This window comes from Drosophila subpulchrella, unplaced genomic scaffold (genome assembly GCF_014743375.2).
Source record: "Drosophila subpulchrella strain 33 F10 #4 breed RU33 unplaced genomic scaffold, RU_Dsub_v1.1 Primary Assembly Seq354, whole genome shotgun sequence".
Classification (NCBI taxonomy): domain Eukaryota; kingdom Metazoa; phylum Arthropoda; class Insecta; order Diptera; family Drosophilidae; genus Drosophila; species Drosophila subpulchrella.
Window position 1 is genome coordinate 10,192,250 of NW_023665577.1, and position 253,996 is coordinate 10,446,245.

Sequence of the window (253,996 nt, forward strand, 5' to 3'; positions counted from 1 at the left end):
ATGAGGACGCCAGCGGTGACATGATAGCCTGTGAGCGGCTGCCGACCATCCTGGTACACTGAGGAAAATTACAATTTCTTAAGAACCTTGAAAGTAAATTTACTACTAAATTCATTTAGGCGTAAATATGTACCTATTTCAATATGTTTATCCCAAGTAGGTGTATCCCTGGAATTTATGAACTTTTGTTAAGGACTTATTCTTTTTATTGGAAAATAGTCATATGACACTTAGCTAAATCTCGACAAATTTGCTGTATTTATTTAAAAAAGTCATGGTAACCTGGACCAAATATGCTACATTGTTTCTAAATATTATATTAAAAATAAATCCAGCCAGTCAATTAAAAATAAAGAAGATGACAGCTAAAGCTAGTGTCAAATGGCCTTGGTTTTACGAGTATTTAGATGAAATCTTTTTATTTATTATTTTATTTTAACAAATTAAAGCTAGTATATAATACTAAAATTAATATTTAAAAAAGAAGGGGCGCTGGAAGCTAAAGTCCTTCGGCCCGGCTGTTTAAGCTAAATTACGATGTCTAAACTCGGAGATGGACTCTAGTAATGAATTCTTTTAATTTTTTAATGTTTGGTATGGAAATCTTTTATAAATATATGTTGGGTGGGGGATGTAATTTGTTTTAACCCATTTTGAGAAGTTCTGCATATTTATATGGCAGAACTAAAATTCGACTATTGTGTTATCATGTATCCCTATATTTTAGAAATGGTTTGAAGAGGTTTGTTATTATTTTAGTTATTGATAATGATTTTTTTGAGTGCTGCCCAGCGTTGGTCTCTGCTGGCTGCTCTGCTGCTGCTGCTGCACGCGTTGCATTGCTGCTGCTGCTTCTGCCGCTTGTTCTCTGCTATATTTAAATACGCTGCGGGTTGCAACGTCGGCTGGCGTGGCACTTCATTTGCTTCCACAACTCATTCATGCTTTGGAGCCCAGACGGCCTGTCAGAGCCGTCTAAGCCGGGGTAAACACTCGCCGAGCCCCTCATCTCCCCCTCCTGCCACACTCATGTGCCTCACCTACTTTCCGCTCTTGGTCTGAAGCCTCCGCTTCGGGGTGGCTGCAGCGAGAATAAAAAGAGAATGCATGGCTTGCAAAAAAAAAAAAATGTAAAAAAAATAATAAAAAAGTAAAATAAAAATGCTGGGAAAAAACCTCCCTCCTGGGTATCGCTTACAACGGGGCACTTGCAACCAGCCAGCGACCCCCGGCTGCCCCCCCATCCTCCCGTTATCCTCCCGTTAGCGTTAACGCCAGCGTTAATGTTCACGGCGCGGCCTTCCTCGAGGAGTTGAGTTCAGTTCTCAGCACCGCTCCGCTCCGCTCTGCTCTGCCCGATTCTCAATTCTCAATTCTCGATTCTCCGGCAGCAGCAGAGGCCGTGCGGCAGTGGCAGTGGCAAAAAACCCAGGCCCAGGAGGCCCTGTGTCTGCCGATGGTGCCACAGTACGCTCGCGTGCTTTGCATACTTTGGTTGCGTTTTTTACTCCGCTCCCGGTTGCACAATTGCTCGGTTGCAGTTCGCCCTTTTTGCTTGTTTCGGACGTCTCGCAGAACGCCTTCCGCCATCGGAATCAGAATCAGAATCAGAATCAGCCGGGCAGCAAACTGCCGCTTCTCGCGTAATTTGCCCGCCATTTTGCACCATCGCGCGTTTCCGGTTGGCGACCCCACTTCCGGTGACCGTTTTCGCGCCCGTTTTTTACCCAGCCATTGTCCTGCAGGCGAGCCGAAAAAACAAACGCAGGCTACGGCCGGGTTTTAAGGATCCGATGCCGTAATTCAAACGACCGGCAATTGTGCGTGAGTGATCGGGCAGGCTCTACACCGAGAGAAAATTAAATAAACAAGCTTCGATCTGTAGGTTTTGATATTCATAGCAATTACTGAATATTTTTGGTCCTTAGCTAAATGCCAAGGATATATTCCCTTAATTTACTAAAGACGGCTTTTTAAAAAAATTGCAAATCCACAAATATCATTTTCTCAATATTGTAATATTACTTTCATCGTTTAAAATAATATGTATAATACAATTAATTGATAATGTTCAAAGGAGATATGTTCAAAGGAGATATTTATAAAATAATCTTTGACTTTTAGTGTTTTTTGTGATTTCACTGATAATATTAGAAAAAATATTGATAGATTGATGGTACCTAAAATAAAAAAAAAAAAAATGCTTAGCACTGGAAAAAGGAATGTGTTTTAGGATTAAAGAAAAGGTATATGGGGGTCTTTTATTTATTGGACATCATTGATATTTAAAGAATCCATCAATGTTGTAGTTATGAAACTGAAATAGTTACGACTAGTTTTTGCTCCCTGTAGAGCTTGTCCTGCGGTCGAGTCCCCAACAAGTGGGCGGCATTGGGATTATGTCTTTGCGGGCACGGGGCAGTCGGCCAATCCCCGGCAAATGAAGTGCCGCAGCATTTGATTATAGAGCGACTCCTGAACCGCCCAAGTCGCGTGTGAGTGTGCGCGAGTGTTTGCATGTCTTGAGAGTTCCGAGCAGGAAGACCGGGCTCACCTATTGATTACGGCTCACAATGTAAGTAAATTGCGGAATTACGGGGTCGATTCGTTGATTACTCAATCAGCAGTCAATGGGTTTAACTGCCGGATTTCCGCCAGGTCGAGAAGGGAATTAAGTCTGGTGGAATTGCTAATCCTGGATGGGGGTTAATGCCCGGATTGATGTCAAATTCACGGGTGCGATTCGCTTGATTGCTTAAATAGGTTGTTAGTACGACACTAACAAGGAGTTTGGAGAAGTTCAGAGTATTTAACTGAATAAAATTCTTAACAAATTTTTAATTATACATTTTGCAGTTTACTTTTTAATTCAAATATTCCTTAAAATAAGTATATAGTATATCGGGCTTTGCATACGATTATATTTTTCATAAAATCATTATTGGCTTAAGCTTAAATATAATTGTGAATTTTTATTGTTTGCTGAAAAACTAAATTTTCTGCAAATACCAGGGTCTATTTATAAGTATCCAGACTGCAATTTGTAACAACTTTTCAAAATATTTTTTTTCATGCGACGGCTTTTAGCGGCCAAAGAGCTACTATCTAGACTAATTTCCCATCACTACATTAAAATTTTCTTTAATTTGAAACATTTTGCTACTTACGATGTTCTAAGTAGCACAGTTTAAGTGATGCATTTTGCAAACTTTGAGAGCTTCTTGGTTTATCCCCAGCCGACTTCACTATTTGAATGGGCTTTAGTTTTGTGCCCATTTGTTTAGCATAGAAATACTTGGAGCTGAATGGAGCTTCGGCTAGCTGCAGGCTGTCTTCATCCTTTCAGCCTGGCTAAAACCACTCCTTTTTGGGCCATCTCCGACCACAATGAAACCGCAGCGAAGCCGAAAAAAAAGATGGAAAATATGAAAGATGAGAATGCAGCTCCAGTCGGGCATTCATGCATCTGCCATTCTATTCACACTCATTCATCTCGGGATGAGCTGGTCTTAAATTTGCATAACAAGCGACAAAAGTCCCCCGAATCGTAATTATGTGCAAACAAACGGGGCAAATGAAATTTCAATTAAAAAACGAGTGCGAGCTGAGGACCAAAGAAAAAAAAGTGAAATCGAAGCCGGCCATGGGTGGGGGTCTGCCCCCTTTTTTTTTTGTAAGGCTTCCCGGCCACCGCAATACGCACTGTTGGCCTGGGAAAGGGAGCCATTCGAGTCGAGTTGAGTTGCGTTGAGTTCAGTTGCGAGTCGAAGTGAATGCCGAGTGGCAAGTGCAGTGCCAGGTGCACTGACATTGGCACACGAACGAGGCTGCCCCCTGACCCCCTCCCCAGCAGCCCCTTTTCACCCATGGTGAACCCCTTTCGAGTGACTGCCAGTGCAATTTTGTTGCCAACCTTGAGGACGTCGCTCTGCCGACTGCTGAACGCCTGCTATTCTGGAGTCAATGCTGCAAGGGGCGTCCGTGCAGAGGGGATCGCGGGACCACCTCGCTGTTTCCCGCCGAACTCGGCCGTGGGTTGACTTCCCCTTCACACTGGGTGCCCCTGATACTTTGGGGTATTCTGGTATCCGTAAGATACGAGGCTGTTAATTTGTTCCTCTGGTACCGAGAAATTTGCAGAGTCAAGGATTTCCTTCTATTTACCAGTTTAAAGGACAAACCAATATTTTTATAAAAAATGAACATCAAATAAAATAATACATAACAATTAGTTCTTATGTTTTTTTGGTTTTCTTTGTTTCTTAGAGATATAACTGGTGATTCTGCTATAAAGAAATTTGTAAAGTCAAGGCTTTAATTTTTTTTACAAGTTAAAAAGATAAAGAAATATTTAAAATTGGAAACAATTGCTTGTATCATAATTAAACGATTATTAATTAAAAACAATTTGAAGATATGACTAACAAAATACTTTATTCGAAAAAGAAAACATATCTTTTAAACTTCTTTGAACTAGTTATATTCCCTATTTTTTATCACTGGAATCCAAACGTTGAAAACATATACTAGAGTTTTAAAAATAAACTTGTTTTTCAAAAAATAAATGATGAAAACCCTTTTTGTTTCTAATGTACTTATTAAATACAACTTACCAAGTTCAAAATAACTAGTTGTACATTTTAAAGTGGGTTTCCTAGTCGAACTGCAGTGAAAGCATACTTTCTTGCTTCGAATTTTCGTTGTTTTTATTTTTCACCCTTTTATTTTTTTGAGCCAACAATGTCAACATGGCAGTCAGCCAGAAAAGCTCCGGCTCTGCTTTTTCCACTTCCTGCCCCTCAACGTGGAAATAATCAGTGTGCGCCTTTTTGTGTGCATTGTTGCTGGCAGGGGGGTGTTAATGGGGTGGCATGGGTTAAGGGGGCCGGTTGCAGCTCTCAGTTGCCATTGCAGTTAATTGAAAATACTAAATTTCCACTGTCTAGACGGCAAATTATATGACAATTGTTAGAGCGCGCATGTTTGGCTTTCATATTAAAATTAATTACTCCGGCTGAAATTTTGCATTTTGCATAAAAATTTGTGTGAAAGCCATAAACAATGGGGCCATTGTCGTGCAGGTTTATGTGGTGTATTTATCTGGGCATGTGAGTGTTGTTTCTGTTTAATTTCAGCACAGTTGGCTCTAAAATGGGCAAAGGAGTTGCATTTAATCCCCTTGGAAAGTCTAGAGTTTCATAATTGTAGAGCTAAGGCGATAATCGATGGTGATAATTAGAGAAAGCGCGTTGCATTTGCGAATTTTCACACGGTTCAGGGGCCACAAGCTGCTCATAATTATACCAAAGGATGTCTCAGTTCAGGAAATTGCAAATTACAAACGGAAAACGTGGGCTGGCCGAACACCTTTGATCACAAATTTCACCTCGCTGCACACAAACAATTATTTGGCACTTAATAAACAATGAAATTGAAAATTTAAGACGCTTATCGTAGTCAGTTTGCGGCATATGCAAATTTCTGTCCAGCTTTCATGTAATTACACTCGACCCGTAGCATCTTATATATGACATTTTCTCTATATATATAGTGGAGAATATGCCTTATGTACGGACTGCCACTGACATTCATTAACCGAGGATTGCAACCTTTTTGGGCCGGAACGGGGTTTGTTCGGCTAGCTCGTAAATAAACTTTGGCAAGCTGTTTGCAACGGCTGCGTATGCAAAACATCTTCAAAATTGACTTTACTGATTTTGCCTTTTGCATTTTATTATGTGTTTATTATGCTAACAATGTGCCGAAAGTTTTCCGGGGTGCTGAGACGGGAGAAGGGGCATGTGGTTAAATATTTGCAGCTGCAGCAGCTCAGAGGCGTCGGCAAGGGGGCTGGATCAACTCTGCTAGGGCTCTTCATAACTGAATTACAGATTTGCAATTTAATCCTTAAGATTGCTGTCTCATACTCAAGTAAAATGAAACATTTAGTGAGCGAAGGCTATAGGCAACCAAAAAAGTCCACATTTTGTAAAGCTTCACTGAAACCAGAACTTAATCTTGTTTATTTTTGAATATATTTTGAATAATAGTTAAAAAATTTGTTCTCCTCGTATGTGCTCAAAGGGGAAATTAAACTATTGCTTAAATTCATAATTTTGGCAAATCATTTTTATATGATAATAGAATTTAAACATATTTTCAAGAAACAACACTCAAGGGTAAGTTCAAATGCCTTGACTGCCGAGGTTTGGTTTTCTTTGAACCCTCGCCCCTTTTCCTTCCCTTATCAATTCATATCTTAAATCATTTCAATATTCAAATAGCTCTGAATTGCCCAGGCTATCGGATTTCTCCTGCTCAAGTTCCAGCCTGACCCTTCCAGCAATCTGGGCCTTTCATCTGCTAAAAGCCTCATCACTTTCATCCCCTTCGGCCGGAGGTCACTCATACGCCCCATTGTCCGGCATTCTGGCATCTTGTCTAGCATGTGTTTATCAATATGAAAGGTATGCGAAGCTAAGTCAAGCTCAGTCAATTAGTTGCCTCTCACTTTGGACCCGAAGTTCTTGTACACAAATCCACGGGCTAGATGTGATTTGGGAAATGGTTGGATGGCAATGGGAGACCAAGACCGAGCCACTTCAATCTAGCACACTCAATGACAGCTGCAGCTGCCTGTGTGAGCAAACTGTAGCCACATTATTTTCATTATGCCATTGTCTGCCTCCTTGGACCACACTTTTCGGGCCAGATGTAGATGTAGATGGTTTGGCCACCTGACGGAGGAAACGGCTGGACAATATTTCTGCTGCCAGCAGACATTTGCATTTCATTTTTCGACAAGCAAAAATATTTTTACAACCAAATACACACACACACACTTACTCACCCAGAGACAACAAACAAGGATCGGGGTCGCTTTTGGGGGAAAGGGCGTTGCACAAATAGTTAGACGACTTCCCTTTGTCCTTTGTCTGTGACCCGGGGGCGCAGCCATCCGGCCACGCCCCTTCTACCCCATGGAGATGCCCCCTATCCGTCTGCACTGGTCCATCTGTCATTTTAAGTGGCTTATTCATATGCAAGTGGCTTCCGGGGCTAAGCATATTCAAGTGTTTTAGTGGCTCGTGTACATGACCGAGCATTATCATTAAGTGCTTATAGGCAGGACTCGGCCGAGGCCTCTTGGCCGATCCCACTCCCTGGTTGCGAGTGAACAATGACTGCTATTAACGCAAATTGATATGCCATGCCCCTGCCCATTCACTTTCCAGATTCAGGCACTTCCCCCCCGCTGACCTACACCTGTCAGGCGGGCTTAATGGCCACCGGAAGTTGCCGAAACCGTATTACGCATACGCACTGTCGCACTTGGCAAATGAAACCATAACTTTCGTTGCCCTCACAGTGGCATAATCAATTAAATTTAATGTTTCTAGTTATATATAAATCGAATTCAGTGTTTTCAGCTTGCCATTACAGAAAGACTGCCATAAACATCGTAGTTTAAATTCAGTTTTAAATTTAATACCTTCGCTTGTATGTTTTAAATTATAATTAATACGAAATCAATCAATAATAAATATCGCAATTTAAATTCAATTTTAAAGTGTGTTTTACTTTTTTGTTATTCAAACTATTTTGGTAAAGATGTATTACTTTTGTGTAGCACAAACCATATTGCTCATATGCAATATTGCATGGAAACATTAATTCCATGATATTATGCAGCATATTTAAATTGAATGATTTCACTGATATATGTTATTAACACTCAAAATATAAAGAAAAATTGAAATGAAAGCAGTCTCTTTCGCTGCTTAAAATTAACCATTTATGGAAATATCAACTTTCAAGTAATAATATAATTTTCAACATTTATTATAAGTCTTTCTTGAAATTACAAGGTATTTAATTTGATAAACTTGCACCTTCCACAGAGTACTCCGCTCCGTTGCCGCTGCTATGAAGGCAACCTCCAGCAGCAGCTGCAGCAGTGCCGCCAGCAGCTGCAACCAACCGGAGCCGCTGGCGACTGGGATTGCGTCCAGTGGTCAGTCAGTCAGTGGAGGCAGTGGAGCCAGTGCAGCCAGTGGGGCCAGCACATCGACGAAGCCGCACCGCCTCAACAAGGTGTCCTTCGCACCGCTGGACCTTCCGTTTCCCAGCGTAGCCACGTGATACGCGAATGCTAATGCGAGTGCCGGCACCACCATGCCGCACCACAACATCGTCTGCGAGTGGCTGCGCACCATCGGACTGGCCCACTACGGCGAGAGCTTCCTGGAGAACGGCTACGATGAGCTGGAGATCTGCAAGCAGATCGGGGAGATCGACCTGGACGCCATCGGGGTGGACAATCCCTCGCACCGGGGCAAGCTGCTGAAGAGTGTGCGCATGCTGCGGGAGAAGGGCGCCGCCATTGTCTATGTCCTGATCAACGATCCCAAGGCCCTGAGCAGCAGCAACGAGATCCTGGCCTCCGACTGTGATACGCCGGTGACCATGAAGGAGCTGGAGGCGGTCATGAAGCGCCACCTCGAGGCGGACGGCATCCGGCTCACCGCCCATCCGTACTCCACGCCGGTGAGTCTTTATCACATAGTTCCTTTCTAGAACTGCTGGAAATCTTGAAGAATTCGATGGAGGTGGTACACAAGTCATTAGGGTCTCAAAATCACTTTTGAAAAATGATATTAGGTGTCTAAAAGTATGCAGTACTTACAGTTTTTTTAATCTGAAATATTTTGTAGACTGAACTCACTGTTTATCTGAGTCAAAAATATATTGTGGCATACTTTTAGACACCCAAAAAGGATATTTCAAAGTGATTTCTGTGGCACAACATATATAATATTTTATTTTATTTTTAATCTATACATTTCTACCTTTCTACCAGTGGTTGCCAGCAGAATCAGTGCGGTCAGCCCGTGAGGTAGAAATTTTCTCTGCCGGAGCTCTGCCGACACACACAACTGGCGACCCATGCTTTAAACAAACCAGTTTTATCTTTATATTTACTATTATTTGGTTGTTCTTTCATGATTTTGTTAAGGTATTCCAACCAAGTGTGGCGAGCAACCAGCCAGCGATTGCTCTTATCTATGGTCATTTTGTTTAGGGCTATGGCAATTTGCATCCTTTCCTCTCAGGGGCGTGGCAAAGGGGGTTTCAGTGGGTGGGCCCAGGATGCATATGCAACGTGTGACAGTCGTTCGGGGAACCAGTGCTGTGTGCGCTCTAATGTGAAATTAACACGATTTTAATTTAGTTAAACCGAGTGGCCAACCAGCGAAGTCCCGCTGGGTCACCTCAACATTCACCATGTCCACTTCGGGCCATCCTGCTCCTGCTGTTCAGCTCGGCTCTGTTCTGTTCTGTTTTGTTTATTTTATTATATGCATGTTGGTCCCCGGCCGGAAAATGATTTTGCATTGCGTTAATTTTGTTTATTTTGGCGCGTATTTTTTGGTCGCTGCTGCTGGCTTAGAGATAAAGCCCTGCATTGTGGTCACGCCGCGGGAAAATGGAATGGGGAAGGGGAAAAGGGGCGAAATTAAATGATCGGCCGAAATTGCTGGGTCAGCAAATTGCAGGTTCCAGCAGGACCAACGCTGTTGTATCTATAAATTTTGCATCACGCGGGTGGCGTGAAAAACCGGCGAAATTATGTTATTTAAAAATATTCAGTTCTTATGTAAACTAAAAAATAATATACTTTTCTTAAACTATTTTTAAAAGGTGTGTAGGTTGGCTAACCTTTTGCTTTTCCCATTATGGTTTGCCAAAAAATTCTGAAACTAAAAGTGTTATATATCACATACCATATATATATGATATATACCATATGTATATGATATATACCATATATATATGATATATACCATATGTATATGATATATACCATCTTTGAAACTGAATCAATAAATATGTTGTGTTAATTTTAGAGGTGCCAAAAAAAGTTTGAAAGTTTGGCCACAAAAGCACACAATGCAATCCTAAAACATGATTTTGAAAAATGAAAGTTTGCCCTGTTTTCACTCCAGTTCTTAACTAGTTTTCTAGATTGCAGGACCACTGTAACCGTGTGAAAGAAGTGCATATTGAAAGGCATTTGGCAGCCTCGTTGACTGTGATGACTTCTGGTGGCTTTGTCCACGCTTTGTTGGCTGGCTGTTCATATCTGAAAACGTGTCACTGGTTCAGGGCCGCCTGCGTTCCGCCAAAGAAATGCAATCCAATGCAATGCAAATAGATGCAAAGCCATCTCCATTTGAAGTTATTTCCAGCGGTGAGCAGTGGAGGTGAATGTGCATATGTACTTCAGCCTCGGGGGGCGGGAAAATGGCAGTGGGCGTGGCAGGCTGGCCTATTGAGCACGCATGGAGTGCTGACAGTTTGCGAGACACTCTTCAGATGCCAATGCAGCTGCTTAATATGCAGGCCACGCAGGCCACGATCCGCAGGCTTTCGCTCCAGCTCCAGATTCTGATGCTGAATTTGTTAGTCAACTGAAAAAAATGGAACCAAACAAACATTCGGGTCCATATTGTTACTATATATTTAGTTAAGTTTGTTTATTGTTTCTACTAATATGCTTGTTAAATATGGTATATGGTTCTTATAAAGAAATTTAATGTTACCATGACGTACCTGACTTACATAAAATTTTAAAATATATAGTAGCAGATAATAACCATAAAAGTGTAATATTATTGATATGTATATGAATATATGAATACTTCTGAAAGAAATATTGAAGACAATGGTTTACATTTTAGAATTTCTTTTAAGTGACCGTTTTCGAACATAGATGTTGTGAAGAACTGGGCTTTTCAACTTTGTAGTTCCATTTGAAAGACTTGGAAATTATGATAAAAACGTATAAGTAGTTTGTCCAATACTAAAATCTTAAAATTATAAACAAATTTTCAATGATACCCAAAATTAGATACGTGATGGGATTCTTTTATTAAGTAGTTAAGCATAGTTTTTTAAAAGATGGTATATTTTTTCCCTGTGCATTACTACTTCAATTTCTGTTCCTGTCGAAAAGTGTTGAGACTACACCATGGCTATGTGCGAAAACTTTGTCATAGGCTACCATCGGGTTTCGCTGCTTTGCATTTTAATTAGCGCAAGCTGGCAGTTTTTTTTGCATAGTTTATGGCTCAGTACTTGGCATAGTTTGAGCGCTAAAATGTGGTTAAATATTTACGATTGTTGTCTTTGTGGCGGAGCAAATTGAAATGCAACTTAAAGCCCGAAATGGAATTATAGCGAATGGCAGCGAAGAAAGGTGTCTGCAGGATGGAGAGGGCGAGGGTAGCTAGAGGAGTTGGACAGGACTTGTTGGCTTCTGGCCCCCTCGACTCCCTTTCGTCTGGGCCATGTTGACGCGCGGGCTCCAACTTCAACTAATTGCACTTTGTGCTGATGAGACAGACAGCCCTCTGGGTGTGTGGGTGATGGGAGGTGCTTGGGAGGCTATATATACTACTGTATAGTATCTGTGTGTCTAACTGACTGACAGCTGCAGACAAGTTGCATTTCAGCACAAATGTTTGCATGTGCATTACATGAATGCGACGCTAAATGAATTTGCCAGGCTCGAGGGGTGGTGGATTCGGTTCAGGTTTAGTTCTCTCGAGTTGAGGATGCAGGTGCAGACATGGCTATATAGACATGGACACACAGAAGATGCAGATACGGATGCGGATGCAGAGGCGGCTGCAGATGGAGCTGCATAAAGGAGCAGGGCACGATGCTGCCGCTTCAGTGACCGCTTTGAATGTCAAACAGGGCACATTTAAGTGGCAACCTCACGCTAATTACCGGAAGATATTAACACTTGTGCGCCTGCCCTGCTTGCTCCTTTTGACCCTGGCCTTAGGGGATTGCGGCTAAGACTTCCCGGGATCTTGGCCCCCTTCCCAAACTCCTAACTTTACAGTGCACAGAGGAAAACCTTAATCCTGTAGTTGAGTTTAAAATATTAATTTAATTTATTATAATTTAAGTAGAACACCATTAAATCAGAACGTAAGTTCGATTGGTTTTTATACCATCCAAAAGATATGGTTTTTGAAAGATTAACATAATCAATCTTTAAAAAATCATATCTTTCCGATCTTCAGTACACATTTATTAGATTTATTTTCTTATTATAAGTATATCTTTATTAATTATTTTTAAGGAATATTTTCTTTACAATTGATGTATCTTTTTCCGTTATTGTTTTATGGTAACTGAACTATTTTCTCCCCCTGCAGGAGGGCAAACGGGGCTACCTGGAGGGCCTGGCCGCCCACTACAGCAAGCAGATCAACATGCCCTACGACGACGTGCTGGACGCCATCGAGCAGGTGCGCCTGTCCAAGTGGAAGGAGCGCCACGTGCGCATCTCCACGGGGCACACCCTGACCCGCCGGATGGCCGGGCCCAGCTGCAGCGGAACGGGCCTGGTCAGCTCCTCGGTGATGCCCACCAGCCACAGCCAGCCGCTCTATGTGCCCGGCAAGTACTTGGTAAGCAGATGCTCCTGGTTCGACCCCTGACTTTTACGGCCCGAGAGGCTTTTACGACCTCCAGCTAATCAGACTCTAATTCATTTCCGTTCCGTTTCGTTTATTATGCACGCTCATGTGTGCCCTTTTATGTGTACTTGCACTGAGAGAAATTTATTGGTTCAGTGGTTATGGGACCTTTAAGTCAGAGATATAATTTATAGTGTGAGTTAGGTCTTCGCCTTAACTAGGGGTTTGAGTTAGGAACGTTTTGTATTATAATGCAGATTTTGTTATAATACAGTCATGTGTTTTATTATTCTAATATTCCTAAAGAAAAAATCCTGAAGGCATATTAGTTTCTTATGATATAAAAAAAAGTTTAAAACTTTTATTAAAAAATGTGTTGAAAAATGTAGTATTTATTATAAGAAACTAGGTCAATTTCGTTGTGCATTTTTAGATTACTATACAATGCTGTTATCTTAGCCGCTTGATCCTTCCATTTAAAGTAGGTCTTGTTTTATAGTTACACTTACAAAGATGGTTTTCAAAGTACCATAGATAAAATAGGTTTGTCCGGACGAACCCCTAAACTTTTTATTTTTTTTATCCATTATACATTAATCTCTAATCCTTTTGTAAACCATACTTAAATGGAATTTACCGTGCATGTGCAGCCCTCCAGCTGCCTGTCGAATCGCGAGGAGAACGAGATCTACAGCTATACGCAGAATGACTTGGCCAATCGCATGGCCCGGAATGCCATCGACTCCAAGTCGGCCCTGAATCTGAACGGGATGCAGCACAGCTATCCCGGAGCACGGACCAATTTCTTTTACGACTTTTCGGCAACAGGTGAGGAGCGGCTAAATCTGCGAAGAGGGGTTTTCGGTTTGCGGTTAGAGACAGTTTGGCGGCTGTTTGGTTTTTATGGCTTTTAATTCAATTAAATTGGTTTGCGCTTAAACTTTGACTGTCTGGTTAATCAAATGAATGTCTGTTTGATTCTCGGTTTGATTGTTCGCCTCACTGCCTCGCATTTGGATCTGGATGGGAATTGGATGGGTTAGAGGGTCGCAACAAGCACAAGCAGAGGAGAACGGTCTTCGCCCGCTTTTTGCAGGGCCTTCGGCAGAGTGGAGACGAGCTGAACGCCACGGAGGGAATGCAGTTGAAGGTGAGTTTGGAGGTCACAAATGGGGTGCCACTTACAAAGAAGGTAAACCTTTTATTTGGAGACGATGCCGTGTGTGATTTTGTCATTTCCGGTTTGTAAGCCATTTTTATTGCCTGCTTTTAGGCTTGCCTTCGGATGTAAGAAAAGTTTTAGAAAATGGAAGAGCAAAGAGAAACAGAAAAATCAAACAAATATATTAAGGAAAAAATCCCAAAAGTTAAAACAAAGAATAGTTGATGGAAAACATTAAGAGGTCTCCATCTCGTTGTAATTAAAATTGTTTTACAAATTTTATGAAGTGGAATATAAAATATATATACATAAATTTAATATTTATTTGTGTGGCAGACAAACGATGGTTCTTTTTATGACAAAACTAAAAAGGTGCTTCAATAAAATATTTAAACTTTAGTTTTCATCCGACACTTCTGTTCGGTGCCATATAGACAGTGACATTTTCATTAGTTGAGCACTTCACACCCCCTAAGCTGCTCCAGAATTATTAAAATGGAAGGAGTTTTCGCATTTCGGTCGCAGTTTAATTCCCGGCTCCTTAATTCAGGACCGGGCAGCATCCCCACCTCCGCTTCCTATCTCTCTGGAAAGCCATGAAAAGTTCCATAATTTGGAGCCAACTTCAAAGCATTTCCTTGCCGCATTCAAAACAAAAACTTTTCCACCACCACCCCTCCCCGACCATCCGCTGCTACTCTGTTTAATGTCGAATTTTTGCCATGGACAAGTTCGCCGGTTTTGAGGGGGGGGCGGAGCACTGGGACTACTTATAAAATTAAATTAAAATATAAAAACCGCGTAAACCTACAAATAACAACGATGGCCGCAGCAACAACAACAATAGCAGCAATAACTAGGAAAGTTCGCGTTCTGGGAAAATGGAGGGGGCGGGGTGCGGTGGGCGGAAAAGCCCGGGGGCGGTGGAAAACTTTATCAAGGCTAAGCCGATAAAAGGCAATTACCGTTAATTGCGTTGACTTGCGCCGGGCGAGTGGTCGAGACCAGACAATGACAACACGGCCGGAGCGAAAAGAGCAGAGCGGAATGGGAGTGGGAGTGGGTTTGGTGATCTCGGGGTCAGGGGACATGGGGACAAGGGGCAGGGCAGCGCGGCAAGGACATGTGCCGGATGCAAATGGCAGACTCAGAGATATGAACTGCCAATTGGGGCGGGGGTCCTGCAAGTGCAAGTGCCAGATACAGATGGACATCCAGAGCAGGATGCGGAATGTACTCGGAAAAAAGAAGGGAATATATCTATTAGAGTGACTTCTAACAAAGATTATAGATAAAAATCTTAGCATTGTTGTATTTATGGTTCGGTAAATTATAAATTACTTTTAATGAATGTAATAAGATCCAAATCTGGGCTTTGTTGAATTTATGGTTCGGTAAATTATAATTACAAGACTTTTTTTTCTGAAAAATCGGATTTAATATGACTTAGGTATTACTATGTTCCGGCTGAAAGTCCCATCAACTCTGGCCGGTCTCCCCTGTAACTTTCAAACTTTCTGCTATAGTGTACCATAAATAAAAAAATGTACTTATTAAAAATTAAAAGTGCAGAGGAGGTATAGCTAATTTTATAAAATGCCTATAATTTTAATCAACTCAATTTACGAATAGCAGGGAGGATTTATTTTTAACACTAAAGAACTAGAGGTGATTTTTCGGTGTATTAAGATATGATCTTTTTAGTAACACCTTTATCTTTGGTATCGTTTTTCCAAGTGCATTGGTGTACTAAGATAGTGTATTTTCAGTAATAGCTTTCTATTCCGGTTGGTTTTTCCAAGTGCATCGACTACGGGCATCGCAAAGGACAAAAGCGGGAACGAGGGCGCCAATCGCATTGTCGGGGGCGTTGTCAAGGACCTGAGGAGCACGTTCCTGGAACTCCACGTTACCTGGTCATTTGCACCTTGGCGGGTTTCGGCTTTGCTGCGGTTGTTATGCCGGATGCGAAATGAAAGGCGTGGGTGGGGATCAGGTAGAGCCCCCTACACACGATTGTCCTTTTTCCATTCGCATTTGTTTTTATTATTTCAGGCGTGCCAAAGTGTTTTGTTTTGTGTGTCCTCGCCGTGCACTTTTCCATTTCCACCCAATTCCCTTTTTTTTTTTTTGGTTACTTCTGTGTCTTTTTATTTTGGTTTTTCCGTATTTTTCGGGGTCCTCCGGTCCGGAGAGAGTTTATAACTTTTCGTGTTTTACGGTTGTTGTCCGGTTTTTCTTTTGTGTGTGTGCCCGCTCCTTCGCCGGCTGTTCATTTAATATTTAAGCACAATTTGCCGCTGCCGAGGACGAGGACAAGGACCACGGCTGCAGATTGTCCACTCCGGTTCTCCACCGACTTTTGCGGTCAATTTTGAAAATGACTTGGGCTAAGCACTGGCGACAATTGTGCTCCGTGCTCCGTGCTCCGTGTTCGGGACAACTTCTTTTGTCCTCTGGCACTCATTACCTTTCTTTGGCCACAGCTCGTGATTCTCCCCGGCTGCGTTTTCTGCCCCGGTCAAAGGTCACCCGGCGAGCGTGTGTCCTAGCAGCCTCGCCGAACGACAGCAGTGGCACTCATTATGCGGTCTGTTGCGGAAATGCTGCTTCGGGGACAGAAACATCCCGCGCTGGCCTTTCATTACACTTTCTCGGGACTCGGCTGCCCGCCGCTTTTCATTTGACATTCCCATTTGAAGTTTTGGCTGCGGTTGTTTTGAGGTGTCGATTTGTTGGGTCTGGCTCGAGTTAATGAAGTAATCATGGGTGGGCCCCCAACTAGGAGGAATAACAGACGGGAGTTGTATAATTTATTGTACCTTGTAGATAAAATACAAACAGCTAAGGTAACAGGTGCAAATTAATTTATACAAATGAAGAACTTTTTTTAAATATAAAATACTTTGACAATAATAGATTCTTATATATTCTATAAAAAGAATATTAATAAAGAACATTTTTTAACATTAATCATATCCTGACTTTATATCCCTCGCAGACCAACGAACGTCTGAGAAACTGCAGCACGATGAAGCGACCCGAGCCTCATCAGGACTTTGAAAAGACGATACAGAGAGTAATTATTAGATTCCTAAATTCTAGAAATATACCCTAATAAGCCCTAATCAATTCTTCCAGCTAAAGACACAGAAGGCGGCCCAGAAGAAGCCGGCCAGCGCCCCCCTGGAAATGGCCATTCACGAGCGGAACAAGGAGGTGGCCCACACCCATGTGAACGAGATACCGCTCAATAATTATACGAAGCATCCCTAGGATTCGGCCCTCAGCAGCGCAGCTGCTTAAGGCTTACATCCAGGATAACCGGCAATCACAAACACAAACAAAAACACACACTCACTTATATAAATTGTTGAATCAATCATTGTTCTCAATCAGGTGATACACAATCTTAAGAAAGACAGGATCATAATCTAAAGGATGAGGCTAAATAGAATGAAAATATAGCAGGCCAACGAAGCAATATCAGTGCACTCATAACTTACAAATAGGAAGAGAAATAGCCATAGGAAATATATCTGCAAGTGTTGAGTTAAACTTACCCATAGGACTAATTGACGGACCCAACCTGATCACTACCCGCACTACCCACTGTATAGTCACCTGACCATTAATGAACAGTAAGCCTAGTCTAAGCAGCACTTCACCACCCCTTTCAGCCATCACTACTGTATACTGCACAGAGAAAAAAATCTAGATCAGACAAAGGAAAAACTATTAATTCATATTGATGTCCCCTTTTCAAGTTTTAAATTGTAAATTAATTACGACGAATTTCTTTAAGATAATCGAAGAGGAGAAAGAAATTTAGAGGGTTTTTGAATCCAGTTAGAGGTGTCTAAAAGTATGCAACAATTTATCATAATTTGATGGATCTCTTTTATAAGGCGACAGTCTTTTTTTACTGCATACCTATAGACACGTATTGTTTAGATTGAATGCTTAAATGCACTGAAGCAGAGATTCAAAAGCAATAACCCTTAAACCATCCTTAGATTTAAATGACAATCGAAACCTAACAGAACTACTCCAACTTTTGAGATTATTTTTCTCTGTGTGCGTACTCCCACCCAACCAGAATCAATCTCGAAATGCTCTTGCCCCGAAGTCTATCGGCAATTATTTGAACACCCCGAGAAAGCCGCCGCAGCAGCAGTCTGCGAATGCATCGACAACTGGCCGGGGGAATGTTGACAAAACGCAAAAATCCAACAAGCTTAACGCTAAATCAACACGCACACTCGCACACTCGCACACCGGCACACACACACACACACACGCACAGATGCCGACTGGCAAACTTGTCCTAACCGCAGACGTTGCACAGACACACGGACACACACACAGAGGGACGGACGGATACGGATGCGGATGCGGATTCGGCTCTGGCATTTCCGTTTCAACTTGGCACTGCATCGATTTTGGTCTTTGGTTTTTCGAGCTGCAGCTGCAGGCTCATTGGAAGGGGTCGAAACGGGCAGAAACGAAGCGAAACCAACCTGAAGCCGAAATGGTCGAAATGGCCGCTCTGCCATTTGCCTTTTTTGCATTTTAATTGCATGTTGCGCCCGAAAGTATGCAACTTGTCCAGCTCGAGTCTGTACGTGTGCGATTGTCTCTCTTTCTTGCCATGTGTGTGTGTGTTGGTAGAGCACTATAGTGATGGGAGGTCCTTATAGCACATAGCACTTATTATCTATCCTCTTTTGCTTAACAGAGTACCAGAAATCTAGTAATAAATAATTTAAAGTAACATTTCTTTTATTGTCCTAATATACCCAAAGAAAAAATACAGGAAATACTTTAAATTAAAGAAATAGTAATCTATAATATGAGCCTATCATATTTATTCGTTTCAAGAAAAATTACCTTGAATGTTCTTTAAGTGGAGAAAGGAAATACATGAACTTAACTCCATTTGTAGAACATTTTTTCCTGAAGTACCTATATATGGTGAGCTCATCTTATAGGTCCTGATTCCCAGTATTTTTCTTTACTAATAAAAAAGTTTTAAGTCTATTCTTTTTGATGTAGTCTACCTTTAAGTTGAATTATACTGAATTTAAAATCTACCTTTCTCATTTTATAATTTAAATTCAAGCTTTTTTAATAGCTAAGTTAACTAGCTTAAGTACCTTGACATATTGTTTTTTAACATAACACTTACCTTTTTGAGGTACACCAGGATAGTCCTTTTCCCATCACTATTATGTGACAGAGAATGCGATTTGCATTTTTGAGCCAGGCAAAGGCATTTGAAATTCGTTTTTAATTTTGTTTGCTCTCTGGCCGAAAGGCATCAAAATGGTCGATGGCCATTTGCTCGCGGTTGTCTTTGTTATACCAACCCACCACCCCCACCTGCATTCCAATTCCAATTGCCATCCCAAAACCCACTTGCCACACCCCCAAAAAGCCAGGGAGACATCCGGGAAAGTTCTGGCCATTTCGGTGCTGCAGCTGCGTTTATTATTAAATGTCTGCGGCGCCGCGTTGAGCTGCCAGAAAATTGAAACATTTAGCGGCTACGTGAGTGCGTTTGCCAAGGGATCTGCGGCCATTCGGAGGCCCGTTTCCGGTTCCGCCTGTCGCCGAAAGTGCAATTAGCTTAAGCACTTGCCCCAGCCAGCAGACAAAGTACCCAAAGTTTTCCGGCATTCCAGCCATGGCGGCCATTTAATATTTCATTTTTATTCGATTTCCTTCTCGCGTGCAATTAACCCTGTTAGGCCTCGATGATCATTTTATTTAAATTAAATTAAATGCAGCAAGTACAGCCAACCAGCAACCAGCAACCAGCAATAGTGAAAATAGTATAGACAAACAAACAAACAAAATGCAAACAGTGAAAAAAGGTGAAATTAAATATAGGCAAAGTGAAAACAAAGCAACAAACTCTGAGCGGGCAGTCGAGTGTAAAATTGTGCGCCAGTTTAATATACATATAATTGTTTAACTACAAATACATAGGCATACATATACATACAATACATATAGAGTACCCATACAGCAGCACAGTCAGTTAAATGGCCAAAAACAATGAGAGCAATCGGCTGAAATTTATCAGCGACAGCAATTAAAGCGTAAACTGTAAAATACAAAGTCAAATTCAGCCTGGCATGCTAGCTTTAATTTGGATAAAAACAAATAATAAATAATAAAAATTGATTGAGCAATGCACTCACCATAATGATAATAGCCATAGCATTTACTGCCAATCAAGCGAGAGGCATTTCGATATTGATCCCAGCCTGAGCTCTGGGTGTCCAGGACAATTAATTTATGCGTAAGCCCAATCATAATTTAAATGAGGACCTCTGAAGTGGGCCATAAATCAATGGGCGGACTTAGTGACCCAATTTCGGGGGAGGGTAAAGGGATTTCGCTGCCAAATCAACCAGCTGACAGCTTTTACTTGGCCAACAAATCACAATAAACAAAAGAAGAGAGCAGAGGTATTCCGATCTCCGGACTTCAGGCTCTCGGCAATTAGGCTTACAGATATTTATATTTATTAATTTATTATGGATATTGATGACCAACGGTCCACATACAAATATACATCAGCAAGTATACATATATAGCTACATTTAGCCACATACGAATATTTACACTGGTCGGCATATGTATTTTGACAAAACAAAAGTTAAGTATACTCATAACTTGAATTTACTTCTTGTAAACTATAGGCATCAATGGAAAGGTAATTTCAATGCCGTTTGAATGATACAATGCATTTCTTTACCCATTCAGTATTTATTGAAAAGGACGAATTTGTGTAAATCAACTTTTAAATTTTTTTTAAAAACTTTTTTCCTCGACTTGAAAACTTAAATTTTTTGATGCAAAAAGTTTCTTCAAACAAAAATAATAGTAACTGCAAAAAGAATTTTTCAAAAATCATTTTTCTTATATTTTTTATGATTTTTTGAAGGTGACAATGTCGGAAAAAATTTGTATGAAAAAGAGAAAAATATGGCTCAAATGCCTGTTTTTAAGCATTTTCAAAAATTCATAAAAAATATAAGAAAAATGATTTTTGAAAAATTCTTTTTGCAGTTACTATTATTTTTGTTTGAAGAAACTTTTTGCATCAAAAAATTTAAGTTTTCAAGTCGAGGAAAAAAGTTTTTAAAAAAAATTTAAAAGTTGATTTACACAAATTCGTCCTTTTCAATAAATACTGAATGGGTAAAGAAATGCATTGTATCATTCAAACGGCATTGAAATTACCTTTCCATTGATGCCTATAGTTTACACGAAGTAAGTTCAAATTATGAGTATATTTAACTTTTGTTTTGTCAAAATACTTATGCCGACCACTGTACAATAAAAGTTGATGGTCAGCCATCGACAAATTTCAATTTACATACGTAAGTGTTTAAGCAAAATGCCAAAGCATTTCAAATGCAAATGGAACAGAAACAGAATCAGAAACGACAAAAAATACGCAAATTGATTGCCCAAATAAATAAATAAATAATATTTATGAAAATAGAGCACGCGTGAAAGCGTGTCAGAATTACCCATATAAACATAGTGAATATATTTACACACATTTGTATAGTTATATGTATACACCCTTAGAATATAAAATGTTTAAAACAAATATTTAGCAAGCGTATGCCCCAAATGTTTTGCTATTGTAATCAAAACAACAAAAAATTGGCACAGCAGACGCAAAAAAGAGTGTAGCAAAATTTGCATACGTTATATGGAAAAATAAAATATTTTTAAAGTTCAGTTCGCATAGAAATAAAGAGTTTTCCCGAAATGTACAGCAAATTGCAGTTTTACTGGATGGGTGGCAGTGCTGCCAGCAGAAAATCTAAAAAGCATAACATATTTAAAAAAGGAAAAAAATAGGAAAACTTTGAATGTTTAACAAAATTGTGTTTCTACATATATATTATGTTTTCAATTACTTTTAAGAATAACTCTAATCAACGTTTAAATTTGCTATGTGTCGCTCAAAATATATTTATAGGGCTGATTCATAAAATCCTTTCCGGCTTGAATGCCAATTTTTAAGGATTTTATTACAAGATTAACAAGGCGGAAAAAATCTATTTTGCTTTTAGACAAAAGTGCGATTATAAATTTTAACAAAAAGCTGGTCAGTTTTTCAATGACAGAGGACTAATACTTACTGTTTTAGTAAAAAGTTTATAAAGATCTTAAAAAATCAAGCATTCAATTATTTTTAAGAGGCTGTTTAAAAAGTTCAAAATTATAGTACTGTTGGGCGGGGAAATCTAGGTGTTGGTTTCCATCAATGTCGCTGTCTTTTCACGTGCTCCTCCGTATCTTCAAGTTGCCACTGGCGGATGATTGATGATTGCCCTAACGCTTCCTGCGAGCTGAGATTGCCCTAAACCCCACCATGCTCCTTTTGGGAAAATCACAGGAGCGAAATAAGTTGTAGGGGTTACAAATAGTGGCTGAATATATTAGCGAGCTGAGAGGACTGGAGCTTTAAACAGTTCTCATTGGTGTCTGGAAACAGAGATAAATTAGGTGAAACACGAGATGTCATATCAGTTAATGATAGTAAGTACCCACGAAGCTTCATAAAGATGTTTTACTCCGGAAGATAATGAAAAGCAGCACTTGAACTCATTTCTTTAACTGCCTAGATTAAAATATTATTGTTTTACTGCCAGCGAACGTCAAAGTAGAAGATACAATTATATTCCAAGCAGTTTTTATGATATAATCTTTTGATTCATTTAAAGATACATTAAAGATATTGATATTCAAATAAATCGTAGACCTTTTATAATAAAAATTAAATACTATTTATTCTTAAACACACCAATTATTTCGATGTATAAATATATTTGTGTGCAAATTCCCACAGCACAAATCAGACTGCATAGTTTGCAGATCCATCCATATCCTATTAAAACAAATGAAAGCAATTTGTGTGTAAGCTAAGGGTAAAGAGTTGGGTACAAAAAAAAGAAAATGCAATGGCAGGTTTCTACTCGAATATTCCCAAACAAATATGCAGGGCCTCCCCCAGTCCCAGTCCCAATTCCAATCCCAATCCCAATCCCGATCCCGATCACAACCCATCATCCCCACATTATTCGAACCTCGAACGTGTCATTGTAAGTTCAAGTGTAGCCAAGAGTGGTGAAGTCGGGAGCAGGAGCAGCCAGGAGTCCTCCAGCTGACTCCGCTCGATGATGATGATTGTTGGCGTCGCCAGGAGGATGGAAGTCAGAGTTGGAGTCGGGGATTCCCCGGGCCTTTGACTTTTCGGGCCTCGTCCGATGATTGCGATGGGCACAAAAGCCAGCGGCTCATGAAAAATGCATGTGACTCGGCTGCCTCATATGTTTTATGGCTTGTTGAATCCCTCCGCCCCTCTGTTGTAGTTCAAGTTGTAGTCAAAGTCGCATCGCATCACTGCCATCGCCTGTTAAATTAATAAAGGACACCAGCAGGACCCTGACAAAAATGTTGTGTGCGGCCAAAGTTGAGGTTTGTTTTTCAACAGCTGTGCAGGAAAAACTGTGCAGGAGTCTGGGATAATATGTTTAATTTTCCCCAAACATATTTCCCCAGCTCCACTGGCCTTTTTCATTTGTTATTTCAGTCTTTTGGCCAGTGTTTCCTTTGATTTCCGTGAGTCTGGGGCCGCCCCGCCAAAGCGCATTTGTCTAACCGAGTGGAAGTTCTCAATCCCTCAAACTCCTACTCTCTTGTCCCGCTTTTTTTTTATAAATTTTAATTTCCGTTTGCATTTTGCACGTTTTTCATAATTCATGCTCTCGAAGTAACTAGATTGATGAGAACCGTTTCCAGGCGGGCATTTGCGGGCTGTCCACTGGGCTTATCCCCACCCAACCACCCAACTACCCGGCCAAAACCAGCTCTCCAGCGAGCACCACACCGCCACTCACATGCATAATCGTGCGGAAATGCCAGACACACTAAGCTGACCCAGGCCAGAGACTTACTTATATATAGAGTACGTTCCACGTACATAAAGATATATCTGCAGATACACACACTCGAGTGTGTGCCAGTAAATCGCTGTATCTGAGCCGAGGCATCACCAATCAGCCTGCACCACCCACTCCGCGCCGAACCACACCACCCCACCACCCGGCCGGATCTCAACCCTTTCTCGGAACAGCTGCCTTGGTTGAAAGTCCTGCTTGATTCCGCCGAAGCTCCTGTTGGATGCACAGGGAACTACAAATATTAGTTCCAAAAATCATATTAAATGGGGCAGTTCCTCTATCTGAGAAAGTTTTTGAAAAAAAAGAATTGCGAACTTAGAGAAAAAAGGGACTACAACATTTTATGAATTAATATTTAAGTCCAAACATTAATGTTTGTTTAGCTATTCTTTTTTTTTATAAATTCTGTCAGTTGGTCTAGTTTATATAAGTGTCATAGGCCAATAACCATTTCGAATCATTGATAATTCATTATTTTCTTAATTATGTTAGGTCTTTTAAACAGGGACTGAATTGATTTATTTTTTTCAGAGTTATAATCTTCAGTTGTGAATTTTAGTTTTTATTTATTTCATCTTCCAAATTAGGTTTTTTTGAATAATTGTGGATTCTTTTATTTAGCCTAAAGTAGGCATAACAGTAGTCTTAAAAAAAATAATAAGTCTTTAATAACGATTATTTGTGTTCCCTAATTCTTGTTATTATACTTTTATTTTTTTCCCAAACTATTCAACCAACGTTAAAATGTATTTTTTCCCACGTGTAGTGCGGCTAGTGGTGCTGCTACTGCTGGTGGTTCTGCCCTTGGTGGTGATGGTGCATCCCCATAGGGCCATTGACTAATAGGATTTGAAGAGCGTAAAATTGGTTCGTTGTGAACATGAAATATGCAGTAAATCCTTTTGCGCCCCGCTGCCGTCCGTGTTTTCCTTTAATATTTGCTGCAACGTTGTTGCAGCTTAAATATTCTTACCCCGGCAGCAAGGTCCTGACTTCTGCTCTGTTCCCCCTTTCCCCGGAGCCACCGGTTCGTCCTGACCCTTTTCCCTGTTCCCTTTTCCTTGGAGGCCAATGCACGCGCAGTTTGTTGCAATTTCGCGGTTCGATTTACCCCCAAACTTTCACCCACCCATCCCGTTACCGCTTTGCCAACGTTGTCGTCGTCGTCTCGGCGCGATGGTGTGTTTTATTATCACAAATAAAGCGCAATCACTGTTGTGGCACCCGCTTCTTGCGCCCAATCCCACCCAATTTTCCGCCTTTCCACCGCATTTCCACCCACTGAAGGAAGCCCAAGCAAGCATTACATTTTTCATGTCTGGATTTCGTTCGTGTGGCAGCCTGAAATATTGCAAATAGTTTGGCTCCTTCTCAATTGCGTGAAATATGAAAAACCCCGGGAAAATTTGTAGTAAATGCCTCGCTGCTGCAGCGGCAATGCACTCCAGATTTACTTTTCATTTTCGTTTCGCTGCGATTGCAGTCTCCTAATGTTTGCCTCTTTAATTGTCCCTGTTGCTGCAAATGGCCGGGCATTTGTTTTCATTACTGCCAGGACGAGGCAGCCCAGGAAGGCGAAGGACGAACTGGACCCAACCGGAGAAGGAGCAGTTCTCAAGTCGAGCTGAAGCTGCAGCTGCGGGGGTAATTTGAATACACTGGGGAGAAAAGGGCAGAGCTAAGACGGTGAAGCTTATTCTGGACTTAAAGTGGGTTTTAAATACCTACTTACTAACATTTAAAAAAAAAACGTAAGCTTAAAGATAGAAATGTAATGACATGCCAATCTAAACAAACAACACCTTTGCATTTATATTTATAATAGATCAGGTCTCAGCGACTTATAATTACAATCAAAGTATTATAATAAATATAATAATGGTCTTGTATTATGTAATATAAGTACTCCAACTAAAACCTGAACTTATTAACTTAATAAAGTTGATTTACTGGTTTTACAGATACTCAAAAAAAAAAAACTGTTCAAATTTCCACGAACTATTTTCTACTTTTACAATATATTTCCCAATATTATATATATTATATTTTACAATATTACCCAGAAATAAATAATTATTCCATATTAAGGACACCAGCGTTTTATAATTGTTTAGCCATTTTTCTGCAGTGTGGCAGCCTTCCCTGGCGACAGCGATAATTGTGAGCCGTATTTATGCAGTCCTTAAGAAGGCCGCTCCTCGATGCGAATGGCCGGGAATCCCTTCTAATGCCGCTCAGCCGGCTGCCAAGGACTTTTGCCGGCCGTCTTACGGCTAAGCCGCCTCAAGACCATGGAACCCGCCGCCTCCATCGTTCATTCAACTGCAACTCGGATGACTTCCGGCGTTGCCTTTTATGATAAATTGAAACAAATAGCCACCAACACCGGCACAGGACCTGGCTTATCAGAAAATTGCGCTCAGCTGTTTATGAAAGCATAACAATGTTAGCTGCCCTGGCCATTTCAGAGCTCCAGCTCCAGTTCGAGGTCCAACCTAGGGCCAACATCAACATGATCATCAAACTGAATGGCTGTAGTCCTGCCCCCCATCCTCATCCTCATTTTGCTCCTTGGCCTGGCTGGCTGGCTGGTCGTCGCAGCACATAACTCACAAGTAGGATAAACAATTTACTTATCGCCACTGCAGCCACGCCAGCTGGAGTTGGAGTGGGAGTGGGAGTGGTAGTGGCTTCTTACCCGGACCAAGACCAGGACCAAGATTCAGTCTCCGCCTGAGACGTTGCCACATCAGCGCGCCACATTGGCAAATAAATCATAATAAATAACTTGAAAAACGAAACACCTTTGCGCACAAAAGTTGCACGTCCTGTTTCTGGCAAGGCGTACGAGTAAAAGTTTTTACCGGGCCAGCATGGTTAGTTCAAGCAGGGTCATATCAGTCTGTTGGAGAAAGTTTAGCTTGCCAATGGCAGCGATAAGGTGTTAATACGTATAGAGATTTAGATGGCTGCTCTACTTTAATAATAAATATATAATATTTAACATGGGTATTAAAGGAGAACTTTTGTAGTAAAATAATCAGATTTTGTTTAAGAAAGTATTTCCTAAACAAGAAAATTTAAGAAATGTTCTCTATAGAGACTTTTGTTATATGTTCGAAATCATTAAAGTTAAGTTTACTCTTAAAATATGTTTATTAAATGTGCTTTTAAGCTGCATTATTTCATCCCAATTTTTATGTTATATATTATATTTTTTTACCATTAACATCATTTTTTAAGTGCATCCCAACTTCGGCATACAATTTTTGCTAAACCCAATACATTATATTTCTCGTTGCCGCCGACAGTTGGTTTTGGTATTAGTGGCTGCTTACAGTTTAGCACTTGGCCAACTTCCAGCGAAAAGAGCCAGAGACAGAGAGGAGGGCTCAATTCCTGCAACTGGTGATAAAAATTGATACATAACTTGCATAAATCAGACGCCTGCCACGCATTACGCATACGCCATGTGTGCGGTCCTGGCGTAGGCGTCATTTATTAAATTAGCCACAGCATTAGCCACCCCAGGTAATTTGTAAATTTCTGACAGATGCGCTGATAAACTCATTGCCGGGATTTCTTTGTGCGCCGATGGTCGGGGGAGTTCGGATGATTTGTGATTTATGCGGGTCTTATTACGGCTGCCTACATAACAATACTTTATTCGCAATACTTGGGGCCAAACTTAATGTAACATCACAAGGGTAACGTGAGTGGTGAACGGGAAAGGGTAAGGGTACGGGTACGGGTGCGGATACGGATACGGATACGGGAATCGATTGCCAGCGAGCACTTCGACTTCGAAGGAGTTGTCTCGAGGATTCAGGGATTCGGGTATTCGGGAGTTCAGGGCGCCGTCTCCGAGCGTCTGAGCCTGGCCAACTCCGGATGGGATGACAGCCTGTCGTCCTTCTCCGCCGCCGGCGGCGGTTTCGGCAGACTGAAGAATTTCTGTAAATTAAATTTGTGAAAAATGAAATTAGGCTACGGCTGCTTTGCATAATTTAGATTATAAATTAGATGTGCCAGCACAACTCCAACGTGGCTCATTGCTCATGGAGCGGAAGAAGGTTGAAGAACCGTTGCCACTTTGGTGAAAGTAATTACAGTGAAATTGCCTTGGCTGCTTTTATACTTGGTTGCAAGTTTGTAAAATCTTTGCTTATTTATATACTTGATTGTGGCTGCATTTTAGATTAGTTAAATATTAAACTGATCATTGATATTAAGGGGTTTTTTGTTAATTGTTTTCAAAATGTGTGTATAATTAAAGTTACTCTCTTCAAGATCGGAAAGATTTTGGATATAGTTAGAGGTTTTTTAGCTTAAATTCAGAATTCAGGCAATCAAAATAAACAATAAATGTTGAAAATGCCAACCTATTACAATAAGTTTTATATTAAATATTTAATAGGCAATAATATTTAAGAATCTAAAATGCTTACTTATTTGGGGTTTGTTTGAGAATTGAACTGAATAGAACAACGAAAAAAACCCTAAAAAGGTCAAGCATTCGATTTTTAACCTTGTGGTTACCTCTTTTTTTTATCAAACACGAAACCCAGAAAACAACCCAACACTCACATCGTGTTGTCCAAAATGCCTGGCCTCCTCCATGGTGTCCGGCAGCTTCTTGTGCAGGGTCTCCGGCAGGAAGAGGGCTCCGATGCCGCCCAGCAGGAAGAGGACGCCCAAGATGTAGTACGGCGCCCGGATGTCCACGGTGGTGCCCAGGTAGACCAGGTACGGGGCCAGCACTCCGATGGCGTTGGCCAGGATGGTGCCCAGGGCCACGCCCGTCTGCCGCATGCACGTGGGATAGATCTCCAGGCACTGCAGGTTCGCCGTGAAGAAGGTGAGGGCGTTGAGGAACTTGATGAACGTGGCCAGGTAGATCATCATTCTCTCGTACCGCTCGTCCGTCGAATACACAATGATGGGCAGACAGGTGACGAACGCGATGAGGAACGAAACCGAGTTGGTGAAGCGCCTCCCGTACGTATCGCCTGGAATATAGCAGAGATGGCCGGTGATGGACTGCTCCAATCAGCGTGGCGTCACGCCCCGCAGCACTCACCCATGTAGCGGCCCACCACGTAGGCGGGGATCTCCACAATGCTCTGGTACAAAAAGTTGAGGAAGGGATTGCCTGCCATGCGGGAGCTGAAGAGCACCAGCGTGAAATAGGAGACGGCCACCACGCACCTGCAAACGGAGTAAATCGGCAGTTAGACATGCAAATTGCTTTCGGTGTGAAATCCTCAATGCAGTGTGGAAAATTAATTGAACATTTTGAGTCTTTACTTAAAAAATAATACATAGTCTAGAATTTTCTTTTTGAAGTAATAATTGCTTTCACGTATTTCTAGTTTCTTTCATATACTTAAAATTATTAAATTTTTTCATACACGTGCAAATAAATCCGATATAGGCAATCACCTTTACTATATCAGGAATATTAAAAAAAAATTTGGATGCTGTAACATTAAAAATTGAGCATTAATTCTTAAAATTGTAATAAAAGATTTATATATATAGATCAGTTAGTTGGAGGCCCTATCAGCTCTAATAAAACCAAAGGTTTCTGAAGAAATAAGGTATTTAAGGGCAAAAAAAGTATGTTTCAAGATCGACATAGGACCTAAATTATAAATTGAAGTGGCATCTTTTTCCCCCAGTTCATCCCCATTTCTCACCAACTGAAGCCCATGATGATTGTGTTGCGGGCCAGCCGCCAGCCAGCAAAGAGCGATGCCATGCCGTAGGTGACGTCCTGCTTGTCTCGACTGTAGATCTCGGCCAATTCCTTCTCGGTCATGTCGAAGCGATGGCCGTTAATTTTGGCTATCTTCTGCAGTTGGACAATGGCCTCGCGGAAACGCTGTTTGCTAATCAACCATCGTGGCGATTCGATTACGTATCTGTGAGAAATATACGATTATTCAGACTGAACCAGGATGTATTGGATGAACATGGGATTTCTCTTCAAAACGATGGTGGTTTCGTTTGAAAATGGGACTTTCTCCTGAGAAGAAGTGGAGAAACTGAAGAAGTAATCAATATCACAACAGAAATGAAAAAATCTGTAAGAAATTTACGATTACTCAGAGTAAGGGACTTTTCTTTAAAACAACTATAGCATTTCTTTTCGGTAAAGTCATGCATGGCTCTATATTTTCTGACAAAGTTTGTGATTACTTCTCATGAGATGGAATGAAGAAACTTAAGAAATAATTAATGTCACAGCAGAGAGGTGGTGATTAGATTTGGAATGGGCAATGACTGCGTGACTTACTTGGACAGAAGCAGAGCCATCGCTGTGGGTATCGAGGTGAGCCACATGAAGGAGTCCCAGTGGCGCAGCCACCAGTAGAGCAGGGGCATCAGGGTGGTGCCGACGGACCAGCCGCAGCTCTGGAAGAAGGCAATTCGACTGCGGTCCTCCCTGGACAAAAAAAAAAAAAACGGAGGAGTGTGGGTCAGCAATAAAAGTTGGACGGAAAGTTTTGAAGAAACTTACTCCCGGGAGATCTCCATGCCGATAATTTGGGGCGATTGGAAGAGGCTGTTGACGGTGAGGCCCACGATGCCGGTCATGATGAGGAACCACGTGTACGAGCTGGTGCACATGATGGACCCAAAGCGGCCCAGGGAGCAGAAGACCACACTGATGTAGTACACGAACCGGCGACCATAGCTGCGGCCAAGTGGACAAATTCAATTACCGGCGCTGCCATAACTTAGTTAGGTTGGAAGGTGGAAGTCGCGCTACTTACGAATCGCCCATTTGTCCCAATATAAATGAACCGGCCACCTCTGTCACACGACCCACCACGAACACATTTGTCACGAACAAATCCTTGGCGCACACCCAGTTGTGGTCCGTGGGGATGGTGCTGTCGTACCAGGTCCTGTCGTAACTCCAGCCGTTCTGGCAGGCTGAAAGGACGGGTGGGCGGTCGTAAAATGCATTCGAGTGCAAAGTTGCAAATATTTATAAGAAAACAGAGCAGGAGAACCAAGTAATTTCACCACTAATCCGGCAAATGTATGTATTTACTTTATATTTGTTTGATGGAAAACGGGGAGCTCGATAAATATTTGGCAATAAGCCTAGCACTTGATTAGGTTTATCGGAAAGTTAACACAAATAAATAAATGGTGTGGCTTTCTAAAAATTGGATATATCCGTAATAGATATTTTTAATATTTTTAAATTGGGAATCTTTTTGGTTTTTTTTACTGCCATTTGGTTATTAACTTGTAAAACACAAGATGTTATAAGGAATGAATATTATAAGATCTTATTAACTAAGTAAACTTAAGTACAAAAAACTTTTATGGCATAAACCTGGCTTACAACTCTTTGGTTTTCACAGAACTAATTAAATACATTTGTAAATTTCCAGTTATAAATATATAGTACCAATAGACACATCCCTTATAATTGTATTTTACTTAAAAGCAATGTTTTTTCTACTCACCCTCTGTTGTTTTCGTCCGCTGGCTGGTATTCCAAGCGGACCAGTCCGTGATCTCTGAAAAGTTCATCTGGTACATCTCACAGTTACTAAACGTCGCCCTGCCACGATTGTCGGCCTGTCTATTCCAAAGCTAGATTCAGTTTATTGTATTTGGATGGATGCACACCCCACTTACTTGGGCAGGGTGATGTCTCGCCATTCCTCCAGCGTAAAGTTGGTGTTTTCCCTGCCCGGCACAGTGCACCAATGATCGGGTATGTTGAGGGCCAGGATGATGTTCATGTAGATCATGGCACCGCTGCAGGCCAAACCCCCGATAAACATGAAGTTGTATAGGGTTTGGTAGCGACCATGGTTGCCGGCCTTCTCCATCACGGTCTGGAAGGGATCGTTGAACTCCGAGTCGTCAACGTCCATTTGGGAGAAGTGTCCCGAGACCTGGGAGGCCTTCCGGCTGTACGCCTGTTCCTTTTTGTCTCTCATTTTGCACTACCAGTATTCCAAGTGGAGGTGCCTTAGTACCCAGTCAGTCGTAGGGCCTGATAAACAGACTAATCTTTATGGCATCTGGGGCGCAGAACGAAGATCGGATGAGAAGATTGCGCGGCAACTAGCTCCGGAAGATTGTCGTGCTTCTAATTAGACACTTCTGGCCACGCCAGTTTGCGCCTGTCCTTTATTAGTATCTTTAAACTATAATCATAAAAACTCATTAAGTCATATATGATTGGAGCCATAAAGCCATTCATAGTTATAAGCTGCCTTAGAATTGTAGCCATAATTTTCTAATTGAGATGTGAGATGTCAAAGAACTTTGGGACTGAATTATTCTGTTATTTAATAATCCAAAGGAATGTTATCTTTATAACATACTTTTTTTTAAGTAAACATTGGCTGCACGCTTTAGCAGTCTTTCGTCTTGTTATTATTATGGCTTACAGCTAACAACTGTCTTGCTATTAAGACAAAGTGCTCAGATTTGTCAATGCTTATGTTTTTATTCATCAAAAATTGATTTTTCAAATAATTTTAACTGTTAGCACTCAACCCAAAAATCTTTTACAAAATGGAAGCAAACTTTCAACTTTCACTTACCACTAGTTTTGATTGAGTGCACGAAAACTTGAATATTCGTTTCCTGAAATCTTGTGTTCTTCACACTTTTGATTTGGTATTTTGAATTTTAGAATTATGTTCAAGCTTCATCCCAATCTAAGGGAAATTTGGAAATATAAACGTATTCTGCCAGCTTTATTGCACTTTTCACATCCCGTCGCGAAACGGTGAAACTTTTGACTCCGACGCCTGCGAGAGCTCATCAACTGTGGCCAACACTCGGCGGTGTTGTTCTGACTGCCCCAAGGGCTGTGGGGCGACTTATCAGGCCAAGACGGGCATTATAAAACAAATTACTGATAACAGAACGTCTATCTGATTTACACAAATGTGTATAACCATTACGAGCACCAGGCACTATGAACCTGTCCAAATTTTTTCTGAAAGAGATGGCTGCACCGTTGAGCAGGTTATGTTTTTCCACTGGGCCCTCGAATCTAATCACCTTTCTCCACTATCACTGATAAGGGCTTGGTAAGTCATCATGCTAATCGGTGGTACAGCAAAACAAATAGTTAATTAGGTTTTAATAAAGTCGGGGAATCTCACATTATTATAAAAAATATGTAGGTGGTCGTAAAATTGTTTACGTTTCAATTTCTTTCACTTATAAAAAATGAACTATTTTGATTGATATGGGGCCTCCAAGCGATTGCAGATGCAATTTCATCTTTATAGAGGCCATAAGCCAGTAGCCCACCGAGTTCGTAAGCCTCTCAGCTCAGATAAGATAGACAAAACACGAGACGATTGCATTCGGGATTGAGGAATATTATTTCGGGGACTAGACAAAGCAAAGACAGGCTAAACGTGAATTACAACTCCAAACTAAGCCCGATTAGGATCCGTTGAAATATAGCTATTTTGACAATCCATTGCACTTGCACTTTAACGTTAGGATTTTATCTGGAATTCTCTTTCGTATTTTATACTTTTTATTGTTGTTTCTATTTGCATATTAGATTAAAAAAACGTTTATCTTGGGGCTCTGTTTGAGCTGCTGCCGCTTTTGACTGTCGACTGGGACTGGGACTGAAACCAAGCCGAGAACACGTAGCTGGCAATGAGATAGAGTCCACTTGGCTCGGCTTGTGCAAATGCAATAATATCAATTTTCATATTTTCATATACTGGCCGAGCGAAAGACAAAAGCAATTTAACAATTTACTAAAGCACTTAAGCGCAAATTCAGTTCCCGGCCGCCCGACTAGACGCTGTAAAAAACTAAGCCAGCGACGACAGTCGACTCTATGAATAAACATCATCATCAGCATCATTATCAGCACCGACACACCAGATAGTATAGATCTGGGATAAGGAGTGGATCTGTAAATTTAATCAGAGCAGTTTACGTCGGCGCTGTGCTAATCTATTGACTGACACCGACACCAAGTCGCTGCGTCCATCAGAGCGCGTCGGAGATTCAGGGGTTCCTGGTTCGGAGATCGTTTACATTTCACGAATCTTGAGTTGGGCTTAGGTGAATCACTTGAGCTGCCGAGGTCATTCGCTGAATTCCAATTGCCTGGTCCAAATTGATTCTTAGAACCATTGAGGCGGTCTCCTTTGCCCGATAAACAGCTGGATGGCACTTAAGTAGAACTTTACCCATCAGAGCCAAGGGTATGGGAAAGTCAATGCCAATAAGAGTCAATGAAAGGTGATGACCCGGCACCTACTTAAATAGCTGGATATAAAAATAGTTGCTCTTTAAATGGTATATAGAAACGAACCGCAATATTTCCACCGAATCCCAATAATAACACTTTCCATTATCCTTTACTTTTTAGATATGTTCACTTTTATTTAAAGAATTTTACTTTGATTTATGCACAAACATGAATCATCGCCTTCCACTTTGTTTTGGTTTTGTTGAAAATTTCTTCTAAAATTTACTGAACTCTGATTACTTTAGTTTGCCCTCTCGTTTTACTTTGTGTATTGGAATTTTACTGTTTTTTTTTTTTGTTTTGCAATTGTAATGTGTTGACTTAATGATCAATTTTGTGGCTCCTTGTTAGGTTAAACTTTAATATTGCTTATATATTCTGTCTTTAAATTACATCATTTTACAGTGATAATTAGAAAATGCTAGCAGCACATGCTGTGTGGTGTGTTCGTTTTGTGTTCGCTTCTCATTTCGTCGTTTTAAATATATAAATATTCTTTTGTTGACTTTGATACAATTTACAGTTGAAACACTTAAATGTAATTTGGGATAGTTAAATTTAAAAAAATGCCTATAATTCAGTATTCCACATACTCGTGTAATATACTCTGTCTTTAACCTTCTCTTCGTCTGGCTGTAACACGTGCGATTTGTTTGTTATTTAAATTTGATTTAATTTATTTGCGATTAGTGTTAATTGAATTACAATACGAATATCGATATATCTTATGTTCACAAAATATGTTCAGGTTTAATTACGTTCTGAGTAGAAGTCAAAGCGTTCTTTAAATAAACTCATTTACATTTATTCAATTGCTATATTAGAATCATATGCTCTACGCTAGGTTATGCTATTCTTTAATAAGTATTTTAATCAGTTTAAACTTTAATATGTTATTCGTAGTTGTTGTGCCGTGATAAATACTCGTTCATTTATTTAACTAATTGCTGGAAACTGATTAAAAACATTTGCGCTGCCTGACTAATTTCATTGTCTGCTTTTGATTATCGCTAAATCGCTCATAGTGGATACGTTTTGATATCTTCTATAAGTGGCATAATAAATCTTAACTGGATCGCAATCCTATTTATGTACACGTGATCCGGACCCGACTCGCTACGATTGGAAAATATTGCTTAGCGTACATTACTTTTTTGCGCGATTTGGCAATTTTCGGCATTCATTTTTACAAGTTTCTGACGGATTTGCACAATGCATTCGTTCCCTTTACACTGTCCTTATATGTACGAGTTTAACAAATTAAAATTAGTTTCGAATGGCAGTTGGTGTTCTGTTCTTCCTATGTTTGTATCCTCTTGTGTGTAAATATTTTGTTTTCCTTGGTTGTTAAAATTGAATTGGTCTATTGCTTGCACTCAGATTAGTGCCTTAAAATAGGAATCAACTTCTATGTGTGTGTGTGAGTGTAATATTAAAACGTTGGAAATGAATCTATATATAAAATGCAATTCAAGTTGGACGTTTCACAATATCACGTTGAGAAATATGCATACACAAAGCAATTAAACAGTAAACAAATGGCAAATCATACAAGTCTCATTCAATACATATGTAGCTTGAGGCTAACTAAAAATAGTCAAAACATTTCAAACACCTTTGTTACGTCACTAAGTATATAAAAATTTCTCATTTTGCTGCAGATGTGTATGTATATATAAGTCTGTAAAGTCTGTATTTATATATATATTATATATAAGTGTTAAATATTTGTGTAAATGCCAACATTATCGGAGGAAGGATTGACTGACTCTGACTATCTTTGCTTACTATCTCCCTCTACACACATCTGCCACTTTATAGCGCCCTCTCTCTTTCCCTAACTGTCTGTCTATCTCTCTCTATACATACTATACATTTGAACTGAAAGACGCGTGTTGGCCTTTTGTTTTCACTATCGAATCACAGCAATTGAAATACACTTAACTCAACGGGAGACTAAACTAAGAACTTGATGTAGTAAATGGGTTATTGATCCTCCAGTCGGTCGTCCTGATCCTGCAGCAGCTGCACTCCCACACCGGATGAGCATCCTGGGCCGCCGTTTCCCGTAATGCCACCCGTATTCTTTCGCAGATGATTGCGCAGCATCACCAGGTTCCGGTTCAGCGGCAGATTGCTGGCCATGGATGAGGATGACAGGCCGCCGCCACTTGAGGAGCTCGGTGCATGCGGCAGCGTGTTGCAGATGTTTCCCAGCGGCGCCGAGTGGGCGGTGGGCGAGGTGGCGGTGACGGCCACTCCGTGCGGCGTCAGGGTTCCTGTAGTGCCATGGCCCATTTGGCCAAGGCCCAGACCCATACCCAAACCCATGCCCGAGCCCACGCCCAGGAGCAGCTCGTGGGCCAGTATGGTGGGCAAATGTTAAGTGCTGCTCTTCAGCGGACCCGACGATAGCGAACTGCTGCTGACCCCCGAATCGCTCGACTTCTCGCTAAGCCCTCCACGCGTGAGCGTATCGTCCGCCATAAGGCCGTTGCCGCCGAGAAAGGACTTCTTGCCCAGTCGTCCTCCGCCCGGCAGCGTGGCCTTGAAGGGATTGTCCTTGCAGCGGCGTGCGCTTTCCACGCGCTTCATAATCTCGCTGGAGCACTTGGTCACCACGTCGTCCAGGCTGTTCGACTCATCCGTCGAGTTCACCGCCTGCGTGGGTGTCTGTGAGCTGGGCAGCGGGGATCCCTCGTAGCATCCCGAGTCGCGGGGGAAGTGCCGCCGGCCAAAGGGCGAAGCACCATGCTTGATGTTGATGTTATTCAGGCGGGCCTCGTCATTTTCCGAGCTGGAACCGGCTATATCCACATCGGAGCCTGTGCGGGCGAAATTTGTAGCTGTGAGTATAAGTGGATGTGTGGGTGGTGGGTGTGGGTTTGGTGTTTGATACAAGTTGACAGTGGGTTAGGTTAGGCTCTATCAATATTAAATCCATTTCAGCAATGACTCACGGAAAAGGGCGAACGCAAGACAAAGTACTTTAAAGCTATTTACAAAACCGAGTTAATAGCTTCATAAAACTTATCAGAAAACGTATTGCCTTTAGCAGCCGATAAAGACCACATTGTAGTTCTGATATGCCCAATAATTTTATGATTTAATTTATCAATTTCGCAATTTTTTAATAAATTACAAAAAATATTAACTTTTTTTAAGAGCTAAATTCTGGTTTAATTACATTACATGTATAATATCAACTTTCTCACGTTCGCAATTATTTCCATGATATCAAATGCATAAAACATGTCAGTAATCAGGGGTTTCATAGGAAGTTTTTGGTGGTTTCTGGACTTACATTCAATGTCATGCAGCAGCTGCACAGCCGTCAGCAGCTTGGCACGATGCTCCTGGTTGAGGATGCCCAGGTAGTCCAGGTCGGCGGGTTCCAGTTCCTTGAAGAGCTCCAGGTCCTCGTAGCTGCAAATGGAACGATAGGTGAAACAATCCAACAAAAATATTGTTGGTAAATTTGTTTCATCTACACCACTTACCCGTTGAGCACAAAGACGGAGGTATACTCCTTGAGACCGATGCGGATGAGCAGGTCCTCCACGGAGCAGGGTCCCCCGTTGTGACTGCCATTGCCGGGATTGGCCAGACGGGAGCCGGGTGCGAGAGTCTTGCTGCTAGAGTTCTTCATCCGCTGCTCCGGCAGCACCTCCACGTTGATGAACTTGAAGTGGCCCACACGGCCGTGGCAGCGTCCCTTCCAAATGCCCGAGGCGTTCATCGACAGCACATCAATAAGCTCGCCCTTCTGCAGATGGGATAATAATGTTATTAGATAAGCATGCTTCGAGAAATCCTTTGGAGAAGTAATGAGAGTTTTGTATAAGGGAAAAACTGAGTTTAGACAGGGAAATTAAGTCTTACGGGGAAGTCACACACATCACTAAGGATTTTATATCACGTTTAAATGACATTTTTGGTGTCTAAAAGTATGCAACATTTAATTTCATTCTCAGCAGTACAATAAATTCATTTAGGAAGACGACTATACGTTGTTCACTGCCTACTTTTAGACACCTAAAATTAAATTTAAAAGTAATTTTGAAATTATAAGTGCTTAGGAAAACTTTTTCAAACAAGTTAATAGTTTTCCAAGTAGAAATCCCTGTAATCCATTAAGTAATCCATATAACACAAACTCACCTTGAATTTAAGCGCCTCCTTGTCGTAGGGATTGGGCATACTGTCCACGAGAGCCTTGGCCTTGCAGATGCAGCTGGCCATCGAGGTGCGATCCTCGGCCGAAATCGAGCTGTGCGGACTGCCAGGACGAACCAGGGCCTGGGTGCCTGCGGGGGCAAAAGGATTCAATGAGGGGCGGATTGATAAATATTTGCCCTCCGTTTTTGGGCCAAAGTTTGTCCTGGCAAATTTCCAATTAATGCGCCCACAGCCAATTAGCCGCAGGACCCTAGGAATTTACTATGGACAAACAGCCAGCCATGCACATGCACACTCGAACTCACACCCATTCGTTTGGTTAATTAAAAACTTTTCAAATATTTTCAAACACACCCACCCACACACACACATAGTACTGTACACTTGGCCCCGAAAATATTCAAATATGCACTTGAAGTTTCCCATTATTTCTCTGTGCTGTGTTGTTTTCTTTGCTTGCGTTGCTTTTGTTTGGTTTGCTGGCCAAAGCTTTTGGCTAATCCTTGCTTTGTGCCCTGGCCACATGAAAAATAAAGTATTTTTCCTTGCACTTTTCAAAGTTGTATCACCCACCCACCCATCTATCCTTTCCCCTCCCTGATGTTGCCTTTTATTTGGCCAAAAGTTTTGTTCATTAAAAAGGAAGCGGTTGCCCTTCATTTAACCACGCCCCAGACATTGCAATCTGCACCGCCCATCGCCCATCGCCCATTGGCACTTGGCCCCCATTTTTTGAGCCCCCAAGAGGCCAGCCTGCAGAGCAGCAAGTGCATTAAAAATTCATTAAGTTTGCAAAATTTGAAGGAGCAACAAAAAACCGCAACAAGAACTACAACTGTTAATAGACCAATATGCAAGCCAGCCAGCAAGGCAGTCTGGGAATTTTTCCATGGCCATCTCCCGGTGGAAAGGAGCATCCAGCACAGACAGCTTGGTGCAGCAAAAGCAGCAGACGGAAATCAAACCCAAAAACTCTAAATTGCCAGCTCAGACAAAGATACACAGCCCGGGAGATACACAACCCTGTAGCCTGAACTCTGCATCCCGTATCCATATTCCTTATCCCTTATGCCTTATCCCTCTATTATATATACTTACTCGAACCGGAAGCACTGGGCAAACTTTCCACAGAGCTGGCCGAACAGGCGAACGCCTGATCGCTCATGCTGCCACGGTCGGTATTATCTTGGGAATTGCTAAAATCCCTCGACGTATCCTTTGTGGCAACAAAGTTCCGTCCATTCTCATTAAATGCGCCAATTTCCTTTGCCGAGCTACGCATCTCGCCCGACTAACAATCCAATTCCAGTTCCAATCCCCAAGCCAAGTCATGCCAAGCCCAGCCGGAGTGAAAGTTATCCGTGTTTTTTCCGTGTGTTTGGTTGCATCGTCGTCGTAATCGTCGTCGTCGTCGTCATCGTTGTGCAATAAATTGCATGTTGAAGGGGAGCACCAGAAACAGAACAAGAACAGCAGGAAAGTTTTGTTAGTTAAATCATTAAAAGTTTAAAACGAACATACCAATACGTCAAGGCAGGGCAGAGAGCAGGAGACTTGGCTTTGTATACACAGAAAATAAATAGTAACTTATGGTTTGTTGGGATCCAACTATTCATTTGTAAAATAAATTACTAATACATAACCAAGCTGAATTTATAGGTATCTTAAAAGTATTATTAAAACACTTTGTTTTAAAATTTCTCTAAAATTAATACATTAATGCATTGATACATTAAGTATAAGGCATTCTATTTTGTTATCTTTCTGACATAGGTAACATTATAATAATCATGAATTTCGATTACAACATTAACATACTTATTTACAAAATAATTAGGGTATTCATTCCTCATATTCCTGACATTTAAATGTACCCTTTCTAAGAAAAATCCTAAATATATATATATATATATTTCAGCCGTAGTATACAAAGTTCCTTTAAATATTTTTCTGTGTCTCGCTATTTGGTTTTAAGCACTGACTGGCATTAGTTGCTCTTGGCCTTAAGCTGAGGCCTGGACACCGAAAAACTTTGCTCATATTTTTTTGGCAGGCCTCGACTCGCATCGAAAGTTTGCCGAGATGAACTTTCACTTTTAGGAGACCACCAAACAGTGCAAGCGGCCATAAAAACTCATTAAACTGGCATTTGCATTTAGAGTGCATGTCGCGCCAAAGAGTTGTGGTCCGAGCCATGAGGACCATTATGAGGATTTAGCTTTAGCTTTGGCTTTGGCCAAGGCCCAGTTGAGGCCAATTGCATATGCAGGCCCCCAAGTGGCTAATTACATTTTGCAGGCCACAAAATGTGTCAACAAAATCCCTGCATCTGCATCTACCGATGCACTTGTACTCCTCATCCTCATCCTAATCCTCCTGCAATTTGCTTTCCTTTCCTGGCATTAGCGTTTAATTAACTTACATGATGCACCGTGGCCTTTTGGCAAATGGTGTTCGCCTTGCCGTGGGGCAGTCCGTTCTTTTTGGCCTTCGCGGCCAGCAGGCTGGGCGGCAGGCATCCGTGACCCCGGGTCACTCCGATGTCCTCGTAATCCGACGATGGACTGGGCGACAGCGATGGTGATTCCCCGATTCCGCCGCTTAGGGTTCTATAGCGGGCCGTGCAGTTGTTGGTGCCAATCTGTATGGGGAAAAAATAGATGGGTGGGTGGAGAAAAGCGGATTGAGTGCGTTTCCATATTAGCCAAGTTAGGGCAAGTCAACTTTGCAAATGAAATGGTCGCTGCCCCATCAACCTCGTCCTCATACCAAATCCAAATCCAAACCAATAGCATTTGCCGTTCGTATTCCGGCAACGTTTAGCTGGCTTAAGTGCCAACTCCGACTCCGGGAAAACAAGGAAAAAATACTAAAACCAGCTAGGGGAGAGTTGGGGGAAAAACTTGGCTAAAAAGCTTTTCAAGTTTGTGTGCGTTTGCTCGGTCGCCCGCTCGTTTTTATTTCCCTCTATCTACGTGCATTTCAGCTATCGTCCATTTTCGACCAGACGACATTGGCCAAATGCGAAGTTTGTTTGTCACAAAGAGCACTTAATCAATTTAGACGCATTCAGATGCAGTCGCAGTTGGCAATGGAGTTTGGGTTCGAGGTGTAGTTGGAGTTGGAATTGGAGTAGCGACCAATGCTGCAAGTTAAATGAGCCCCATCCGATGGGAACTCTGTTTCTAGACTTACCGACACCGCACTGAGCCTGGAGGTAACGCTTTGTAGGTCTGAGATGGAGCCCGCATAGTCGCCGCTTTCGCGATCATGAGATCTGCAAGATATAATAGAATCATTAGCAACAGAATAATCTATATATATATAAAGCTATCCACTTGAAACTGAGATTCAATTCACAGGAAAACTACCCATAATCATATATACCTCAAGGTAAAGTTCTATACAATACCACACCCTTAACTTCTTAAGCCCCAAACAAAGCTTCTGTAGTATTATCATTTTCACTTTAAACCCAAATTAAATCTGCTTCAAGTAGTATCCATTTCACATTTCATTTTTTTGTATCAAAAAATCTCCTTCTTTCTCACAAGGCTGTTCCGAAAATTGCCCCCTATAATGGCCAAAAATAACTTTAAAATCGAAAACGGCAAACATTTTGATGGCAAACAATAAGCCAAGGAAAAGAAGGTGTCGACCCGTGGGGCTGTGGGAAGATATACAAGACCCGAGGTCGAGTGGCAAACAAAGGTCATATAAATAAATACTTGATATCTTTTTCTTATATTTTTTTTTCTCCTTGGCAGATTCCATTCCCTTTGCCATTTGGCTTCAACACTGGTTGAGATTTTCACTTTTGGTTGCCTTTGCTGTTTGTTTTCCACCTTCCATTTGGCCCATTCTCTCTGGCTTTCCCCATCGCATTTCGTGAGAAGAAAAAGTTTTCTTTTCGTTTGACTCGTTTTGTGGCCCCAGCGGCGCACGAGGCGTATAAGTTATTTCAGCAAGTCCTTTTGTATGCGTACGTGTGGAAAACGCAGGGCTCGTCGTTTTCCATTTCGCACCCATCTCTGCCCCCCCTGGAATTTTCCTTTTGCTGCCTGTCTACCTAGCTGGCTGGCTGATTGAGAAGCTGGCGCTCTGACTTGTGGATGGATTGGCGTTGAAGTAGCAATAATGCCATTTCATTCAAGTGTCCCGGTCTGTCTTGCTGCCCCTGTGCTTATTGCTTTCGGATACAGGATACTGGATACAGGACTCAGAATCCAGAATCCAGAATCCATATGTATATGTATATACATGCGAGTGTGGCATGCGTAACAATATGAAATTGATGACTTTCGCTCCGATGCGTTTCGATATGTGTGCCGTCTGCCAGTCAAGCTGGTTCGTCACTCACTCACTCACTCAATCACTAATTCCCTCATTCAAGCCCCCATTCATTCATTCATTGGTTCATTCAATCGCCTGGCTGCAGACCGTTGATAACCGCACTAATGAAGTGAAGTCTACCCTTTTTCACCGACTTTTTCCTGTCTGTCTGAAGGGGTCACCTTTTGCCGATTGACAAATAAATACGAGATGCCAGACTTGAGCTGTTTGATTGCTTTCGCCTTGGTCAGCTATTCAGCTATTAGTGTTTGCTGGTCGAAAAGCTTGGCCTTTTCACGCCACAGTGGGCTCGTTTGTGGCACAGTTTTATGGTTCAATGATCCCTGCCTTTGAAGTGCGGAAAAGGGTTCGAGTTTCGAGTTTCGGGTATGGGTTTGGGTTCAGGTTCGGCAATTGTATTTGCCATATCATAACTGCCCACTCTAAGGGCATCGTTTTATTTATTAATGCGCCACCTTCACGTCGGTGTCGGCCCTTTGGCCATAAACTCAACTGCAAATAATAATGGCAATCAACAACCGGCCACTGCCCCCCCTCGTGGAACCCAAATTTCCTGCCCCCCGGAGGGGGGAAACTCACCTGGCGTGCGTTAAGGGTATTATTGTCGGTGGATTTGGCGGCTGCTGCGGCACGATAAGACCTCTACGCGGCGGTCCACGTTGCGGCAATGAAATATCTCCGGCGGATCTTAATGAAATTACGCCCGTGCTCTCGCGGTTGTTCGAGAAGCGCACCCGGCCACCCTGGAAAAAAAGCGGAGAAGAGAGCGGTGAGTGAGGGGCATACATACACTGGGGGAAAAACGCCATCTAAAATCGAGAAAATAAAACAGTGGATTAAGAAATTAGCATCTAGGATTGTGAGTGGTGAAATATGATATGGAAATACATAAAACTATATTAAGTTAAATGAAAAAAGGCAATACTATTACTATAACTAATATTTAAACTAAACTTACAAGGCAAGGTCCATAAATAATTATCTATAATGAATATAATCATTATTTTGGGAATTTTTTTGTACTTATACATGTCTTGTCCACAAGGGGTGTAAAAATTAAACTAATTGTAAAGAAAAGATAATTCACAGTGTGCTAAAAAACTGAATAAAATATAAATATATAAATATATTAAGGGACCTTAAAAAATAAAAATCTTAAATAATGTTTATTATCGTTCCTTTCTATAATGAATATATAAAAAAAATCCTTTTGAAAACACTGATTCATCTGTATTTTTCTACCTTTCAAGTTTCATATTTTCCCTCGCTAACAGTATTTTTTTCAGTGCATGTATTTGTAAAGGAAGAGAGGGAGATAGAGTGCGCACAACATGGGGATTAGCATTCAAGTAGAATTTGTTGGCCGCTGTAGAGCAACAAAATTATGAAAAATTAACAAAGTTATAAAACTTTATGAGGCCGTGAGAGAGGAGCGAGTTTATTTGCCGTTGCGGCTGCCCTGGCTTCACTGTACTTTTACTTGCTGTTGTTCTTGTTTTTTTTTCACTGATTTGATGTGGCTGCTGGTTTTGGCTTGGAATTTGAAATTTAGTGAACACAAATTTGGTTTTCTTTTCTCGCTCCTCTTTTTTTGGCGTATGTTTGTTTGGCAACGGAAATTGCAAAGTTTTCTCGTTTTTAATTTAGGCAATGCAGCAAAGTTTTTGGATGAGCAGGGGAGTGTAGAAAAACCTCCAATCTCTAAATCAGATTTTTTTTTTGAATCAAGCGTAAAGGACCTCCTCTTTCGGGTTCGTTTATTCTGCAATATTTTGGGAACGCAGAGAATTGGTTTGACATAGAGCCATATCATGTTTCCCTGATCAAAGAGGCTGGACCCAGACCAACAATTTCAATGCATTATCTCCGGCTACTTCGGTCCGTTAGGCAGCCACAAACGCGAGAGCTTAACCTTTTCGGGAACCGCAAAAGTTTCATTTCAATTTTAAACAAATTTCGTGGCCACATCAAAGGGGCCCAAAAGCGAAGGAGGCCCGCACAAATGGCCCCCGAGAGTTGGGCCGTTTCGAACGCTTCAGCGCTGAGTGATTTCAATTGACTAAGAAAACAAATTCCCCCGATAACTTGCCTAATGCGTTCCGACAAAAGCGCAACTCCCGGAGACGCAGGAAAAAAAAATAAAATTGAAATCAAGGGGCAAAGAAAATTATGCAAAAGGAAAAGTCTCAAGACGGCGACGTCTTTCGCAGAGTTTTCCACCACTCTCTGAACTCAACAACTCCTCCCCTCAGGATCAATCCACAATCAGACCAAAAGAGAGAGTCAAAGTCGAGCAAGTCAACAAGAATTATGCACTTTTTGACTGTCAATAAAAATAAAGTGAGTTCGAGTCGCAGTTTGTCCTGGAGTTATGCACACAGGCAAAGAAACGACGACGAAATGCCAAAGGACATGGACATACAAATCGAAGTGGGTAGAAATCAATGCGCCAGCACAAAAATATATTCAGCGTATAATTTAATAAAGCAAATAGAAGAAAGCCACAAAGCGAAAATCGCTGAAGAAAACCAAACTCGATGGGTTGAAAAAAAATGTCTAGAAGCGGAAACTCCCTCACAACTTTTGTGGCTGGCAAATTCCACAGAGAAATCAAAGCGGCTTGCAGTTGAAATTGGTATTGGATCGGGTTTGGCCCTCGGCCCGAAGGAATCCGCCCAGCAACTAGGATTCAGGATTATCGGCGTCACAGGATGCGGCGCATAAATTTCAAATGTGATTGCAACTGCGACAATGTTGCCGCTGCCAATTTTTTTTTGGTTCAAGGGAATAACTCAGGCCGCATTGAACAAGGCACCAAAAATGTCTAGGGTCGGTGTAGAAATATTAAAAGAATATTCGCCTCTAGCTATTCTATAAACAATACTAATTTATTCGCAAAAAATGTTACAAGCCAATAATCATAAAAAAATGAGGAAAATACTAGATAGTCGTGATAGACATTATAAAAATATAAACATACAAAAACATTATTAATATATATAAGAAAATTAAAATACATAACTATAAATATAAACAAATAAAAAGAAGGCGAATAATGTCTTATTTTATTATACATTCTAAATCAATTCCTTGACTTTTTTACAAATAATTAAAAAAAAAGGATCAGATGTCGTTTAATATTTAAAAGTCTCGTCAGGTTTTGTACAAGCAATGTTGAATGAGCCATTCATATTTAAATCTATTTTAATTTCTTTAAAATATTTGTAGAACTTCCAAAAAAATTTTTAAATTAATTTTAGAAACCAACTTAGGAACTAAAAATTTAGGTCAGTCTTATTCAGCTATGCTTCACTTATACTAAATTCCTTGCAATGGTTTATCTACAATAGTTTGAGGATGAATCTCACCTGAATTGTGGCAGCTGGTCCGCAGTTGAGCCCGGCCATGAGAAAGTCATCGGGATCGCTCTCGTAGGGCGGCTCGTCGTACCAATGACCTTGATGATGCAGGGCACTCACCGCATAATGGGCCGCTCCCCCGCCCCCACCGTTTCCGGCCAATCCGAGGGGCATGCCCAGTCCGGCGATCCCCATGCCGCCGCCCGTTCTTAACGCCTCGTCGTACATGTACGTATCGTCTGCAAGGAGGATAAACCCAGTTTAGCAGCCGCAAGTAAGGCTTACGATTAGTTCCAAGAGAAAGGCACAAAAAAAATAACCAGGGAGGAGGAGGAACTTTTTAAAACTTTTTGCGAGCGACCGAAAAATGTGCAGTGCCAGCAGAATGGCTGCAACACAATATTATTATACGCCACGTTGCACACAAAACTTGCAATGCCATTTGCCACATGCGAGCAGCAGAGCAAGTTGCTCCGGAGTCTGAAGTCCGGGGCTTATGTGCGGATTCTGGTCCGGATACGGACATAAGATTTTATGCTCGCTTATGCATGTGACGCTCGCCAGACGGGCGGATTGGTCACGCCCCCTTTTTGCTAGTGTTGCAGCGGAGGCAGTTGCAACTTGCAACAGAAGCACTTCAAGTGTAAAATTCCTGGCTGCATACTTTTCGGGGCACTCGCCTAGATTTTCCTCTTGTTCACTAGTTTTCCTTTGTCCTTCTTTTGTATTCTTTTTTTTTTACTCACCCATGCGTCCTTCGCCGCGACTCATTTGCAACAGTCCCTGTCGAATGTCACGCAGGATCTATAAGGGATAAAACAAAGTTGCATTAATTTGTAAGAGAAATTGTTAAGAGATATAAGGTGTCTAAAAGTATGCAATGAAATATATAATTGCTTTTAAAAAATCAACCAATCGAACTTTTGAGTTTTAAATATTTTATTGCATACTTTTGGATACCTTTTGTAAAGATTTCGGGAATTTTGTTGGGAAATTGAAAGGATTTCAATCAAGACTAATCAGCGGTGAGACAAGTTCATCTATGGCCTGAAAAAGTGGTAACTTTTTGGCACCCTCTGCCAGACTATATAAAACTTGTCCATATTAAAGTCAACGCCTTCGCCCGGGGTTTTCGTATTCGTATTCGCATTTGGATTCGCATTCGTATGCATGTTTGCTCGTATTTGGGCAGCACTTTGTCTGCATGCCAAACGTGACTGCTGTGCGAAATGAAAGGACGAAATGTTGTCAACTTTCGGGATGCCTCCTACAGCTTCTACTTCTACAGCCGGCATCTTATTAGCCCAGTCGGAGTCTCAGTCTCGGGCAAAGGCGTTAAAATTACAAAATTCCATTTGAAAACTAAAACAATTTTCCGAGCTACTACTACTACTTCTACTAGTAGAATGTGCTACTTGTTCCCATTTTTCTGGTTTTGGGAACGGCATGTCCTGAGTGTCCTGCAGCATAATGGCATTCTATGTGTGCTGCATACTAATTCCGAGAGCATATATGAAAATGTTTCTGCTGCCGAAAAGCGAAAAGCATGCCAGGGCCATGCCAGAAAACAGCAAAACAGAAATAGAGACACAGCGGGCAATAAAAGCGGGGCGCTGAAAAATTAGCTAAAAGCTTTTTTGGCCAGTCGCATTAAAAATGCATTCAAATGGCAGTGGGTTGCGATGTTATATGGTCCACTCCCACACAATTGGTTGGATTTTTCCCTTACCAAATTGAAAGTTACATGGCCAAGAAGCAACTGGCACTTTTCTTACAATTCTAATCACATCTGAGGTCTGGGGGCCGCCTGCTTAATTGCCTGGCCAAATGCAAAGACCCCAAAAAACAAAAAAAGAAGTTAGAAAGAATTTCTAGCCCATTCCCATCATAAATATTTCATGTTGCTCACAGACACACACATAGCTTTTTCAGCTTTTCCTGGCCAAATGGAAAACAGCCTCCTTTCCATGTGGGGGCTGCTGCAAAAACAGCAATTACAATTAGACAAACAGAATGTTGTTTGCACAAGTTAAGCAGCAGGAGTAGCATCAGCACTAACAACAATAACAATGTGGCACCCTAGGCCCCAAAGCCCCGTCCTCAGAACTAGTAGACTCCTATATATCGTAACCTCCCCCAACTCTTGTGTGCTTTTCATTTATGCACAAAAATTATTGCCCTTGCTTAGGAGCACACATTTTCCTGGACTGCCGGCAAACAGTCGACAAATTGTCGTGCAGCAACGCAATTTGTGCGAGTGCACTGAGAAAAATTGACAATCAACTTATAAAAAAATATTGAAAGTATTCTATAAATGAATGTATAATAATATCTGAATTTTAAGTTATTAATCATTGCCTTAGTTTAAAAAGTTTAAATTGAAGTAAAGAGAATAAATCACTTCTGTTTTTAAATCACTATTCAATTTTAGGTGTCTAAAAGTATGCAATGATATTTTTCTTTTCAACTATACTTTATGCACTGCATTCTTTTAGACACCTTGAACTACCTTTTATAGTCTTATGAATCCTTTTTGAAGCAGCCCTTATAAAAACGTTCTTTAATTGATGAAAAATCTTTTAAGTGACTTTAAGATTGTGAATTTCTTTGGCTTCTTAGTTCAAATGGTTATTTTTTTTTCAGTGCAACTCTATAAGTTCGCATCAGTATGCTGCGCATCCATCATTGAGCCTGATAACTGGCATAATTAACTATGCCGGCTGCTGCTGCCAAGTTGATTGAGGATGTCGAGTGTCGTGGGAGTAATGATTTCCTTAATCGATTTCGGTTTTAAGCTCAGGCAAAAAATCTCAGCTCTCCACGTGGCTTATGCTGAATTGGGGGCTTATATTATCAATCAGCCCGCCCGGGGTATCAAGCAATCAACATGAAATATATTTTGCTCGGCTTTCACATTTAATTCTCTTGGCATACATATAAATATAAATAAGTTAGTCTCTTTCACCGACACGCCCATCCGTTTTTATCATGTCCTTCGTTTGGACAACGTTTTCAAGTGAGGAAAGTACGTTTCCTTTTTTTTTTATGACAGACCAAAGTTTATCATTCGCCACGTTGCACTTCATTGTTTTTGTTGCCTTGTTTTCGGGGTGTATTGGTGAGTATCTGTGTGCTCAACATTTTGTCTGCCTCTGTTTTGCATGTTTGCTCGCCACTCACACTCGCACACACACATTTATTTGGCAGCTCGAGCTTTTGGCCTGGTCTTCGGGCTTTTATGCCTTGGAATAATTGCTGTTTTTATATCAAATATTTTTAATAGCTTTTTTAATTGGCTTGTGCATGTAGAAGTCGTAGCATTTATATATTGCAAAAACAAGTCCGAATGCAAACAGTGCGTGACGCAACTGTAAGTTGCTTGCATTTATGTTTTGCAATTAGACGAAATTTTATGAGTGGATTTCCGCCTAAGTTCAAAAAGAATCCAGAAGTTTATGGGGCCTTTGCGCTGACTATAAACTTTATTATCTTTCCTGGGTAGTTTTTTTTTAAATAAACAATCTAAATTACTGTAATTTTTTTTTGGGCTAAGCCCACTAAAACCGATCATAAAATATTTTTTCTGTCATATTAATTTACCGATCCTAAAAGCTGGCTTACAGCACCGAAACGCACTGTAAGCTGGAGGGCAAGTAAAAGCAAGCAAAACCTTTTGGCCTGTGCAATTGCAACTGTTTCTTCCGTTTGTGTATTTAATGCATGCAAATAAAAGGCTACGGAATCTGTGAAATTAATAGTGCAACCAACTAGCCCACTGCAATTTCAGTCAACTTTCAACCCTCCGGGCTGTGAGTGTTTTATGTTTATTTAATTTGTGAAAAGTGCCCAGAACAAATATGCTTGATTTATCCCTGGAAACTGCAAATGTTTGCCATACGCATTTATTAATTTTGGAATAGACATCTTGAAGGCATAAATCTTTGGCTTGTGTATCACAGGATGTTGGATAGTTGGGTTATTTTTGGGATTTCGGGATATGTTCAAGTCACACTTACCTCCTCGTGTTCACGTTGAAATTTTTCCTTTTTCCGCATGGCCTCTTGTACTTTCAACTGCAATTGGAAAATGGTTTGTTAGCTCTTGTCGTTTGCTGAGTGACTTTGTTTATTTATGAATGCGGCAACAAATTTCTTGGCTAACGAAAATTTAAAGTCTACTTTTCGGGTAGAAAATGGCTAAGGGGTGCGTTTGAATTGGAGGATATTTGGCTATGCATTATGCATTTTCTAACTATTGTTACAGCTGCTGCTGCTGCTGATGTTGCTGTTGCAGGTGTTACTGCTAGTGCTGCTGCTGCTGCTGCTGTCTGTCTGTCTGTTGCTGCTGTCGCCGTTGATTGCATTTTGCTGCTTGTTTTTAGTTTGGCGCCGTGCGCGCTGTCATTAATAATGAATGTTGACGGCAATGAACTTTTAAATGTTGCATGCATCCACACGCTGCCACTTCCTCTTCCTTTCCACCACCCCCTTGGGCTGCGAACTCCCGTTGCAATTGTTGTTGCTGGTGGCATGCCATTACAGGTAAACGTGCTCAAAAGCAACAGCCGCAGCTTTCGTGTTGAAATTGCATTGCAAATGCAGTCCAAAAAGGAGGGGTGGCGTTTGTGCGAAACTTTACCCCTGTTGTTGCCGCTTCTCATGCAGTTTGTGCAAGTTTTTTTGTTGCAACACAATTTTTGTTAGCTGTCGCAGCTGTTGCAACACAGAACCAAAGCAGCAGCAGCAGCAGCAGCGGCAGCATAGCAGAAACATCAGCTTGTTAAATTTGCTGCATAAATATTTATGCGACTATTCCATTCAAACCAACCAAACATCCCACTAGCACACGCATTTTTAAACATGCTTTGAAAACAGAGGGAGTATATGATGGTATAAAATACTGCTAAAATTTGTATAACATTGTGCTTGTTTCTGTTTGACTTAATCTTATATCTTATTTGTCAGAATTTTTTAAATGTTATATTAAAATAGTAAATAAAAAGTATTCTATTCCATCACTTCAATACTATATTAGGATGTGCAGCAAATGCATTACAGATTTTAAAAGTTATATATGAAGATTTAGCTACAATCTTAAAAGTTTTTCAAAAATTAGTCATACGACACATATGCCAGTTAGAATTAAGTACAAATAAAACGTTCTCCTATTTAAAACCCTGTGTATTTATATATTTCGTTTAAAAAATTCTTAAAATGAAGGGGATAAATAGTATATTGATGCAGAACCATTTCAGTCATCAGTGCTTTTAGTTTCTTTGCTATTTAAATAAATACTTTCAGTCATGTTTAAAATTCTTCTCTAGCCTGAATCTCCTTCTAAAATGCTTTATTAATGTACCCCCATTTTGTTTATCGGTGCATCCAGATTTTTATGGCACTCACCCTGTGGATTGTCTCCTCGAAACTGTGCTGCTGTCCGCCGGCGCCGCCGTTTATCATTTGAAAGTGCCTCAGACGATCGTTGGCCGCCTGGAAGGAAAATGCAGAAAGAATCAATTTAGAGCAAAGTTTTAAATTCATTTTCGGGCTGCGAATAAGGTGGCGTGTGCCTTCAATCGCCTGGCTTATTAACTTTCTCAAGTATGCACAAAGGTTATGGGAGGATGTTATTGCGGGGTAAAAAGGCTGCTCGTAAATCAAGGACTCCTTGAAAGCATCGTGCTTTATCGCCATTAGGACGCCATTTTGTATTTCACACCTTTCAGCGGGGCTTTAATTTTTAATTAACAACGAGTCAAGGGTCAGGTTAGGGTCACCCTTCGACCCTTATTCTCGGCTCTGCGCGGCTGGGTTCGCTGTTTAATGCGTTTGTTTTCTTATCATAAATAGCAAATCAGGTGAGAGAACCAACGAACGCATGGCCCAGGTGAGTGCTGTTTAATTATATTTTGAAAGGCCACGGCTGTTGAGTAGGATGCCGCTACTTAGGCACATATCCTTAGTCATTTCCTGCGCTTATCTGTGTAGCAGGTCCTGGTTTTCTGCCTTTTTTTTCTGTCATTTTTCCTCCCTCTGGCAGTTTATTATTTATATTTTTTTGCTCGCTTCTCTCCTACCTTATTTATTCTTTTCTGTGCTGCTTGTGAAAAATTTATGCATGTCCTTGCTTATTTATGAGCAGCGTCGCCGAGTCGCCGCGTCCTGTGGCACGTTATCTCTTCTGCTCCTGGCCGCAGTTTCATTGCCAGGCTCGGCTCAAGAATAGTGCCTCTGCTGGTTCCCAAGCAGCTGGAACAACCAGTACCCAGCTCCTCGATTCTGATGCTTTTCCCCAAAGGTTGCTCTAATCAAAGGCGCTGAATGAATCCTTTGTGAGCGGCGCAGATAAAGCGAGTGTACAACAACTTGCGGGGGGTTGAAGGAAGGATGCTTGCCACTGTTGCAGCCAGGATGAGAAGTGGCAATGTAGACATGGCCGTGGGCTAAAACATTTTTAACCTTTTCAGCTGGCAAAAGGAGAAGCTGCTGCGCGCATAAAAATTTACATGTCCCCAGGGCCAAGATTAAGTATACTACACACAGAACACTGCGGAATATTCAAGTCAAGACGCAGAAAGTCATAAAATGGCAGCCTAGGCAAGAAGTGGTAGTTGGGAATGGTAAGGAAACCAAACGAAATGCGAGCAAATAAATTTAAAGAATTACCGCAGCAGTTGATTCAAATGAAAGGCTGGGGACACAAAAGTTGCGGGACAGGACAAACAATTTGCTTGCGGTCATAAAACGAAGCGCGAAAATGAGTTTCAGTTGGCAGAAGGGCAAGGGATATACGGGAAACGAGGAAAATTCCGAGAAAATTTTTATTGAGGGAGTACTTTACTTACCCTGGCCTGGGCGCCATTTTGTTGATTGTTCCGATCCCGTCGATTGACAGTCTTCAAGCCTTTCAGCAATCGGGCCAGTGTGGTGCGTTTCTTTGTCTCGCGACCCTCTAGAAGTCGCGGGGGAAAAGTCGTTGGAAAAAAAGAGAGAAATTGAATTAGTGAAGGGAATTCAAGTCGGCGGCTGATTTACATTTTCCCTTTTTTTTTTAGAAGTTTCACAACCTTGCAGTGGGGGCTATCATTTCATTTCAAATTATAGAGTTCAAATTACTTTTTAAACTTAGTTAACAAGCAAGTAAATATAATGGTCTTTAAAACCTTGCACATTGTGGTCTAGGCATTAAAAATATATTTCACTTATTAAAAAACAACTACTTTCTGTTTAAATTGTAATTGTCAGTACAAGATTTTCTTTTTCTCGGAAAATTGAACTTGAAATTAATAAGCATAGTTTACATCTTCATTTTCTTTAAATTGACTGAATTTCTCAATTGGTTAAATAATCTTTTTAAGGATGAACATTTTTCTGGGATAATTTAACTTTGTATTTATTAACCTACTTTGTATACAACTGTGTATTTTATTTTAACATTTCTGCTATGTTTAAATTATAAATATGTCTTTTGACTTTCGTGTCATCGCCTTTTCATAAAGGCTTTAAAAACCCCTAGCAAGGTTCAGAGTTTTATTTCGCTGACTTTTATTCATTCAACTTACCTGCTGTCGGTGGAAATTCATAAAAATAAGCAGAGCGCGGACTCAGGCAGCTGTATAAAATGGAATTTGTATAAGCATCAATATTCAATGGAGAGTATTCGAAATTATTTAAGTCCTCTACTCACTTTTGCTGCACAAAGTTCAAATGGGCGACATTCGGGGGCAGAGTCTGGTGCTGATGCGGTCCATTTCCCGCCTGTTGCTGTTGGCCCGGCACAATTGGTAACTGTTGCTGCTGCTGATGCTGCTGCTGCATCTGCTGCTGCTGCTGTATGCTCTGCTGCGTCTGCAGCGTCTGCTGTTGCAACAGCTGCTGCTGTTGCGTTAACCCTCCCCTTGCCACTCGGGGTGCAAAGACGCCATAGCCAAATCCATAGATCTCATCCTCCTCCTTGTCCGACAAACAACTCGAGGGCTGCAAAAATTGTTTATACAAATTAGTGATTTTATTATTTACTCTTCTGGGGGGGCTAAATACACACAACTACAACATGCAAGTGAAAGTGGAGAACGCAAGCAAGCAAAAAATATTTACACAATTCTTAACACACAATTAAATAGATTTATTCAGATAGATGCTTAATGGTTTCTTTCGCTTGTTATTTTTTTAAGCAACGCCAACATCAATTTGTTTTTTCTTTTTTGGAAAATTCCTTTTTCTCTTGATTTTGTAAATATTTTCCTTAGGGGACCGCTAATGGAGTCTTTCTATTTTTGTTGGATTTTTTTTTTGTGGGCGATTAAGGAGGCGGGAAGATTGGGTGGTTGGATGGTTGGATGGGTGGGTGGTTAGATGGTTCCGGGTCATCATCATCATACATACCGAATACTTTCCGGGCACATAAATGGGCTGGCTATGACTATTGGGCAGACCGGCGCCGTGCATCGAATGGCCGCGATGGCCGTGCTGCTGGCGGTGGTGCAGGACGCCGCTGCTACCGCCGCTGCCACCGCTGGCCGCACCGCCGCTGCCGCTGCCCGTGCTGCCGCCAGCCCCACCGCCTCCGCCTACGCCTACTCCTCCCCCGCCGCCGCCGCCCACTAACTGGGCGGTACTGTGCAGTGGACTCCGCTCCGCCCAGGCCGCCTGGCGCGCCTGCTCGAGAGCCGCCAAAATGTCCCCGAAGGGAGCCATTAGCAATTCGCAATAGACGGATGCCAGGCCCTCTAAATGGCCGCGTTGTCCATCCTGCAAAAGATCGAGAAACGAGCAGCAGAGAACGGTAAAACACTTGGCCAAGTTTTCGTTTTCTACTTTTTTTTTTTTTTCTTGGTTGGCAAAGTATGGAGTGTGTGTGTTTTTATGGTGGGAAGAGGATGTCATGAATGCTATATAGGGTGCGGAGGTTACAGTGGGGCTAATTAGATGAATATCGGGTGGAGACAGAGTGGAGAATGATGGAGAATGCACAGAGTCGGAGCGGTTAATGATGCTACATTGATGTTGGCGTTGGATGGGGGTTAGCGGTTTGGCTAGTCACCGGGTTAATAACTTAAGGGGTTAATTTGCTTAGGCGGTTAATCAACAGAAGCTAGATCTTAACTACGGGTTGCACTGTGACACAGGGGTTAAGAGTTTCTAAAAAAGGAAGATGACAAAGGACCGTCTACATCACAATTATATGTTTTGGGGGTATAAATTAAGGTGTCTTAAGATAGCCATTTCAATTTTACAATTTTTTTATAATTTTTTAAGGAGTATGTGATTAATTTTAATTTTTAAATGAGAAATAAAATTAAAGAATTTTGGAATATCTTTTTGTTCTATTTTCAAAGAGGGTAAGAATGCTTTCTTTCAACATATAGATATTTTCCATCCACATACTTAATACCAAGTCAGAAATATAATTAAGCCCTGTTCAGATTTGTGTTATTCTGAATCCCTTGCTTTCTTTTAACATATAGATATTTGCCTTCCACATACTTAATACCAAGTCAGAAATATAAGTAAGCCCTGTTCAGATTTGTGTTATTCTGTATCCCTTTGCCATAATTAAATACAATCCCACACATTCAAGCCCATATGTTTGCTTGTTTACCTACAATACGCCGCTCAAGTCAAATTAGTTGCGCCAACTGCCGCTGCCAATTGCCACAAATAATTGAGTCTGCCTTGGGGGCGGATAAATGGGGAGGGGGGCAACTAAAAGCCCGGGGTACCAAACATAATGCACTTAGTCTGGGCATAAATTATGCCACCCACACTCACACTCTCCTCTGTATTTACAGCTCTCGAAGCGATTTTCCCCTTATTCGGTAGGCGAAACATCTCGGGCCTGATAAAATTGTTAACAAACTGCCATGTTAAATTACACAAAACAGAGGCACTCACACACACTCCTACCCACTCTCACACACACACTCACACTCAATCAAAGGAACAATAGGTTTCCCTTACGCACTTTTTCATTGCATACCTGCAGGGGCAATTTTGCAGGGCGAAAAAAAGAGCGGAAATGACAGGGTTTAAAAAGGTGGTTGGGGTTGGGGTTGGGTACACCCCACTGCCTTGACATTTTGAGTGGCGCTCGGGGCAATGTTAAACGCTTGACATTGTTCCACGGCTCCGCGTCGCGCTGCGCTGGCATCAATCAAATATGACACGCATTAAAATATCGCCCGATTCCTCCTGTCCTGCCCCCCAATTTCTGTCCCATATCCTGCCCCATTTTACCCACCTCATGTGCGGGCCATGTGGAAATTGACAGGCTTCAGCTTGCCACCTGGCCCCGGATTTTACCTGGGCATCTGCAGTGCGCCAGTTATGGGTGCGTCGTACTTTGACGGATGAAAAATACCTGCCACTGTGCTCGATGGTCCTTATTATACTCTCTTTTTTGCCGGTTAAAGTAGACTTTTATCAGCAATTTGTCAGCGTAATAAAATGATACTAGCATGCGTTACATAATGGAGTTATGAATTTTTACCAAACAGAATCAAAATTGGTATCTTAATTGGATTGCTCTTAAAGATTGTATTAATTATTTTTTAAATATTTATTGTTCCAACTGCCGATTTCTCAATGTCATGTTAAATTTTAACATTGAGTTAAAGTTGTCGTCAGTAAAATAAACACTCAATTGAGAAAAGGAATTTCTCTTTCCTAACATTTTAACCTTATGTTAACTTTATCTGACAGTTAACAAACTCGATCCTTAACCAGACATTGAGAAATCGGCCCCAAATTAACTCCATTTTCTCTTCATTTTTCTTTGGTATCACAGGGTATTTAAAGACCCACCTTAATATATTTCCATATTTTCCTCTCCACAGTTAAATTGAGTAGACGAAGGACCTACCGCCCCAGACATGCGTAGGGCATACGAACTCGCTTTGTGTATATATTGTGCAATTTGCGAGGAAATTGCCACGTTTAGCGTAATTTTTGCTACTTATTGCCTCTTTGACTAGGATGCCAGCAGTGGGAAAAGGGAGTGTTTCATAGCCCTTGGTCATACTACTACCAGCCAGAGTTCCATTTTCTTATTTTTTCCTGTCGTTTGCGCCCTCTTTGCGCTTTGGGTAATTTCACAATGAGCCCTCGAGCTGCTGCTGGCTTGTTTGGCCTTTTCATTAAAGGTTAACTTGCAAAGTGTCAACTTTTGATGAAGGGGAACGAAAGTGTTTTGGCCCTTTATGACTGACAAAGTGTGCTTAATGCTCGATTGAAATGGGTCTGGTCTAAAGGGACTTTGATATGGCCGCAAAATGATCGGATCACCGAGCTGTCTTCGTATCAATCAACATGTTATGCCTTATAAAACCCACTCGGTTTTGTAGCAATTGTCTGTTGGTTTTCCCTTACCCATAAACAAGAAAACCATCTTTCAACAATTCATTATGCTCGTGCACAAATTTATTATGCAATTCCAAGTTTATGCCTCATGCGGAATCAATTTCATCTCGGTATAGGGTTGATTATTATTACTACATACTATACGATACCATGCCATTTTTCCCCCATCTACAAAAGGTCATCGGAGCTTGTCCATGTCGTAACAGCAAATTCATAAAGTCATTTGCAATTTGGCTGCCAAAGACTTGAGTGCCAAATGAACGAAAATGCCAACTGACAGAAAGTTAGCTCCTGCCAGATGGATTTCGATATAGATATAGGATACATATATCGTACTTATGCTGGCGAGCTGAACAAATTCATAAAAACCCATGCGAGTGAGAGAGGGCAAAAGCAAGCAAAATAACTGTCGCAATAAAATAATTTATTGAAGTTTTGCAATGCCAGCGACAAATGCAATAAACTGCGAACTCTGTCTCGGCTCACATGACGTATGCGTTATAAATTTATTTTCAATAGCTTCTCCGCAGGAGCGATCATCGGGTTGAGAATTGGAAAGCTGCTACTTCTGCTGCTGCTGTTGCCGCTTTATTGGCAACTCTTGACACACATCGCGGTGCGAGAAAAACGCGCCAGACCAAGACAAACAGCAGGCGAGTCGAGGCAGTTAGTTAGGGAGCCTGCCAACGTCCCAGGACATTGGATGCAGGATAAGGGAACTGGAGCCCAGAGCCGGGATAAAGTGATGTATGAGTTTAACGCCCTCACGTCCGCGCAGACAGTAACAGCCACTGAAATAGCGACAGGAGCCAGGGAAAAATAAAAATAAAAAAAAAATGGGGAGAAAATATTAAGCGAGGAAATATGTTGCCACGATATTGACAGCATGAATCGAGAGGGGCGGAAACGGCGGTGGCTTGGATCGAGCAACTTTGGCCCAGGATTTTGGCAATGACAGCAGAGCTACAGCCACTAAAACATCCCAACTTTTTGGCATCGAATTTTGTTATTCCTGCTGGCCAAGCCAAATGACTTTGTTTATTTGTTTCATGTACATTTCGGTAATCAGCCCGTCGCAAATTACACGCCGGGCTAATAACTTTTGACATGTGATTTCGCAAGTGGCGTTAAGTCCACGCCGTCCGTTTTGGTTTGCTCATTAGGCCTGCTCGCAACACTCGCTCCCCAGTTGTCAATTTTTTCCGCAAACTTGGCTATAACCACTCGACTTGCGGTCTGCTAATTGATGACGTCTGTCCAGGGGCGAATAATAATTCAGGTCGGTAAGGGTATAGGGTAGAATGGGGACAGCTGATATACACTATTGCATTACCGTTTATAAAAATACATGAAAATTCCAGGGACTTTATCAAAAATTATTATAGAATAAACTTTCTAGAACTGTTAAGATTAAGGCCTTGGCACTAGCTTGATTTTTTACTAATTTACTAGATTTACTAGAATAAATTCAGCTAGTCAGTTAAAAATCAAATAAGTGTCATAAGACCTTCACTACTGCACCTAATTTTTAAAGGTACAATCATAAAAATACGAACCTAAAATATTTTTAGATATTTATAATCGTATTCTGTATAACATCTGTACTTCCTTGTTTTACACACATATTTTCTCCTTCTTTTTAAATAACAAAGAGCATTCAGAATCGAACACCGCCAATGTGATGTTATCCCAATCTGCGCCTGGCTAAATCCGTTTAATGAGCAAACACAACGCACGCAAAATTACAAAAGAAGCTCAGGAGGTATGGAGTGGTGTGTGGTTATTCCTTTCCGCCGATGGTCAGCCAGAATCTCGTGTTTACACAAGACTTCGAGAGCCAGATGCAAACACCAATTAGAGTGACCACAGGGCAAACAAAGGGCATCAATTAAGGGGAACTCAGCCTCTTTAAGTTGGCCCACTCCTTTAGATGGTTTAGTCACTCAGTCAACCATTTAGACTACCATCAATGGCAAATTGTAAATCGCAAATCGCAAAATCTATTTGCAAGTCACAATTGTTGTTTGATGGATGGCTGGATTGGTTTCGATTGGAGCAGAAAAGGCAGATCCGTTTCCGTTACAGCCGCAATCAGCTGAAAGAAATCAACTGGAGCGTTGATCCACGGCTGCTGTCTGATGCCGGCAAGCACTTAAGGGTTAATTCCATAAATTGTACATCAAAGCAGTCAGTTGGTGGGTTAAGGGGGGTGCTGCTCAGGCATTTGCCCTGCAGTTGACAATTTTTGAAAGTCAGTGATTTGTAAATAATCCTTTTATAAGCACAATGGCTGCTCGTTAACGGCAAATGAGTTTTGACATGGCCAGTGGACATTGGGCCTCCCTTAACCCCCGACTGCCGACAATCTAGATACACTCACTCACCCACACACACACACACACGCCCTCGCCTATCGCTGTGTGACAATCTGGGAATGAGGCTCTGAATAATGCCTGGCCATTAACACAGCCATCATCGTTATCATCATCATCGCCACACAGTCCCCGTCATAATGATCACCACCATCATCATCATCATCATCATCATTGTCGTCCTTGTCCTTATCCTTGCCCTTTGAACCCCCCGCTGACGACCTCTTCTTGGCCGGCACTTTCAGCCAACACCATTCCTGCTTGTAGTTCGCTGTTTTGGCTGTTGGTTTTTCCGTGTTAATATCCCGCATACATGCAAAGTTCAGAGCCTAGGCGAAGGAGGTTTTCCATTAAGGAAAATGCTATTTTGTACTTACATCCTTACATGAGCAGGCAACAAACTCGAGACTCGAGACCAAAACTATGTTAAGTTGTTAAAAAGCACAAAACTTGGGGCGAACTCTTCCTGGAGGAATTCATTAGCCAGGCACATGTATCGACACAAGGAAACGAGAGGGATACACGGAGAGATAAAGTATATTAAGTAATAATCGAAATATATTGAAATTAAAATATAATAAATTCAAAAATATCACATGTGGGGTTTTTGCAATGTCTTATTGATGGTCTTATTAATCGTTGGATAATAAACTTTAGTAGATCATTTTTATGTATAAGTAGATATAATATCATATCAAAGGCATATAAAAACGATTTTACATATGCGAGATTACAATTGCAATTTTATGAAGGTATTGTACCATATTATATTATTGAAAATACCAAATACTTCTATGTTTTAGGTGTATACTGGTTGCCAAAAGAGACGGCGATATGGAGGTAGCTGCCTAAAAGTATTTTCTAATTAAATACTCATGTTTTACAATATGACGCTGACATTCTGCGGAAATGCCTTTTAATTTTCACATTTGAGATGCTCTCACAGATACCCACTCACACACACACACGACCGACTCACCCCCTACAACACATTTTCCACCAGCCCTTTCCTTTTCCGGATTCAACTCATTTCGCTTGGCATCTTCCATTCCATCCGAAACGTGGCACATTTAAGTTTAATTTGCCAGAAATGAGTTTTAGTTTTCCACGCGACACACGGCGCACAAATTTCATCTTCAGATGGCTGCCCTTCTGGCTCTTTTGCTGTATCATTTCCGCTCAAAGGGTGGGGCTTTTCCACACATTTTCGCCCTTCTGCTTTTCCTTCTGCTCGCACATACATTAGCAGCAAATAATTTAATTTCTCATTTGTAAGTGATGGAAAAATCATTTCAAACATATACGTATACATATGTATACAAAAAGCAAGCTGGAGTGCGTGGAAATTGTCAAAGGGTTACGCGGCGTTCTCGTATGTGAAAAAAGGCAAAAATTACGCATACGCCGCGTTTCACATGAAAGTGTAAAAGTCAGACAGCAGCTGCAGGGCAAAAGTACTGCGCTGAGTAGAAAGAGGAGTCAAACGACTGGCATTACATTTCAATTTCCATTTGCCATTTCCATTTTGCCAGCCATTTAATTTTAATTCATTTGCATTGTCTCTGCAGCGCGGCGGGTTCGTGTTCTTTTGTGCTTCAAATGGAATGAAATCAGCCATAATTAGCATAATATTTCATACTTAATATAATTTAAGTTGGCAAAATGCATGGCACTCGCCATGTCTATGTCTCTTATTTTCCCCTTTATCAGTTTGGAGTGACAGCCATGCAATGCCCAGGACAGCGAGTCCTTGCCCTTTGTGGGTGGTTTGCATAAGGATGGCACTGAAAGAAGGGGTTCTGCAGCCGTTCCATTTGACATATGCACACGCAAAGTGCAGCGTTTGATTGCTGCACCCCGCCACCCCCATTTTACTCTTCATTTTTCTATGGATTCCCCCCTTTCAGATCCTGCAATTTTGACCCCCCTGCGGATACGCACGTGCCCCCAGGCCGCTTGTCTTTGGCAATTTATGCGCTCGCCTGACGCAATTATGCGAAATTTTCGCACACAGCAGGAGCTGCTGATGCCGCCCCCCAAAGGGAGTGGGCGTGGCTAAACGCTTGTTGCATGGGCGGGGCATTTTAAGTTTTCCTGGGGTTTTCTGGCTTGGCTTCGGTTTTGGCCTGGTCTGGTTTGGTTTGGTTTCTGGGGTTTGGTTATGGGTTTGGTTTGCAGCGTAATTTAATTACTTTTTTGCGGCATTTATACACAATGATGGGGGCGGTTCCAGGATGGACAATCATTTATTGTTGTTCTTGTGTTTCTCTGGCAATTTAAATTTTCGGACAGAGAGACAGACAGCTAAATGCTTGAGGTCATATTAGAGGAAAATTAATGTTGTTTTAATTGTAAATGAGTTTGCAAATGGACAATAGATTTTTAGGGGTTTGCCATTCAGGGGGAGATTAGAGCATGAATATTTCTCATTATGTCTAGACTGGGAATGATTCATAAATTTTAGGTTAAGAAGACAAGGAAAAAGGGCTATTAAAGTGCAATTAAATCACCTAGGAACTTTTAAATGGCAAAGAAAATAAGTTAACTAAATTTGTATATTTCTTGAGATAACATCGATTTGTTTAGGGGAAAGAAAACGCAGCTAATCAGTTCCTGAGCCCCACTTCAATCGTCTGCCCATGATTGATTTCATTTCGTCTGAAGACAAACATTAGTCATAGGATTGTCAGTTCTTCACCAACAACACAGTAAATTGGCATTAAATGCACAATCGAACAGGGAGAAAAAGTCAAAAAAGAAAGAAATGTGGCAGCCACACCAAAAGTACATAGACTAATCTGCCACAGGAGCGAAAAAAAGTGCTGGGAAATGGGGGGAAAATGGGGAAAAACAATCCGCTCACATGTGCGATGGTATGAAAATGGGTAGGCGTTGCTGTGCGAATGAGTAAGAGGCAAAGCGACTGACGACATGAGAAAGTGCCAAAATGACTAACGCACGTAAGAGGGGGGTCTGTATATAGGAAGGGATCCTTGTAGGCCTTGAAAGTGGGTGGTGAGGTGGCAACATGAATGGCAGGGCAGACAGACAGAAACAGAGACGGAGCGACTGACAGATTGAGTTTCATTTGGGTGGAACACACGAAACCAAAGTCAAGCGAGGATAGCACCCAAATATTTTGCCAAATTACATTTCAACAGCCTTTTGCCGTTACAGTTTCTCTCGGCTTACGAGTGGGTTCCCTTTTTTTTGATACACTTTTTAAAGGGTATTCTTAAAATAGACAAATAGACAAAGAATATATTTTTTAAGGAAGAATACTTCTTGAAAATACTAATACATTTTGGTATTTAATTAGTATTTTTTAATAATACTTTTTATTCATACTAAATGTAACATGAAAAGTGTATTTAAGCCTCGTCTTTTGGACCCACAACTTTTCATTACTATTATTTCCCTTACATTTTCTTGTTGCTTTTCCAGCTTGGTCAGTGAAGGAAAATTTCCACATTTGGCACATCAATGTCAAATTGAGGCATTGGTCAGACAGCAGACACGGTTGGTTGGGGCGGTAAAATGGCCAAAAGAAGGCCAGGAAATTGCCAAAAATGCGTGTGTGCGAGGGCCATGGTCGTAGTGGACATAAAATGAAATGAACAAAAAAGATTTCTATCTCGAGCGTGGCCACTCGAATGGTCAAAGTTGCTTAATATGACAGCTGCTCTGGCGGTCGAGAAACAAATGAGCGTGTGTAATAAATGTGGCCGCCTAGGACGAGGGTTCAAAGTTCGGGCCAAGAAACTGCAATTTGGGTTGGGGTTGGTTGTTAAGGCGTTGCCAAAGCTCTTTGTCATTTCACCCACCGATGCTAATCCATGGTCTCAGCTCGGAATGCTTAAAACAATTTACTTTGATGCGGTGCCCGGCCAGTCGCATCGCAATCCAATTGACTTCATTTGTCCGAGTAAAAAGCAGAAGACAAAATGGATTAAGTTCCGCCTTCGGTCATTGTCCATTGTTGGGGAGAATCCGTTTAGACCGTTGTATAAGTACAAGTATAACGATTGTGCGGCACCCACCGGAGTCATATTTGCTGTTGTTAACCGCCCACAACAATGGGCTCCGGCGTTTTGATGAATTTATTTGCCCATCCCCCCCCCCCACGATCCTATCCTATATATGTACCATCCTCATCGGTGGTTTCTGGCCAGGCATATGAATTGATTTGCTGTCAGATGCGGCGACTGCATGCACGACTTGCCTTCGCTGGGATTCCTCATTATGCCGCACATATGGCCATGTTGCCACAACCCATCCCCCAGCACCTCCTCCTGTTTCTGTTCCACAAATTCACCCACTTGGTATGCGCAGGCATGTGGCAAGACTTTGGCTGCGGCTCAGGGCGGATCAGGCCCATTCCATCCCCGGGCGAACCTGATTCCTTGCCGTTTGACTGACAGTAATATTTGCCCAAAATTTACGCGTTTCCTTTTCTCCCGCAATCAATTTGCATTGTTTGATGTGCACCCCAAAAAATATATACAATTACTATAGAAGTAAATGTACCACGTTTGCTTAGAGACTTTTTAGGAAAAAGTTTTCTTATTTTAGAGTTACCAAAAGTATTTTCTAAAAATAAGTAATGGAATAGTTGGGGTCTTTAATTTAAAATATTTAGAAGTGCAAAGGTTTAGACTTTTATGGTTTCAGAATATACTGGGCTTTCCAATAGAAAATTAAATATTTTTCATAATGAGAATAATGTATGGAAACGTTTTATAAATATTTTAAAAACATTTTAACAAATTTCAGCTCTTTCTTTAAGTTTTCTTTCCACCTACCAATTTTAAGACCTCCCTTTAGTTTGTTTTTACCTACCAATTTCGAAGTTCCGGCTAGATTCCTAATCTCAGCATAATTTCATTATCATTAGCCAAAGAAAGCGAAAAACTTTTGCCGCCAAACAAGCTGTCAACATTTTAATAAGAACCAAAAAAAAAAAGAAAATAAAAAGGGGGGCAGAGGACAGCGGAGCAGAAAAACGCTTTGGCAAAATATTTGTTTAAAATTAAAAAGGCAAATGGACTTGTGCAGACTGCCGGCCCCCCGAGCAATAAAACTTTCTTCATCAAGTCGGTGGAAGTGGAAGTAGAAGCCAAAGTGGCTGTGGCAGGAGCAGAATCAGCACTTGCTGGCCTAAAACTATGCTTAATTTTTTATCAGCTGCAAGTCACGGCGACCCAAAGACCAACTTTGCCCTGGCATTGGGCCAAAAGTGGGCGTGACATCGCAGATTGTGTGCGGCGTTGAAAGCCGCGGAAAATGAGAAAAGAAAATGGCAACGTTTGGCCTACAACAAATTCCTTTTTTTTTTTTATTGCAGTTTTTTGTGAAACAAAAGCGCGTACATTGAACTTTTGAGTGGGTAACAAAGGAGGAGAAGAGGAATGTTTTGTAGGTGATGTGTAGGTTCAAGTCGGGTGTGCCCAAGTGGGCGTTCCGTGTCCCAGTATGCGTCAACGTAAATAGTTTGTGCCCTCGGAGGCAGGAGGAGCCGAGCAGAGCAGCAAATGGCAAACAGAAAGACAGCAGGCAGTTGGCTGTTGGCTGTGGGCTGTTGCCACTTTGGCAGTGGAAAAGTGGAAGCGGCAGAGGCAGAAACAGAAACAGTCCGTAGAAACAGTCGGCAGTCAACAGAAAACAGCCAACAGACAGACAACAGACAAGTGCACCCTTCTTCCTAATGAAGCCAGCCAAAAACACGGGCCCAGACACAATGTCTGCCCATGTTTTTGTGCCGAAAAGTGCATACATGCTGCTCTTCGTCGGCCTTCTCACACGGCAAGAAAAAGGGGGCAATTCTTTATGATTTAGTCATAAAATATTAATTGTACAAAATGATGAAAAGTATTTCTTATTGCTAGGAATAAGTGTAGGAATTTAATTCAGATCTACGTATGAGATACATTTTTGCCAAAAAGTGAACTATCTAAAAATACAAAAATTTATAATGGATTTGATACATTTTTTCATTCGTTGAAATGATATTTGCCAATCTGTGAGGATTGAAAGATTTATAGTATTTTAAGGAAAAATAATTTGTTTAAATTTTTTTTCTTTATTCTAATGATGTAAAATAAATATTTATTTTATTAACTTGTTTTTATTAAGTTCTAATAATATTATTATAAGGTCCTATAAGGTAGTTTGGAATATTGATCTACGGAGACGTGGGTTCAACTCTGGGTTGTACATTTTTTATTTAAAAATAGTTTTTCAATTATTGAACAAAGTGAAGAGTCAATGTTTTTTTATTTTTCAAGACATTTTTCTGTCACTTATAAACTCAAAAATCAGCCAAGTTTTTCCCCGAAAATTTACATATCACCCACCATTTTTTTGCAGTGCACTGTCTGCACCCAGGAATCGCAATCTGCCAGCCATCTGTGAGGCGTACACACTTGTCAGCCCGGCCCAGGGCAACCCGTTAGACACTGTTGACAGCCGGCGCACAAGGTGCAAGAGCGGGGTGGTGCATGGAAGGGGGGGGGGGGGGGGGGAGGGGGTTGGGGAAAAGGGGTGACGATGGGCTGGACACGCCCCTTTGGCATACCTTGCCGAAACGTCGACGGCCGCTTGACAACTATCTGTCCGTTTGCTTGCCGGCTGTTTGGCTTTTAGTGCACTTGCCAATTGGCTGACCTAGAAAGTGGCATACACAAGCCCCCTTTCCCCCACCTACACCCCTCCGCAATTCGCCGCCCATGAGTCATTGTCTGCTTTTAGTGCACTTTTGCACGCTTTTTTGCATTGCTGTATTTATGGCTTTGGCTTTTTGCGAGCTGTAAATCTGTTAAGCCCTTGAGTGCCTCGTTTTTGTGTGAGCTCTGCATTGGCGGGCAAATTAATAAAATTTTATGGAGCCACGACTTGCATTTATTATGCTAATTTCCCGTCTCACTGGCTGTCTCTCCTCGGTTGGGTATCGAAATGATTATGGCTTATCAAAGCTATTGGCGCTCTGGCAATTGCAATTTCATTTTATGTGTCCGTGTGTCCGGGGCCAGGGCATTAAAAATGCAAAAGTGATTATCTCTAATGGCAACGTATGCGACGACGATGGACGGCTGTGTCACAGCATTCTGATTGAATTGATGGCTTCCCCCCGTCCGGCAAATGGGTGCTGTTTCGGTGGAGTGGTTGGGTGATAAATGCTGCTTAGAAAAGAATTTGATCGCCAAACAATAAGCCGACAATAAACATTCCATTCGAATGAGCCGCCAAAATGGCATCAATGGCACATATCAATCTAAAACTCACACTCGAGCTGAATTCATTTAGCCGCAGACAGTGGGATTGAAATAAGAGCATCAATTGCAAATCCGCACAATGCAAATTAATATAGCATACTTAACAGTGCACCTATTTTGTGGCTAGCTGAATACTTTTTGAATACCCTGTAAATTGTGTTATATGGGGTAGATAAATACTAGGCAAGGAGAGAAATAATTGTACATTTTCAAATCAGCAGTCCTAATAAAATAAATTAAATTCAATCAGGCAGGCTAACTTTTCCAGTTTTATAACTGGTCCCTAAGAGATAATTTATTCATTTATAACAATATTATAATTATATTATTAAAATTAATTAATTAAAACATTACTGAGACTAGCAATCTCTTTGTAATATTTAAATAAGACAGGTTGTCCTAGTGCTTCAGAACTATCTTTTAAGCTTGTACTTGATGCTAAATTATCAAAATTTATTTAACATATCAGGGTTACCCTTTCACTCATAATGTTCAAATATTCATAACATTAAGATAGTAATTTCTTTTCAATACTAAAAATTGGACGGGTTGTCTAAGCAGTCTAGAACTATCTAGTTACAGTTTTAAATGATCCTAAATTGCCCAAATTTCTTCATACTCTACAGGGTAACCCTTTGGATCATATTACCCCCTACTTCCTGCCACTTGTCACTTGTCATTTGTCATTTGGCTGCTCTTCATCGGCAGATTGACACTTTCCATCAAAGCGACAGCTGAGGCGGCAACCCTGGCCGCAACAGTTGCACATTTGATTCGGTTTTGTTTGTTCGCTGGGGATCTGCCATTTCCCCTGGATTTTCCACCAACTGGGCGGGCAGTGAAAATTTACCACAAAGCAGACAAACTCACATGCACACACAATCCAGTCGCGTCGCATTTCTGGCCTTTGTTGTTGTTTATCAACGTTGACAAATCTTTATGTCGCCTGCAATCTTTTTTATTTTATTTTTTTTTTTTGGTTCCTGTTGTTTGGCTTTGTCGCCGTCGGTTTGTGTTTGTTTATGCCCGGCACTCTCGCTATTTTTCATTAGAGCTCTCGCATGCGGTTAGAATCCAAAATGCAGAGGCGGGGGGTTGAAAGCGGATTTGGATTTAATTTATTTAAATGCTTATCACGAAAAGGCTTAAATGTTGTTTTGCCTGTTGCGGCGGCGACGCTCGAAAGCGGCTTATGAAAAAAATGAATTTCGCAGAGGAGTAGTGGTAATCAACCCCAAAATGGTGAAAATGGTGAAAAACCCCCCATTCGCTGGTTTATATGGCTTAATTAACAGAAGGGAAAAGGAGCCACAAGACAAGACAGGAGACAACGGGCACCAATTTTCGCCAGATGGACGGCAAACCAACCGCAGCAACAGGGGGGAAAATCGCAACCCTCCTAAGAAAACCGTTACGTTCAATTAATTATTCAAGTGAAAATTCTCATATCCTGCACACTACATGCTCGAAATAAGTTCGACAATCGACAGCTGTTGTTGACCCTGCCCCCAAAATGGTCCGCAATTTATGGTTGCAAATTGTTTTGCACCCGAAAAAGGTTACGAACCACAGGGACAGCGGGACAGCGGGACAACGGGGCGGATGAGCAACATATTCGGTTGGTGAAAAGTCAAAGGCAACCGAAAGGCATCCAAAGGTCCAACTGTTACGGCCACTGCTTTGCATGCCAAACAACAGCGAGGTGGCAAGGATCTTCCATGGGGCACAAAGGTCCCTTCCTCAGATGTTGTTGATGATGATGATTGTAATCCGGTTTGTAAGTTATGTGCTGCTTAATTGAGTTCACATGCACATGACCTGAATTCTTGATTGCCCAAGGAGCCAGGATTCGCCTCGAAAAACCAGGAATCCCTTTCCCTTTCCCTTACCCTTACCCATTTCTCATTTCCCCTTTCCCCACACTCAATTCCAATGTGTGTGTGTATGGTGTTCGGGGGTCGCGTCAGGTGTTCTGACTGCTGATGAGGCCACAGCACGTGTTGCCCTCCTTCCACAGAGATCCTGGCATCCTTTCCACACAGATAGGAGACGTAGACGTTTAACCTGCAAGTTGATTTCACTTATCCCTTTTCGCTGCGCTCCCTTTATTACGTAATTTCGTAGTTTACTCAGCCGGCTTTGCCCAAGCTTTAAGTGGCAGGAAAAACAATCTCTTAATTTTCGTAAATCTGCACATCATAATTTATTTTAATTGCCCCTAAGACCCCCTGGTAAAGTTTCCCATTATTATTACCAACCCAAAAAACCCCCCCTCTTCCGTCTGGCAAGCCGTAAAAAATGACCCAGACTTTGTTTGGATTTGAGAAAATGTGAGGAAATGGCCAAAGAAAAGCAATTTATGATAGCCACATGGATTGTTTATGATGTCTGGGTCGGCTGTGGAAATTTACGTGAGCTTGGCTCAACAAAAGCAACAAAAAAATACGACACGAAATCTTCCAATCTAGAAAACTTTTGTACGGAGCCCCGGTAGATAAATGAAACTAATTTAGTGAGCAGCTCGTCTGGGGAGCCAGAAACAATCTAAGCCAAAGCAAAAGGCTTAAAATCATTTGGCCGCAAATATCCAAAGGGCCCAGACCAAAAAATTGTATACCCAAAAATATGTAAATATGTGTGCACCTGGCGCTACACTCTTCTCTACCTTCCCAACAAATATACTTAAGCTTTTTTGGGGGATGGAGGCATTGGGGTTTGTGGTAAGTTTTTCGGCTGCTGGAGAACTTTCACCCCCTCTCTCTTTAGATGGAAAAACTGTTGCTATTTTGGCAGGCAACTTTTCCATGGGGCGCTGAAGCCTCGCAACAGCATTTGACAAATGCTGGCAAGACAGAAAGGACACCAAGGACACCCAGGACACACCATTCAGGATATGTGTGTGTGCCGCCTTTCTAATGCCAAAGGTGGTTGTTGTGGCTGCGATGCGATGCCCTGGAGGCTTTTGCACGAGGCTTTTAATAGTTTGATGTATGAGTGGCTCACCTCCTTCTTCACCTCCCATCGCTCAAGGGGCAGCCACACATATGCAAATTTTTCGGAAAGGGTTCGCAACCCCTTTGCCCCTTCCCTTCTGAGAATGTGTGTGTGTGTGGAAATTAACACAAATGTATTTAGTTTGTGCCCAAATATTTCATGTCTGGGTTTGGGGCCTTAAAGCTGCTCTAATGGTTGTTCGTGAGTAATGGCTTTCCGCGGTTGGGAGGTGAAACTTTCTAAGCTAATTTTAATTTCAAGCAGAGGCAAATTCAAACCTAAAGTGGTCTTTCCATTTATATTATCAAAATGATTTAACTAATTTAAAAATCATTTTTATACACTCTTCGTATTAATAAATCACATTAACCCCTCATTTTAAAGTGTTAAACCAAATGAGTTGAATCCGTTGGAAAATATTTAATCGGCAAACATCTGGCTGTTGTCGTTGACAAATAATGAAGACAAGTTCAAAGCAAACATAAATAAAATTGTTAACATTCTCTCGCCCTGCCCCGCCTCTTTTTGCCCCGTCATCACGCACACGCCCCAACAATTGAATTTGTTTCATGGCAGTTCGGGAACACGAAATTTCTATACATAAGTATATTTATAAAAACGAAATAAATACGTATAGAATAAAAAACAGAGAGACAACGGGGGGGAAGACAAAAACTTTTTCCTTTTCGCTGGCTGGCAAATGAAATTCGCTCGTTTGATGTGAGCACGAGTTGTTCTGGATCCCCCCCAAAAAGCCCCCAGATCCATCTATGTTCCTTTTCAGTTGGGTTCAGTTTTTGTGTTGCCTGTTTCGTTTTTATTTTGCTTTGGCTTTAGCTGCTTTCACTTTGGGCGTCGCCTTGTGCAATTGTTTGAATACTTTTGCAGCGCATTAAATTAGTTTCGTTTGAGTTAACGTGCCGAGACGAGATCCAGACTGAGACTTTGGCTCGGGATGGCAACAGACTCAGACAAACTTATAATCATGTCAGTCAAAGGCAAGGCAAGGAATTTGCTGTATGTGCCCCACCTTTTGTGCTCACCCCCCCCAAAAAAAAAACTCAGCATATCCAACTCCCTTCGCCTTTGCTGTCAAAAAGTTTATGCAGACGGATCAAAAAAGGCCAGGACCCCTTGCAAATGCCGCAAGAAATTAACCAGCTAAATAAATAAATAAAATAACAATAATGGGGAGCAGCAATGGTTGGCAAACAGGGGTTAAAACGGATACTTTTTAAAGCATATGAATATTTAAAATGGTATTTAAAAGGCTTGTTTACATTTTAAATAATATTTAATGTATGCAGAAAATGTAAGTCTATAGTATAGTTTCTAAATATATGAAACTCTCGTTGCATCAATACAGAATTCAATCCAGTTAAGATATAGCCTCGACATTTTTACCAAATATTCTTTCTGTAGTGTTGATTTGTGCTAATAAAGCAGCCTAATGATTTTGTATCTATAAGTTCTTCCTAGTTTATTTTTAGTCCCATTGCAGAAAATCTTATTTGTATTCCCTACCAAATACTTCCCAAAAATTATTGCATGCATTTTACGTATGCATTAAAGTTTGCTAGGCAACATTAAAATCAGCTATCGAATTTAATGTAAACGCTGCAGCACTTGGGCAATAAAAGTGTCGAACAAAGTCAAAAATACGTTCATAATTCCTGGCACTGGCACTCCTGCTCCTCTAGTGCTTCTTTATCCCCTTCCAAACCCCCTCCAAACCCCTTCCAAACCCCTTCCAACCTACTGCCAACCTCCTGCTAATGCCTTAATGCGCAGCAACAATAAATGTCCAATGCTCAATGAAGCTGAAAGTTGAAAAGCTGAAGCTGAAAAGCTGTAAGCTGCGGGAGGAAAAGCGTCGAGGCAGCCAGACGTTGTTGGCTCCTTGGAAAAGTGCAACTATTTGGCTGCCACAGCATCCTGGCATTGTTGCAAGGATTTTACCCAGAAGCCATTGAGCTGGTAATTGAAAAGCGAACGGCAGCAATAGCAGCCAATGAAAGGCCGAATTAAAGCTGTTGACATACAAGCCGGGGCCAAGATCTTGTCTTCCATACCCCCAGCGAGATTATAAACTTGTCGGATTGGAAAAGTCTCAAAAGGAGCTGATGCTGCGGCTGCTGCTGCTTGAGTGCAAACTTTGAACCCGCCACAAAATGTTGTTTATATTTGTTTTTATTTGCTTCTCTAATTGAAGTGCCATTGGCGGGGTTTTTTAGTATAGGGTGTAATATGGTTGCGGCACAACCCTTATGGCAAAATTATGCAATTTTCATAATGCTCGCTCCCCCTTTAAATTGAGATCATTTGCTGAAGATATCGCCAGGACCCTTTTTTGTTGGCACGCGGCAACAATGCTGCGGTTTGAGGGCTGCTGAGCAATTTTCATAACTTCATTTGCATTTAATAGAACGAGGGCACCCATCTTTGTCTACCATCTCTCCGACCGACAAAGCAAATAGAAATAACAAAAATTAACCAAAAATGTTTCCTTTTCCTATTTCCAGTTTTTTAGAGGGGCAACAACAGCGACGCATGTCACCATCAAATAAATCACTAAACGCTGTGACAGTGTCAAATGTCAGGAGACAAGGGACGGTACTGGGGATAAGGGTTTGAAGGGTGGTGCACTGGAAATACTAAAAATTTAAAATATATAGGTATCTAAATAAAAATTCCTTAAATCTTTAAATTTAATTTAGAATACCACTTCATTTTAAAATATTTTTATAAACTCAAGTCTTAAATATTACCAAAATGATCTATAATACGAGTATAGTAGACTCCAAAGAAATCTTTAAAAAAGAGCTTAAGTAACCAAAGAACATTGATTACATTTCCTGATCTCTAAAATTAAATACCAGATACTTCATTAGAAACACACGACTGGAAAATTACTAAATTGATCTCTTGTATAATCGTTATCAAAACAATCTTAATAACATTTTATTTTATATATTAATTTAAAATATAACCTTTTCCTCAAAAGCAACCATAAAATCCTAACTTTTTAGATCTCAACCTGATTAAAATCCATAATTTGTTTTGTTTTCCTCAGTGCTTCGCAAATCCGAACCGTTGCGGATGTTGTCTCAGTTGGTAGGCGCGCAAGGGGACAATGACCGCTCATCCACCCAACTAGTGAGCCACCCACCTTAACCCCTAACCCTTGGTTAGCCTTAACCCCCCTGTTGCCGTGCTGCGTCACTTCATTGTTGACATTTAACGTGTTCGTGTTTGGCGTGACAAGTGACATGCTGTGCCTGTGCCTCTGCCTCTGACTCTGAGTTTGAGTCTGCGAGAACCTGCCGGTGTTTTCCAGCGACTGTTTTCCCGGGCCGGCGACCAACTGTTGAGGTTGGGTTCGCGTTTCGGGTACCGAAAAAGGGTTGATGTACGTACAAAAACGTTGGCGGGCACAAAAGGTAGCGTATAATTGCATAAATATGCAAATTAGTGAGTCAAAAGGGGGGTGAGTGGGCGGTGGAAAGGAAGGCTGCCTTGACGCATTGTCGCCCCCAATGTCAACGAGTGTCGCCAGACAGACAGACAGACAGGCAGGAGGCAGGAGGCAGCTGCACCTCAACCCACACCACCCCTCACCCACAACACGCACTCTCAGCCGCCCAACCACCCACTCGTTACAACCGCCCATCCACAATCACACACCCGTTAACGTTGCCATTACCTCAGGATATGCGAGGCGCTCGAGCAAAAATCTATAGCATACTTTGCAGCTGCATTCGAGTGCATAAGACTGCACATTACAGCTGAGGTCAAAGTAATAGCAGTTTGAAAATGTAAACTATATATGCGTCATTTAATTATGTGCCAACTTGTGGATCTAATTACTATTTGAACATTTTACATATGATTCATCACTCTGCGTAATTTATTTGCATCACTTTTATTACCCTTAAAAAGTTGCTAAAGAATTCGCTGTATGAAGGAAACATTTTTTTGTGGGAGGATAGGAAATGTGTGAATATTTTTTTATTTAAGGAAAAAATTCAAAAGTATTATATGTTTTAATATTTGTATAGCTAGCTAGTTTACTATTAATGAAGAATTTTTCAATTATTTTTTGTCGTTGTTTTTTTTTTTCGTTTTTAAAGCTCTATACCCGAAATTTTTTGCAGAACCCATAGTTCTATTCTTCCGACCTTCTCTGTACTTCCAAGCATATCAATGCTCTACAAAAGGGGCGGCTAAAAAAAGGAAAAGGATGAGGGGTTGCCAGCAGCCGTTGGCATTTTCCATTGAACGGAAATGTGTCTAATTTCAATACAAAGTGACTCGCTGAGGGAAGACTGGGGCAGATGCAATGCCTCGTTTGTTTCTCTTCAATTGCAATTGCACTAACAAGCGACACATGAACACACACAGTCTCATACGCACTCAGAAAAGGATATATAAAATAAAAAAAAAAACCCTGGCATTACCTTCATTTGGCAACAGTTTTCATTTCCATTTCAATGCACAAAGTGCTCTCGCCCTCCAGTTACAAAGTTTTCTTTTAACCCTTGTGAGAGAAATATTTTTGCAGGCAAAAATAAACAAAATGTTATTTATTGAAAATTGTTATAGACTTGCCCAGACAAGAATCTTAATTTTGTTGCCAAGTTTCAAGTTCCGAGGCAGCTTAAAGGCAGGGGATTTTCTTGTTTTTCTTGTTTTTTATTTTTTTGAGTTAGTCAAGTGAAACCCCTTGAAAGCACTTGTGCTCCCAACGGTGGGACAGGGCAACATTATGACAAAATGTGCATTTAAGTGCAACATTTATGTAAAATGTGCGTCTGGCAAGTTTCGCCTTTAAAATATGCACAAATATACGTACATGGGGGACTTGGAACTCCGAAAGACGTTGAAAAAGCGCAGCTCAAGTTGGTGACGAGCATTTTGTAAGCACCGAATTGGGGTGGGGGGTGCTGGGTTTGTGAAAATTGGGGATTGCCTGCCATTTGCCTCGGCAAAAGTTCAGAAATTAAGTTTGCTGACAAACGTTTGTTCGCCAAAATTCGGAAGGAGTATGGAGGCGGCAACTTTTGCCAAGGCATTTCTAAACTTAAATAAGCGCAACTTGCTACCCGGGCACATGTGCAGCTCTCTCTCTTTCTTCCTTTACTTTGGGGTAACTTTTCTAATGCAATTAATTTCTGCACTCAACGAGGGGGCGGGAGACAGGAAAGTGGGCGTGGCAAGGACCTTCGTTCGTTCGACTGGGCAAAAGTTTTTGGCAGCGTCGCTCTCTGTGTTTTTCGCACCCAAGTTGGCACAACGCACAAATTAGTGTGGCAGCAGCATGTGGCATATTGCCCCGTCCTTCCGGAATTTGTCACCCCCCACCCTCTGGGCCCACTATCCTAACCATAATGCATGTCATAATGGCTGCACAACTTCGCCTCGGCCTTCGTTCCCCGGCAAAATTTGTCACACGCACAAATTGTTCAGCCCCGCCTGCCTTCATCGTATTTGATGTAATTTAAATTTTTAATTAGGCACACAAATTGTTTTTGGCGGTTTGGCAAATCTCTGACAGATTTCCCGCGCTTGTCTGCGAAATGATAATGAAAATGTTTAAATATTTACCACAATTTGTAACGACAATCACACACAGAGAGACTTACAATAAACATGGCGAAATACACACATATCAAATTTTACGTTTCCGGTTGGGATTGTTAGTAGAGGAATGGAAATAATACTAAGCTACATTAAAAATGATGGAAATCATGAAAATATGCAGGTTTGAATGCGGGTAATGAAATAATGTTTGATTGTTGAAATGGCAAACTTTGATTGGATGATGTGCAGATAGACAGAGATAGCGAGGAAAACATTGATGGAACATCGATTGCAATTTTAGGAGGTGCTTCAGGCTTCCGTCACTTACCTAGAAAGAGAAAATAATAAAAGGAAATTAATACATTTACTAACGATTAAAATATTGTGAAAAAGTCAGTCAATGATTTATATATTCTATTTAATATTATTATTTAAAGCTCGGAAAAATCTCTAACGTACAAATTGAAATATTTATTCATTTTTCAATCATATCTGCATTTTCCAATCACATGCCGCATAAATCTGGCTGCTTTAATTGGCCTTATCTCTCGCCGATAAATAATAAATATCACTTTTATAATTAACTCTTGTGTGTTTCTTGTCAATTTCCCATGCCACCGGATTCCGTATTTGCTTAAAATTATGAAACAAAATCGTTTGCATGCCACAAAATATTTGCGTGTTAAATGAAAAACAAGCAAATCAGAATCGCCGCCTGGAAAATGTACAATTCCAATCCCAATCCCAATAGAAAATCCAATTCATGCTAGACAAAAATACAAAAATATTTGCCTTGCATTGCAGCGGGTTAAATCTCGTTTATTTTTTTTAAGCTGTACGTTTTGTTTCAGAGTTTTGGAACATTTTTATTCGACGTGTGTGCTTTGTGTGTCGGGTATTTGTTGTTTGGTTTGCGGTTTCTGCGGGCGGCATTTATATCATACTTTTTTTCACTCTTTTTTATTTTTTCGGTTAGGGTTCTCAGATTTTTTATAATATTTTTTATTTGGCCTCCGATGTGTGTGTGAAGTTGGCAGGAAATGCGCTGACGGCGATACAGCGTTTCAATTCGTGTATGTTAATATTTATGTTTTGATTTCAAACAACGCCACCTCTGAAATATTAATGAAATACAAACAGAATGTTAGCGTGTTACACACACCCCCAGCTCCGCATAGTTGATATGCAAATAGCGAGACGACTGCGAGACATTGACAGGATAAACACACACCTGGCCCTTGGAAAAAAGAAAGAAGCCACAGAAAATTCAGGACTCGAGTGAAGTTCTTTGTCAATTTGCCAGAGCTTAGAAGTAAAAGATATCCCGAAACATTCGGGCGTCTGAGTGTGTTTGAAAACTTTTGTGCAGTTGAAAATTTATGCAAAGTCTATGGAAAGTCGCTTTTGCTTTTGCCTTTGCCCTTGCCGCCAAAGATAATCAGCAACTCACACACACCCGAAATAAAAAAGGGAGCCAAAAAACGAAAATAGAAATAGAAGGAAAAAAGCCCAAGGAACAGTTCACGACTTGGTGAGCTCCTAAGTATGCTACGAATTTTTGGTGGTTGAATTTGCACCCGCCTTTAGTCCTGTGAAGCCTTCCCTTCCGATGCCGTGCATAACAAATATTTTATTTCGAGATTAACGCTTGTCAAGGCCCATTCCCAAAGTCTGGATCTTCCGATTCCACGAATTCCCATTTTTTTTGGTACTTTTTAAAAAGTAATATGAATAGAAAGGTTTTTTTTTTGGAAAAAAAATACTCTTTATATGGACCAATAAAATATCTATTGATGGTTTATATTTTCGAGAAGTATGTTTATTCTAATGTTTATTTCCTTTCACAACCTGTTGATTTAAGTTAAATACAGTTCAGTAAATTTAGTAACTTCTGAAGAATTTTCATTTTAAGATGATCTTAAATGCATTTCATAGCAATAATATCAATATCTAGAGTATTCCGAAAAACCTATTGATGTTAGTTACTAATATCTTTCTAAATTGGATAATTTTTCAAGTAATTTCATTGTTTTCCCTTCATTTTAGCTAAAATACAATGCATTTCATAGCAATAATACCCATATCTAGAGTATTCCAAGCGTGAGTGGCGTCGCAAATTTTCATGTTCAATTCGGTTTGTTGCACTTTGTAGCCTGCACGGAAAGAGCGAGGACGAGAGCTGAAACAGCTGCCAGGAGCCACACCTAAGTCCTGGCAAGTGAGTGTGTGTTGGTGAGCAGCACAAAGGGGAGGCCAGGATGAAAATAAGGCAGTCAGTCTGGTTTGGGGAAGTTCGGGGGATTGCAGGATTGAAGGTTGGATGGTTGGAGGACCACATAGACAGGCAAATTTAGCTGCAGGCCAAACAAATGACAAAGCAGGAAGAATGGCGGCTGCAGGACGACATCGGAAGCTGCTTGTCCTGCCAGCAGTCGCCGACTCCTCGTCGCAAAAGTAAAAGTGGCAAAAAGCAAAACCGCCGCATCCTCGCACGTTTTATTGATTTTCTTTGCCTGCCACATGCACATGCGTCGACGACCCTGGCCCTGTAAAAACCTCTGTCCCCTTGAAAACCCCCTTTCCATCCATCCACATCCCACCCAGGGATCCCCATTCAAGTTGGGCTCTTTCTTTTTTTTTTTTGCGTACTTCCGGCGATTAAGCCGAACACGACGACGTCGCGCCATTTGTTTGTAAATTATTTAATGTTACGCTTAAATTTTCCGGCTCAGGCGCAGCGGCAGAAGTGGCAACAAAATCAGCTAACTGAGTGAGGCTGCAGCAGCCGGAGGAGCTGGTGGAGCCGCCTCGGAAATGTCTCCCCGGCTCGGCGAGTCTTTGAACTTTTGTTTCGCTTTATGTGTCTGACTGGCCAGGACAGGCCCAACCAGCGGGTGGATGGGTGCTCCAGGATCTGGCGACCTTACACTGGCCAAGAAAGTGGGCAAACTTGTGCAGTTTTCTACCAAGATCATGTAAAAACCTGACAAACCAATTTATCTATTTAATATATTAACAAAACAATAGTGTACTAAAGTTCATGAAATTATTTTTAAATTTCAGAATTTTTAATTGGAAAGTTTTAAGCTTTTTCGAACAAGAGTTTATTTTAGATAAGATTTTCAGATCATTTCATCAATTCTATAAACTGACTTTTTTAGGTTAGGTTAAGTATATACTAGTTAAATTTAAATACACTTTATAGTTTGTATACTATACTTTGTAATGAAAATAAATATCATTTAAATGTACTATTATACTACTCTTAGCAATGAATTTTAATACCATTTAAATATATAAGCATTCTATACTTAGAGTACTATACTTAGTTTACTTAGATGGTATTTAATAACATTTAAATAAATACTATACTAAGTATACTCAACTTACTATATTTAAATGTTATTTAATTTCATTTATGAGCTTCAGACAGAATATAATTAAATTTCTAGTAGTCAATTTAGTTCAGTGCACTCGCAGCTTTCGGTTTCGTTTTTCGCATTCTGCATGTGTCCTTTGCTGGTGTCCTTTTAACTGCTCGTCCAGTCGCAGTTCCACTACCACCTCCACTAGCAGTACCAGTTCCAGTTCAAGACCCGTTCCCATACTGTCTGGCCCAAATACCAATTGCAGACTCGAAACGACGGGCCAGTTGAGTTCTGTTCGGGCCAAGAGCAGCCGCTATAGCGCTTATGTCTTTTGTTGCCCCATGGATTTGCTGCTTCCTTTGCTATACGTTCGCCTCTCGAGTGGTATTTAACATTATCTGCTTGAGTACATGTTGCGGTATTTGCAGCAGACAACAGGCGGGTAAAGCGACCAGGACCCAGGACCCAGGGCGTGGACAAGGACAAGGACACGCCGACATTTGCACTCCCATTTCACCCGGCGTTTCTTGTTCCTTTTGGCCAGATCCTGTTTTTTTTTTTCTTTATATATATATATTTTCTTCTTTTTTTTTGTTGTACTCTGCCCGTCTGCGTTTCCGTCTGTCGCCATCTTTTTTGCCTGAACTGAAGCCGCTTATCTCTGGTTATGTTTTCTTACATTTTTGCCCATTGTTTGCTTTTGATTTGATTGTTGGCAGTGCTCTGTGCTAACTTTTAACGAAATGTCTACAAAGGATGCCGCATATATGTCTGTCTGTATCTCGGTCCCTCTGTCAGATTCACGAGCACAACCACTGGCTGCCTTGGCATTTCCCGACATCATTTTCCGTCTGACTAAATGCACTCTCTCCCATCCTGAACTCTGCATTCTGCGGAACAAACTGCCAGCGGCATTCCTTGGCTACGGATTTATCTCTTGTCTCGGCAGCAGCATTAAAAGCTAATTAATTATGTCTTCAGCTAGCCAGTTAGTCAGGACGAGCGACGACATCATCGCCGTGATTTATAAACCTTCTAGGAGAAGATGGCATATAGCAACAGTTTGCTGACTGAAACTGCCCGTCAAAAGTCTTGGATTTCAATAAAAAATATTATTTACAAATTGTTATATACGCCACTTGACACCTAGGCAACAAAATTTGTTTCCCTTCTATTACTTTTCTTTTTTTTTTGAGACACCATAAATCTTCTTCGGTTTCAGTGAGTTGGCAAACAGATTGCTGGGATTTGAGATATATCAAAGAGGAGTGGCAATAGAATTTTTTTGGTCGGCGATATCGCATGACAGCTAGAAGGGAGAAATGTCGAAAAAATCTGGAAAATCAGGAAGAAAAGAAGAGACAGATAGATGGATAGTCTAAAGACTTAAGGGCTTTACTGGGAAAGAGGCAGCCAAAAGGGTGACTAAGAATTCAAGTCCCAAAGTCAAGTTATATATCGCATAGCTAAGTCCCAATTAGTTGAGGGTTGCACTTACCCAAGGACCCCCATAACCCCATAAATGTTTATCATACTTTTAAGGCCAAAGAAAATGCCAACTATTTCCTTTTACTTTTACCCAGAATACCTGATAAAAAACTTTCTGCGGAAAATGACTCAGGGCTAAGGTTTTGAACTGAAAAATGTCATTGTTGTGTTGTGTCATTTGGATGATTCAGAAAAAAAAAACATTTTTTTGCATGTTCTATGCTTTCATTACTGGGGCTGTGATTTTACTTCAACTTTTATTACTTTATTTGCAGTCGCATAACAAAGGCATAAAAGAAGCAACAGCGCTCGGTGAAGAAAATGGCAATTTCATGTCAATTGTCAATAAGCTGCAAATGAAATGAAAATATTGTATATGTAGAAAACATTTTTGTGTTGAATTCTTTGGCGGATGTTGGGTTTTTACGATTCGACGCCAAAACAAAGACAAGAGTGGAAAGAAACGAAACGTGAAATATGCTGAAATTTATGCATATTTTATGTTTTGCCAAGTAAGGCACGCAACACGCATACGACATGTGGCCCCCCTCTTTTCAGAGAATAAAGGTGTTTTATTTTCGCCCCGGCAAAGTCATGTCAAGTGCTTGAGCAAATATCAGCAATAAATTGCTCAAGATCCCAAATAAAACTGATAAAATGTTGAGATTGAGATTGGTTTATGACCATTATGGTTGTTTGCTTAGTTTTAAATAAAAATCACAACCTGCCACACTTGAAGCTCAAGACAAACACTCTTCATTTAAAGCGAGAAAGAGAAAGGGTTTCGGCAAAAAGCAGAGACAACACTTGAAGTAAAGCCAAGTGCCCAGACAGTCGCAGAGCGAGACGGCATCACTCCGGGGGGAAAGAGAGAGAAAGATAGGTGGATAGTGCCTGTGTTCTTTGCCAGTGTTTCATGCGCCATTTGGCAGACAACAAGAATGAAAATGGGCATGGGAGTGGGTATAATGGGGGTCTATACTACCATCAGAAGCAGCAGCATCAGCTGCACTTGAAACAACGTCGCACATGTTTCAGTCTCGCTATATCCTCCCGGTATATCCTCCCTCTATATCCCTTTTCCCCCCAGTTACCCCCAGTTCCCTTCGCTACGTGCCGCTCTGTTCTCCTGACTGCTGTTGCACTAATGAAGTCTCAAAGGCGCGATTAAAAATGTAACTTGTGCGCAAGATAAAAAAAGCACTACATAGAAGTGCTGCCTTAAAGGTTGAAGTTTTTAATACTCTACCGAGTAATAGCTCCCTAAGCATCAGGATATCTATAAAGTTCAGTTGTATAAAGTTTTGGACGAGTTCTATTAAAGGTATGAATCTGAACATAGATCTTTATAGTTATTGGAATTCAAAAAAGAAAAATAATCATTTATTCATATTTATTTAATGTATAGAGTTCCAAAAACTGAAGATATTGATTTTAAAATGAAAATTTATCGGCTAAAAATATTCTCATTTCATTCAATTTCCCTATAATATATGATATTTTGATAGACTCCTCTTTAAGGGCATCACTAAAACTACGTTTAAGATTCCGAGACTCAAAGTCACATGCAAAACGTAGATAAAAAACAAACATGCCGTTGGCCCTAAAAGGGGAGGTGGATGGGTGTGGAAAAGGGGCGGTGGTGCTGGTAAAAGTGGGCGGGGCTCGTTGGCGTTGATGCGCTGCCAAAGTGCTGCTTCAACACTTTCAGCAGAACTTGGACGGGATGGAAATGGAGATGGAAAAACCGATTCCAGCTGGCCAAGCCAAACCAAGCCAACTTCAAATGAAGTAAAGACAAAAAGCTGTAGCACATTTATCACAAAGTCGCAGCCAAAATAGAGAGGGGGTGACTGACTTGGGTCTGATTGGAAGTTTGTTTTGCTGTTTGGGTGCTTAGTGGTCTAAAGACGAAGGATGAAGGACGAAGGGCTTAGCTGCGATACCCATACCCACACCCACCCTCACCTATTTCCCCCCACATCATCGAGGACATTCGCCTGTTCTTGTTTTCTATAGATACGCAGCATGACATTGAAATATTTATTGCACGCTTGTGAGTTGGCCAGCTGAAAATTGGAGAGCTGCAAAAGAAGGTGGTTGGGTGGAAAAACTAGGGGTTGTGTCAATGTCAATGCCGAAACGCCCAGGGGGTGGCCACTGTACTCCGGACTCACACCCTGTCTTCTTTTGCCACTTAACACCTCGACGAGGGGGTGGCAAAAGCTGAAATGCAATTAAAAACGTATTTTTTTCGCTATTCATTTTGAGCTGCGCCAGCGGATCTTGACATTTGCGTGATAAATGAAACAACAATCAGCAGATGAGATAAGGTATCTTATCTAGTTCAGGGCTGTCCTGGTACACTGTTACAAAAAATAAAAACAATCAAAATAACTATAATAAATAAGAAAATAAATTAATTTCCAATCGTTTCTATCCTAAGTCCAGCTTATTTTTATAAAATTTGGTAAAAGACTATATTATTTCCTGTGTATTTATGTTATCCTTGGGCTATTCCCCGCTTTTGGCTGCCCGAGCTCAGCTGTAAAATTACACTGGTTGTTAACATTCTCCCCCGCCGCTTTTCATTTGCGAAACGTAAATGCATTGACTGTGAAATTCGCAATCCTTTCACACACAAACACTCACATTAAAATATATACACATACACTTGCAAGTATATTTCACGCGCCAACGCAAATTTGAAAGCGAAATTCCGCTCGCACGGCCTTTCTCTTTTATGCCACCCCCTTTCACCCCCATCCAATTTTCCTGGGCTTTCACCCTCTCTCCTTTTATACTACCCTTTCCATTTCTTTTTTGTCTATTTTTCGGCATTTAAATGTTTTACGGTGTCGTTTCTCTCGCTTTCTGTTCGTTCATTTCATTTGTTGGCTCCTGGTCCCCCAGTTTTCCCATTTTCCGTCTCCAGTTTTTCCACCCACCTCTTATATTACACCCCCACCCCCTAGGAAATCCCCATCCCTGCGGCTGTCTGTTGTTTGCGCCTCTTCAGCGGGTTTTAATTGCGTTTGTATTACAACACACAGACGAAACAACAGCAATGGCATTGCCAAATGGCGATGGCAATGGAAATTTAAAGCATTTCCCAACGACCCCCTCTCAACTGACGCCCCTGACTTCTCCCAAAAAGTTTATTATATTTCAGTTGAGCCTGATTTTTCTGCTGTTGCGCTTTTCGACCGCCTCTTGCCACCACCGCCTTTTGCTAAATTAACTTAATTGTTTTTGCATGGAATTAATTTCGTTGCATAAATTTTCACCTTCCCGGCATCACCTCCTTCAGCTGTCAGCTTAAAGTGTGAAATGCGGCACCATTCGCATAATTTACCAGCCAAGTGAAAAATTTCCAGTCAGCCACTTGAAGGCCAAACAATTAATTATACACCCGGCTGCTGTGTAAATATTTAAATGTCTCAAATTAATGAAAAATACATTTCTCAAATAGCAAAAATATTATCTTGGGACCCATTCCGCCGCTGCCGCGTTTAATGAGTTCATTTATATGCCGCATTTACACTTAAGCTTCTCTAGAGAAAAGCTGAAAGAAAGATTGGCAGTTGCATTTCATGGTCATCCGGGTTCCAACTATTTTTTTAATGCCTTATAAGTAGGAGTGTTTTTTTTTTGTCTTTCCTCTCTCATTTTGTTAAGCATTTTTGTCTTAAGCTTGGCTAATTTGCATAGATTTGGCGTGCAATCAAAATGAAAACCGAGTATAAATGAATGAATAATGGCTGGGGAAAAAAAAGATAATACTAAAGCTGCTCAACGAGTTGCAAGTGAGGGTTAAGCTTTCGTTTTTCCTATTCTCTTTCAGGAACATTTTCCTTTACATTTTAAATTGTCTGTTTTCATCTTCTCCCATGGGCGGCTGCCTTTCTCCTTTCCCCCGAAAAATATCCCCCAGAGACTTTGCACACATAATTTTCACTTAGCAGCTAAAAACCGATTTCCATACTCATTTGTTTCGATTTGCCAGAGTCTCCAGGCATCAACGAAAGCTCAACCAACAATCAGCATTATTTCAGTTTATTTATAAGGAGCGAAAAAAAAGAAAGTGAAGAAAAACCTTTTCTCAAACGCTTTTCAATTTATTTTTTACTTCCAACCAAATACCGCTGCTGATGACACAAAGCCAGGCCCACGAGCAATATAAATGTCCTTTATATACATAAAATACATATGAGAGGGAGTCTCAAAAAGGAACCTGAGCATTTAGAGAAGTTAACAAGGATTTAAAAGGTTTTTGCTGTCAAACACACACAATAAGGACACAAGTACAACGATGTGTGTGTTGCAATGCAGCTGACAATAAAAAAAAATTGTCCATAAATAAGACGCGCAAATTGTCAGCATCCCAAGCACAGGCGATTAAGATCCTTCAGAGATATATGCGTATATTTCATAAACATGAGAATATGTGTTAAGGGTACTTTTTTATGCCTTTTACTAAATTTTCATTTTGTAAATGAATTTTTTTCTTGCTAGCGTCATCAACTTTGTCTTCTAGTGTAGCTTCATTTTTTAGAATACTTTTTTTCGCTCTCGTTTAATTTTGTTTATGTCAACACATGTCCTTGGCAGCTGGCAAACGACTGAAACGCGTGCATGGCAAGCAGTTTAATTTCATTTCAATCACGCTAAAAGCTAAACATAATAATTTCTCAAGCTGTCTAAAATAATAAGGGGGAAGATGGTGCTCAGGATGCTTTGAAAAAGTAAAAAATAATACAGCCACTTGTGTTCTCCCTCGGATTTTCGCAGATTCGATTCATAAATCACTGGATTTTGTTGTCAAAAATCTAGGAAACTTGCTTATGTTTGTTACCTTTTTTGATACAATAGTTGAAATGACGAAAAAAAGTTACATTGCTTTGGTATATGTCGACAATAATCAATCAACGATTTTAAAAATATATTTAAAAACATATTTAAGGGGAAAAATAAAACTTACAAACAAAATGTTCCAACAGTTAATATTAAATCCATCTAATGTAAATTTAAGAGTATTTGCTTTTCGTTTATTTTTCTTCTAATAAATTCCCCATTTTTTGGACCCTGTTTTTTTGGGGTTCGACCTAGCCAACCATAATAGATGGTCTATCCATCCCGTAAAGATATGCAACATTTTGGCTATTGATGGAAAAAGGTTTGTTTTGTGGCCCCTTGCTGCTCACGTCTCCTGTTGAATTATTAATGAAGCGTCCAAAATTGTGTTGGCCAACATATGGCTTTGTTTGGCTAAAACAACATAAAAATTTGAATTGGGATTTTTAAAGCCTTGGTTGTACGCTGTACATAAATGAATATGTTAGTCTACGACCTTGAGGAATTTCCGGGAAAGCCCAATTCCGGCCTCGCCTTTAAATATGTGTATTTAATTTGTTGCGTTGTTGCAGGGCAAACAAGGCCTTAATTAAATTAACACAACAGACCACATACTCCTGCAATGCACACGCACACATGCTCAACCACTCCTGTACGCACACATATGCATACATATATATATACGACCAATAATGTGGGCGTGTTTGTGGGCAGCAAAGTAAGCAATTTCAGCGAGTGTTGTTTTTTCCCCGATTTCCATCCATCTCTCTGCTGGCTGATTTTTATATATAATTGCATATCGCTGTGTGTGCAACATATTTTTGGCTGATGTTGCTGGTCTTAAAAATATCAGCTATTTCGTTTGAAATTCCCTTTGCTATTGGCTGCGGTTCTTAAAATTTTCGTGGCCTTTGTGGCCGTTAACTCCGATGTTGTTAATATGGCTGAAAATATTGGTGTTTTTACTGTTGCAAATAAAGATACGATTTAAAAAATTTTCCTTTTAAAATATCCAAATCTATCAAGGTGTCAAAAAGTATGCAACAATATATTTTCAACATTTCGTTCTATTCTTTTTGTCATGTGTATTCTATTGCAGTTCAGTTTAAGATTTCAAAATTTTCCTGTTCATAATATCAAAAACTAAAAGGGTGTCAAAAAGTATGCAACAAAATGTCTAAACTTTTTTCAATGCATACTTTTAGTTACCTTTTTTAAGTGATTTGCAAACCCTAGTGATATCTGTTATATTGTTCAAAAATTCAACGTTGTTGCATATATTCCAGAAAAAAAAAATGCTTTTCCTCTGAATGGCGTTACTTTCAGTGCCTCTTTCCTTGGAAAATTCTTTCATTTAAGCTGCTGCTGTTTCTTTAATTGTTAATGCTGCGTTTGGTCTTAATAGTGTTTCCCCTACTTTTGTTACTTTAGCTGTTGCTTCTGTTTCAGTTGCAGTTGCTGGTCGTAGATTACGTTGTTGCTGTGCTGTGGAACCGACTGCTCCTGTTGATCCTGTTGTTGCTCCTGCTGTGCATTAAAAAGCCACTTTGTGGCTTCCTGTGGTCGCCGCCCACTTTTGGCATGCTCTTGACGCTCTTTCTGCTCGACCTCGTGCAAATTTGTGGGCGTCGAACCTTAAATCGCCTCTAGGCAAAGTTCGGTTTTTTTTAAAGGCGCTATATTGGTTTTTTATTTGCATTTCTGTTTGTTGTTTTTTAATACCAACCTACCAGCAAACCGACCGACCAACCGACCTTCCACATAACGACGACGACAAGTGCATGGGCATAAAAAGGTAAGAACGGGCCATCGGGTTTATGCCTCTTATCTAATCCTTTGCAGCACAACTTGGCGGCGCTGCTACCTTTTTAGGAGGAGGAGGAGGAGGAGTGAGTCCTTTTGGCCAGTTCGGCTTTTGGCTTTTATGAGGCATCGTAAAAACTTTTGTGGCTGTGCGCGCGCTCGTTTTGGGCTCTAAACAACAAACATGCCAACACAACGAGAACTAAAACCAACGTGCGCCTAGAAATATGCTATACAAATTTAATGCCCCAAGGAGGTAGTGCCCACGAGAGCCAGAAGTAAAGTTTATATTGTCGACGTTTTTATTGATATCGTAAAATTTGCAAAGTCCAACACGGAACTTGGTCCCTTTTCCAAAACTCCCCGCTTTTGCCCCTTGATTTTCATGGCCCTGCCTCACAATTTGCATAGTAAATTTATGAGACAATTACTGAGCATTTTTGATTTAATGACAATTATTGTCATAATTTTCATCAAAATTGCCTTCTGTTCCTCCTGTTTCCTCCTATTTTGGCCTATACTTTTATTTTCGGTTCTTTTATTTTGTGCCACTTTCGTGTCTCATATAATAGGGAAAAAAGTACGAGAAGAGTAGGGAAAAACTTTATATTTATGCGTTTTTGTGGCTCATGAATTTTGGAGCACGCTCGTGGAGGAGAGTCAGTCAAGTCAACTTGGAGCTTTCTTTTCTGGCCATAAACTGTCTGGCATGTCTGCCAGCTCGGCCTTTTTCTCCCAAGTGGAGGACCTCGATTTTTGCATACTATTACGTCGGCCTCGGCACTCACGAACTGCGACTCATTTCAATTAGACAGTCACGCAATTTCCTGATGGAATTGTCTGCTTCGCAGCCATAAATCAACGATTTCCATGATTTCGGGTCAATTTTGTGGATTTATGACTGGGAGTTGGGCACAAGGTAATACAGGTTAATCGGAAGTTAGAGACGGGCGTTAAATTCTTTCGCCAATCGATTGGCTTTATGGTGCCTGGTACTCCCACGCCGGTAAAACACTAATTTTATGGCCAATATTGGCCTAGGAATTGATCCATTTTCAAATTGATAACCATTCCATTTACTGAGAAAGAAACCATTTTAACAGGAGATACCTTTTCATTTAAAGGCTTTTATTTTCAAACCCTTTGAAAAGTGTTTCGAATTCCACATTTTCTTTTATGTATTTAAAAATGCTTTTAAATGGCAACCACCCAGAACGTGAAAATTAAACCTTAACCCCAGTTCAAGTTGTCTGTCCTGCATTTTGCCCTTTTCCTAGATATTTTTCACCCTTTACAGTTTTGCGGTTTTTCCCGTCTGGCATCAATAAACCAAACGCATCTCGATTTTCCTCCCGCCCCCAACCAAATGAATCTTTTAAAAATGCAAACAAATTTCAGGGACAGGTGTTCCATGGGGCTGCGTTGGGCAACCAACCACTCAATTTGTCACATTTGAAATACGATGACAAACAAAAGCAAACAGCAGCAGAGCAAAATCCAATTGCATTTTTATTTGCAGAAATGCACTTGCCACTTCAGCATTGCATTTGCAGGGAGTGAAATAAAAAATAAACAGATTTTTAAAAGCCTATGTCCCACGGCCCTTATATTTTTTTCGTTCGAGAAAAACAAGAAAATCAACTTAGGAATTATGACTCCTTGGTGATGCTGGGCGAAAAGGGAAAATTAAACTCGGCACACACACTCACATGTATTTATAGCGAATGAGAGAAACAAAAGCACAAAATCATAAAAAACATAAAATAAATGTAATAAAAAAGCAAAGCAGGGAGGGGTCGAAAATAAAGCCAACAATGCAATTTTCGGGGGCGTATGTGTAACAGGCCACAAAGGTCATAAAACCATATCAACGCCATTAAATGTACAACGCGTGGCAAGAACAGCAGGGGGTGAATAAGTCCTCCATAATATGTCTATATGTATTTGTGGGTACACAAAAGAAAAGCGGAACATACTGTTTTCGATTCACAAACACGAGATCTTTAAATTTGTTAAATGTTTTAAAATAAATATTACCCAACTAAAGGGGAATGTTCAAGATTGGTTAGGCCTAAGTTCATATCCCGCCTGTATGTATACATTTTTATTAACCATTTCTTTGTCTTTTTTTCTTTCAGTGCACAAACACCTACACATGCGAGGCTTTTGTGGGGTGGTAAGCTGAAACTGAAAATCATAAAAAAGTGCGCAACGGCGAAAAAACAAGAGCCAACAAACTTTTCCGGCAAGATGAGAAGCTGCCGAGAGCGCGATGAAAAGGGGGATTCAGTTGGGAATAGAGATGGGGAAAATACATATATTCAGGGTGTGAGATCTGCAGAACGATATACACCTTTATGCCAAAGACCCGTACACTTGTTGGCCACTCCGGCTGTTTAGACAATGTAAACGACGGAACACTAAAAAAAACCAAGCAGCACACACAATCCCAGGAATAAATACCGAGCAAAAAAAAAAACAACAAAAAACTAAACAAACTGAAAGTGAGGTGAACGGGACGAAATTCCGGCTGTGGCTGGCACTCAAGTGTGAGGACAAACAAATTTTTTACGTGTGTGTGTGTGAGCCTGGGTATCTCCATGTGGGTGTGTGGGTGAGTGGGTGTGGATATGGTGGGTGTGTGCGGGTGTCTGCGGCCATGTCAGCAAAATGTGGGCGCGTCAATGAAATTAAGGTCGAAAACAGAAAACAAAACACACAACACGACCGTTTGAGAAGGATACAGAACAATCAGCTAAAGAGTCACGGACGGGGTGTGGGAATTGTTGGCCAGGACTCGAGGGCAAAGTGTAATTGGTATAAATAAATTATGACGCCAAATTCATCCCGATTGAATTAAAAATTGAAACGGGCCAAAGAAAGAATGCAATTTTAAAATAGGAATTGAGTTTTACTATTTAAATTGAGAATATAAATTGAATTTAAGCTTGGACGGTTTTCAAATCCCTAGTAACGTGTCAAAAAGTATGCAGCGAAATTTAATACATCAGACCTCCATGTTGATAATATATTGTAGCATACTTTTTGACACCTTTATATAGGATTTCCAAGAAATAGAGTTTTTTTTCCACCAAAAAGCACTAGTGCCCCAAATTCCTTTAATGTGTCGAGGGCAAAGTGTAATTGGTATAAATAAATTATGAAGCCAAATTCACCCCGATTGGATTGAAAGTGAAACGGGGGAAAAAAAGCATGCACTTGCAATAGGAATTGAGTTTTTCTACTTAAATTGAGAGTATAAATTGAATTTAAGCTTGAACAGCAATATTAAAATCTAGTTCCAGGAAATTCCATATTAAACTGTCTCAAAGTATGCAGTGAATCTAATGCATCAGTCTACCATGTTGTTAATATATTGTGGCATACTTTTCGACACCTTTATAGGGGATTTCCATGAACAACAGTTTCAAAATTCAACTGAAAACCACTAGTACCCCTAATACGTTTAAATTTTAAAGCCATTACCCCATTTCCTCACATTTAAGCGAGCAATTTGCAGTCTTTAAATGTGTGGGCGTGGCCAAGCGAATCGTAATGAGTCCTACGTTACCGTTACGTAACGGTAATGCGCCACCGTAACGATAACGATAGCAGCAATTAGTTTTTAATGTACTTACGCGAGGCATTTGCAACTTAATTAACTTTCGCCCGACTGCCAAAAAAGAAAAACTTAAAAAAAATGCCAACAACGAATGCACCGAGAAGAAAGCAACTACATTTAATGACCCAACAAAATGGTTGACCAACGCACACAACACATAGAACTATGGTTCCATAGTTGTCTAGCTTTATATGAAGAATTAGCAGGGGTATTGCTGGCCACTTTATCATTTTAATAAGCGCATTAAAAATGCAATTTCAATGCGCTTGTTTCACATAAACAAAACGATGGAAAAAAGGAGGGAAAAATTGCTGGGGAAAATGCTCGCCATATGCTCGAAACACACACACATGGGCGTATATGAGCTTGTTTAACATTTACGAGGAAGGGGGGCAAGAAAAAGAAGAAGCGGGGCATAAGTCCCCGGCAAACGCCATAATTTATGCTTTATGTCGGCACAAATTTTAAATGGCCACCAAAGTTCCAGCGGGCTTAAAGCGCATTAAGCCCCAACAAAAACAAAAGACAGAGGCGGCGGTGAACGAGGAGGGGTGGGGGGTTTTGTGGGGGCCAAAAGTGAGGCAATTTCATTTTGCACTTAATAAAAATTTAATGGAGCCCACATCCCACACACAGAAACTCATAGCAGACTATATGACCTGTAAATCAGGCGAAATTGTTGCCTTAAGTGAGCTTTAAACAATGGAAAACAAGATATGGCAGCTAAAAGTCTTAAAGATCCCTCAAAGTATCCAACTCCAACTTAACACTTAATCAAAGAGCATCAATAAACAGGGGTGGAACGTTTTTACGACAAAGTTTTCCTAGCGGAAACATAAAAATCAAACCAGAAATGCGAAAATATGTCAGCATTAAGTTAAACAGGGTGAAAAATAATAATAACAAAATATTCCATAGGCGTTGAGAAATATATATATTTAAAACATGCTATAAAAACCCCATTTAAATTTTCTTTTATCCATAGATTTATGGCTTTTAAAAATCTTTGAGAATACTTTTTTTTATTATCATAAACAGAAGCAAAAAGCGTGAAATACGTCAAACGTATAACTTTTCCTGTGTTTAGTAAATTAATGAGTCAGCTAGAAAAAAATCTGGGTCAATCAAAGGTTGGTTGCGTTTTCCAAATACCTTTGCCTGAGTTATTAAACGTTTATTAAAGCATCTGATCACAGATTACAGGTTGCCTCATGTTCCGACCTCCAAAAAAGAAGACTCCTCCTCCGCAGTTAAAGTCTGAAAGGGGGCAAAACAGCAGGAAAAGTCAACAAATTGACACATTAAAACAAATGAGGCCACTGGCAGCCAGACGACGACTAGCAGCTGTCGAAACGACATGGCCAACTAATGGAGCTTGTTATAGTTCCAGGTCCCAAAAACAAAAGAACCAAAAAAAGAACCCAGACCTCCGCACAAAAAGTGGTATAGCATACTTTTTCGGGCAGCCTCAAGTTAGTGCCAAGAAATTAACGCCTTGACGCAACGCGACAAATGTATTTTCTCCCATTTTTTCCATTTCTCCGCATTTCTATTTTATTTTTTGTGTACCATTTTTTATCCAAACTTTTCTTGGCCACCACCTGGCAGTCGAGTCGTTTCGGGGCGTTGCCTTTTGAAACTTTGTCGCCGCACGCATAAATCAAGTTAATCATTTTGGTGGGGAAAACTTGCAGGCAGCACAAATTGGACATTTATATTTTCAAGCCTCCCAAAAATAACAGCTATTCCCGTGTCCCTGATTTATGATCTTTAACCTTGCACTTGACACAGCGGGCTTAGCCCGATGATGAGTGTATTTATCAGAAAAGAATAAGTATTATAAAAACCTGCTGTCGAAGAAGCCCAAACAATTCACATTGATCAATCAGCTTACCTGCAAGGAAAAAAAAGACAAAGAAATACGTTTGATTAGAATTTTAGCTTTCACAATTGGTTCAGTTTCATAAATTCAAATTTGCAATTCAAATCCATTGGCAATCAGGAGCAGCAGCAATAACAATAACCAAATTAAGTTTCTGCTAAACAAAAATGGCAAATGGATAATTTCTCTGGAGATTGAATAAGTTTCGAGTGGAAAAACTTGTCTTGGCCATATAACAATTTCTGGCCAGCAGCTAAAGGCATCGATGAGCTGCAAGTTCCACCTACATAACAAGAAGTTGAACAGTGCGGTTCAATCCTGTATGGTTTTTATGTATTGTATATTTTGTATTATTTCAAATATTTTTTTATCTACTTGAAAGCAATTTATTTGAATCTCGACTGCTGATGGCAGTCCCAAAGTTATTCCAATAAATGTATGGCCTTCTTAACTTTTTGACACGCACTGTCAGACCAGGGAAATCAATAAGACCGGACCGAGAGCAATCAGAGCATACTGAGAACTGAAAGCCGAGTGGAGGAAGTTGGCCATGTATATTCAATGGAAACTATTGAAAACAAGTTGAGCAAACTTTTACCCAGAGTCAAGTATGGATGGGTTCCCATCGAGGAGCCAGGTGAGACAGTTATAAAATCCAAATTGAAATGTGAAAGAGTTGCTTGACTTTGCCTATGCACTTTTCCCCAATGCAACTGGATTCTAGAGGGTGAGTGGGGAGGTCCCTGATTGGATGTGTGAATACGGGGAGATTTACGGGCGGAGATGTAGGAGGGGCTCCACAAGTGCGTGACACGCGACTCAATCCCGGACAGAAATGGTAGCCAACTGTGCGACAGACGGGCAGGCAGACAGACAGACACGGGAACAGGCCAAAGCTCAGGTAATCCTTTGGGGACAACATCCAGACCCAGACGCAGAACCAAAACCAAAACCTAACCCAAAGCGAAACCCACATTCAAACGGGCAGAGGATACTGCAAAATTTAACAAAAATTTCATTGTGAGCCAGTCAGTTGATCAAATCTAATGGAAAGGGCTAGCAAAACGAGCAATCAGTTTTGGTCAAGTGGGTATGCGAACACTGGGAAATAAAATGAGCAAGATTTTTGTACCTAATTTATTAGCAATTAGTGAAAGTCCTTTTAAAATATTAACATTTTAGTTGTATTAAATTTTTAGTTTTATATAATATACACCCTATTAGAACCTATATCATTATAACGCTATTCACATTATTTTAAATTCCAATAATTTGTAATTTCTTGAAAATATATTTAAATATTAAGGATATTAAAATACATAAAATAAGAATTATCCTTCAGAATTACAATTTAAATAGGGTCAGTTTCATAGGGTTTACGTCCATTATAGTATAACATTATTTTAAAATATATTATATATTATAATAATATTACTATTAATTTTTCCCTCTGCATATTTTGGTTTCGAAAAATTGTAAACTTGCGTGCCAGTGCGTTTGCTTTGGCCTCCAGCCAAGGGGAGATGGACTCAAAGGATCACCGAAGGATGGGCACTTTGGGGCTGAGGTTACTGCAGACAGATGTCCTGGCTGGTCAGGATCCTGTGGTCAGCTAGGTGTGTCCGTTTCTGTTTTCGTTGGTTGCCAACGTGTGAGTGTGTGCTCTTTGGATCCCCACTTGGTTAGTTTGGGGATTTTGTTTGTCTCGCCTGTTTGCAATTTGCATTTTACCCTGAATCGAGAAACCCATTCCCATTGCCCCAGGGCCATGCTTCATTATTTTTGCAAACTTTTTACTTAAATTCCGAGAATATGTACATATTTTCGGGCTTGTGTGTGTTTACCAAACACTTGACCATTTATGGTTAGCCAAAGCAATTTTCCATGCCTTGTTCGCTCGTTTATTGATAAATTAGTTTTGGACATTTGCTGACAGTTTTCTTGTGCTCCACTTCTATATGAAAATGCAATTATTGTTAATAAATGCCCTTTGTGTGTTGAAAAAGAGGGAGACAATTCAATTAAAATTGAGACAGCCAAAAGCGAACGACAATAACCTGTCAATTGCCAAAGAATGAGCCAGTCTTCAGGTGGGCTGGGGTATTGGGAAAACGGGGGAATCCCCGAGGTGGCATCAGCCTAATGGCTGAGATTGTATGACAAACTGTCACGACCAGGCAACAGCAGCAGCAGCCATAAGCAAATCCGCTTAGCTCGGCTTTTCTTCAAGTTTTCCCCCCGCCTCGAACTAATTTTCCTGGAAAATATCTTGGGAAGCAGTAACTACTTAGGTTGCCTGCGTGTTGCAGCACTTTTCCGAGCGATAGAAAAGCAATTCACTTTGAAATTTGCACCTGTAAACATTGTCAAACAATCGGCGGCGGGGGCGGTGCGGGGCCAAAAGGGGGCGTGGCAGGGTTGGTAGGGACAATGGCATAACACAGCACTTGAGTCCATGGGGCCAAAGCCAGCCACCTGAGGTCGTTGTTGTTTCTGTTGCCGTGTCTTTGCAAATCGGCTTAGCTGGTAATTGTGTATATGAACACGGCAAAAGAAAAAGACCTCAAAAGCAGCTATCGAACGAAGGGCATAAGCAGAAAAGACAGGACAGGATACACTGGAATATTGGAGTGAAGGGTCCAGTTCTCATTGTTACCTTAGCTTTTGCTCAAAGATAAGGTTAAATTAGACAGAAAACTTTTAACTAGTGGCAATATTCTGGTTAAATTTATCGAACTATTTGTATAGATGATGTATAGTTCATAAAAGATTATCTCATTGAGAAAACGAATTTTTGGTTTCCGAATATCATGTTAACTTTCTCCGACAGATATCAAACTAGAACCTCAACGTGACACTGAGAAATCGGTTATTTTTTGTAAGATATACAATTTTTATAAACCATGTTATTTTTCGAAGTGCAATCGAAGATAGAATGAAACAGGACAGCGAACCAGCAGTTCTTAGAGCTCGTTAGGCAACGCCTTCCATTTTTGCACAATGTGCTGACTTTGCTGCGTCCAGAGGGCTACATCCTCCCATCCTCCCATCGGTTGGCCAACTTTTTATGCCCCATCGTGAGACGTGAGATTGACCAGCTGCAGTGCCTGGCTGGGCCAAGCAAATGCAATCATAAAATGTGTCATTATATTAAACTCAACTCTCAAGGCTCGCCCACTCCGCTGCAGTTGCTTATTTTATGCTTATTGAAAAGCCTGCAAGTATGCAAGCTTTTCCTTTTCCCATTTTCCCATTTCCCCACTGCGGTGGCCACATGAGTCCCGCTTTCTTAAAGGGCAAGAAGAACTTGCTTTCGGCCAAGAAAGTTCTGCGGATAGCCGTTTAAAGTAACATGATGTGTTAAATTGTAAGCCAAAAGTTGTTAAGTTTTATCTTCACCCTTTTTATGCAATATGAAATCGCCAAACTTTTGTAGTTTGGCTCATGTGGGAAACTAAAACTTTGTGGAAAGTATATAACTTTAAGGAAACAATATTGAAATACTATTTAAAATGCATTGTCTAATTATCGTTAAAAGTTCGTTATGGTGCTTAAAAAAGTTTAAAAGATAAGTTTTCATTTTTGGCACTCTTGAAGCTCTCGAATTTTTTTCAATTTTCCTCTAATGGCTGGCAATTTTCTGCGGAAATCGTTGGGCCAAAGGCATTGGCAGTATTATCATCATCGAACCTTCAACCAATTGAGCGGCAACAATCAGCTCTCAGGATCCAGAACCTCATCATCATCATCATGGGCAGCTTTTAGCATATTCACTTTCAATTTTCCCCTCTTCAGGCCCTCTTTACACAATGTTTTCGCTTTTGTTCTCGTTTCGATTGCGATTTCGCTTTGTTTCGCTTTTGTAATTGATTTTCAACATTCATTAGATATTTTTTTTTTACGTTTAGCTTCGCTGACCTTCTCGCTTTTGAAAGAAGGAATATTTTTGTATTTTTGTTTCTACCTCAGCAGCTTGTTGCCTTTTGTTTCGCCTTTCAAATGGCTTTTTCCCGGGTTAAATGTTGCAGAATTTCACTTTAAATGTTTGTATTTGGCTTGGGGCGCCTCCATCTGCTCCTTTTCCACTCGCAATTGTTTGAATTTTTACTTTCGCATGTGCGACTTGATTTCCGTTGCAAATGGCAGCTTCAAGAGTGGGCGGCGTGGGCGTGGCATTATAAGTGATACTGAAAGCGTTGCTGCGCTGCTTTTTATGTGTGCCATTGTATTGCGGATTGGCAATGGCGCAGCTTTCGCCATTGTTAAATGGTGCGTATGATTTGTATTTTATTTTGTATTTCAGTTTTTTTTTGATCGTTTTTGTTGTATATTTTTTATGTTTTTCGGCTACCCTTTCAAGACAATCTCAAGTGCGAGAGAGAAAAAATGTAAATGAGTCACAATTAAATGCACATTTTGGCACACTCGATGAAAAAAAAAACCAAAAAAGCGAAAAGAAATCCTTTAGACGATGGCAAAAATTGTCCACATAAATTATGTCAAAATCGGTCGAGATAATGCACATGAAAAATGTGGGAAATGCTTTGAGAAAAGAAAACAAAGCCGAAAACCTTTGCATGTTTGGGCCAAATAAACAGAATGAATTTCGACCAAATCTCGCCCAGAAGAACCCAACAAAACAAAGTAATAAACCCGAAAGGAATTCCATAAAAACAACAAAACGAAAAGCGACGAACAAATTGTTTTGCAGGCATTTGGCATGCCAAAAAGGACGAACCGGGATAACAGGCCAGAAATGTCTAGCATTGCAGAACTAATAAAAAAAAAAAGAAGCAGGACGGGAAAAAAAATTGAAAAAGAAAGCAAAACTCAAATACATTTGAAGCAATTTCACTTGCGAGCGAACGCAATAAAAATCAAGAATATTTGCAATGAATTTCCACCCGTTAAGAAAAACCCCTGCAACGTGGTTGGAAAAACCGAACGGCGAACGGAAAAGTAAATCGGCGGCAGCGATGGCGTCTGCAGATAAGACGGGAAGCCATTGAAACACACACGATAGGATGGCACAAAGTCGAAAAGGGGTTCTTAGGGGTATGGATAGGGATAGGGATAGGGAAAGGTCGATAGAGCGGGAAAAACGATTAAGCTACAGGGTGCTTCGGGCTGTAAAAACTGTGGTAACTCAACCTCTTAAGACATAGCCAAGCCTCTTAAATTTAATTTATGTTCCGCTGAGAGTACAAAGAATATGTAAGGACCAAGTTTTACTTGTCTCTTCGAAGTTTTATTTACCATAAATCAGTCAAAGCAGGCACAAAGTAATAAAATCTTGGTTAGAATCCAAAATAATATGATTAATATTAAAATAAACTCAATGCCATGATAATACAAGTCTATAAATCATAATTAAAAAACATTAAAGAAATATTTTCCTAGCCTTTTAGACTTCCAATAGGAAAATATAATCTCTAACCAAAAACAATTGTGACATTTTTAAAAACACCCAAAGAAGTTTCCAGAAATTTCGCTTTACATTTTAAGACTCAACTGAAATTGCACTATCCTTATAGTGTCGAATCGCACTGTAGTGGCTTATATTTGCCGCTTCCTTTGCTCCGCAGATATATGCAAAAATGAAGTCGTGTGGCAGGCTGAATGAATATCTTTATATCGAGAGGCGGAGAAAAAGAGAGTGTTGGGTTGGCAAAAAAAAAAAGGGAAAAGGGAAAAAGAAAAGCCTCAGTTGGCTACATGAACTGGATGTGTGGCAAATGGGAAATTGAATTTCACGCAAAGCGAAAACAAACCCAGCCAAGCAGCGGATGAAAAGGACAGGGCGGCTGCTGCTGCCTGGGAAATATGTAATAAAATAATGCTTAAAGAAAATTTACGCCATCGAACTGGAAAGTTTCGAGAAGAGAGAGGGAATTCTTCCCGTTTCGTTTTCCCGGGAAAATCTTGTCGTGTCGCCGCACGTGCGAGCAGTCAAAATGAAAATCGAAAGCAATAAAAAGTCCCCGCGACACACAGCATGGCGTATACGTAATGTCAGGTAAGAAGCTCAGCATTTCAGCCAGCAATCAGAGGCAGTTGACAATGGCAAAAACCCTACTGCATACTTATTGGGTTTTGGGGGCGCCACCACATCGCACCACATAGCACCACTTTGCTCTAGTATGAACCACCTCAACCGCATGCAGCTGACACAGGCAGTTAAGCTATTTTGTTGGGGAAAATGTTGAAAATATGAAAAACCGACAGATTGACAAAGCGATGACTGAGGCAAAGATGCCGGCAAAGGTATTTTTTTTCAATTTACTTTCATGTGCACGCCAGAGCGCATTTTCATGCGTAAGCGAATGACAATCACATGAATAAACCCACCCGCAAAACAATTTCAATTGAAGCGCATACTAAGCGTAGGCGTGAGATGACAACTAAAATCAATGAATAGAAATAATGAAATGTTTTCACGCCGGGGTGGTCGAACCAACGGCTACTCTTAAATTTATCAAGAACAATATTTAAGACCCTTGACACTTGCTTGAATTTCACCCAATTTATTGGACTTGTTTATAAGCCATGGCTATAAAAAAAAAATGTTTAAGCGTTATAAAATTTTTTAAATTTATTATATCAAATCATTTGTAGGTTGCCATGACTTGTTAAAGTAAATAAGATCAGTTTGGCAAAAATCTAGCAAGCAAGGCCTTAAAGATTATTAACAAATATTTTATATGCCAAGCTATTAGCTTTAAATAAATTTTTTTTAATATTTAGATCTGTTTTTCCACTAGTTTTATTGTAAAAATCTAACATGTAAATCAAAACCAATAAAAGTATTACCTATTTTAAATTTAAATAAGTTCCAAGAAAACCTATCCCAAAAAGATTTTCCACTAGATAAGCGTACAATTATCATTTCAATTCACGTTCCACTGGGAAAATCAAGTTCAAAAAGAAAAGGCATTTTCCTGGCTAATATTTTCCCCCAAAAACCCCAGTCAAAATGTGATATTTCCACTTGAGTTGCGCAAGTCAATTCAAGCATCATCAAATAATGTCTAGCCTGGGATCTGGATCCAGCCCACGACGGCTGTCAGGCCGACTTGATTAGTTCTTGGACATAAATATACCCTCAGTTCCATTTTCCATTTTCCACTTTGCCCCTCCCCACCCTTGGCCAAGAATTGTGTACATTTTCCGGGGGTGTCCTTCAACTTTGGTCGCTGGGAATTTGCATTTTTAATTCGCCTTTTGCCATTTTTGCATAATTCGATGTCAACGTGTGTCAGTGGCAAGTTTTGTTGTAGCCGCTGTTGCCGTATTTATTTGCCGTTGTTGCCAAGGCTGTCAGCTGCTAGGGATCCTAGCCATCTAGCCATCTAACCATCTAACCAACCCCGTCGTTGTCCTAAAACCTAACCGACAAAACTTTTGCGCTCAAAAGCAAACCCCAGCGAAATTGTCTTGTCAGTTAGCATTTGTCGCTGTCTAGCGGGAATTTTTCGCAGGGAGTCGTGAGTCGGGGGAATTAATATACAATTGCATAGCTGAAGGCGCATTTAAATAAAATAAACAACGGAGCGAAACTAAACAGGTCTCGCAAAACTTTTGTCACACTCATAAATATTCATAAATTCCATTTGCCCAGGGAAAGGGCAAAGGCAAGGCAAATAACAAAGTAACAGTAGCATATTTTCCATTTGATTGCCCTCAAGAATTTTTATTCTGTCTCCATTTTTTCTTTCGGTGTGTTCACAGCTCGCGGCCTTTGAAAATAGCAGTCAATTCTGGAGAGTCAGGAGCGCCCAACTCTCAGATAAAACTCATTAAAGTGGAACTTCTGCAATGATAAGAGATAATAATAAACAAGACAACAAAGCAGAATAAATGACAACCAGGATGGTTTACAAGTCACTTCCGTTGCGAAGCGGTTCCGCTGCTCCGTTTTTCCCCATTGTTAATGAAGGCCGTCGTGTGATCTCTATCAAAGTTTTCCTCTCGTCTTTGATGATGTGCTCAAGAAACCAGAATACAGAATCCAGTATCTAGAATCCCAACCAACCATCCCAGCAGCTGCGCCCCTTTTGGAAAAGTGTGGGCGTGTCGCAGCTGTGCGAGAAGCAACAACTAAATTAAAATTTACAGCACTTCAAATGGAAACGTGCCTGTTTTATTAAATCAATTTTTACGACGAGCTGTGCGCGCTGGCCAAAGAAAATGGAAAATCCTGTTTGTAAAAACTGAGTTTTCCCGTTCGTACTTGTTGTTGTTGTCGAAATAAATTAGACATTTAATGATGACCGCAGGCTGTTTGTTGATTGCTCTCCCTCTTGGTAAAGTTGCACATTTTTACAGAGATTTATTTAATTTAATTGAAGTTTTATTGCCTTAGTCAGCGTTGCGGAAGAGATAGCAACTTAACTTAATTTCAGAGCAAGTAAGGCTTTAAGGAACTTAAAGTTGCATCGCTGCCTTGGGTATTTTCCTTAAAGAAAAAGCCTTTTTTGGGTTTTATTTTATTTCTTCTTCACTTTTATATCTCCTCTCTTGGCCTAATTGAATTAGACAAACATAAAATGCAGAAGATTACTTTCACTTGAGCGCCTTTAAAGCTTTCGACACTCCATGGAGTCCGGAGAAAGAGAAAGAAATGTGCAGGAAATGGCAGCTTGGTCAACCGAGCGGAGTGCTGCGTTTTGCTAATGAAAATTACAAAAAGAAAACCAGGCTTTCCCTAATGCACTCGACAAATGCAAAACAATGACTGCGAAAGGACAGGCGCACCTCAAAAGCGGAAAAACACACACTTTTCGCATATGAATTTCAATTTGCAAGCTCCTTAGGTACATGCACATGCCCAAGAGTCACATCCCAAGGACAACAGCCCCAACTTGCACACATATACCTTAAAAACATTTTATATATGTGCAAGGTATCCACACACGTTCAGGCCCATATCCTTACACCCACTTTAGAAGTCGTCTGTCTGTGTCAACAAATTGCAGCCAGTCAACAACCTTTTCGCCAAGTTTAAGGTAATAAGTTGTGCACAAAAAAAAGTCAAGTTAAGGCAAAGTTAAAAAAGGAGCACATTGTCTACACTCGAAAAGAAAGCGGAAGAAAATTAAGAAAAGAAAACTGGTCTTGACAAACAGAACATTGAAAACCCCTGGAAGTCTTCAAGAATATGGCAAAAACGCAGACAAAAGATTTATAAAGCGGGGGAAGTGGGTGAAGAAAAATAGAGAAACATCATCTTTAATAAAACAAACGTTATCTTAAATCTTGCGTTTTATGATGCTAAAACATATTTTAGAAAATGTAATTCATGTACTTCATTATTATTTTTAGAAACCTGGAATGGGAATATTTTTTTAAGCCCTTTGGTTTGCTTTTATATAATCACTAAATATATTTTTTCAGTGCAAAAGGGCACGAGAAAAACTATTCACACACGCCCACTTATCCTGTGAATTCCTGGAGGCCAAGATGCATATGCATAAGTTATGACTAAGTAAAGTTCAGGAACCCTCGCAAGATGAAGAGGACGAAATACGAATTTAAGGGACTGGCTGTTCCGACTTTCCAGCTTTAATTATTTTTAACTGTCTGACTGCAAATCATATTAAAACTTTTCTCTTTTTCGTGTTTGCCATTTGCCAGAGACAAAAGGCAAAGGAAAAAATTAAGAAACTTTGTGCGCCGCAAAATGAACTGTGGAAAGTGTGACCCTCATATCTCTCCCTCTAAACCTAGCAGTCCGTCTCTTTCCATTTGGATATATCCCTCTTTGTCTGGACGGGCTAAAGTCAGAAGACAGAAGGAGTCTCGCATTAACAGGACGAGTCTGGCAACAGGACTCTCCACCTAATTATTATGCTATATGCGTGCGGGGTGCAAAACAAACGCACAGACGGCTCGAGAAAGAGGCAGTCATACAGAGTGAGAAAGAGGAGGCAATACTACCCAAGAGAGAGACAGAGAGGTATAGCACATAATAATAAGTAGAAACCCAACTGGGAAAATGAACATGGACCATGGACTAGGACTTAAACTTGGACTGCTGCTGTCCTAACCATTGTTGTGGCCACTCTTCTCTGGCCATTTTCCCAGTTTCGGATTTCTGGTATTCCCCAGCTACGCATTTTCGATTTCAATACAAATAAAGAAATTGCCCCGAAGAAAGCTAGAAATTGGCAATGGCAGCCAGAGAAAACTGGGAAAAACTTTTCCTTTCGGCCAGCACTTAAGACCCACAAGGAGCTGATGAAGAAACCACAATAATAACAACAATAACTACACCAACTCGAAATGCAATTAAGTCTCGTAGCCGGTAGTCGGGAAAAATCTCAGTTGGAAAGTCTGTGTGTGCCAGAGCCTCGAGTTTTTCCACAAAAATTTCATGCGTTCAGTCAGCTCAATAAAAATTGCGAAAAGGACTTGAGTTAATGCCCCCAGCTCAGATAGAGTCGAAAAGAGATGGGTAGAGAATATTCGCTCACCCACTCTAACTGCATTCTGCACTGGCAAAAGGTTTTAAAAAAAAAGAAGAAAAAAAGAGCCATCCAGGGTATAAAGAATGAGTGAGAAAAATTATTATTTCACATTTAGCACGTAACGCACATAAATCCTTTTAAATAAACGTTTGGCACGTTTTTTGTAATATTCCTCGCAGCGCGGACTGCAACGTTGTCCAGGTCCGGCAAAAGGACGCAGGATGCAGGACGAAGGACGCAGTACACCAGGTAGGAGTCTGAGTCCAGGCAGACACTTAAGCCTTATCCTGGCAAGCGAGACTCGTACTTTTTTTTTAATTTCTTTCTTTTACCAACGGGATGAAGGGAAAAATGTTTAAGCGTCTCAAAGAGCCGAAGGGTTAAATACTCTTTAAGTTCTTAAAATAAAGGTTAGCAATAGGGTCTATATTTTATAGTACAAGTATTATAAGATTCCTAACGAATAAATTATGGTAAGCAAAAAATCCTAAGATCCTCATTAAAACCCTTGTTTTGACCACCAACTGTTAAGTGTTTCCCCAGCTCCTTAACATATTCACAATACCCTCTAGTTAAGGCCACAAATTACTTAAAACAGCAGCGGGGAATGAGTGTAAAGATGTGCTGAGGGGACAGGATAGGACAGCAGCCAGCAAGGATTATGGCATCATTCACCATGGCGCATGCAAATGGGCACTGAAATTAATCACGACGAGGAGCTCCGAGGAGCTGACAGTCGGAAGGCAGCGCCATGACCACCGGCATCCGTAAGTTGCTTTTTAATTGATCGGATTCGCGAGGACAACTCCTTGGAGTTGCACAAACTCCTTTCCTGCCACTAATTGCAGACACTTTTGGCTGGGCTCCCTGGGCACATTCATCATTTTGGCATAACTATAACACAAAAATTCATAATCGAGCCAAGACGTTTGTGGTGTGGTGTGGTGTAGTGCCAAATGCAAATGATATGCCAGGCAGACGGGCCAAAGTTATCTTCTGCATTGCAGATAGAGCGAACATCCGCTCGAGTCCTGTGACTTTACTTCACTTTTGCGAGATCCTAACGACTGACACGTGAGAAGTTTTTAACACGTACACGAAGAGGCCAGAGAAATTTACGAGTTGCTGCTGCTGCTGCTTCTCCTACTTCATGATTTATTTTCCCCAAGTATGAATTTCCCTGAAGCCGCCTTGTTTTTCTTATTATTTTCTTTTTTTGTTACATTTTGCTTTAATTTTTATCACTCTCTCCCAGTCTGTGGCTGTCTGAAGGTGCCACGCAGGTAGCACGCGATAAGACTGGCCGCCGCCACACTCGAAAGCGGAAAACCGCAGGAGGAAAATCCTTTGGAGTGGAGAAGTGGAAAATAAAACTGAAAGCCGGGCACAAGAAGGAAATGCAAAAAATGACACGAAATCGTTAAGCGACAACCAGCAACTTCGACTTGAACTCCGCCGCAGAGCTGACACTTGCAACTCCACCAGGCCACCCCCTCATTTCCACCATTTCCTCAGTTCATTTCCAACCCACTCCTCCACTGGCTCCTCGACTAACAAGCGTGCCCAGGCAACGGAAATACTTGCCCCCGTTCGCGGCAAGTGTTGTGGCGATAAGCAGTGCCACGCCTACTCAACCTCAGAGCCCCCGCCCCCCGAAAAGTGCGACCCCTTTTTACTTGGCTCGCACTTGAAACGATATGCAAATGTGCATGTGGCAACCCTCAGGGGCCAGGTAAACAAGCGACCCTCGCCAAAACTCTTTTCGTAACTCTTCAACATACCCAAAAACGAAAAAAAGAAACAATTTATGTAACGAGCTACAGTGTCAGTCAAAGTAATAGCACAACTATTGGGAAACTACTATAAAATTATTTTAGAAAACTAAAGAAATGTTTGATTTAGATCATTTGTGTTTATAGATTTCAGGAATATTTAAAATATGATTTTTACTGATACTTTTTAAAAACTTCTTGACTTCTTTAAACTTCTTGACAAAGCGTTAAGGTAATTTTAGAGTTCAATGCTTCTACTCTTTTTTAAGACCAACTATATGAATACTGAAAAATTTTCAAGCTTTTTTAATACATTTATAAATCCTTTACAATAATTGTTATGAATATGCTTTACCAAAAACGAAACCTCTAAGTCCACGATCCCAGTTACATTTTCTCACCCGCAACTGTGCAAAAAGAAATCCTTATCGATAGATTGTTAGGGGGAAATCGATGACAGCGATACGACAGGGATATGGATTGCAGCTAGATATATTCGGGCAGATATGGATATGGACACGGATGATGAAGGGCTGTGCTCTGCATGAATTTCAATTTTCATATAAACAAAAAATGCGGGTAATTTGTGTGTGCGTGGATTTTTGCGATCGATTTTGTTTCCATCGGTTGTCACTCTTGTCACACAAAGGCAACTCTGGCATGCGTGTGCCCCGTCTCGCTCTAGCCCCTTTGCACTCTTCCCTCTCTTTTCCGCACACTCATGGTTTTTTCAGAATTTTCCAGCCTGAGGAGGCAGGACATGCAGCTTTTTCTGCGGTTGATTTTAAATTGTCTGCCCAGAACTCTCAAAAAAAGAAAAGAACGAAAACCCGTCATATGAAAAATGCATAATAAATGAGCTTGATTGCCGAATCGGCGGAAAAGGCGGTGACGGTGGGCGTGGCACCGACAGTTCAAACACGCCTTAAAGCTTTATTGTAAGGCAACTTTCCGCGGCTTTTACATTGATTGATTTTGGTTCGTTGTTGTTTCTTTACCAAATTGTTATTGCCAAGGCGTTTAACTATCCGAGAGGCGTGGCTATTACAGAAATTGAGTTGTTTTAAAGGCAAAGGGCGGAAACTGAAGAAAACAAACTTTAAATGAGCCGTAAAACTAGTGGAATAACTTTTAATGTCATATGTCTCAACATTTTTATTATGGTAGATCGTAAAACAAAGTTGTCCAAATGATAAGTTCTAAGAGGAAGAACAAAAAACAATATACTTTTAAAATTTATATCTCTTTTGGGGCATTGCAATATATTTTTTTATATTTATTACTTTTTTTTTGTTGAGTTTTTAGATTCTATTCATAGCGCATGGAGAGTACATACAATCAAGTGCTGGCAAACAAATATAATTGTTTGTTTTGGGCACGAAAATCATGTCCACAATATGACGACGCAGGATTTTAAATATTTAATGCATTTCTAATTGTGCGGGAATGCACACACATGTGAGCAATACGCCCACACTAATCCACATTGTATTATGCACGGCATTTATCACAAAGTTGAAATGATTTATTGTTTTCAAATTTAAATTCAGCTCTCTGTCTCTGAATTATGCTAAGTGCTTTGGCATTAGGCAAACCAAAACATGGCTCGACGCAAAAAAAAAGACAGAAAACAGTAAAACAAATGCATTAAATTGCATTTAAAACTAATTAAAATTGTAGACAAGCACTTACGCTAACATTATTTATTATTGTTTTTGTTGCTGCCTGATGCTGCTTTTGTGGTGTGTTAAAAAGGTTTGTCGTAATGAGCTTACCTGCAATTAAAAGAACAAATAGAGAGTATAATTTAGTAAGCTGTTTTTGAAAAACTAAAATAACATTAAGGGCATTTAAAGTTCATTAAAATTAAGCGAAAGAGCTGGAGAGCTGCCCCAACTCAATCAGAAGCCACTCAACCTTGGACTCACACATTCCCCATGCACTCATTCATTTATTCATCCATTCGTTCAGTTGTCCACTCTCTTATTCTACGGTTCTGCAGTTGTCCACCTGCCTCAGGTAATTTGTTGCTCAGTGACCAACGGGGAAACAAAGGCCCAGAGACATTGAAACGCAATCCCATGTCGGGTTCTTCTGTGTTAGCTGCATCTTTTCCAAACCAATCCAAACCCTTTTTGTCTCTGTGCGTCCATAAAAAAAGAGCAGAGGAAAATTGAAATGACATCGAATGAAAATTCCCGTACGTGTCCCAAACAATATAAAAGCCAAGACCGAAAACCCAATCCCAATCCCAATCCAGATCCCGAGATCCATGGGGAGTAATCGCTCTTGCTCCAGCCCAGAAAAAGACAAAAAGGAAAATCTCTCATGTGGGAGGCACAAAAAGGAAAAAAAAAAAGAAAAAAAGTGAAAAAGAAAAGTGTCCAAGTAATCGAGCAACTTCAATTTGCTGGCTCTGGTGGAAAAATGAAAATTGTCAGGCAGAGTTTTCACCCGCTATTTCCTATCCCCTATACCCCCCTTCTTTATGGTTCCATTTAGCGCCTGGCACGCCAATTACAATGACAATGAATAATTATTCAAGACCAAAGACCAAATCCCGGACAGGAATTTTAATGCAGCAGCTGCTGCTCTCTATTTTTCCCTCAATTTCTCCCCCCTGCCATTTCACAAATTTTTCCCGTCCGTGCAAAATTTTAATGAAGTTCATCTCTAGCATTCCAGCGAACGGCGCCCTTTGTTGTGTAAATTGTCTTAGCCCTCTGGATTGGGGGTATATAATTCCAATTCCGAATGCAAATGCATTACCATTAACAAAAGACATTAATTACTTGGGAGAATGAAAAATGGTTGAGGGACGACAGCGACGACTTCGTTGCGCCGTTTAATTGCCAAGCATTTTTGCACATATGCACAAATTAGTGTGACAATTGTTCGGCTACGTTAATGATGATGATGATTATGGAGCGCTGCTGCCATTTGATATTGCATTACAGCCAAACCATTCGCATATAGCCAACCAACCAACCAAAACCACTCACCCACCCAATTGCAATCCAAAATCCCAAACCAAATCCCGTTGACTATTTTCGCCATTAGGTGGGCGACGACAGGAACCATCGGCATTATATCAATTACCCAACGACAGGATACCCACCCAAGCAACCCCAAAAACGTACGGCCATCGATTGTGAACCTCCTGAAATCGAGCATTGCAATTGATGAAATAATTTGCTGCACTGACATTTTTGGTTGCCATCGATACCGAACCGAAACAGATGCAGATGCAGATGCACAGAGAGATGGTAACAGAGTTTTGGATGGTAAATGGAAAATGGAAAATGCCTGGACCTGTCGACACGCCCCCCTTTCAAACAGAATGGCTTTGTCCATCAGCTACCACCGTTCAGCATCCTCTATATCCTCTATACAATCCTCTATTGCGTAACAGCTGCATCAATGATTTGATTTGATTTCCTTAGATAATTGCCAAACTGAAACATGTGCGAGAATTTCGACCATCCGGAGAGTGTGTGCCTGTCCCAAGGGTGATATTCGATGATGACGGCAACCACTAAGAATTAATCAGAGCGGAATATCAAATTGAGCATCCTAAATAATTTCATTCGCATATAGCTCGAGACCCCAGGAGAGTCCAAGTGTTGAAATGAAGGCATTCATGGGATCTGGGATCAAATTCCGATTTTAATGGCCTGATGATGGATGATTTCATTGGGTTGATTTATGCACACATGTATAGACACACATGTTACTTGGAGTATTTACAAAAGAAAACAAATAAACACTTCCCACAAATTCCTAATGTTATTTTGTTTAGGGTTTTATATTTTATAATTTTTTTGGCGCTATCATCAGGTAAATTCAAGTTCTTGGCTGAGTTTTTCACCCTACCGTTTAACTCGTAAGCTTTTTTTGTGAAGATTGGCGCGGTTTTTACATTTTACACTGTTTTGTTATAAATTTTATCGTTTTTTTGTGGTACATTTTAATCATTTTAAGTTTTTTTTTGTTTTAGGTGTTTTTTGCTTTTCCATTTTGTAGCATTATTATGATTTATGTGACCTACAAACCCTATACCTCCTGTATAAAAAGTAGGAATTGTAAAAATGTATATTTCCCTACTTTATATAAAATTTGTTTTTATATATTTTTTTTAACATTTTCGAATTTTGTTTATTTTTTTTTTGGATTTTTAAGTATTATTTTTCGAGGCTTTGATTTTTTTTTAGCAATTATCTTGCTGTGTAGCTTGTGAAAACGAGATTAGTCGTTGAGGTACGCAAACACTTGAAACTGTTTCTTGCATTTTTGCATATTTTAGTGTTTTTTTTTGCGACCGACTTTGCGTTGAGATAGATGTGTCGTTATTTATTTGGTCATATCACAGATAGTGAATCGAAATTATCTAATTTCCTACTATGCATATATAATTATCCAACGTCAAATTTAAATCGGTTTAAAAGCGTCCGGCAACTACTACAAAAAACTTCCGTTTACAACCTTGCAATTTTTTTTTTACATCCCGATTAGCGTAGGAATATAAAAGTATTTCTTTTCTTTTAGATTGTGTATGTTTGTGTGGTGTGTATTTTTGGGTTTCGGTTTCTTTATATGGTGATATTTTTTTCTAAGCAAGTGGTGGCTCGGTGGCCACAGAGTCCTCTTTGGAGACCTTGTTTTTTTTGCCAGCACTTTCGCTGCTCGTATCATAGTTCTTGTAGCTGCTGGCTGAGGGATCTAGTTTTTTGTTGATATCATTCCAGATGGCTGTCGTTGCTTTGTCCACCATTAGTTTTGAAGCTCTCGGGGAGGGCATTTTGCTATTGGATCTGGAAGAGCCCCTGTTGGCCATCAAATGATGGTGCTGACTCTCAAAGAATTCGTTCTCCGAATCCACTGAGGGCTGTTGCATCAGGATTGTGGGTCCGTCGTAGCCCTCGAATATGGAATTAAGATTCCTCGTCGACTCCAGCCTCCGGTAGCTGGCCATAAAGATGGCCCTGATGCGCTCAAAGGTGTCCGAATCATACACCGATCTCGCTGTATTCGTCTGATCGAAGGGCTCTTCGATGCACAGCTCGTTCCATTGGTGTATATCGTTTTTGGGTGCCGTTGCGGCGCGACAAATCTCGATGGGTAGAACACCACCCACCCTTATAGAGATGGCATACTTTCCGTACTCAAACATACTGTAGTAGTGCAGGAAACTTAGCATCAGCTCACCCAGGGATTGGGTGTTCTCCGACTGAAACGGTGCGATCACCTCGTTCATGTCCACATATCCGAAATCACTGGGATGCAGGAAACCAAACTTATCCGGATATAGCTTGTGCAGACATGGCAGCACTGGGGGATTTACTCCGACCTGCAGAAAATGAATGACCATCAGCATGAGGGAATAGCTCGATATGGTCATGTTTTTGGCATTGTTGATATTGTGATATTGGGCCCACTGTTTCACAGTCAGGGCCATCGGACGAACTCGCCACTCCAGCTGGGAATAGCAGTACAGGAGATGGGTGTTCCTGATCCCAACGGAGTTATTAAAGTTGATGTCCACCTCTACTTTGTGTCGCCGGTCGGTGAAACGGAGTATGGGCACCCGGGCCTCGATGAGATTAAAGTCCTGGAACAGATTCGTGCGGCTCAGTAGTTCCTTCATCAATTGCAGGTGATACACGGCCTCCATGCGGGGATCTATGTTCGGATTTGTGCAGGCCAACATGCAAATATCCATATCTGAGCACTTGGAACCAAAATATGATATGGTTGACCCCACCAGATATAGGCCATATCTTGGATAGCTCGTCTGCGGATCAGTAGATAATCTTTTTTAGCTTTTTATTACAAAATCCCGATTAAACTCACCATGGCCACTGTGTAAATGGAACGCCACAGTCGCATCTTGGTCTTGTAAACGTGACTTGTCTGCTGGGCCTCAAGGAACTTCCTCCAGATGGAAATGGACAAAGGCTCCCACTTGTTCCTGTTGGCCAGGGTTTTCGGAGGTCTTTTCATTTCCACTAATTTGGCTCGAAGCAAAAAGCGGTCCGCTGGTGTATAGCCAAAGAATTCGCGCCAATACCGATTGTGAATAACCAAGGGAAGTTCTTCTTCTATGATTTCCTCTGGCTTTGAGATTTAGGATTGGGATTAGGTAATATATTAGGATAGGGAAAGGTGATACAATTTTTATCGGTGACCAAATGTTTAAGGACCTGTTCCACTAGTTTCCAAATTTGGTAACTTAAACTATTAAAAAAATATATTTTACTTTTAACAACACTTTGAATTTCATTTATATAACTATTTAGGATTATAAAACTTTAACTTTAACTTCATAACGAATAAGATTTTATTTTATAATTTTATAAAGTGCTAGAAATCTTAAAACAATTGGGTCATAAAAAATCAAAAATACAATCGGACACAAGAATAAAACGAGTTTCCTTTTAAAATTTCAAACAGCCCTATTTAGTTTCTGAAAAGGGTGGGAGTTAACCTACCGTTATGCTATTGACCTTGGCGGAACTAGGAGCCATTGCACTTTTGCTGGAGCAGGCGGATGGACTGCAGGAAAGATTTGAGGCCACAGAGATGTTGTCGGGCTCTTCGGTTATCTCCTTCAAATGGCTCTTTCCAGCATCATAGACATCCTGCTGATCCGGGTCCAATTTGTAGACCAAATCATCTGTAGGCTGACTTAACATATCCCCGCAACAGCTCATACCTCTGGGACTGAATGTGTGATGCATGTGGCTCCTGTAACCGTTGATCAGTCCAGTTTGTTGCGACTTCCTCTCCAGCTCCTTGAGATGATGCATATCGCCGTAGGGCACCAGATTTGGGCCACTGAGATCGGGTTCTTGGGCACCGGTGGCCAAAGCTAAACAACTGACCATTATATTGCGCACCACCGATTCCACGGAAGCATCACTGAGGTCACTCTCGGTCCCATCGCTTTCCACACTGGGAGCCAAACTGGCAAAGGAGTGGCCATCATAGCCATCGACCTCGGAACTCGGGTGCGATAGCAGACACGAGTGGGCGTCCAGCTCGGAGGTGTCCTGCTTGAAATTGAGCGGCTCCAGGTCGGAGGAGAAGCCGCCATTGGCTGGATCCAGACCCAAGTCAGCATATTCTTGGCGCTGATCGAAGTCCAAGTCCAGCGGCTGCTCGCCCTCCGAGGTGGCGCTGCTGGCCGTGACCGTGGCTGCTCCTCCTCCTCCTACTGCTCCTAATCCTGCTCCGGAAGATCCTGATCCTGCTGCTCCTGGCATGGGTACTCCACCGGCTGTTACACCTCCTGCTGCTGCTCCCAAAGCTGGTGATCCGGATGCATAGACCATATAGTGACCAGGTTGGTAGACATAAGCATCCATGTGTCGGGACTGATAGTACCGTGATTGCTGTCGATTGGCCGTGTGTCCTTGATAGGCATTTCCTCCCTGGAACTTGGAAGTCCTACGTCCGCCGCTTTGTGGTTGTTGTGGCGGTTGGTAGTTGTTACTCATCGGAGCTGGTGTGGTTTGAGGTTTCTGCTCAGTTGGCGCATTGGCATTGTAGCGCATTCGGTTCCTATAAATGCGATGGGATTGTTTGCTGGGCGACATCGAGGTACTGGAACTAGTGGGATGCCTGTCCAGTTGGGACTTCGAGGAGGAATTGGACAGGGAGCCGGAAGAGTTGGAAGTCTGCTGCTCCTTGCCCACCGAATTCTTGCCGCCTCTTTTGGAACTGTGACGATTTCTGGAAAAGTTGTGGTTTGAAGCTCCCTGATTGCTGCGATTGTTGGCCTGAGTTCCTGGCTCATTGGAGCTGGTTGCAACTGTTGGTGGAGTAGCTCCTGTGGCCACTGCGGTCATGGTTCCTGTGCCTCCAGCTGCCGCAGCTCCTCCGGCTGCTGCAGCTCCTCCAGCTGCTACAGCTCCTCCGCTTTGATAACTACGGGGATTTGCCACAAATGGTGTTTTGTATCGGGGTCCTCCACCCATCCCGCCGGTGATGCTGTTGTAGAAGGACTTGGAATCCCTGTGGTACACAGTCGAACCCGGGCTAGTAGCCACTCCCTGCCGTCCCGATCCCAAGCGATCGCGGTGTGCACCTGGTCTTCCGTAACGCCATGGGCTGCTCACCTGAGGAGTATTCGCCAGACTGGGAGGGGCTTCCTCACTAGCCTCCCCTGGAACCGCCGGTTGGGCCAACAAATGTGGCTGCTGGGGGGTAACATGACGACTGGTCCTCGACATTCCCGGCACCGTGGCAGCATGTAATCCCGCCGTGGCCTGATTGTAGTAACCCGGATAGATAATCCTCTGACCATATGGATGCTCAAAGCCCACCGGCATCATGGGTATTCCATACTGCGAGGAATAAGCCTGATTGTAGGGATAATTCCGATCAAATTGCCAAACGGCATTCTCCGTGTGCCACAAACGTCGCTGGGGTCCAGTTGGCAGGTATCCCTGGTATATGAACTGGGCAGCTGGTATTCCACCCGCTGCACCGGCTGGTAGGGAACCGGATGACACAGATCCTGTCACTCCCTCTGCTCCTGATCCTGTCGAGGAACTTGGCGTTGTCATTGTAGTGGTTGTTGCAGCTCCTGCTGCTGTTCCTCCTCCAGGAGCTCCAGTTAGACCCACTCCTCCGGCATATCGAATTCCAGAGGAACTGCAGCCAGCTGGACGTGGTGTTGGCACGCCCATGGTGGACAGTAGGGGCATGTGGGTGGTTAGTAGGGGTGCCGTGGTTCTCAAAGTCCTTGGCGTTATGGATGAAGGCGTGGGTATATTGAGGGTAACGCCAGCCATGCCACTGCCGATCCCGTAGAGAAACTCCATGGAGTACTTATAGCCACCCGGTGGTCTGGGACAAGTGTGCACCACTGTGGTTTTGCGCTGCCTCCTTGGCTTCGGGACACTGACCTCTAATGGTGGCTCAAAGCCTTCAGCCTCATTCCTTCCAGATTCTTCGATTACCAAAATTGGAGCTGGTTCTATAAGTCCTGCTCCACCTTCCGCTGCCGTTGGTGTGGTCTTCGTTGTGGTAATGGTGTTCATGGGGTTGTTGGTGGTTATGGTGGTTGTTGCCGGAGACGCTGTGGTGTTTGTGGTGTTGCTAGTGGTGGTCGTTGTTGCTGCTGCTGCTGCCGTGGCACTCGAGGATGCCGCTGCTGCCATTGCCAGGGCAGTGGACATTGCTACCGATACGGCCTAGTCACGATCCAAACGACATATATCTATATATATGTGCGTACGCAAACGCAGATTGCTAAAGAATATGTTGTGTGTCCGGTACCTTAATCTGTCACTCCTAGTAAGCAAAGAGTTGACAGCAAACTGAACGCCACGCGAATGGGTATTCGATTTTTGGGTATCTCGGATGGCTGAAACGGGGCTCTAGAAATAGCCAATCGAAGGATTATTATATACAAAGTGGCTGAAAAAAGTGTATACCTTAAAGTGCCGATCTTGAGGTCTTCATTATGTCTTTAGCTGATCTCCCCAGTATCGTTAATGATTTTATCTTGTTTTAGAACTGCCCTAGGGTTCGGATTTCTCCCACAATTTGTGCAGAAATTGTACACAATTTTCACTAGGGTTAATCACCACACACACAAGTAAATAAATTTGACTGTCATGTGTGTAAGTTTGATGGCATTCTGGCCAGCAGTGTTGGTAAGTGCTCCATCGATTGTTCTTTAGTGTTGGGCAAAAAAAAAAAAGCAAGTGGCGCTCATATTGAACACTTTCACTTCAAAGGATTTTCATTTGGTCTCTGGGTTTTAAGGATTCACACTCTCTTTTTCCGGGTGGCAATCCTTTCAACTTTCTCCACTCACCACTTGAGCTAAATTTCCCTGACGCATTGACTAAAACAAAGAAGGCTTTCGCAAAAAGCTGACACATTTTTTTCGAAACAAGGAGAAAATAAAAGCAGAAAATCTGCGCCATCCACTCAACATAGTTCCATTCATAGTCGGTTCAGACTTCATTTTTTCCCTACGCTTCTCCTTTGTCTCCGCATTACGTTTACAATTTGATTTGCTTATGTAAATTATGAAGATTGCCCACAAAAAGCAACCGCAGCGCCAAGGATTCAAAAATTCAATTCGATTTGCCGGCTCAGCCCAAAAAATGCAACCGAAAAAAAAGAGAGAAGAAATTGCGTTCTTCTGTAATTTGAAACAAATCAAATTTATTACCCCAGACGCAGCGGCGCCATTGGCAATTTTCAGATGCGGCCAGATGCGGTGAGCATATGAAATGAGCCCCGGGAAGGGGGCGGTTAGGGCAGGGACAGGGGCAGGGGCAGGGGGCTGGAATTGGTTTAGTCTACGTGCATATTCAGATACGGGGCCCCGAACGCTCACATATTCTAATTAGATTTATAACGCAACAATAACTGTGCTCTTCCTCCCATTATTCCCCCCTTCCACGGCCAGATTTTCAAATTTAAAAGTTTCCATGAATTATGGTCAGGGCACAGGACAAAGGGGTTCGGCAGATGCACTTGGAAAACGTTTTTATAGTTCCATAAAAACATTTGTTAGAAATCGAAATATGTTTCGATATAAACACATTTTTAATGTTGTATGTTCTATATTTACAATTTTATAACATAAGATACTTCAGTTTGGTTGGAAAATTAATACTTTTACTTTAATGCATTTTATAATAGCATTAAACAAAATTAAAGCCCCTAAAAATGCATTTTTAAGATAAGAATAGATTGGTATTTTAAAATGATATAAAAAAGGTATGCCAGTTCTGTTAAAAAAATTTTTACAAACGTTCTTAAAATATTAAACCAACTAAACGGTCAAAACATCGTAGTATTTTTTCGAGTTCATCTAGTCAAGTATAAATATAAACCAACAAAGATAGGTCGCTCCGCCATAAAACTTTACGTAGAAATCGGTTGAGTCATGCCGTATTAGTGGACTAGACCCCTCTGCCTCTTAAACCCACTGGTACTGCCATCCTCCTCATTTAATGCTGTGTGACGCGTGTTACAGATTTTCGATTTAGCACACACCCAGAGATATTTTTTTTTGAAACCCCCCTTTGCCGAACTAAAAATTAGCCCCGAAACAGAAATGCCCAGAAAAAAAAGAAGAAAGTTTCATATTACATGCAAGCAATTTGGCAAATAAACTGTCAGCAGCACTGAGGGATATAGAAAAAAAAAAAAGTGGGAGGCGTGTATATAGTATGGTATGCAATGAAGATGCTTGGGCCAGCCATCGATTGAGGGCCTGAATAATTCACAGAGAGCCAAGGAAAATGCCGTGGCCCGTGTCCCCGGGGGAAAACGGAGGATAAATAAGGCAGTGGCCAGGGGTGGAGAATTCGGAATACTGCGTGGGTTACCGGGGTTGGATGCTCACATTACCAACCCACCCAAAAATACTTATTTCCTTTCAGGATTTTTTTTATTTTTTTGGCTTTGTAAAAATCCTACGCATTGACTTTTTATTTTGCCCAAATCCATTTCGTTATGCTAAAGACAATAAAGCGTGACAGGTAATTAGATTTAACTAATTTCGGTTTCACTTTTTATTGCCAATCAGTGATGTAACGAATTCTTGGGCCTTTTTTTTTGCTTGCCATTTTGGTTAATAATTTTATTAGTGTTTCCCTTGTCAAAGTGGCGGAGTTGACAGCCGAATGCCGCATTGCAACACTGCCGCCGTATAAATTTTTGTATCTGTGGACTCTCGCGGACTGTCCCTTTATCGGGATGTGTGTGCGAAAAGCAAATAATTAATAATTCATGCAACACGATTGACAGTGCGCCCCAGTTGAACTCGTTGCCCCGGCCGCCACTGGTTGGTCCTTTTTTTTTTTACTTAACTGTAGTACTGGGCCTCCTTTTTATTTGTGGCACGCTCATAAATTTACAATTACACATGCCAGAGTGGAGCCCGGCGGTGTTGCCTCCTTTTGCGTTGTTTTTAATTTAATAAATTAATAAAACGGCAAACGTGACAACACTGGCAACACTGGCATCAAAGTGGCAAAGTGTTGCCATTTGCATTTTTAATGCACTTTACCCTGCAACTCGGCGCGTAAAAATAATTATCAACTGAATCGACGATGAGTTGGCGAAAAACCGAGTGAGACAGACAGCGTTCCGATTGCAGTGAAATTTTTAATTGAATTTTCTCAACATGCGTGTCAACTCTGACACTCTGTCAAAAGCAGCACCGCGACTGTCTATTTCAGCTCAAATTCCCAAATTCAATTTCACTTTCAATTGCAGTTAATTGCCGGGCCCCCAAGCTACAGGAAAAAAAAAGTGAAGAAAAGAGAAGAAAAACCAAATTTAAACTCCAGCACGGACAATTTATAAGTGCGGCGAAGGGAAAATTGTACTTTTCCTTTTGGCACACTTTGACACACAATGCCGACTCCCTGGATCTCCGGCTCCACGGAACTCACTCACCTGCTCCCTGCAGTTAACCCCAATTACGGCCACAAAGACCCAGACAGCCGGCCAGACTGGTAGACAGACAGCCAACTAGTAGCACTGGCAGTAGTTAAAATATTTAAGCCACAACACAGCGTGGAGAAAAATGTAAGTAAGATGGAATGCTGCCGCAGGCATTAAAATAATAAGGATAAGGAAGCGGTTGTTAACCACGAAACCGCTCAAAAATGAATGAATGAATGCCGGGCAACAGGAGCTGCTGCTCCTGGAGTCGCGTGCTCCATTCTCCGGGCCAAAAGTGGAGTGGAGTGTGACTCCTCGGCTCGTTCGGACTTTGTTCATTATGCGTTTCCTGTTTGCATAAGACCGAAAAAGGAACAAACCCCCCCATAGTAATTGTTCTCCGCCACTGCGGCTGGCAGCCAGCGATGATTCCTCCTCCTGGTTGTTCCTGCCCCATTGTGCCCGGCGTTAAATTTCGAAAGTTTGCCCTGCCCTCCTGCCAACTGCCTTCTTTCTGTGCCTTGAGGCTATTTGACAAAATGAGAAAACGGAGCGACACGGAAAAAAAGTGAAAATTGCATTGCTGCGCGACAGGAAATAGGCGAGCGTTTTCATTTTTCACTTTTTCTTCACTTTTAATTATGCAGCGAGCTAGATTTCAGTAAACATTGGAGCGGATTGGATTGCTATATACTCGTACAGTATTTAGCAAATGAAATTGAACAAACAAAAAGTTATAACATAAAACAACATCGAGTATTCGGCATGCCAAGTAAATATTATAGTTCTAGATTGGAAATATTGTAATAAAAGAGATGGCTTGGAAAAGAAAATAACAGCAGTTATTAAATGCATTGTTGAGATAAGAAATATTTATAAATTTAATACTCAGTATTACTCTTCAATCGGAAAGAAATTCTTTGTTATAGATCTCATGGAGAAGTCTTAAAATGATCTCTTCTTTTTTTTAAATTGATTAGGCAACAAAAAATTGTCATTTATACAACATTTTTCCAATTTTACTTTCAAATTTTCGATGGGTTAACCAATGTTTTTCCCTCCAAAGGGCATTACTCAATGCCACCTGGCTTACGACTCCACTTTAGTCATTTGTCCAGCCCCCCGAACTAAACGTATCCGTAGTATTCGGGCACTAATGAATTCACCTTACCGAAAACTGTGCCACATTTGCCTGATTAGCTTCTCAGCTGTTGTTTCTCGTGAAGTTAATGCAATCCAAAGCCCCCATTCCGATCCACCCACAGGCCCACTTACGACCCACTTACACAGAACCAACGGGTCTCGACAATGAAATATATTTTTAATCAAGCCAAATCGAATTCAAAGCAATACACCGGTGCCTCATTATTTAGGCAAATGTTTGCCCATTAACTACACACAAAACGCCCAAGAGTCCGAGAATTGGAGAGTGGTGACGATGATGACCCTCCCCCTCTGGGGGGCCCGAAAAATTACAACCGAAAACAAATTGACAAATGTTGCCACTTAATGTGCCGGGAATAAAATGTTAAACAATTTCGTGTTGCGTTTTTCGTATGCCAAAAATATACAAACTAATTAATAAGAGGATAATATCGGGGGAGGATCGAAGAGGACCGAAATGGGGAGCCCATGGGGAATTGAATTTAGTGAGTGAGTGAGTGACTGCCACACTCTTGGATTTTATTTGATTTTGTAAAAATTTAATTTCAACCCGGAATTCTTTCTGGGGCGGCAATTTTTCAACGCTGTCTTCGCTGCGGAGTGACTGACTCGCCGTGACTTCCTTCAGCTTGCTTGCCAAGGGAATTTTGCATTTTGTTTGAATTATTGCCTTCATTAAGATTGCGTTGTTGATTTGCCCAGCCCCTCTGCGTTTTTCAGCTTTTTCTTCTGTATTTTCCTGTGAGCGACAGCGTGACTCCACCTCCATCCATCCCCATTTTGCGTATTTCCCAGAGTTTCTCCCTTTGTTACACCTAGACCTGATCCAGACTTCTTTATTTTTTTTGGTTGGTTTGTGGGCCTCCCCGCTGCCCAATTATTTCGACTGTGAGTGCGACTGTTACACATCTTGAATGTTGTGACTCTGCACTTGACAATAAATTATATTCAGCGAACTGGGGGGCTTGTATTTTTAGCTTAATTGTGAATGAAGTTGATCTGCCTCCTCGTCATGTGCCGACATGTGCCCACTCCCCCAGTTTCTGGGTGTTTTTTTTTTTTTTTTGAGGATTTCAGTTCTGCCTACGCGTGTGTAATTGTGCGAAATTCATTCATATGGAAAATTTGCCAGACTGTAACCGCTGAAGTCATAATTATGCGAATATTTTTCCCCTCTTTGCAGGTCGGAAATGGCTTGTTCTCGCCGAGCATTTGATTGGCATTGTGAGAGGCCATCAAGGAAAGTGCTTTATTACTTTGGGTACTTCACAAATTTTGGTTAATTAGGGATAATAATTTACCATTCTACTATATAACGTGTAATATTTTATTATATATCTGAACTTCTTCGATTCTTCCGAGAAAAAAGATTAAGTTCTTAAGGTTTACTGGCATTTTCATCATCTATTTCCTCCCTTTGGCAATTGTCTAAGCAAGGCATTACACATTTTGCTAAGCTGCTTAGGAAATAGTTCCTTTACCAGAACTTGGCCAGAACAAACCAGCCAAAAGCATTCAAGCCAGAGGAAAGCAACAACCAACAAAGCTGCCATTAAACCACTCATAACCCAGATACTTTAAGAGGGTGGTGGTGGTGGTGAGGAGAAAAACAATAAGTACAAATGGTATGGCTATGTTGAAATGGAGGGAAAATGCGAAAAAGCGGGGAAAAGCAGGCAGCTTGTTGGCCGGTACTTATGCCAAATGCGTTTGCGATTTGTGTCAATAAACGCAGCGCTGAGGAAAAAGCAGGAAAAAGCAAACTCCAGTGGCAGAAGCAACTCGAGGAGCGAAAGAAATTTCTATTATCTGTGCAAAGTGTGCGCGAAATTGAAAATTGCAGGCTGTCGTCGTCCTTCGAGCAGGAGCGCTCTAAATTTTCATAGCCATGCCAGTTGATAAACCTTAATATGACATTATGGCAAGAGCGGAGCTTTCGGCTTGGGCCACAGTATTTTGTGAAATTGCAATAGCGTTCGGGTTCGGGTTCGAGAGTTCGCGGGAAATCCCCTCGGCGGTACGGTGCGGTGCGGTGCATCCCAGGGATATTGCAACGGGGAATTGCTGTGTGTGTACAAAGTACATAGACAACAAACATGGCAACAAGTTTACAAACACATTGCGGTTCCGCGCAAAAGTCAATTACCATTTTAACTGACAGTCCTCGAAGCTGCTGTTGCTATAGCCAGCCATAGATACTATATATCCTTCATAGCCATAGCGATATATCTATATGCCAAACTTAACGTGCAGCAAACCATTCGATGGGCACAGGGAGCCAGCATTTCAGTCAATCAGTCGGTAATCGATTTTGTCTGGGCGGCAACGAAATCGAACTCGTTCGGCACTGAGAGAAATCTTTAGAAAGATGTTAAAAAACTGGAAAATGCTAACCAAAATATGTTTTCAAAAATTTTACTAAAAATGGCTTTAACTATAAATCACAGAAATCGCTGAAGTTTTAAAATCACCTACAAACTGTCTAAAAGTATGCAATAATATATTTTGAGTAGGGAATATCAATATATTTGTTATACACAGTATACTTTTAGACACCATTTTATATGATTTTAAACCACTAGCATATTAGGGTGAGATATAATTCGGGTTTCCTCATAAAAGAAACTGTGCACAATATTTTTAAAGACGATAAATATTTATACCATAGGATACAAAATAACATAATATTATTATATGATAGATTGTGGGTTATATATAACTTAACAATTTGTATATGATATGTTATGGATTTTATAACACTTAACAGTTCTATCAAAGAATATAATTCCTACGCATAGTTTCTCCCAGTTTAGTTCAGGTTTGCGTTCAGGTTCTGGTTCTGGTTCGGGGTTCGGGTTTTGGGGTCTGTTGCTTGAGGTTAACAAATATGCGTCGACTGCTCCCGCTGCTTTTTACGCACAATTTTCCTTTGGCAAAAGTTGGCGCTCGGTGGCTGGCGCGTTTGTCGAAATTGAATGTAAATATTTATTTTTATTTGCATCTGGCAACCGACTGCATGCAGGCGAATGTGTGTGTGCGTTAGTATCTGTATCTTGTTTGCCACTCGACATAATTAGACGATGTCTGCGAATCGATTCGAATAGCTACGCTCATTCCATTCCATCTGCGGTCTCCGATTGCAAATGATTGCAAACCCGTCATAGATTTACAATATTTACCCATGCAAATTGCCTTGAGCCACAGACTTGGACGGTGCGGGGCTATGGGGATGGAAATTACGGGGCGTCAACCTTAAGCCGGGCATTCATAATTGAATTTTCATGTTTGCCACACTGCCATTACTATTGCTGCAGCATTTATGAGTTGGGAAATTCTAAAAAGCCAGAATTATATATTTAACGATATGTGTGAGCGAGTGTTTGGGAAAAAAAAAACTAACAGCAGCAACAACAAACGGGGCAGACACGCAATGTTGGGCAGGTCCTGCAAAAGGGTCCTTAACTGCCCCGTTTGCTTGTTTTAATAACATAATTGAAAAGTGCTCTGAGCAAGGTAAATAGAATGCAGACGGCAGTTGGCAGCTGGCTTTGATTACAGGGGGTGGCTTTAGGGGCCCAAAGGATATACCTAGAAATATCATATTGTATATGTATACATGGTACTACCCCTATTCCGTATTCCTTATCCTTTAGCTGGGGTGTTGGTAATGGTGTCGATCGCGTGTCGTGGCGCCTTGTTAACAGGCGTTTGTCCTCTGTTTAAAAGGTTGAGGTTTATTAGCGTGAATCAATAGGCACGAGAATGGAAAAAAAACAACTCACAACTGGCCCGTAATTAACTGCAATTTGACTCGCGATATTGATTCCATCAGCTCTGCCCTCCTGCATTCCTTGATATTTAATTCCCATCTTTCTAATGGAATCCCTGTGTCCTGTGTGTCCTGTATTCTGCTGAACCTCTCCAGTTGAATAATGAGCATTCCTGGAGGGCTCTCTGGCGAAAAATTGAAACTATTTTGCATAGCATTGGAAGCATTTTAATTTGAATTTCTTTCCAGCAAGTGATCAGCCATGGACAAGGCGATTTTTCCCCACCCGCATTTCTCCCTAATGGCAGTTGCTGGCAACATTAAGGATAATTGTTGTAGTTAGCATGTACTCTGGCATTTATAATGTGCTTCATTTCATTTCCCCGCCGCTCGTAGTTTTTTCCGCTGCATTCTCCATTTCTCCATTTTGAAATACTTGGCTCGTTCTTCGCTCTGCTTTGCATATTTCCCTCTATCGCTAATGATAAAAATGTTGATTATGCATTTCGTTTTTTTTTTATTATTACTTTTGGCTCTTTGGTGTTGATTGCGGTTGATTACGTTGGCTTAAAGGGAATAGGGGAAATGCCTTTCAACCACGATAAGCGAGGGTGAGGTGTTAATGGAAAGTGATAAGTTCTCGAAAACCAAAGTGACAAGAATTAAATTCTTCTAAAATGCGTCGATAGCTCAATTAATTCCCTAGAATCTCCCGAGAATACCCTTCAAACTGCACTCTTATTGATAGACTCAAAGATCAAACGAAACATTCATCAACATGCCATCATCATCACTCTCCGACAGCATTTCACAAAACCATTCCATTAGCTAACCCTCTCATCTTTTCGACCCGTCCACTAATTACAGTCAGTATGCCACGGCTAATTGCCAAAATGCGAGTGCACGGTAAGAACTTATTAGGCCCAAAACTCCGCGGGTTCGAATACGGATTGCGATTGCCATTGCCTTCCATATCATAATTTCCAATGCCAACATTGCAAGTCAGTGCCGGCAGTTTGTCGATGGATGGATGAGATAGATAGATAGACATGAAAGCCGACAGAAGAGCAGGGGACGTTGGACGGACCCAAAACAAATTGACGTGCCGACACATCGACTAATGGACATGACTATGACTGCCACTACAAGGGGAAATCCCTACTCGAAAAAACAAATTGTAAGCTCGCTCCGCGCTCGAAAATGATAGACAAATGCCAAATGGAAAATGGGGAAAATTCGCGCGCTGCAAAGTGAACGAAAATTGCTCGCTTTATGGTAAAAATTGCATAAATAAATCATGTTCTAATATTGCACTTGCCCTTGCAACAATCTGTCAGAATGGGGAGTGCAGCACCCACAGGAAGCGGATGCGGATGAGGATGGGTCCTGCCAGTGCAGACAATGGATCCACAGATCCTATGGCAGACGGACAATGGCACAGGAAGGGGATACGGGGCTACCACTACGAAGTACGAGTTGCACCAGTATGGCAATGTCAAACCGTGGCGTGAATGAGTGCGCACAAAATGGCGTTTAAGGCCATAAACAGCAAACGAGTCGGCGGAGTCAAAAAGGAAGGGTTTTTTTTGGGGGGAAGTAGTAAGAGGTTGGGTTTAGACGACCATGGCAAACCAATCGATGCCAGGCCATAGATAGTGCCGAGTCATCTACTCTCGACTGTTCGTCCTTCTGCACTTGACAGCAACCCACTTGCTGACCAGGCCTGCAAACCGATACCCGAACCCAAAACGGGGACCTAGACCTCAACCTGGGCTCTAACGGAACATTACACTACGAAAAAATATATAAACATTTTTTAAAAAAATTAAAATTAAATAATCTCCATCGAAAAACTAGATTCATTCATTTGTAGACTAACTGTTTTGGTTTTGTTACCTTTGTAAGTATTTTCATAAAGAGAAAGAAGCCTACTTGATATTCGAGTTTCGTTTTCTTGATATTTTCTTATCTTTATTAAGTTAGTTTATTTGTGTTAATTAAATAGTACTGTCACGTTTTAGTTTTGTAATTATATTTTCTGGTAACTTGTATTAATAAAGCATAAGCATCATCTCTTGACTTCGAAGAATTTTTTTATGGATCCAAAATGTCCAAAATTATTCACAGTGCACTTGTTCGAGTATCCATGTCGGTGTCTAGCGCTTGTCTGACAAACTGAATCGCCTGTCTGTTTTGGCGCTTAATTCGTCACTAAATGAGATTTTTTTCGTTTACGGTTCGGTATTTTTTGTTGCAATTCGCTCGTTTTTGGCCATTGTTGTGCGCCATCGAAATTGCTATTTTGGTAGCCGAACGAGCGAGTTCCTGCCTGCCTGCCAGTCTGCCTGGTGCTCCTGTTTCTGTTCTGTTCTGTTCCTGTGGCTTTGGCATCGCCAGAGTGGCTAGAATGGCCCAAAAATGGTTGGTGGTGCAGAGGGTTTTTGGATGGTGGATGGTGGATGAGTGGGTAGAGGATGGTGGTTGAGTGGAGTGAGGATGGTGGATGGTGGATATCGCCTGGCGCCGACAGTTGCAGCCACTTTGCAATAACACAGCGTGAAATTGCAACGCCAAATCGAATCAGTCCGCACGGGAAATTCGATTTTTTGCTCGCCGTGTGCGAGTGCGAGGATGCAATGTGCCACTGATGATGCTCTTCGGCCCAGGTCCTCTATTTTGGTGGGTATCTCTCGTCTTTATAGCGGCACCGTGTGGCTACTAGTCTTTTGCGGGCAATCAGACAGCAACAAATGCCAGACGGAAGTCGAAATGGAATCGGAGTCGCAGTTTGAAGACAAAAAAATATAACCAATGCAATTTCGAAGCAAACCATTTTCGGTCAAAAACACTGTTGCTGGAGGCGAACTAAATATAAACAAAAGAGCAGATAACTCTTTTAATAGATAGATTAATTTTTCACTTTCCAAATTGTAATCATTTTTGTTAAGGGCTCCCTTTAAATTGCACAATTATATTCAACATCTTGGTGATGCTCAGACATTAATTAATTTATCTTCCACTTTTTTTTTTCAACCATCCTTCAACTATCCATCAGGAGCAGCGAACGAAATGAAATTACAAAATGTGTTGAATGCTCGTCGAAGCATTCTTTTGTAGCATTTTTGCATGCCACCCACTCAGACAGACCAACCTCCATTTTCCATTCCCATTTCCCGCTGGCATTGTGACATAAATTGCTTATTTATTGTTTAAAATGGTTTCTGGCTGCTAAACGACATTTTCAGCGCTGCTGGCCATTGTTGGAGTGCGATGGCTAAAAACAGGTGCCAAAATACACGTGTTCGAGTATCTCTCCATCCGTGTATTGCTCTTGTTAAGCAGATTTCTAGATTTGTGTGCGCGTGTGTGTGGTGTGGGAATGTGGCATCGTCATTGTTCTATACAAACTATAAAATTTCGGATTGGAAATTCGCCGTCCGACGTCTGCCACCTGGCCGGCATTTGGCTTTTGGTGGCGCAGGAAACAATTCGAGGGAAATGCCAAAAATTGATGCTTGATGAAGCAGTAAATTAATTTGGACATTTTTCGATCCATTCAACTTGACACATGTATGCGCTGCCAACTGAGGTGTGCTCTGAAATTTCAGCCTAATGGTTATTCATTTGCATATTTAGGCGCTAATGTCTCAAACAAATGTGAGTTTTGTCTATACATTTTTGGATAAATCCATTCATTATGGTTAAAGCCTAGTTATTTATTATTATTTTAAAATTTGATTTCCATAAATTCCTCATTCGCCCCCATTGGGTGTCAAATGCTACTCCACTTTGACAGCTTGCAGAAATAAAACTTTGCATATGCAAATTAAATGAAATTGTCCCCACACGACACGAATTGAGAAGGAACCGTTAAGATCATGTCCCCTTAGCCAGGGGATCATCCAATTTTGGCCAACTCCAGAGACGGCTTTGCCAATCAAGAGGAGCGCAACTGCAACTGCGACTTCAACTCAAAGAGGCAAACTGCATAACGATATGCAAAATATGCAACACAGATGCCATATCGGCTGTCAGTCGTCGGAGGCAAAGTCGGAGTTGATTTAAGTCGAGTTGAAGACGAGTGAGGAGAGATCCAAGAAACGCTGAAGAAAACAACTCCTGTGGCAGCCTCCTGTCGCTTTGCGCCCAATTACGCCTTCAAATTGAGTGATAAATGTCTCGGCGATGGCACATAAATAAACTTGAGTTAAATTTATTACACAACCCACACAAAGACTTCATAAAAATGCAAACTAAATGAACTATTAAAGGAGGCGGCATCAGTCGGCGGCGAACATGAGAAAACCCCCCAGCAGCAGCAGCAACTGCTGAAACGGAAAACAAACAAACAAATGAAGAAGGCCAAGACGAAAAGCGCTCACTCTGAAGACAATTGAATTGCATTGGCATTGGCATTGGCATTGGCAAGCCAAACAAACAAAACAAACAAGGGGAACCAAACGGATCGGAACGGAACGGAACCGAACTCAACTAAACTGGACTCTTTTTGGTGTGAGAAAAAATGCAAATAAATGCGCAAATAAAATGTGCAATCAACTTGGAGATGGCGACGGGCGAACGGCGAACGGCAAAGTGTGAATGTTGCGCATGCGCAGAGAAACTCTGGCCATGGGAGGGTTAAAGGGGGGTCGGAATCCCAGCCAAGTGCGCATCAATTAGGCCGCCAGGAACGGCAGCACGAACTGCAAAAGCTAAAAGACTGACCAAAAGATAAAGCAATGCCACAGGAACCCCAACTTCCAAGTTGCAAGTTCCCATTTTCAAGCTCCAGAACACCGAACAGCAGAACAGCAGAAGCAGCCCCACAAATGAATAAAACGTTTAGATAAACAAATACAGAAGAATGCTGAAATGCTGTTAAAAGCTACAAAATGAAGTGGCCGTTGGCGGCAATGCAATGTTTACACTGCGAAATTAAAACGAGCCTTAATTAGCAGACCAAAACGAAGGGAAATTGTCTTAGGAAGTACACTTACATGGGTCATGGTAAGGTCACAGAAAGATATATCAGAGGAAAATGAGATTTTTAGATATCTAACAAAATTTTAAATATATTTAAATATTTCTAATAAATCGCTACACTTTAAAATGTGTCTGTGCAACAGGTCCAACAGTTCATAGGTGATTGACAATTGAAAATGTAATACAAAAAACAAACATTTAATTTTACCCTTAATGCATCTCTGTTTTTTGAAAAATAAATGAACCCTCTTGAGTCCTTCAATAAGCTATTAGTTAACCCAGGATATTACAGTTCCTTTATATTTGTTCTTAGTGTACCAGTATTGGAACACAGATTGGAATTGGAAACTGGGTTTGGGATTGGTACTGGCTATTCGTATTGGGATTGAGCCTGCTTTCGTTTCGATTTGGTACCGCTGCCCCGCCCTCACTTCCCGCTGCCCACAATTTCAATGAACATGCGCGCACACAGTTGAAGAGCAAACAAATTTATTACGCGCCGTTTGAACAGCGCATAAATTTTAACCCATGTGCAGAGGAATGGGTTAAGGAGTCGTAAGGGGGGGATGGGGGGAGACGGGACCGACTCCAGCCAAGTCACGGCTGACCAAGATTAACATACTCCGGCGATCCAAAGACGGTGGGGGGCTCTCGTCCGACTGAGAAAGAGACGGGAACATGGGGAGCGAAAGAGACCGGTAATCGATCGACGACGGTTGCGTGCAACTTGCAGCGTGCGTGATTTACAAACAGCGCCACATTTGGCAAACATTTACGGGGCCGCGAAACTTGTCTCGATGGAAACTACGTAAAACGATTTAAGGCTGAACACGACCAATTTGTGGATAGTCTTTGGGTTTGGGCTTGGGCCTGGACCCTTTAGATAGGAACGAAGAGAGAAGGGGTATATGGGGACCCCCGCTGATGGGGCACTGTGCGATGCTGTGTGCCACACATTTCTCATTTCGGGGATTTATGTGCGGCCCCGAACAATCGATTGTTGATTTTTCTGAATCGAAACTCACACAGCGAAAAATAAACCCCATTACCATATTAATGTTTTTCATCTTTGTTGTTTACTTTTAATGTAATCAGTTGGATCTGGCATCATATCAATATCAAATATTTACATATTTAGGGTGTAGTGTGAAGCATTAAAATTTATAAACCAATGTTGAGCTCTCACATGGTCTTATATGTTTCAATAAATATAATGGCAAATAATTGGCATTTCAACTTATATTTACCGACCACATTAAAAAATAAAGCCTTATGAAACCTAACACACCTGTTTTGAAGTTTCACATTATACTTTTTTAGGTAAGTATTCCCAATATTTAGACAAAATATTTTTCTCTCTGCAGTTTTCACCTCGCCCACCTTCGGGTAATTCAATAGCTTTAAAGGCAACTAATTTCCAATTTCGTGAAATTAATATATAGAGTTAGTTGGCAGATTAAATTTCCAATGAATTTTGCTGTCCACAAAGTCATTTACAGTTTTCCAAGCTTTTTTTTTTGGGTTTTGTAGCGGAAGATTGAGAGCTGCGGGACCTCACACTTGAAAAAAACATGCAGCGCTGTGACATTTCGATTTATTTTTATTGATTCTCAAGGGGAAGTGAGGTATATGTAGGGATGGGGATAAAAAGGTTGGAGGTGCCGAGGTGGCGATGCTCTGAAATGCAAGTCAGGCGCCGATGGCACGCAAGTGATCATCACACCTTGATAAAGAGGAAGAGTAGGAGGAAGGGCCACAGGGCTACCCCATCTCAATCCCCAACAGGAACCCCAGAGTATCCCCAACCTCAAAACGTATCGAATTTTTATTGAAATGCAGCCAAGTGCAGCTGTATGGGTGCGTATCTGTATCCCCATCTCAACGTGTGTGCGTGTTATCTGTGAACTGCCCCGTGCATTTGTTACTTTTATGCTTGATTTATTGACTTTATTTTATGGCCGCTTGATTGGACACTAAATGAGTTTTTAAACTCCCTACGTAGCGGGGCGGGTCTTATCAATTTTTGATTCCCTCTTTTTTTTCCCCCCGGATTTTATTTGTACGCGAGTTGGAAGTCGGTTGGTATTTTCGGTGGAAGTTGAAGTCACTTACGTTTTACATTTAACCCACGTTTCGATTTTAATGTCTGACAAAACGTTTCGATATGGACTGAAGAAGGTTTTGACTTTTTTGGTTGGCTTTAACAACTTACCTGAAACGAAATAAAGAGAGAAGAGAAATGTTAATTAAATTGTGTGTTTTTTCCGAGTATCTGTAATTGCAGTTAAAACAAAAGAGCTTTAGGGGCTACAAATGAGGTTCATTTGATTGTCCAGCGATCAATCAAAGTTAAGTGGTTGGATGAGAAAGTTTTAATCGCATTTCGGGGTAACTTTTTTGAGAGAGAGGTGGTATATAAATTATCTGATTTTAATGCTGAATAGACCAATAAATAAATATTATTTTTAATTTAAGCCTTTATTGGCTACTGTGCATTATGAAAACGTAAAGTGCATTTGCATTTACATTTACGTTTTCTAAGAACTCCCATTACCGGAAAACCATCATTACTCAACGGGCTATAACCAACCTGTCCAACTTAACCCCTGGTTGACTGACAGCCGTCTTTAAAGCTCCGATACGCACTGTATCGTTCCCCACATCTCAGAAACGAACTCGATTTGAATATGGCCCACGCAATGTAATTACAAAACGAACATCAAAGTCGTGCACAGACATAGACATTCCCATTTGCCTCCATTTAACCCTCCGCTGCCAACTACAACTACAAAACCCAACAACAGACACAAAACATGTTAACTATAATTAAACATAAATATCAACAGCAAGGCAAACACACAAACAACAAACACAAACAACAATCGACAGCAAGGCAGCGTGAATAGCAAAAATGTCCATCAAAGTCTGCTCTCCAAGCAAATGACGCAGAATTCTTTTTAATTAAACATAAAATTACTTTGGCGCTGCCACAGACTCACAGAGAAAAAAAGGCGATATAAGAAGGAAAGGAGCGGGAGATAGTGCTGCTGGGGCGAATAAATCAAATGAAATCTACTTGGGCAAACAACACTGTGAAGTGGGAACTTGGAACTTGGTCGGGGGGCTACCAGGGATTCTGGGGATACCGGGGGTATCGAGAAATATATAGTGGAGACAGCGGGGTGCCGTCGGTTGGTTGGTTTCGTTCAGTCTGCGGCACGTAATAATCATTTACATGAACACTCGCATAAATGTCACGTTGCTGCGATTATAAAAATAACTCGAAACTCCAAACTCCAAACTCCGGAGGAGGAGTAGTGGTGGTGGTCCTGGGGAACTTCGGTTTGCTCTGCCCGTTGGCAGTCATAAATTAATGAATTTTTATTTGCTTATGCAATGGGGAAAATTGCAGCCGCGCCCCCTCCTTGCCCCACATCTATCTACTAGCTATAGCTATCTGTAGTAATGAAAGCATATCCTGCTTAAAAAAAAAAAATAAGGAAAATAAGTAGAGAGCCAGACGGGACAGACCAGGTGGAAAAATTCAATTTCCAGGCAGCAGCATACGCCGAGCTGAGGTTGAAGCTGGAAAACAAGTTGCATCCGCAATTAAGTCATCAAGTTGCAATTATTGCCATAAAAACGAACAAAACGCAGGCAGCGCTGCAAAAAATGTGGCCACGCATGAACGTGAGATGCTGCCGGGCGGCTGAGCCTCAGCTCACAGCTTTGGATTGGGATTGCAAAAAAAAAAGGAGGAAAATAAATAAAAAGAGTTAAGAGGAAGCTGTCGAATCGGAAACACCCTATAGCATCCCAGAGATAGATGTGTATAAAAAATATACACTAACCCAGAACTTTTCAAATAAGTTCCTTACTTAAGTCTTCCAGAGGTAAAATCTATTAAAGTACTCATAGTGTTTTTCCGTATCTCTTTTTTCAGTTACGTATTTGATATTTTGTAAACATTATAACATTAAAATATAATCCTGCACTTTACGATATTCGAATTAGACATTTTTAAATGTGTGACAAAAAGTACAGAAAATGTCTATCTCAGAGGAACAATTTATTTTCATATACAAACAAGTTAGCTTATTTTAATTTTTAAAAATTAGACGCTAACTTCAAAGCATTAGTGAATTTTTATTTGAGTGTATGACAAATTACATCATTTTAAATAACCTACAAAACCATTAACCTATTACTATTACGATTACATTTGTAATGAGTTAGCTAGCGAATTATAAGAAAATTCACAAAATATACTCAATTTTTGCTTTGTAAATATATCAGTCATGGTTTTTTTTAGTATCACTCTTTCAGCATACTCTATAAAACCGTAAATCCAGCGTATCTGAACGCACAGTGAGCCCAACAGATGTGGGGTGTTGCCGGCTCAGCGGGACAGCAGATGGGGGCAGCAGCATCATCGTCATCAGAGAGCGATTCCAGCTCCGAGTCCGACTGATACCGATACTAAAACTGAGGCTTGAGCAAACAAAGCAACTGCAACATCGGCAGGCGAGAGATACATATTGCCCGATACAGATATACAGATACAGATACACGCGCGGCGGCAGATAAATTATTTTTCTTCGGTTTTTTTACTTCTTTTGTGTTTTTGTTTTGCTTTTCTTTTTTCACTTCGTTTTTTTTTTCTGTTCAGTTGGCCAAGACGAAGACGTCCAGCAACTGGTTGCTCTTTGGCTTAATTAAAAGCTGCAGCAAAGCCCGGGATAGTTCCACGGATTCGGATTCGGACTGGAATTGAATCGCATCGAATCGAATTGGATCGGATTGGACGGGATGCGTTGCAATGTGATGCGGTGGTGTGTTGTTGCCTTTTATTTGCTTTTCATGCTGCGGTCGCTGAAATGACACTACAATGTCTTCGAAATGAAAATAAATACGCTCGAGTCGGGACCTGAGTGAAGACCGCGACAACATGAGGCAGCAACATTGGCAACAACACAGTCCGCAGGTCCACACCGTCGACAGACAGTCCGACCTGGCTACATGTTACACATTAAACCGCATCGGTCTTGATCCCCTGGTCTCCCTGATTTAAGGTAGATCTATACAGTTGAGGTCGGCATTTTAATTACCCTTCTTGGATATGTTTCAAACATTTATATGTGTTTTAAATATATTAAAATTAGAAAAATAGGTATTAAATTAAGAAAATTATTGCCATATTTCGAGTATTAAACAAATAGGTTATGATAAATACACCAATAGTAAAAAAAACAAGGAAGAACGCTATAGTCGAGTACCTCGACTATCAGATACCCGTTACTCAGCTAAAGGGACCAAAGGGAAATGGAGATATGCAAGCAGCAAAGCGAGATTTAAATGCGCCACCTACCGGCGGAAGACAGATTTAAGCATTGTGGGCGTTAGGGTAGGCGTGGCAAATTTTTTTTTGGATCAATCGATAGGCATTGACGAGACCAATACATTTCAGTTAAAATTTTTAATCTAGCATAAAAATTGTGGGCGCCACAGGCTTGGACGGTTTGTGGGCGTTAGAGTGGGCGTGGCATATTCGCATAACAAACTTGCGCTGCGTACAAGGCTACGGAATCTAAATCTGAAATCCCAATACTCTATCTTTGATAGTTTCCGAGATATCCGCGTTCATATTTACGATTTTTTGAAGTTTGTAGGCGGTTTGTGGGCGTTAAAGTGGGCGTGGCAAACTTTTTTTTGAGTCAATCGATAGGTATTGATGAGAACAATTCATTTCAGTTTAAATTTTTACTCTAGCATCAAAACTGTAGAAGCCACAGTTTTGGGCGGTTTGTGGGCGTTAGAGTGGGCGTGGCACTCTACTGAAACAAACTTGCGCTGCGTAAGAAGCTCAGGAATCTGCTCGCCAAATCTCAATAGCCTAGCTCTCATAATTTCCAAGATCTCAGCGTTCATCCGGACAGACGGACAGACGGACAGACGGACAGACGGACAGACGGACAGACGGACATGGCTAGATCGACTCGGCTAGTGATCCTGATCAAGAATATATATACTTTATGGGGTCGGAAACGCTTCCTTCTGCCTGTTACATACTTTCCGACGAATCTAGTATACCCTTTTACTCTACGAGTAACGGGTATAATAAACACCATATAGTTAAAATACGTTTTACATTTTTTTAAATAATGTAGAACGTATTTAAATTAAAATAATGTTAAACGTATTTTAACTATATGGTGTTATGTTTAACTATTAAAACATTGGTGTATTTATCATTGTTATGTATAACTATTTGTTTATATACACATTTTAATTTCATGAATACTCAAACATATTTTGTAATTTGATAAGAATTAATCTAATTATAGGATAGTCACCTTAAGTATTATTATTTTGACCGCTGCTGTGTTGATATATCCTCTTTTTTGTTCTGTTTGCCTTTGAGATTTTGCAGCCAAGCGCAACGCTCCAGACGACTCGAATCGGCTGACAATGACTTTGGCCTTTTTTGCCGGGTTTTTATTGCGGCCGCCTCGCTGTGTTTTATAAATCTCATTTTCAAGAGGATTTGTGTGCCTGTCAAAATGTTGATGTTTCACAAAACACTCGCCCTCTCGAAGCTGCAGACTCGTAGCTGCTCTGCTCGATTTCAATCATGATCGATTTCATTTTCAGCTTGGGATTGTTTTATTTCCCTTTTTTCTTCTGTCTTTTTATATTTTCTTTTTCTGCCTCTGCGTTTTGATCGCCGCCGTCTGGGAATTATACGATTTCGCTGCATTGAATTACCCCGTCAATGTCGACAGTCTTTGCCCAACTGACTCTGACTTTTGCGGTCTTTAGCTCTTGGCGCTGCGGCCAAATTACAACAATTTGTTTGCCTTATAAAGTTAAGCCCAGAACAAAAGCAGCCCAACACACAATCATCATTATCGAAATGTCATAAAACCAAATGAGCGGGCATTATTCAATTTTAAACAACGAAGCGGGCATCATCATCCTCGTTCTCATCCTCGGCCTCAAAACTCATCCTCGTTTTTATCCCAACGGAAGCAAAAGCGGCAGCAGCTGCCAAACAACTTAATACAGACAAAAGCCCTGGGAAGAGCTGGCATCCCGGATGGATGGAATGGATGCCGAATTCCTGGCCAGCCGAAATAAATGTTTCAACTGCCACGAATGCCCTTTCTGCCTCCGAGGAAATGCTCGTGCAAGTAAGAAAATAAAATAATAAAAACCAAGCAAAATAAGAATACAAACAAACAGCCAAAAATTAAGCATAATTACTGACAGCAATCGAGGCGGCCCCACACACAGGCGGCGGCCAAATCCAAGGGCTACGTGAAGGCAGCCCAGGGTCTTGGACTCAAACTGAAGGAGCACTGCCAGAAATAACTAGACCACTTTTAATGGTATATATCAGGAAATCAGAAATATTATATGCCTTCAATTTAGCGGAATATATAAACCAAACTTTAATAAATTACCAGACTTATAATAATTAATAACTCCACATGTACTGGCCAATTTAAATTAGTAATGGAATGTATAGACCAATCTTTAAGTAAACCTTACATACATTTTTATAAACCAAGGAAAACCTCTAAATTAAACATAAACTTAAACCTATTATTTTAATTCTATTATAATAACAATCTAAATTTTTAAGAATTAAAAACATATAATTTACTTTCTCCAGTAGAACCCATTGGTATTATTTTAAAACATTAAATAGAGGTATGTTCTTTCTGAGTATATAGTTTTTTCAGTGTTGGGCTGGGCCAAAACGTTTTCATTAAAATTGCTGCCTTGGCCAATCTGCGGGCCACGCACAACAAGAGCAGCAGGGGAAAAAAAACTGAAATAAAAAAGGAAAAATACACCGAGCTTGCTCCGTAAAATTGCAATTTGGCCGGCGAACGAAACGGAGTGAGACAATTATAAGCATGACAAATGAATTTCGCATTGGGGCCGGTGTTCCGAGAGCCGAGTGCCGAGTACCCATACCCAAGTTCCCAGGAAAACTGTCAGTGGAGGATCAGTGGCGTTGAGACAGATTCAAAAGATCGGGAGGATCGGTGGTTCGGATCGGGTCGCAGCTGTTGCCGCTGGGCACACACCTTCAACTCGTTGAGTTTTTGCATCTCGACTTGTTTCAGTTCGTTTCGTTTCGGTTCGTGCGTGTTGCGTTTTATATGAATAATTGCATCAAGATTTTTGCCAACTCTTTTGCGGTCGATTGCGGCAGCTGCCCCAACTGCACTGGACATCATTTCTGTGGCCGTTCAAGGTGAATTTCAGTTGTGTCGACCGCAGACAACGTGACAGGCCCTCGACCACCATGAATGCTGTGCGAACTGCTGTGGATGTACCTCCATCCATTCCATTTATATGCACAGCGAAGTCGCACCCATTTCAATTTAATTCACATTTTCAGCACATTAAAAATTATCCTTAAAGCGCTGCTGCAGAATATTCATATTTATGTTTGAGGAATTTTCGTGCTTATTTTCGCACACATGATGCCTCCGGATTCAAAAATTCTCCTTTCGCTTTTTTCCTGCCTGCCACTTTGCATTTGTCTGACGTGGCGTATACTTGATTTTTGTTTTTCCTTCTTTTGCATAACCATATCACTCCATTCTTTCTCTTTTTTTTTTTTGGCCACCCACCTCATCTTCACACATTTTGTGGGTTATCCTTTGGCATGTCGACGCTTTTTGCATCTTTCATGACGAAACCATTTCATGTTTTTGTTCCCATTTTACCATTTTTCTGGTAAGGGGAACACAGAATTTTACATATTTTTGGCATTGAAAGCGGTCCAAGAATTACAAACTGAGTGAGATGAAACAGATGGGTGTATGAAGAATAGGAATGGTTTTTTTTTTAAGGAATATTCTCCACTTCAAATCAAACTGGTAACATGTTTTAAGAAAGCCTTTTTAAAAAAAATCAACAAATATTTTCTATCCAATTTTAATATTTTCCTTTAAGCCAGTATGATGTTTTCTACATTTTAAAAATTTTATTATTCACGTTATCCTTTTAGAACCCCATGTCTTCCCACAAACACGCACATTTTTGGCAGCCACAAAATGTTGCAGCAAAACCAACAAACCAAAAAAAAACCTAGAGAGGGCACAAACGGGACATGAAATTGTTTTGCACATAACAGCAAGCAAACAAACATGAAAAGGGATATGGATGCGGATAAACGAATATGATTGCCGGGGCATGTGAAAAAAGCATAACTGAAATATTCTCGCCGCTTAAAACAAACAGGCGTAAAAAAATGAAACAGCCAAAGGAGCACGAACCAAGCATTTTTTTTCGGCTGTCGCTCCTTGAAAATAAAATGTTTTTTATATTTTGATAAAACCAAAATGTTATTTGTCTCGTTAATGTAATGAAAACGACTTGCTAAAAGGATTAAATTTGCATTGCATTTATGGGAAAAGTGTATGTACATATATCGGAGGGATTTTAATAAACGGGGGAGATTACTTTTAAAGCAATGTGTGTGTTTTTTTTTGCCATAAACTAAGGGGATTTTTTATATCAGTAAATAAAATCTATGTGTACTGCATGTAACACAATTATAAAATTTTTCAAGCTACAAATATATTTTTTTTTGGCTGGGAAGGAAGGACTGATTTTAATATTTCCTGTAACGTTTTTATTCTTCTCTTCACCTCCTAATTAATCCTAGGAGTATCTTTATGTGGGCCATGAAAAATGTAGTGAAAACGGCATGATATCATTTACCATTTCAGTCGTTTCTGGGATATGCCTAGAGATAGGGCCTTGAAAGGTGGGGACTCCCCGCTGAATATTTTATGCGTACTGCACGTGTTTGTGTTTTAATTAACAAAGGCAAGTAGCGGGCAATAATAAAAGGGCCATATTAAATTGGGTGCGTGTGTGCCCCAATGGGTGATGTGTGATGGGTGATGGGTGTGTGTAAACGCTGTTAAAAGTTGCTCCATTAACCGAACTCCGGTGTGCAGCAGCGACTTCTGTTTTCTGTTCTGCGGACTGATGGTTGATTTGCTGCCTTCACCTTGGCGCTCGTAAAAGTGTAACAAAATGCTTACCAATTAAGTAAACAAAGCAGAAATAAGAAACCAGTATGCTGGATTAATTGCATGGGATTATTTAAGTGCGTTTTTATGCATTACCATTAAGTGCTACATAGAGAGCAGGAATAGTAGCAGCCACCAGGAATTTCTTTATTTTCCAGCAGATTTGTGGGGGAATATTTAGGGGGTTAGTGCCTTAGTGGGTCATAAATCAAATGCCGTAGGTGTTGACGATGCAGACAAGTTAACAGGCTCGCGCACCAGGCCTTTTTCCCAGCTGCGTGTGTTTGGATATTAAAATTTTCAGCAAAGCATTGCCTAGTTTTCGGGTGAAGCCATTAAGGCTCATTAGCGCAAACACTGAGCATTTTACATATATATAGTTGTTTCGTTTTTGTCAAGTCCCCACAAAACTTGATGAATGGTGGGCCATTCATCTTGGGTTCTTGGAATTGTAAGCAGGGCAATTAATGCTGCCGTCGATCAATAAAATTAATTATTAGTTAAGCCAGAGCCTAGATTACTGATATAATTATCATATTATAATGCCATAATGTGGAGGAGGAGTTGCTACAGAACTAAAATCATTTGTTATGCACTGGCACGTCCTCTATGTTTTCCCCGTTCCATTCCGAAATTAATTTCCCCTTTTAATTAGTAATTTAACCAAGCTGCCGAAGGATTATTAAGCCTGCGTTCAATTTTCGCATTTTTATTAATCAGCTTAAAAGTAGTTATATATGTTTATAGATAGATAAAAACTATTTTCGATTCGGTTGCTAATACTGCGTGCGTATTTAATGCAAATTTGTGGTTTCGTGCATGCTTAATTGCAAACCCATTGCCGGCCATTTATAATTGCCATGTAATAATTTTCGCTCAAAGAATAATGAAAAAATAAAATCTATAACAAAAACAATCGATAGTTAATTAGCCTTTATGCAAAAGCATGCCATTGTTGTCCCCTTTTATTGAAATTTTTTCCTTTTCAGGCTTCGCAGCATTTTAATTGCAATGGAAAATTTAGTTTTCCATATAGAATTTAATAAGCATTTAAATGCGTAATTATTATTTTCAGACAAAGTTAAGCTTAGCTAGCTGCTGCACCTGTCATTGTTTCTCATTAAGCTGATTGTTAATTCCAATTCGATATATGTCTGATATCCTTTGATTTGTTCCTTCTTTGAGTAGCTTTATTTGGCCATTGCCACTGGTATTATCTTTGCCTTCCTGCGCTCTGCGTTTCCCTTTTAGGTGGCAAAGTCAAACAGAATTTCAATTAAGTTAAATACTTCAACTAAAATTGAACTAAAATGCAATACAATAAAACTGCAGGGGCTTGGTGCTTTATCAAGCTCATTGCACTTGAAAATCGAAATCAATCAATAGCAATTGGTGAACAGTAAACAAACGATATAAAGGATAACAACAATCCAAAGGACCTCTACAACAGGAGAAGTATAAAAAACAAAACTCTTAGATAAATTATTATCCATGCAACTACCACAATATAAATTATATTTATTTATTTTTCATTTTATCTTTTATTTTACTGATCGCTCTAGAGAACTAACTACTGTACTTGTTAATCAACACACATTCACGCAGACAAAATCCCTTTCCCTTTTCATTAGTATTATTTTTTTCCCCTGGAGAGTCAAACATTTTAGCATCCGCTTCATTGGCGCTCATCATTTTATTTGTTTAGGCCATTGACGGTTTTATATCCGTATGTGTTGGGGATCGATATGGCATTTTATTTCTTCTATTTGCAGTTTTATTATACATTTTATTTTTATTCCACTTCCACTTTTTACATTTGGTGGCTGCCCACCACTCATAATGAAAATGGTTTTCACAAGTGGCCTTCACTCTGAAGTGCAGCAACGAAAAAAAGCAAGGAAAACCCACAGAAAATACATGAAAATCAAATAGAATTGAAATACAATTTTTTTTTTGCTCACAATATATTTGCACACATAATATGCGCCTTAACGCTCAAATACGCTCTCAATTGTCCAAATTTTTGCGAATCTCTGTTCAAAAAATAAAATAAAATAAAAATAAAATACTCAAGTGCAGTCTGTTGGGGGCGTGGCAGTTAAGTGGCTTCGCCAGTGCAAATAAAAATTGTTATACAATATAAATAGAAAGTTAAGATTGTTTTTTATTTTTTCGCATTGTTTGGCACTCGTATTTTGTTGTGCGGGAATTTTTTCAAGTTGTCTGCCGCCAGTTCGGAAATATTAATTTACCAAGATAGAGATGGGGGGTAGAATGTACATATATTTCCCTTTGTCTGCTGCTGCTGCTGGGTGGTTAGTTTACCTTTGAAACGCCGCTTTCTGTGTGGGAGTTTCTTTATGCGCCATAATTATGTCATTTAAATGCAACAAGCTCCATGCGAGGCATCCAGTCAGTCAGTCAGTCAGGCAGTCAGTCAGTCAAGCAGCCAGCCGTCTCCTCTGGGGCGGAACGATAATTCATAATTAAAAAAACATGCAACTTGCTCAACTGCCGTCGAAGGGTAACGGGTGGAGAAACCGAAAAGAATCACTGCAGCAGCACGCCTTGAGCCAGGCTCCAACTTTGGCTATAGATGATATGGCTCCAGTTCAGCTTCAAAGAAGAAGAATCAGAAGAAGAACCCACCCAGCCTCCTTTATTTTTTTTTTCATTCGAGGAGTAAGAGTATGGCGTGGCGCGCGACTGTTAATTAAATGAGCGAGCAGGCAAACGAGCAAACGACTGATGGACGTGAGCCAAGGATCCACAGATCCGTGGAGCCATGGAGCAATGGGTGCAGGGACAGGGCCAGAAAGCCGGGCCAGAATCACCAGATACCAAGGCGAGTGTGCGAGTGGGTGTGCGGCTAAATTGCTAAATGAGATTTGCCGAGGACACCCGCATGCCTCAAACATACACACACACTCCCGGGCGGGCAGACAGACAGTCACATGAGGCACAAAGGGTTAATAGTGCATAGTTGCAAGTTGTTTGGGTGTCATCGTCAGCGTCTAAGCCAACTTGGGCGCTGGGAGTTGCCTTCTAATTAAGGCCCAGAACAGGCAAGGCTGCACTTGAAAAAACAGGTATCATAAGAGGAAATCGAAGAATTACCATTTTTCATTATCACTTTAACATTGCTTTATGATAAATTAACCATCGGAATATTGAAATTAAATTTTGCATTGCTAACTCTTTTACATTTTATTCGTTCCCTCCTAAATATTTTGTACAGTGTAGCATTGCATGCCAAGTGTGAAACGCCTCCCCTTTCGACCCTTTCTCACTAGTCTGCGGCTTTTGCATTTTGTCGCTCATTAGTTTATTGCCGAAAAAAAGAAAGAAGGCACAGGCGCTGCACAGCACAGCAAAGCACAGCATTCAAGGCAACAAAAGCCTGACTTGGAAGTTGGAGTTCAACTACCCGGCGACTGGGGCAATGCGGGTTAATTGCCAGCCAAGGATGCCCCCTGTGGCTCCTGCCCCTCAGCTTGCCACCACACAGCTCCTGCCAATTAGCGGCATGCGGAAGTTGCCACTTCTCTGGCTGCATTTTAGCTGTGTGTATATACGTATATTGGGTGTGTATTCTCCGGCATTAAATCACTGGCAACTTTAAGACTTGTCAAATTACGCATACGACGCGCTGGCTCCCCCGAAGCCACGACCCCATCCATTTGCCAATCAAACACTGAGTTGTCAGCATAAATCTTGGACCCACTCCACCAGGAGCAGCAGCAGCAGCACCACCACCACCACCACCACCACCACCAACCAATACAATCACCACCACGGGTGTCTTTCTTGGCCGCGTTGACAGGCCTCGAACGAACATGGGGCGTTGATGCACATATGTCACATGATAACAACATGAGGTCCATCCAACAGCCAGGCAAAAGTAAATATAAATTTAAGCAAAAATCACCCAGGTCCATGTGTAGGCGGTGCGGAGAGAAATCTGCAGAGAAGCCATCCAGACAATGGACCAAAACCCAGACCCCAGACAGACCATGACTTGACTGAAAGGTGTTGCCAACTGAATTGAAGGCATGTCCATGTAATGCAAACCAAAATAAATAAGTAAAAAGCCACAGAAAGTACACGAAGGAAAAATAAGGGCTAGCCAATGTTACCAAACAAGGTAATGTTCACAATGTTAACAAGAAGTAGTGTGACCATGCATTGAAAAGAAATTTCAAAATTAGTGCCTTTTGTTTCATTTTATTTCAAATCTTTAATTTATTTCATCATTTATTTTTAAGCATCTGAACAACTAAGACCATATTTCTTTCAGTGTCCACAACACCCAATGCCAAAAAAAAACCAAAGCCGGCTCATAGTTTCTTGCCTGTTTTGGCATGTGTCAAGTCAAGTCTTCCAACAAGCTCATGTCCATCAATTCAAGGCGCTCCAGGCGCCGCTTGGATTTTTCCATCCACTATATTTCTTCTCTACTCCACCCGATTTTGCTGCAATTAATTTTTAATTAAAGACAGCCTCGATATGGGTCAAGAGGTGCTGGGGCACCGAAAAAAAAACCAAAACCAAAATCAAGAAGAGGAAAAATGAAAACTAAAGTGTAGAAAAAACAGAAACTGTTACATGTGGGGAGCTTGGCACGATTAGCTGCAGCCTAGATCTCTTGCAGCAACACAGGCACTTCATTAAATATTTAAATGAGCATCCTGTTTTCTCTTTTTTTCTGGTTTCTTCTCCACTTCTCTCTGGTGTTTTTCTGTACTTTTTTGAGTTTTGCAACAAGCAGCAACAGCAGCACCTACACACAAAGGGAGGACGACTGCCTCTGCATATGCAGATTCATAAGCAGTTAATTAAGGCCGAGCGGCAGAGAAGCGGCAGCCGAAACTGGGTCTGGAGTTTGGGGCAGGGCAGTGTTGCTGCTGCTGCGGTGTGGCAACACATCTGCAACTACAATCAACAAGCGAACAGAACAGCAGAGCAACACAAAAAGTGAAAACCATATAAAAATGGCTTTTGCCCCGAGCTGGGGCCGTAAGTTTGGGGCACAAGGCTTCCTCCTCCTTTTTGCCGGTGGCTGTTGGCCACCGCTGCCTGCGGCTCAGACAGTCGTGCCACATATTTTACACATTTCATTTTCACTGCTGCACGAATTTATTTGGCAATAAGAGCAAGCCGACAGACCAACAGACAGATCAGAGCAGAGTCAAGAAATTGCACGAGGCCCTATGAATACATTCGCACCACTCGCATTCACTGTGGGAAAAAGGGTTCTCTAGATCATAATTAAAGGGAAAAACCAAAGGGAGACAAAAAAGATTAGTTATGGATTTTATGATGATTTTGCAAACAAATTATTACAAAAGACTGGTTTTAAAAATATATTTAATTTTATAGAACTACCTTGTTTTTCATTATTAGCTATAGATCCAGTACTAAATGACTTCAAAAATAACTCGTTTTAAAATCCTTTATTTTTAGTTGCATGGTCACACTGATTCCCTACTGATTCTAAAAATGATCTTTTTTTAAAGCCTTTTAACAACGTGTCGTCACAAAATTTAAAATCCCCATTTGATGTAATCCTTTTGCTCACTGTATGTTTACAACTGTGCGAGAGCTTGGGTAATTTTCATATGTACAAGTGAAATATTATTTATAAAATTCCTCGCCCTGTTGGGTGGGCGTAACTGCGGCACTGCGCTACGCCGTAAATTATGTCATTTTAGACAAGTGCGCCACGAATTCGTTTTAGCATATGGATATGGATGCCTCCCGCCCCCTCATACAGCCATTGAGATTTTCGCTTTATGGAATTGGGTTGAGTCCCGTCTCAGTCCGTTTGGAGTTTTATGGATGGTAGTCAGGATGGGGTGGAATCCAGGGAAAAAAGGGACCGAGGCAAAAATTATTATGCATTTTGTCTTGCCTCTGGAAACGGGGATTGAAGTGCTCGACTCGTGATGGCAGGGCATGCGAAATTAGTTGGCGCTGAGTGGAGTGTTTGGGAATGTGCGACGACGACGCAGTGGGAATGGATCTGGGAACTGGAGCTGCAGTCAGGGGGTGGGCTATATGAAAATTGATATGAATTGGGCCTGAGCAGTTCAGACAGCTGTGAAGTGACAACACTTTTGATAGACCATGACAGATGGAACTGAATATATTCATGAATCCGCCTGAAAATGTTTGCTTAATTGCCACGATGAACTTAACTCGGTCATGGGATATTAAACGATCTAAAATGAGAAACATTTGAAAATGCTAGGAATTTTCAAACCATTTAAACAGAAATAAATTGCTTGGCAAGTGGATGCATCATAGAAAATTAAAGAATTTCAAGAAGTGGGTTGAGTAATAGAAATACTAGAACGATTCTCTGCACATTAACAACTTTAACTCATAACTGATGTCCCACCAGTTATCTTAAACTCTTCAATGATTATAGTCTTATCCATGAGATGTTTGCAAAACTCTGTTTATTTTCCATTATTCTGATAAATTCCTACATTTTGTGGTAGCACCTTCCGATGAATCCCATTCTCGCACATTGCATACCAATTCAATTTCCGTATCTTATCGGCATGACCATTCGCAACCTAAGCGATCCGACTCCATCTCAATTTTCGCTTAAACAATCCGACATATATACCCCATTTAAAGGCAGCTAAGACCCACAACCACTTCTCACACCTCATGGTCATGGCCTCCGAGGCAGTGTCCCTCTGCCCGTTTAGAATTTCATCTGCAACTGCAACAACACTCGTCTGCTTACTAATGTCAACCAATTCATTTCATTGAGTGCAATGCGTTGGCACCAAGGAACACGAACTGGGAACCGGAGTCTGGAGACTGCAAAGGAAGCGTCCGTGTCCGAGTCGGTTTCAGGCATTTAAGGCGCATGTTCTTCATTGGCTTAGCCTCAGGGTCAAGTTCAACGACAACCGAGTTGCAAATGGAAAAAATAAGACCCTCTAAATGCAGATGCAGAGAGAAAAAAAAAATTTTATATTGTAAACATAATTTTTTTTAAATGTATGTTTATAAAATAATTTGTAATTATTTTTTTCTATTAATAAGAAAGCTTACTTCTTCGTAAAAAAAATTGATTCGTAGTGTTTCATTTTTTCGTTAATATTTAGTTTTGGAAGAAATGTTAAAATCCCTTATTTTTAGTTGCATGGTCACACTCTCACTATTTTATCTCAATATTAAGTAATATTTTATAAACAATTCATATTTGTAATCAATCTTTTTTAAATATCTATTTGATTCTCAAATTAAATAAAATTTTCCCTCACTGTATCTTTTGCTACGGCAGTCGTAAAGCGTAGCCAAAGCGTTTGCATATCGCATATCTAAATGAGGTGATGATGCTGCACATATCAGCAGAGATACAACGCAACAACATAAACATTGCCATGGCAATGGACCAGAACCGAAGCCGGGTCTCCGATGAGCTCAGATGAGAGACCTGGCCGAAAAGGAGGCTCAAATGTCCACTTGAGTGGGAAGCTTGAACATGAAATGTTTGCGCAGCAACAGCAAAGGCAAAAGCAACAAGAACAACAAATACCGCCGGCAACTCTGGGCAGTGCCAATTATGAAAACTGATATGCTTGCGAAAACCCGTTGATGAGCGAGCTTCATCCTGAGCTTCAAAGCGAAGCGAATCGAATCGAATCGCCAGACTGCGAGTCAGGGACGAAAGACGACAGGAGATAAGACTCCCGGCTGGCGCTCGAAATTCGGCTGGTTATTGGACACTCCGCAGATGCCACGCGTCGCACAATCAACTTAAATTAATTAAGCAGCCAGCAGGCAGCCGGACGGGCTAATGAAAATGTAATATTATCGAGCAAATCAAGGGGGCTGGCCAGGGATTGGATTTAGGCAGCTGCCGCTGGAGGAGCAAAAGGATTATGTCTGGTCAGTAATTAGTGCTTAGGGAATGGCGACTAGGGAAATACGAGACAGCCTTATAAGTATTAGGAATTTAACAGAAAATGTTTAAAGTATCTACCAATGTATTTAACTAAGATCTAATTTCCCAAAATCCCATTTTCCATGGTGCATGGTCACACTACATTCCTATAACAAAACATCTGATCAATGTTCGCCCTTCGATCACTGGAAAAGTAATTAAGCCAAAGTTAAATGCAAATAAATAAATGAGAGCTCATTGTTGCTGCAGTTGCTGTTGCAGTTGCAGTTGCGTCTGCCAAACATAATTCACTTGAAGCAACATGCAGGGAAAATGCCAAAATGTCGTCGGTGCTCCCTCCTCCTTCGCCAAGTGGAAATTTATGACCCCCAGGCGAAGTCGTTGACTGACCAAAAAAAGCCAAAGAAAGAAGGAGAAAAAGGGGAGCAGCCACCGCAACAACTGCAACGGATGCAACTGCATGGTGCAACAATGTCAACCGAAGGCGGGGTCCGCAAGGGGTTAAGTGTCCCTCCAATGGCGGCAATTTATGTGCAGAAATATTGTTGAAATTGTTTGAGTTTAACAACTAAATTTCCTCCTTTGTGTGGGTGCTCCAAATTGGTTTTTGCGTGCTAGCCTTTTCCGAGGTGATAAAATGGTGCAGGTGGCCGCCAAATGGAAATGTATTTAGTGAGGTGTGGCTATGGCTGGTTTGTGTTTCAGAGCCCAGGGATTAGCCGCCAACCGATTCGGGGGAATTGCAAATTTATGGCCCCGGCGTGTCATGTGAAAGAAGCTGACGGCTTAACCCATGCTGGTGGACCGTGACAACCCCCAACCTATTAAGTCTAGCTAGCCCCCAATGATCATCGCCATCATCATCATTATGCAAATCCTTATGAGGCTGCACAAAATGTTCAACATTTATATCAAATGTCAGACGACCCCAAATTGCCAAATGAATCATAAGTAACGAATCGGAGTGAGAGTGGACCACCATAAAACAGGATATATATTTATGAAGTAACCCATGAAATACTCTTCCACTGAGAAAAAAAGTACAAGCATATTATTCCATATCTCAGAAAAAATGTGTATACATGAACCAAATTTTAAAAAGAGTTTCTAAATAAAATTCTGTTTATTTAAGCCAAGAGAACGATTTTAAAAAATGTTATTCCTCAAATATCTAATTTAAAAATCATGCATTTCTAATTGTAAGGTCACACTGCTCCATTTTGGTATTCTGATACCGGGATTTTGAGTAATTTTCGCAATATTTTTCACTGTGTAGGGGACTGGGAAGGGAAAAAGCTACGCCTACGAGAAGAGACAGAGGGCAATGTCTGCACATGCAAAAATAAACGTGAAGCACCCACTCCCACACACTGAAAAACACACACCCAGTGTCCACGACTTGGAGCTCAAAGCTCAGCAGAAAACTGCAGGCGGCTGACCAACATAAATGGCGCAAAGTTGAAATGTTGACAGGGCCACATTCGTTATGACGTCGCACAGAGAAAGAGACCGAAACAGAGAGAGAGAGTGGGAAAGAGAGATGGGGAGGGAGAAAGACAGACAGAAGTAAGTAAATCAAGTTGTAGGTAAGTGAGATTTATGCTTATGTCGTTTAGTGTAAGCCAAACAACATCTCGCAACGTGAACGACCGTATCCCCATCCTTAACCCCAGAGAAAACCTTTTTCCATCACCCGCCTCACCAACATCCAAACATCCATCTCGGCATGGGGAGAATTATGACAACATGGCCAAGGCAAAAATCAAAAACTCAAACCGAAGCGACCCAAAAATCCATGAGTTGAAGAGCCAAACAGAGGATGAGATTTCTCCACTCCTATGTAACCCCTGAAATTCCCCCATCTCCTTGTAGCCTCGAGCTGCGTTTGCACCAAATTCTGTGACTATTTGCACAACATTTGCAACCAGGTTTTTTGGGGGAAGAAGCCTAGGTAGTTGCTGGGTATCTACCATCATCTAGCTGCAACACTTTTCAATTCACTGAAATTTGCATTCGTACCCTAGGTTTTTGGGTATAATGGAATACTCAACAAGAAGTTTATAAGAAACTATTCATTTAAAGAAAGATTATTACAACAACCAAGTATTATTTAATTATTCGATACCTTACCAAATATAAAATTTCTGAAATACCTTTTTTTTGTTTGCATGGTCACACTGGCACGTTCACTGGGAAATGATAGCTTTGAAAACAGTGGGTATTTTGCAGTCGCTATGAAAGTGACCATAATTTCATCATAGTATTTTTTTTGGTAACTCGTTTCTAATCGGTGCAGCTGCTTGTTAATTACGGCAAACACAAACTGCAATCCAAGGCAGCATCTGCAACCACCACATCCTCTGGACCTCCGCTGCACTTGTGCAATGTTTGATTTATGCATGTAGCCTGGAACTGCTCTAATTAGCTCCAGCTTCAAAAACAGGCCCAAAAACTAGAGCAGGGGATAAAGATGGAGAAATGGAGGAATAGAAAGGAACGAGGACGAATCCCTTTGAATGCAGCTCCTTGCCTTGCCAGGCAGTAAATGTGTCAGGCAAACAACTTTCACTTGCTGGTTAATCATTCAGCGGTTGAAGTCAAGAGCAGTGGAATCTGCCCATAGAACCGCCCACTATAAATCTAGGCTGCTCACTGGCCGAACGCCCAATTAAAAGCGAAAACGTTCAAAGGCTGGAATAAAAACGACAACAAAAAAACAAAAAACGAGGAATACAAGCAAAGGACCGAGGAGAAGCCAACTACTAAGTTGATGACATTAATTGACATTTAGCAGCGACGGGCATATCAATGAACTGGACAGCACAATCACCCCAATCCCAATCCCGAACCCAAAGGAGATGGAGACGGAGCAATGAAGTCGGTACTCTGTGCTCTGTGCTCCTAGGCCGCCTTTCACTCCACGCAATTGTACAATTGGCTAATGTCACAAAAATCTACAGGCAGTTGTCAACGGCGCTTTGGACGTGGGACTCCCATCATTAGCGTGGCACAATTGTGAAATGTGTAATTGCTGCTACAACAGCAGCAACATCGGCAATAGCGTAGCAATAGCAACATCAGCAGCAGCAGCAACTATGAGACATACAGACGACACGTTGACAGCGAGTTATGTCAACTCGAATGCGATTTGTTTAGCTATCGCATTTCCCCCCATTTTTTCAGCTCTGCCGGATCTGTTGCTGCCAATGAGTATATTTCCTCTGGAAAAACATAAATTAAAGCCTAACAAGTGAGAATGATGGTGGGGTGTAAAGAGTAATGTCGCAGTTTAAGATACTTAATACAGGGGGTAATAGCTAAAATAAAGAAGAAATAATGTATATTTGGGTGATTGCTATGGTCACACCTAAATCTGAAGTGTTACCAAAGCTGAATTTGAAGACAAGGGAGGACGATAAGGAAAGTACTTCTTCAAATCCAAAAAAAATCGTTCGTTTTTAATAAGACCGTTCATGCAATGGTTTGACTTAAGTCTGAAGTGTAACCAATGCGTTATTTGAGGAGTTTGCACTTTTAAAAATACATACTATAAGCAGATAAAATATGAAATTGAGACATTTATTCATATTTTTTAAATTAAATTGTACTCCCTTTATAAAGTTAAGTACCTTCAAGGCAAGGGTATAAAAAAACGTCTACAAGCCTTTGCAACAAATTGAATAAAGGACACGATGAGTCCGCCATGTCCCCTCATCTTCCCAAGCTGTCTCTTTCCCTACCTTCCGCTGTCTCTTACTGTTTTCTGTAATTGGTTATATGAAACGCACAAGTGGCCCTGGCGTAGGCTGCACTGGCCAACTGTCCAACTGGCCAGGCCAAGTACCCGTCCAAGTCCAAGTCCTCCAGTCCTCGCTGGCGGTGGATGTTGGATGCCTGGGCTCTTGGTCCCGGCCACCGTGGTCCACTGGGGGAAGCCGGTCGCGAAGTGCGCGACAAGATTTATAAGCGCCTGTCAACGAGCTAGCAAAAGAGAGAGAGAAACGGAGAAAGAGAAACCGCCGTGGTCACTTTTTGATTTATAAGCAAAATGTTTGCCGCGTTGCTCAAGTATTTATGAAACATTTCAAGCCAGCGGACACGGCGGCTCCTACTCTTTTTCCAGCCAAGTTGACACTGCAGTTGTTTGGGGCCTGGGAGCAAAAGGCAGCGGCAGCGGCAGCAGTAAGTAGCCGCAGTAATTGCGGCGGCATGTGAAATATGAGATAAACTCCAAGTAAGGCCAAGTCCATGGATCCACAGCTCCATAGCTCTAGCTTCGAAGCATGTGGCAAGTTGTTTAGAACTAACCAAACCGAGGAAACAGCAACCGCCACGACAGGCAGGCGACAGGCGACGACAGCATTTTGGTGCCACTTTGCGGCGAATGCGAAATAACTTCGCACAATTGAGCATGCCGACAACGGGCAGCCAGGAAAGTTGAAGGAACAAAAAATAAGAAAAATAAAGAGTAGTGGCCACAACTCCCAACTTGGGCATTCTATTAAATTAATCGTCAATTATCAACGGAGCTGCAAATTATCTAGGCCTATGGGGAGCAAACAGCTGAAAGCAGGATGCAACAATGCACCTCGAAAATGTTGTGGAAAAGGCCATTACAAGTGGTAAACTAAATTATGTGTGGAAATAGCACTGCAGTATTTGTAACCATACAAATAAAAATAAATAATACCCAATACCCTTCAGCTAAATTAAACTTCAAATCAAAATACATAGTGTTTCCTCTATTAAAATACTCTTCTGGACTGAAAGGGGCAGAGTCTTTAGCAACCTCTTCGAGCTATCAAATTAATTTTACAAAAAATCCATCAATTTACAAAAAATTTAAACGGTAACCATCAGTATAATTAGCCTTCATATAAAATTATATAAAATGTTTACCCTCGTTTACTGCCCGCTGTACTAAAAGGGCCAACTCTTTATCAACCCCTTCCGGCTAACAAATCAATTAAACTTGTGCACTCGGGTCTAATGAAGCCACCGAAAAACTATTGCCAAATTTTTAGAGGACCAAGGATCCGCCCCCCGGAAAGTGAAGCAAAAGCGAGCTTTACATGCAATTGGGCTTGAGCAAACGTCGGAACGAAACGTAACGGCCAACTTGTTCGCGTTCGCTTGTTCAATGTGTTTAATTAAATAGCAAGCGTAATTAAATTGCAATTAAATTAATTAAAAAGCACGCAGCCGCAGCACGTTAGCAAACGGTTCGGTTGCCCACTCCTCTTCCTGTTGCTCCTGAAATTCAGTTTCTGTTCCTGTGCTCCTGTGTTCCGAAGAGGATATTTTTTGAAGAGGGTTTTTCCCGCTTGCCATTCAGTTTAGGGTCCAAAACGGATGGCAGGCGGTGTGAAAGGAAAACAAAACAAAAAATACAATGTTGCCCTGGACATGGTTTCCCTTTTGGCCCAACCCCAACTTCCCAACTCCCCACCATTTTCACCAATTTCCTCATTTTCCCTTTGCTGCCGCGCACAATTAGACTTTAATTTTTTATGAGCAATGAATGGTTTCGCAGTTTTACTTTTTGGTGTTAAATGCTTGATTAAGTTGAATGGTGAAAGCTATGCAAATTTTCCCCCTTTTCCAGCTCGAGTTGGAAAATTGGCTGCTTTGATGTTGCTGCTTCGTGGGGGGGGTTGGTAAACTCCATAACAATTCCCTCTTTTTGTCTTAATTAGTGCAATGACAAAAGTTTAATTCTAGCCCCTGGAAAATGCAGGCCCAAGATGTATGCAGATATGGAAGAAAATGCGGGCAAATGAAAGAAAATCACTCAAGCTGTTAAAGATTTTACCAAAATTAATTGGCCAAAGAGTTTTCGGATGGGATGGGTAATGGAGATTTACAAGAAATCTGTCAAAGTTTGTGGGGGTCGTAACTCTTGGTTAAGTCAACAATAAACTAAACTTGCTTTTTGTATATAAAGTCAGGGGTTGAATTCAAAAGTAGCTTCAAGATTTTTAGCATGAGTTTAAATATTTTTATAGTATTAAACATTTTCTTGAAAATTAGTTACGGATATAACCAATGGTATTTAATTTATGGCATTTCTTGGAGATATGAAACCAAAACCATAATTCCCACAAACATGATTTATATTTGCCCATTAATTTCAATTCAGGGGCAGCACATAATCGAAAGTAAATGAGCAGCAAGACCAGACCAGACCATACCGACTGACCAATTTCCTACAAAAGTTCCGCCATAATGGGCGAGTTAAATCAACAATAATAAAGCCACACAGCACGTAGGCAAATTGAACAAATTGAATTGCGGCAATTACTTGCCACGCTACGCAAAATCCAAGAAAAGCCAGGGAAAGGGGCAAAAGACAATCCAAACTCAAGACTCAAGTTCATAAAAATGAAATCATGCCACAGCTCAGACAGAAGATCAAAGAGGACAAATCAATAAAGGCCCCAGTGCAGAAATAACTTAAAGTCAGCCAAGTCAGTCGGTCGTCGGTCGTCGGTCAGGAAGAATAAAACACAGAGGGAATAATATACAGGAGACGACCCCAAAACCCAACCAACTTGACCTGGTCAAGGCTAAAGGCACATAAAATAAAATTATACAACGGCGAGGAGGGAAAACTAAAGCAAACTGTCTTTTGATCTATGGTGGCTTTAGATGATGATGATGATGATGATGTTGGATGATGAGGATGGCTGGATGGTCAGATGGTTGAATGGCTGGCTCATCCGACAATGTGGAGCAACCTCAACGACCAGTATCCCCAAGTAAATTGGCATAAGAAATCAGAAATCACAGAAGGCTGCTCCTCGGACTTTGAGATAAATGGTCATGGCTTCTTCGGCCAAGAGCACCGAATGCAATATTAAGTAAATATACAAAACGTTGTCGGCACGGCGCACAAAACTAATGATGTCGATGAAGCTGGGGGAAAATATCTGGCGATGCCTCTCCTGCTGCTGCTGCTGCTGCCAGGGAATCCAACAACCAACTTCAGCTTGTGTTCAGCCTGATAATGATGCGGCAGACAGGCCAAGATACAAACAGACAGGAGAGACTCGAAGTGGAAGACGTCGGCTGGACACTGGCGATATACACACGCCAGGTAATAAATTTCATTTCTCAGCTGATATGGGCAATTAAGGAACAATTTTGCAGCTGAATGAGTAATAAATAAAAATTGTATGCCAGCGATATATACGCAGATACAAAACTGCAAGACGTCGACGGTTGTCGGTTGTCGGTCGTCAGGCCCCAAAGATAGTTTTCGGGATAAAAATACTCGCGAAGGAGGTGGACTGGCTGACTGGCTGACTGCCCGACCAAATGAATGAATGAATGAATGAGTGAGGGACTGAAACTGAAACTGAGACTCCTCTGCATGCCTGCCCTTTTGATGAAAACAACTCAATGACGTGATTTGTGCCGCCAACGTTGCGGGCATTCCATCCTCAATACCCCAACCTTTTGCAAAATCCTGCCTCATATAAATAAATCACATTTCACTGAACTGATGTGCAAAATTCTTCGTCTTCGTCTCTGCTGAAAAGGGTTCTCGTCTCCTAAGATTTCTTCTTTTTGTGGGGCCATAACTTAAAGCTGCGAAATATTTTTGCATAATAAATCAAACTTCCGCCGGGGCTGCCGCTTTATCTTTAGCCTTTTTCCCATAGCTTCAAAGAAGTCCATCAAATGTTGCCATTTATCCGGCAACTTGTCTGCTCTTTGGCATTATTTTAATTACACTCAAGCCGGGGCTCCCAAATGCAAAAGGGCTCCCAAATGCAAAAGGCTCGCAGCAATAAAACCAGAACCCAGAACCTGAAGCCAGAAGGCTAAAGGTATTTTTTAAATGCTCCCTTGCACTGGGAAAAATCAAGGAGACTTTCAGATAATAATAATTATTTATTACAATTATTTGAAAAACATTAAATATTTTTGTGTGTCATTTTATAATTGTATACCCTTTTATATTACTCAATATATGTTCAATATTTTCTTACTATATTTAGTTTACAGTGCACCTTTTGGATTTGCTGGTCAGAAAATGAAACATTTTCGGGGCCATCGGTGCCTTTTTGGTAACACATGATATGTCGCCTACCTGGGAGATGCTTTGGCCAGGAGTTGGAGTTGCAGTTTCTGGGATTCGGGGATTGCAGGAGATCCAGGGGACCTGGATGAGGGGCACAAAGAGTGAAGCACTCGCTGAGTGGAGAACAATGGAGACCGGCATGGAGCAACATGACACTCGAGCCTCGAATCTCGAGTCCGAGGATAAGGGGTTATACAATATACTCGCAGCACTGCGAAGCCAAAGCTAAAAGCTTCCCCCATTCTCATACAAAAGGCGTCCACTGGTCAGCAGAGAGTTGGTGTTGAGCACTTGGATCTGGATGAGAGGAGACCGGAGACCTTAGTCCGAAGACCGAAGGTGGAGTTGCCTGCTTTGCCTCTGTTTAAATGTTCTCCATTTTACTGTCAAGTGCGGACCGGACCGTACCGGGTTGACATTTGCCAACGATGCAACTGCCCCTGGGATCCCCATACCGATTCCCATTCCCGTTCCCATTCCCTGGTAGCAGTAGTATTCCTTTGCCCTCCTCCATTATTTGATTCTGCTTCGCATGTCGAGAATTTTAATTTAAGTATGTAAACTGACATTGAATAGTTTTTCGCCAGGGAGCACAGCCAGCTAGCGCTCGCTTTCCTTTTGTTGTGGGCGGTAAATGGAACCACTGGGTTCAACCGGAACCCAACCCACAAATATTCCATAGTTTAGGGGACCGGGCGAGTGCAATTTCAGTTTTGTTTGCAATTGGATTTCGTAATAGAAAGCTCGGGACAAAGTTTTGCTAGCAGCGGGTGTGTGCGGGGCGTTATTTCAACATGCTGGATTGAAAGTTTTATGACAGGCAGGGGCGGTTACTTTTTAATAGATATTTAAACCCTCGCCTCGGATTCTGTATCAGCCAGAGGAGTCAAATTTGGCATATTAATGATGCGGGGCACGAGTGGGATAAAGGGGGGATAAAGAATTTTAGGGTCTTAAATTGCATTAATAACGTGTACGAGTAACTTCCGGGGCTCTGCCGCCACTCTTTCGGCGCACATATTTAAAAACCTTTAATGAATTCTGTGAAAATTTCTAAACGAGGATGATAAAAAATGTATACCAATGGTTATATCACGGGATTATCTTTTGGGTCTAGGGATTTTTCCTGCCTGAGCTCTGCCGACACTCTTTCAACACACATTTTTTTTTTTTTAGCTTAGATTAGATTTGGAAAAAATTTCAAAAACACTTACCGGTGTTGAGTATGGATGCGCCGTGAGTCGGACTCCGTCCGTTTCCAGCTGCTCCCGCAGGACAAGCTCCAGTTCATTGCTGGGCGGTGTTTCGCAGAGGATCTCCATACTGCCCGATAGCGAATTGGGATCGTTGAGCATAAAGTAGACGGATGCAGCGCCCTTTTCCCTCAGCGATCGTATGCTCTTGAGCAGCTTGTGTCGATGGGCAGGATTCTCGACGCCAATGGCGTCCAGATCGGGATCACCGACCTGTTTGCATATCTCTAGGTCGTCGTAGCCATTGTCCAGGAAGCTCTCGGCATATTGGGCCAGGCCCAAAGCTCTTAGCCACTCGCAGACAATATTGCTGACGGCCATGATGATGATGATGATGATGAGGTGAGAGTGTGTATGGCTTCTGGGTGATTCCTGGTTAGTATCTGGGGTGGTTCCTTTACGTAAGGAGCTGTGCTGCTTTCGTGTGCCCTGCGCCAATTACTGTTACAAAATGACGTCTATTAGTTTCGCTGTATTGGTGTGTGTGTGTGAGTGCGCGTCACGTGCTCCGGGGGGCGTTCAGTGCCACGCCTCCTGCTTGCATGCAATTTCCGTTGCCACTTTAAGCTATTGTATTGTTTTAAATCGTCCTCCCTGGAGCATTTTCTCTAATTTTTTCTTTGTTTCCCCCGCCCCCAGACAGTCGTAAAAGTTCAACGCGTACACTCATAAAAATTTATATCGCACTTTGAGCATTTTTAGCATAATCCCAGAAGGCACCAGCGCTGGTTTATCCTCACATTTTGTTTGGCGCCGCCGCTACTCCGCATGGCTCCTGCAAAAATGGATAAAGGAAAAAAAAATGGTGGAATTTTAGTAGTCAGCGCGAAATGCGTTTATTTTCAATAATTTAGAGAGAGCGGCCGGAAAATTGCATAAATTTGAAATGGCTGGCCGCATATGGTGAGCCCGCATATGTCTATGCAAAATAGATGATATAACCTAACCGAAGCCCACCCCTCCACCGCCACCGCCCGGAAAATCTGGTTTTCCCACCATAATATATCTCGCACAAATCAATAGAGCCCGCGGCTATTGCCACAATTGATGTTGATGACGTTGCACAGCCGAGATTCAAATCAGACTCGGAGAATGCTAGAAAATTAATTAAATCCAATAGTAGCAGCAGCAGCTGCGGTTTGTTCAACTGCACGCCCTCACTTCATTTCACCACCCCCATTTGGAAATTCCCACAATCTTTTGGCTGGGAACTTCTTATCTAGGTAAAGGGCTTATAATGCGTGCATTCCTGCTCATGCTCACATATCACTCCATCATACCATATATATATATACATATATTCGAAAGGAAACCCCTACCCAAAACTTGCTTCCGCTTTGGAGAATCCATGAGGCGTTAAACGCAAACTAAAAGCTTATACTCACACACACAGGCGATACTTTTCTGGAAAGGCGTGTGCCGCGCTTTTGGCCCCCTCGCTCATTGATAAATGATTGATTATCAATCCATTCATGGGCTGTGTGAGTGGGTGTGTTGTGGGCGCCCTGCGGTTTCCCCTGGCTTAGCACTAAAGTTTAGTGTTTGCTTTTAGTTTATCTTTAATGGATTATTTTAGTGGTAGCTTGGCTCGTCAGCGAGCAGTCGCAAGTAAAAAAGGAACGTATAGTAAGATGTCCAGCTAGAGAACTAGAGATTCCCATTAAACAAAGACTATCAATTCCAAAAGAAGATGTACAAATTAGGAACGCATTTGAAGATACAATGAATTAGTATCACAATAAAAAATTTAAATAGTACCTCAGTAAATTTCTCATATTAAAATTTAATAAAATTCCAAGCTATGTATTAATCCTTAAAATATAACCCTTTATACATCTCAAAATATCTGAAACCCAATATACCCTATCCCATTTTTAGTTACCAGGTATAATCGTTCCCATAATCCAGAGAACTAGAGATTACCATTGTTTAAGGACTATCAATTCCAAAATGAAGTTGTAAAAATTAGGAACGCATTTAAAGATACAATGAATTGGTACCACAATAAAAAATTAAAATAGTACATCTGTAAATTTCTCATATTAAAATTTAATAAAATTCCAAGCTATAAATTAATCCTTAAAATATAACCCTTTATACATCTCAAAATATCGGAAATCCAATATACCCTATCCCGCTTTTAGTTACCCGGTATAATCGTTCCCATAATCCAGAAGGCCTCGCCCAATCTCACCACCCCCACACCTTTCGAGTTAAGGACAAACATATCATATAATTTATGTTCCACTCCCCAGAATCGGAATCAGAACCACCCACCCACCTCTTTTCCCCGTGACTAAGCTGATTTCTTGTTTTTTCAGTCGCTCTTCCCTAGTTTTTCTTTGCTTTTGTGGCTGCGTTGCTGTCGCCTTACTTGTTTTGGTTTTTGCTGTTGTTGCCTGGAGTGGCAGCTGCTTTGTTTCCATTTTCATTTTCATTGGCATTGAATAGATCAATCATGGACGGGTTCGATGGTATTCGGTTCGCCGTACAAATACTTCAATGATGACCAATTATTCACCAATAAAACTGTCGACCAAATGTCATGAATTGAACTTTTACTTGCTGCGCTAAGCGGAAATCAATCGCAAATTGCTGGGAAAGTGATTTTGAAGAGTCTATGGAATCAATTACGAGTTTGAGTATTTTTTTTTTTTTTATTTATTTCAATGATTTAATGGAAAATGTGTTGCTAAAGTGTGCGCACGTTCGATGGCAGATTGATTGGGAAATTCATTTAGAATTATTGGCAATGACATGTTAAGGGTTTTTATGGCTTTAATTGATTGTTAATTATTCCTTTGAGTTTGGTAAAGTGAATGCAAAAGTTGTTTTATTAATTTTCTTTTCTTTTAGGCTTACAATTAAGCCTATTTTCATATAATTTATATTTTTAGCCTTTTGTTAAGTAACTCCCATAGCAAACTTTTCCAATAAATCAATCATAATATATTACATTTTATTATAAACCCCGACAGCAACTTAAATGCCAACGCTTCTGGTCCCTATGAGACCCAAAACCCGAACCCAAACCCTTTCACTTCCGACCTATTGGCTTTGCATATTTTTTTTGGGGTCAAAGTTTGTCGGGGGCTCGATTTGTTTTGCTTTTGTTTTGGTTTTTCCTTTTTTTTTTGTTTCTGTTTAATTTCGTATCTTCCGCCCACGCAGTTCACAGCGGGTGGAAATGAAAAAAATAATATAAAAGAAAACTAAACTGAACCGAACTGAACAACAATTTAATGCAACATCATCGAATAAATTGTGGCCGAACTTGTTGCAGTTGTTGTCTTCAGTCAACAACAAATTGATATTGTGTGGGCGTGTTGTCGTAACGCATTTTATACAAAAACGATTTTTCTCAGATTTTCTCGTTTTTTTTGGGGTCTCCTCGGCCAGTTTAATTTGTCTGTCTGTCTTTCTGAATTCTTTTTTCTGATCATTTAAACGCTGTCATTGGGATCGTGTTTGACTCTTGGCCTTAGCTTAAGACAATTGTGAGAGGTGTTGCCGGGCAAATCAAATTGCGGCTCAATAAACGGCCAAGCAAATTACAATTGGGATTGTTCAGTTTAGTGTTGCAGTTGCAAAGCGGCAAACAGCGACAGCAATTGCAACACGTCGCCAACAGCTGTGTCAGCTGGCACTTGGCTGTCTGGCGATTTATCTATCTAACATCTCGCGGGGACACGCGGCGTATGCGCAATTGCCATTTAATTAAAAATTATTTGCACAGCCAGGCGATGCAAATTTTTGTTGATTTCATTTATCATTTATTTTTGTTGGTTTTTTATTTTGGATTTTGTTCTGCAGGTGCGCAACGGAAATGGCATAAACAAAATGTTCACACGCTCGCCGGTCCACGACTTTGACTTAATGGCAATTAAGATGGAATGGCCAAGACCACGCACTTCTCGGGGCAATCTAATTATAATCATTAGCTGAGCAAACACTGGAATTCACATCTATATAAATATCTTTGTATTTATACAATTTTTGCATAGTCCCCGAGGAGTCAGTGGGCAATAAAAAATTATACAAAAATATATATTCAGAAGAGAGAGGAAAAGCAAATAAATTGCCAGCGGACCAGGGCGTCTTCATTAATGATAGGAAGTGGAACGAACGAACGAACGGCGACGAAGAGGCCAAAATCCATTTGACAACATAAAATTTTTGTTTCAAGCAACTGCCGCCACTGGGGGCATTAATACCAACGGCTAATTAACTTGTTGTTGAGCTCGTAAAATAGTTTGGCCGCTCATCAAGATAATAAAGGCCCGGCCAAGTCGGCAGCCAGCCAAGTTTCGGTTTCAGTTCGACTCTTTAATTGAGCCCAGAAAATTGTTGACTTTTGTGTGGCGTCAGCTGCAGGGAAAAAAGAAGCCAAAACGATTCCCTGTCACACATATATATAATATATATATATATATATTTTGGGCACTTCAAGAATGTCCCGAAAAGGGAACGAAACTGGGCCGAACGACCTGACTGCAGTCACTTTTGGTAATTAGATTTTCAAGTCGAGATAATGAAGTGGACATTAAAATTTTACAACCTCCGGGCTAAAACACACATTCACATGAAACCGAAAGCAGGCGAACGCATTCAATAAATTAATTACGAATTTCAAACCTTAGACTAGCCCCTTTTTAATGCCAGGTGGGCTGAGAGGGGGGGGGCTGTTAGCCACACCCAGCAATAAATATTGGAAACTGTCCCTGTCTCTGGGCAAAACCAGATTCAGATTCAGATTCACACACATGTCTGGCTTTGGCATTTATAATGTAGTATGCATGACTCTAATTAAACCGCAATTGTTGTGTAAACTTTAAGGAATTGATTGCTCGGACACGATCCAATGGGACAGGTTGAAATGCAAGAAGTCTTGGCTGGCAATTAAGCAGCAATTGACTCGTGAGAGGTGGGCCAGACTGCAATAAATGAATCTTGAATTGCAGTCGAAATCTCCAAGGGGATGGGACCTAAATACCTATTGATTGAGGCTTAATAGCAAACAAAATTATTTATTTTTATGTATTGCCAAATCAAAGCGAACATGTTCATTTAATTAATTTTCTGTTTAAATGCGTATTTTAATTATAATATATATCAGGATAGCTGCAATAGAAGCTTTGTTTTTCATGGTTTACTTAGGTGAGCTTTACTAACAAATACATTTGTGTTTTTATTCATTAATGAAAACAGATTTAGCATTTCAATTACAGCCTCATTAATTTACTGCGTTATTAACTGTGTTCATTCATTTGGTTTTATATTTGTGATCTAGTTTTTTTCGATTAAGCCAATTGAGGAAAAGAGCCTAATAACATAAAATAGATTCTTAAAAAAATTTTCCAGGAAGTCTTCTGACAATTATCTCTATATTACCCAATCAAAAGCCCCTAACGACTTTGACTTGCCATGTAAAACTGCACTATCTGGCTGTTTTATGGCCCCAGGCTCACCCCTTAATTGCCTTCAATTGAAGTGGTATCACGGCCACCGATTGATGTTGTTACTCTAGTTTTATAACCCATAACCAAGGGCTATAACTGAATATAATAAAAAAAAACCCACTCTGCGGCCTTCTAATAATGATCTCCCAAGCCCATTGCCCTCCGCAGCCAGAAATGTTGCAATCATAATTTTTGTGCTCTCCCAGCGAAAATGCTTCACGCTGGGCCCAAAAGCTGATGACCTTTTGGCATTTTGCATTTTTTGCAAAACCGAAAAGAAACACACACTCGCGAAAGTCAAATGCCCCAGAGCGAAAAGCTCTGGCGCAGTATAAATAAATTTATATCATTTTTTTGGTATTCAAACTCAGCGGGTGGTCAAAAAAAAGATACTGGCAAGGAAAAAACGCGCAGGTGGCTTCAACAAACTTTGCCTTTAAAATAAAACCTCAACTTTCAGTCTCAAGTTAATGTTTTTAATGTTCCATAATTTAGCATATTTTTTTTCTGTTGTCTTTATTTGTTAGTTTGGTTCCAGGAAACAAATGGCGCTACAGTTAAGTCAAAAAGGCATCTATAAATCCTCATCATTACGCTGACCCCTTGAAATGTTAAATCGTTAACCCTCATAATCAAAATTTGGCAGCTCAGCGAGAGACGTTTGCATACTTATTGATTTTACTTCAAGAGGAGGATGAAGAAAAAAAAAAACATAAAAAGATGAAAAGGAAATAAATGGAGACTCATTATGTAAGGGCGAAGAGCAGGAAGCGGGTGGCAACTGGCTGAAATGCAATAAATTCACATTAAGCTTCTCACATAAAACGCCTGATTGCGTTCCGAGCTGCACTGAGCTGATTCCTGGGTTCCTGGGGATTGGAATGAGGAGTCTCTGAAGCTGGGGCTTGAGTCCTCCACTTCTTCAGCTGAAAACGCGCCGAAGCCAACATCCTGTTGACAGTGGCAGGCGGCAGCTATCAATATTAAAAGCGCTTATTTGACAGAAATATGACAAATGCCTGACAGCCAAGGGCGTGGCACACAGGTTGCCTGCTGTTACTGATTTTGCTGCTGCTGCCGCTGCTGCTGCTGTCCTGCGAAAAGTGCCAAGTCATTAGTAACGAAGGCAACCCAGGCAAGTGTCAGGAATGCTTTTTGGATTAGTCAATTCGGAATTGCGTGTATTCTCGTTCGGGTTGTGCACCATCGAATCGCTTTGGGTCAGACAGGAGTCGAGCAAGTGTGAAATATTCTCCTGATTTTGCACATCCATGTACCGCCTGCTGGTTTAGTGACACGTGCAACACACTCACGCTATTCATCCGGTGCCCCCGAACTCCAGATACATGTGCACATAATGTATACCATCTCATATCCCGCCCCCTGCCCCCTCTCAGAAAATGAGCATCAAAAATGCATTCAACTGTCAAAAGCTGGGCGAAATCAATGAAGCGTACTCCTCTAAAACTCATAAAGGAAATGGTTAGGAATCGAACTAAATTGTAGTTGGAAATGGTTTTATATTGAGCATTTCATACATGGAAAATATAGGTTTAATATCACAAAAATTAAATTCTTTAAAATTGTAATGCCAAGAAATATGGGTATACAACTCAACTTTAAATATCTTTAACACCATACGCTCCCTATCGCAACGATCTCTGTAATTTCCGTTTCGTGCAATCAGTTTAAGTATTCCCTTTTTTATCTGTATAATTTTCGCATTATTGGAAATATTATTTTTTAAATGCTCGTAAACAAGGAGCTTGGTGACAATTTTATAAATATTTTTATGGCGTTTCATAAAATTTTATACGATGTGCATTGTGCATTCCGCATTCCCCCGACCCTCCATCAATTTGTCGTCGCTGCAGTTTATGAATTTCGCTTGGTCCTGCTTTCCACACTATTAATATATATATATATATATATATTCATACTATATGCACTCTCCTTTTTTTTTGCGTATTTTTTTGATGTCAATGCAAGTGACAGAGATAGACAGGGGAGGCATGCAACAACAGCGTTGTCATCAGTTGCAACAATTACTTAAATGCAGGCATAATTTGTGCACAGCAGACAGGCGGGGCGGACAAGGGTTAAGGATTGGCAGGGGAGTTATGGGGGAAACGGTCAAAAGTTGGCAAGGCAATTTACTCGTCCACTGGTCTGAATATTTTTCACAATTTTATGATTATTACTATGGCTTCGACTATAATTACAATGATTATTATTTTGATGTGTGCGCGGTGGCCAAATGGGGAAACTTTAAGTTTTTGTAAACATCGATTTAAGTCAATTTGATCATATGAAAGGGGAATTGTTGTTCGAAATTCATTTTAAGTTACTGAGATACATATTTATATAAAACTTTATTAATATATGTGGAACACTCAGGCCTAATTGTTATTATCCTTTTGCCATTTTTTAATAAAAATAATTGATATTTTTTCCCCATTGTTAACCAATACATAAATGCATTTTTAATATTCCTTTGGCCCATTTTATGCGATACATACAAATCGGAATAATATTTCATATTTAAATCTGATGGCATTAATTGGTCTTCGGCTTTTGGGAAAAAGCTTTCACATAAATATTAATTTGGCATTCAATTTTCATTGATTAATTTCCAATTTAGCATTTTGTCAATGTGCCAGATTGTCTTCCTTCTGGCTGCCACATCTTTTATCAATTTTTGTAACCCCAAGAAGTCACATAAATCACAACAGATTCTGGCCGGTCGGAAGATAAATAAACTTTGCCTTTTTTCCCTCCTGTCCTTCCTCATTTTTTGCCATTTGCCTTTGATTGAACCGAAGCGAACCAAACGTACAACGGCAATTAACCCATAAAAATGAAAATGCCCACATTTACGAGGTTCTCCTCCCTCGGGCAGGGAAGTCAAGTCCATCAGTCAGACAGTCAGTCAAATTAATTGAAATTCAAAGCTCCGGCTTGGGGTTTTACTATGGTGGAGCTATGGCTTTGATTTTGCCATCGGTTTTATGGGTATTGTCGGAGCTGAGTTTCTGCTTAATTTTACTTCATTCGGTTCATCAGCATCCACAGGGCGACTTGTGTTTCCAATGAATAATAAAGTGGAGTGAAGTGCGCCAAGCCCAGCCAATCCAATCCGAGCCAAATGAGGGGCCGCCGCCAACAGACTTGCTGCAGATATAAATCAATTCCCGAGAAGCGACAAAATTTACATTCCGATTTCCCAGCGATCTCTTTCTTTTTTCCTTTTTTTTTTTTGATGTCCCCAGCTTCTTTTCTTATTGAGATTTCATCGCCGTCTTTGTGGCAGCGGCGCATGCGTTGTCGTCATCGTTGCCGATGCTCGAATAAAGTGAATTTATGGCAACGGTTAACACAAACGACATTGTATCAATAATAATAATAATAAAGCGAGAAATAAAAATTAAAACCCACAAAAAAATAAATCGTGGTCGGGCTCGTTACAATTCGTAAGCGTTTAAATCTGTTTAAGTGGGCCTTGATTAATGACTTCCAAGTGCGTTTCTTTCGATCGACTCACGCACTCGCCGCGGGATATTGGCAAAGCTCTCAGGGGGCAACAGGGGGTTAAACGGGCGCTTCGAAGCTTCGATCCGGCAGATACAATTGAAAATACAAGCGAACGATAGGCGTGACTATGATAACAAAGGCCTTGACTAAAGGTATATCGATCATAGGCCATCATCATGATCGCCGCAATTTGTAATGTTTAGGAAACTTTTAAAAATTGTATCCGCCTCATGATCGAACCAATTTGTTAGCTCTAACCAACTTTCATCATCAGGTTTGCCTCTATAAATTTTGCCTGAAAAGTCCCTGAGATGTTTACTGTTCAACTTGAACAAACTTTTGTTTTAAACTTGATGCGGGTTACTAATTAATCATAGCACGTATTAAGCCGTTGCTTTTATAAATGATTAATATGAATTCTTAATCAGGGTAAATATTAATATTATAGAATTATATAAGCTTCATTAAAATATCTTTATTTCACCACTATCAAGCTTTAAAATCACCGATCAAATTCGTTTTCATTCCGACCGTTTTAAATAACAGATCAAGATCTTGCCGCCATCTTCACTAAAACACCCCTTAACCATTCTCTATCAGATGCTAACCTTTTAACAGTTTATCACCATCTCAATCATGTCAAATCTATGCACTCAAAACATATCCAAATCAGTGTCAAGACGCATTACCCTAAAAACCCATCAAATAGCTCAAATTTCACATTGAAGAACCCACGGATGAGAATTGAAATTTCATCATTTTGATTAGCCTAGCAGAATCTCTTCGCATCCCAGACAGATGCCCCATAAAACTGAGTCGCCACAGACCATTAATGAAAATTACGATACGATGCGAGTATATACCAATGAATTATTTCAGGGAAGAGCAAGAAATTTTCCAACCGACTGACTGCTGCTTCGGATCAGATAAAAACCCGAGAATGTCATGTCAAAATGTGGCGCTGCCCTTTAAGCCACTTTTATACCTCAAACCCTATATGACAGGGCTGCCGATCTAAAGACCCAGGCAGGTACGATGAAGAACTATACCTATGTATATATATCTGTATGTATCCGATACCCACGCGACCCTCGGTCAGGTTGGGTTCCTTATAGCCTGTAAACTGATCTCTGGCAGGAACAATAAGGCAAAACGAAAAAAAACCAACAATTCGGTTGAAATGAAAAATTGAAAAACGAAAGTGAAGGAAGCGAAGGAGGTGGAGTTGTCATTTGACAACGTCGCACAATTACACAACTAAAATGAACAATATTAAACGAAATTATACTCGAAAAGGAGCGACAGAGAGGCACTACGAGAACAACAAAAGGCCCATTGGCGGCATAAAACAAAAGGGCTCAGAGGCAGAAAATAAAAGACAGAAGGCATCCATCCGAGGGGCAGCTGCCCCTTGGCCAAAGCGGGTTTTGTGTATCATTTTTCATGACATTTCCGAACACATGTAGGTATACTTACGGTGGATATATATATCCTGTCATTGTTGTCAGCCACTTGAAAGTGCAATTGCAGCCGCCTAATTAGTCCCCACACACAACTACTCAACTAATTTAGATATACACATACGTATGTATACCTATATATTCCCATCTCAGGGAGTGCTGAAAGAAATATGATAATTAAGTGCGACCACCACCACGCAAAAATGCAAGCACACAAATCATTTATTTCGGTGCCCAAGTTGAAGTTCATATTGCAGAAGACGACTTCATCATTTTACGATTATTTCTAGCAATTTCAATGCAGTACACTCCACACTCCACTCATCGAACCCTTGGAAAATGTGGCGAAAATTTACGATGCCTGTGACACAGTTAACTCATGCTCGACACCAAAACATATATCAAATGTGTGGCACGACTTGGAATGCCTTTGGATGGGATCGGATCGGATCGGAGGAGGGTTACCTGCTTTACCCAGAACTCGTAGCCACAGACAGTCGGAAAGTCGGACAGACGGATGGATGGAGGACCGAGCCCCACCAAACAATAACGTGAAATATGTGCGGCGTTTTGCAATTCATACGCAAAAATGGATGAGGCAGCAGCAACATCGAGCGGCCCATTTGAACCCCGTTCGACCTGCCAATGGACGACGGTCCACAGTAGCCACCACCGCATATGCAACCGAAAACGAGAAGCGGGGTAACACAATAACACATTGTCTGGAGGAAAACGGAAAAAAAAGTGCGGTATTGGCAAGTGCCACAAACGGAGACCAAAGGGCTACAGTGCCTTACAAAAGTATAAGCTGCTTAAAATTGTAATACAATTTGTTTACACATTATACACATACTATTTATGATATTAAAGTACCTTAAGCTTTTTATTGGAGGTATAACAGAAATCTCCAAGATTTTAAAATCACTTGTAAAGGTGCCTAAAAGTATGCAATTAAATCCGACAAACCTTTCCTGAATCTATCGAATTACACAATTAAAAAAAGTTTTGCATACTTTTGGACACCTTGTTAAAATTATTTATTTTAGTTATTTTAGAAAATTTTAACCCTAACCAGAAAATAAAAAATGAAATCGTTTAATATCAATAAATTGTAACGAAACAATTTATTTGAATATATCTTCCGAAACATTTTATTTGAACATATCTTCCAAATATTTTCAGAAACTCTGTTAAACTTAAGCCTTATAGCCACCTACCGCACTGTAGCCAAGAGATCACACCCGTACCAGACCGCGAGCAGACTGTTTGGCTTGCATTTAATCTTCCAATTGAGTGCGTACCACTGTGCTGACATAGATAAACTGGCATGTCCTGGACATCCAGACGCATCCGAGTGTCCTTTGGCCCCGAAACTCTTCCAATAATCCCCACTTCCACTCTCAATTTCCCATTTCTCTTGCATGGGCCTTTTTCCCTCACTTTCTTTTCACCCCAACCGGCCGCATTGTCAACATTTTTGCCTTTAAAAAACAATTAATCTTTATTAGTCGATGACTCAAAAGCCAATTAAAAGTCCTCGCACAGCGTTCGCCTCAATCACGCCCATTTCGCCTGTATAATTAATCATTTTTTTCGTGGGGCAAGTGAGAGTGCTGCAAAGCCAAATAAAGAGTAAAAAAGGAATTGTGCAATATCCGTAAAATGCGCAAAACTTGCCATCAATATGCTACGCTCGGATACGTCCATCAAAAATGCACCGAAGCGTAGATCCTTTCCTGCTGTTGGCAAAAGGATTCGTTACGGATTTATTGGCAGCCTGACTTTGGCCCTGGCTTTTTTGTTTTTTTTTTTTTTGTATATATTTTTTCCTGTGTGTTTTCTTTCAGGGCTCGTGCTGAAAATTGACTTTATGTTGTTGGCTGTGCATAGAAATTGCTTTTTGGGGTTTTGGGCGCTGATTTCTTTCTTTCTTTCTATCCCTTTTTTTTTGGTCAAGGGTAGCGTATTATTTTTAAAAACATTTTTTGAAGGCCAAAGTTTTGCGTGGTCAGTTGCTAGACAAAAAGACCCAAGAATAAATTAAATATCCCAACAAGAGACAGAAAGAGACAGAATGGAAACTCCGGTTCAGGGTCAAATTAATCCACGGACAAATCAGGAGGCCTAAAAAGGACTTTACGTTTTCCAGCGAACACTTGAAGGGCATTAACGGGCAGAAAAGAATGAAATAAATTATTTAGCAACCCCCGGATTTCGGGGTGTGCAAATAAGACAATGCGTGGAAAATTCCAATCCCTAAATGCTGTTAAACACAAAATAAATGAACTTCCCGGCGTTATTTTGGGGTGCTGCCGATGGTGTAAAGGATTTGGGCGACAAGTATTGATGACTGGACAGATGGGATATAGTCGCGATAGAAAGCAAGCGTGCCCGGAACAATATGGAAAATCAAATCACATTCGGGGGGTAATAATTTCGACTAATGAAAACATGTTTCCCTGGCTCAATTCGGTGGTTGATTTTTCCTGGCACTACATTTTTCCCGGAAAACGAGGAAACACAACAATTGCCATTGTTAAGTTTTGTTTATTTACAGATTTTGCTAGAATGAAAATTAGCATTAGCCCGAGAAATCAAATTTCAACCAAACAATATTTACACAAATACTTTAGTTTGAACCAACAGCACAGTTCGATGTTGTCAACACTTTGCGACCTTTTAGGGATATTTGGATTATGGAATTGTTGATTTAGGACTTTTGCGGCCAAATAACATTTTTGATTGAGGGCCGCTGCTCTCTGCTCTTAATTGGTTCAAACTCGCATGGTATTTCGAGAATAAAATTTCCCAGCACAAACGAAATTCAAATATGAATGAAGCATAACAGAAAAATGTAATAAACCTCTTTCAGGCTTTATGAAAATTTAAATATTCGTGGAATTAGGTCAGCTGGACATGTGTTAAGAGCATGTTGCAACTATCGTGCAACAACAATGCATTACACAAACAGACAGTATGTAGAAATGGTTTTAAACAAAACCAAAACATGGCCAGAACATAGGGAACACACAGGCAACATGCCCTGACCATTGGTCAAAGGCAAAAGCCGGCAAATGTAAAAAAGAAATATCCGAAACAAAAAAAAAAATAAATAAAAAATCCAAAAAGCAGCGCCAAGTGCAACTGCAGCCAAAGCCACAAGACAATGCAACAGCCGCAGTCGACAGAACAGAACAGAACAGACATCTCTGGACCAGTTGGCCAAAAGCCCAGGAAACGCTGGGTGGGGAGAGGGGAGGAGTCTGCCGGCCATAAAGCCTCCTCTGTTCTTGGTCTCTTTCTGGTCTTCTGGCCCATTTGGTTTTGGGTCGTGCCTGGGCCATGGCTTGATTCATATTTGGACTGCAGTTTCCATTTCATGGTTCTCTATTTTTCTCTTTTCTCTAGCATTTGTAGCATAAAGTTCTTAAAGGCCAGGGCATATAGAATTAGTACCATGCTTAAAGAAATTAAAAAAGCTAATTTATTTAAATATTTTAAGAAGTAAAATGCTTTGGGATAAGATAGAGAACATTAAAAACTTGGATCATCATTTAAAAGATCTACCTAATTATTATCTTATAATCCAAGGCTAATCCTCCTCAGAAGAAACAATACGTATTAGAATTCAATGCCTAATACCCAAGCCTTTTAAGAATGCTAACATAAATTTTACGTTTCCCCCCCCAAGACAAACACTAAAATCTAAATTAAACTTTTAGTTCATCAACTTCCTGCACATAGGAGTTCCTGGTAGTGAAAGTGTATCCCCTAAAACGACTAATCCCACGCGATATCCATCGCTATATTATGCCTTCTATATGCATTATTTGTTGTATTCCTTCATTTCTGTTTTCGGAACGGACTCAAAACTCCGCCCTGAAGGCTGAAACGAAAAAAAAAAAATAAAAAAAAGAAAACCAAGCAAAGTTTGTTCAACTTTTTTCCATGTTTATATTTGCTGTAAGCATTATTTTTTTGTACCTCTCCTTTTCGATGCACACAAAAAACCAGTTGCATGAAAGGGGTAACAAACAACCAGAGCAATAGAAACCAAATAGTGGAATTTCTCTATTTCAGTGCAAAGTGCATTGAGGCATGCAGCTGGAATTTCAGTGGCAGAAGGGATGGATGACGAAATGCGAAATGCATAATACATAGAGCATAGGGCCGGGGGAATCCAACAATTCCACAACCCCGCTCTCTTTTCCTCTATAACTATATTTATTTTTTATGCCGCTCAACTGCAAAATTGTGTCAAAATCGGATGCTGCCACCGTGGGGCAAAAAGAAATGTTGGGGAGTCGCTCGGTTTTTTTTTTTTTTTGTTAGCCCCCATCAACTTTAAAATGTACACAAAAGGGGGGCTGTGTAAAAATTTATGGACCTGGCTGGGCAATTTTCTAACGTACCTGGCAATTTAACGGTAAAGTGTAAATTTCATTTAATTTGACAGCCGCAGATTGAAACCTCGAGCGGTTAATAAAGTTGCACCGGCCACTGCTGCATCAGCATCAGCAGCAATATCAGTTGCAGTTGCAACAGCAGCAGCAGCAACAACAGCAAAACTAATTAGTCCAAAGGCCCCGCAGTAGATCAACAAACTCACCTAAAAAAAAAGAAAAGAGAAAAAAAGAGTCATGAAGGCAAAGATGATTTAATAAGCAATTAAATTATTCTAATAAATGTAAGCCAGCGGGGCTGGGCAAAGGAGCAGGGCGTTGCAGTAGGAGGGCCACAAGAAATTGCACATAAAATTGCAATTTTCCAGCAAATTCATAATACAAAAAAAATTATACAAAATTAGGCCGCAGGCCGGGGAGCGAGAAAAAGATAGGGCCAACGAGATGGATAGATACAGTTTTCTTCTCCGAACGTTAAAGAAGACTGCGGCAACCAAGTTGCTTGATGGAAAAATATCTCACTCTAATTATAAGTAAACAAGGGTATAAAAAGCAACTTTCTTTATTAACAGTTTTAGTTAAGCAGCAGCTAAACTAGTTTAGTAATTTATCTTGGATTTCGTTGTACAGAAAAGTTTGTGGGTTTCGATGTAAAATCTATAGCTATTAAGGAAAGGGCTGTCAGTAGCAGCGAATAAATATGTAAAATTAAAAACGAAATTCGGAAATAATACGTAGGCACAAATATGCAAAGAATTCTACAATATTCATTTCCTAAATTCTTCACAAATTATTTTAATAATAATAATGACTTCCAATTTTAGCCAATGTTGTCCGATCTGGAAACCCCTCGAATCTGACCTTACATCACCGAAACGCACTGCACATCATTCGGCGGGAGCCAGATTCAACAGCTGCCAAACAGTCCGCACTCATCGTCATCCTCGTCAGCTGAGAGCTGAGATGGCAACAACTCAAGTGGCATCCATCCAGTGGCAGCTCCAGCTCCCAGCAGTCCAACTAATGCCATCAAGGCTGATGCATATAGTGATTAGAGTGGACGTTACCCGGCCCAGTGCTTCCTCGCTTCCTTCCACGGATGCATCGTCATCATCGTCTTGCTGCACTTGAAGCTGCCGAGAGTAGAGATGTTGCTGCTGTGCCGTGGAGATGTTGCTGCTGTGCAGGAGATGTTGCTGCTGCGCCTGCTGCTGCTGCTGATGATGACGATAAGTGCAGTTTGCAGCGTAATAGAAAAGTTGCCACGATGTGTGTGTGTTTGTGTGTTACTGATGATAATGATAGATAAGTGTGCGCCAAGTGCACTACGTAACTTACTCTAACTTCAAAAGCTATCAGCAGTTAAATCGAAAAGCAGTAAGCCAAGCTCAGTGGAGCCAGCGGGCAAGAACTGTAAATGCTGTGCAGCTTAATGACAAGAGCGCCAACTAAGTTGCACTGGCAGCGGCAACAGCAGCTGGGGATGGGATCTATGAGTTGTGGCTCCCTGTGAAAGTTACACCCGAGAAAATGGTATACTAAAATGTACCAAAAATAATACATTTTCTATTCTTTCTAAGGAAAATAAATCCTTAGGGATCAAGCCAGGGCCTTTCTTAATTTTTGATTATATACTTTTCTTTTGGCTATCTGACCCGATTTTCTTTTTTTAAGTCAGGTTAGCATGTATGGTTTAGTTCAATATATTTTACAATATTTTATAAAAGCTAAGATGTGGCTAATATCTTGTCAGGTTGCCATTACTTTTATAATTCAAAAAGTTGGCCTAAAGTAAAGCAAGTAATTTCTCAGATGGCTGGGATTAATAAATTGCCGAAAGATAATATTCATACTTTGTATGTTTTTCTAAAAGTCTTCCAGTCTTTAGTTGTAATACATATTTTTATAATTTTGTTTATTTTTTAATCCTTTTTCTTCTTGGTGTAACCCCTTATGTTGCTCCTTGTGCTGCACTGCTCCTGCATCATTAGCAATTGTGGGCAGGCCAAGGCGTGGGGCATGGGAAATATTTGCTATAAATGCATGCAACATTAAGTAGAACGCATTTTTTTCAGGCAGCCAGGGAGCAGCATCTGCAACCTGATGACGCCACACGCCACTTCACTTGGCTGCCTCGCGTCGCTGTTGCTGCCACTTCTTGTTGCTGTTGCCGTTGCAGTGTTGCTGCTGTGTTGTGCTGATGTTGCTGCTGTGCTGCCGTTGCCGTTGCCGTTGCCGTGGTGTTGCTGTTGTGCCTTTTCACAGCTCAACGCTTGCGCACATTTGGGGAGCCTGAGAAAAAGGGTTCGTCTTCGCCTTGCGCCGTTTGCTTTATTTCTTTCCGAGAATCTTGACGGCTATTAAGGAGCAAATAGCAACAGCAAAAACAAAGCACAGCCGGCTGGCTGGCGGTAGAAAAAAAAACAAAAAGAAAAACCGAAAAAAAAAGCTGTAAAACAAAATTATTATTTTCTTTTCGTGCTCATAATTTGTGCTGCTGCTTCTTTGGCCTCAATTAGTAAAAGACTTTTCCTTATTACACTTTTAGCCTTGGCTCTAGCTTTTCCCGTTCGCAGTAGTTTCCTCTCGCCCAGCAGTAAATTAAGTTACGACTTTATGCTGCATATTAGTCGAGGCAGAAGGGTCAAAGTGAAGCCAAAAGATATGGGAAACGAAAAGAAGATGCTCTTGAGGGCGGACCGCCATTAAATATTTATATTATTGCCTACGTAATTGAGGGAATAACGAGTAATTAGAAAATAACTATCTTAATTATTTTTTTTAATTGCCAGCACACTTTATCTGCCCACAGAGATTGGATTCTATATTTATCTGCATCATTAAACATTTGAATTCACGGCTTTTAGGTCTTTAAAACTATATATTTAAATCAACCCTTTGGGCATTTTTATTTGCCTTTAAAAATCAGTTAATTTTATTATAGACCGTGATTCATGCCTTGCATATTCAGCTTTTATGACTTGGCCATCGAGATCAACGCCCACTGCCAAGGACCTCGTTTCGATGGCTTTTGCATCCCACCCATTTATTTTGTTGTATTATTTATTGACAATATATTTTATTTAGCCCAGCATATCAACCGCTGAGCATTTGCGGCCATTTAGTTGCGATAAAAACCAAATTTATGCATCTAAATCTTGTTTTTAGCGTGCAGAAAAATGCAACCCGAGCGAGGAGGAGTAAATAATGAAAAAATTCTATTTTCTCAGGCAATAAAAATGTCAACGACGTCGCCGCAGACCAAATGGCAATTGCAGAGCCGTCGGAATGGTATATCCCCCTTTTTTCCACTCGTCGTTTTCTCCGCGCCCCCAAAGTGATTTATGCATTTCGCATGCAAAACGCTAATCAGTGGACCCCGAGAAACCCAACGTCCTACTCGAGAAACCCAATAAAAGAAAGCCATCAGCAGCATCATCCAGCATAAAAAAAAGTCTGAAATGCGAAACTCAAATAGCGTTTAGCCAAAGATGACTAATGTGCGTCTCCTGGACGATGTCCAACTGGTCAAGTGGGTTCTGCCCTCAGCTTTTTAAAAAACACCACTCCATTCCCTTTTGCATATGAAACTGGAAAAACTGTTGAGAGTGATGGAAATTCATAATTCGATACAATTTTTAACCCCAATTTCAGGGGTTGTTGAATGGCCAAACTTGTTGAAATATGCGCGCATATGCCAAGCATAATTACGACGAAAAATATTGTAAATTTGTAACTTTTGTAAAGTGCTTCAATAAGTAATGAAAGCGCGGGTTAAGAGCCGTGGTGAGAGTATGAGAAATCGGGGTAAATTGAAGTGGTTTCAACATTTTGGCCTGATTCGGGCAAGGCCATTAGGGCATTTGGGCTTTTGGCGGAAGTAAGGCCATATTAATTAATTAATCAGGTAACATTCAGAAGTTTCTGTTCTACAACATTAATAACAGGATTGTACTGAGGATAATTGTTCAGTGAATAATCCAGATATATACATAAATGATAATTTTGTTATTTCATATAAGGCACACAAAAAAACGCAATAATAAATTATCGTTCCTATAATTCGATTTTTAGATAGTCTCAATTTTATTTCTATGCAGATTTGCATCAATTACTTTAACCTCATCGATTGAAAAGTGGCCATGTGTTTGATAATTGATAATAACCAAAATATGAGTTATATTCTGTCATTGAGAAGGCAGCAGCAACTTGCCATCTCAACTGACATAAAAGGACAACCGCAATTTCCAATTATATTCGATTGGTTGTGTGTGAATTTGTGAGCAATAATGCCGAATGCTTCGGTTTTAAATTCACATAAATTCATACAAAAACATTCCAGCATCCAGAGAGCCTAATAGGCTTCGTTTCACCTCTTCAAATGCAATTAAATCATGGGGGGGAGGGGTGACTATTGCATTCCTGCCAGCTGAGGAGACTGCAAAAACCGCCCAGACAGCTCAAAATCACTTGCCAATCAAAGTCAGTCGTATATTTGTGGGATCCATATCTTTATCAGGCGATTTGCATGCACTTGACCACAAAATTAATTAACTAAAATATGCCAAGCTGGCAAGGGGCAGTGACAATTGCAGTGCATATTTAAAACCCAATATTCTCCAACCTCGATTCGGCTTGGCCTAACAAAGCGATCAAAAGCCGAGAAATACGAGTGGCCAAACCCACTTGGGCAGCAACAACTGCGACAAAATGTCACTTGGCCGGCAATTCACAGAAGCAACACACAAACCAGTACAGTGCGTTACAAAAATATATAAATATATATATATTCAATATTTTTTTAATATCTACAAATATACAAAGTAAACTTTGTACGGTTTTTTTTTTACTTTTTTGGATAAAGTGAGTATTTGTTTAAAACTTGTTTAAGTTTTGAATTTTTATTCCACTTACACAATTTGTATGTTTAACGAATTAAATTTTTTTCCTTATTTATTTCAGTTATTTTGTACCATTTAAAAATATTTTTCTAAAATGCACCACAACTATTTTTTATCTTTGCATTTCTTTATTTGTTTCAATTATTTTGTACCACTTAAAAAATATTTTTATGACTTTTCTTGTTTTCCTTGAAACTTTAATATTTTTTTTCAAAAGAACCTTTACTTTTAGTACGCACTGTACCCCTTATGAGTCACCAAAGTGCGAAAGAGAGGCCGCTAGCAAAGGAGGCTTAGTTATTGCGCATAGTCCGAAATGTTCATGTCCTGATGCCACAATTAACTAAAAGCGCGCATCAAATTACAAACAAACGAACGGAGGACAACTGGCCGGCAACAACAACTGCAAGAACAAGGATAACTAGAACAGCAACAGCTACAACAACCACTACAACAACAACAACAACAACGAGGAGCGACAAGGACATGAAGCGGAAGCAACAACTGTTGTTGCCCCAATATATGTGTGTGTTTGTGGATATTATTGTTATTTCAGTTGAAACTCGAATTGCTTGTAGATTTGTTGGCAACAGCTGTGCATTTGCCAAGCAATTTCTGTCCGCTCCTTGGGCTCCGCACATCTGCAATTTATGTATCCTTTGGCTTACAAGGATAGAGAATGTCTGTGTGGATGGTCAAGTGTACGTACGATGGTGGTAATATGGTATAGTAGAGCCCCCATCCCATCCTCTAGCCCATCTGCATTGTCTTCGGGCCAGGCCACAACCGACGCCCCTCATTGTAAGCTACTTAAGATTTTGCACAGATTATGCCTCATATATGCACGCCGAAGTTGGAGCGCAAATTGAGTGTGAGTTTTTCCATAGATAATCTTTACAAGCAATTTAAAGCTGGACAAGTGCTAATATAACAACAAAAGCGACCAAGATAGCCAAAGAGTTGCAGCAGTCGGGGCCCAGGGTTTCTATCACGTGCGATCAACTAATTAAAGCAACAAAACCCAAATCCCCCATCTAAACAGGAAGCCTGCCATTAGAGCCAAAGAACAAAAGCCACTGGCATTAAGGGGTAAAAATGAGCCAAGACCTGGAGGAAAGTTGCACTTGACTGATTACCTTTTGCCTCAATATAACACCGGTTCGAGTTCGAGTTCCTTCTACGTTCTTCTGCAACATTAATGAGCAGGAAGCATTTTCCTCTCTGCACAACATACCGAGATTCAATTATGAATGAGTTTTAAATTACAGTTACGAGGCGGCAAAAGCAGGAATTCGTATTCGAAAGGGGTTTCTCCCAAAGTATCACATTAATAATGTTTATATAATTGGAACTTTTAATTTTGGAGTAAAATATTTATCAAGTGACCCGGATTTCATTGTGTTCTATTGGATTTTCTACCACTTTTAATATATAAACATTTTTTTAAATTCCTCCAGTTTATCCTGATCATATAATTTGCAACTCTTCATTTCACAGTAATCAATGAAATTTTTTGATTTTATATTAAACTTGTAGCTATTTGCATCCATTTATTAATAACCAAAAATTATTGAAATATTTATAAAATAAGGCTCGAGCCATATAAATGCAACTTTTAATTTTGGATTAAAATATTTAACAAGTCACCTGGAATTAAACTTCCTTCTAACGCAAATCACTAAAATTGATTGATTTTATAATAGATCTATAGCTATCCCTAAGCACTTTTTATAATAACCAAAAATGATAAAAATATTTATAAAATGACTTTATTAAGTTCGAGTTTCTCCTGACTATAAGCTATAATTACTACATGATGATGGGCTTCAAACTTTCTAACAATTTTTAAGCCCCGTTTTAGCCAAAACTTTGGAAAGCCAATCTTGGTAGACCCCAGAAACAAGACGCAGCATCATCGCATTCCAAGGCAGCCAAAAGGGCGTGGAAAAAGAGCATTGTAAGTCGGAAAAGCAAGTCTCCACCCAACCGTAGGCGACTCTCAACTCCACTCAAGTTAGCTGAACTAAACCGAGCTGAAATGACTCACTGACAGGGCAGCTAGCTGCTGAGAAATCCGAATTCTGAAATCTGTAAGCCGAAGGTTGGCTGCCTGGCATGCGTAGATAAATTGAGTTGAATGGAGCGCTACTGATTGGACTTATGATCCAGGAAGGCAGTTGCCACCGCCGCCGTCTCTTTCGGATTTTCAATTATGGTTAATCATGCAAATGTTTGTCGCCTGTGAAAATGTTTTACATAATGCAAAGTGAAATGCTGCATGGCCATTCAAGCCATTCAAGCCATTCAGGTGAGTTTCAAGCCGAGCAAAGCAGAGCAGAGCATTATAGTCCAATGCATACATGAATAATTGTCTTTTTGTGTGTCCATCTTACAGCTGCCACTTGGGCTGGGATCCCTGGGATATATGTGGGATATGATGAGCAAATGCTGCTTCTGCCGCTCAGGTAAGCCCAGCAATTTTTGCTGCCTGATTTCACAACTCCGACACCAGAGTGTCAGGTTGTGGCTCAGGCACATTCCCTCTTCTAGACCAACCCGAATACCCACTTCGTTCTGGCCTTTGCTTCGTTTTGGGATTAGAAAACAACCCCGAAACGTGTCACATTATGCCAAGAGATGGAGATAGGAGACATGTCCTGTCCCTCCTGCAACCGATTTTGGTTTTGGGATTAAAGGAGGTAGAGAATGTCCATGCGAAAGGCAAGCATGTTGGTATCTTCTTCATTGGGCCAATGGGAAATACCTGCTTAGGTAACTGGGCATCGAAAATGCTGCAATCGAAGAGGATTTACAGTGGGAGGGAGCGGATACAAAGTAATTTGAAAGTGGTTAGCAAAATTATCCTTCTGAATCCCCAGGAAATGAACAGTTTTGTGTGGGCTCTTTGAAATGGTTTGTATCTTCATTCTGCCATTCATTCCTAAATAGGTATTCACAGTTTCTTAGTCGGAAATAGTAATTATTATAGTAATATCTAATGGAATAACCTAAAATCCTTTCTAATTCTAGAGATTTAGCTACTTTGTACAGTTTTCCCCAGCACATCCAAGTGAACTCCGACCTTGTGCCAACAGTAATGTATTAGAGGTAATTTATCAACTTTTAATCAAATGTATTTTCCATTCCTACATGGAGATGTGCTCCCTTCTGTCCCGCCAGCCAGCCACACCACATATAATATATGTCCGTTGTTCATGCCATTACGTGGTGTTACGCAATCGCCACCCCGAAAAATGGCAGGGAAAAACTACCCCCAACCCAAAACTCGGCACCCCTTACTCTCTTACATATATGTGTGGAATTGGCTGATCCTTTATAGTTTTTACATGCATTCCCATGCGTATTCCATGTGAGTGTGTGTGCCATTTGGTCATAAATTCAAAAAGCTGGCCCAGCTTAAATTTTGGTTTTTCAATTTTTGAATGCCAGACCTCTGACAACCCTCGGATTCATGGTAGCCCCGCCATTACCCCACCATCACCCCGCCGGAGGACCAGCATCTCGCATAGTTGTGCGTGCAACTGTGAAACGTGTTACAGGACCGGCCAATGTCCTGTATTCTCCATCCGCTCCCTTCCCCAACTTCCATCCCCTTGATCCATCCGAAAACCATGAGATTTCATTTAATTAAAGCATTTAGGCAGGGGTTTTTCGGTTTCCAGTCGACGCCATATGTGCGTTGAATATATTAAATATACAAATACAATCCTTTCTCCGAAAGGACATCCCATCGAGAGCACCTAAACAAATATGTTGGCAGCTAAAATATAATACCAAATATATATAAAAAAAAAAAAAACTAAAGCTTAAGAAAGGTTAAACAAAGGTTAAGCTCGGGGAGGGCAAAGGTTCTCGGCTGGCTTAAGCCTTGCGGCCCGAAAGCCAACTCATCAAAGTTATTTAGTTAAAATTAGTGCCTGTCGAGGATGTCTCCCCAATATGCCAAAGCAAACAAGACGACGACGACGCAGAATCATCGAATGGCTCGAGGGCCTGGCAAAGGACACGAAAACGTTTTGGTTTTGGGTTTTGCTTTTGAGTCGGGGGATTTGGGGGGACAATGTCGTGCCGCTGACAAGTGCGATGACAACGTCAAAGGCTGGATAGCTGGCTGTATGGATAGCTCTCCTCCGAACGAAGCACCGAAAGCTGCTGCTGCATGCCATGCCCGACTAGCTGCGAGGCACCTTTGGGAAAAAAGACGCTCATCTGGAAAATCAACTTCGACTTTCGGGCCACCCAGGCATTCCACCAAGGAGCAAAAGATGCAACCAGCAGCAGCAGCAGCAGCAGCAGCAGCAGCATCAACGAACCGCAAATCATAAAATAAACTCTTTAATTACGCCTCACGACTTGCCGGGGCAGACACGCAACAAGCCCCAGCCACAGCCAAATGGAAAATTATGCAAAATGCAACAGCAGCAACAGCAACTGAAATTGCTGCACAGCAGCAACATCGCAGCAGCAGCAGCAACATCAGTGGGAGCCACTTCCGAAAATGTGAACAAAATTATAAAATCTTTGGCACGACAATGTTGACGACGACAAAACTGCAAATTACCAAATTATAAGCAAACAGCAAGAAACAAACTGCCAAAGAACAACGAAGGGAAGAACTTTAAGGAGGTAAAACTTTAAGATAAATACTCTTGGTCTTCCAATACGCCATAGCTATTTATATTGGTGGTTAAAGTATTCTTTAGATTTTAAAATATTATGTATAAAGTTGGCCTAAACATTAAAATACCAGGTTAAAATGCATAAAAACTAAAGCATTTCTTTTAAATATGAAAAATGTTAATTGTATATGATTACAAAATAATTGAAATAAAAAATGTAAATTGGATTAACATACAAAACCATTTTATTTTAACAAGAAAATCGTTATATGATCATCATAACATTTAAACAAAAAATATAAACTGGAATAAAATATAATCCATTTGAGGTAAGTAAAAAAAAAAAAAGATTTTTAATAGATCAAAATTCTTCTTTAGACTCTAAGATCATCCATTTCACAGAGGGTATCCGGAAAACCCATTCCCCTAAGGGATCCCAAAATCCATTTGGCTGCCGATGATGAGGCACTCTGCCCCGGAAAATCCCAAGTTGGAAGTGAGAATACCAAAAATGCACTCGGACTCTCACACACTCAGCATGGCATCCCAAAAGAAGACGGGGTGGGGGACAGCCGCCCCCTGCTGTAAGGCGCTTTTAAACAACCTGTACCGCCTCCCCCATACCCATGAAAACTCCCTCCTGTGCTTGGCACCCACTCGATTATCACCGAAAAACGATTGACCTCACGAATTCGTAATTAATTTTCACAAAAGTTTTCCATTCGAAGACAAACTTCAAACAAAAGGCTGCAGCATCAGTCTCTCTGTGTGTGTGTGTGTGTGTGTATGGTTGTTTGTATCTGTATGTGTGGATTGGTTCAGTTTGGGTTCAGTTTTTGGGATTGCTTTTGTGGAGAACCCCTCCCACTTTTTCCTGCGGCTGCCACAATGTTTAAACATTTGAGCGCACACATCTCTGTGGGGGGCAAAGTGAATGCCGTTGCCCTGCTCATCTACCCCCAACCCCTCTTTTTTTTTTGGATCCCGATCCCCCCCTCAATCAGTTGCACCTCCGCCCCTGGGCTCCTCTTTCACCTGGTCGCCGCTTAGTTTGCCTTAGTTTGTGTGTGTCGCCTAAGTGCTGAAACAATGTTCCAAGTTGTAAGTGCAACAAGGGAACCCAGTACAACATGGCAGCGAATGAAGCCAAAAACCCAAACTGCAAACTCCAAGCTGAACTGAAACCCGGAGTGCACCAAAAATAAAGTGTGTAAAAATGAGCAACTTTTTCAAGTGAGAAGCAACTATGTGGCATGCAGCTAGAGCTGCACGCTCGCATCTCAAACGACAATGACTAGCAGATTTCGGTCGGGAGTGCAGAGAGGAAAATTAAGTAGTACTTTTAAAAACAAATTTAATCAATGTTATTGCACTACATATTTTCATTATCTAATCTACCACATTTTGTAAATTTAAGAGCCTTTTTTAAACGCATTTTTAACTAGAGGTGGGTTGTGAACTCTAAACCTTCGTAAGATTTCTAATTTTAGAACCTACAAACATAATACAATTTCTAAGAAAACGGACCTAAGTACGCTGATTATCTTTTTAGTCCCAAACCTCTAAGTGCCGCAAATAAAATATTAATAATAAAAAATAATAACAAACTTTTTCGTTTTTCATAAAACTATTATTTCAACAACATTAAAAAATTTTTTTTTTAATTTTGCTGCAGATTTAAAAAACATTGTTTTTACAAGTTAAGTGATTACAAAATAATTATAAAAAAATTACAAAATATTAAAAAATTCTATGTCTTTTTTATACCGCAATTTCTTTTTAATTTGTAAACTTACAAAATTGCTTAAGCCTTTTGTTTACGTTGTTTTTCAAGTGCAACGACAACTCGGAACATTTTCCGCGCAAACTCGCCAAGATACAAAAATTTCACCCAGCCTGAGACCTGCCCCCCCCCCTTCTCCTTTCCCCACCCCGCCCACTACTTTCCCCTCCCACTTCGCCCCATGAATGTGTGCACAATTTTCAAACTGGCAGCGTAAAGTGCACAAATTGCAATTGTAGCTGGGGCGCGGGAATCAGGACAAGACAGAGGGACAGAGACGGTGACACAGGGGGCGTGGGACAGGGGCGGCGACCAAGAGGGGGGGCTCTGGGCAGGGGGACACTGGAACTGGAGTGTGTGGAGGCGTCGTCGATTGTAGGCCCATGCCAGACATGGTGGGCTCTTCAGCAAAAGCAACTAAAAGAAGTACTTTACCCAGTACAGTGAACACTTGACGTCGAGGCCACAAGACATTAATTACAGCGCTTAAGAAAAGAACCAACAAAATGCTAAATTGAATTGGGAAAAAAGCGCAAACAGTTGCAACCTACATATAACCAAGGAGATTTCATTAAAGCAGGCTTTTAGGTTTAATTAAACTTTATGGAATTATTTAACTTACCTTGATAGTTATTAACAGCATGTCATTTTAAAAGCCAAAGTTCAATCCTTATACAACTGAAAACAGATATAAAAAATAGTTATTAATAAAACAGAATAAAATAGTTACAGAATGATAAAGTATTATTCAATTTCTTGTATACAACTATATGGTACATTTTCTCTTATTTCCTAGAGTATCTCGTGTTTGAGTTTGTTTTCGTGCTGACCAAATGCAAAGTGCAGGTCCAAGGCAGCCTGACCATGTACATTGACACTTTGATATGATTGCCAGGGGAGTGGAGTTGAAAATCGGGAGGTGTAAAGTAAAGTGTGGAAAATCGGGGAAGGAGAACTTGGGGAACTTGGCAGACTGTCGAGCTGGAGCAGAGGAATCTTGTGGTTTGTTTGGCCAGCCAGCCAAAGTTTCATTTCGGGCCATCTTCTGCGCAACAACACAGTTTACAACTTCTGGTCAGTTCATCGTGTTCAAGCATGAAATGACGTTGCACAAAAATCGCTCGACAAGGTGAGCATCCCTCTTAAAGGTGCAAAAACTTTAAGTTTTAAGTGGAGCAAAATACGCAAAAATGACAAAGTTGATGAGGTGTTCTTTCTGGGCGTTGGGAAATTAATTTTCGGCTGGGATGACATTCTCAACTCATCGTCAGCTGGCCCCTTTTCAACTCCCCAACCCCTTTTTTTGCGATCCTCTTGTCCGCTCACTTGACTGCCTTTGTTGTGTGACTTGTAACTTTAGTTGTTGTCTGGGGCACTCACAATTTCGCTCTAAAGTTTAATTTCAACGCTTGACTTGGAAAGTTTTTTGTCAGCCAACCAGGCAAAGTGACAGGATACACGGACAAACAAGTAGATACAAAACATGTTTAGTTATCAGTAATAAAAACGTTTTCGTTTAAAAACAAGAGATTTTAAGTTATGATCGACTATAGTTATATACAATTCTGATAAATAAAAATCCAATATAAATGATATTTCATATGTAGGAACTCAATAATTTTTGGTATTTATCTTTAATCTGTTAGTGTTAGGAATAACACCGAACTCAAAATTACTTAATGATTGACTGAAATGAAATACATATTCTGATTAATTTAGATTCAATATATATGATATTTTATATATAGGAAATGCTATAATTTTAGGTAATAGGCTTTAATCTGTACTTTTCTCTCCGTGCCGAGTCAGAGTATGAGGCTTCAGCAAAAGTCGAGCGCGAACTCGAACTCCAACTCTGGCTGAAAACTCCTTCTGGCCAAGTCGACACAAATTGCTGCAAAGTTTTTTGGCATTCAAGTGTTTTAATGTCTCACGAGTTGTTGCGGAGTCGCAGAGCAGACTCTTTTCCTCTATTCCGCACTCCACACATGAATTAATCAAAGAGCAGCTGCAGTTTGTGTGGCATTAAGTACCCGACCAGTGGGATGGATAGATGGATAGGTGGATGGATGGGGCGCAGGTGGGTTGGTTAAGACCGCAAGGCGGTGGCGCCGCTAGACAAATTCAACTTAATCAATTTAAAGTGCTCACCGCAAAGTCAACAGTTCAAACTAACCGCAACGCAGGGGGCAGAGGTTTGCAAAAGCAAGGCAAACACAAGCCTCTTCCTACCCGCCTGCAACTTGCCCCCCTTTTTGGCCCAGTGTTATTAGGCAAATTGTCGCACACACAGATACACACTCTCACATTCTCACAGCAGGTTGTCGTTGACCAACAAGTGACCAAGGTTCAGTGTTTTACCCCCCATTGTCCTGCCAAGTATCCCTTACACTTTTTTCCTACTCCTGCTCCTTTCATTTCCTTTCCTTGCCCTTTGTTTACCAACGTGTATTTGTGTTTGCTCTGCTGTCAACATTGGAAAATTATGAAAATTAATATGAAAATTGTTGCTATTTACGGCTAGTTTAGCCCGAAGTGTGTGTGTACGTGTGCGTGCCTCTTCTTGGGTTTCAAGTGCGGCAATTGTTGGTTTTAGATTTAATTACTTGAGTCAACTTGAGCCCTAATTTGATTGAGTATTATGTGACATTGAGCCCACTCGGCGAGGGGGTTCAATTAACCCCAGGCTCACACGCATGTTAAAGGGTTCTTTTCTTTATTTTCGCTCTGCTGGCCAAAACAAAGAGTCCTAAAGTAGCCTGCGGATGCGGATGCAAATCGATTGAGAACCCTAGTAAACCGTACTAAAAAAAAAAAAGAGTAACGCACACACTCGACATTTGCATCTTTGACAGCTCTATTGTTGGTCGCTCCTCCTGCATTTGCATCCTGCCACGCACACACTTCAAATATGCAATAAAAAAGTCGAGGGGGGAACTGCATTGATTGCGCTCCAGGATAAAGGACTCACGCAGGACCCTTGAAGGCAGTCAAAGATGTAAATGGCTCGTGAGTGCGGAAACCATGGGTGAATTTCTACAAGTTCGAGGACTCTTAGCAAAAGAATTCCAAATTAAATACTTACATAATCCTTTGTATCAATATAACACTAAAACTATAAAATTACTTATATTATTCCCAAATACAAATCATTTCTAAGCTTTAATTTATTACTCATACCATATAATACACCTTAATTGAAGCCAATCTAATATTATTTCAAAAAAGCCTGCACAACAAAATATCCATACGGATTAGTATAAAATTGCTCCAATTAAAGCAGAGAAAATCAAAATAAATCCCTTGACATGGCATTCGAAAGCAATAAAATCATAATTCCCAGCTCTAAAACTGAAACAACATGAATTTCAACAGGAGCTCAATAAATTCGTTATATTTTCAAAGCCACTTAGGAGTAATTTTTATTGTTCGCCCCGAAACTAATCCCATGTCAATTGTCAACGCTGCCGCTCAAGACACTTAAATGCAGATTATGCATGTCAAATGGAAGCCCACACTTCAAAATCAATTAGCAGAAGCTTTTCCTCTAAAACAACAAAAAAAAAAATTGAGGAAAAAGCGTAGAGAGCAAACATGTGGGCCAGAACTGAAGTTGCCATTAAATGCTCGATTATGATGACAATTGACGGCTGCAATAAAACCGAATTGCCCCGTCAAATGCTCAGCCAGCTGGACTAAAAGGCCGGGCTTAGGTTAGATGAGCCTCAGTTAACGCTATAATGCCCCCACTCGTATTTACTGTCATAATTTATATGCATTTATGAGACACGCTTGGACAGAGACGGTTTTTTTATGGCAATTTTATTTCCTGTAGGCAAATAAAGCAACTCGCCATGTAAGAGGCATTCGAAACTTCAACTTCATTATCGCGTTATCGCTACCGCCCCACACTATTGCCCCTTGGCTGCATTATCGTGATTGCTGTAGTAAATGTTTTTTATTTATTATTATTTACAAATGCATTAAACACAATATTTAATTGCATCGTAAAAAAGCGGCAGTCTGTCTGGCCCAATATAAAAACCCTATGTCCCCAAGTCCCCTCCCCATATCGGTTGCCCACTCCCAATTTTTGATAGCAATTGAACTTTATTGTTAACAGTGATCGCTTGCTAAGTGGTTTAAATTGGTAATGGGTATGCATTTATTATTCGAGAATAAGTCATTTGGGGTTTTTCTAAAAACAAGAAAATATAAAAAGAAAATGTTTGAAATTGGTAATGAACCATTTACCATTCTAAAATAAGTCATTTGAAGTGACTTGGATTTTGGAAAAAAACCATCTTTCTATTGTAGAACATTCTCTTTAAAAATATTTTCCAACAAATTTTAGTTCACCTAAATTTGACTTGAAAAATTTTCAAAAATATTTCTAAAATTTGGTTTAATTATATATTTTATTGTAAAGGTAATCCAAATTATTTACCAGAAATATTATCTAATTTTGTTACAAATTTCTTTTCCAAATCCACTTATTCCAGGGCCCACTGTACCTGAATTCTAGGTGCTCCGCTTGTGTGTGCTCGGTGTCTGTTTATATTTGTCCCTGGTTGTTTGCATAGTGCAATGCTTATCGCAAATGCTTTTCCTATATGCGTGTGATATTTTTATGAGTTCTTGCGACCCGGGGTCCCTTGGATTTTCTATTTTCCATTTTCGATTTCGGTTGCCTAGTTGCTGCCGCTGTTGTAGCTCTGTTTGCTGTTCACAGTTTTTCGTTATTATTTACACAATTGACCCTTTCACACCCGAAAACTCATTGAACTTCATCAGCAACATCTACGGCAGCGGCAGCAACATGAGTTGATATTGCTCACGTACAGGCCCCCACCCTGAAAAAAAACGAAAGAAAAAAAAACCTGGCAGTTGGAGTTCAAGTCTTGGGCTCAACTGTAAATAGTCATAAATGTTTTGTTTATGTTTACAATTTAGCTGCTACTCCTGCCTATGTTGCTGTTGCATTTGCTTTTTTGATATTGCTGTTGCTGTGGCAGCAGTTGCTCTTGCTGCAGTTGCTGCTGCACCGTGTTGCACTGTGTTCCTGCCGCAGTTCGTGACTCCTCTAATGTTGTCGACGTGGTTGTTGCAACATGCTTCCCCATTGCTCTCTAGCCGCGGCCAAAAGATTTCTGAATTGGTAATGGAGCATGTGCAGTTCAGTGAGGTGAGCTGCATTTTATTGCTATCTAAATCGCTGACTCTTAGCCATGTATGTGAAGCTAACAACAACCCGGTCTCTCCGATTTTTATTTGCTTTTAATTTGACTTGAAAACGGAGCTTAAATGTCAGCAGAGTTGTTCGGCCCGTAATCCACATAAGCACACACATATGGCGATCCATACCTCCACTCTGCGCTTTTGTTATTAATGTATTCAATTAGGTAACGGACCGACAATTAAACTCATTATGCATATGGTGGGTAAAATGCAATGCAAATAGCCCAAAGCTTCACTAAACACCATTATTATGGCCAGCGAGCAGCAGAGAAACAACAAAAATAACCAACTGTCGACCAACTAAAACAAAAACTCCAATCGAGTCACATTAAAAGCATCATTAAATAAATTATAGACCAGGCCCCAAAGCAATAATGAAATACAAAAAAATAACAATAAATCTAACATGAGTTTCGTAATGTAAACAAAGGCTTAATTCATTTGTTGTTTTAGTTGTTTTTTATTTAGTATTTAAATGCTTGTAAACGTTGAAAAAGAGGATAACAGTTAAGCCTAATGAAAGTCATAAATAATAAACAAATTCAGAGGTTAAACTAATGAAGCCCAGAGCTAAATGGTAAATATAGAAGAGCTTAGTGCGGGGAGAATGATGGGAACTAATAAATTACTGTATAGAGTAAATATAAACCTATCCAAAGTTCAAACTATCTCTGTGTATTTCCCTAATTTTCTTCCAATTACCTAATCTATTAGCCTTACCTGCATTTGACATTTAATTGTCAATTAGCTAAGCCACATCCTCTCGGATTTCGGCACAAGCTTATAAATATTTTAATTAATTTACATTGTGGTGAATTTTTCGGCCAATTCTTTCGCCAGGTGTCAGACAGCCAGTCACTCAGCCAAAAAATTCAGTTGCTGACGGTGGAAATACTATAATTTATTCAAACTATTCGCGTTCGAAATGCCTGCGCGAGAGAAGCGTGAATTTATTTATAATTTATATGGCAATTAAAAACTAATATTGTCAACTCCCACGCTCTTCGCAATTCAATTGTAAATTTATGCAAATTTTTAATTTCAGCCCCGATGAGCGGGCGGCTTTGACAAATGTTTTGTAGTTTACGGATTTCGGGTTTTTATTGCATTTCTGATGACAACTCGGTGGGCATACATAAATTAAATAATTAAGTTAATACTACATACGTGCAATGTGATTTTAATTATTTAATTCGAAACTGGGCATAAGTTATGCTAAATTGTATTTCATTTGTATTTCCCGTTTGTCCAATGCTCACATCGCCTGACTCATCAGCATACGATGATTAATGATTTTTAAAATGCCGCTCATGATTTCGATAAACCAAACTGAACGATTTAGTCCAAAGTCTGCTTTGTTTGTCTCTCCTGTTTGTTTCTATTTCTGTTTGCATAATTAATGTCGCACGCATTTGTTACAAGTTTTGGTTATTTGTCTTGCTTTCAGATTAATTTGCCCCTCCATCTAATTTGCTCTGATTGGCTGGAACTGAGTCGAAAGGGGCTTAAAGTCTTCTTCAGTCTGCCGGTGGGCTTAGCAACTTCTTGACTGCCATTCGATGAAGTTTGAGGAGCGATAATGACATTGAGCTCGGCCGGGATTATCGAGAAAACTGAGTTACAGAAATATTTGTACAAGATGCTTGAACACGGAAATTTGCCTCGGCCCAGAGATAAATTTGGTTGATTTATACACCAACATTTTTTGTTAACAGAAAAATAAATATAAAATTACTCTGAGTACCCATTTCACAAATATATTCCACTTCCAATGATCTTACATTTTGGTATACATATATTTTCCTAGCTAGAACTACCCATTGAACTTTTGTTTCATTGATTAAAAGGTGTGAAAACGAAATCATTGAAGCGAAACGGTCATAAAAAATATGTTCCCCTTCCGTGAAGGTTGTGTCATAAATGTGTTTTTATATATGGCTCTGCATGGGTGCGACTTCTATGGTCTTCTTCGCAGAGTGTGAAGCTACTCGAGGTTCCTAATTAATATAAACAGTTTGTGAACTAACACCAAAAAGACCGCTAGAAGCACCCCTTTGGTGTTTGGCATTTCCTGTAATTTGTCAGGAGCGCGGAAATTGCCAGCTTGTGTTTTTCTTTTTTTTTGTTCTTCTTTTCGGGCCTTGTTGCATATTAATTTAAATATAATTATGATAATTTTTATTGTCAAGTCCGCCGCGGCTGAGTGAAGCCTCTTGCCACATGCTTGCTTCTTGCTTAACTTTTCGGAATGCCCTGGGCAAACAAGCAACCCTTTTCTACCATCAAAAAGGATTAGTTATTGAGTTATTTTCACAACTAAAGTAACGACAGGCAGCCGTGCAGAAGGCAAACGAACCGGGGACCAACTGACGCGGTTCAACAACATCTTGTGACTGACATTTGTGCGTCAAATTAAGTGAACTCTTTTTTATTTTCTTTCGTTTTTTTGTTTTTGAAGAGGAGGATCTGCTGAGGCCGGAGAAGGAGGAGGAGCACATGGTCAAGTCGAGCTTCCTGCCAGCCATTCAGCCATCCCATCAACCAACCAACCTCGATCCCTGAGTGACTGTGACTGTTGTTGTCTTCGGCCTGTCCCCTGCATTGCGTAAACTATAATTAATAACAAAACATGTTATGGTTATGGCTGCCGCTTCTGCTTCTCTTTCTTTGTGTGTGCCTGAAAATTGTTTCTTATGCCCCGAGCCCAAGGCATGAGGCCACAATTCACCCAGACACAAAAGCGGTTCTGGTTCTCCATCGGGTTTGGGTTTGTGGAACCCAGACTGAGACTGAGACTGACTGCACAACATATGTTATGCATTTTTTAGTTGTCTTCGGCATTCAAAAAATTATGTAGCATTTAATTAGCGCATAATTGCGGCAGCAGAGGCAACTTTCAGGGCACAGGCCTCATCAATTTCAATCGCAGGCGTGTTGAAAAATCTTCATCTGCGTAATCCGCCTGGCAACAAATTGTCCAAAGGCAAAATGCCATACTTTCACTAGCTGCGCCAAAATGTGAGTACTCTGGGCAAACATTATATATAATATCATAAAATTTTGCCACAGAAACCTTATATTTAGATCTTTCTAAATTAAAACAATTATTTATTTAAAAAATACTCACAATTTGTCAGGTAGTAAAATGTAATCTTCAATGTTTTATTTTTGGAAATCTAAAAGAAAAAACAAATTTTTGTTTTAGTAATGAACATAAAATTATATCGAATATTTTTTTTGTATATTTTTAATATATTCAAAATTTCATAAATTTGGCTTGTTCAAACTTTTGAAAAAGGGTATTACAAAATAAAAATAATAATAATAATCTGAAGCCCTTTTCACGATATCCGCTTGCTACTTAAAGGGCACACCCTTGCCGAACCGCCAAAAAAAGCAAAAAAAATAAATGTAAGGAGACTGTCGCTTGTCAAAATGTCTGCAGCTCTGCGAATTCAACCCATTCTGCTGCCGCCTTCTATGGACGCGTCATTGTCTAAGGATGCAATTGCCGAGGACGACGACGCACAAGTTCAAAAGCAGTCAACAGTTCCGCTCGCCTGTTTGAAACTCCGACGTCGTCATCCTCTGCCACATCGTCATCATCATCACATCGCCATCGTCATCATCGTCCTTATCCTTGGCGAATTTCATGCCTCGTCGTTGCAGTAGTTCCTTGTGGCTTGGCAAATACTCAACAAACCATGAAAGTAAATAAATGTTTTGCAACGTTGCAGAAATAAAATGCAATTTAAGTCACACAAAAATGGCTAGCAACAGCACAGGGAAAAATTGTTTATTATTTTGAAGTTATATTAAGTAGTTTTTCTATTTTATTACATTATAATAAGATTTTTTTTGATATCTAAAGGTAACTATTGTATAAAAACAAAAGTTAATGAGGTCTATAAACTAATTTTTTCATTTTAAATTACATTTATAGGGTTTTTTATTGATATAATCCAGTGGCAATTGATAATATAGTTGTATTTATTTCAATTTTTATTGATGTTATTATTATTTTTCTCTGTGCTGCAATGAAAAAGTATCTGGAACGTTGCAGTTCGAGTCCGAGGAGCCTGGAAAACTCGAGGTCCTGGCTGCATTCGTGGTTCGTCCTCTTCCATTTTGATTTGTTTATTTCGTTTCGCTCGGCTTTTATTTTGTATTATTCCCGCTGCCACTGCTGCTCCTTTTGCAATGGCAGTTAAAGTAACCGGCAAAAGCGTTCCGGGGGCTTCGAACTTTTGCATTTTATTTGTGTATTTGTATTTTTGTTTTTACTCGTTTTGGTACAAAGAAAAGTGAAATGTTTTTGGGCGGTTGGGTTTCGCTTTGGATTTTAGAAGTTCACGAGAGAGAGAGTCGGCAGAATCGTTGCAATTGCACTTCCACAGACATTTAATAGCAAAAAAAAAAAAAAAAAAAAAAAATAGAAAAAAAATGGAAAACGCTTTAAAATAATTACATGCGAGAATTTCCCCCACAGATTCAAACAATGCCAGTAAAAGTCGCACAAAAGTCGAAAATGAATCACCAACTGGCATCATTCACTGTCGAAAAAAAGAGGACTTGGGTAGGAGATCACAAAAAAATAACAGAGCGCCGAAACGAATTAATGGATCAACGATCTTATCAAGGGAGTGAAGCGAAACCAATTGAGCAGAGTGCAGTGAGCTCTGGGTTTTTAGACTAATCCTCTTATGGTAGGTACTTTCTAACAGGTACCTGGGATCTTAAGAGGTATTTAAATTTTCAAATTTGTCTCCATCTATAGATTAAAGATTTTTCAATAGTAAAAAAATATCCATCTTAAATGGTATTTAAATTTTCAAATATTTCGTCTTTAGTTAGTTAGTTTCAAAATATACTTTTCGAAATTTAAAGATGTTATATCTTTCGTTTAATCTTCGTTTTAATTACTGAGCAAACTCCAATCAAATTTAGTGGCAAAGTTTAATCAAAAAATTCCGTATAAAAACCAATCCCCTTCGAAACTGATGCACTTGTGCTCTCTACATGATTATTTCCCTCTTCAATCGGCCGTATCCATTACACATCCGCCCCAAGCTGTGAATGATTTAAGTGATTCGGTGCGCCTATTGTATTATTTTCACTCCCCTTTGACCCCCCCTCCACACAGTTCTACGCCACTAAAATGCAGAAGAACTGCAATAAAACCAAATAAAAACAAAAACAAAAAAACAAGAACCAAAACAAAAACTGATGAAAAAACAACAGAGAAACATCAAGAAAAAGTGCAGCGGCAAATGCCAGACGAAACGGAACAATAATTAAAGCAATGGCAAAAACAACAACAACAACTCGGGAACACAAAATAAACAAAAAACATCAACATCAACAACAACAACAGGAAGAGGAACAAGAGCCGCCGAGGAAGAAGCAAAAATGCAGCAAAGCTCTCTTTTTGAATGAGATGATGCGGGTCCATCCTTATATACACAGGATATACGGGATGGAATGGGTGCAGGGATTCCTAAAGGGTTGCAAGATGCAGCCCAAGGTCTATCCTCCATAAAACGATGTCGTCGTCGTCGTCCTTGTATCTCTAGATACACAAGGTATATGGCTTTGTGGGTGGCTTGGCTAACAGGTGGATCCACCCAATCCCGAGATTTTACAGAAGGAGATACAAATACCATTACTTTTATTTTCATAATCTTAAATATATCTTACTTTGGTTTGTTAATCTCTTTTTGGGTTCTTTAAGATTTTATAATCCAATCCTAAGGCTCTAGATATTTCAGGTTTATTCACCCAAACGGAAGATTTTATAAAAAACTATTAATGTATAATATATACTATAACTGTTATTTTCTAAATACAGGAACTTAAATCTTAAAGATCTTATAGTTTAAGCTTGGTTTAAAAATCTTTGTTGGGTTCTTTAAGATATATCTGTTTAAAAGTAATCTCCATAAATACCAGGTATCCCCAAGTCGAACAACTCTATTATATATCTCTTCCATGATTTTGTTTGCTGGTTGTTGTTTGGTTGTCATTGATGCCCCCTTTCCTTGTTGATTTGTTGTTGTTTTTCTCTGATGAGCCTGCAGAACAGCGTTAAGGCAAAAATCAGTGCAAAAGGCGACGTCGCTGGGTGTCGTTTGCAGACAACTTGAAAAACATGAAAACGCGAAGGGGGCTCCCGCTCCATGCCCCCTATGTAGAGCCACCTCCCTAGCACCAGCCCCTCCTCATTTTTCCCTCTATTGACAGTCACGTCAGTTAAGCTGCTGGGAACACACACGCAGCCACAAATGTGGGCAAGATAATAGCAACAATGATATTTTAGCAAGCAAAAATTTAAATTATTATTTATAACTAATTGTGTAATTACTTCCCTAGGATCTCTAGACCCTTTCATAATTTACTGTATTTATTTTCAGGTGGTTGTGGTCTTTTGTTGGCATAATCAGTTGTTGGTTATGACTATCACTACGGTTAGAATGTTTTGTAAAAATTTGAAAGCTATAGCACTGACTCTACAAATTTTCATATTCACATTTATATACATTATACTCATTGTTCTAGTGCTATTATTGTGACCCTGTCTGCAAATATGATGGGTCCCATGGAAGGGGAAGACACCCAGAGATTTCCCAGACAAGCAGGTGGCAAAGGCTTCGGGCCAGCAGAGAATCATGAGGCCAACATCATGAGCCAGCTTCGGTAATTGCTGTCCGGGCCAAATGCAAATGCTGTTGCTGCCGCTGCTGCTTGCGTGTCTAGATGCTCGGTTCTCGATTCCCGATGCCCGACTTGGATGCTGCACTGCTGCATATCACATGGTTGTGGTCCTCGTCCCTCGTCCCTGCTGGCCTCGAATTATGTTGTTCTTCTCGGGAATTGGTTTGGCCTTCTGACAGCACACCCCCAAACACCGCCCCGCCCCGGAAAAGCCCCAATGCCACCCTGTGTGGATGCAATATGATTTCAATTAGTACCATTCGTTAGTGAGTGTGGCACTCAGAACTGATTATTGCAAACTTATATGCTTGAATACAACTAGAAATGATGCTTTGAAGATGAAAAGCGAAGCAAATATGTGGTGATTTATGTTTCAGCAAATTATATATACTTTTTAATTGGTCGCTATAAAACATGTCTATCTATCATCTATTTAAAAACGCTGCTTGATCGATACATCTGAAAAAGGAAACATTCTAGCCATAAATTAATGTAATAAAATCAAACTTTATGGGTCTTGGACAAATATTACATCGAAACCTTTCCTTTTTTTTTATACCTTCCCCCAGCGGAAGGCGAATTATTGCTTTAAACAAATTTATTTATAACCCAAATTAAATAACTCAGAGCAATGGACTTGACTCCGGCTGCCACTAAATTTGCTAGGCGAATGCAATTTGCAGATTTACTAACCCCCAGGAGCAGAAAGAGCGGGAGCCGGAGATGAAGTCGAAGGAGCCGGACTTGCAGTTGGAGAAAATTGCAATTGCAATTACCAAAGCGGTGGGGCAGGGAGAAAGGGTAGGAGAAAGAGCAGCGCCATGCCACGAGTAAAACAACTAAACAACGCCGAGCGACGACAGTTTGACTTGCAATTTTAGCTGCACCAGCAGACCCCAGCAGCGAAATCAGCGAAACCGTGGTCGCCCCATCATCCCCATCATCATCCGCACCGTCATCATCGTCCCCATCAAAGGAATCATCATTAACAGCATCATCATTAACCGGTAAGTGAGCCAAAGTCGGGCTTTTCGACTATACGATACCCGTTGCTAACATTAGTAACTCTCTTTTGGGTATAAATTATATTCTGCACAAGGTTTGGATCAAATTTCTTTGGAAATAAACAAAATATTTTGAAAACATTAAAGTTTTTAACTTATTATAATTATAAGAGGGTTCTTAAGTTTGAAGATACGTTACAAGAAACTTTTTTTATTTCCAAATATATTTAAACTTTTTATAATAATACGTTTTAATGTACTAGAGCCAATAAAAATCCTCTCAAATTAAAGCGTTATCATTAATGCTTTAAGTTTAAAGATATTTTTGAAGATACTTCTATTTCCCCATATCAATTAAAGTTTTTATAGGTAATCAGAAATAATTTCCATTCATCAGAGCCAATAATATATCTCCACTTTATGAGGGAACATACGTTCTCTAAACCAAATACAGTTTATATACCATTAGGCACTTTCCTGTGACCATTAAGTTTTGATGATCCAATATACCCTTACAATCCACGAGGACCTCGGGTACAAAAACCGCGCGCGCCTGGACCATATCCATTACAGCCAGAATAACAGGAGGCCCAGGAGCAGGAGCAGACGGAAGATGGGAACGGGAACGGGAATGGGAATGGGAATGCGAACGGGATTGGGATTGGGAGTGAGGCGATGTGGAGCAGGGCACAGAGGGCCGAGGTCCGAGGACCGAGGACAGCGAGTAGTTGCTGGCCCTGCGGCTGCCCGTCCTGGCCAAGTTTGCGAGAAAATCGATTTCAGCGCTGCCTGCGCTCGCACGGGCGGCCTTTTGGATGCGAGTGTCCAGGTTTCAGGTCCAGCTTTAGCTTCAGCACCAGTGCGAGTTCGAGTTCGAGTCCGAGGCCCAGTCACAGTCCCATTCGTATTCGTATTCCCCGGTCCACAGTGCACAGTATTATTCCCACTCCCGGTCCCATTCCCAGTGGGGAAATTGCACTCCTGTTCACTGTCCACAGTGAGAAATATTAATGTTAAAACCTCTAAAGAACCTTCTCAAAATAAAAAAGAACTGGTCTTTAAATGTATATCACTTGCAGATTTCATAGAACCCCTTTATCAGACAACAAAAATCCATTCTACAATAAAATGAGAAGACTAACACCTTTCTTATATTATTCCAAGAAATTTGTTCAACACTCACATTTAAAACTTTAATTTAATTAGTACTCTTACCATATTTATTATTTAAAACTTGTAAATATAATGGTATACTTTTGATATTAACTACAGTTTTTAAAGCACTTAAAAGCCTATAAAAGAGATATGTTAGTAAAGAATTAGCCTGAGTATTTACTTAATGCCAACTTAAATTTTCATTCAAGCCGTTTAGCCATGAAATAAATATGTAGATATCGTGATGATATTTTACTTTCAGTACTCATAAATCCCCCTTTATACCCACGATTATCTTTATGGGGACTTTATTTTATTTTTGCTCAGTGTCCGTCTGTTTGTTTGTTTGTCGCTTTTAATGCTGAGCGGAGCTGGCGGAATCGACTCTTGACTGATTTTTATGCTTTTGGCCCAATTGCCCCGCAGTAGCCGCGCCGTTTGGCTGGGAGAGCGGACTCCAATGGGCATCGACCGGTTCTCGTTCCTGCACCCTGCGAAGACCTCTTCCCTTTGCAAAAACCCCCTCAATACCACCCATTAGCGGCCCTTTGTTTGACTTGCAGTTGCAATATAAGGTCATTCCTCTGCTCTTGTTCTTGCCGGTGTTTTTGTTGCAGTTGCACGCTTTTCGTTTCGTTTGATGGCTGCGCACGCGGCCTTTTGTTAGTTTTCCCCATCCAATTTCATTTTTTTTCTGCTTTTCCATTATTATTATTATGCTTTTTTCGTATACTCTTTAAGGGAACAACATCAGCGAAACCGCAGTCTAATCACTTCATTAGCCGGGGTCTCCCACCGCTTTTGGCCATGTTAACACGTTGTTCGGCTGCAAGTTGCACGAACTCGCTGGCCAAGTGCGAAAAAAATGGGCTTTAATTGAAAAGTGTGGGAAGTGTAATCGGTGCTGCGACTTTTGCTTTCTTTTCGAGGTTTGCAGTGGTTCTATGGCTGTTTTAAAGGGCCACTTATATTTCCTCAATGTTGGGATTTTTGTTTTCGGAAATTACGGAAAATAGTTATCTAGGCAAGGGGTTTTATATATAGATATTTTTAATTGAAGAAATGGTTATATTTCCAGAAAATATGTAAACTTTATCATAATTTGGGGATTATATTATAGTTATATTTCTAGAAAAGATTTAAACTTCTTTATAATTTTGGAAATATTTTGATAATTTTTTGTTGTATTTAACTGGTACTAGTTTAAAGACATATCTTTAAAACATTTGTGCTGTAAAATAAATAAACCTGTTTCAATTTCAGGAAACATTTAACATTTCTACCATTATAATTGTAGATATCATAAGCAAATTCGTAATAGCCTTTAATAATAGTGCAAAAATGTCCCGACAACTGCAATTATGTTTTCATAATTGATCAAAATGTTGGTAATTGCAGACTTTATAGATGTACAATTAAGTGCTGTTTACCCACATCTAAATGCTTAATTGTATCAATTAATATGTTGAACAATGAATAAAGGTATTAAGAAGCAAGACCAAAAGTCGAAGCATCTAATTTGCTAGCCCGCATTGTATTTGCTTAAAGTTTTCTCACAATTGTGCGGTGAAATGGCATCAGCTGGTGCGGAGAGCTCCGCTCGCTTATCGCATAATTGGTAGCAATGTTGGCTGCCACTTTTTGCTGCGGCTTCTGTGGCTGTGGAGCCTGGAGTATGGTGGCTGGTGGCTGGAAGCCAGGTCTCTCCACCTCGCCGTATCCGTCGCATTCCGGAGATGCCGGCAAAACACTTGTCAGCGACTTAAATGGCGCGCAGCTGTGCGGCATTAGCTGGGGAGCTGAAAAGCTGGGTAGCTTGGAGATCTGGCCATAATATGGGGACCAAGGGGGGCGGGGACACCAAGGCAACTGGACACACCTCTTAAGGAGGTGTTGCGACCACTGCTCCAGGAAGTGGGGTTCGGGGGGCACAAAGGGTGCAAGGCGGTCCAGTGGCGACATTTGATGTGATTATTGAGTTATGCCCACGGGGGCAGGTGCCTGGCATATTTCGCTTAATTTTCTGATGAAGTTATTCACCGAGATATGGAACGCAGCGAAAATGTACAAGTATTATAAGCAGAGATAAGCGAAAAAAAAAGAACTCGAAAAAATGTGAAAAGGGAGGTGTTTTCGTAAGATTTAAAGACGCTCATTTCGATGTCTTAAAGCCAGCTACTTTAGGTTTTATTTTGACACTGCCAAGACAGGTGTTTTAAAACATTTCAGTAGCTATAGGAACTTTAAAAAATTTGAGCACTTTATAGGCACGGAAATTTTAAATGATTGTCATTCTTAACATATTTGTTGTCAGAAATAAATAAGCAATTAATTGTATTAAATATGATTTTAAAAATGATTGTGCCTATTTAAAAAATGTTAATCCCTGATATATTGTTTTCTGCTTTACCATTTGAAATGAAAAAAGTATTCCAAAGTTTAAATTTCTTTAGCAATTTACAATGTAGATTTATATTTTGAAATTTTAAAACACTTTTTCCATTGTTTTATATGTAAGTTCTTCAGATTGTTTGTATCATATTAAAATTATTAATATGATGTTCTATTTTAGGTATTTTATAATATAATATTGTCCAGCATCTTAAAAAATTCACATTAAAAAATTTATTGGAAATCTTTACGAATTCATTATAAAAAGATAATATTTATGCAACATATTGTAATAGATTTTATGATGTTTATATTTCTATTTTTTTCTTTTTTATAATAAATATAAAATATAAAGAGTGGACAAGAAATATGACTAATATTTTTAGCATTTATAAGAAATGGGATCTCGAATCCAATCGAATAAGTGGAAATTGTCAATTGGAGGAAGATATAAAAACAGGGAAATGACAGAAGGAAGTGTTGCATAAATAATTAACATTTGTCGGGAAATCTGTGGGCAGCAACAACAAAAAGCCGGCACAGAGTCAGAATTAGAAGGTGAAAGGGAGAGAGAGAGAGAGAAGAAACGAAAACAGCAGGCACTACAAAATCACGAACAACAACAACTACACACAACCCCGGAGGATGAGGATAGAGTGGAAATGGAGGGGGAATAAAAACATAAAAAAGCGGCACAGATTGCCGAGAACAACAACTAAACACGGCAAACACACACACACACAAACAATTCGAGCACTCCAGCTGTGTAGTTGTTGTTGTTGCCGTTTTTTTCTTCTCCCTTTTGCCCTGCAATCAATAAAACGGATTAGGAATATCCTTTAAATGCGGCGCTTGGTGGAGGCTGCACACACACACACTCACACACGCTAGCACACCCAAAATCTCCCTCACATGGCTGCAAATCTTTTACAATAACACATAGAAGAAATAAAAGTAGCGGCACTTACTTTTGGCTCTCGTTCTTCGCCCTTCCTTTTCGCAGAAGAAATTAGGAGATGGCAATTGAAGGTGGTAAAGGAGGACGGCAAGGAGGAGATGAAAACAAAACCGAAAAACGCACACTCAAACACGCACGCACACAGAGACACGCAGGGCGAAAGATTTACCGTTACGCGACGCGAGGATGCTTAAAAACTTACATACTTTTTTTTTTTCTTATTTACTCCAATTTTGATTTTGTCACTTGCATCACAACATTTGACCCCAACGACCTTGCTGTTTTTCGTTTCTACCAAACTATAAAGTGAATCCTTGAAATGCAAATTGAAATTACTGTGGCCAGAACACACACGACGTTTAAAATTAACAAATTGCTGCTCTTTCGTCTCCGCTTTGTTATCACGATTCCCCTTTCCTCGCTGGCAAACGGTAAATGGTTATTGGTTATTGGCCAGCTTGTTTGCTCATTAAACGGCTCGTTTGGCCACCGTTTTTCTCAATCACAACACTTGCTTTCGATTCAGTAATCAGTTTTCCCCCGCAACTGTTTTGCCGGCTTTTTCTGTTTTTCACGCGACCAGGCCGTTTCGTTCGAGGTGCTCTTCAAAACGACCGCTGTCGACCGCTTTCCTCGAGTTTTTTTGAACGAATGTTGATTTGAATCACAAACGCGAAACGTAAGTGTCGGCAGAACGTAAGCCACCGTGGAAGGGAGATGCAAGATCTGCTCTCTGCTCTCGCTCGGGCGCATGCGCGATCACGCTCTCCCGCTCTCGGGCGCGCTCTCTCTCTCTGTAGTTAACAGAAGCCAAAACATCTGTTGAGCTAACAGATGCTAGCACTAACATTAAGTTGTTTTCCAAATTTTGGGACAAACTTTCGAAAAACAAAGACCTGTGCATATGTATTTGAAGGTTTTTTTTCTAATAGTTGTGTCAAAACCAGGGAGTATTCTGATTACTTCAACATAAACAATTATTTATAAGTATTTTTTTTGTATTTCTTCTAAAGCTTGACTATTTTATCCAAAATAATTCAAACAAAAGATGTAGATCATGTTACTCTTTTTTTAGTTGTGTCAAAATTAGCGAAAATATTAGAATATTACTTAAAAAAGGTTATATTTTTGTTTCTTCTAAGGCTTGACTATTGTGTACGAAATAAATTAAACAAAATTTGTACATCAGATAGCAAAATTCCAGTTCAGGTTAGCTTGTTTTACAATAAGCTTATACTTAACGAAATAACATAAAAAAAGTTCAGTTAAAATTTACATTTTGACATGAACTCTGAAAATAATTGCACCATTTTATTGTTTTAGAATTATAGAGTGCCGCTTTTTTGAAGTTCCACCAATTTTCTCGAAATAACTGGCACTAGGAAAATAAACAAAAATAAATTAAAAATCTCATTAACATCGTCAGAATTTTGTTAAAATGTTAAAACAATTAATTAATAGAAATTAAATTAATTAATTAATACAATATTAAAAGCCTAACCGTTGTTTAATGTGATTTCTACATACATATATACATATGTATATACATATATGATTTTAAAATCGTATTGAGCTAAAATGATAAGAAATCCTGGACAGCCGTTTATTTTAGCTCCTCTCTGCTGCGCTCTCTCACAATACAGTTCGTGCGTTAGAGCGAGACAGTTGCAGAAATTTTTGTTTGAATTTGAGAGAGAGAGAGCATTAAGAGAGAGCGAGCATTAAGCAGTTTTGCAGACAGGGTTGTCAGCGTTGCGTTGAATTGTCATAACATGTAAATTGACATGTAAAATTAACAAAGACTGTAGAATACATGTACAAATTTATTGTGCTAAATTTTAATTTAACACTTTAACAAAAAAAATGATTAGAATAGGTAACTTCTAATACAATTTTGTTAAAGCGTTGAAAAATTTTATTTTTCATTTATTATGTTAATTTATTAGTTAGGAGAAACCCGTATTCCCTTAAACACACTTTCATTTGTTTTAGTTAAAAATATTTACATTTATTTCGTTCTTTTTTTTTAGCGGTTTCAGAAACCAATTCAGAAATTTGATTTACAATTTTTATGAGTTCAAGCTTTGAGCGGTTTTGTTGAGTGGGTCGATTTCCGTATCCTGCGATACAGAGGGCAGCACATAGAGCTCGAAAGCACCCGGGATCACACATCCTTGGTCCTGGAACATCCACTCCAGGGGGATCTCGAAAAATACAGCCACAAAATTGGAAGATATATAAAAAATGATCGATCACACGGCGGTGATGAGATGGGCGTCATCTTCGTTAATCCGATCGGATTTTCCATTGACCTCGATCGTGTGATTTGACTCTGTATCGCTGGGCTCCTGTTCAATTTCCTCCTCCTCCTCATCGTCATCATCTCCCTGGGAGGAGTTTTCCCCATTTTCCTGCTCGGGGGATTCCCGTTCTTCGTTTTCCTCGTAAATGACGTCACAGCTGGTGGGTATCGATTTGGGCGGAGGTTTCTTTACCGACTTTCCACCGCCTTTTCGATCACCATTTTGTTGCATCTCGGACATTTGTATCTGCATTTCCCTCAGGCGATCGGTGAGTACGTATAGATCTCGCTCCTGACTTTCGCATCGTGTTCGCAGTTCGGATATCTCACGCAGATCCTCGGCCCGAGGATCCCGCCTTTCGTATCGCATGCGCATCTCCTCGAACCTGAAATAATGGTTTTATAAGATATTTTTATTATATAACAGGAAAATGTAAAGTTTAAGGCGGATACTGGATACTGACTTAGCGTACAACATCCCACAACACGGACAAGCAAAAGTATAACAAGTTTGGATAGGATAGATAAAGATATAAAGTCTTCGGTCAAGTTCTTAAATTCATTGTCAAGTAAAAATATATATGCTTAAAGCTGTGTAAATAATCGAAAAAGATTGTATTCCAAACAGAAGATAATAAAGATTTTTAAGACTATATAGCTAATATTTAAAATAAATTTTTTTTAAGCTTAAAGGATTTTTTTAATGAATGGTATTGAAAATATTATATGACTGTATATACACAGAGAAAATTCTGACGTTCTCATCTGAGTTGAAAATGTTCTTAAAAATAGAACGACATTTTTAAGTTGAAAATGTTTTTATTTTATTTTTTACATTGTATGTACAAATAAACTATTAGTTCAGTCCTTAGTGTATACTTATAAAAAAGATGTTAAATAAACTCAATTTAACTTTTCTCTTCTCACCATTTCGTTCTTATATTGATATCAAAATGTACTTACACGGGTTTTAAGAACGAATGTTCTCAATTCAAGAACAATGTTCTTAGATAGCTTTCTCTGTGTAGTATATAGTACCTAACTATGGTTATAACCATATGCATTTTTCCAGATACGAATCTCTATCTCAATAATACTTAGTTTTTCGATCGAATATAAGGGATCTAAGAACTCGACCTTGGGGATAAGGTGGGTGGCTTTGGGTGGGGGCACTTACAGGTTGGTCAGGCAGCGGCACTTGCGGTGCAGCTGCTCGATCTCGTTGGCGTTGCTGATGTCGCGCTTGTCCAGCGCCGCCTTCTCGGCATCGTAGGCCGCCTTCAGGTCCTTGAGATTGCGCTGGTGCCGAAGTTCTACATCGCTGCGGATGCGGATGCGGTCGCGGATTTGGATCGGATTCAGATTCAGATTCGGGTTTGGGTTATTCAGGTTATATAGAGTGGGCAGAGGTTGAGGTGGATACACACACATAGCGAGAAAGAGAAAGTAAAATATTAAGAGAATCGTTCCGAAGGGGCCAACGCTTGACAAGATGCATTCCAGAAAAACATAATAATCTTAGGGGTTCTGGAGAACTCTATAGATTTTTAAACATTTTAAAGGTGTTCTACAATCAAACAACATTTATTTTCAAGTGCACTTTAAGTTTACTATGAAATTAATGACTTATAGTTAGAATTTGGGGAAATAATAAAAAAATAATAAGCAATCTTTGTACAATCGTGAATAAAATGTGAATATAGTTTGTTCTGCAATCTGAATATGTCTAAAGGTAGCAATTATTGGGTTAACAAATTTTTTTGAGCTCGAAATATGATAAATGTTTAAACCGTAATATTATCTTGCTTTAAATTAGGCAGTTGTTTTCGGTTTAGTGAAAATATTATTTTTTTTATATCTAGTTTTTTTCCATTTTTTAACACCTAAATTAATGTTTTGCAAACCCTAGAGACATACATAGAATTCCATATTAAATCAAGGACCATATCAAGCTTGAACAAGGGGCTAGAATTTTATTGGCGCATTAAGAGGTGACGGTATTTAATATAAAGCACAGCGACAATATTGAACACTAAGCATGCAATGGCGATCAGCGGCGACATGGTCAGATATAGCACATATAGGGTCGGCATATACGGCCACGCCCCCTTGGCCAACGCCCACAGGGCCGGAGAGGTTGTCGATCGACCTAAATGCTGATCCATGCTGATCCAATGAATAAAATGTGAAACGAGAGAAACAGAATACAAGTTCATGTGATAATGAATCGAGATCAAGGCCTCAAAGATGACAAATGAGTGGGATGCAGACATTCAATGCAAGCCAATGGTAATTAGCCAATTTAGTAGGGAGCAGTGGTACGGGGAAACTATCAGGTAACTATATATTGGTAAGGCGGGGCATGCTACTTAGCCACTCACTTGATTCGTTCATCGGCAGCGGCCATTTTCGCGCGATGTCGTTCCACAAGTTCCTGCAACGCCTCGTCCTTCTCCGCCTGCAATTTGGCCTTTTGAGAGTCTGTTGGTATTGAGATAATGTAAATATAAGTTAAGACATTTTCATTTAAGTTTTAGTTAAAAATTAAATACTGAAACAGAAATATAACCTTACGTTACTTCAAAGACTAGCAGTCGTCAAATTTTTATCAAATATTTGAAAAAATTTACAGATTTCTTATAACATCATTATAAGATCTAGCATTATCCAAACAAAAGCACATTAAAACATGGTAAAAAAAAGTGGAGACGATAGTGCTTTCAACAAATGCTATTTTTGATGTTCCATTTAGAGACGAAGAATGAAAACCATTCGACTATATGAACATTTACAACATTTTTTTATAAAAAACCTATTATATCTAACCGTAATATAATACTGGCTGTGTTTATAAGCCAGGATCTCTAGAAATCTGATGCATAAAAACTGAAGTATTTTATAATCCACATATATATAATGTAATATTTGTAATATATAGTATTATTTGAACAATACATTTCTAAGGTGTAGGCAAACTTAAAATAAAAAAACTTTTGGAAATTATAACTGGATTAGAACGTTAAAAAATTGTTATCTGTGGCTATGCATGGGACAATCTTATAATTGGTATACAATATGCATGTCAAAGTATATGACACTATATAAAACTATTTTAACAAATCTTAAATTTCAAAATTTGTTTGTTTTATTATAATAAGTCCTTTTCTCACCCAGCTCTTTCCGGTGCGAATCGACCATGTCCTGCGTGGATAGCTGCAGCTCCTTGGCGAACTCCTCCTTCACCTGGCCGAGTCGCTCGCGGAACTTCTCCTCCATCTCGGCCTTCTCCGCCTCGAACTCCTTCTTCAGCTTCTCCTCCAGTTCCACGCGGCGATCCTCCTCGCGACACATGGCATTCTGGTACTCGCGATCGGCCTTATCCAAATGCATGCGGGTCTGGAGAAGGGCGTTATCCGAACGTTCGCGCAGACTGAGGAAATCCTGTTTCTTCAGCTCCAGGCTAGCGTGCAGATCCTCAATCTATAGGGTATTAATAAATTATAATTAAGTATATATTGCTATTATTTTAGAAAGATATATTACCTCAGCTCGCAGTTCCTCCTCATTGGCTGTATATCGATTGGTCAGGGCCCTGAGTTCCTCAATATGCTCGTTCTGCAATTTATCCAACGCATCCCGGCGCTCGTCCACATACACGGACTCCAGTTCATTAGTCAGTCTTGTCATCTCTGTGCTGGGGTTGTAAAATCCAAGTTATAAACTATGTTATACATATATTTTAGAGATAAGAGACTTACTAAAGTTTGTTTTCCCAGAAGGCGGCCGCTTCATTGCGCACCTCATCGATTTTGTAGATCATTTGACGCTCCTTGTCATAGATGGCACTATATATATATAAAATGTTCATTATTAATAATATATTTAAAGATATAACCTAGAGATTCTTACTTATCACACTGATATTTTATCTTGTGCACCGCCTCGATCTGGGTCTCGAGGTTCTCGTTGGCCGACTGCAGATCCGCCTTCAGGTTCTCGATGCGGTCCATCAGGGTCTGGATGGACTGCTCCTGCTCGCTGACCACGCCCCTCAGCGAGTTCACCTGCGCCTGGCAGGTGCGCAGCATCTCGGACTCCCGCCGGCGGGACTGCAGCTCCAGCTCCAGCTCCTCCGCCTTGGCGCTCGCCTGCTTCCGCTCGTAGTTGCTCTTGTCCGTCTTGTCCTTGCACTGCCGCTGCATCTGCCGCAGCTGCCACTCGCAGTCCGTCATCAGGGACTCCTCGCGTTCTATAAATATTACAAAATATTATTATACCTATCTTATAAAGAATCGACAATGCTCATATATGTGTTGTGTATTGAATAATTATTTTTAAAGGATTTTTTTCATCGAACTGGAGGTTTCTTATACTTTTATTTTAAAAATATTATTCTTATCATTATTTTGAGGCATTTGAAATTACAAATCTGAAAAAATGTACAGCCCTGTATATTTCAAAGCTTTTGAGGCATATTAATCAAATTACATCTCAAATGTCTATAAAATTGTAAAATTATGATTATTAATGTTAGGAAAAAGGTATATATTGCACTTTAGCAGGCGACCTCTCAATATTTCTAAGTCTATATATATAAGTATTTATTTATTCTATATATCTTGAGGTCCAAAATAGTTGTATTGCTTTTATTAATACATTCTAGACTGTCTCTAAATATTTCTAAATCTTAAAAGGGATTGTTGCTCAAAAAAAACAACTTGGTTTAATTCTTATATATTCCTTATAATATCTATCTTTATGGCAATCTCACCTCGATTGTGTGTCCTGAGCATTTCGAACTCCTTTTGCCATTTGTCCTCGCAGATTTTGCGTTCCGCCTCGGAGTTTTCCAGGGCGTTCTTGAGAATGCGTATCTGCTCCTCCAGTTCCGCTCGTATCTTCTCCACCTGCTGACGCCATTCCTCAGCTTCGACTTGGGCACAGGCCAACTGGGTTTGCAAACTTTTGGCCAGGCCATGGGTCTCTTTGTACTTCTGGGTTAGTTCAGTATACTGAGCTTCGAGTTCGTCTGAAAAAAAAAAACAAAAAATATATAAGTAAATTGAAAAATTACTTTTACAAACAGAAACTAATAAATAATAGTTAATATAAAAGTTTCACAATACTCACTGTATTTGATCTGGAATTCATCTTGATTTTCGCTGTATTTGTGGCGTAAGTGGACCTTTTCATCCTCTAGAAGTTTCAGCTTTTTCCGCACATATTCATCGTCCTTGTGGGCAGCACTTAGTTCTCCTTGCAGTCCTGAAAAATATTAAATTCCATAAAAAGATATCCTAAAAATTTATTGAAAATATGATCCTTACTCTCCACATTCCATTGCTTGACGGAGAGTTCCTGCTCCAGCTTCTGGATCTTAAACTGCATATCCGCAACCTTGGCCTCCAGTTGACTGGCATTTTTGTGGGCCTCATCCAATTGGCTGGCAAATCGAGCTTTCTGCTGTTTCAGCTCCTTTCTGGGAAGGCATATACCAGAATGAGTAATATTCGGAATAGAAACATAAATCCCTAGACAGATCAGCTCAACTGTCAGACGAATATTTTTCAAACAAATCTTGTCACTGAATAATCCCCAACACAAACAAAATGATTCACAAACGTGTTCCGCGCACGCAGCACGAAAAGTAAGAATAAATAAACGGAAAGCCACGGAAAAATAATAATAATTATTATTATTTTATAGTATCGTCCCAGCGTTTATACCTATAGCTAGACATTGGCCTGACGTAACTTGAATGGAAAAGCTCGTTAAATGTGAATGAGGTGTAAAAACAGTGCCAACGTCTTCCTCAACCATAATTTGTTGAGATACAATACGTATACAGATATATAGCTACGGATACAACGAACGTAGACGTAGACAAAGATGCAGAGATACAATTTTATATAATATGTATATTGGCCTGTGCTTTGTTTTGTTTTGGCTTTTCAACGCAAAAATGAAATACGTTTTAATTGAATTTATCCTAGTCGATTCTCGGTTGCTGCGAAAATGCGCAAAGTTTATTTTTAAATCAACGATTTTCCGTTGTTTTTGTTCGAGCATTCTGCCAACTCTCTGTCGCTCTTTATAAAAGATACAGTGCGTTTCGATAGTGTCAATCTGATCATTTCACGATCAATTAGTGATCATAAGTGTATTGTCCAAAAAAATCTGATCAACTTGGGATTTTATTCCGATGAAAGAGGTTCCATTGTCATTGATAAGAAACTATTTTATTTTAACAAATTAAAGCTAGTATATAATACTAAAATTAATATTTTAAAAAAGAAGGGGCGCTGGAAGCTAATGTCCTTCGGCCCGCAGAAATTATATCTATTGTAATATATTCCTTAAAGTCTTTCAATTAAAGTTATTTATGATGTCCTGCACTGTTCTCTCTATAATCCTATTATTTTTGTATAGACAATGTGAATTTATCAAATTTTGTGACACGCGTTCCCAGCCTTTTTCTAGAGATAGTCGGAGATAAAGATAGCCAAAGATATCTAGAAAGTGAGAATGCGACGAACATACAAAGGACAGATGCAACTCATGTACTTAGATTTAAAGTTATTTAAAATATTTTTGGCAAGAGCATCTTTGCCGGTGCCTGTGAACTTTCCGAGGCGAATGCATAGTTGCCAGCTTGGATTCTTTCGTTGTTTATGCCCAAGTTGATAATTAAATCGGATTAGATAAACATCGGGTGATGAAGAGAAGGAAACAGCAACCGAAGATGCGGTAAAGATGCCCATTAGTTATTCGGGGCAAATTACGCATACGCCGCATGTGCCGGCGTAATAGAATAAACAATCTTTCAATGCTAGCCAAGTGGCGGATGCTCCTCCCGCACGGCCAATCAATTATCCACCAAAATCAAGAACAACCCAAATAAAATTCCACAAGTGCTCGCCCCCTTCTCAAGCATTTCCTCACAAGTTTGCTCTAAATATGAACGTTTCCAAATTTACTTGTCTCTTTTTTGCACTAAGCCTAAAATAAGCAAGGCGAATAAAAGTAGAGCAGGCAGATCGTGTTCTATGCACATGAGAAAATATGATTGAGGCAAAAATTCTAAAGATTAGGTGAGCAGGGGCTATGGATACTCTAGAAAGCGATCTATTATTGAGACCATGCTTTACAATTTATATATAAAAAAATCAAAATTTAATGAAACATTAAATGAAAAAGAAGTAGGAAGTAAAAAAGTAAAATCCAAACAAATATGTGTTTGCTTTTAATCAAAAAAAAATATATATATATGGTCACGTACTCTACAAAGTATTTTTATTATATAGTACTAATCTTACAATGATATTCTAAAGCTTTGCAAATACATATAAGCCCCAAAAACTATATTCTGAATGATATACCCCCTGTGAGAGTGCGCAAAAAACAAGCGTGGGAAACGACCAACATGTTGCCAACAAAAATTGCAAATTAGAAGGAGGAAAGCCAAACGAGAAATGACGAAGTGAATTTATTTTTGCCTCCGTACATTTGTTCAACTGATTTTGAACGCAAATCTAATGCTTATTATTTAAAACACAAATATTTACATAAATATAAATTGTCGAAATAATAATTGTTGCCATTTGGCTATGAGACACTTGCCGCACGGCTGTCATAATCTGTCATATTGGCGAAGGCCAAACAATGCCACCTTTCACACTGCGTATACGTAATGGGAGACACTAGCCAAAACAAGTGGGATTTTCTAAGGAATTCGGTTCTATAAATATGGTATACAAGCTGAATATTTTGTGAAGGGAAATTATCAATCACATCGGATCACTTCAAACGAGGGTCTTTCTTTTGACACTTTCCATCAAAACATAAAGAACTGTAATTGATATATTTTTAAATTAATTTGAGATGCCTCAAAGGGATATGTCTACAAAAAAATATTTTGATTGGCATATACAACAAAATTTTTCCCCGATCATCTGGCGTATAAAATGTGCTCTGATCCATTTAAAAATAGTCGCCCCTGACTGGAAGACTGAACGCAAGTCAAATTGGCAAAATACAAAGCAAACGAGAGGGAAATTTCCGCTGACTGATTTCCCAGTAAGAAAACCAGATCACAAGGCATGTTCCATGACACAAAGATCAAGATAAATTGGCTGCATCTTGCCATGTTATTGGTGAAATTGTTGGCATGCGCTTGTGATTAAATAAATGCGCCGTACTTGATGCCGCAGCTGCTACAACTAGCTAATATCAAGTATACGTCATGAGGGAAACGGTTGTTTTGGATTTTAATAATTTCCTGATCGATGTTTTGAATTGAATTGAACTTGAATAGTTTAATATAAATCAAAGAATGTATGTTCTTCTAGTCCTTAGCCTTTTTCAATCCTTTACTATTAGAGTAGTCGGAAAATACGGGTTCTAGACTAACAAACCTTTTAATATGCTTTGAATATCTTTTAAAAATCCCCTGTTTTCAAGCTCACCTGTGTTCCTGATTGTCGAAGGGACTCGCCTGGCGCACTGGCTTGTTGAGGACACTGCCATCCTCGATGATCTCGATGCAGGGCGTCATGTCCTGGCCAAGAAAGCTGTCGTCCCTGCTGCCCTGCTTGGGACTACTGCTGCGACTGCGTCCCTCGACATGGATGGGTATGAAGTGCACACTGCCCAGGCTATTGCCCCCCGCTCCATTGGCAATATTGATGTTGATCTGCGAATCGCCGCCATTTGTGGTTGCTTGTGATGGCGATGCTGCTGCTGTCGCAGATGTGGCTGAAAGTGTTGTTCCTGATGCGGTTGCATTGGCGGTCGTTGACTCCACAACCACATCCGGCAGACTGATGCTCTCGATGCATACCAAACGCTCGCTGAACTCGCTGAAATGCTCAATGTCGCCGAGTTCGTCGCACTGCAGAAAGGTCTCCTCGCAATCGGTGGAGTTGCCATCACGGATAAAGGTGTGGTTCAGATTCTGTTGGGTGATTGCCATGTGCGAGGAGCTGCGGGGCGGTGGTTGCGGTGGATGCTGTTGCTGTTGCTGGGGGGCAGGAGATTCCTGATCTCCGATCCCGGAATCCGCATAGCTGCTGCTCAAATTGGAGTCACTCTTCAGGGCACTTCTTTCACTACTGGCAGATTGGCGAGAGTTGCCATTCGATTGATTGCTGTTCATATGTGGCTCATAGTCTAGATCCACCGCCTCATCGACCTCATCTTGATCCTCCTCCTCCTCATCCTCTTGCTCTTCCTCCTCCTGGACATTTTCCAGCTTCACATTACTCAAGCGAGTCCAGGGACGATTATTGGAATTTTGGTAGATAGTAGCTGGTATATCCGTGGCAAAGACCTCATCTTCTAGGGTTTCTATATGCGCCTCGTTGAGTTCTTCAATGTTTATCGAATCTTCAGCCGGTTCATTTAGTTCGTAGAATATTTCCTGTGATTTATTTAGCGGTTCCTCTGGAAAACTGCAATCCTCGACGGTGATTTTGGGCACTTCCGGTGATTTTTGATGCCTGGGCGGTGCCTGCGGCGCACTCACGACCGATTCACGGAAATCACGCGGCGTACTGGCACGCGAACTGTGGGCCGAACTGATTTCATTCGGTTTGGCACTGGTTTGGCCCATGGTTATGTCACTTAATTGCTGATGTTGCTGCTGTGGCGCTTGATGTTGCTGCTTGGTGGCCAGATGTTGCTGCGGGGCAGCAATTGCATTGCCGTGCTGATGTTGCTGTTCGGCAATTGCTGTTGGCCGCTCAACGTTTGCCGCTTGAATGAGGAACGTTGAGGAACGCATGGCTGGTGGCTCTTCTTTTTCCGGCTCGATCTTTTTGGGAAAATTCACGTTCTCTGCGGAAAAACTCTGGCCGCTCTCTTCCGGCCCTCCAGCTGGCTTACTTTTCTCTTCAAACGCTCTTCGTTGGCCGCTATTCTCTGGGCTATTATTAGCCAAAGTCATTTGATAAGTAGTCGGGGATGCGGGCGCGGGGTCGGAGTTCGTTTCAAGGTGTGTGGCTATGGCTGCGGCGATTACGTCTTTGGCATTACTTTTATTCGATTTATTTGGCTTGCCAGCGGCTGGGATTTTCTGCTGTTTTTGAATTTGATTTTGATTTTGGTTTTGCCGCTGATGGTTTCGACCACGCGCCATGAAAATGTCGCTAAGAAAATCGCGACTCTTTTGCAGAGTTTTGCGCTTTTTTGTTTGCTCTGTACTATCTGTTCGATCCGGACTATCTGGCCTATCTTTGCTGTGGTTTGTAAGCTTAAAACTTCCTATGGAGAGCAGGGATTGTCGCTTTTGCGGTTCAGTGTCGTTGCGCGTTCGCCGATGTGTTATTGGTATTTTAGGGCCATCGATTTCGGACTCGATAGTGCCAATTAGCTGACCACTATAGCTTTTGCTCGCGATCGCGCTGGCTGCCTCGTTTTGACTGCTGGGAGCCGCATTTCGATCACCGCCCGAGGAAAACGACCACGTCCTCGCATCTCCGCCCATTTTATTTATATACAAATTGTCGGAGCGGCCATTAGCAGCTGTTTTTGCTAATTTTAAACGCTCTTCGTCGTCGTCGTCGTCGCTGTTTTTTCTTGTGGCATCGTCGTCAAAGTCGCTGGCAAAGTCCTCCAGCTCTTCGATCACCGCCCGTCGAGCTCTTTCCGGCCGCTCTTCACGGCGAAGAGACATCTCCCCGATCTTACTGTATCTCACGGGTTTATCTCCATCCTCCTCCTCATCGACGATCTTGTGCGTTTTTCCACGACGCGATCTTCGCAGCAAATTAAACATATTCGCCTCTTTCTCTTAGTGAATTTTGCTGTCTCTGGTTTTTATTTTTTTATTTTAATTTTCATCTATTTCTAAATCCATTTATTTTCCTTCGTTTCGTTGTGTGTTCTTTGTCGCTTAATAAACAAATCGTTGTTTTGTGGCAATTATTTCGTATTTTGTTGTGTTTTAAATGCTTTCAACCTGTTGAAAATATTTTACAATATTACATTAATTTTTGTGGCTAGTGGATGGGCGGATTAATTGGCGTTAATAAGTTTACCCGCACGCGCTCTGCACTTTTTTTGGCGGATTTACAGATTCGACTTGGTCGGCGGATAAACTGCGACTGTCGCTCAGTAGGCACTCCATGCGATGCGACTACTGTGGCCCTAATGATCGCCATCATGATCATCAGCGATTGATGACAATAATGCTGGAAAAATATGAGTAACTACATTGGGCCGTGTGTGAGTACTAGCAGGCGTCTCATGCACTTGAAAAAAATATTTTTGGGAAAATAATATTATTTATTTAATAAAATTAATTTTTGTAACATTATGTTTTAGTTCGAAAGTGTTCCTGAATTTACAATACGAATTAAATTACACAAAAAAACAATTTTTTTTTAATTTTTCCACCGCTTGGCTACGAACCTCTTACCGCCCGCATCATCCGCTTTTTTATTCTTTGAAAGGATTTCCAATAAATTCTGTCTAGAATTTTTTGTATTTAAGACTCAAAACAATTAAAATTATATGAATCTCGATTTACAAAGTTTGCCTTAAATATTCTTGAAATATTTTTTTGGTTTTCAAGAAAAGTTAAACAATTTATCTGACTGCATGCACAGCTTTGAAAATTAATTTATCCATGTATTTCCACTTTTTCTCAATTCAAGTTCTTTGATTAAGAAGAATAGTTTTAAGTGCACTTGTCACAAAAAAGGCACATGGCATAATTTATTTTAATTATCTGACAGAAGAACACATACTCGCACAGGCCATCGAAACTAAGTATGGATAGAAAGTGGGAGCCAGTTTGCCTGCCGAACCATTGCCATTGTTATTGTTGTGGGCCAAAGCAATGCGTCATTATGTGTCATCCGATGAGCAACAACAATTTGCTAATTGTAGAATGTACATTGTTGAAAGCCAGAGCTCAGAATTGAGGTATTCGACAGCTGTGAAGGCATTTGAATAATCCCAAACGCAAACCGAAAATTATTCATAGACATTGTCTGCTTAATTTGGAAAATCTCACGTGTTTTTGGGGGGGGGGTAAGATTTTTCTATTTTGCTAGCACTTTCATCATTCTCCTTTTAGGTGATTTATTTTTTAACTTAACTCCTAAAAGTATGCCATATAATATTATGATATTTAATTTTTCACTGCTACTATGTTTTTTCCAGTGCCCTTTAAAGATCCCCACTTGAGTCAGCGCCACTCCTTAGTCATTAGTCTTTCCGCTCAAACCAAAGTTCAATTTGCAGCGAATAGGCCAAAAATAAACCAATCTCGGTGCAACAAGTACAACATCATAATCCCAGTGCAACTTCCTCCATAGAAACTCCCCTCTTCTTCTCATTTTCCATGCTTCTATTTCAAGTTCAGGATGCTCTCTTCCATTTTGCACATAAACGAACCTATTATAGGCAGCAATAAAATAAAAACACAGACCGGCAGATTTTCCAACCAGCGGAATCAACGGAATATAGCTAAAAATATCTATTCGAAATAAATTCTCTCGTAGGGCTCTCATTGACGTCACTTTAAAAGACTGGCGCCAGATCAGTGTAATGGATGTTTCCGAAGATTTATATCTAAATCAATTGAGATAAACAAATCAATTAATTGGCCTTTGCCCTTTATGAGAAAACATTGTATCACTTTATTGGAAAACCTTTTAATTAAAGCCGAATAAACATTTATTTAGAATGTGCTAATGTTTTTCCAAACGTTGAGTTTCGGGTAATGAAAACCAAAAATTTAAATCAATCAATTAAAAAGCAAATCAGAATAATTCCAGGAAAGCCAACAGTATAATTTATGTTTCGGAGAACAATTTGCATTTTGGGATTCACGAGTAGACAGCTGCGCAATTTGCACATATTTCCGAATTTTTTTAAATAGATAAAAACCAAGCGCCTCTGCATGATTATCATATATAAAATTCAGAAATGGAGGTGGGAATGGGGATTTCGGAAGACCTGGGGGTTCTGGTCTGGTCAAGTGCATGACGCTCTTACTTTTGGCACGAAATTCGAAAACGGAAATGATGCAGTCGAGCTATGAAATAAAAATTCCTATATGGAAGTTCAAAATCAATGTACAAATAAAATAAATAAATTCTTTTATTTCCCTTACATTTTGTTAGAAAAAACACTGACCCACTTTATAAGTCGTTCAAGTTTACAGCCTTCAACCAGATGGCTCAGACTTTAAATCATTGTTGAATTTACATTTTGTATCTTGCCAATTGTTGCACAAGTTCAGAAATCCAAAGCGAAAAAATCATAAACATTTTCAATGTGAAGTAAAACAGACATACAAAAATAAAAGGCACAAGAAATGATACTTAAATGATAAATGTATAATAAATTTTTTCTTGGCCACTGCCAATGCCCCCACCTAAAGGCCCAAAAATTCAGTCAATAAAATCCATTAGGGAATACTTTTTTTTAAAAAAATGTGTTAAAATATTTATTCTTTGGGCGGGCGTCGGCGGCGATGGAGGCGGCAGAAATTAATAGAAATTAGAATTATATGACAAAAAAATGCCACAAACAAAAAATATGCCATGAATATTTGGCATGCTTTTGTCGACGTTTGAACATATGTTAGCAATCGAGCCGGAATATATGGCAATACATATTAACACGTTTAGATATGTACAGTGCGTTTCAGAACTAGAGTGTTTTTATTTTCTGATTAGTTAAAAAATATTTACTAAATTAAATTATATAAACACAAATACTTCGGCTAAATTAGCAATTTTAAGAATATAATGTAAATTTTTTTGACACTTCATCTCAAGTTAGCCAAAAGCTTCATAGGTAATAGAAAGGTCCCCTAAACTAAGCAGATATTTTTTTATTAATATTTAGAGTGTATTTTAAATCATTCATATTAATATTTAAGATGTGCTTAAAATCATAGGTAGTATTACTTTATGAATATCATTTATTTATTTGACTTGACTATTAGATCTTAATATAATTTCATTTCTATAACAGGTGCTTTACGGAACGCACAGTTCTTCGCTAGCGATTTAAATATGGTTCGTAACAATACACTTGAAATTTGACGCGTGGAGACAAAAATCCACTTGAAATGTATTTTTCTAGCCGAGAATGACAAGCCCCATGGTCAGAAAAATATGGGGAGTGTATGTACATACTCTCAGTTTCATTTTCAGATAGATCATAGAAATATAGCTCTTATGGAGGCTTTTCTACTAGGTGCAACACTTTCAAGCACTTTTCCTTTACTCAGACGATTGTTTGTTTGTCGCCGCCCACACAGTCGACCTGGCACTGGGCCAACTGACATTGACTGATGCCAGATCAAGCAGCGGATCCAAAACATTCCGACCATAGAGGTGCCGTCGCCCAGGGACGGGTTAATGTTTTTCCTAGCTTTTCCAGTGTTCTGTCTGCTTAGCTGCTAAAGATTTTCCAAAACACTTTCCGTGTGCTCTCTGAACTGCTCGACATTTCCATTCCACTGCCCGTGGAGGTGATAAAAACGGTTTACTACACATAAAACAGATATGTAAGGCCCGGCGAGGGGGGCTAATAAATTTCAAAATTAGTGAAACTATTATGGCATGCGACAGGCGACAAAAATTGATTGCGACAGGCCCGCCTTGAGGTGTTGAGCGAGTTAATCGTGTGTATCCCAGCAGAAGCCAAACAATAACAAATGTGTAATAAGTATTAACAGTCATGGCTCATAAAACGCTTTCATGGGGTTTTTAATTAACTATTTCTTTAAATATGCCTCTTTGGGTTTAATTTTCATGGAATTGGAGATATAAAGTGCAATGAAACTGAGAAAAGAGATTTTTTAATAAAAAAGAATAAAGGTGGTGTGCTTTATTTAACTATAACTGCCAAAATTGGCTACTTTTGTAAGATTAATTATAAGAAGGTAATAAAACAGGGCACCACATGCTTTGTTTAAAATAATGTTAGTAAATATTGTTTCTACCAAAAAGATTTTTGTTATTATTATTATTTTGATCATATTTTTACCTTTATATTATATACTATGCTATAGTTTTAACAATAAAAGAAATGTTTCTTTAACTTTTGGTTAACTTTTCCAATGGTTCTCGAAAAACAAAGAATAAAGTTTATCTACATTTTTAGAATCATTTTTTAGCTTGAACTTACTTGAAGAACTTGAAGGGATTTTGTTATTTATCCAATTTCCACTGTACTGTTTATAAGTCATACACATATACGTTCAGTAGTTGTTTTAAAAGATTATTTACGCAATTACACAGAAACACACACACACACGTATTTCAATTTGATTTGACACTGAATGACAATTAATATTTGTTAAAATGAAATTTTCTCATTTCCGCTTGGCCAACGCCAACATAATTTTTTTCGGGAATGGCGGCTAGGGGGTGGGGAAAAACTGGGGAAAACACTTGTTAATCGCTGACAGGCGACGGCACATGCTCGGGCGGCCCAAGCGCATCGACTGCCCAGGGCGGAAAATCCATTTTTCACTTTTCACAATGGCGCTCACGGCGCTCGCGTTCCAAACGGCTCAGCAAACGGTACACGACTGCACAGGCAACTGATCATTTTGGCCGAGGAAAAGCGCTGCTGCCGAGGAAAATTGTCGCTCGGCCGACTCTATCGATAGACTTAAATGCTGCCGGTCCACTCGACGTCGATCAGTGGCCAAATGGAAACGGTTAACCGAACAGATCTCAATTGTTGCACAAACAAATGGAGCGGGAATGGCAGCACAGCTGACCCATAAAGCGCAAATGGGGAAAAAACATTCCCAGATCAACAGCTGGAGAAAGGCAATAACATTTGTCTTGATGTAGATTTGGAAAATTTAAAGCTAACGAAATTGCTTGTTTTCATTATTTGAGTTTGCTTATTTCCCTATACAATAGAAAGCTATTTCGATGCATTTGGGCCTTACACTATTTGATTTGTGGCACAAATAACCGGAATCAAACCAATATTTATTTCTCAGAGACCAGCAAAATATACAACTAGTTATATTACTCCCTAAAAGTGTATGAAAACACGGTTTTCTTTGATTTTGAAATTTTTCTCAAAAAGTTTGTACAAGTTTAAGCCACAACTACTATTGCAAAAGACCAAAGGACCTTACCTTTAAGAATACCAAGCTTTCAAATTAGTAAAATGCAATTAAGTTATTTAATTATTTTGGCACAACATTTGACAGGTGCTAGCTTAGCTGACAGAAAGCTTATATTTCAGGGGGGAACACTTATAAAGTGCTTCGAAGTACTTAGTTTAGATCCAACTGTCTAAAGCTTTTGCAACTAGCCTTAGACTAAAAACAAGGAAGGACGGCCTCGACTATTAGATACCCGTTACTCAGCTAAATAGAGGGAGATAGAGATATGCCTGCAGAAAATTGGTTTTAGAGAGGGCGTGGCACCCTGTTGAAATAAACTTGCGCTGCGCAAGAATCTTAAGAATCTGTATGCTAAATCCCAACTTTGCAGCTTTTATTGTTTCCGAAATCTAAGCGTTAATGGCTAGATCGACTCGGCTAGTGATCCTGATCCTTCTAGCTGTTACATACTTTGCAACGAAAGAAGTATACCCTTTTCCTCAACGAGTAACGGGTATAATGACTGCCACTATGCCTATTGAAGAATATTTCTAGTAAGACTCATTTGTAAAATTTCCACCGTTATTTTTATATGTCTTGTGTCTCTTAGATTACAGAGAACAAAAGCTATGCTAAACTGACAGTTGTTATCTGAGATATATATCTGATATATATATTAGTTGATAGCCCCTTGAGTTGGTGAGCACTTTAAAAATAGACTCAAGTTAGTACAGGATAAACTTCCTTTGGGAGCAGAAGCAGCGCAAATTACAAGGGCAATGTCGCCTTTAGTAAAATTATTTGTTATAGTTCTTCTTCTGAGGCCAGCGCTTTTCCAAGGATCTGAGTTCCCACAGCTCAAATATCTGAGCAGAATTGTTCGTAATATAATCAATGAGCAAAGAACGCAAACAATTGTGATTTTCAAACACCATCTAAACAACAATTGCTCTCTTCAGCACTGGAATCCCAATGGAATAGCCATTATACGAACTAACGATCTCGAAATGGTCAGGATAAAAGGTACTTTTAATAGCCGCGCGTTGGCCATTATCTGCATTGGAAAATATTCACACATTGATCTGTTAGATAAAGTTGCTGAAGCCTTTGAGAACATGAGACAACGGAGAATAATATTGTGGACGCAAATAAAGCCTACGAAGGAGTTTCTCAAACAGATCTCCAAGAAATCCACAGAATTCAATTTTTTAAATATTGTTGTGCTGAAAGACAGCCCAAAAGGAGAATTATCATGTCATCGTCTAAATCCTTTTCCAAATGCCCATTTTGATCGAGTTGAAAATATTTGGAATTTCAATGGATCATTTTTCAAGGATTCACAGTTCAATTTTCAAGGAAAGACTGCTACTATAAAGCACGATTATAACTGGAGTCTAAAAACGGGAGAACAACACAAAAACTTACTAAAGTTTCCTATTACCCGAATCGAAGATTGGGATGTCATTGGGTTTGCACTCAAATACAATCTGACTCTGCAGTTCTTAGAGGAAACCTTATCAGGCAATGATCACTTTGATATTCAGTTAAGAAAACGTATCATGACCAAAAATGATATTTCCGAGCTAACGGACTATGTGAACCCATTCTGCTCCTCGTCAATAGTGGTTGTCGTTCCCTGCGGCAATTATATGAGTTTTCAGGATGTTCTCCAGCAATCTGGTATCCAAAAATGGATTTCGTACATTATAACTGTCTATGTAATTTGCGTGCTGATAGAGGTCTTTGTTGTTAAGGTAACTCTACGGATTTCTGGAAAAGCACACCGCCTAACAATCCCTAACCCACTGGTCAACCTATACGCTTTTAGAGCTATTTTGGGCCTCCCATTCCCGGAACCCCGAAGGTCAAGTCTTTCGCTACGTCAACTCTTTTGGGCCATTATCATTTTCGGAATGGTGTTTAGCAGCTTTATAAACTGCAAATTAAGTGCCATTCTTACGAAGCCGTTTTATCGACCCCAAGTGACTAACTTTGAGGAGCTGCGGGAGAGTGGGCTAGTTATACTCATGGATGAACTAACAAACGATTTTATTGGTACCGAGCTCAATACCGAGTTTTATAGGCGCTATATGTTGAGAAAAAAGATTTTGCCATTTTTAGAGCGAATAAAGTTATTATATTTGTTTAATGGCAATTACGCCACAATCATGTTTTCCGACAACTGGCAATCTTTTGACGCCCATCAGCGATCCAGAGGAGTGCAAGCTTACTGCTCCTCGAAGGAATTAATAGTAGCTGAGAATTGGCCCAGAATGCCTATTCTGGTAAATAATTCCTTATATCACAGACCGTTAAGCAGATTCTTAACGACTATGCAGGAGTCTGGAATTTACCAGCACTGGGCTAAGAAGATTCCCAAAATTCTTGAAAAGAAAGTAAATCAAACTATTATTCCTAATATCAGAGGTCAAAAAAGGGCTCTTTCCATTGAACAGTTTCAGTGGCTATGGTATTTACTCGTTATGGGCTATAGCACCTCTTTAGTAGTATTTCTTGGAGAGGTATTTATTAAAAAGTGGATAAAACCTATAGGGAATCGAGACTCTAATGTGTAAAAAATAAAATGTGTAGAGTATCTTATGTAGATGGAAACTTACTTCGCACATATTTAATATGTTTTGTTTAGATAACAATAAATCACAAAATAAATTTGTTTAAGCTTCTTATGTCAAAAATATAAATAAAGTCACTTAATGTTGAGCTACAAAAATTGTGATTTTATTTTAAATGTTGGGCACTGCTCAAAAAATTTATCTTCGGAAGAAACTTTTTACAATATAAGTATAGGTTTTTTAGGTTCCTGGAGTTAAACATCTGGCATTGATATACTTATGGAACGTCATCTTATTTTATTAACATTTACATACATATAAGGAATCAATTTTTCAAATAGTCTGCGCACAAACCCGGCAACAGAACAGTAGTTAAGGGCAAACTTTAAAGAAATAACATAAAATTGATTTACTATAATTTCAGCGAACAATTTCAGTTCTTAGCTAAGTGATAAAGAGGTCCCCAAGATCCCCGATAAGCGGACAATCCCACATTAATCCAACTCAATCCAGAGCGCCACGATTTCATTACTGCAGCAACTACCCAGCTGAGATCATAAAAGTGAAAATTTTCATTACCCACCGGAGGTCCGGGGGCTGAAAAGGGATTTCAGATGGTTGCTGGCTGCTGCGTCTGACACATTATCCACAATTAAACATGCAATAAATTCACTTTAAACACGCATAAATTTATAATGTAAGGGACAGGTTTTTTCAGCGTCCATATTCTTTTTTGTCAATATTTTTTTGCCGTTCGTAGTTCATTAAAAAATAATTAAAAATTGTAATCGACGCAAATTTGTGCCTCCCTTTGCACAATTATTTATGCTCACATAAAGCACAAAATGAAAGGGCATTAATTTGCACTCGTGTCAACTATAAGTGTGCGGTAGATAAATTAAAAGTAAACAAGTGAATAAATTTTGCAAAAATTATTAAAGTTTCCAAAAGCCCAAGATAGCGTTTCCTAGGGAGAGATTTAAGATTTTCCTTACGCATGAGCCGAAGATGTTGGAATCCTTTTACAGAACTGTCTGAAAAGAAAAACATTGGGGAAAATGGGGGAGCAATTCAAGAGATCTCAGTGGTATTTTGCTACAGTTTTATATGGGAAACAATTACGGTAAGTAATTTATTTCTGCTCAACTGAATTAGAAATCTCTTAGCACTAAGCCAGTTTCCTGATGGCTATCCCAGCCCGAACATCCCACTGCCTTTTCCCTATTTTCCCCGACTGGCTTGTGTGCGTGTCTGTTTATGAAGATACAATAAGATATGCAAAGAAAATTAATAGTACTACATTTTTTACAACACTTTTGTCTCGACTGCTGGCGCAGCTAGTGCGATTATTCATTGCCTGCCTGACTCCTAGTCCGTCCTTGTCTATAAATGTGTCTCCGTCTCTATCCGCCCGCCACGCACTTCCTGCCAAGTAACTCCCCCTCTGCTCACACTCCACTGAGAAAAATAGTCGAGCAACAAGTACTTTTGAGGATTTTATTATTATTATTTAAATTTATACCAAGGTTTCTAGTTTTTGTTGAACTAAATAATTTTTGTATCTGTTTAATATATTTTATTTGTGTTTTATCACGTGTTTTGATATTATTTACAAAGGCGCCTAAAAGTATGCTTTAAAAAAATAAACCTGTCATATTGAATGAATAAAGGGACCTTCTGCTTTCAAAATATAGTGTAGCATACTTTTAGATGCCTTCATAATTGATTTAAAGACCTAAATTTGTATCTATAATTCATAAAATATCTCTTCACCATATCTTAAGATTTATTTCCTTAAATGGTAGTTCTTTCAGTGTACATCCCCAACTCCCAAAACTCCCATCATTGCCGTTACTTTCGTGCTATAATCGGCTTAGTCTGCGCTTACGGTTTGCTTTTTGCATTGCCTGCGCACTTGTGTGGGTGAATTGTAAGGATACAGTTGGAGGTGGGTTGTGGGTGGTTGTTAGGGGTTCGGGATTCGGGGTCTTCCGATGGCAGTTCCCTTTTATACTCGCTCTGTCTATTTTGCGCCAAAGGTGTTAAGTTGTTATTTTATTGCATTTTATTTCATTTAGCCCGGCTCACACAGCCTTTCCATGCGTTTGCCAGAACGAACACGAAAAGAGTATTATGACTTTATTGTTCAATTGGCAAGGAGTTGCCAGCCGAAAAGAGATTTCTTCTCGGGCCTTAAATTGGAGCCACCATCTGGCAAACTAGAATCCTTTTACAGGTTCATTTTCAATAAAATCAATTTTCCTAGCTCAAGTCGAAGCCTAAAATCTGTACAGATTTTAATTTGAATAGGACAGGTGCTTACCTCTATTGAACGAATTTATTTAAATCCGGCTTGATGTATAAAGTGAATTTATTATAGGATTTTACGGAGGTAAAATACATTAACATAAAACTAAGATAGTTGTTAAATTCCTTCTTAAAAATATGTTCTTCCTTTTTAAGATAACAAATTAGTTTGTAAAAGTATTCCCAACACCATATTAGTTTACTTCCAAATTAATATGACTTTACTCTACAATTAAGCTTAAGTAATTTGGCCTTGATTAATCCCATAAATCTAAAATGTTATATGTCAGCCTACTGCCATATTAAGCACAATTGGCCAAGTATTTTGCAACATCAGAACGGACTCTCTATCCATAAGGTTGAGCCATTTTCTGGCCCAAACTATTAAAGCAAACACTCGAAGGCAGCCGCAATTGTCACGTGTCTGGACTTGGCTTTTCTTGGCATGCTTCATTTATCACACACACAGTAAAATGTGTCAACGTTGCATGCAGCGGTTGCAGTTGCCGCTTGAAGAACCATAACTCATAGACAACTCTCTCCCGTTTAACCCCCTGACCCACCAACCAACCATCCATCTCTCTCGCACTCGAGCTGGTCACATAAATGTCACTGCATGTGGCACAATTGTGTCGCAATTGTTGTGGCGAATAAACACGTCATAAACCGTCGGCTATCTTCAGTTGCCTGTTGAAGGGCCTCACATGCACAGGGAAAAATATAATAACAGATATAAAGTTGGTATATTTCTTGAAAACACCTCACAGAAAAATACTAGGGTTTTGAAATCACTTTTAAATGTCATTTTAGGTGTCTAAAAGTAGGCAACAATATATTTTAAACTTGGGAGTTCTATAAAAGAACGTTATAGAGATTTTTATTTTATTTTACAGAACGTTAAAGTTTAAAATATATTGTTGCCTACTTATAAGCAATGTTATTTTAGAGAATTTTTTAGTTTCAAATATATTGTTGCCTACTTTTGGACACCTAAAATGACATTTAATAAAAAGTAATTTCAAATCATAAGTGAAATTCCTTGAAAGCCACTTATACTAGAAAATCATATTATTTACATTTTTCTTGGACTCAGATTTTTTAAAATTCATTATGATAGTTGAATGGTGATATTTCACTGCATTAAGCTACAATTTTCATATGTAGGCTGACCAACAACCACCAACATCAGTTTACAAAACCCAAACAAAAATAGGGGGGAAAAAGTAAAAATGGGTCCTCCAGCTCTTGCAATTCAATTACACTGTGGATATATACTACGGTGGCACACATGCAGAGATAAAATATCTATTAATGCCCATAGATTGCTCCGGTTTTAAGCTAGCTACAAATTCAATGTGTGCACACAATTCAGTGCCAAATGGGATTTTGGTCGAAACGGCAGCGAGTGTAAGCCATGGCCGAAACGAAAGCAGCAACAGAATCGACTGAACTTTATGTGCATGTTAAGGAAAGTGCTGCAGGAGCGACGGAGTCTTGGACCGAAGACACACGGAAGTGAAAACGTTTCACACTCCAATTGCTGCTGCACATCTCTCCTACTCCCCCTCTCTCTCTCTCTCTTTCTCCCTTATATCAGGACTTTCCCTATCCGGCTCGTAGTTTTCCTACTTTTTTTCTTGCACTTTCTATCGTTTTGGCAAAGTTTACGCTGGGACAGCAGGCACATAAAATAGTTTTAAATAAGAAAAGGCGAAAGCAAATAAACAATTCCATTTTTCTGCCACAGAGTGTCAGGGGGGGGAGGGGGCAAATGGGGCGAGGGGCGTGTCGGGAACACACACAATGAATGTAAAGCCTTGGCGCATGAAACTGAAAATATTTCGTAGCATACTTTGCAGCGCCTGCACTGGCACACTAACACACACACACAGTGGGAATGCCTTGTCAGTGTGAGTGTGCATGTGTGCGTTGCGACTTCCGTTTTAGTGGCCGTGTGAACTATTTACATGCACACACACACAAAGAGAGTGACTACTAAAATATTTAAGGTTAGCTTGAAAGCTTTTTATAAACTAAAAAAATTTCCCTTAACCTAAAGTTATTCCCTATTTGAAACTAAATTTATTTAAATTAATAGGAGTCCATTGCACTTTATAAATATATGACAAAGTTCATGTTCCTGTTTCCAATAATCACTTAATACCATTAACATTTCTTAAGATTATCTATAAGATAAAAACAGAACTGATAGACTCTTCGCTTAAGATTCTTCGATGTCATTTACTCAGCAGTCGTTTTGAATGAATAACAACTCAAAAAGTCCTAGTTTTTAGGATCACGCTTAAAAATCTCGAAAAAAAGTATTGAAGAAGGTCTTCAGAAATAAGAAGAAGTAAAATATTATCCAAACAATATCTTCTAGAAAAATGGATTAAGGTTTTTTAATTCTAAGGGACATTTTGACTTTTAAAGGGGAAATATAATTAAAGGAGGCTTCGTTTTCGATACCCATTTACAAACAAAAATCTTAAAGAATGTCTTTAGAAATAAAACGAAATAAAATATTATCAAAACTATATAATATTTTTTACCCAATATTTTATTTTATATTCTTGTAAAAATTATTATTAATTAAAGTTTAATATTTCTAAGGGACATTTACTCATTTACAGTGGAAATGAAATTTATGGAGGCTTCTTTTTCGATCCCCATTTACAAACTAATAAAGCTGTAAATCGGAAAAAAGTGGTGACACACAGGTGGGTTGGCTTAAATTTAAATGCGCTTGCTTGTAATTAAATTGACTTTTACCAATGCATTCATTTTGCGCCGTTGTTCTAGCATTTTTGTTGTTCACTTAGAGCGTGGCGAGTGGGAAAGTGGGCGAGTGGCAGCAAAGACCAAAAATTATGCAACTGCAACGGCGGCGCAACAGCTGTTGACACATGCCGCCAGCGGCCATTGTTGTGTGGCCAACACCACTGCTGACAATGGCTGACAATGCAACACCACACCCACATCCAAACTCATTCCGCCATTTTTGACCATGTTAATGGCGGCGCCACAACAGCGCATAAATGCCATTGAGATTTGCCTTCATGCAATTTTAACGCTTCGAGGCACACGCACATATACACAGATCGAAAGAGAGAGAGAGAGAGAGAGAGATGGCAGCGGGGAAAGTTGGAGAAAGCGGGAAAGTGGCAACGAACAAATAGCACACATTTTGCCCAATTTATGACTTTATTTTAATATAATGTCAAATGCTATTTACCCAGTGTCCATTTCAATTTCATTTTCAATTTATGAATCATTTGGAATTGCATCGCGAAATGAATATTGGGAACATTTTTGCGAGTATTGGATGTACCATTTATTTTTTCTATTTTCGGCCACAAAATGGTTCATTATAACGCCGTCCGCCATTGCTGTTGCTGAATTCTGCGGTTGCCTAAACCGGCCGGGGAAATGAAAACAAATAGAAGAAAAATCGCCAGTTCATATAAACCTTGAAATTACCATTCAAATTTGGTTTGAATTATTCTGTTCTATAGTTGTGCTATTATTTAACCTTAAAAACTAGTTTAATCTAGAATAAAAATATAATTAAAATCAGTCCTTCCTAAAAATCGCATCAAATTTAATTTAATAAGTTTGCAAAGGCAAGTTTTAAATATACCAAAAAAGAGCAGTAGTTTTTTCTTTTTTTAACCTTAGGTTATCTATACAAATTTGTTTAATCTAGAATAAAACAAGGAAGAACGCTATAGTCGAGTACCTCGACTATCAAATACCCGTTACTCAGCTAAAGGGACCAAAGGGAAATGGAGATATGCAAGCAGCAAAGCGAGATTTAAATGCGCCACCTACCGGCGGAAGACAGATTTAAGCATTGTGGGCGTTAGGGTAGGCGTGGCAAATTTTTGGATCAATCGATAGGCATTGACGAGACCAATACATTTCAGTTAAAATTTTTAATCTAGCATAAAAATTGTGGGCGCCACAGGCTTGGGCGGCTTGTGGGCGTTAGAGTGGGCGTGGCATATTCGCATAACAAACTTGCGCTGCGTACAAGGCTACGGAATCTAAATCTGAAATCCCAATACTCTATCTTTGATAGTTTCCGAGATATCCGCGTTCATACTTACGATTTTTTGAAGTTTGTGGGCGGTTTGTGGGCGTTAAAGTGGGCGTGGCAAACTTTTTTTTGGGCCAATCGATAGGTATTGATGAGAACAATACATTTCAGTTTAAATTTTTACTCTAGCATCAAAACTGTAGAAGCCACAGTTTTGGGCGGTTTGTGGGCGTTAGAGTGGGCGTGGCACTCTACTGAAACAAACTTGCGCTGCGTAAGAAGCTCAGGAATCGGCTCGCCAAATCTCAATAGCCTAGCTCTCATAGTTTCCAAGATCTCAGCGTTCATCCGGACAGACGGACAGACGGACAGACGGACAGACGGACAGACGGACAGACGGACAGACGGACAGACGGACATGGCTAGATCGACTCGGCTAGTGATCCTGATCAAGAATATATATACTTTATGGGGTCGGAAACGCTTCCTTCTGCCTGTTACATACTTTCCGACGAATCTAGTATACCCTTTTACTCTACGAGTAACGGGTATAACTATACATTTTAATAAGTTTTCCTTACACATCGTACTATATTTAATATAAGCTTACAAAAACACCAAAGAATACTAATTTAGGTATTTATCCTTACATAGGTTTAACCTTAGGTTATCATAAAATAAGTGTTTACTATGGAACAACGATGTATAAATTAAAATGTACACTCTCAAAACGTATTATATTTAATTTAAAATGGAAAATTACCAAGTTTGTAAAACAATTTTTTAAAAATGAATTAAATATAATAAAGTAGGGGTTACAAAAACATAGTATGCCACACTATAACTCAGAATGTAGGGTACTAAAATCTGATACTCGAATAAAATTGGGACGCCGGCGACAGGCTGCCATTTGCATTTGGTCCAGTTCATTTCAGGCCATAGTATAGATGCTCGGCATCTAGGCATAAATTCTATTATAAATAACATTTAGAGTGAACCGACGGCCAAATGCCTGGGTTTTGCATTTGTCAGCGCTGGAAATTGGATTGAAAGCATACACAACCCTATATACATGTGTATATAGGCGTATATGGATATCAGACAGGGGAAAATACAAATTGCGGTTTCTAAATTGAACAGAGAGTGTTTTTTGTGAGTGTGCGGCTGAGTGTCTCTGTGCACGACGCATAATCTGATTTGTTTACTCAATTTTTCATGAAATTTTCTTTAGTTTTTTTTTTTCTGTGCGGTTTCGAGGCCGCCCAACTGATTGAGTGGCAATGACGTCAGCTTTGATGGGACAATATTGTAACATTAATACTGTAAAGCTTGGTGTGCACTTTAATTTTAGTCGGAATTTGGTGGATTTTTACTTTAAAAACTTGTTATATACTTAAATTTAAATATTTTCTTAGGGAATTGGGTACCATTAAACTAATTTCGATATCAGAACGTGGCAAATCGCTTTAAAGAGCCCACATTATGCTAAACTAGCATACAATTAGCGGTAACTGAGTGCCAACTGTCATTATCGCCCTCGATTGACATTCCATTGAATCGTGCTTCGCTCAATCGGCATAATGAAAACAGCGTGCCGTGCTTCAATTAACATTCTCCCATGCCCTGGCAATTATCAGTCCTAATTAACGTTTCATAAACTGTAACGGGGCGGATTATGGGCATTACGTATACGACGTGTGTCGGCCAAAGGGAAATTAATCAAATTAGCATCGTTAAGCCAAAGTGAGCGACTTGCGATGCGCCGACCAACAATTGCTAAATGTAAACAATCATATGTAAAATCAAAAAAAAAAAAAGAGAAAAAAAACACAACACCGGCATCAGCGACCGCAACAAAAACAATTAAGCAAAATTGTCATAATTACAGCAGCACAAATACAGGCAAACAATTGCCACAAATTGTGACAATTTGCCGCCTGATTAATGACTGTCTGTGGCTCTCGGCCAGACAAAACCAGCAGAATGCCAGTCGGACAGCTGTGAGATTATTTGCGGTAATATTTTATGGCCATTCGAAATGATATGCTTGGTAAATCGGAAAAAGTCTAACAATTAGAAACTAAAGCACAAATGATCTTCACACATCCCCTTTTTTTTTTGGCAGTGATTGTTTATTTTATCATTATTCACTGGAAATGGTGATTTCGGCACAAGAGATTTAAGATTATTCCTTCATTGTTAAACTAACAATCAATGATTATTTTATTCATGCCCCAGCATGTGTTTTAAGTCAATTTAACGTTTTTATCCACATTTAAAGATCTTTAGCATTAGACAAACAAACAAGCAACTGACATCTGATTAAGCTAAGTGGACTTTCTGCAAATGAAAATGATGTTAGAACAGCTGTCGATCGAAAAATAAATAATAGGTTCCATCAGATTGAGGGTTCTCACTTCAAGAAATTATATAAAGGATTACTTAGTTAGGATTACTATTAGTTAGTTCCTTTTTGACTCTTTTTATGAAAGGTCCTAAAAGTTATAGCAAAATGTCCTGGATGTCAAAGATTTGGCTTCTTCTTATGCTAAGTCAAGTTCTTAGTGGGGAGGAACAGCATAAGCAGCTGAGGATTTTGGATAAACTGATCATAAAAGTGAAAAAAGTAAATAAAGTCGAAACTATTTTGGTACTTCAACATCATGGAGCGAAGAATTGTCCGACTGAGAATTGGTCAGCCCGTGGCATTCCTATTTTGCGATCCAACGAACAATACAGCTTTGAAGTGAGAAAACGTTTTAACACCATTAGTTCATTGGCCGTGGTCTGCATAGGCCAAAAGTCAGATGTGGAGCTCCTCCATAATTTGGCCAAGTTCTATGAGCATATGAGGCAAGAAAAAATTATTCTGTGGACGCAAATGAAAGCTACTAAGGAATTTCTAAATGAAATTGGTAGGCTTGCGGAAGAACATTCATTTTTAAGACTTTTAATACTCGAAATGGATAATACAGAAAACGGAACTACAAAACTGCTTAAACTTAAATCCTTTCCCGAACCGCACTTTAAGAGATTCAGAAATATTTTAAACTTTAAAGGAGTTTTTCTTGACCGCCATGGAAACTTTCTGGGGAAGACGGCCACTGTGTTGCAGAGGGCAGACTCTTTCATGCACTACAAGATAAACCTTGAACATCTGGGTACATTTTCCATAACATCCTCGGAAGATATGCAGGTACTGGAGTTTGCTCAAAAAAGGAACTTAAGTTTGAAGCTAAAACTCGGAAATAGATTGAAACACGTAAAATTTGATTTGCCACTGAGTCCACGTTTCGTTTCCAAACGGCAGGCCAGTGAAAGTGCCAACTCCCTAACAGTCGTTTCCCTGATTGTTGTGGTGCCCTGTGCCAAGGAGAAAAGCATTCAGGATGTTTTCAAGCAGCTAAACTTTCTTGAATGGGCCATGTATGTCCTGCCTGTCTATATGACATTTGTGATAGTGGATTGCCTTGTGCTTGTGGTAAATTCTCGGATGAGAGGTACATATCGGGGACTATACTACCTAAAGCCCCTAGTTAATCTACGTGCTATCGGTGCCATTTTGGGCCTTTCGATATCTGTAAACCGCCGATGGAGCTTCTCACGTCATCAGCTCTTCCTAACCCTTAGTATCTTTGGGTTTGTTTTCAGCAACTTCTTCGCCTGCAAATTGAGTGCCCTGCTTACAAAACACTCACGATATGCCCAGATCAAGGACTTTGACGACCTGCGAGCCAGTGGTCTACCCATCCTGATAAGTAGGGATCTCCTACAGTACATAAAAGAAGAGTTCGATGATTATCTAGAAAGAGATTTGCCCAAAATTGTGAAGGTCAGCTTAGCGGATAAAATGAGACGGCTATTAGCGTTTAATGACAGTTTCGCTTATGTTATGCACGATGACAATTTTAACGTTCTCGATAGATATCAAAAAACAATAGGATCAAATGTTTTTTGTGATTCTGAAAATCTGACCATTATGTCGCACCTACCGAAAATGTTTTATATGCCTTTTAATTCTATGTACACATGGCCACTTCGACATTTTGTTCTTGAAACCCACCAATATGGCCTTAACATGCAATGGCATAGAGTTTTTCTAAATAGGCTTGAGAGGCAGTATAGTTTGTCAAAAGAACGTGTTGCCCCACATGAGCCCACTCCTCTCTCTTTTGAGCACTTCAACTTTCTTTGGTTTCTTCTGATATTTGGCTATGGAATTGCCACTTTGGTATTTTTCATTGAGATGCTTTGCGGAGGTAAGAAAAATTCAAAGAAAATAATGAAACCCAAGGGCAGTGCCCCAAATAGTTAAATAGTCGAACACCAAATTTTGAAGTTGTTGCTAAAGCCCAGGATTTAACTTAAACCGTAACCCAAAATGTCTATCTTTAATATTTGTATTATCTGTATCAAAAACACCTATTTACTTCTAAGCAATTGCAAATAAAGTTTCGCCTATGTTATTTAAAATAACGATTATATGGGTTTGTCTTTGTTTTTGGATTTTTTTCTAAGCTTTGTAAGTATTTTTTTGGTAAACATTAGTTTTTATCGGCAACCGTTCGGTTTGACTTGTTAATTAATGAGTTCTCACCAGACTTATCGACTGTCATCTGTCATCATATGAGTTAGACACTCCGCTAAGTGCATTTTTAAAATGGGTTGGATACATTTGATGTCTCTTCAGTTTATTCTCTACCCTGCATTCAAGTAGTAATGAAATATGGAAAAACTATCTACAATCACTTTAACATTACTGTTAATGATTTTTCTAAGTAAAGATACTCTTGAAAGTCGTCAACTGGGTTCCCTCAACAAACTTCTACAAAAAATAAGACTTGAAGAGGAAGTTATGACGATGTTTATTCTACATCATAATGAGTCAAGGAGCTGTGCTCTTCTAAGCTGGACTCAGCAGGAAATTCCCACTTTGCGATTTAATCAACTGGCTAAAGCAAAACTAAGAAATCACTACAATCATCATTCGTTAAGTTTAGTATGCATTTGCAAAAATTTCGACACTATACTACTCGATTCTCTGGCCGAAGATGTTGATGGAATGCGACAGGAACGAGTTATTTTGTGGATACAAAGGAACGTCTCGCAGGAGCTTCTACATGGAATCACCAATCAAACCGAGAAGCACGGATTTCTGCAACTTCTTATCATAGAGGCATTGGACTATCCGAACCAAAATATAACTGCATTCCGTCTACATTGTTTTCCCAGCCATCACTTTCATCGCATTGAAAACATATTTTTGTTAAAAGGACCAATTTTTCCAAATCAGAGAAACAACTTTAGGGGAAAAACGGCAACTGTTAAGCCTTCTTGGAAATCAGATTTAAAGAGCTACATATGGATGTCGCCTGAGGTTCGAATTCCAATAGATCGACCCGAAGACAAAATAGTCCTGGATTTCGCCAATAGGTATAATTTGAATCTTAAAGTGATTAGCGAAAATAGCAAAAGCTCTTTAAAAATTCCTGACTTTCAACTTAGTTTGCTGTTTGGAAAAAACAGTTATATAAAATATATTAATCCCTATGATATATCAGGCGTAATAGTTGTCGTTCCCTGTGGAAGAGATTTGCGAATTGAGGAAGTGTTCAGGCATTTGGACGTACAGTCTTGGCTTCTGCGAATTTTTCTGGTATATGGAATCTTTGTGCTGGCGGAGACCTTCATACTCGTGGTGACCCATAGGATTTCCGGCAAAGCCTACCGATTGACCAGTCTAAATCCTGTGCTGAATCTCCGCGCCTTTCGGGCACTTTTAGGCATGTCATTTCCCATTAGCCGGAGATCAAGCCTCTCTCTCCGACAACTTTTCCTGGTGATATCTGTTTTCGGCTTTGTCTTTAGCAACTTCTTCAACTGCAAGTTAAGTTCCCTGCTTACAAAACATTCCCATCATTCTCAGGTCAAAACCTTCCATGACTTACAATCAAGTGGATTGACTGTGCTTGTGGACCCGATAATCCGTTCTCTCATCGAAGGTACACTTGGACCTGATTTTTTTACTCAAAATATAACCAGGGTCAAATATACGACACAGAAAGAAAAAATTAAAGTTATGCTTTCCCTTGACAGCACTTACGCACACGTTATGCTATTTGAAAATTGGCACGCTTTGAGGAACTATCAAAAATTCTATGATAAAAAGGTTTTTTGTACCTCGAAGGACCTGACCATCATCCAAAGTATTCCCAGGACATATACCGAGCAAAATAACTCCATATATTACTGGCCTTTATTCTTGTTTTCATTAAATCTAGAAGAGGCGGGCATCACTAGGCATTGGGCTCAGCGAGCTCCCTTTAACATAAGATCTGCTCTAAATGTACGTACTGTGAATAACACCGAGCAAAGGATAGAAGCCTTATCCTTTAGCCACTTGATTTGGTTGTGGTCTATTCTTGGATGTGGCCATGGCCTCGCCATTTTCGTCTTTATCGTGGAAATTTGTATTGGAGGTCATCATCGCAGGAACAGGATCTTAAGATCGAGGAATCACATTTTTGTAGCTTAAATATAAATCAAATTGACTTTATCTGCACTGTAACGATCAAATTCACATTTATAATAGATACTAAATTTATGAACGTGCACTATTTTGTTAAGTAAAATGTCTGTAATTGAATTTTTTTTTGTTAAGGTCAATTATATCCTGTCAAAGAACTATTAACAACTCTTTAATTTAATCAGAGAAATCGGATCAATAAATTAAGGTCATTTAGATGATGAAGACTTTTAATCGCTGAGAAATACATGCTAGCCTTTAAAGCAGTTTAACTAATTTAATGAGTGCCCTTTAATCTTTAGTCTTTAATCTATTGACTGTCAGTTGTCATCCTGCCACTAAGGCACTCCACTAAGGACATCTTTCGCAAGTTGCAATTTAAAAGAGTGGCCCATCCAGTCTATTCTCTGCATTGCTTATAAGAGGTTTGGCAACATGGACTTAGCATCAAAGCTAGCAATTATTACATTGCTAATGACTTACATTAATCGAAGTACCAATAAAAACCTGTACTTCGGATTTCTTAACAAACTGGTTCAAAAGATTGATGATCAAGTGCCAGTCGAAACAATGTTAATATTACAACATCATCGAGCTAGGGACTGCGCTCTTCAAAACTGGAACCCACATAATATACCCACTCTGCGTTTTAACGAACTGGATGTTGTACTAGTCAGGAAACATTTTAACCATGTAGCTTTGGGTCTTGTCTGCATTTGCAACGATTCCGATACGAGTCTTCTTAAAGATCTGGCCAAAAACTTTAACAGAATGCGAAAAGTGCGGATAATCCTGTGGTTTCAAGCTAACCTCACAGTGGAAATGCTTAATGGGATTGCAAATCAAGTGGAGGAACTTCAGTTTTATCAAATGCTCATCTTAGAGGTTAGGAACGAACCGATGGAGACAGTAGCTATACGACGTCTTGATCCCTTTCCCACTGCACACTTTAATCGACTCGATATATTCGAACTCAAAGGACCCATTTTTTATCCGCCCGATATGAACTTTAAAGGAAGGACCGTTAATGTGCTGCCTAATTGGGGCGCAGCCAATAAAATCAATGCCACATTGTCCTCTAAGAGATATATCCCTATAGTTCGAATTAAAGATTATGCAGTACTCGATTTTATTTCAAGGTACAATTTGAGTCTTAGAGTTTTGGATAACTTGACTGGTGGGACACCATCTGTAGTTCCCGACATTCAACTGAACACTCGGATTCACAACAATCTGGATAAGTTGAATCCCTTTGACATGTCGTCGCTGTTGGTTGCCGTACCTTGTGGACAACAATGGAGAATTGAAGAAGTCTTCAAGCATCTGGATGTACACTCGTGGTTGCTATATATTTTTTTCGTATATGGAATCTTTGTGCTGGCGGAAACATTTATAATTGTGGTAACCTATAGGATATCCGGCAAAGCATACCGATTGAGCTCTCTATATCCTCTGTTGAATCCCCGTGCCTTTCGTGCCATCTTAGGCATGTCCTTTCCCATAAGCCGCAGATCAAGTCTTTCGCTCCGCCAACTCTTTCTGGCCATTAGCGTTTTCGGATTGATCTTCAGCAATTTCTTCAGCTGCAAGCTGAGTGCCCTCCATATATGGCAATCGAGACATCCAAGCGTTAAGAATTTCGAGGACTTACGTGCCAGCGGATTGAACGTGATTGTGGGTCCGACCTTTAAGCCCTTCCTTGATAGTGAAACTGGATCTGAATTCCTTAAGGACAACTTGACGAATGTGAAATATGTGAACCAAAAGGAACGTTTACAAATGATACTAGCTCCCAACGGCAGCAATGCTTACTTTATGTTCACCGAGAACTGGCAAGTTATGGATAAGTATCAGAAAATATATGGCCAAAATTTGTTATGCACCTCCGAGGATCTAACTATCATCCGAGGTCTGGCCATGACTTATATTGTCACGAATAACTCTAGATTGGAAGGGGATCTACTCAGGTTCATGATGCGGATTGAAGAGAATGGCATTATGAGGCACTGGATAAATTTAGGGCCCTATACCATAAAAAAATTATTCAGCAACGACACGATTCTGCGAAACTACGACCAACCAACCAAGAGTCCTTTATCCCTCAGTTACTTTAAATGGCTGTGGCTGGTTCTTGGATGTGGCCATTCACTTGCAATTATAGTTTTCTTATTGGAAATTGTTATGGGGAATCGAAACAAAAAGTCCAGTTCAGATAAGGTAATGGAGTACTTATTTTAAAAAATGATACAATTGTTATATTTTAAATATCATGAAATATGAACTATTGTCTAACTTAATCAAGAAAAAACTATCTTGAGCTAATAAAAGTATAAGCTACTGTCCTTTCTCTTTAATTTATTAAAATTATAAACTTTGAGGGCTTTTGGGCACATAAAAAAAGAAGTGCAGAATACCAAATATTATTACAATATAAAAATGAAAATAAATGCTAAAACCATTTAATAGGAAAGCCTTTTAAGGTAATGAAGTTCGTCTTAGTTTATCTACGTGCACGTCATTTAGAAATGACAGCTGCCATTTAATAAACGCCGGCAATTAGAAAATACAAATAAGAAGTGCATTAGAGTAAATTTTAATTTAGTTTGGCTTGAACTTCTCGGCATAAGATACATAATGAGCTTAAAATTAAATAAAATATTGCTGGTACTCTTATTAATCCAAGTACCTACTGAAGGAATTGGAAATAAACATGAGGCATTTTTAAACAAGCTCCTTAAAATTGTTCATCATGAACGTTTAGTTGAAACATTGTTCATATTACATCATACTGAAGAGCCTAATTGCTCTCTTCACGACTGGAATCCTGAGGGTGTTCCAACTCTGCGTTCGAATGAATCGACTGAAGTCAACTTGGAAAAATCTTTTAACCACAATGCATTGGCTGTAGTGTGCGTAACGGAAAATTCTTATAAAGTACTTCTGAAAGCTCTGGCTAGAGCATTTGAGTGCATGAGACAGGAGCGAATAATTTTATTGATTCATCGGAGACCGAATCCAGATGTAATGCAAGACATTTCTCATCAAGCCAATGGTCTACAATTTGTTCATTTGATAGTGCTAACTACCGAAGAACAATCCTTCACTGATTTGATGGCACCCGGGTTTCGTTTGCAACCCTTTACCGAACCGCACTTCAAGAAGGTGCGCAATCTATTTGCCTCAAAAGATATTTTTCCCCATCCAGCAAACTTTCAGGGAAGACTGGCAAATACTATTCCAAACGAGATGCTTACCACATATGGTCCAGGCTCACGAATTATCTTAGAATTTGCTCAAAAGTACAATATAACATTACGATTGCAAGGGACACTCATTCAGGATACGACTGGAATTACTGAGGATACCTATGACCTTAACATGAACTTGCGCCCGTTCGATAGGAACAACTTTTCGGATCACATAATCGTGGTGACAACCGTGTCTACAAACTGCCTGATAGTTGTGGTGCCATGTGGATTGGAGCTGAGCGGCATGGACATCTTCAAGGAGCTCGGATTGGGAACTCTGACCTGGTCAGCCTTAATATTCTTCATTATCTTCACTGCGGTAGAGTCGGTTTTCATATACATATCAAATCGTATAAATGGAACAAATTTGAGCATGAGGTTTACAAGCCCTCTAGTAAGTCTTCGAGCTTTTAGGGCTCTTATGGGCCACTCCTTTCCCATCTCAAATCGATCTAGCCTTTCAGTCAAACATTTGCTCTGTTTGATGAGCTTATTTGGGACACTCTTTGGCTGTTTTTTTGCCTGCAAGCTAAGCTCCTTTCTGACCAAGAAGCCCTATTACCCTCAAGTTGAGACCTTTCAGGAGTTGCGAGAAAGCGGTCTGACCGTCTTGGTGGATGAATTCACCAGGGAGTATATAGAGCGGGAAATAGATGGTGACTTTTTCAGACACGAAGTCCCCAATGTGGGGACTATGTCAACTCTGAAATTAATCAATCTCCTCCAATCAGTAAAAATTAGAGCTGGCTTTCTAGTGCATTCAATGCCTTGGGGCGCTTTTAAAAAAGCCACGGATGTGTTGAATCAAAAAGTTTATTGTGAGGGCAAGAACTTGACGATCGTTGAAAATGTGCCGCTGATGCTCGCCCTTCGAAGGAACTCAATCTATACCCACCAAATGCGCAATTTCATTTTAAATATGGCTGTTTCAGGTCTGGACACACATTGGTTTGAAAAATATGGTCAGCGAGTTAAAGAAGATATTAAGTCATCTTTACGCGGCTTGAAAGTGGATCAATCCCATGTTCCACTATCACTTGATCATTTCAAATGGCTGTGGGCTCTTCTAGGCATTGCCTACATCATATCATTTATAGTTTTTATCATAGAAATCCTTTGGGAAAAGACTCACAAACGTATAAGAAGAAACAATCATAATATATGCTAACAAGGTACAAGAATAATTAAATATCAAATCGCTTCTTTTCGATAAAATATATATTGATATATATATTATTGCAAACTAATTATTGCTTTATAAGTAAAATAGCAATTATGTTACCAATACAAAAACATATTCAATAAATTCCACTTTTTAAAAGGAAAAGGTCAAAATTTTCATTAATGTGGAGAAATCTACCATCCATTCCACATCAGGTAGTAATCAAGATAGTAATAACCTAATGGGCTCTGTTGAAGGTGTTGCATATGGATACATAATCGAGGGACAGCTGCCAATCCTTAAGTTACAGTGCCGAGCAGAAAAGTTTCCGTAAGAAATACAGAACTCTCCAGTTATTCTTTTTCACTACTCGAAATCGGTAGTTAAACATGGATAAATCCACCATTTTAATAATTGTCATCCTAACTGGAGTCAAGACTGAGAGTTCCCACGTGGAATTTCTCAGCAAACTCATTGAAGACATAAGACGAGATATCCCAATCAGTACAATGCTGATACTAAATCATCAGCAGTCTAAAGACTGCGTCGTTCAGGATTGGAACAACAGAGAAATTCCAACACTACGTTTTAATCACCTGGCTAAAGTCGAGATCAGAAGGCACTTCAATGCGCTGGGACTTTGCCTTGTTTGCATCGACAGGGATTCCGACATCAGTCTTCTCGAGAATGTGGCTGACAGCTTTGAAGGAATGCGACAGGAGCGAATAATATTATGGGTCCATCATAAAGTTACTCAAGAACTTCTTAATGAGATCTTGAGTCTAGTTGATGCGAAGCAGTTCTTAAAAATGCTTGTTATAGAAGTGCGTTATGGAAAGAAGGAGACACCAATTGTTCAGCGCCTAGAAGCATTTCCAACCCCTCATTTTGTTCGAATCGAAAATGTCACATCAGCTTTTTTTATATATAACATTAACTTTATGGGCAGAAAAGCCTACGTGCTGCCTGATTCAGACACCTCTGTCAAACATAACGCTTGGACTAATGCTACTCTTGCAATACCCCTAAGTCGAATCGAAGACAGCGAGATCATTGTGTTTGCCAAGAAGTACAATTTGAGTCTCGTTGTCATGGGATCCTCAAAACATTATCGCGGTGACCCTAATGCAATCCCGGACATCTACTTACGTTCGGAGCTTACGACCAACGGTACAGATATCAAAAATTTGAATCCATATGACATTTCCTCATTAATTGTGGTGGTACCATGCAGCAGAAAGAAGAGCGTAGGGGATGTCCTTAGGCAATTGAAGGTCCAACGTTTGGTTCTATACCTTCTACCCGTCTATGTCACCTTTGTGGTTGTGGAAACTATTATAATGATGGTGACCCATCGTCTACATGGCCATTCGAACCGATTGACCTCCTTAAATCCGCTTCTAAATCTTCGTGCCTTCAGGGCAATTTTGGGTCTGCCATTTCCCATTAGCCGACGATCCAGCCTTTCACTTAGACAACTCTTTTTGGCCATTAGCGTTTTTGGACTGGTCTTTAGCAGCCTTTTTAGCTGCAAGTTAAGCGCTTTGCTAACAATGCAAAGCCACCATCCGCAAGTAGAGAATTTCGATGAATTACGTAACAGTGATTTGTCCGTAATTGTGAGACTTGCAATTCGCTCTTATATTGAAAAAAAATTCGGCAATAACTTCTTTGAGCAAGAAATACCCAGAGCCATATTCACAAACAATGTTGAATTCCATCAACAATTGTTCTCGTTAAATGACACCTATGCTTATATTATGCCGCTGGAAAAATGGAATTTGCTGGATAATTATCAAAAAACCATTAGACGACGGGCTCTCTGTGATTCAAAAGATTTGACTATTATGTCGGGCATACCCAGAATGTTTGTCCTGGGAAACAACTCAATATACGACTGGCCACTTTCAAGATTTTTAAGGAGGATTCGGGAAAATGGCATCGTGAAACATTGGATAAATAAATCGACCTACTATTTAAGGCAATCGCTCAATATAACACAATATCCAAGTCACAGGCAACGGAAAGTTCCAATAGGCCTTGGAGATCTTATGTGGTTGTGGTTTGTTCTGGGATTTGGCTATGGTATGGCCACATTTGCTTTTATCATGGAGCTATTTTTAAGTCGCCAATATCGCTAAAATAAAATGGATCTATATTCTAGTCAAGCACTATAATACCTGAAAGTACCTTTTTTTAATAAGAGACAATTTTAAAGTAAGCATAATAACTGAAAATATACTATTATTTTATATAGGGTATCTTGTTAAAATTATAAACAATTCAGTTGTAATGCACAAGCTTTTAAATTAATAAAATATTTTAAAATGCGTTTAAAGAAATGCAATACTTTCCGTATTTTTACTTTTTACTTTCCTGGCGGGAAAACTTACCATCTGATGTTATTTACTTAATAGGATTGGGAAAGTCATTTAATTTGATCTAGTCAGATTACTTGAAATGTCTTACTAATGCTTGAAAAGATATTATTATTTAAGTGTGGGACTGTAAGACTTTTAAATGTAATTATTTCACTACCCTGAAAATTGGCTATGTAAAGACAATAACAAATAATACACATTTTTTTTGGTAGCTAGACCTCAAAAAAACAAACATTTATTATTGTATTTATTACAAAATCTTTTATTTCATTATGTGTATTTTAAATTGCCAAGTCATGACTATCATCCTCCTCCGTTTCTTCAAAAACCTGCTCAAGAGCCCCTTAAACAATGAGTTATTCTGCGAGAGGTGCATTCTTGGCCAATTATCGATAATAATTCTTGGCCAATCCCTTTGAGGTGCAGTAACCTTTTTCTACCCTGGATTGCTGAAATCTGTCAAACACATCCAACCTATCGCCAATTATTACTAAGGCATAGCTGTAGGTCAATAGACACATTGTTTTAAGTCTTTCGATCTCCGGATCAAGTTCACTCTCGATGAATAGGTGAATCCACAGGCCTTAGGTCATTATAAAAGTGGCATCCAATTTTGGATCCACCTCACTATCATTGAGCTGCACTTACGCCAGTTACGTGCTCGTGTTGGCTCCAAAAATCACGCATTAGCTGCCACTTTGCACTTAAAGTCATAAATTTATTTAAATATATGGGGCGCCTAGAGCCGTATATATAAACGCTCGAGCCGCACACGTTCGTTTGCCAGTTGCTGTTGTAAGGCAAAATTTATATTAACTTCATTTGGCCGGGCGGTGGTGCGCCCGATGCTCCAGCAGCTCCTGCTCCATGCAGTGGTTGCATAACTCATACGCACCGTGGACCGTGCCGTGAACCAGTCAGTCAGCCAGTCGCGATGCGTGAAAAACTGGCGGAGGCAATGGCGGTGGCAGTGGCACTCCAACCAGCCATATCACCGACACAAAGCGAAGAAAGGGCCTCGAAAAATGGCAGCCAAGAGAATTTTAAATTACGCTTTTGAGTGTCGAGACTGAAACTGAGGCCGAAATGCAGCTGCAACTGCAACGGCTGCAACTGCTGCAACTGCTGCAACTGCTGCAACTGCTGCATCTGCTGCATGCATTTAATTGCAAATGAAGCAAAGCGCTGACAATGCCAATTGCCAGCTCCAACTTCAGCCTTTCCCTATTTTCCCCAGCCCAGCCCGGGGAAAAAGCCACCACATGCAATGGCAAACTGCAAATGACGTTTAATCAAAGTTGTTGAAATTGATAGCATTGTTTGTAGTGCACGCGCGCCAAATGGCAAAATGCATTTTAAATTGCGCTAAATGTGTTAATTAAAGTTACCCCTCCTACAAGTTCCACCAGACACAAGTTTGCTTTTGCAGCTCATTGGTCGTGATTATTGTGGGGCCAAGAACGAAGTCCCACTAAATAACTAAGCAGATACAAGTATGGTGGCTAGGTAAAAATCTACCAGATTTGAATTAGAAAAGCAGGAGAGCAGGAAAACAGAGTGAGCTGGGAAAATAGCAACTTAGTTGCTGGGGCAGGCAATAAAATAAAGTCTTAGCCAAGCAAAGTCTGGGGGCACTTTTAATTTGTTGTGCAACAAATTAGCATTTATTTTCATTACCATTCCAACCGGCTGTGTGTCTGCCCGCCTCGCCTTTTTCCATTCATTTTTTGTCAGCTCTTATGCGCGTTGTTTGCTTTTAATTATAAATACATGTAAGCTTAGCATTTTTAACCCATTGTTTGTGGGAGTTTTTAGTTATAAATGTAGATACCATAAAATGAATTATTATCTATTGTTTGCTCTTAAGATTATTAAATATATATTTTTTAATATGATTAAAAATAACCTTCAGTACATTTTTACAGCATTTTAAAGTAAAGTATTTTATTTATTTTCAATTTCCTTAAAAAGTTTTTATTATTTTTTGATGTTTCTGACAATACGATAACCAACTAACTAACAACCGACTATGTTTTCTAAAAATAAAATATGTAAATGTTTACATTGTTACCCAACCTTATGGAATATTACTCATAGCCATTTCAATCCGAGATTTAGGTCTTATTTAATATTTAAGTTGATAGTAATTATAATACCAAATTTCAATTATATTTAAATTAAAACAGAACAATATAGTTAATAAGCAACTTTAAATATCTACAAGCTATAAAGCGCTCTAAGCCATAAATTTGAATAATATTAAATTAAAAATACCAAAAAAAATAATATGTAACACGCTTAAAATATCCAGAGAACATAAAGCGCATCAAGCCATAAACGCTGGTTATGGTGCGCTGAAAAATCCATTGAAACCATCCTGCCCATCTACATTTTTCCACCCCATTTTTGTGCAATGGGTTAATGCAGCAAATCCCCACCAGGCAACATAGAAATGTGCGCGGTATTCTTGCATTCAATTAATGCGTGTGCGAGTATAGAAAGCATCGCCGCGTCGCCGCTGCTGACCATCCTCATCCTCATCCTCATCGCCATCCCAGTACCCATCCCGATCCCCATTCGGAACCCCATCCCGATAGCCATAACCATGACCATCGTCATCATCACCTTGCCGGCGCTGGGCATTATCCAAGTAAGAGCTCACGCCCGACTGAGCGCCCAACGAAGCTGAAGACCACGGTGCGGATGAGTAACGCTGCCTGCCATAAGACCAAGGATGCCGACGGGAATTTGTGCCGGCATACGGGTTGTAGTGGTGCTGATAGTAATCGGACCCCACCGACTCCGATTCAAAGTCGGGCCGGGACGAGTGGTCGATGTGTGTGCGATTAGGATAGAAATCGGAGGTGGTCGAATAGGTCTGAGAAGGAGGTCTGCGCTGCCCGTAATTATAATCATCATCCACGATGTGGGGACGATAATCATGGGGTTTTTGCTGAGGGTTCGACTGGTGGTCCTGCTGATGGGGTTTATTAGCCACCACTGATATGCCACCGCTGTAGGGCGATTGCAGCACCACCGTGGGCAAAACAATTGAGGGCGGTACACTGGGCTCGACGGCCGGAACTAAAGCAGCCTGATTCGGATTCTGATTCTGATTTTGATTCGGATTCAGATTCAGATTCCAAGATGATGATGCAGCCGCCGATTCGGTGGCCGTGGTGGAGGTCTGTTCGCGTGAGTTCATCTCGGCTAATTTGTTGAAACGGTTGCGAGTCGCGCTGGCGGTGAGCACCATCACGGTGGGATTCATGTCCGCCATGTGATCCTTCAGGCAGCTCTGCAGCAGGTTCACAAAGAAGAAGAACGAGAGCAGCGTTAGTGCGTTCATCACCGAGCCGGCGCTTTTCTTCGATTTCTTTGAGGATTTGGTGGGTGGGGGCGGTGGTGGCGCCTCCTGTGGGTGGTGCGGTGGGTATGCGGGCCCACTGCCGGCACTGCTGGGATGGTAGGAGGAGAAGCTGCCCGAGGGTGGGTCGTGTGGCAGCTCATACTCCAGCGACGGCTCGATGCTGCTGCGAATTCAAACTTGCATTAGGGTTAGCTGTTTGGACTGGGATTGGGGTTCCGGTTTGACTTTGGCTGCCACTACACAGAAAGAAAATTCACACAAGCTAGACAATTTTCACATCTGTATCAAAATTATACAAATCCTTATAAGAAATATATATTTTAATATTGATATACTTAGTAAAATGCTGCTAAATTTAAGTATTATATATATTAAATCCTTTAAACAAAAAGCCAGGGATGAGAGAACCTTTTGAAATACTCGTAAACATTTAAAACTGTAGCCAAATGACACTATCCCCTCAGTTATAAAGATTTTAATTTTAATATTTGTAAAGTATTATTGATAAGATGTATTAACTGTTCAATTAGCAACATAAAAAATTAGTCTATTTCTATTTTTGTAACCCTTAAAAAATTAAAAGCATAAGAAAATTCGTAATTGTTAAATTTGTTTTCCAAAAAATCAACTTTAATTCGCATTTTATCAAAAATGTCGAACTGTTTTTTGATATCCTTGATTCGCTATAAAGACTTTTAAAAATTACTTAAACATTTATTAAGGCAAGGAAAATGTTCTATAGGTGTTTATCAGATAATATCACCTAGTTGTTGTCTCTAAAATGTTCGTTATTATTATATCAATTAAAATTAAAGTTGCCTTGATTTTCTCTCTGTGTAGGGGTGGCTCTTTGCTTACCCGTAGCCGGAGTGTCCGCTGCCAGCCGCCGTGGCCGCATAAGCACCGTTGTGGCTGCTGGCGGCCGCCTGGAGCGGGGGTCGTCCCAGTTGCCCCGGATGCCCCTGGAATCCATGGTGTCCTTGGTGGTAATGGCCCGGGAAGTAGTTGCTCGGGTAGTAGTGGTTGGGATAGTAATGCATGCGCTGCGTTTGCCTGCAGGAGAAGATGGTATGGGGATTGAGTGGCCGAGACGAGACGAGACGGAGACGGAGGTGCCGCTCCTGTTTGTGTCCCACATTAGCCCGTCTAAGTGCCTGAGGTATCAGTCCGCGCCCGCTGCGGTTCCCTTTAGGCTTGGGGTCGCCGTCGATGGAAGTGGCCAGCGACACTTCACCATTAAGTCTTTAAGTCAAAGGCTACACTTAATCCTGTTGCTTTTGATTAAGCAACTAGGCTATAAGGTTATACTTATGAGGACCGATTCAAAGCGTTTAAATCGATTGATAATTTATTTATTTCTTCCAAGCATTTAAAATGAACATGTACCTTGAAAATTTACTTTGAAAATGTTCTTTATGAATTTTATTGTTGGTGTTACAAAGAGTTTCCACTTCCTAAACACTTAAATTCAAATTCAAACTGAATTTATAAGTTACAAAGGGTTTTCACTAACTTAACACCTAAATTCAAATTCTTTTAATTTTTCGGTTTTAGTTTGAAAGGAAAGTAACTGATCTATAGAGGTATGCTGCAATATTTTACATAACAACTAAGTAAACTACACGTAAACACTTTCCTTTCCGCCTTGTGTTTCAAATGAAAATTCTGTAAGTATAAACTGTGTTACTTATTAATTTCTAGGAATTAAATTTGACTTCGAGCTATAAGACACATTTATAGTCATACTGAATGCCTTTGGCCGTGGCTTACGCATAATTATTTCCCGGAATGGCTGACAGCAGCGGATGCTCCAAATTCAGCTGATTTGTCATTTGGCCTTTGGACATTTTGGCCGTCTTTGAGTGCACGATTCACAATAATTGCTAATTGATTTGTGCCAAAACGCGCATATGTTTATCACTTCACAGCACAGTGTTTCATTGTGGCTGGTGTTTAACCTGCCATAAACCGATGGCAACTCGACTGCAGAAGCCGCAGGAGGCGCCAGGACGACCAGAACTGCCAGGACGAAGAGCAGGAGCAGCCGGAGATGGAGATGGAGATGGAGATGGAGCGCCCAACCAACCGCAAGTGACAATGTCGTTTAGGCAACTGGGCAAAGCCTTTGCCAGACACTTGGCTGGCAGGCGGCTATTAACGCAGGTGAACTTGTGGGGAGGAGTGGAGGTGCAAATAAGGGGGCCTGTCATTGTCAGCTGCTAAGTGAGTTTGGCTACAACTAGCAACTGGCAACTGCAACGGCCTCAACGCTACTACTACTCGATGGCATTGGTGGTGACTGGGTAAGCAGTTGTACTGTAAGACACTCGTGAGTACCTGCCTTCGAGTACTTTTACTTTCCCTGGGTACTATAGGAACAATTCAAGAAAATGGTAAACTTCACTTTTATTTAATAATCTAAATACCATTGACTTACCCCTATTGAAAACTGTGAAAATTATAAGGTAGGCAAATATAATAGGTGCAAACCAAAAATCGAAGAGTTTTCCAAATGTATATTACAATATAAAAAATAAAAAAATCTATGTCTTTACAATCCCATTACATTATACATTTTCATGAATATTTGAAATTAATATGGTTTTATAAGACAACTTTTATTGGTTTAAATAAGAAAATCTCAATTTGGAATAATTCCACTAAACGCTGGGACTTAAAATATATCATTGCATACTTTCAAGCACCTTTATAGTTGTTTTCAAATCTTCGAAAATTTCTGTTTCGCACTTCTATTCATTCTTTTTTTTTGCATTTTCATACAACATTTATTTGAAATGCACAAAACTATTATATTTTAAGGAATGATTTTTAAGCAGAAAGTATAAAATGATCAACGTATAAGTCTTAAACCTAAAAAATATAGAAAAATGTAAAAAATCTTTTACCAAAAAACCTTTAAGTATTTAACATTGACTTACTGTTGTACCTTGTAATAATAATCGTACCATTCCCATCACTGCTCATAACGCGTACCCAACTGCCAGCTGACAATTGCCGGCAAAGTGTTTTGCGGCCACATCGGCCAACTGACACACACCTGAATTGGAGCGTTGCGTTGCATGCATGCGCTGCACATTTCGGCCAGGCCAGACAATTAGTGCACGACAAAAGGCCGGGCACACTCCTTGGCATCTTCGCCAACCCGCCCCCGATTCCTGTCAGTGTTAATGACGCTGCAGTCGCTTGTTTATTGCATTAAAAGCTCTTTGGATGCAGCGTTATGCATCAGAAATTGTCATAATTGTGCCATGTCTGGCCCTGACTTTGCCACTGTCTGCGCGGCCAAATGGAGCTCGGTTCTTGTGGTCCCTTGTGCGGTTAGTCGAACCAGGCTTTTGGTCGGTTTGGTTGATTCCACTCCCTGCCCTGCCCTGACATCCATGTCCCCCCGGGCCTCACTCCTTGGGCTTAAAGATTTATGACTGGGGCTAATAGTTTTCATTGCCAGAAAATATATCTATTATATTGAATAGCTTTTTATATTGGGTATATTAGTGGTTTTAAGGCAATGAAGTAATAGCTTTAAAACTTAAGAACAGCTGGCATATCGAAAATACCTACTTAAAATATGTTACCATTTTCCAAATCAATAAGAAATATTTTTGGAATATAATTATGAGTGTTCTTTTGCATCATTTCACCTCATGAACTTGATATTTTTCCCAAATTGTAAAAAAATATGATGGTAAAGCAATATTAGTAAACACTTTTGGACTCCCTAGACCATTTTCATTATTTTCTTAATACCAAAACAATCTATAAATATCTTTATAAAGGATATAAAAAGAAGTATAAAAATGTTCCATCATTTACCGCAGGACCTCAAAAGTCCCCGGCTGTTGTCTTAAGTAAAACCGGAAACATTAGACTGCAATAACAAATATTTAACATTTCCGCAGTGCCAGCAACAACGCGAAAGCCAGAAAAACAACATCAGCCAGAATCGCAGGATCAAAAGCGTATAATAAATTGCACTGCAACTTTTCCACACATTTCCAGCTTTGTAACGCTTTGATTTGTCGCGCTCCCCCAACCCAATTCGCTCCAGGAAATGTAAAGGGAAAAAAAAACTATGGAAAAGAAACCAAAGGACTTTTGCTGATGCTTCCAAAAAAATATAGGAAGCATATCAAAAAGTCAAATGCCTTGAGGGGTTGAAAATTTGAGAACATAAATGGGGGGCTGTATTTTTTGTGGATAGGGTATTTATACTTAGCTTTTGTTGCTGGCGCCATTGTCAACATATTTCACGACCTCTGCGGAACGAGACAGAGAGTCAATAACAAGTTGTCGTGGACATATTGTAGTTCTCTAGTAGGCGAATTGCCACCAACATTCTTATAAGATTTTATGGCCACCGAAATTGGTCAGTGTGCGCCCAGCAAAATTTAATGACTGGAAAATGAGGCATTTAAGCCAAGTGCCAACGAAAGTTTTTCCCTTCGAGTTGTTGAACGTGCCAGATATTTATGGGTCTGCATCTGTATCTCCAGCTCGTTCTGTTTCTGTGTCTGTCTGCGATGTCTGTTCCCGTAGCTGTTTCTGTATCTGTATCTGTACCGTAGTGAAGTATGTATTCGAAGGACAATCGAGGAGGCTGGGAAAATGGTGAGGTGGGGGACAAAGGCAGAGGCATACATTAATTGCCGTGATTAACACGTAGGAGCATTAAATTATACACAAGAGCTGGAGGTAAATCATAGTCGATTCTGGCAATGCCCTTTCTGAATTTTTTTAAAGATAATATATATTTATATACATGATATATATATCATATTGGTTAATTTGGCTCTAAAGAATTCGCGTTTGGTTTTAATCAAATTGTAAATAGTTCCTTGAGCACATTAAAAACACTAGTGAGCTGTGTATGTTAGAATTGTCTTTAGCATTTTAACACTATTTTATTTGACACACAAATCAATCTTTTTTTATACACTGTCAAAAAATTGTTCATGATTTTATCGTGCGTGCCTAGAGTTATATGTTCAAAGAATAAAGTTTTGCGTCATAAACAATTTTATGTATTTTCTTGGACATATTTATTTTTTAAATTAAAAAGTGATAAAGGTAATTAAGAAAATGTATATACCATTCAGCAAACAGTATTTAGTTCATATAAAAGTATGGCTAAGTTATACCGGCAGTTTCAGTCCATTAACATGAAAAAGAAATGTGAGTGCTCGGCATTCTTGGCTCAGAAATCAGGGTACTTCCAGTAAGGACATCAAAAGAAGGCCTAGACATCAATTATCGCAAATGCGGCCAGTGCATGTGCTCCATTCCACCCAAAATGTGTCTGGGCAAGTGCATAAATCATTTGGCTACATTAGCTCTTTGAAAACCCTAAGCAGGCAGTGCTAAATAAACTTTTTCGGCGGACTGGGAAAGAAAAATAAAAACTCGTTAGGCGGGAGCCAAGACGAAGACGCCGAGGAGTACGTGCCTGGACTTTGACTTGGACTAGGACATGGAGCGGGACTATCGGAAGGACTACCACTACAAGGACCAGAAGGACTGGCAGAGCACAGTGTCAAGTGTAAAGAAGAACTACACCCAAAAAAAAATGATCATAGAAACTAAACTATTTGTACATTGAAACTAAACTATTGAGTATCAAAAATATCTTGATAAGATGCGTATTAACCTTATGACACCCAAAGTATTAAACTGAAACTTTCGAAGTTATCAAAGTTAAACTAACGAGTATACAATTTATACTCACTCAGTGTACTGAAATTTATGCTGATAGTTTACTTTTTATACTATTTAGTATAAAAGCTATATTATGTAGTCTCCGTTTTATACTATTTCGTATACATTTTATACTAATCTAGAGGGCCGTAGTATACTTTTTAAGCTATTTATCGAAATCGTTAGTATACATTTGATACTATTTCGTATAAAACTTATACGATTTCCCCGTTGCCTGTAGTATAAAATTTATACTATTTTGTTTTTCGTGGTATCCCAAACCCAATAAAATCAAGTTGTATGTTGTTTTTCTTTTATTACTATTTCACATATTATTTTGTTATTATTTCATAAATTTTCATATTTTGCGCAACACACATAACATGTTTTAGCTCCTTTTTTTATATTCCTTTACCTAACACGTATATACAGACTAAAACAAGTACAAGCAACAAGAGTAGGGGCCGTGATTGCGCGGTATCACCGCAAGGTATTGCTTAGCGCAATGGTAGCCACCTAGGCTGTAGCTTCTCTCCTCTCCTTCTCGATGCGACGCAGCGTTCGCAGTACACTCGCTGCGTAGGCTGCCGTCGCTGGCCGAACTCTTGCCCCGGTGGTCTTCATCAGCATTTGGCGATCAGACCCGAAGCGGAGTTGTCCCAGGCTGCCTGCCAGTTATCGACGCTCTGCATCCTGGCACTCCTCTTCACCTCGGTCTTGGTTCTGTGGCTCCCGCACCAGTTCACATAGGGGAACTTGGCCTGCAATGACGAGCGCTGCGTCGTCCGAGATCGTCCGGAAGGCAATAATAATTAACGCGTCAAGCAACGCCAACTCCGGTAGCATTTTCTGTGTTCGTATACTCGCTATTGTCCTGGTTTTACACCAAAATATATGTTCGAATATTCGCTATTGTCCTAGTTTCACACCATTAAAAACTATTTAATGACTAGTTTAAAAATAACACTACAGGTTTACGCTTTATACTCTTTGGTAGAGCACTTACACTACAAAGTATACAGTTGAAACTAATTAGTGTTGAGTTAATACTTACATTTTTATACTAACTTTTGTATACTTTTAACACAACGCTTATTAAGTCTATACTTTTGGTTTTTTTTTTGGGTGTACTAATCAGCAGTTAATTCTTATCTTTAATTAAGTGCACGTTCCACCCCCTTGGCAGGCCAAGGTCCTTGGCGTTTATGGCAGGAGTCCTGGGAGTCTGGCCAAACTTTTTGCTTTTGCTATCCGCCAACACTTTTGTTTGTCCGCTCTCTCTGTCGGCATTGTCCTGGATCCTGAATCCTGAATTCCGGATCCTGGACAAAGGCCAGCCGAGCAGCTTTGTCCTTTGCCCCATCGTCTCTGGTCAATTTAATGAAATAATCTAAGCAAACACTCCTGAAAATTAAGCAGTTTTTTCCGGGCGCCCGCTCTTCCGCTCGCAAATTAAAAATGTAATGCGTTCGCCTTTGTTTTGTTGCCGGCGAATAATTAAATGTGCGAAAGAATTTGCAGCAACATTAACCCGACATCCGGCTGGCCAATTAAAAAGGCCACGCAACAATGGACCCGCCGCTCATGCATGGCTTATTCCTTAACCCCTTGACTTGGCTTAACCCTTTGATTAACCAAGACGCTGGGATCAGATATATCTGGGATAGTCCATAAGTCATTACCCCCATTGAGGAACACGCCCACAGGTAAGGGCCGCTGCTTTCGGCTCTCAAGTTGTTTGACAAACAATACACAACATGGCCAGGGGTTTCGGGCCCAAAAACGAAGAAGAAGGTTTAAGGGCTAAAAACACGGGGGGGGAACGAGAGCCGCACTCAAGCGAGCCCGTCACATTTTTGCGCTTTTACATCACCATTCCAGTGTTTTCCCCTCTCTTAACAAAAAGGGGGCATCATCAGATACATGAAAAACATTTTTTCAGCAGTGAAAAGCTGCACTAAAAATAAAATAAAAGATATTTTATTGAAGTGGCGCTGGGGACGATAGAGTGAAAAAGGGAAGCCTCGGCACCCCTCACACTCATACCTTTCGCTAGCAGATTAATTATGCATCGCTAAAATGCTAAGCCAGGTAGCACCAAAGCACCGTGGCATCAACAGCAGCATCAGCATCGCAGTGGCCCAAAGGCAAATGGCAGTTGGGAGTGGGATTCCTCGGCACGGCATCTGATGGGGCAACTAAGGGGAGTATGTAAAAGCCAAGTACAAGCCACAACAAAATTAAAATCCAAATAAAATCACAAAAAAAAAATGCTTTTTGGGCAAATACGGCAGTGACATGGAAGGACATGCATTGAACACACAGTGATTTATACACTTACCAAATAAATATTAAGTTTGAATTTTGGTTTTTATAAGTATTGTCGATGTAAACTTATTTATCATAGCTAGACTTCTAATTTTTTAAGTGAAATTCGTTTTTTAACATCCAATATTCAGTGATTTTTATACAGTTTCAAATCTGGTTCTTAAAATCATGCTAAATTTGTAACCATTTTAAGATGGCAGAAAAACGGAGATTTAAATGGTGTTTTCACATAACTTACTAAATAAAGCATTTATAAAGGGACTGATTATAATATAGAATTCAATCAATACATTAAAAAATGTAAGACTTGTAGGCAAATACAATTTACTTCTTTATGACATATCTTTCTATACATTTCTAAAATGGAATTTCGGGTAAACCAATTATCCTTTTTTATAGGTAAACCAAAATCAAGCCCGCAAATTGATAAACTAAATATTGGATTATCAAAGGTCACATTCAAATCGCTTGCCATAGAAAAACCTTTAGAATTTCGCGACAGGCAGCTGAAATCAAAAATGCCTGTCACAGACAGATCCAACAAATCATCATGCCTCTTCACACATTGCTGCCGCACACCCACACACTCGCCAAGAACCACCCACACACTCTCGCGAGTCGCCCACAAATTATTCACATAAATAAAAAACGGACAAAAAATTAAAATTAAAATAAAAATTAAAAGCTACAGCTGAAAATCAAGCAGCAAACGTCAAAGCCAAAAGCGCGAAGCTGTCGTCGTGTCACTGCACCCGGGTTTCAGGTGAGGGGCGCCCGGGGACGGGGAATCCCCCACCGCCCACTCACACACACACACTGGCGAATATGAGGTGTTTCGAGTCAAGAGACACACACACACACACTCACTCACCGGCAGGACAGGTGGATGGATTGCGAAGCCAGGGGACGACAACAACAACGACATCGTAGTACCCACTTGAAGCGCTTTTAACAAAAATTCTTTTAATTTCGTACTCTTCTTTTTTTTCGGCAACACCAGCTTGTTGGTGTGGGGAAAAGGGACAGGTAGATTAAGCGAGTGCATAAGAAAAGGATAGGTACTTGAGTTGGGGTGAATATTAAATACCCTGGAGATCTTAACAAAATCCAGAATGTCAATGATAACATTTGGAATCATATATAGTTCGGATTTATAAAGTAAGACTTACGGATTTTGCCTATGGTTAAAATATACAGACCTCTTATAAACACTTATATGGTTAAAATATAAATATAAATATAAATTTCAGTTTATAATAATATGTGTCTATCTATATTTCTATATCATACTGCTAAGTCCAAGGTTATTTTTAAAAAAGGAAATATTAAAGAAAATATAAATTTCTTTTGTAAGAGCGGTATAGACTTATGAAATATTTATTTATTTATTTTTTTATTCTCAGGTTAAAAGGCAATTGAAAATTACCTATAACCTATGTTTTTTTATTTATGCCTAGGCTTTTCACAGAGAAAACAATCCAATAACATTGTTCTTGAATTGAGAACATTGTTCTTGAATTGGGAACATTGTTCTTGAATTGAGAACATTCGTTCTTAAAAACCGTGTAAGTACATTTTGGTATCAAAATAAGAACGAAATGGTGAGAAGAGAAAAGTTAAATTGAGTTTATTTAACAACTTTCTATAAGTATACATTAAGGACTGAACTAATAGTTTATTTGTACATACAATGTACTTAAGTACCGCCAATTCAACTTGATTCGAGCAAATAAAAACATTTTCAACTTAAAAATGTCGTTCTATTTTTAAGAACATTTTCAACTCAGATGAGAACGTCAGAATTTTCTCTGTGTTGAAATATAATTGTATCTTTGGACCTATATAACAAAGGTCAGCACCAACCGTTAATTAAGTATTGTGTTTAACGACAGAAAATAACTATTATCAATAGACTAAGGCTTTTAAAACACTTTTAAAATATAAGCTATATTAAAATATTTAACAGTACTCGAAAATGTATTTGCTTATACAAGCTTGAAGTTAACTTTGATGAAAAGTTAAAACTAATGATATAGATTTACTTACAAAACAAATGTGAGGTTTAAAAAGTATTCCCCGATTTACTCTCTCCAAGGGAATAATTAAGAGAAATCACTGAGCTAGCTGCAGTTTTTCAGGCAGCTCTGATTTTGAATCTGGCCTGGCTTTTGGCCCTCTTGTCGTGTGTGTTTGAGCAACCCTCATGGAAAATGAAATTTTCCTGGAAGACGACGACGGCGAAGAAGAAGAAGAAGCGGCGACAGCGCTGCATTGTTGATGAACAAGCAGCACGCTAACAAGTCGCCTAGCCCCCCCCCTCACTTGTACCCAAAAAAAACGAAAAAAAACCCATTTTACCACCCATCGAAAACCCACTGAGGGCACCTTTCTACACCGGCGTTGGTACGTGGGCGCTTACATTGTTGTTCTGCCCGCTGTTGTTCTTGTTGTACATGCACATGCCACGCCCTCTTATCCAGCCTCTTCGCCCCCCCAAAGACCGCTTAGAGATGGCTGGGAAAATTATGATGCCTTTGCACCGCTCATTTTAATTTCTACATTTTTTTTTGGTCTTCGCAAAATTACAATAAAAAATTCCAGTATGAGCACCTAAAAAAAAAAGAGGAGCAGATTAAACAGTTAGGGAAAAATAGGAAAATTCAAGTGCATTTTTCACTTCACTTTACGGTGCATTCACATTTCCGTTGCATTGCATACAGAACAGGGTGAAAAAAAAGGAAAAACTTAAAAAACAAAACACAGTTTGAGGGCAACCGAAAAACGAGAACGGAGCTGCGGATTTTTGCAATTTGTCCTTTGGGTGGTGCAGGTATCCCAGGGTCCTTTGTTTCAGGGAAACCCCCTTTCCCACCCAAATCCAAAGCCTATCTCAACCCTTCGGCAGCTGCCTTTTTGAGGACCTTTAAGGTATTTCTGTAGCTGTGCAATTTTCTGTCATTGTCATCGTTTTGCTGTGAAAAACACGGCGAGGGGCTCTAAGGGGTTAAGGCTTGGGTGAACGAGGGGTTAAGGCCAGCCTGGCCCCTCCCACTTTTAGGCGTTGTGCAAGAGTTGCACTTTTTGCCGCTGCACTCGGCTGGCTGTTGTGTTAAATTTTTTATAAAATTTGCATGCAAAGTGCATTCTCGAATTTTTTGCTCACTTTTTTGACCATTTTTTGTTTTATTTTAATTTCTTAATTAGTTGCTTTTGTGGCCGCAAAAGGGGTGGGCATATTATTTCAGGGGTAAAGGGGTTGAGGTATTGCAGTCAAAAGTCAAATGCATTTAAGGGTGGCTCGACCGTATAGAGCCAACTGCGGTCCAGCGGCAGACTTTAAGGCAGCCCCCTTTTCAAATTACCCAAATTGAAATGGCATTAGGCTTTTGATCTAGGCAGATGGACGACGACGACGACGACGACGACGTCCTACGGCTCTGCAATCAAACCGAAAACTATTTAAAATCTAATTTGCATTCCCGGCAAACAAATGCATAGGAAATTTGACTCCTTTTTTTTTGGGGTAGCAGCAGAGGAGGCTGCATAATCACAAAAATTTGTCATAAAACTTTGGCAGACGCAAAAGTTTTTGCTGCACAAAGTCAAAGTCGTTGACGTCGTCATTCTCGATGACTCAAAAAGGAGGAAACTGGGGATGCCTGGTCTTTGGGGAATTAGTCAAGAGCAGCGGCAGCTATTCCATACGCATCTGCAGTTCATCCTAACCCTATAGATTTGAAACGATTACAATCCCTGCATTTCAACCAATTTGCCTGCATTCTGCGGTTATTGCGGGGGTGTGAAAACTTTTTAATTACCCTCATCAGCGAAATGCAGGGCCTGCATTCAAACAGAATCGCAAAAGGGGGTCGGGGTGTTTGCTTTGTGACTATAGGGGATTGAAAAGTTTTAGGGGGAAAGGATGTGCTGTATCAAGAATGTCTAGTTTATGATAATTACATTTGAAGAGAATGCATTCCGTCACATTTCGACAGACAAGTGCCTCTAATT

At 40.1% G+C, this 253,996-nt stretch overlaps 9 protein-coding genes and 1 long non-coding RNA gene across 20 annotated transcripts; 4 read left to right on the forward strand and 6 right to left on the reverse strand.

The window, feature by feature from the left end:
• The first annotated feature begins 1,513 nt into the window (after nucleotides 1-1,513).
• LOC119560137 lies at nucleotides 1,514-20,363 on the forward strand. The gene is made up of 8 exons (XM_037873489.1): nucleotides 1,514-1,881; nucleotides 2,353-2,575; nucleotides 7,902-8,547; nucleotides 12,234-12,488; nucleotides 13,148-13,325; nucleotides 13,541-13,647; nucleotides 16,661-16,738; nucleotides 16,801-20,363. The coding sequence occupies exons 3-8, from the start codon at nucleotides 8,176-8,178 to the stop codon at nucleotides 16,933-16,935; spliced, it is 1,125 nt and encodes a 374-aa protein (XP_037729417.1). The 5' UTR covers nucleotides 1,514-1,881; nucleotides 2,353-2,575; nucleotides 7,902-8,175; the 3' UTR covers nucleotides 16,936-20,363.
• Nucleotides 20,364-27,084: 6,721 nt separating this feature from the next.
• LOC119560443 (carcinine transporter) lies at nucleotides 27,085-33,330 on the reverse strand. Of its 3 annotated transcripts, XM_037873888.1 has the most exons (11): nucleotides 33,190-33,330; nucleotides 32,237-32,353; nucleotides 31,317-31,834; nucleotides 31,142-31,260; nucleotides 30,434-30,596; nucleotides 30,178-30,354; nucleotides 29,953-30,102; nucleotides 29,354-29,578; nucleotides 28,735-28,862; nucleotides 28,242-28,663; nucleotides 27,085-27,608 (listed from the first exon to the last, which is right to left on the reverse strand). In XM_037873888.1, the coding sequence occupies exons 3-11, from the start codon at nucleotides 31,622-31,624 to the stop codon at nucleotides 27,504-27,506; spliced, it is 1,797 nt and encodes a 598-aa protein (XP_037729816.1). In that variant the 5' UTR covers nucleotides 31,625-31,834; nucleotides 32,237-32,353; nucleotides 33,190-33,330; the 3' UTR covers nucleotides 27,085-27,503. The 3 variants fall into 3 exon arrangements, with proteins under 3 accessions (XP_037729816.1, XP_037729817.1, XP_037729815.1); XM_037873889.1 differs by having other exon boundaries at nucleotides 31,317-31,827; nucleotides 32,237-33,323; XM_037873887.1 differs by having other exon boundaries at nucleotides 32,237-33,323.
• A 705-nt stretch (nucleotides 33,331-34,035) lies between these two features.
• Nucleotides 34,036-36,293, reverse strand: LOC119559815. Its single transcript, XM_037872903.1, has one exon. The coding sequence runs from the start codon at nucleotides 36,256-36,258 to the stop codon at nucleotides 35,914-35,916; it is 345 nt and encodes a 114-aa protein (XP_037728831.1). The 5' UTR covers nucleotides 36,259-36,293; the 3' UTR covers nucleotides 34,036-35,913.
• On the reverse strand, nucleotides 36,274-198,583 carry LOC119559813. 5 transcript variants are annotated; one of them, XM_037872901.1, is made up of 20 exons: nucleotides 197,955-198,583; nucleotides 188,853-188,901; nucleotides 181,110-181,165; nucleotides 154,272-155,085; nucleotides 54,203-54,568; nucleotides 53,505-53,794; nucleotides 53,380-53,429; nucleotides 52,663-52,769; nucleotides 51,221-51,307; nucleotides 49,835-49,891; nucleotides 46,565-46,622; nucleotides 45,939-46,057; nucleotides 43,039-43,202; nucleotides 41,302-41,383; nucleotides 40,529-40,747; nucleotides 39,205-39,397; nucleotides 38,089-38,234; nucleotides 37,428-37,693; nucleotides 37,232-37,353; nucleotides 36,274-36,752 (listed from the first exon to the last, which is right to left on the reverse strand). In XM_037872901.1, the coding sequence occupies exons 4-20, from the start codon at nucleotides 154,629-154,631 to the stop codon at nucleotides 36,310-36,312; spliced, it is 3,129 nt and encodes a 1,042-aa protein (XP_037728829.1). In that variant the 5' UTR covers nucleotides 154,632-155,085; nucleotides 181,110-181,165; nucleotides 188,853-188,901; nucleotides 197,955-198,583; the 3' UTR covers nucleotides 36,274-36,309. The 5 variants fall into 5 exon arrangements, with proteins under 5 accessions (XP_037728829.1, XP_037728828.1, XP_037728827.1 ...); XM_037872900.1 differs by having other exon boundaries at nucleotides 36,274-36,773; XM_037872899.1 differs by having other exon boundaries at nucleotides 45,828-46,057.
• On the reverse strand, nucleotides 108,806-114,250 carry LOC119559812 (poly(A) RNA polymerase gld-2 homolog A). Its single transcript, XM_037872897.1, has 4 exons — nucleotides 114,088-114,250; nucleotides 111,136-114,030; nucleotides 110,498-110,761; nucleotides 108,806-110,438 (listed from the first exon to the last, which is right to left on the reverse strand). The coding sequence occupies exons 2-4, from the start codon at nucleotides 113,827-113,829 to the stop codon at nucleotides 109,257-109,259; spliced, it is 4,140 nt and encodes a 1,379-aa protein (XP_037728825.1). The 5' UTR covers nucleotides 113,830-114,030; nucleotides 114,088-114,250; the 3' UTR covers nucleotides 108,806-109,256.
• LOC119559816 lies at nucleotides 134,973-136,346 on the forward strand. Its single transcript, XR_005220966.1, has 2 exons — nucleotides 134,973-135,249; nucleotides 136,012-136,346. It is a non-coding gene; the product is annotated as an uncharacterized LOC119559816 (long non-coding RNA).
• A 1,380-nt stretch (nucleotides 198,584-199,963) lies between the features above and the next one.
• Nucleotides 199,964-215,779, reverse strand: LOC119559912 (myosin-3). 2 transcript variants are annotated; one of them, XM_037873090.1, is made up of 13 exons: nucleotides 215,397-215,779; nucleotides 208,712-211,203; nucleotides 205,574-205,725; nucleotides 205,377-205,511; nucleotides 205,018-205,275; nucleotides 204,156-204,495; nucleotides 204,005-204,091; nucleotides 203,790-203,940; nucleotides 203,417-203,726; nucleotides 202,628-202,727; nucleotides 202,230-202,412; nucleotides 201,424-201,567; nucleotides 199,964-200,632 (listed from the first exon to the last, which is right to left on the reverse strand). In XM_037873090.1, exons 2-13 carry the CDS (start codon nucleotides 211,018-211,020, stop codon nucleotides 200,197-200,199), a joined length of 4,605 nt encoding a protein of 1,534 aa, XP_037729018.1. In that variant the 5' UTR covers nucleotides 211,021-211,203; nucleotides 215,397-215,779; the 3' UTR covers nucleotides 199,964-200,196. The 2 variants fall into 2 exon arrangements, with proteins under 2 accessions (XP_037729018.1, XP_037729017.1); XM_037873089.1 differs by lacking the exon at nucleotides 202,230-202,412 and having other exon boundaries at nucleotides 215,397-215,777.
• A 1,339-nt stretch (nucleotides 215,780-217,118) lies between these two features.
• On the forward strand, nucleotides 217,119-218,915 carry LOC119560304. The gene has a single exon (XM_037873677.1). It carries the CDS (start codon nucleotides 217,119-217,121, stop codon nucleotides 218,913-218,915), a length of 1,797 nt encoding a protein of 598 aa, XP_037729605.1.
• A 17,668-nt stretch (nucleotides 218,916-236,583) lies between these two features.
• Nucleotides 236,584-238,335, forward strand: LOC119560305. The gene has a single exon (XM_037873678.1). The coding sequence runs from the start codon at nucleotides 236,584-236,586 to the stop codon at nucleotides 238,333-238,335; it is 1,752 nt and encodes a 583-aa protein (XP_037729606.1).
• Nucleotides 238,336-240,817: 2,482 nt separating this feature from the next.
• On the reverse strand, nucleotides 240,818-252,139 carry LOC119560342. Of its 4 annotated transcripts, none has more exons than XM_037873737.1 (3): nucleotides 252,032-252,139; nucleotides 242,804-242,998; nucleotides 240,818-242,105 (listed from the first exon to the last, which is right to left on the reverse strand). In XM_037873737.1, the coding sequence occupies exons 2-3, from the start codon at nucleotides 242,983-242,985 to the stop codon at nucleotides 241,049-241,051; spliced, it is 1,239 nt and encodes a 412-aa protein (XP_037729665.1). In that variant the 5' UTR covers nucleotides 242,986-242,998; nucleotides 252,032-252,139; the 3' UTR covers nucleotides 240,818-241,048. The 4 variants fall into 4 exon arrangements, with proteins under 4 accessions (XP_037729665.1, XP_037729663.1, XP_037729662.1 ...); XM_037873735.1 differs by having other exon boundaries at nucleotides 240,818-242,108; XM_037873734.1 differs by lacking the exon at nucleotides 252,032-252,139 and adding an exon at nucleotides 243,716-244,206 and having other exon boundaries at nucleotides 240,818-242,108.
• Between the last annotated feature and the right edge of the window lie 1,857 nt (nucleotides 252,140-253,996).

Coding starts and splice junctions, on each gene's coding strand:
- LOC119560137 (XM_037873489.1), top strand. CDS start 8,176: ATGCCGCACCACAACATCGTCTGCGAGTGGCTGCGCACCATCGGACTG. Junction 12,489..13,147: donor ATGTGCCCGGCAAGTACTTG/GTAAGCAGATGC, acceptor GTGCATGTGCAG/CCCTCCAGCTGCCTGTCGAA. Junction 13,648..16,660: donor CGGAGGGAATGCAGTTGAAG/GTGAGTTTGGAG, acceptor TATCCCTCGCAG/ACCAACGAACGTCTGAGAAA.
- LOC119560443 (XM_037873888.1), bottom strand. CDS start 31,624: ATGAGAGACAAAAAGGAACAGGCGTACAGCCGGAAGGCCTCCCAGGTC. Junction 30,103..30,177: donor GGCATGGAGATCTCCCGGGA/GTAAGTTTCTTC, acceptor TTTTTTGTCCAG/GGAGGACCGCAGTCGAATTG. Junction 27,609..28,241: donor GGCATTTTGGACAACACGAT/GTGAGTGTTGGG, acceptor TTTAATTTACAG/AAATTCTTCAGTCTGCCGAA.
- LOC119559815 (XM_037872903.1), bottom strand. CDS start 36,258: ATGGGTTTGGGTATGGGTCTGGGCCTTGGCCAAATGGGCCATGGCACT.
- LOC119559812 (XM_037872897.1), bottom strand. CDS start 113,829: ATGTCCACTGCCCTGGCAATGGCAGCAGCGGCATCCTCGAGTGCCACG. Junction 110,762..111,135: donor CCAAGGTCAATAGCATAACG/GTAGGTTAACTC, acceptor TAAATCTCAAAG/CCAGAGGAAATCATAGAAGA. Junction 110,439..110,497: donor CCATTTACACAGTGGCCATG/GTGAGTTTAATC, acceptor ACTGATCCGCAG/ACGAGCTATCCAAGATATGG.
- LOC119559813 (XM_037872898.1), bottom strand. CDS start 154,631: ATGGCCGTCAGCAATATTGTCTGCGAGTGGCTAAGAGCTTTGGGCCTG. Junction 49,892..51,220: donor TCGAGGAGACAATCCACAGG/GTGAGTGCCATA, acceptor TTCCAATTGCAG/TTGAAAGTACAAGAGGCCAT. Junction 38,235..39,204: donor GCCCAGTGCTTCCGGTTCGA/GTAAGTATATAT, acceptor TTGCCCCCGCAG/GCACCCAGGCCCTGGTTCGT.
- LOC119559912 (XM_037873090.1), bottom strand. CDS start 211,020: ATGTTTAATTTGCTGCGAAGATCGCGTCGTGGAAAAACGCACAAGATC. Junction 205,276..205,376: donor TGAATTCCAGATCAAATACA/GTGAGTATTGTG, acceptor TTTTTTTTTCAG/ACGAACTCGAAGCTCAGTAT. Junction 200,633..201,423: donor TGCCGCTGCCTGACCAACCT/GTAAGTGCCCCC, acceptor CCATTATTTCAG/GTTCGAGGAGATGCGCATGC.
- LOC119560304 (XM_037873677.1), top strand. CDS start 217,119: ATGTCGCCTTTAGTAAAATTATTTGTTATAGTTCTTCTTCTGAGGCCA.
- LOC119560305 (XM_037873678.1), top strand. CDS start 236,584: ATGGATAAATCCACCATTTTAATAATTGTCATCCTAACTGGAGTCAAG.
- LOC119560342 (XM_037873734.1), bottom strand. CDS start 243,792: ATGTCCAAAGGCCAAATGACAAATCAGCTGAATTTGGAGCATCCGCTG. Junction 242,999..243,715: donor ATTCCGGGAAATAATTATGC/GTAAGCCACGGC, acceptor CTTCTCCTGCAG/GCAAACGCAGCGCATGCATT. Junction 242,109..242,803: donor AGCGGACACTCCGGCTACGG/GTAAGCAAAGAG, acceptor TTGAATTCGCAG/CAGCATCGAGCCGTCGCTGG.